The sequence below is a fragment of the Monodelphis domestica genome, chromosome 2 (assembly GCF_027887165.1).
Source record: "Monodelphis domestica isolate mMonDom1 chromosome 2, mMonDom1.pri, whole genome shotgun sequence".
Taxonomy (NCBI): Eukaryota; Metazoa; Chordata; class Mammalia; order Didelphimorphia; family Didelphidae; genus Monodelphis; species Monodelphis domestica.
Window position 1 is genome coordinate 58,968,304 of NC_077228.1, and position 287,579 is coordinate 59,255,882.

General features: G+C 38.4%; 1 protein-coding gene and 1 long non-coding RNA gene across 2 annotated transcripts; one reads left to right on the forward strand and one right to left on the reverse strand.

Moving 5' to 3' along the window:
- Positions 1-34,750: 34,750 nt before the first annotated feature.
- On the reverse strand, positions 34,751-228,442 carry LMX1A (LIM homeobox transcription factor 1 alpha). The gene is made up of 9 exons (XM_001363575.3): positions 227,602-228,442; positions 226,540-226,656; positions 223,575-223,761; positions 88,502-88,734; positions 48,118-48,290; positions 45,389-45,466; positions 42,890-42,959; positions 40,014-40,184; positions 34,751-36,629 (listed from the first exon to the last, which is right to left on the reverse strand). The coding sequence occupies exons 2-9, from the start codon at positions 226,613-226,615 to the stop codon at positions 36,469-36,471; spliced, it is 1,149 nt and encodes a 382-aa protein (XP_001363612.1). The 5' UTR covers positions 226,616-226,656; positions 227,602-228,442; the 3' UTR covers positions 34,751-36,468.
- On the forward strand, positions 84,680-88,012 carry LOC103099776 (uncharacterized). Its single transcript, XR_008916090.1, has 3 exons — positions 84,680-85,035; positions 86,142-86,372; positions 87,492-88,012. It is a non-coding gene; the product is annotated as an uncharacterized LOC103099776 (long non-coding RNA).
- Positions 228,443-287,579: the final 59,137 nt, after the last annotated feature.

Sequence of the window (287,579 nt, forward strand, 5' to 3'; positions counted from 1 at the left end):
GGATGGAGAAAAAAAAAACAAAACAAAACAAAGACACATCTGCTTGTGGGCAGCTGGGATGAAGTAAAAGGAAAGGGATGATAGATTTGACTCCCAGTGGGGAGCAGTTCTTTGTGGCACCCACTTCCTCCCAGGTCATCTGTCCTACTAAGGATCAATAGGCACACAGAGTGGGTGGGGAGGAGTAGGAGAAAAATGAAATCTGCCTTTGTAAAGAACTTTGAGAAATGATGCAGCTTTGAAAAATGTGATCCTTGCGAAGATAAGAGGGAGATGAGTGAGGAGTTCAATAAATTAAGGAAGCGAGCAACCACTAGCTTAATATGAAAACATGTGGTTATTCTGTCTTCTTCACATATCAACCACCCACAACACATCCCCATTAATTCTATTTTAAAAGAAAAAACTCTTACTTTTTGTCCTAGTATAAATTCTAAGACAGAAGAACAAGGACTAGGCAAAAGGGGTCAAGTGATGTGCCCATAGCTAGAACATGTCTAAGGCCATATTTGTACCCCAGTCGTACAGACTCCAGATGTGAGGCTCTATCCACTGTGCCACCTAGATGCCCTGATCCCCTTTAATTATTATAATGCCCACATATACCTTTAACATGCATGTACACCCTCATATACATATTCATACATACAACATTCATAGATATGGGCACATTCATACAGAGATGCCTCCTTGTACACATAGACACTCATGCATACATTTCTATGATCATACACATACAAAAACACATGAACTCGTATACCCACACATTCATAGGCATTCATATTCAGCATCAGAGAAATAGAATTTCAGTCAGAAGAGACCCCAATAGCAATCTAGCCCAAAGGAAACATGGAGAAGAATCCTCACTATGGCATACTTTCCTGATAAAATAGAGTTGATCCAAAGTGGAATGGGCTGTTCAGAGAGGTAATCAGTTCCCTACCCCTCTTTGGGGGTCTTTAAGCAAAGGAAGGATAGCTATTTGTCAGTATGTTACAGTAGGGATTTCACTAAAATACAGGTTGAATTAGATGGCTATCGACCTCTCAGATTTTGTGATTTTTGTCACATTCTTTCGACATCTATTCAAAGGCTGCCATTTTGCTGGAGGGGAGAACCATGACCTCCCAAGGCAGTCCATTCTACTTTTGAACAGCATTTATACAGGATTTTAAGATTGACAAAGTGCTTCACATATATTATCTCATTTTATCTCAGAACAGTCCTGGGAAATAGGTTCTCCCTCTGCTTCATTTTGCAGATAGAGAAACTGAGGCAGAGGGGTTTAAGTGATTTGTCCAGGGACACACAGCTAGTAATTATCTGAAGTGGGATTTGAACTCAGAATTTCCTGACTCCAGGTCCAGTGCTCTATCCACTGTGCCATCTACCTGCCTCAATTTGAAGGAGGAAGGTTGGTTTTTGTTTTGTTTTGTTTTTTTCTCAACCTCAAGCCTAAATTTGACTCTTGTCAATTTCTACTCATTGTTCCTGACTCTTCTGTCTGGGGCAAAACAGAACAAATCCAATCTTTCTTCCAAATGAGAACTCTTCATACTCTTCTTTTAAACCTTTACCTACTGTCTTAGAATCAAAGGCAGAAAAATGGTAAGGGCTAAGTAATTGGTGTTAAGTGACTTCCCAGGGTCATACAGCTAGGAAGTATCTGAGGCCAGATTTGAGCCAAGGACCTCCCATCTCCAGACCTGGTTCTCTAACCACTTAGCAACCTAGATGCCCCCCAAACTCTTCACATCTAGAAGACAATTAATTATCTAATCACCTGGGTCTTCTGTACTTGAAATGAAGCATTGTCGATCCTTTCAACAGACATTCATATGACATCCCTCCAAAACCCTTTGCCAACCTGGTTGCCCTCCTCTTGATGCTCTACAGGTCATCAATGCCCTTCTTAACATGTGTTTCTTAAAACTGAAAGCTATGTTTCAAATGTGGTGTGCTTTAAGGCCCAATAAAGAGAATGAACACCTCCTTATTCCTGAAAACTAGGTTTCCCTCTTTTAATGAAGACCAAGAGTACATTGACTTTTTTGTTTGCACCATTATAATTTTCATTCATATTGAAATTCCAATCTTCTAAAATAGGTAAATCTACTTTTCAGAAAAAAAAAGTTATCTAGTCATATCTTAAGTAGAACTTAACAGATGCTTGCTGATTGACTGAAGCCTCCCTTGTCTTGTCAGTGGGAAGTCAATTCTTTTTAAAATGTATGATAATTCAAGATTTTTTTTCAAATTTAATTTTAATGGAAGCCATATACAAAGAGTTAATGATATAGCAAATAGGTAGATTCAGGACCTGCCTCTGACACTTACTAGATATCGGGCCCTCAGCAAGTCATTTAATTTCTCAGAACATTCTAAGACTAACAGAGGAAGTACTAATCTACACTGAGAAAAGTCTCCTTACCTATGATATCCTAAACAAATAAAACTCCAGGTACATTCCTCATCTCTATCCCATGAAGAGAAGATGTGTGGCAAAAAAGCCTCATATTCCTAGGGGGGAAAGTGAATTCTCTCTTCTCTGATTACTATTAAAAAATAAAACCTTTACCTTTTGTCTTAGAATCAACACTGTGTATTGGTTCCAAAGCAGAAGAGAGGTAGGGGCTAGACAATGGGGGTTAAGTGATTTCCCCAGGGTTACACAGCTGGGAAGTATGTGAGGTCAGATTTGAACTTAGGACCTCCCATTTCTAGACATGATTCTTGATCCGCTGAGTTACCTAGCACCGATTACTATTAAAATGAAAACTATTCAAACATGTCATTTAATTTCTTTACATCTTAGACATCCCATCTTTGGTAACAAAAATGATAACTTTCTGCCTCTTTAAAGTGGGGGATTGAACCATCTCTTGACTGCCTAACATCTCTATGATCTAAGACTTTCTGTCCTTCCTCCCTTTTGTCTCAAGGGCAAGAGAACAAGTTCCTCAGTCTTCTTGGTCACCATTCCAATTAGAATGTTCTCCTTGATTGACAGTTTAGCAGTCCAGGCTTCTCTAGCTCTGCTGCAGACTTTTCCCAATTTCTCTCCTCCACAACATTACATTAATGAAGTTGGCCTGTGGATGAAGCTCTCTGAATTTTGTACTTTTCTAGAGAAGAGAGGAGGAACAGTAAAAGGGCATTGGCAGCTGCTTAGAGTACCATCTTTGTGGAAAAAAATCACATGAATACAAGATCAATGATCTATGAAAAATGAACCCCTTTCTGTGTTAGTTAATGCAAGACAGGCAGAAAAGCTTTAAAATGGGTTGTTCTGTGCATCTGTGTAGGGCCCAGGAGTAATGGTCCTTGCCTTATTCTGTGCCATGACTGGTTTGCACAAGAAAAATGTGGATACCCCTGACTTCTCTGCAATATGCGTCTATCTAAGGAGAACTTTGAAATCAATTCAATGAGATGTCCAGCTCCATTATTCCATTCTAGTTCCATGAGTCAGGCCAATACACCCTCTAAATTATACCAAAGAGAAAACTTCCCATTCACCACTCATATTGTAGGAGAAAGAGAGGGGAGTAGGGATAGGGGGAGCTGATTTCATTAACATAGCAAGTTTCCTCACTCCCTGTTGAGAAGACTTCCTACCAATATAGATTGCTAGTTTCTCAACTGCTAGCCTTAAAGAGTTGTCAAGAGCACCAAGGAGACATATATGCCCAGGCTCACACAACCAGTGTGTCAGAGTTGGGACTTGAACCCAGGTCTTCTTGGTTTTAGAGATCAGTTCTCTATCCACTCTACCATCCTCCAAAAATGTCTCACTCTATGTGAGCTTTACTTTGTAGCCTCACAGAACAGGCAGCCAGCACTTGATATTTTGTGAGAGGCAAGGAAAGAAAGTCTTATTTATCTTTCCTTATGCCTTAGACTCCATAAATCATCTCTGGGTGTTTCAAAGTCCCCTTTGAAAACATAGATATGTTGGGTGGAGAAGGGGAGGAACGTGTAGGGAGATGGAGAGTGGTTGGTGGCAATATCTTTGAAAACCATCAGCACCTTGGCAAAAAGCAGTCTATAAAATGAGCTCCTATCACTTATTGGCTCCCTGAGAGAATGTGGAACAGATAGGCAAGTTTGCATGGAGGGGAGGAGAAAGGGAAAGGTCTGAAGCACTGAACAGAAGGGTACACCCAAATGGGGCATCTTGGCAAGATGTAAGATGGGCAAGATGTCTTGGGCGGTCATGAAAGAAAGGAAGGGAAACCCGTTAAGAGGGAGAGGTGAGATAGAAACACATTGATGTTCTGACTTTCCTTATAGATCAGCTCAGGTGTTTCTGGGAGGCTTTGTGTGACTTGAGCTTGCAATCTGTTTGTGGCTCAGAGAATTGGACATATTCCCAAGAAAGATTCAGTCTCTCCATCCTCATAGAAAGAGGCGATGAGACCTGGTTTCCTCAAAAGAGGCTGATGCTTAGGGGCAAAGAGGAGAGAGGTTTATTAAAAGTACACTCCAACTGAAACCCTCAGAAGGGAGAGCTGAGGGAGCTGTCTCACATGTACTCTGAGACTATTTCAGTGCCGTTGGCTTCTAGGGAGGAAGTACCAAATGGTAGCACTGTTTGGGAAGAACGGGAAACTAGGATCTGCCACAGAGCAAATGCTCAGGGAAATAGGAAGAAGTGTCTGGACTAGCAAACTGGCCCATCTCCAGCTCTTCACAGCACACACACACACACACACACACACACACACACACACACACACACACACACCTCAGCTGGAAGTGTGAGCATATTTTTCCTGAATTCCTTTTGTTTACCAAAATTGGGTTCCAGAAGTCAAGGAGTCTGTTGGGAAATGCCTTCAGGAAAAGGGGAAGAAAACCGCCGATGGGATTTCCAAAATGCTCCCCTCAAATGCTAGTTTTTACTTAGTCATTCCCTCATTCTTGGCCTTCTGCACTCAAGCCTGTCCTAGGTAATTGGATCCCTGAATGTACACAATGTGCCCACTATCCCTGCAGTGATATTATCAGGCTGGGCCTGGCGTACTGCATGAGGTGAGACAGTAGCTAAGCAGGGTGGCCAGGACTGATAGGCTGAAACAAGACTCTTGTGCTCCAGGGGAAGGACAGAGTGGTCTCTTTGTAAGGGACAAATCAGCCTTAGGTTCATGACTTACTAACATAGCATTCAATGTTGAAGTCTCTTTCTTGGCTTCCAGAGCCCAAGCCCCAGCTCCACCTCTGCAAGTTATAAAGCAATAGGGATGTTGGCAAAGAAGGGCTGCTCTCCTGAGTGCCACCCCTGGAGTCCAACAAAGCAGCAAGTGCTTCAGAAGAGATGCTGTAGATTAAACTCAGAACATGGCGGATGAAAGTTTAAAAGGGGAGATGTGGATTTGATGGGAGGGAAAACTTCTGAAAATCAGAACTGTCCCAAAGAGATGGGGGCTGTCTTGGAAGGGAATGGGTTAACCACTCAATGGAGTTAAGTCCATGGCTAGATAATGGTCGGTTGGCTATCATTATCATGGTGATTGTTGTCTTAGGACAAGTTGGACTAGACAGTCCCTGAAGTCCCTTCCAACTCTGAAATTCCATAGTTCTGTGATAGGTGAAGCGTGACTACTCAACATTCACTCTTTCCTTCTTCCTCTGAGAGGACTCCTTCTCTTCCTTTAAGATGTAGTTTAGACAGCATTACCAGTTCCTCATCTCCTTTCCTCAACTTGTTAGTGCCCCATTCCCAAACTATCTTCTTTAACTACCTTTTAAAAATACCTTTACCTTCTTCTGTCTTAGAGTCAATACTGTGTATTGAATCTAAGGTGGAAGAATCGTAAGGGCTAGGCAATGGAGGATGTGACTTGCCCAGGGTTAAGCAGATTGGAAGTATATGAGGCTGGAATTAGAACCTGGGACCTCCTGTCTCCAATCCTGACTCTCTATCAACTAAGCTCCCTAGCTGCCCCAAAGAACTTACATTTTGTCAAAATGTACCCTCCCTTGGTGTGCTTCACCCCTTTCCCTCAGACAATTCTTATCTTCTACAGAAAGATGAGGCAGTTAATATAGAATGCTAGACTTGTCATCAGAAGACCTGAGTTTAAATCCTGCCTTAGACATTTTTAACTTTATATCCCTGGGAAGCTTGCACTCTCTCTCTCTCTCTCTCTCTCTCTCTCTCTCTCTCTCTCTCTCTCTCTCTCTCTCTCTCTCTCTCTCTCTCTCTCTCTCCCTTCCTCTCTCTGTTTTTCTCACTCTCTCCATCCCTTTTTTCTCTCTCCCCCCCCTCTACCTTCCTCTATCTGTCTATGTCTCTCTGTCTCCGTCTCTCTCACACACACATATCTATCTCACATATATGTCATATATCGTTAAACCTTGATATGACTCAGTTTCCTCATCTGTAAAATGGAACTAACAATAGTACCTACTGCTCAGGGATGTAGTGAGGATAAAATGAGGTAATACTTGCTGATTGTTTTAGATACCTTAAAATCTTTATTAGTTCTAGCTATTGTTTTTATTATTATTATCATAATTAGATATTTTGCTCTGGTAAAACTTGCTCTAAAGAAAGCATCTAACAAATTAATTCATAGTAAGATGTACATAACTATGGATTTTTAAAAAAATCTGTGTGTGGTGGGGGGGGTAGGGTGGGGATGATTAGGCTAAAGCAATAAATCCCTAACTGAGGAGTTTCAGGCATCAATAAGCAGATGGAAGAGGAACTGCAGATGGGGATGGGGGAGTAGGTTAGGGGAGGGAGATTCCTATGCCCTAGGATCAGAATTATTTGGCTTTCCCTGGATAAGAGTGAGGCTGGCCCTCTTCAACAGCACATATGTGAGCTATAATTCTGAGGCTGGGTCTGACTCCCCACAGAACCAAGTATTGTTAAGAATTGGCAATTTTCTAGTGAATATGACAATATAAGAAAACAGTTTTAAAATATACAAGCAAGGGCAGCAAGGTAGCACAGTGGATTGTGTCAGGTCTGAAGATGAAATGACCTGGGTTCAACTCTGGCCTCAGATACTTCTCAGCTGTGTGACCCTTGGCAAGTCACTTGACCCCCATTGTCCAGCCCTTAAAGCTCTTCTGCCTTGGAACAATACACAGTACTGATTCTCAGATGGAAGATAAGGGTTTAAAAAATACACAAGCAATTTGGATTGATCATCTATACCAATCAGTACTCTACTTTGCCTTGTTATTGCTGCCCATCCTTCTTTTTCAAAGAGTGATGTCATGAGGTGATATCTGGACTTGCACATTGGGTAGGTCAGGGCATTAAACTGAACTCTTAACTGGGACGTGGCTGATCATTAGTGAATTTACTTCTGCTCATTGAGCCAGGCTTCTATCATCTCTTTTTCACCCTTTCCTTCTGTGGCTGACAGAGGGTTAAATGTCCTCTGGGGTCAGGGAAGCTCTGGGGCCGGTCACAGCAACAGCACAACCACTGCCTATAGTCACCCCTGTGTCCTTTAGCATCTCAGCACTTGTTTCAGAAGCAATCAATGAGGGTTATGTTATCAGGGGGATAGTTTTCCTCAGCTTCTACAAGGTTTCTTTATTCAGCCCTGGAACTCCTACAAATATCACAGCACTGGGGTCAGCGACTCAAACAAATACTTTGGGGATTTCAGGTTCCTTAAAGAATTACACCCCAGAAGCCACTAGCTGACCCTGTCACCTGACAGAACAAAGTTTGCTTTGCTATTGAGTGGGGGCCATCAGCTAGACGATAAATCGGGGATGAGTTTTTGCTGCATTCATTGTTCTGGCTTGTCATTCCTCTGCTCAATTAAAGATCAGTTCCCAGTGCCCTTAAAGCTTGATTCTCCCCTTCTATAACTGACAAAAGCATAGTTCTGTGAGCTTCCATGAGCTATAACTATATATTTGTTTCTTTCAATTCTGTGTGCATAAACATTGGCTGTTGTTTAATCATTTCAGTCATGTCCAATACTTCTAGACCCATTTGGGATCTTCTTGGAAAAGATACAGGATCCTTTTGCCATTTCCTTATCTATTTACAGATGAGGAAACTAAGGCAAACAGGATTAAGTGACTGGCCCAGAGATACGAATCTCATACATATTTGAGGCCATATTTGAATTCAGGAAGATGAGCCTTCCTGACTTTAGGTTTGGCACTCTGTTCACTGAGCTTCCTAGCAGCCTGAAAGGTAGATATTATTATCATCATTTTACAGTTGGAATAGTTGAGGCAAACAGAAGCTGAGTGACTTGCCCAGGTCACCCAACTTATAAGTGTTTAAGGCTAGATTTGAGCATACACTAACTTTCAAAAGAAGAATTGAAACCTTTACAATCATGTCCAAGAATGTTTCAAATAACTAATAAGACAAATATAAATCAGTGGAATCATAAGGTTTCATCTCATATCCAGCAAAATGATGAAGATGAAAAAAAGAAGGAAATAATCATGGTGGGCATGCTTGTGGGGAAGGATGCACACCACTGTATTCTGATGAAAGTGTCAATTAGTACAACCACTATGGAATTATGCAAATAAAATGTCCAAGATGCCCATACCCTTTGGCCTTGGGATTCCACTACTAGACTTATAACGGAAAAAGGTCTATGGTAAGAAGGATAGACCCATATACACAAATACATTTACAGCAGTATTTGTGTGTGTGTGTGTGTGTGTGTTAACAAAGAACTCATCAATTGAGGAATGGCTAAGCATTTGAAATCCAAATCTAGTGCTCTTTCCATTGTAAAGGTCTACCTCACTGCGACATCCAAACCTATGAGTTACTCCTTCTACCAATCAGTTTGGCACATTCTCTGCAACTAAGAGTCTTAAGAGCTTAAATGACTTACCTAGGGTCATTTAGCTAGTATGTATCAGAGACAAGACTTGAACCCAGATATTCTGAGATTCAAGGCCAACTCTTTCTCCATTATGCCTCTGTTGTTCAGTTGTTTTATAGTCACATTTGATCCTTCATGACCCGATTTGGAGTTTCTTGGTAAAGATCCTGGAATGGAATGGTTTGCTATTTCCTTCTCCAGCTCATTTGACAGATGAAGAAACTAAGGCAAAAAAAGATTAAGAGAGGCTCACCCAGTCACATAGCTAGTAAGTGTCTGGGGTTGGATTTAAACTCAGGACAATGAGTCTTCCTCTTGCCAAGGTCAGTCATTATAATACTCTCCCACAACATACCTCATCTACTTTGCACTATCCCATCCAAATCTCCAGTTATTTGAATTATTCTACTGTATAATTTGTACAAGAGAAATTCTCTCCATCTCTGCCAGTGATGAGTATTTATTTCCTTAGAAAGGCTGATTGGAGAAATCTGTACCAATTAAAATACTAATATGTCTCTGCTTCTTCTCCTTCCTTGCTTAACTGGTGAAAATGTCCAGAGCCATATCCTTGAGCGCTCCAACTTTGGTACGGATGAGTTATGCCTGATTCTAATTAACTCAGATTTATTAGATTGCATGCTGTTGGGGATTTTCTTCTTTCCTTGGAGGTTCATGTATCAAAACACAAGGCACAGGATTTGGGAATTGAAAAGGCTCTTCGAGATCCTCAAATCCAACTTGAGTTGTGTGAAGCAAATGTTTAATAAGCTAGGTTGTAGCCATGATTTCCATTAACTTTGCCTCATGAAATCCTACAGGGCTGTGATTGTATTTAGGTACAGGCAGGGATAATAAGGGCAAAGAGCATCTTGAACTGGCTTTTAAATGAGCAGGGGAGTTATCAGGCAGAATAGTGAATACCATAAAAAAAACCAACCCAGATTTATCAAGTTGTTGGCCTTCATTCAAGAGCAAAGCAAACTTTCTCTTATCAGGTGACAGTGGCTCCCCAGGGCCAGGTGATTCCTCCAGGGACCTGCAATCTTCAAACCATTTGCTTGAGTCGCTGACCCTAGAGCCCTAAGGTTTGTAGGAGATAGAGGGCTGAATAAAGAAACCTTGTAGAGGCTGAGGGAAACTACTCCACCTGATAACATAGCACTCATTGATCGCTTCAGAAGCCAGTGCTGAGATATGAAAGGGCAGAGAGGTGGCAGTTTGTAGAGTTATGTTGTTTCAGTGACCAGCCCTGAGGCTCCTCAGAACTGGAAGACCTCTCTAGCTGTCAGCTATTTTAAAAGCAAAGAGTGAAAAGGGAGATAAAAGAACATGGTTCAATGATCAAAAGATAATTTGCCATTGGCCAGCCATTCCCCAGCCATAGAATCTATCTCAGGAGTCCAATCTGTATATAACATGGAGCAAGAAATTAGGAGACTTACATGATCAGTTTGGGTATTTCTAAGTCTACTATGAAACCTACAAAATCAACAACAGCTCAGATTGGTCAGATGAAAAAAGACTAGTCTTTGGATTTGATAACAATATATGATCAGAAGAACGCTGCTCTACAGGGTTAGAGGTACTCACAAGCAGAATAGGCAGTCCCCTATGTGCCATAATTTCTAGGGCAAGAGGAATTTTTTTCTTTCTCCCCTTCCTATCAACAATATGCTTTTTTATTTTTATTTTTAAAAATTATTTGTTATATTCAAACTTCCAGTTAACTCCTTCCTTCCCCTCTCCCTTTTAGAGAAAGTATCGTTCGATAAGATATAGATATACTAAGTCTGAAATTCCCCAGAAAGAAATGCCCCAAACCCTGGGAGATCCATACATTAAACCTTGTCATTTATATATTCCTTAGAATGAGTTTAGTAAATCCTGAAAGAAATCAGGTTTTACTAGGGGCAATGGTCACCTGAAAGGAGATAATAAGGGGTAGTAGTGTCTGGATGAAAGGAAGACACAAAATAACCTTGTTAATTTTCTGGATAAAATTTCTTTCCTTATTTACTTCTCTGTTTTTTCCACCTATCCTGCTTTCATTGTCTTCTCTTTCTTGTCTCCCTATCCTCCCATTTCTCTGTTTTTTTCAACTCTTGAGTCTAAGCTTTCTTATCAGTAATGGGATGTTAGACTATATTTCTTGATGGCTCTTTTCATCTCAAACATTTGATGAACAAAAACCAAGGCTCCTTCTTGGAGCTTTGGGACCATAATGAAAAAAAAAAAACAACCCTTTTATAAAGCTCTTATTTGCTAAGAATTGTACCAAGCACTAAAAATATTAATTCAAAAAACAAAGTTGGGCTCTGCCCTCAAGGAGTTTACATTTGAATGGAGACTGGGGAACAAATTTGGTGAGTAGTGACCAGAAGGAGAATTTCTGTTTGGAAAATTATAGGGATAATGAGAAAAATTTTGGGGTAGAAAGATCAATATACATTTTCCAGGAGCAATGTCAGAGTGTATTCAGTATTTGGTAAGGGGAAGAAGGAAAGGAAGGGATATTTGGACAATGGAGTCATGGAAATAAGTGAGGAGATTTGGATTTAGGGGAAGAAAAAGATAGGGTTAATCTAGTCAAACTTCATGAAAAAATAACTGTGGAACTGGATCATGAAACCGGTGTTGAATTTGGAAGGAATTGGAAGGCAGCTTCAATTATGAAATATTAACAAACACCATGACATGAGAGTAGAACTGACTCCATGAAACAATAGACATCAGCAAAATTCAATGTGGCTTTGGGGACTGTGGCTCATAAACATAATAGAATGAAACTGGTGCATATCCCGCCAAGACAGAAAAGACTCAGGGCCCTAATAGAAAAAAAGGGAACTGATACGACTATAACCTGAAATCAAAGACCTATCATCTAATACTTGACCTAGTGTAGCTACTAACTGTAACATAAACTGAGTTCATGATAATTAAAAATGTCCTTTTTGGGGGGGAAAGGGGGGGGTCTCTTGGTCTGATGCCCCCTGGTGGAGAGAAGACTGGGAGAATCAACATTCAGTTGCCCAAGACTTTACAATCCTTTCTACACAGAAATAAGACAATTCATTAAAAAGCATGGGATGAAGTGGGAGTGGGGGTGGGAGATCAGACAGTTGACTAGTTGGTTAGAATTTTTATGTACAGAGTTGTACAACAAACTATTTAGACTGAATTTGTAATTGAATCGATAGATCTTATTGCTGTTGTTGGTGTGCGTACAGCATCTTGAGCATATAAGAATAATGGAATAATGGAAACCTACCTAGGAAAGGAAAACCCAAGATGGATTCTAGGATAGGTCCTAATGTCTTAATGACTTGTGCCAAGCCATTTAAAAATGTAACATTGACGAGTTTTTGTTAGTTACCATTTATTTTTATTTTTAAAATAAATAACAACATAATATGTAGCAATAATAGAATACATATGATTTGTTATAAATAAATAATAAATTATAACAAGTATGCTTATCAAAGAAAAACAAATCCTCATGTTATCTATGATCTGTGCAGCCATTCCCCAATTGATGGACATCCCTTCAGTTTTCAGTTCTTTGCCACCATGAAAAAGCTGCTATAGTATTTTAGAACATAGTTTCTTTTCCTTTTCCCTTGGTCACTTTAGGAAATAAACATAATAGTGGTATTACTGGGCCAAAAGGTATACATGACTTAATAAATCTTTCTGTGTAATTCCAGATTGTTCTCCAAAATAGTTGCATCAGTTTCACAATCTCACCAACAATGTATTATTGGGCTTATTTTTTCCATATCCCCTCCAACATTTGTCATTTTGTGCTTTTATAATTTTAGGCAATCTGAGAGGTGTGAGATATCTCAGAGTTGTTTTCATTTGCATTTTTCTCATCAATAATGATTTAGAGCATTTTTCACATAGTTATATACGGCTTTGATTGCTTCATATAAAAACTGTCTCATATCTTTTGACAATGTATCAAATAAAGAATAACATATTCATATATATTTGACAAAGTTCGCTACATATTTTAGATGTGAGACATCTATCCAAGAAACTGTCTCTAAACATTTTTCCCCAACTTACTGTCTTCCTTCTAATCTTGGCTACATTGTTTTATTTCTGCAAAAACTTCTCAGTTTAATGTATTTGAAATTATCCATTTTCCATTTCTTGTTTTTTATCTTGCTTATTCATTAATTCTTCTCTCATACATAAATCTGATAAATAATAGTTTCCTTGTTCTTCTAATTTGTATTTATAATATCTCTTAATTAATGATATGTATATATTTTGATCTTATATTGGTAAATGGAATAAGATATTCATTCATATCTAATTTCTACCTAATCGTTTTCCAGTTTTCCTAACAATCTTTACCATATAGCAGTGTTAGTGAATATTTTCAAGATCATGTGCCCAAATTAAACTTTTGAGCTGCCTGTGAGTCCCCTGCATTATCCCAGACAGTGGAGAGGAGGAAGTGTTCTCATTCAGTTGCTGGGCAGAGGGATGGGCCTTGTGAAAAATGTATTGGGCAATGTAGAGCGGGGAAAGTAGCACTTCTCTATGGTATTCCTGGGCATCCATGCCATGGTTTTGCCAACATGGCCATATAGTGTATTCTTATTCCAAAAACATAGAACTTTATCTTTGTCAAATGCAAGATTATTATAATCTTTTACAATTGTTTGTTGAATGTTTATTCTATTCAATTGTTGTGTGTTTATTCTATTCAACTTTTCTATTTCTTGGCTAGTACCAGATAGTTTTGTTAATTATTGTTTCATAATATAATTTGAAATTTAGTCCTGTTAGGCCTTCCATAACACTTTTCTCCATTTTCCATTGATATTCTTGACCTTTTATTTTTTTAACGAATTTTCTTATTATTTTTCTAGTTCATCAAGTTCTAGTTTCTAACAATGTCCTGTAAGAAGAGACAGTAAGAGATAATCCATTTAAATTAGCTATAGACAGACCAAAATTCCCAGGACTGTATCTTCCAAATAAATCCAGAAACTATATGAATATAATTATGAAACATTTTTATACAAATTGAGTCAGATTTGAATAATTGTAGAAATATTAATTGTTCATGGGTAGACAGAATTAATATAATTAAAATGACAATCCTACCTAAACTAATCTACTTATTCAATGTCATCCCAATTAAATTACCAAAAAAAGTATTGATAGTTTAAGATATTCACACCTTCATTTCTCAATGGACTTTACCCTACCACTTATATAACAAAGAGAAAAAGGTGAGCAAAATACTTTGATGTCTTGACTATGTCTGATAGCATATGCAGTCCCCCAACCTATTGTCCATCAATTGTCTTTCTGCTGCTGCTTCTACACATATGCCATATATGTGTATATAACATACATATAATATGTAGTCTAAGTCATTGGATATCATCTTAATTTACATTATTGATACTATGTGCATTGTTCTTCTAAGTCTGTGACTTAAATCTGCAGCATTTCTTTACTTCATAACAGGTTTTTCATGTTTTTCAGAATTCCTATCAATTATGTCCATGTACCACAATTTTCAGCCATTATCCATTTCAACCACAGTTACTTTGCATCCAACTATTTTTGCTACTTTAAAAAAAGTACTATTATGAATGCTAGTGTGACCTGAAATATATGGGACATCCTCTTATCAAGGATCTCATTTGCTTTTCAAACATATACATCACACAAAGCCCTAGCAAAACTAATGAATAATTTTATATCTCTTAAAACAAAATCCACAAGAGATATATGTTGGTATAATCAAAAGGGTATTGAACTCAAGGTCATCATGAATGGGTTCAAATTCTGCTTTAGGATCATTTTTTAAAAGTTTTAACTTATAGAGAAGTGGGTCAAATATAGAACAATACAAGTCATTCCCTAATTGATAAATGATCAAAGGATATGAATGGGCACTTCTCAGACAAAGTAATTAAAGCTCTTTTTAGTTATGCAAAAATGCCCAAATCACTCTTAGTTAGAGAAATATATATTAAAATAACTCTGAAGTACCACATCATGACCCTCAGATTGGCAATCTTATATGAATCTTGCCCATGTTCTCCCAAAAGTTCACTACTAGAAATCCACCCATGCCAGTGCCTTCTCTAAGATTACTTCCATATAAATATGTGCCTGTGTGTGTGTGTGTGTGTGTGTGATATGTACATCTTTACTTATAAGCCCCCATCAGTAGAATGTAATCTCTTTAAGAGAAGGAACATATTTATGACTTTCTTACTATTCTCAGCACTTAGCAAAGGACCTGGAATAAAACAAATCCTTAATAAATGCTTGTTGACTGACTGACTGACATGTTAGAAGTCTTTTTCACTTTCTCTTAATAGCAAGAGGGTATCAGAGAAACTGTCTAGTTGTCCACTTGCCATGCCTCACTCATGCCATATTTCAAGCCATTTTCTTTTCTTGTCATAGAGCACCATGATAATGCACTTTACTCCTTTTCTGTCATTCTTATTATATATGCCAACAGTAGATCATTGCATTGACCCTTTTATATATATGTAGAGATTCAATTGTTCTGTCTAAATTCACTGATTAATCCAAAGAACACTTCTGACTTCCCATCCTTTCCTTTCCTTTTCTTCCCTTCCCTTCCTTTTCCTTCCCTTTCCATTCTTTATTTGTTATCTTTTCAACTAGATGAATTGCTTTAATCACCTGTTTAATCACATACACATAACCAAAATTATCTGAATCAGTGAGAGAACCACCATATGTGAATTCCCTGCTTATCCTATACCAAATTCATTGCTTGATGATCTGATCCTTTTTTTTCCTTCAACTACAAAGACCTAACCAAAGGACACTGTTGTTTTCATTGGAATAATGCCAACCCTACTTATACAAGGAAGTTAGAAAATAGTTTTTTTTTCTTCTCTTTTCTTTTCTTTTTGAGAAACAAAAGTCCAATAAATTTACTGTGCAGGAAGCCCTTCCTAAGAACAACTTGTCATAGCCCTGCAGGGGAAGTAAACCCTTCCCAGAGCTGTGTGTGCATCTGAGGTCAAAGAGCAAACCCTGTAGTCGTTTAGAGAAAATCGATCCCTCTCTTTTCTTCAAGAGTAGGAGATCTAAGGAGCAACATGATCTCTGCTTCTTAATCTATCCCAAAGAGACAAAAACCAAAGTGTCTGTGATATTTTAGGCTCAGAGAAATGTTGGTATTTAACCACACTGGGACTGTCATGGTAAGGCTTTCATTTGTAGACAACAATTCCCTCTTTTTCAGTTTTATTGATGGCTCTTGATTTTTACACCACAGTCATTTGACACTACATCCCACCACCCACCATGGTTGCCATAGGACCTTCTGTTGTGGCAAAGGAAAATAGTTAGGCAAAACCAACCAACAGTGAAAAAGGCTAAAAGTGTTCAAGTAAGTGTATAACTATCAATCACCATATTGGCTTATTTCTCTATAGAATGTAGAAAAATTATATGCTATCATCTCTCTTCTGGGATAAAGAATGGTCTTGTAATTGTTCAGAGTCCAGCTGTGTTTCTATGTTCTTTTCTTTTATACAATTGTGGTCATTGTGTATTTTGTTCTCCTGGATCTTCCTTCTTTGGTCTCCAGCAGCCCAAATGATTCTTCCCGTGTTTCTCTTTAGTCCTCTTAGTTTTTATGGTGCAATATATTATATTATGTGTATTTGCTACAACTTATTCAACCAGCCTCTATTGAATGGAAAACCAGTTCGCTTTCACTTGGTTTGTTTGTCTTGTTAACACCACAAGTACACACCAAAAAAGCCTTCTCTTTACAAATATGTATCAGCCAACCTGAGGAAGCCAATGAGTTGGTGAGCAGAGCCCATAATATAATCGTTCTGCCTTTTCAGCCCCTAAGGTTCAAACATGACACTTGAGCCCCTTGAAGACTGATTAAAAATAGATCCTTGCACTTAAGAGTTGCATGACTTGCATCTTACAACTTGCTGGAAATCTTGTGTCTTTTTGCAAAGGCACCTTGGATATGATTTATCATATAATTAATATTTATGTACTATGGACAGCAGAATGTTTTACATTAAACACCTGTGGTTTCAAAGGGAAACTTTAAAGTATTCATACAGCCTAGTACTGTTTCCTTGACTAGCCATAATACTAGTTAATCTGTAGCCTCTAGAAGATTCTGAAGCCCTTAATAAGAGTATCATGATCTGGTAGTAGGATGCTTGAAATCATGTGCTTTTTTCTGCTTACTACTTTACTTACCTTAGTGGAGTTGCTTTACTTCTCAGGCCTCAGTTTTCTCATTATGAATATTTTGAACTAAAAGACCTCTCAAGTCCCTTTGAATTCTAAATCTCTGAATTTACAAAAAATCAAAACCTTTTCTTCTGATCTTTTAATTCAGTGGTTCAATTGCCCTCTTAACTGCTAGGGATGTACCCCTCTCAAACTTACTCCAAAAAAGTGATCCATTGTTTTCCCTTCCATTAATGCGATTAAGAAGCCAGCTTGAAGTCATTTTGGATCCTTTTATCAATGAACTACCAATAGATGCGAAAAGAAGTTGTAACTATATTTGAAATTTGCCTATGCTGAATGAATAAAAGTTCTTTAAATTTCCTGATTCCTTTTTTTTTTTGCCATGTGGACTCCATAATTTGGACCACATAATTGAACTAACATTATACAAACAGCCAGGAGTAGAATTGGAATTCGAACCCAATCCTTCTGAACCTAGTTTTTCTGTATTTCCAGTAGTCTAATCTGTTTCACTTCATTCTAAGCTATTCATGATAGGGGGAGAAATCTGCAAAAAGCAATTATGAAACTATTTTTCAATGAAAAACTGAAGCCTTTTTTTGACATATGTAGTCACTAAAAATTAGCTCATTCAGTCAGCCAACAAACATTTGTTAATTTATAAGAAAGAATTTTCTACTCTAAAACACAATACAAATGTAACGTGTTATTCTTATTAGTGTCTGAGTTGGCCTCGTCAGTATATTGGCTCAGTTAAAGAACCAGAGAGTAAAGTGGTTGAAAAGATTTGTGTGTGTGGACACAGGTTTAAGATAGGAATATAAAGGCATCAAATCTTTTCAAAAGAAAAATGTCAGGGAGAATGTGCACGGAAAGGGGACAAAACCAGGAAGAAAATATCTCTGAAAATCTTATTAAGACTGATTCTAGTTTTGCATCCACTACCTACACAACTTAGAGCAACTTGGAAGTTCTCTTTTCCTCGGTTTCTTCAACTATAAAATGAAGGAATAGAACTAGTTAAAAATGTGTTTCAGCTCTAATTCTATGATCCTCTGAACCTATACGGGAAGGAACATGGACTTCTTCTTTGTGGGTTTAGTGTTTTTCATTCATCAATTTATCTATTTATTTGTCTATTTGGCTCAGATCTATGATTCCATCAGTGTAGGGAATTCTTGATACAGATTCTCCTTCAACAAAGGAGCATTCTCATTTCTTCTGCAGGTTAAAAGCTCAGTACTTGCCTTTATACAAGTCATGGATGAAAATATTGAGTAGTATGGCTCCAAGCACAAATCTCTCTCTGAGACATTGTATAAAATGCTATTGAACCATTAATGGCTATTCTTTGAGTCTAGTCTTCAACAAATTCAAAACATTTATTTATACAACCATCTAGCCCCACATCTCTTCTTTTTAAAATAATAGCATGAGATAGTTTAGCAAAAACTATATAAATCTAAGTAATTTATTTTTATAACATTCTCCTGACATCAATTTAGTGATACCATCAAATAAAATCAATATGGCAAAATTTATTCTTCCTTAAGCCGTGATGATTTGTTATGATCATCATCTCCTTTCTGTATGTCCACTAGTCATTTCTTTAATATTTTATTTTTTAAAAATTTTATTTCACTTGTTTTATTTTTTAAAATACCCTTACCTTCCATCTTGGAATCAATACTGTATATTGGTTCCAAGAGAGAAGAGTGGTAAGGGCTAGACAAAGGGGATCAAGTGACTTGCCCAGGGTCACACAGCTAGAAAGTGTCTGAAGCCAGATTTGAACCTAGGACCTCCCATCTCTAGTCCTAGCTCTCAATCATTTGAGTCACCCAGCTGCCCCCTTAATTTTTTTAAAAATCCTTATCTTTCATCTGAGAATACTGGGTATTGGTTCCAAGACAGAAAAGCAGTAAGGGCTAGGCAATGGGGGTTAAGTGACTTGCTCAGGGTCACACAGTTGTGAAGAGTCTAAGGCAAGATTTGACCCCAGGATCTCCCATGCCTAGGCCTGACTCTCTATCCTCTGTGCTACCTTACTGTCCTCCTTAACACTGTATTTTAGAAATTCATCAAGGAATGGAAATTAAGCTTCTTGGACCAGAAGTTGTATATTTCAATTGCTTCCCCTTTTTGAAAATTGGAAGTGTACTTACCCTCCTCTAGCCCTATAGTATTTTTCCATTTTCCTAAATACAGGGTTGGCAAACCTTCACACCTCATAGGGGTACTAGTCATCTCTGAACACCTCATATACTTCAGAATGACTTTTAGTTTGACTCAATCAGAGATATGAACAAAATGTGAGTAAGGTCAAGACATCTCTATTCAGTCTATCAATAATCAAAAGCCTTAGACCAGATCCCAGTAACTTGTTTAATCAATCAGGGAAGGAGTGGAATTATTTGAGTCATTAAATGAAAGAGAGTAGTGCTACATAATAAATGTACTGAGATTAACTGAGGAAACTGAGTCACAACTTAATGATCTTAGATGATAGTAAACTAGAAAAAAATAACAAATCAGAATCTGACATTTGAATGGTTGGAAGTAGAGGGAAAAAACAGTTCTAGCCAAGCCCCTGAGATATAATTACTTCATTTTGAGGAGATAAAGGAAAGGAATGGGGAAGAAAAGAGCCTCTATCTCCCATCCCAACAGGCACATTTTAAATCAATTATTTAACTATATCACCTTGGTAAATGCCTGTTTCTAAATATTAATTAAATCCAGCTGGCTATTTAATATCAATAGAAAATCATTTAAGAAAGTGCACCAGAAGGGGCTTATGATTAGAGAAACCACCTGCAGGCCCTCAAAATTCTCCGAAATCCTAAAGGGGAAAGTGGAAACCAAGATCTAAGGATGTTACCTTCTCATTGGAATTTTCTATTGGACATTGGGTCTAGACTTATATGTGCTACACTAATAAAACATTTTCTCATTTATCTTCAAGACTATACAATTATCCAAAGTGAAGAATTCCAGAATGCCAATTCTACTGCATCACAATAGTTAAATGATTCATCCCCATCCCTCTGCCCTCCATTATGCCCCACACAGCAAGGAATGGGAGAAACAAATAGAAAAACTGTTAGATGTATAGATATAGATAGATAAAGCTATAGATATATGAACTGTTTCATCATTGTGGATGGCACAGAGCCAATCTTAGACCAAGTTAAGAAGCACAAATTAGAGTGTTGGTAAGTATTTAATATATTTGAGCAGTGTAGATAGCCCCAAAAGCTAATTCACAATGACTTTTTGTTTGGATTAGTTGTCTTCAAGGTCCTCAATCATTGAATGATTGATCATTCTTTTGACTTCTTGATGTCTAGGATTTGCCCCTTACTTGTCATTTTCTTTACCATATAACTAGGAATGAGTGTGAAAATAAGCACAAAGAACAGGAAAAGGAATGAAGAGATTATGAAAAACCTTGAAGAAACAGTAGGTTCTGACATCTCTGAGGACTAAATTGAGATCAACCTTGAGCAAGTCCCTTCAAGTACCTAAGATTTAGTTTCCTTATCTATAAAATAAAAGGCTTGAAGTAATGACCTCTAAGATCCAGTTTCACGCTAAATCTATGATTCCATGAAAAAAAATGAAGATTAAAGTTATCTTTTATTTTTTTACTACTCACCCATTCCTCAAAAATCAGCTTTTACTTAATTGCCTTCTCTTGGTTTTTTGTTTTAATTATCTACTTTTTTAAAAGTCCCATAAATAATGTCTTATTTCTTTACTTGACTTAAGGTTTTTCAGGACCTGGGGCTCCTGATGAGCCATCCCATCTTTGTGGCTGACTTTGAGGGAACCTCCACCATTTAAGTCCATTACCACATGTGTATTTGTCCTGGCAGAGTCAGTTAATTAACATAAGATCACTCAGAGCAAACTCGTTCCCTCTTCCTGATAACATCTAATATAGCTCTTCAATTGAAAGGTAATCTCCCAGTAAATCTCATGTTGGCCATGCGGTAAAATCTTAGGACAATAGAGGGGTTGTTTATGCCGTGTTCCAACCCTAGCAGAAAGGTCAGTCCCTCAATCAAACCCTCCTCCTTCCCAAACCCTTCTTGTGACCTGATTTTCTTTTGGAAGTTCATACCCTAGAGCTCTCGCTCTCTCTCTGTTCTTCTTTAGGCTGTTTCCCCTATTACACCTAAACCATAAATAACTATCTAACTTCATAAAGAGAGCCATAATTAAAATGTTGGTAAATGGGTCAAGACTCACAAAGGTTCCTAAAGAAAATAGCATAAAACATCATAAAAATTAACTTTCTTAAGTCTAAATGAATTAGGCAACGGAGAGAGGGAAGAGAAAGGTCTTGGAATCTTTTTCAGCATTTAAAAGATACTTTGAGGTTACTGCTGAGGAGACCACCAGCTGGTGGCTACCATTTTTAATTCACTATTCTTACTATGTGTTCAACTCAGTTGCTTCCATGCTGCTGAAAGGAATATAAATATATCAGGGCCTTCTAAACTACAGTGACCTGGGGGGAAGCTTTAGTTTTTCACATGGCTCCAGTTATGGTGCTACAGAAATTGAGTTAACATGACATTTGTGAAGCCAAGATGACTTTTGACCCCTTTTACTATATCTCAAGGTTACTGGATCAAGTTTAGCTCATTGTCATGTTGTGTAGTTCTTGCATTTTAAATCTCTGAAAGGCAGTGTGATGAGCTCAGGGAAAGTCCAATCACTTGTTCTTGTTCAGTCATATTTAGCTCTTTGCTACCCCTTGGACTGTATCACTCTTGGGGTATCTTGGCAAGGATGCTAGAATGATTTGCTATTTCTCCTTCTCCAGTGGATTAAGACAATCAAAGGATAAGTGCCTTTGACCAGGGACAAAGCTAGTAAGTGTCTGAGGCAAGATTTGAACTCAGATTTCCCTAACTCCAGTTCCAGTGTTCTATCCATTGAGTCACTTAGCTGCCTCCTCATCTAAAACCTGCTCCCAGGATCATGTATTTAGTGCAGTATCACATCCGATCCACTGAATTTATACTTGAGGAAACTGAGACCCAGAGATGTAAATTACCTTGACCTAAGGTAGCAAAGATACTAAAAAACTGAGCTAGAATATGAACCTGGGTCTTCTGAGAGAGAGCTTGTGTTCTTTATAATAATTTACACTGTTTCCAATAGGCCCAGCAAGTTAGCAATTGAATCTAAGAAAGATGGATGGCTAGATTGGATAAAAACTAGATCCAAATACATTTTCCTCATCACTTGGGATAATTCAGGCTAAAGGACTTTGTTTGGATTAAGTTATCCATTTCAAGGTCTCTGGCTGAGCCCATGCTGAAACCTGTTTGACACAGTCATCCTGAAGAAGTCAATTTTTCTGAATAAGTTGGGAATATAAACTACTTAGGAAAGTAAAGAAGTTTCTTCATTCTCCATTGTAAATTGAATCACCTTATCGAGTAACAAATAAACTATCTGAAACAAAAGACAAAAATCCAATCTGCCATCCATGTGTTCCAAACATCTAGTTATTCACAGCCAAATATATAGTTTAAAAAGATCTGACAATAGACTGAATATTTTATGTTTTACTGTTTGCCCAGATAAGTGCTTAAGTTCCTTCTCTACTTGATCCTAGTAGGGGTAGCAAGAATGGTGCATGTGAAACCAGATGGTAAGTGAAATGAGGGTGGATTAAATCAAGGAGTTGGCTTAGCTTTGATTCTTTCTTCCTTCCTATTCATTCTCCACTTCCAATCAGTCAAGTATTTCTTTTTTGTTTGTCTGGTTTTTTTCAACCCTTATTTTCTCTCTTAGAATCAATACTTCGTATTAGTTCCAGGACAGAAGAATAGTAAGGGATAGGCAATGGAGCTTAAGTGACTGCCCAGGGTCACATAGCTAGGAAGTGTCTGAGGCCAAATTTGAACCCAAGACCTTCTGTCTCTGAGCCTGCTCTCTAGCCACTCAGCCTCCTTTCTGCCACCCCGCCCCAGTCAAGTATTTCTTAATGTTCAACTATGTGCCAGACACTGTATTAAGTTCTAGGGGTACAAAAAAGGGGGCAAAATGCAGTTTTTAAGCCTCTGGGAACTCACAATTTAATAGAGGAGATAGCATGCAAACACAAACAAGTTATATATGGGACCATTTAGAAATAATCAACAGAGGGAAATCACTATAATTAAGAGGAATTGGGGATTTCTCTTCCTTGGAGTCTTTTAAGCAGAGACAGATGATAGATAATCAATATAGTCCATTGGAGATTCCCTTGATATATGGGCTAGACCAGAATTGGTGAACCTTTTAGAGACTGTGTGCCCAAACTATACCTTCCAGCTGCCTGTGGGTCCCCTGCATTACCCCAGACAGAAGAGGGAGGAAGTATTCTTACTGGGCTGCTGGGCAGAGGGGTAGGACATGTGAAAATTGTCCTCAGGTGCCAAGGAGAGGGTGAACAGAGCCTCCCACTCTGGCACATGTGCCATGCTTTCACTAACACAAGGCTGGATTATGTGATTGTTTCCAACTCTCAAATTTTATGCTTTTGAAAGTCTGTGATTAGGAGTTTGAAGTTTGCTTCCATGGACAGTAGGGAGCCCCCAAGGGTTTTAGAAAAGGGGAGTAATAGAGTCACATGGGGATTATGGATATTATCTTAATGATTATATAAAAGATGGACTATCTAGTGAATGTACTGGAAGGGTGGAGATTTAGTCTAGGCTAGGCTAGGCAAAAGGAAATAAGGATTTGAACTAGAGTTGAGAACATGAGAGTCAAGATATAGAGATAAGTTCCCAGAGATATTTTGGGAAAGGTTTTTTCCAAAGCTTCTTAAAAGAAAAAAACCCTTACCTTCCATCTTAGAATCAATACTGCGTATTGATTCAAAGGCAAAAGAGAAGGAATGGCTAGACAATGGGGGTTAAGTGACTTTCCCAGGGTCACAAAGCTAGGAAGTGTCTGAGGTCATATTTTAATCCAGAACCCCCCATATCCAAGCCTGGTTCTCAATTCACTGAGCCACCTCCTAAATGTGAACTTTTTGAGGGCAGAGACTACCGTCATTTTTTATTGTATTTGTGTTTTTAACAATTAGCATGGTGTCCAACATGCAGAGAAATGGTTATTGACTGATTGAAAGCCAATTTCACTTTTGGACAGCTCAAGTTGTTAGGAAATGTGTTTTTTCATTTTTTTTTCCTGACCATCAAACTGAAATTTGCCTCATTGCAACTTCCATCCATTACTACTGACTCTGCCCTCTTGGGCCAAATAGAATGAGTCTGTTTCTTCCTTCTCATCTCAATGATTCAGATACTTGAAGAGAGCTATCAAGTTCCCTCTTTCTCCAAAGCTTCCATTTTCCAGGATAAATATGTCGTTGTTTTATATGATATGGATTCAAGGTCCTTCACTATTTTGATCACTCTCTTCTGGGCACTCTCCAGATTATCAATGTCCTTATAAACTCTGGTGCACAGAAATGAACACAATATTCCAGAGAAAGACCGTGACAAGGACAGTGGGACAATCACCTCTTCATGTCTTTCTTAATGCCGCTCAAGATCATGCTAGCTTTTTTTTAGCTGCCATGTCACACTTTTGACATTAGCTTGTAGTTCACTAAAACCCAGGGATCTCATCCATGACAACTACCTTCTATCCATACTTTCATCCATCTTAAACTGGTGAAGCTATTATTTTGCACCCAAGAGCAAGACTCTGCATATCCTTATTAAATTCCATTTTATTTGATTCAACTTAATATTCTCAGCCTGTTAAGATCCTTTTGGATTCTGTCACCCATTGTGTTAGTTACCACCCCTAGCTTTGTGTCATCTGAAAATTTCATGAGCATGCAAGCTATACTTTTTTTTTAACCCTTACCTTCTGTCTTGGAGTCAATACTATGTATTGGCTCCAGGGCAGAAGAGTGGTAAGGGCTAGGCAATGGGGGTCAAGTGACCCCCATTGTGCCCAGGGTCACACAGCTAGAAAGTGGCTGAGGCCGGATTTGAACCTAGGACCTCCGGTCTCTAGGCCTGGTTCTCAATCCACTGAGCTACCCAGCTTCCCCCTCAAGCTATACTTTTATCTGTCACTAATAAAAGTTTTTTAAATGGTATAGGATTAAATACAGATTCATTGGAGAATATCTGTTATGTTGATAATGAACCATTAGCAACACTGAATCCAGTCATCCAACTAGTATATCTATCCAGGTGCCTTAAATAGCCAGTCACTAAGGACAAGCCAATCTAGCTCATCATGTCTACCTTGGTCCCAGACTAGATAATTAGACCATGCTCTACATCCAATTAAGACATCATCCCTGGTCATCTTCACATTCCACATTTCTTCTAGATGCCCATCTTTGTCAGTCCCCCATATTTCCTGTCACCAAAAATCTGTTCCCACCTCTCCACAATAATAGTATGAGATATTTTATCAAAAGATTAGCCATAATCTGGGTAAATAAAATCTATAGAATTCCCCTCATGACTATACACACATACACACATATTTATATGGAAGCTCTCATAAAAAATGAGATGTGTCTAGCCTGACTTGTTCTTTAAGAACCCATGTTGATTCTTTATAATCAGTTTCTTTTTCTAGATAATATAATCATCTCTTTTTTAAATTCTTAGTTTATGTCTTAGAATTAATACTTTGTTTTAGTACCAAAGCAGAAAAACAGGGAGTGTTAGACAACAGCAGTTATGTGACTTGCCCAAGGTCACACAGCTAAGAAATGTCTAAGGCCAGTCTAATCATCTCTTTAATCATCCTTTCTGACCTCTATTTGTCGAATCTGTTTTCTTTGGTGGCATCTGCCTTTCTCCAGTACTACAGTGTCTCTCCCATTCTCCATAATTTTTCAAGTATTACTGGCAATTAAATCTACCAATTCTCTCTTTACCTGAGGATGTAATTCCTTTGTGTCAGGTTCCTTCAGTTCATTGAGGGCAACTAGCTATTCAGGTACCATTGTTTTACTTATCTTGAACGTTAATTGCAAGTTAGTCATTTTTATTCTGCTATTTCCAGTGTAAAGAACCTTTGCATTCTCTATAGAACATGCAATTTGTTGAATATGTTTTTCAATACAAAATTGTGTTTTTTCAATGCAAAACCAATACTGGTTATATTAATTAGTTTAATGCCCAAACAGATGTGAGGGTCTAGAGGCACATTTGTGATGGCAAGGAAGATAATAATTTGACTGGGATGGACATCTAGACAGGATAATGAAAGTGAAGACAGTTTGGATCAATACCTGCATAGGATGTGAACATGGTCTACTGGTCTAGCCTGGAGTCAAAGGCTAGCTAAATATGACAAACTAGAAGGGTTTGCCCTTAGCCACTTGCCATTCTAGGCAAGTTGGTCCTAAGGCTGGAGTTCCAAAGCAAAGCCAATTTTCCAAGGATTAGGAGAGATGAATTTGGGTGAGATTGAGGAATGGAGAGATGGAAGATGAGGAAGTTGAAGGTTTGCTTCAAATGGTGATAAGAAGGAGTTTAATTTGTCTCACGTGGAGGAGATGGTCATAGAGGTCATTGTTGCACAATGGAGAAAAAATGTTGACTCTAGAATCAGTGGGTTCAAAAGGACTTGGTTTCCGCATCTGCAATATGAAAGGGTTTGCCTATGTGACCTTTAAAGCCCCTTCTAACTCTAGTTCTAACCCTAAGATTGTATGACATTATTACTTTGGATTTGTCTCCACATCTAAGCAATCATGTATGAGTCTCACTTTAGGCATGAATATTATGCGGTTCAGAGACTGGATGAAGCATGTTACTTTTTTTCTTTTTCTTCCATTTGGAGTCTTTAAGCAAAGACTGAATGACCCTCTCCCTGGGACTGTCAAAGAGGAGATTTCTATTCAGATATGAATTGAACTAGTTGGGTTCTGATGTCCCTTCCAATTCTGAGACTGTCTCTTTGTGGAGTGTTGTGTGGGAGCCAATGTCAAAATATTTAACCAAAAAACAATTCCATTCCAAAACGTTGCATTTATGATAAAGACAATTCCCTTTGGCTTAAGTATTCTATATTTGTGATATCCTAAAATCACTACCTAATTACTTGATCCTCCATTTGTCTTTGTCTGAATAGACATAGATTTCACAGGACCATTCTGTGCTTCAGTAACATGAGGGAAGACAAACAATTTACCGAAAGGATGTGCTTTTCTTCATAGCCCAAGTAAGGTCTTGTGGATAGTATGCCTATGAAATGTGTTTTATGGAATAATCTGTAAGACCCCCTCACCAAAAGTAAGCTCCCTATTTTAATGGCAGAAAACTCACCAGTATAAAAATCTCCCCTTTCAGCCAGAATAGTCAACTCTCTCTCCACTGAATGCATATTATGATTCCTACCTTCCTGTCTTTGCATCTTCCTTTTACTCAGAATGCCTTTCTGTCTCCTTTCCTCACAATCAAATTCCATCTATCCTTCAAGGCTAAGCTTTTGTTTTAATTATGCCATGAAGTCTTCTTTAAACTCTCTGCACCACAATTTTCCTTCCAATAATAATAATTAGCATTTATGTAGCACTTCAGTTTGCAAAGTGCTTTACAAGTATTTCACTTTATCTACACAATAACCTGGTCAATTATGTGCTATTGTTATCCCCACATTACAGATGAGGACTGAGGCAGACAGAGATATTTAGGTTAGATTTTAACACCAATCTTCCTGCCTTCAGACATAGAATGCTATCCACTGAGTCATTTTGTTGTCTTTAAGATAGAAAGAAAGAAAGATAGATAGATAGATAGATAGATAGATAGAGAGAGAGAGAGACAGACAGACAGACAGACAGACAGACAGATAGATAGATAGATAGATAGATAGATAGATAGAGAGAGAGAGAGAGAGAGAGATAGAGAGATAGAGAGATAGAGAGATAGAGAGATGGAGAAAGAGAAAGAGAGACAGAGAGAGAAAGAGAGACGGAGAGAGGTGCGTGAGTGATAGGAGATAAAGCAAATGGTTATTAGGTGTGAACCCTGTGCTAGACTTTGTGCTAAGCATTGGGGACTAAATGGAACTAGAAGTAACACTGTCCCTGTCCTCATGGAGCCTATATTCTAATGGGGAAACATAGAATATAAATAGGAACTTAAAAGGGGAATGGGGAGTCACATGGTATGCAGATAGCCAGGAAGTGGCCTGAAGGCCAGACACCAATAAGATGAAGTGATACCTCCGATAGGTCACCTATCAAAGCCAATATTCCTCTAAAGTCATTTTTAACTTCTTCCCTTCTTCCATTCCTTCCTTCCTTCCTTCCTTCCCTCCCTTTCTTCCTTCCTTCCTTCCTTCCTTCCTTCCTTCCTTCCTTCCTTCCTTCCTTCCTTCCTTCCTTCCTTCCTTCCTTTCTTCCTTCCTTCCTTCCTTCCTTTCTTCCTTCCTTCCTTCCTTCCTTCCTTCCTTCCTTCCTTCCTTCCTTCCTTCCTTCCTTTTTTCCTTCCTTCCTTTCTTCCTTTCTTCCTTCCTTCCTTCCTTTCTTTCTTTCTTTCTTTCTTTCTTTCTTTCTTTCTTTCTTTCTTTCTTTCTTTCTTTCTTTCTTTCTTTCTTTCTTTCTTTCTTTCTTTCTTCTTTGTCTTTCTCTCTCTCTCTTTCCTTTCTTTCTTCCCTTTTTTAAAGTAGAATAATGCAGAAAGAAAGTAGATTCTACATCTGTGATTTCGTTAGTGTAGTAAACTACTGGGAAGAAAACTTCTAACAATATGAATGAGCAACTGATCAGCTTGAAGAATTGGGTGGGACACTGATTGGCTTGCCTAGGTTATGAGGGAACTGCAGGATTCCTCTTCCTCTGTCATTTCAGATTCCATTCACCACAGTTCTTACAGATAGTATATGCCAAAGATGGAACTTTAACCTATACCTCAGCTCTTATGATATAATTATTTGTATGTTCTATTCCTGTTTGCATTTTTTCACTGTGTGGTGCTTTTTGTTGGGTCTGTTAATGGAGAAATACCAACATTGGTTTCATACTTGTATTTTTATAAGAAAATACATGTCATTCCATTAAGTATAATCATTAGACTTGATTCCCTTGAATCTCCCCAACCCCATTTTTGGTCCATTGTTTATTTTGACTTGAATTCTTCTGGAAAGCAGAAAGAGTAGATGGACAGGAAAGTTCTAAATCCTATGTAAGTTATCCTCTAACAAGATCTTCTACCCTAACTTAATGCCTGCCCCAGAAAGTTTGATGGGATGGTTGGAGAAATTGCTATAGATTTAAAAGCTTCCTATTTTCAGGTAACTGCCACCCTGCAGGTTTTGTCCTTTATCTGTCAGTATGGCATGCCATCTAGAATTGAATCTTGAATAAAGTAGATACTCGAGTTTTTAATACATTTCCTGAATGACTTTCCTGAATTCTTCTCTGGGCTTTGCTGACCCTCTAGACTTCTTTTTTCACTGCTCTTCAGCATCCTTCTCACCATGAAAGATCATTCCCTAATTCCCAACCCTTTAATAACTGGAATAGCTCAAAGAAGAAGTTGATTTAATGCAGTAATCCTCAGATTTTAAAAAAGAACACTGTTTTAGGAGTCAAAATTCTAACCCTAATATTTTCTCTCTGTGTGTGACCATGAGAAAATAGCTTTAGTTCCATCTGCTTCATATGCAAGTAAGGAATAATTGTACTTACCATTGCTTACTTAAAAGATGGTTTTGAGAAAAGTCTCAAAAACTCTTCAGTATATAAATATAAGCTGTCAGATGTAATAATGCAATGTTATTATATATAAACCATTAAATTTAGTCAAATCATCATTTTCTCAAAAAAGAAACTGAAACTTAAGCAGAGAAAATGATTTATCTAGGGTCACATACCTATTAATTATGAGATCTTAAAAATTAAATATTAGTGCCTCTCATTTAGTGCAGTGATGAAAATCTTTTTTTTTCTGATATTTATAACTTGTCTGGCTTTGGACAAATTCCTTCATTTCCCTGACCCTGGATTTTCTTAGTTTTAAAATGTGTGTGAGTGTGTGTGTGTGTGTGTGTGCATGGGTGTGTATATTGGGTTATGTGGGGGAGAGAGTGTTAGATTTGATTGCTTCTGAGTTACTTTCTAACCCTAGACCATGACTCGATGAACTTAAAATCCAGCATTCTTTCCTCTTTACTGAGAGGCCTCCAGTTATCAGAGAAAGGAAAACCAATCAGGAAAAGCACTAGCTATGACACTATTGGAAAATAGAAATATGAGGGCTGTTATAGTTCTCACTAGGAGAATGATGAAGGGAAGTGAAAACAAGGAGGAAAAAACAAAGGGAAAAGGAAATCCAGTAATCAGTATTTATAAAACACTTGCTATGTGTCTGGTACTAAAGTTGAGGCAAAAAGGAAAACAAAGAAGGGGGGAAGCTGTGTCTGAGAGATTCTGGAAGACATGATGTTGAGAGAGATTCTAAGAATTTTAATTAACTTGGAATTTCTAGCCCATGGTGCCCTTTCAAAGATATGACTGGTTAATAGAACTTGGAAATTTTAGCTTGGCATAGATAAATCTTAGAGAGCAAATGAGAAATATGTTCAGATATTTAAAGGGATGTTAGGTAGAAGAGATATTTAATTTGATGGTACCAGCAATTAGAACCAGAAGTGATAGGTTGCAAAGAGACCAATTTAGATTCAATGAATGCAAAAAAAGAGATACTTCTGAACAAAAGGAGTCATCCCAAACTGGAATGGACTCTTGGAGGAAGTAATGAAGATTTCCCTTCACTGAAGGTCTTCATGAACAAGGAATCAGTAATTGTTGGTACAGAAATTAAGCCTTCTCAGATACAGGTTGAAAGAGAAGGCTTCACCCAACCCTGAGACCCTGGAATTCACTGCATGGATCTAGATGTAGCGAAACTAGAATTGGAAGAAATTTTTTAGGCCAGTAGGGGTTTGGGATGGGGAGAAGAAAGGAGAGGAAGGAGAAGAGAACAAGGGTAAGATGCTTGTGTATTTATTTCCTTACGTGAAGGAAAATGAATGGAAAAGCAGCTATGGAATGCTTACTATATGCCGGAGAGGGGAATAAATGCTGAGGGTTTAAAAACGAGCAAAAAAAAATGACTTTGCCTGTAAGGAGTTTATATTCTAACATGGGAAGACAACAGTGAGTGTTGGAAATAATGAAGAGATGGTGAAAGTATGTGAAGGGTTGTGGTTTTAGAAATAGCCAAGAAGTAATATGGTAGCCTGATTCTAGGCCAGGTAAGGTGAAATCTCACCTAATATGTGACCATGGCACCAGGGGCTGAGTTTGAGAGCTGGCAGTGAGAAAAACAAAACAGAGATCACATGGAATGTTTTGGGAAAGGCCAATCATCATTGCAGTGGTCTATTTCCAGTTTAGATAAAACATAGGCTAGAGAGTATTAACACATTATAGTAGAAGGGATAGTGAAATGAGAATTTTAAGTCTTGGGTTTGAGGTCTAGCTTTTTCACTTATTATGTCTGACTTTGAAATTTAATTTCCCCAGATGGAATGTGATCTCCATAACTGTAAAAAGATGGCATTGACAATTAGGATAACAAAAGAATCTTTTAATGGAGGGAAAATCTTTATGTGAAATATCCCTTAAAAGGGCATGCTATCTAAGCTATATAACAGAAATATATAATATCAAAAACTATTTCCCCAAAAAATAAATGTTTTATTTTTAAAATGAATAGGTAGAGGTATTATGGCACACCTATCAGATCTGCTATTATGACAGAAAAAGAAAATAACAAAACTTGGGAAAGATTTGGGAAGGTGGGGGGCATAAACATATTATTGAGGGATTTGTGACTGATTCAGTCATTCATTCAGAAGAGCAATTTATATATATATATGCTCAAATGGATATAAAACAGTATATATACCCTTTGACCCAGCAATATCATTACTAGGTTTGTATCCCAAAGAAGTAAAAAAAGAAGGGGGAAAGGACCTACATGTACAAAAATGTTTAAAGCAGCTCTTTTTTATGGGAGCAAAGATTTGGAAAGTGAGGGAATACTCATCAATTGGGGAATGGCTGAGCAAGTTTTAGTGCATGATTGTAATGGAATACTATTGTGCTGTAAGAAATGGCAAGCAGGAGAAGCTCAGAAAAACCCGAAAGACTTACCCGAACTGAAGCAGAGGGAAATAAGAACCAGAAGATTATTGTACATAGTGTCAGGAATACTTTGCAATGAACAATTGTGAATATCAGCTATTCCCAGCAATACAATGATCCCAAACTATCCCAAAGACTCATGATTAAAATGGCATCTACTTCCAGAGAGGAAGGACTGAGCCTGAATCCAGATCAAAGCAAACTTTTTTCACTTTCCTAATTTTTTTTTCCTATTTGACTTTCCTTCCACAAAAGGTTAAATGTGGGAAAAGGTTTTACATGATTGCACATGTAAAATATATATGAGATTGCTTACCATTTCAAGGGAGTGGAGGGTGGGATAGAGGGAGAGAATTAGAAATTTAATATTCTTTGAAAAGTGTTGGAAACTTTTTACATATAATTGGGGAAGAATAAAAAAAGAAAAGTTATCAAAAGAACTGGAAACTATTAATAGTTATGTGACCTATTATTCCAAATTAATAACATAAGCATAAATCAAATAACTCTGTGGTTTTGTCTCATTCACAGAAAATTAATAAAGATAACACAAAATGGTTAATAGTTAATACTGTAGGGGTTGTATTCAGAGGCAGCTGGGTAATGAAATTAAAGTAATGAATCTGGAGTCCAAAAGACTTAAGTTCAAATCCAGTTTCAGAAATTTAAAATTTCTGTGTGACTAACTGCCAATAATTTGGTCACTGTCTGTCTCAGTTTTATCATCTTTTAAATGGCAATAAAAATAAAATCAATCAATTGTGGAGTGGCTAAACAAGTTGTGGCATGTGATTGTGATGGAATAATACAACTGCTTCATAAGAAATGATGAGCAAGTTAATTTTTAAGAAAACATGGATAGACCTACATGAAATTACGAAGAGTGCAATGAGGAGAAACAAGAGAACATTAAACAAAGTAACAGAAATATTTGAAGAATAACTTGTGTGTCCACATTCAGAGAAAGAACTGATAAATATAAATAATCAATACATTGTTTATATATATATATATAGGTGTGTGCATATATATATTTGTGTATATATACATATGTGTATATATACATTTATGTATGTGTGTAGGGACAGAGAGAGTTAAGGAGGTACCTGGGAATTTTGATGTGACAGGCAAATACATTTAAAAATTAAAAATATAAGACCCACCTCCCACCAGTTATGAGAATAAAATGAGATTTTTAAAACACTATATAAGTGCTCCCTATTGTTAATAAATTGCTAATAGAGCTGTGATTAGCTTTAACCATTCTGGAAAATATCTGGGAATCATGATAAGAAAATTGATAAAATGTTCATTTCTTTTGACAAAGACTCCACTGCTAGACACATATCCAGAAAAGGTCAACGATAGAAAGGTCTCATATAGACCAATTTATAGTATAATTTTTTTGTGATTTTTTGTGAATTATAAACAAAGTAAAGACTATTAATTAGAGAGTGGCTAAAAAGGTGTGTTACCTGAATACAATGGAATTTTATTGCACTAAAATGAATTATGATTGTGAAAACTTCATAATACCACAGGAAGACATGAGCTGATGCAAACTAAAATAAATAGAACCAAGGAAAAATGGGCATGATGATTACAATAATTTAAATGGAAAGAGCAAACATTCAAACTGGATTTGTAATGATAATGTCCAAATAGCCTGAAGAAGAAATATTTACCCCCTCCATTCTTTGCAGATATAGGGTATCCATGGTGTGGAACACAGTTTCTCCTGTTGGATTGGTTAATATATTGATTAATAATGCCAAATTGCTTTTTTCTCTTTATTTTCATTTTTATCATTTCATTTTTTCTTTTTATTCTTTATTACAAAAAGCCATTTTTGTTTTAGGTTAATTATGGGATTGGGAGGGGATATATTTGAAAATAAGCTTAATATAAAAATATGCAGTTTGCTTTAAAAATGAGTTCATTAAATTATCTTTAAGATGCTTTCCAGTTCTAACCATCTACCATTCTTTGACTGGGTCAAGATGAATCCCAAGAAATGTCAATGCAAGAGAAAATCTTGGAACATAAGCAAGATATACCCGTTTCTTTTTTTTTTCCTCCAGTCAGGCTAACCATCCCTTTTCATGGTGCCCTCCTCACTATAAAGACATAAAATTTCTCTGCCAATATAAACTACCTTCTATCTTTTTTTTCCATTCTGCCATCCATGGAATATATTCATTGAACAATGTAGGTGGAGTAAGTATGTGATCCATGGTGAAATAGGTAGTTATTTTCAAGGTAGAATCTTTCTGTGGATGTGAAGAGGTCTTCAGAAATCTAGAACCTTTCCTTGGACTATCTGGACAATACATGGGAGCCCTCTCTGATCGTAATTTCCCCAGATGTGTTTATTTCTTCAAACTTATTCAAACTTTATTTTCAAAACCACATGATCCTCATTATTTCCACTTTTTTCAGATAATCACTTGGCTATCCTTATTTCCAGCTCTCTCTCTTTCTTGCTGCCCTTGCCCCCAAATAAAAAAGAGACAATGAATTTTGAAGAAGTTTTTTTTAATGTCATTTCAGTACATCTTGTATTGGAGTAGGGATCTCATTCATTTTTACTCCTATAAGTCCTGCTTTATTCTCTGACTGATCCTTACTCACAGTCACCAGCAGAGAGCTATAGTCTTCACTATTTTCAATCACCAGATTGGCTTGTTTATTTGTTTGCATAAATTATAAACAACAGCACAAAATCACACAACATAGAATCTAGAATATAGAGGACGTGTTTCCTCTGGCCTTGGGGACACTATGTCCAAGGTTCTTTCTGCTTCCCCACAAGTGAAGCCAAGTCTTACAATAGTTTCCCCTTTGAGAAATGGAGGCCAATCTGACTTCCTCACTGCCCCCACCTCCTTGTTTGAGTTTTCCAGGAGGCCTCCTGGCAAAGAAATATCCCACTCTAGCACCACATTTGGGGAATAGGGTGTGGAACCATAACATTATGTGCAATGGCTACTGAGTTGAGTATAGTCATGGTCAGAAAAGTGACTCCAAAGGATATTGCCACTGGCTTCCATCAAAATCTCCTCTTGAGGATCCCTTGAGTTACACTGGACATTGTTTAGAAATGTCTCCAGGTCTGTAGCCCCTCTTCTACATCTGAGATATCATCTCTAGCTTCCTAGGCTCTACAAATGGGAACAAGATGAGCAATGTTGCCCATAAGGCTAAGACTAAAGAGAAGCCATTCCGTTCTCTTCCCAGAACTCTTCCTGCATCTTCACATCACTCTAACAGTAGTGAAAGCCTTCTATACTGAATATTGATGGCACTGCTAGGTATTGTACCCCCTCTTTATCTGCCTTTCAATATGAATTAAGCTTCAGTCCTCCTGGGTGAGGTAGGTAAGTTCAATCAGCCTCATCCCACACTGGAGGAAGCTAGAGCCCAAATGAGGTGAAGGGATTTGCCCAATGTTATCCAGAAACTAAGTGTTGTCCTTAATCACCCTGGCTCTGAGCTCCCCACTAAGGTTATGAAACATTGCTCTTTCCCATCTAAGCCACTAGGTACTGGGGGTGGGGGGCCATCAGCAAGAACCAATTGCTTTTTAGAATTCAACCCCAAGCGGTGAAAACTAAACAAACTCAAATGGGACTAGATGAATCGGCAATTGTGCCAACGCCGACAAGTCTCCTCCAACTAAAAATAAAGTTTATAAAAGTAAATTATCTCATTTTATAACTTAAGTGCATCAAGCATTTCCTTAAATAGAGTTCACACTGAAAATAAAGTTACTTTCGCTGTACAGTTGCTGCCTGTTACAATTAGGAATAAACTTCGATGATAAGAGTATGAAAGGCTACACACACTCACACACGTCCATCTGTCTATGGATGAATAGATGGATAGACGAACGCATCTCTTGACAAGAGCTTCCCCAAAATGGCGGGAAGTTGTTAGGATTCTCTAGGTTTCTAATTTGCATGAGAATGTCTAGATTAAAAGTCCCTGTCCTTAATGATAAACACGTCTTCATATCTAATGCTATGACTCTTATAGAAACATTAAACTATGCAATCCATAACGTATTCAGTCTTTGGAAATGCTGGGCTATACCATATTGTTATTATACAGCATCCCCAAGAAAGGCCCCTCCCCCACCCACTTCTTCCCTACCTCCCAAACTAAGGCCAGTTGACCCCTGGTTTAATATGTTTGTTTCACTTGGAAGCCTAGCCACTGGACTCTCTAAGGGTGGACTCAAGAGGTGAAATAAGAATTCTGCATGGAGTACAGGTGGTCGATGGGGTTCCCCACCCGGGACTGCAGGGGCCCGGCTTCAGAGGTTGCTAGGAAACAGTCACCCAGGTTACTGAGGGAGGTGTCATCACTATCTAGGTCATGGAAAAGGGGCTCAGCACCTGAAATGGAAATAAAACACCAGCATGAAGTTCACCTTTTATTGCTAGAAAAATACAAGCTAATTCACTGAACATTTATTGAGTAGAGACTAGATGCTGACAAAAGTAGCATTTGACAACAGTCCTCAAGAACCTGGCCATCTTTTTAAGCAAATTAGATTTATGCATGCAACCATTGTAAAATAATACTTAATACATATTTACATATGAAAAAGAAATTATAACAGAGGGCTGAATTGAATATGATCAGCTTCTACCATGTGTAATCCAAGGAACAAGGTGAGCAATACAGCTCCTGCTGCCCAGAGCTGAAGGGAAGCCATATTGCTCCATCCCTAGAGCTGTCCTTCTATCTAACAATAGCAAAAACCTTTGAATATTGAATGTTGCCAACACACATGCGTATCACGGCACTTCATCTGCCTTCCAGTAAAGACTGAACTTTTTCATCCCTTCTGGATGCAATCAGCTTCATCCCACACAGGAGGAAGCTAACATCCAATGAAGTTAAGTGACTTGTCCATCATTCTATGGATGGTCAGGAAAGGTAGAAGGCAGTGTTGTTGGCTGGAGTTACTATTCAAGTTTTCATGAAGAAGGTTGGACCTAGAAAATGATGCTCTGTAAATGGTAAGAAAACATGAAATAGCTCCATGACTGACCAGTGAAGCTTCAGGTGAATTCTACGTCCTATATTCAATCAACATGTAATAGCTAGCTTAGAATTTATGTTAAAAAATGTTAAAAGACCAGCAAAGCACTTAAAAATATCATTTTGTTTTATTCTTATAACCACCTTGGAGGGAGATACTATTTTAATATTATATGTATATTACTATTTTATATAATATTTCTATATTATTTAATTGTACATTATTTCACAACTATAATTTAATTTATTATTTTTACATTTTTTATTTTACTTAGGAGAAAATTAAGGAAGGCAGAGATGAAGGGACTTTTCTGGGGTCTATGGCAAATAAATGTCTGAGTAGTATTTGAACTCTAGTCCTCTAATTCCATTATCCACACTCTATTTCCCTGAGTCATCTAGCTGCCTCATTTACTTAGTGCCTTAAGTGTTCCCAATCCTTTATTAAGTTCTTTGAGAAATGTGAAAGAAATAGATGACCTGGTCCCCAAGACAATAGATAATTCCACACAATAAGTAGAGTAAAAAATTACAAAGCAAAATAAATAAAATAGTAATGTAATATAAGTACTTCTCTTCTCCCTCACCCCTCCTTAAGCAAATCTGGCATATAAAAATCCATTACTGGAGGGAACAGATCATTTGGGAAATAGTTATTCCCTTGACAAGAGTTTTAAACTTAGGATTCCTTTCCATGGCAAGCTATCTTAGTGTCGTTAACATATGAATTGTTAGAAGAATTCGTTTCTGTACAATTTCCAGAAACCAGGCTATTTTACATGTCTTTATGTTCTGTGATTGAGATCAGGCTGTACAAGGATGAATTGAAGGAACTGAACATGATTAACCTGAAGAAGAGAAGACAGAGGCAGGTCATGGTAGCTACATTCAAGTATTTGAAGGTCTGTCCCGAGCAAGAGCAATGAGAACTATTATGTAGCTAAAGCGTTTAGCATTTGGAACAATGGGTCAAAGTTGAAGAGAGGAAACTTTTGATTAGAGCTGTTTGAAAATGGAGTAGAATTTTTCAGAAGTTAATGAGACTCCCTTCATTAGAGGTCACTTCTTAAAAGTAGGACTTGATGGCCCAGGAATTCCCTTCAGATTGCAAGATTCTAAGATTCTATGAGTCTGTGATAGTATACCAATATTGTGTGGTGGGGGAGATGGAGATAAGGAAATGAGATCTCAGGGAATCTGTGTCTATGGAGCTGGAATTAGTCATTAAAGGCTTCTTGGGGGAAACTATGACTGTGGATGATATACTTGCTAAGTGATTTAGAGTCAAAAGAGATTTAAAAGATTACCTAGTCCAAAAGATGAGAAAACTGAGGCCCAGAAGTGGTGATTTATCCAAAGAGCCAGAATTTGAGCCCAGTTTCTCTCCTCAAATCCAGAGCTCAAATCATACATGAATCAGTAGACACTTCAACATGACTCACTAAATGAAAGCAATAGCCATGGACCCATTCACCATTTCTCTTAACTCTTGCTTTAGTCTTATCATTTGGCCCACTATTCAATCTTTTGCCTACACCAGTGGTTGCCTCATCTACCCCAATCAACTCTAGGTTCAGAAATACTTCTTTAGGGGTTCAACAAGGTCCCACCGAGTGAACTTGAGAATCACTGTTGACCATGATGTGGGATGTGGTCTTTTGGAAAAAAACAATTATGATCTCCTTCCATAATGAGGAGAAGTTGTAGGTCAGGGCTCTCTATTTCCTCACTCTCTTACACTCATCAAGAACACTCTTGGAGTCTGAGTAAAGGGAAGTGAGCTAGGGGAACTCCACAAAAGTATGCATGGAATAGCTTCAAGTTTTGATGAAAGAGCTTGCTGGTGTCCGCTATCAGACAGCAGAGGGTGCTGGTGGCATGCAGCTATTAGATATACAGGAACACCACTAAACAAAGGAAGTTGGTTGACTTCCTAAGTCAGTAATTTGTGGTTGATGCACCATCATGATTTAGTGGTTCCTTTCATTTTAGCAACTACTCTTTTAGTTATTTTTGTGTTGTACAATGTTGGCCAATATGAATTTTTCTTTGTAAAAAGAACATTCTATATACCTTCATCTATGAAATCTCATTTTTATGTATTGGGGAGTAACTCTGGACTGCAATCCTGCTTCCTATCCCTGACTCCTTTCCACTAACTGACTAAAAGTTATTTAAATGTTAAGTGGGGAGGAGGGGGTGCTTGTCTATAGCTACTTAGAACTGAGATAGGGAAGATTCTCTACAGATTGAGTGTATAAGTCTATTCTAATTGTAAGGAAAACTTTTTTCACCATTAATGGTTGATTTATGGTCTTTAGATTGCATTAGAACACCTGCTAGTGTCTGTAATAGAGAAAGGCAAGTAGAAAAATTGCTACTTGTGCTTCTATTCTCAGAGCTAATTACTTACTTAATTAAAGAATCCTACCTTGATCAGAGGTATTATCATTAGAAATTATTTAATGAGCTCTTCCACTCAACTCAACCTGGTATGAAAGAAAGGATCTGACATGCTGCTAGGTATCCCAATGGATAAAGTACTGGACTTGGAGTCAAGAAGACTTAAGTTCATGATCTGAACTCAGACACTTATTAGCTGTGTGACAATGGGCAAGTCATTTAACCTTGCTTAGGAAGCAACTTTGTAGAGGACGTATGGAAAATCCTAGATGCAAGTAGGGGGAGTTTCTTGAATTCCTGAAGTCCTGGGAGTGTTTGGTGTTTCTTACCATAAGGGTGCATGTGGTCTCCGGGCATCTGGGGTGGAGTGAGCCCTTGTCGAAAGGGATCTGAGTTGTACACACTCTGTTCAATGGCCAGGAGCTGCTGTGGGGTTGGCAGTGCAGTATAGGGATTCATGATCCCTTCCATCCCAGTACTCCCTCCACCATTTGTCTGAGCTGCAGGACAAAGGAGAGAAGAGATCATTCTCACTGAGCTGGAAGAAGGGAGAGGAATATTCAGGCTTAGTCTCACCCAGTTATCTGCCATCCTTTACAATGAGGTCTTTTCATTAGAATGTAAGTTCTTGAGGACAGGGACTATCTTTATTTATACACGTTATTTGTACCTCCCAACACTTGGCACAATGTTTGTCACACAGTGAAAAACAAATTCTTAAATGACTTGACTTCCCTCTTAATGCAGGTATAATGTCTAACTCTTCCTAAGATCTCCTTTTGGGATGTTTTGGGCAGTGTGATGGGGGACTAGGATCCTGCTCTCACTTTGCTATGTTGTTATAATCAACAATCTAAGTCTCTGTTTCTTCATCTATAATAAAAAGAAAAGTGATAAACACTTGCCACACCTTAGTCTTTTGCTGTCTAGAGCTGTTACAGGAGAATCTCTTGGGACCCTCTGAATGAAACACCAGGAGCTTCTGCTGCCCTAGTAGTTTTTTTGCAAACCCTTGGCTTTCATCTTAGAAACAATAATAAATATTGATTCCAAAGGGGAAGAGTGGTAATGGCTAGGTAATTGGGAGTTAAGTGACCTTCCCAGGATTACACAGCTAGGAAGTATCTGAGGTCATATTTGAACCTAGGACCTCCTGTCTCTAGGCCTGACTCTCCATCCACTGAGCCACCTAGCTGCCCCTCCCATAGTACTTTGAGGCTTTCTTTCCAATTGCTCTATTTGATTTAGGGGGGTTCTCTTGCAAAATCCTCTCAATAATATCTTTCATTTTAAACATGCTCAAGCTCTGTCATGCTATTCAACCTGGTCTTTGGAAGTTATCATTGTTATTATCATCTAGTATTTATTATGCACTTACGGTATGACAAACACTGTTCTAAGCCCTAGGGATCCAAAGTAACAGAAAAAATACTCCATGTCTTCACATTACACATTAATGAGAAAGATAATGTGCAAACTGATTTGTACTAACCACGTATATACAATATATAAATTGGAGACAAATAAAAGTATTAGAACTGATATCAAAAGATCAAATCTTTCCTGTGATGCTTATTAATTGTGTAACTTTGGGTAAGTTATTTAACTGTGATAGATCTCAGTTTTCTCACCTATAAAATTACATGATCAGATTACACAATCTCTGAGGTTCCCTACAATTCCTTATTGATGATTCCATAATTGGGAATCAGAGGATCTGGCTTGAATTATAGCTTTGACACTAAATGTCTGTGTAACCTTGAATATGTTCTGTACCCTACCTGGACCTCGGTTCTCTAATCTGTAGAATGTGGTGGCTGGATTAGAGAACATCTATTCTTTCCAGGTCTGTCTATGACAGAACCACTACTCAAACTTGGATCTCTTTCCACTGAGCATGAAGGATGGTAGTCCTGAAGGCCCATTAATCCCTCATCTTTGGCAGTTTTTGTATTTCTTCCTTCTCTAGTGGATCTGTCCTATGATGATATGCATTCTTTTTTTTAAACACTTACCTTCTGTCTTTGAATCAATATCATGTATTTCCAAGGCAGAAGAGAAGTAAGGATTAAGCATTGGGGATTGACTTGCCCAGGGTCACACAGCTAAGAAGTGTCTCAGGCCAGATTTGAACCTAGAGCCTCCCATCTCTGGGCCTGGCTCTATTCAGTGAGCCACCTAGCTGTCCCTTATATGTGTTCTTTAGCCTAAGAGGTAAGTGGCCAAGGAATTCATGGGAAGCAGAAGTGTAAACTGAAAACTAAGCCCAAACAAAACAATATAGAACTGCATTCAGTTCAGTATCGGGTAGAAAGACAAGGTTCCAAAGGGATCTTGGTAGAAGATTCATGCTACATCATAGGAATTGAGGACGATGAGATCAAATAGGCCATTTTAGGGAATGCTTCTGTTTCACTGCTTTGAAGATCCTAGTTATATAAAATGGCTTGCACTCACACACAGATGACAGCATCCCCGTTACAGGCATGATAGAGTATTGCCAACCCAAATGTGTTGGCATACTTGTCCATATACCATGCATACCTGTGATGTTAATGAAAGAATTCTTAAATTCTTTGTCTTGAATAACCTCCTTTTAGAGTGAGAGAATTCATTGCTTCATTTATGACCACAAAACAAGCTAATACAAATGATGATAAGATCTGTCTTAACACTAAAGAAGAGAGGGGATGAATAAGCATATAAGTAGCACCCATTATGTGCCAGGCAAGTATTATGTCATTTGATCCTCACAACAATTCCAGGGAGGAAGGTGCTGGAATCATCCCAATTTTACAGTTGAGGAAACTGAGGTAACAGAGGTTAAGTAACTTGCTCAGGATCACACAATGAATAAGGGTCTGAGGTTGGATTTGAACTTGGAACTTCCTGACTTCAGACCCAGCATTCTAGCCACTTCACCATTTAACTGTCTCAAGCCACATTAACACAGTGGCGGATAATCCCATCAAGGATGGACAAGCAGAAAAGATAATGCCAATAATAAGGAATCAATTTATAGTGTCAGGAAAAAGAAGGGTTGACAGGGCACTCTAAGGATGATAGGGGAGTCCCCATTACCCATGTCAAAGATCTAATGATGAAGAGCTAAGTTTAGTGGTGGCTAATTAGCCTTGTACTTAATTCTGGGAGCCAGTAGGAAGAAATGGAGCACTAAGTGGTGAGGAAGGGACATCCACCTTACCTGAACTCAGTCTTTGTGTATTCTGCTGATCTTGCTGTTGCTGCTGTTGCCGCCTTGCCAATTTCTTCATCTGGTGAAGAGGGAACAAGGGGGTTAGAACCTAGCCCACCTGCAGTAGCCTAACAAGATGGAGGATGGGGAGGAAGAAGGAAAGGCAGAAGGATGGCCTCAGAAATAAGACTATCTGATGGGTGAAACCACAGGATCCTGCCTGCTCCAGGTTACAGTTGGGGAAGAGATTTGCATATCAGAACCTCCTCACTTTACCAATAAGCAAACTGAACCCTAGAGCAATTAAGTGACTTGCCAAAGACCATCACATAAAGAGCAGGGATCAGAGACAGGAGCTGGCACCTTTAGATTCCCAAACAATTCTATGATACCCCTACCTCAGGACATCATCTATGGAAAAATCTATTAAAGTACTGGCTGGGAGAACCTGATACATTAACTTTTTAGCACATATGATCCCATTAATGCAGTTTGGTTGTGTCTCTAATGAAGAGAAATATCCTAAAGGAATAGGGTTGAGGAAGAAAAGTCTGTGGGGCAAGGGCTGCTACTGTGGAAGGTAGACCAGAGTAAGGGCCTTAGAAGACAGGTAGGAGTAAGAAAGTCCTGTTTATAGGAATGGGGAAGATTGCAAAAAACAGAGAAGTACATGCTGGAAAGGACCATGTGCTTATAGTGAAATACCAAAAAAATACCAGTCCAACTGAAATCAGGAGCCCTTGGTTACACCCTTGATTCTGCCTCATATTATCTCTATGACCTCGGTTACATTCTTGGTTCTGCCACATATTATATCTATGACCTTGGTTGTAGTCTTGGTTCTACCACGTATTATCTGTATGACCTTGGTTACATTCTTGGTTCTGCCTCATATTATCTCTATGACTTCGGTTACATTCTTGGTTCTGCCACATATTATCTCTATGACCTCGGTTATAGTCTTGGTTCTGCCACGTATTATCTGTATGACCTTGGTTACATTCTTGGTTCTGCCTCATATTATCTCTATGACCTCGGTTATAGTCTTGGTTCTGCCACGTATTATCTGTATGACCTTGGCTACATTCTTGGTTCTGCCTCATATTATCTCTATGACCTCGGTTACATTCTTGGTTCTGCCACATATTATATCTATGACCTTGGTTATAGTCTTGGTTCTACCACGTATTATATGTATGACCTTGGTTACATTCTTGGTTCTGCCTCATATTATCTCTATGACTTCAGTTACATTCTTGGTTCTGCCACATATTATCTCTATGACCTCGGTTATAGTCTTGGTTCTGCCACGTATTATCTGTATGACCTTGGTTACATTCTTGGTTCTGCCTCATATTATCTCTATGACCTCGGTTATAGTCTTGGTTCTGCCACGTATTATCTGTATGACCTTGGCTACATTCTTGGTTCTGCCTCATATTATCTCTATGACCTCGGTTACATTCTTGGTTCTGCCACATATTATCTGTATGACCTTGGTTACATTCTTGGTTCTGCCACATTTTATCTGTATGATCTTAGTTATATTCTTGGTTATACCATATTCTTTCTGTATGGTCTTGGTTAAAATTTTGGTTCTACCAAATGCTATCTGTATAACTTTGGACAATATACAATTTCTGAGAATTTTCTCTTCTCTAGAATGTGAATAAATAGCATACTTCATAGATTTTGTTTTAAAAAGCATAGTAGATAACTCAAAGCATTAAAGTATTCAATTATTATTACTTAATGAATCGGGTTAGAATGGAGGAATGAAGGGTAGGCTTGGAACCTGGAGACCCCAGTTTGAGTACATAATCCATCTGTTACTAGGTAGAATCTAAGCTATATTCCTGAGCCTCAGTTTCCTCATCTATAGAATAGGGATAACAGTAATTAGGCTACTTTGGTAATTCTGCTGTATTGGTGAGGATCAAATGTGATATTTTAAAAATGGAAAGCTCCTCATGCCTGTAGTGCATTATTATATAGAATAGCTAAAAAATCTTATTTCTTTTTAAGCATTATGTTAGAAAAATAATCACAATAGCTGGTCTACTTATTTGGAAGACCAAGTAAAAGGAGACTTTTTTTCATTTGTTTTAGTTAATGACTTACCATTTATATTAATCAAAAATCAAACAGCAAAACTCATATGTAGAGAATGTTCCAAAAATCACACTAAGATTTTTGGGATATCCTACATAAATGCTAACTATTATTATTACATCATTAGGCTTGGTCCTGAATATATCAGTTGGAATACACAATGCAATTTTTAGGAGACTGTTTACAATATGCTTGAAGTAATACTTAAGGCTTCATTTTAAAACCAACAAAATGAAGCATTCCGTTGTATCCAGCAAGTATGTGATGAACTAATATGGCCACAAGAAAAGATCTCTTTCTACCACTATCCTTTTGGGTTTTGTTTTGTTTTGTTTTTCAGAGAAAGAGCAATATCTTGAGGGATTTGGATGATGTAAATTATCAAAGGGAGGTTACCTTAGCTCTCTGATTTTGGAACCAAACTTGAACGACACGAACACTCAACCCTGTCTCAGCAGCCAAAGTCTCTCTTACCTTTAAAAGATGGAAATTTAGAAACATTAAAATTTCAAAAAAGGGGCAATCCATTGAAGCAATTCTTATTATAATATATGCAAATATATTACATATGTTTATCATGAATACCACCCTATTTTCCTTTAATGAATACATTTTCTGGTACACTGGTTTTTAAAAAACAGGGAGGGGGAAAAGGAATCAACAGTTTTGAAAAAGTAAAATAATCTATTCAAAATTATAAAAAATGAGGAATACCAGTTACATGTTTGTTTGGGGTTTTTTTCCCTCAATTATTCTGGTCAATATCTTAACATCAAACAACTGTGGAACTGAACAAAATTTTCTTCTTACCGGATGTCTCAAAAGTCTTTGTGTATTGTCAAGCTTTAATAGCTTAACACTACCCTAAGACTTTTGTGATATCCTTATATGTAATTATTATATGTAGTTATTATAATTCATTTATTATGTATAATTCATATGTGCAATTATTCTATGTCAAGCAACATATCATCAAATCATTGAACTTGAAATGACTATTTTTCCCCTATAAACCATTGAAAGGAATTAGGAATGAGGAGGATAGAAGGTAGATAGAAAAATGGAAGAGACATTTTATAACAAGGTCAGGGGAAGGACAATGCTTGTCTGAAAATATGGAAACATACATCCCTTCTTGTTTCACACTTAGCTTTAAGCTCAGATTTGGAACATACACTAGATCTCCAAATGGGCAACATTTAATAAGTTTGATGCCATGTAGCAATCTGAACTCAACAGAACTATAAATTATTAGTAAATACTCCAGAAAAGGTCAGTGTCAATATCTTTCTAAAGAACTGGCTAATGGCCAGAAATTGTCATCCAAAGCATTAGAAAAATCCCCTTCTTTCATTTTAATTTACCAAGCTCATCTCATTAAAAAAAAAAGCAATTATTAACTCAAAGGTTTGAAATACCTTAAGGAGGTGTTTTCTGGGGTTTGAGTTTACATTGAACATTGGCCAACTCTTCCCAAAGATGTGGAACACTAGTCCATTGCTGAATATTAGCTGTAACACATTTAACAGACACACAGAGCTTGGGGGTTTCTGTGAAAATTACCTTTAAAAAGGATTTACTGCTTTTTGTTTTATGGTTTACATTATGCATTTTAATTGGCTTTGAATGTTGCCGTGTCTTTTTCTTGACTTATTTGGAGACATCACAGCATAGTAGAATGAGTGCCATTCTTGGAGTTAGCAGGAAGCTAGGTTCAAGATGCTATTTCTGATGCTCACTCTCAATATAATGAGGCAAACAACTTAGCCTCTAATCCCCATCTATAAAAGGGGAATGATAATACTCCTTGGGATTTTCTAATGGCATGCTTTACATTATGCTTTGTGCTATAGTTGGTCTAATGTAGAGGTGTCAGACATGTTGCCTATGGGCTGCAGAAACCACCCAACACCTTTAAGTAATATCAAAAAATTTCATAGCCAGATTCTCTGATACAGATCTCAATCCTCAGACATATAGAGAACTGAGTCAAATTTATATAAATTATAGGCATTCGCCAATTAGTAAATGGTCAAAGATATGAACAGGCAGTTTTTAGAAAAAGAAATAAAGACTATTTATAGTCATGAAAAATGCTCTGAATCAATATTAATCAGAGAAATGAAAGTTAAAACAACTCTGAGACTTGAAAACTCAGAAAACTTAGAAAAATACATAGCTGGTCTTTCTCATCTTTTATGATAGTTTCAAATAAATAGGTAATTCTTTTTTAGTGTTACACTATGGTGGCTTAATCACTAGGGCTCTTGACTCTGGGAGAGGCCCAGGATGAGTGAGGAAATGTTAAAATAATCCAAAGTTTTTGAAACAGAGAATAGATGTAGCTAATAAAGGGATAGGTTAAGAGTTTGCATCCTTACATGCCATGATTAAGCATTTTAGTGGAAAGGAGCAGAAAGTGAAAATGGAAAGTTATATTATGTTCTGTTTATGTTATGGCAAAACCTGTCACTTATCTATTAATTAGTCATGGATGACTTCTTGGAAGAAGTGGGATTTTAGAAATAAGTTATTTCTCTTAGAGGATCAAAAAGAAGCATCATCGGAGAGAAGAGTAAGGAAAGAAGATCTTCCTGATATTTTTGGACAGGTGCAGGAAGGAGATGAAACCAATGTTTAAATTAATTTTTCCACCTGTCATGATTTTCTATTAACCAAGCTTTCCCTAACTCTTGACCATGTTTGCTGTCTGTATATGTGCTTAGACCTCACAGAACTCTTTGCCAACACACCCCTTTAATGCATTTATATAATTTATATGAATGTGTGTGTGTCTGTGTGAATGTTTATTTTGGATCCTCCCACTAGGCTCTATGCTTGTATCCTATCCAGGATCTTGACTTATCTAAACTTCACGTTTTCCCAGGACAGTGTTTTGTATAAAAGAAGTATTTAAATATTTATTTAATTAACAAACAGATGAATGAATGAAATGAGGGTAGAGTGTGTACCTAGGAGAGGAGGAGAATATATGTGGGAGCAATTTTCAAACTAGATTTAAGAGGGCTTGTACTGTTTAGGGTTAGACAAGTCTTCCTTTATTCCTTATCAGAGAGAGATGACATAGATAGGAATAATTATTTCCCCTTTCTTCCTTATAATACCTTCCTGCATGGCTTGGAGGAGACTTCAAATGAAGCCTTGAATGCTCTCCGCTGCTGGGTGGTCAGGATGGTCCTGGGGCGTTTGGGGCGTTTGTGGTCCTTGCCATCCTCTGCAACCCCTTTCCCTGCCCCGTGACCCGCCTTGCAAAGGCTGTCATCATCATCACTTTTACCTGAAAGAGACAGGAATATAGAGAACCTATCAAAAACTCTCATTGGGATTCAGGGGGATTTTTTTGCCCCCGAATTATTACCCCAATCCCTCAGCCATAGAACTGATTTCATTTATAGTCTAAGAGTAGGGGACTATAAGGTAAGAGTTCAGAGAATCAGAAAATGCAATTCCTATTTAAACACACACACACACACACACACACACACACACACACACACACACACACACACACATACACTCCCCACCCCTGGCTGGAAGCCTGTTAGGATGGGTGCCTTTGGTTGTTGTTTATTATAATTGCTCTAAAAGGATTGTGGGCTTTGTGATGTAAGATACTCTAGAGGTTATCTAGTCCAAACTGAGATCAAGCTAGGTGAAAATAACTTGCCCCTAGTCAGGCAGGTAGTCAGGTCAAGCTGGAATTCAATCCAGATCCTCCAACTGCAAATTCATAGTTCTTTCCATGGTGCCACATGACTATGGTACTATAAGATTATTGTGTCTTTAGAAGCATCATGTTTACAAATTCAGTAGCTGTCAACCAAGTGAAGAGTGGTGCCCTCTGATCAGTAGATTCAACCTTTAGGTTACCCCTCTACTCGTGGATAATATAAAGTATGCTATCCTCTTTCATTGACTTATAGACTTTGTAAAGGTATCAAAGGGGCAGCTAGGGGGCTCAGTGTATTGAGAGCAAAGCCTAGAGATGGGAAATCCTGGGTTCAGATACTGCCCAGCTTGGTGACCCTGAAGAAGTCACTTAACCCCCATTGCCTAGCCCTTACCATTCTTCTCTCTTGGAACCAATATGTAGTATTGATTCTAGGATGGAAAGTAAGGGTTTAATAAAAGAGAAAGATATCAGATAATTTTAGAACAACTTTTTTTCTATAAAACATAATTATTAGGGGAAATGGTTTAGTATTTGGCATGAGCAATTTATAAACAATAAGATATAATATAGATGAAGTCTGAAAAGAGATATTTAACTGCCTGAGTGCAAGATGTAGAAGATGGTCTTTTTCTCTCTCGATGTAATTGTTACCTATCACAGTTGCTCAGTTGTGTCTCTCAGTGAACCCATTTGGGATTTTCTTGGCAAAGATTCTGGAGCAATTTTCCATTTCCTTCTCCAGTTCATTTTACAGATGAGAAAACTGAGGCAAAGAGCGTTAAATGGATTGTCCACGATCACACTTCTAGAAAGTGTCTGGGGCCAGTTTGGAGCTCAGGAAGAAAAGTCTTCTTTCCTATGGGCCTGGCACTCTATCCACTGTGCTACCTAACTGCGGACCCCAGAATAACTTACTCTAAAACTAGTAGTCTCCCCTGCTGAAGGTTTGAATATTCTCTTAATCTTAGTCAGGAAAAAGGTGCTTCTAGACTCAAAAGTGTCATAAAAACATACTTGGTTTACCTATTTAATTATTCCAGCTTTTATTAGTGGTGAGTTAGTAAGTATTTAGCAACTGGCTCTTCAGGGGAAAAATATACCCACAGAAAACTTTAAAATTTAATCTACTTTATTAACATTTTCTCCACCATTTTCTTGAGTTTAGATAATCAACAGAACAATAAAACAACCTTGATCTGTAGTGTTTGCCAATTTCTGAGGTGTAAACACTCACATTGAAAATTTAATAATTCACTCATATGAGTGGTTCCAACTGACTATTACACACCCCTGAGCTTGACCCTTATCCAATTTTATTACTAGTTACTATCAATAACTTGGATGAGTTTCTCTGAAAAAAAAATTGGGGTTTTTTTTAGTGAGTGGTAAAGAAGTCCTAGAAAAGAAAAAGGCTTTCCTGACAGTGAATCCTAATATTTAAAGGCTGAAGTTTTCAAATAAATTTGTTCTGTTTTGTCCTATTTGCTAAAGTAGAAGCACGATCTGGGAATAGAAAGAAAGAAAACAGGCTTCTGACTAGCTCCTAACATCAGTTATCCCAAAATGGAATAGGCTGCCATCAGCATGGGTGGGAGCCTATCACTATTGGTCTTCACATAGAGGCTAGATATTTGTTCAGGATATTGTAGTGGGGAACTCTTGGTCAGGTGGGGGGTTGTACTAAATTGAAAAAGGATGCTGTTCAGTTTTGTGACTGATCCCTTTGTGTCCTCCTGTCCCACAAAGAGTGATTTCCCAGTGCATCACCAATCGGGAATTATTCCCTCAGTTCTCAGTTCCTGGCCCCTTGGCCCATCTCTGCCACCAACAATATATGACTTAGAACTTGTGTCAGCTTCTGTGACTCCCAGATTTCTCATCCACTCAATCTTCCCCTCCCAAAAGCATAGATATCTGCATACATTTATATTGTTTACCTCTTAGCTAAATTCTTTCATTTCTGAGGTTTGTTAGCTTTGGCTTTCTTCCAAAACTAAATGATTTGTTTTTTTAAAGGATGATGCTTTTTTGCTTGTTTCTTTGAATTAAAAAAAACATACTTGTATCAATACATGCCCTACATTGATTTTCTCATAAAATTTCATTCCCTTAACTATGATCCCTCTTAAAATATGCATCCACTTGGAAGATAATGATATCAATCATTTATACCTGAGTGTGAATGAGTATTTGACACTTTCCTGCCTTTTTGTGCTGGATGGAGGAAAAGAGAATATGATAGAACAGAGTGCCTAGTGATGGGTAGTAGAGAAGAGGGAATCACTGAGAGAGGCAAAGAGGTTTAGAACTCCTCAAACAGATTCCTTTTTTTTTTTTTCATAATTTTGCTTGGCGCTAACCCTACTCAATAATCCTGGTAGTTTGGTCCTCTTTCAGCCAGTGATCCTCCTTTAAATCTATTCTCTTTAAGTACAAATAAATAGAACTGATTATTTGGCAACATAAAAAAAGAAGACAGAATATTAGATTTAAAGTAAGAGAACAGGAACTGGAATCTTAGTTGTGCTATTTACTCTGGGTGACTTCAAGCAAGTCACCTGTATCTCACTACAGCTCACTTGAGAAAGCTGATCTCCAATGTCCATGTCAGTTCAAAATGTGAGGATCCTCTCAGTCTTTTCTTTGGGGTTTCTAAGAGTGTCTGATCACATACTGGGTGGCCTGTGATCAGACATAGCACCTGAATATGTAGGACGATTGGAGTTATGGATAGGCTACCACTCAATAAACTCTTATGTCACTCTGTTTTCTCCATGGTCAAATATAAAATATGTAGCATCTGAAACCCTTTACAATCCTTCTTACTCTTTCAATTTTCTTGGGCACTTAGATGGCACAATGGATAGAGTTCAAGATCTGAAGTTAGGAAAACTCATCTTCCTAAATTCAAATCTGGCCTCAGATACTTAATATTTGTGTGACGCTAAGTAAGTCCCTTCCCCCTGTTTGCCTCAGTTCTTCATCTGTAAAAAATATGCTGGAGAAAGAAATGGCGATCCACTTCAGTATTTTTGCCACAAAAACCCCAAATAGAGTCATGAAAAAAAATCCATGTTAAGAAATGTTTCTGATGGATTTGGTGGTCTAGTCATTGAATTTTAGAGTTGGAAGAAATATAAAAGATGACCTCATCCAACTCCCTATCCTGTGTAGGAAAATCCACATTCCTGAGTTGTAATCATCTAGTTCTTCATCGCAGGTCTGAGTTTCCTCACCACTAAACATTTTTTCTTGCTCTTGTGTAGAAGGAGGGGGAGGAGAAGAAAAAGGAGAGAATGAAGAAGAGGAAGAGGAGGAAGAAGAGGAAAAGGAAGAAGATGAGGAGAAGGAAGAGAAGGAAAAGAAGGAGGAAGAGGAAGCGACAAGTAAGAATGGAGATTTTGTACAAAGGTAGGACTCTCTTCTGACTGCTAGTTTCTTTCCCCACCTCCTCACCTCCCTCACAAGGCAATGTGGTCATGGAATGAGACAGGATGAAAGGATGTAAGATAAGAGTCTGTCCGCACAACGTATCTGAATTGTGGGCTTGTGAGTTCTCTTCTGGGTTTTATCCCAGATGGAGATCACACAGGGAGGAGGAGTGCACTGAGTGACCTAGTAGAATATTTGAGATAGGGTAGTCTCTGTTCTATTGAAAGGTTTAAAGCAGCTGCCGCACTACCCTTGCCCTGATGCTTGGGCAGCATATCATTCTTGGTCAAACTGGTAAGAACCCAGCATATCTCACAAGCTCAGCATTTTGCCAAGGGAAAGGGATATGCTAGAACATTGTTTACATCTCCTGGTGCGGTACAAAAATGATGGAAGGGAGAAAGATGGCAAAGGGGGAGGGGGGATCAAACAACAAATGGAAAGAAGGCCCCTCTCCTGGCTCCAAGGCTCCCCATCCAGATCTACTCATCATAATTTACTCCGACACTCCCAGAATGAGATGAAAAGAACTCCACTTGTTGCTCTCTGACAGTCGATGTCAGCAGAACTGGAGGCGATTTCATCACAAATGCAGCATAAATCTGATTCCTGAAGGGAAAGTCCAAAGATTAAGTCTCCAGGCATTCTCCTACCAGGTGGAGATGAATTTGTTCTGAGCAAAGTTTGAACTTGTATCCCAAGGCCTTTTCTCCCCCAACTTCTTGTAAAAATGCTAGTTCTGGTACCAGTAAACCCCTCTTTATGCCTGTTCCTCCCACTCATTTATGACATCAACAGCCACAGATGAAAGACCATGCCATGGTTTATGGCTCTAAAATTGGCCTGGCTACCTGTGGGGCCTTAAAGATTCCTTTCAGGTTGTTGGAAAAATCCCAGGGGTGTATAAACAGTAAAAGAGACATCTGAGCTTCAATTTAGAATGAGAAAGAGAGGGAGGGAGTAGATCCCTTTGCTGAGGAAGAGAGAGACATGGGAGGTCCTCAGATGCTTCTCAAATAGATTAATGTTAAAAAATATTGTATTTATTAGGTGAGAAGGGGTGGTGGTATGGGGTTGAGATGATGTCTGTACCTTATAATAGCCCAGGTTCTGGTAGGGAAAGAGAAGAGTCTGATGGGGAGGGTGGGGGGAAGGGTATAATGACTGGAAAGATAGAAACTAGCCAGGTTAGGGGCAGCTGGGTGGCTCAGTAGATTGAGAGCCAGGCCTAGAGATGGGAGGCCCTGGGTTAAAATCTGGCCTCAGACACTTCCCAGCTGTATGACCCTGGGCAAGTCACTTGACCCCCATTACCTAGCCCTTACTGATCATCTGCCTTGGAACCAATACACACTATTGATTCTAAGATGGAAGGTAAGTTTAAAAAAAAAGAAAAGAAAGGGGCCAGGTTACTAAGAGTCTTAAATAGCAAACAGGATTTTATATTTGATCCTGGAGGTAATAGGGAGCCACGAGAGTTTTCTGAGTAGCAGGGTGACATGGTCAGACTCATACTTTAGGAAAATCCCTTTGGCAGCTGAGAGGCTTGAAGTAGAAAAAGATTTGAGGCAGAGAGAGCAATTAGAAGGCTATTGCAATAATCCTGGCAACAGGTGATGAGAGCTGAAATACAGAGAGATTGTTTAAAGGTAGAGCAAGTTGGGAAAAAAATTCATGGAGGGGGTTAGACTTGAGCTAAGCTTCATTAAAGGATATGATCGGTGTAGGGTAAAACAGGAAGGGCTTTCAAGGCAGGAGAAACAGAATAGGTTACTGGCTACTTTTGAGGTGAATATAAGCATGGAATTTTTAAAGGGCATTGGAGAAATGCATATAATTCTTACATAGGAAACCTGGGAGAAATGGAGTGAGGTAGGATGTGATACAGTTGGGGAGGGCCTTAAAAACCAGATAGAGTTTACAGCTCAGTGCTCTGAACAGTAGGGAGCCATTCTAGTTTCTTGAGCAGAGAATGACATAATAAGATTGATGTTTTAGGAAAATTAGTTTGGCAGCAGTCAGCAGGATGGATTCGAGCAGAAAGATTGGCATTAATGCCCTGGATTATGCACCTGGGTGGAGGAAGAAGAGGTGTTCATTTTAAAGGTTAGCTGAGAAATTATCCTGGCTCCCAGCTCTAGGTGCTAATCCTGGCTCCCAGTTCTAAGTGCTAATCCTGGCAGGATAATGAGGGGCTGGTTCACATTCAATCAACAGAGGATCAAGGGCAAGCAGGTGAAAAACACCTGCTGGAAGACCTACCTAAATAGGGGCAGGTTTGAATGCTTTGTTAAAAATAGACTATTAAGGAAAGGGATTGACTCGTTATTGAAAAAGCTGTGATGTGGCTGAAAGAGGTTTGGACTAGAGACAGTCTGTGGATCTTGCTCTGTGATCATTTGGAGAGGGAGCTGCATTCCAGTACCAAGAGCAATGGATTTGGATTTGGAGCTCAACTCTTTTATTTACTATCTCGGTGACCTTAGACAAATCACTTAATCTATCTAGACCTCAGCTTCCTCATCTGTAAAATGAGATAGGACTTGATGATTTCCAATATTCCTTCTCATCTCAAAATCTAATGGACTCCTATGAACTATAAATGAAGTTGTAGGTCTTTGGAGAAGTCAAGTGACTTTGTTGTGCCTTTATTTATTCATCTGTCAAATAGAAATAATAGCTACCTAACTTACCTAATGATAAATCCTCACATTTCTATAGTCCTTTAATTCTTGCAAAGGATTTTCTTCATGATGACCCTATCTACAAATGGGTAGAAATATGGAAAGACCACTGGATTTTGAATCAGAAACTCTAGGTCTGAATCCTGGCTGCTTACCACTTAATTTATATTAGGTAAATCAACCACTAGTACCCTCAAGTTCTTCATTCATAAAAGGAGAAGTTAGCTTAGGTGATTGGCTCTAAATTGGTGATACTGTGAACTCACAGTGCTGTTCTGGTGGATCATATGAGAGATGATGACATATGCAGACATTTAGAAAAGAGATCTATTCAGTGATTTTTGAGATAAATTGATACCCAGAGAAAGGATGCTCTTTGGAGGTTCAGATTTTCTGGAGTTGATTCACAAATGAAACCATGCCTGGAAAGTCAGTAACCATTCAACCCAAAAGGGATGGAGTTCATCTTTCCCTCTTTCACAGCTCAGCAGGGAAGAACTCCCCTTTCAATGGGCTAATCATTTCCAGGGCTAGGGTGGCAGGAGCTTTGCTGCCCTTCCAGATTGAACTATAGGTAAAGTGTCCAAAGAAAGGCATCTTTGTCCAGGGATTTCCACTGCAGATGGGTTTTCTGTACCAGGCAGTGAGGGCTTCAGGCCTGGAGTAGGCAGGCTCAGACACAGAAGCATGCTGCAAAGGAGAGTTGTATATGCTGGAGAGACTGGCAAGGTGCCTCTGACTCAGTGCCTTTCCTTTCTCTACCCTCTGCTGGCTGATGTGTATGAAAAGGAGAATTTTGTGTGTGGGGGCTTTATAAGAAATATAGTACTGACACTGATTGGAGGGACTAGTGTAGATTTCTACAGCAACCAGGCTTTTCCTCATTCCCATAAACCCAGAAGGAATGAAATCCCTCTTCCTCCACCCCTGTTGTTCTCTCTCCTCTTTTTTGTCCTTTATCATTATTCTTTCCTTTCCTACTTCCCTGTCCTCTTTTTAGTCAATTCTATCCTTGTCTTAGTTTCTTTCTCTCTCTTCTCCCTTCTATTACTTCTACTCCCTTCCTCCTATTGTTTTTTCTCTGTCTCTCTCCCTCCCTCCCGTTCCCTCATTCTCCATTCTCCTTCTCTCTGTCACTCTCTCTTTCTCTATGCTTCTCTCTGTGCCACTCACTCTCTCCTTTCTTTCCTTCTCTCACTAACTCACTCACTGATTCTCCTCTCTCTCTCTCTCTCTCTCTCTCTCTCTCTCTCTCTCTCTCTCTCTCTCTCTCTCTCTCTCTCTCTCTGTTGAATTCTGTCTCTCTGTCTGCCTCTCTTTTTTCTATCTCTTTCCCTTAATAGTTTTCCATTTAAAAACATTTGGGTTGTTCAGTTTTGAAACTATAGTCATGACAAGAAGATTTTTCTTTAAATAAACACACAGAAAAAACTAAAGTATCCATGGTGAAGAGTAATAGGGGAATTCAGTCTACCCTAACACTGGAAAGCTCTGGATCCAGGAAATAGAACCATAAATTAGCACCATACATATGTCAGATGTCATCATTGCTATGGATCTCCCCTGCCAAGTCTCTCCTTTACCTAGCCAATTAAGTATAAATTTCTCATCCTGGCATTCAAGGCCCTATATAACCTATTCATTATTTGAACCCATTCTCAGGGAATGCAGTCCCCACCAGGCAATTCAATCTTTTGAAAATGCTCTAGGAACACTGTGATCATTCCTTCCTGCACACATTTGCTCACACTGCTTCCCTTGTCTGGAATCCTCTCCTCTAATCATTCTTCAAGCTAATAAAGCCTGTTTGTACAATGTGTGCCCTAAAGTCAAGTCACTGAAGCATTGACTGAAATCTCTGTAGGAAATAAAGTCAAGTTGGTCTTGTCCATGAACACAATAACCACCATGAAGATAAAATATGATGCCTAGAAAAGAATTTCATGTTTATTTAAATAGCTTTTTTTCTTCTCCACTTAACCAAATTCGATCTGTCTCTAAAGCTCATTTCTGGTCTCACTTTCTTCATGGAATCATTCCTGATAACTCCAACCAACTCTGACCTCTTCCCTTACTGGCCATCTTACCCTTGCTGGTTAGATAATAAATTCTGAGTACTTGTGATCATGTTTAATTGAACATAATTATAATTGTTCTAATAATAGTAACTCAGGAAATTGCATAATGCTCTGAGGCAAGTCGAGTGTAGGAGGTGGCGAATGGGGGTGGGGGGTGGGGGAAGGGGGACGGTCAGAAAGACCAGTGTTCTGTTGCCAGCTATGACATTTAACTGGCTTTGTGACTGACTCTGAGGGCTCCAGGCAACTTCAACTCTTAGTCTATAAACTTAATATTAGTTACTGATTTGCAATGATATAAGGAGTCTCCAAAAACAATAAAAGCAATACATTTAAGGTTCAAATTTTAACATAGCCTCTCTGGGCAGCTACATGGTATAGTGGACAGAATGCCAGACCCAGAGTTAGGCAGATTTACCTTCCTGAATTCAAATCCAGCCTCAGACACTTACTGGCTGTGTGATCCTCAGTAAGTTACTTAACTTGCCTCAGTTTCCTCATTTGTAAAATAAGCTGGAGAAGGAAATGGCAGGCCACTCCAGTATCTTTGCCAAGAAAACCCCAAATAGGATCATAAAGCATCAGACACAAGTGAAACCTGAAATGACTGAACAACAACCAAATAATAAAATCCCATATCAGGTCCATTTACCATGCCCTTGCCCAAACCAAAAGTGCTTTAAAGTTTTAAGGTAGTTTTCTTACAACAATTCTGTGAAGCCTGTAGGGTATAGAGTCTCACTGGTGAACCTCTTCCAAGTTCAAGTGCCTAGAGGACAAATTCAAGCTGTGACATAGTGACTATCTTTGTGTTCCCCACAGTACTTAGCAAGGTACAGGCCACAGAGTAAGTGACTTAAATATACGCTGAATAAACAATGGTCTTCAATAATGCAGATTAAATTTAATTAAATTGAACTAGATGGGCTTGAGAATAAAATTCAAACTTCTCAGCCTGTCACTTAAATGTATGGTTGACACCTACCTAGATTTCATTTTATGTTTCTTCCTGCATCCACCACTCTGGACAAACTGGCCTGCTAGCTGGCCCCTTTATAGCTTGCTTTTCATCTTCTGCCTTCACATCTTTGCAGAAGTGTTTAGAATACACCTCCTCTTGCCATTTAGAAATTCCAGCTTCCTTCTAAGCACAGCCCACTTTCTACATAAGGCATTTCTGGCTTTTCTCCTCCTAGTTATTAGCCCTCTCTCTCTCTGTCTCTCTCCCTCTCTCCCTCTCTCTGTCTCTCTGTCTCTGTCTCTCTCACTCTCTCTCTCTCTGTCTCTCTCTCCCTCTCTCTCTCTCTCTCTCTCTCTCTGTCTCTCTCTCTCTCTCTCTCTCTCTCTCTCTCTCTCTCTCTCTCTCTCTCTCTCTGTTTCTGACCTTCTCTGTCTTTATTCTGTATTTCTCTCTGTCTGTCTCTCTGTGACTGTCTTTCTTTGTTTCTTTTTCCATCTGCCTGCCTGTCTCTATGTATCTCTCTCCATCATTGTCTCTCTGTCTCTGTGTCTTTGTGTCTCTGTCTCTGTGTTTCTGTATCTCTCTGATCCCATTTATGTATTTCTTTGAACTTAGTATTTACTTACCTATGTAAGCACTTAACACAGTTTCTGGCACATGGTAGATGCTTAATAAACATTTATTTACTGAATTATGTATAAGTATTTTCCTCAGTAGAAGTAAACTTCTTGAGGGCGGACACTGAATTGTTTTTGCTTTTTAAATTTTTATCAGTATAATTTTACACAATGTATAGCATACAATAGGTGAAACAGAAGTGAACTGAAAAAATAAAATAAAATAAAAAGAAGTGAGCCGAGCCTTGAAATCACAAGCATCATCTTATCAAACCCCAGAGAAAGGCACATAGTCAAGTTTAGTCTTTCTAGTTTTCATGACTTATTTTACAAACTCAAGCAAGTTATAACTGTCTATGGAAGTACATAAGACCAGATAGTGACGTCTCTTCTTTCTGACTCAATTATAAAATGCGATTCCCCCTGTTACCTCTAACTCCTAATAATTCTGTTCCTTTGGTATTGACCTGAAGACTTAAAATGCATCAATTTCTCTTCCAACCAACCCTCCTCACCATCGCAGCAGTCCAGTCCACACTCTGGGTTACTTAACTCTGTGCAACACCATACTGGGGGAAGACCATTTGGCTGGGAATCCCTAATCCGGATCAGCTTGCATTGGACTTCCTAATTAAGAGGCCTTGTTTATGACATAAACAGAAGACTGGATGGCCACAGTTCTTAATATCTCCTGACACCTGGTGAGTCAAAGAGGGCATGAATATTTTTACAGAGGATGAACCTTCCTTTAATTAGTCATAAATCCATCAAAAGGGTCCTTGTGGGAAGTGTTCATGGTAATTACCCCTCCAGGGGGATGGGCTGAGGGCTGGAGTGGGGTGATATGAATGAAGATCGAATCTCATTTTGCTGTGGGCACCAGGAGCACTATGAAAAGTAGCTGATGGCGCAATCATGATTACTTTAGGAAATGAATTAGCCTTGAATCTGTGACCTTCAATATAGCATTTACTCATGCAATATTCTTCTCCAGCTCTATTTTTAAATGAGATATTTGACTGCTGAAATGGGGATCACCGTGATCAGCCGTAGGGATACAATGTGAAAGAGGAAATAGCTACTGCCCTAATGGAATTTATAATATATAGAGTAACCTATATAGGTTTATTGTGACACATAAGCAGATGCTGGGTAACCTTAGAAGGGATGGTACCAATAACTTGGGGACTGGGCAAAGGGGATTGATCAAGAAATGGCTGCAGTTGCCAAAAATAATAATAAATAATAAATAAATACAAAGATGGCGCCTGAGTTATTAGGTAACTAGAGCTGAGACACTCCTGCCTCCTACTCTCAGAAAATAGGTCTGTCCATGATTCAGATCTTTAGGAGACCCTTATGACTGTGAAAATCCATAGAGCTCCATGGAGGGGAGGGGTTGAGGGGGTATGATTTCCTCTTCCAAATGTGAAGGTAAATTAAGGACAAAATAAATGGAAATAGTAATTACTAGCTAATATTTATGTGGTTTTCAGTACCTACTATGTGCCAAGTAATAGGCAGCTAAGCAATATAGTGTGATAATAGCTGTGTGACCCTAAGCAAGTCATCTACCTCAATTTCTTCATCTGTAAAATGGGGATAATAATAATACTTAACCACAGATTATAGAAGTAACTTACTTCTTACTTACTTAACTTACTGCTCTTTCTTCATTTTCTCCAGCCCCTTCACTACTAAGAATTCACTACTTCTATACCAGCTGCCTAGTCCCTATTTGGATAGGGTGGTTCTACTTCCAATTTTCTCTGCTTTCCAGCTCTCTTTATTGTTTTGTCTTTGAACTCAGTGCAATTCTTTGAGAATAGGGGCCATCTTCTTCTTATTTTTGCATACCCAATGCTTAGTACATTGCCTGGCACACAGTGAGTTCTTCATAAATGCTCTGTCTATCTACTTATCTATCCATCCATCTATACTATTCCCTCAAAATTAATTTCTGGAAGATTATTTTGGTGAGTCTGTAAAGGATGGATTGGAGATGGGAGTGACTAGAAGCTGGGATAACAATTAGGAGGCTACTGTATAAGTGAGAGAGAGGCAATGAGGACCTGAAGTAGCATATTAGTTGTATGAGTGAAGAGTAGATGGAATCCTGTTCACAGCTGGAGATCATTAAATATCTGTTGATTGATTTAAGAAGTGTTTTGTTTTAGATGAATCTTCTTTATGCTTCATAGGATCACCCCTTGGTCTAGTGTTCTGAGATTCAACAAACAAATTCATGTTCAATCTATCTATAGACTTTATGATTTTAAAAGACATCAATCATATCCTTTTTCAATCTTTAACTTTCCATTATGAATATTAATAATCCCATTATATTGTCCTCATATGGCAATGCCTCCAACCTGATGTCTTCATCTTTATAAGTTGCCTTTCTCTAGACCTTCTCCAGCTTTATGTCTTTTTATTTTTGGAAGCAGAGGCAAGCAGAAGACATACAAGCAGGTGAATAATGCTTCTTCATAGAGTTAAGATAATATTGTCTGCTTAGTTTCCAATAATCCTGCTAAAGATAATTGGCATTGGTTAGGTTTATAGGCTACAGGTGGGCTGATATCTTTGTAGTAACTTATTTGATGTATGAATTCATTGTAGAAATGATGTTTGATGTCAACAGAGTTGGGTTCACATATCTGGTCTGCCACTTGCTAGCGAACATGAGAGTTATATTACCTTGCTGAGCCTCAGTTTCCTTACTTGTAATAGTAAGGTGTTTTATTACTAAGATCCCTTCACCTTTAAGTGTATGATGCTAAACAACATAATTAGTGAATATAGTTCTGGACTTGAAGTTTGGAAGACTGAGGTACAAATTATTTCTCTGACACTCTTTAGCTTTGTGATCTTGAGTAACTGGACTTCAGTTTTCTGTATTTCAGTATTATTCCTACCTATCAATTGGAATAATAATACTTGTAAAAACTATCTTTTGGGGTTGTTTTAAAGACTCAAATAATCAAATTATACCAAAATTCTTTGTAAGCCCTAAGGCACAATAATAAATGTGAGTGATTATTACTTTACTGGTGCACATCACGGCCCTTCTAGAGCTTAACCTCTCTTGTGACATTTTTGTTCAGGTTTTCCAAAAAAATCTTTCATAGAGAGTTTACCCCAATGTACAAAGGGCCTTTCTTTTCCTAGTAACATCTTTTGCATCCCAATGTACCATTTTGGTTAACAATCTATTGTCTCTCTCACTATATGACTTACCATTTTCTTTTCATAGCATCCATGCACAATATTCATTGTTATTTATACAAATGTTGTCATAGGTTGTGGGCTGCAGTCTTCATTCCCACTATGCATCCTTCCTCTGTCCTTTGGGATATTTATAATTTTAATGCATCTAAAACCCTTGTGTTGCACATTGAGACACCTAAGGCCCAGCAAATTAAAGAAATGGGTTTTGGGAGTTGTAAGCAATCTTCAGAAAAAGTCTATGATGACTACTAGGTCACTTTTTCTGGATCATAAGAGAGTTGAGAATGTGTTATCATATAGTTCTTGTGATATTTTTTCTCTAAAAGCATTTCTTTCTTCTTGATCACTTCAAATGTCCCCTTTTCTATATCCTTACTGACTTCATAAGACTTTTCTTCAGCTTGAGACTTAGTTCATCTATTGAGAAGCTACTCTTTGCTGTTACTATTGAGGGGAAAAGGGAGCTCAGACATAAAAGACATAGGATGATTTCAAGGATCTTTTTATAGTGACAAACATCTGGGACAAGGGTGACAGCAAGTAACAATTTAGTATTAACTTCAGTTACTAAAATCAATGTCTTCCAATTGAGCTAAATGATTTGAGGAAGGTTCTCAATTCCATTTGATTATGATTCATAGAATGCTGTGATTTAGAAGAAGCAAAATTGTAGGTGTTCCAAAAGGCAATGAAAATGTGGATAGAGAGTGTAAGGAAGCTGAAATTTATTTCATGTCTTGCTCATTGGAAAAGATATAAAAGACATTACTGACTGCTATAACCAGACAAAGAATGGGTTAATTATTTAGCATTAGTGAAGGATAGCAGAGGTACAATTTGAATGCTGCATTGGTACCCACGAAATTTTAAAAGAGAAGGGTGTATAGGATGCTCAAAAAAGTCCTAACTCTGGAGTCAGAGAACCTGAACTCAGATTCCACCTATGATGCTTACTAGCTATACAACCTTGCCCAAATCATATAATCTCCCTGAGCCTTAGTAACCTTCTGTGGGAAACTATGGATGTGAGAGGACTGACTAAATGACCCTGACAGTCTTTTCCAGCTAAAATTTTATGATACTATGAATCGAAGGAAAACATGCAATTAATTGAGTGGAGCCTTTTTATAGATTTGTGGGGTGACATGAACAAAAATTACAAAAGGTAAGAAGACATAGGGGGCTTGGTATCTAAAGCAGCAGAAGGACTACCATATCAGTGAAATCTAAGATTCTATTAAAACGACTCAAAATTGCACAGGCAGGTGATTCTATAGTGTTAGTATGGGGTAGTGGTAAATACCCCAGTACCAGGATGACCTGGGCAACATGGTCCACCTCATATTTTCAAAGTAACTGAGTCCTATATTCTAGCAGAAGAATCTGGGTAGTGTCCTCTAAACTGCTTAGCTCCTAGACCAAAACCATCTCAGAAAAAGCTACCATTTCTATGAGTTTCCCCAGATGATTTATTTCCCCTTTCACTACAACAGGCACAGCAGAAAAGGCAATGGTCTTATAGCCATGAAACCTAGGTTCTACTCCAATGTCTTCCACTTACTAGGTATTTTGTGAATTACAACTTCTTTGTTTCATTTTCCTCATGTGTAAAATAAGGGGAGCAGATAGGTGATTTTAAGGTCCCTTTCAGCTCCGATATTCCATGATCTTTAACTGCAACATCATCACTACATCTTTTTAGACCCTTTATGTGGTCTTTGTTGCCACCAGAGATGGCACATATGAAGGACACCTTTGAAAAACAGTATTTCACACAGTTCAGGCTGTCTATCTCTGGGAATGTAGTTTTACAAATTGGATTAAATCTTCATCAGTACATTTCATGGGAGCTTACTTATATATCACCAATTAAATTTTCAGATATTTCTCTGTCTGCTAAGTCTTCCTGGATGGGAGGTGTTAAAACTAGTTCACCTCAGAGTATTAGTTAGACATCCAAAAATAATAAAAATGAAAAATTTTGTTCCTTTCCCTCCCACTTCGTCTTCAAAAATTAAACTTTAAATATTTGAAGAAATGGATCTTTGAGGTGTGAGAAAGACTCTAAGGGTAATCCTAATAATGCATTGCATTCAGCACCATGGTCAGAGCCTGGGGAAATGGAAGAACATTTCAAAACTCAAGGATGGAATAGGCTAATGGAGGCAAGAGATCACATGATTTAATTCAGTAATGAAAACCAGATCAGATCTCCACATGTAGAGTTGGGAAGTGAAAACTAAAACACCCATTAAAAAGCAGCCTCAGACTACCATCCCTACTTTCTCCCATCCTCCAAAGCCATCATACAAAGGAAGGGGCAAGTCTTGTGAAGATGTGTCCTAGCACCTGCTTCCATAGATGTTATATTCCTTGCATCTTTGGCAGCCAGCTATTGAGTAGAAAAAGGGAAAAAAAGGTTTCTCAATGTCTTAGCCCTTGGTATTGTCAAATGATTCCCCATCAGAAACTGCCATGGTTTTATCAATGAAAGTGACACTAAAGAAAATATATAACCATCTGCGTTGTGATAGTACCAAAAGATTGGGTCTACTCCTCTTCCTTCCCTCCTATTAAAGGGATTAACTTTCCCTAAAAGGAGATACAGCTGTCCCAAGAACTGGTTGACTTCCAGCTTCCCTATAGCAACTCCCTAGTCATCCAAAGACCTAAAATGTTCCATTCACATAGAGGCTGGACCCCTCTGACCAGATGAATTTCTGAAGATCATGTACATTGTCATATCATTCACTGTCTCCTACTGACCAGACACATTTTTAATGTTTCCATTTATTTATTTCCAATTTAAAAATTTTTGAGGTCCAAATTCTCTCTCTCACTTTCACCCTCCCCTGACTCCCTTCTTGAAAAGATAAACAATCTGATATCTATTTTACACATGCGATCATTTAAAACTTTTTTCCATATTAGTCATTTTGTGGAAGAAAGATGCATTTCCATAAAACAGGCCACAGGAAAAAAAAAAGCTAAGTATCATTGGATTCTTGTTGCATACCCTTGCTGTGTTAGAGCTGTTAATTTTCTTTTGTTAACTGTTCAATGATTCATTCTATCCTGACAATGAACCTGAATTGAAGAGGGGCATTAGACCTAACTCTTATACCAACTGCTTTCCTAATTTACGCATAGGACTAAGAGATCTTTCCATCTGCTCCTCAGATGAAACCTCCTTGATATTTCATCTACTCTATTAAAATGTGAACTCCCTCAATTGGGGAATGGCTAAACAAATTGTGGTATATGTTGGTGATGGAATATTATTGTGCTAAAAGGAATAATAAAGTGGAGGAATTCCAAAGCGACTGGAACAACCTCCAGGAAGTGATGCAGAGCGAGAGTAGCAGAACCAGGAAAACATTGTACATAGAGACTGACACACTGTGGTACAAGAGAATGTAATGGACTTCTCCATTAGTGTCAATACACCATCCCTGAACATTCTGCAGGGATCCAGGAGAAAAAAACACTATCCACAAACAAAGGACAAACGGTGGGAGTAAAAACACTGAAGATAAGCAACTGCTTGACTACAGGGGCGGAAGGAAAAGGAATGAGGAGAGACTCTAAATGAACACCCTAATACAAATACCAACAACATGGAAATGGGTTTGAAGCAAGGACACATGTGATACCCAGTGGAATCGTGCGTTGGCTAGGGGAGGGGCTGTGGGAGGATAAGAAAAGGATCTTTGTTTCCAAGGAATAATGTTTGAAAATAACCAAATAAAATAATGTTTAAATTGAAAAAAAATGTGAGCTCCCTGATTACAGGGACTATCTTGCATTTCTATTCATATTCAAGTATTTTATATAGTGCTTTGAACATTAAGTATATAATAAATGTTTTCTCATGCATTCTTCAATTTGCTTCCAGTCTCAGTATGCAACAATAATAATAAGCAGATATCTATGGTTTTTGAAAACTCTTTACACATGGTATTCTTGGACATTATTATCTAAGCTTTGCAACAACCCTGTGAGTTAGTTGCGACAAGGTGCATTAATCCTGTCTTATAGATAAGGAAACCAGGCTTTGAAGAAGTTTTGTGACTTACCCACAGTCATGTAGCTCATAAGTATTGAAAACTGGCTTCAAAGAAGCCTTTCTGACTCTTAAGTCTAGAATTCAATCCACTGGGCCAAGACCTTAGAAATGTAATATGATGTAGGGAAAAGATGGTTCATCTAGACCTATGATAAGGGTTCTAGTCTGGCCTCTGCCACTGAGAGCTATGTGTCTGTGGATAAGTCCCCTCAACTCCCTGGGAGCTTTTTCATTTTCTATAAGATAAGGCTTTTCATTAGATGGTCTCCAAAATTTGTTCCAGAGAGTATGTTTCTTTTAAGAGATAGGTAACTGTGTCCTATCTAGTTTAGGCAAAGCTATGGATGATCTTTATTCAAATGACTTGGCTAGGATTTGACTCATGTCCAATGACCAGATAAATCAACATCTACTTTAGAGACCCAATTCATCTGAAGTAAATTGCAAAACAGTCTTGAAATATTTGGAAATATAGGCCTCTTCTGGCGCTATAACCTCAACCATTTAGGCAGAATATATAGGGTCCACTTAATTCATCCATGCATTCATCTTTCTCTTCTCCAGCCAGCATGAGATTTCTAGTTTCAGAATGTTAAAACGCATTCATGTGTATCCAAAAATCTCCCTCAAATTGTATCTACACGATACCTCAACAAGAAGGTGGTAAATAATATAAGTAATTGTCTCGGAAATATAGTTTTTAGGAGTTTGAATCTTTTCATTAAATCAATTAAATGGCATTGTGGTATTGTAAGGACTCAAGGAGTCCAGGTAGGATTAGATCGATAGACTTTCTTTTATTCAATAAACATTTACTATATTAAGGCACAGTGCTAGGCACAGAGAGAGATACAAGAAAAGTAAAACATGGTCTTATTTTTAAACTCAGAGTGGTAATAATCCAATTAGGGACTTAAAACACAGACAATAAAAAATACACTAAACTCAAGAATAGTGACATAAACCTTCAGAGTAAGGAGACACATATATTCCCAAATACTTATGGAAGAGGTTGAACAGGAAAGGCTTCATGGATAAGTAATATTTGAATTATGTCTTAAATCAACAGAAATAGGATGAAGGAGAAAAGAAATATTAATTTCATTTGCTTTGCTTCAGACTAAAAATAACAAGCTTTCCTTGATATACTAAATTCCTCATAGACACCAGATCTCTCCCCTATTTCCCAGTCTTCACTTTTCCTGGTTCTGTAGTCAGTCTAATCTATATATGTATATGTAACAATATAGGTATATACATATGTTTATACATCAAAACATAGACAAGTGTCAATGTATTCAAAGGAGGTGACCTTATGTGTATGGTAAGTGTTAGAAGCAGGCTTCAAAGTCAGGTTTTTCTGGCCCTTAAGTCTAGCATTCTATCCACTGGCCATGTCGCCTATATACATGTTATTTGTAATAATAATAACTCACTAGAAAGGTAGGGTGATATAGGAAGATGGCTGATCTAGGTATCTTGTGATAAGGATTCTAATTTTATCACTGCCACTAATTGCTCTGTAATTTTGGACAAGTCTCATTTTCTGAGCCCTATTTATTATCTATAAAATGAGGCTTTTTACTAGATGGTCTCATTCTCTGGTTGAAGAGGACAGATTCCAGGGTACCTTACTCAAAGGTACCACTCCACCTGTCTGGAATGGTATATGCATGACACCAGACCTTTTTGGTTCTGATCCATTTAAAGAAGAAACCTCTTTTTTTTTATTCCAGTTTAATGATTTTTTAAATAAAATGCATTGGTTTAATTTCCTGCCTTATTAAATACAAAGGATATCATGGAATCTGTAGCCCAACTTGTTATGTCTGGGGATCTCCAGTCATTTGGCCTGATAGGTCAACAACCCAGATTCTTGCCTGACCTGTTTTGGGGGAACTGACCTATCCTGCCAGGAGGTAGAGATTTCCAAAGTATGAGAACCTTGTTTGAAAACAGAATGAAAGAAAATACAAACAAAACACAACTCCTTTCTTAGGGCAAATACCAAATTCTTAGGGCAAAAAAAAAAAAGTCTCCTTCCCTTTTGTTTAACCTTTTGCAGAAATCATGTTTGGTGACCTCATTTGCTCCTCTTCTAGAATGGTAATTCCCTCTCATCACACCACAGCTGTTATACCAGATGATGCCAGCTGTGGCATCCCTGCATCTTTGTCAAATAACCTAACACACTACTTGCCAACCAGAGTGTTGGGACACTTAGGTATATTTTGAAGGTGTCCTTGTTGTGTTATGACTTCTCAGAGTACATAGAGTTGAACAAAACCTTAGAAATCATGTAGTCCAACTCTCTCATTTTACAAATACAGAAACTGAGCACTCAGCCAAGGTCAGAGAGAGAATTGGAAGTCAGACTTCAGGCATCTAGCTTTAAATCTTTTCCTCCATTGGGTCATAATGCCTATCCTGAAGCTTCTCACACCCATTTCTTAAGTTCTGGTTTTGCCAGTGTGTGACCAAGGGATGGAAAACTTCCAGCACAAGCCATGCTTGCATGTTACATGAAGCCTTTCCAGATTACTCTAGCCTTCACCAATTTCTCTAACATCTGAACTCTGTATCACTCAGAATACTAGCAATAGAATATATACCAAGTAATGTAGAAAACAATCAGCCCATCAAAAAAGTATTTGAGTGAAAAATGTTTCTGCTGTTGAGATTTACATTTCAATGGAAAGAGGTAACACATGCACATGTATCTATATACAAATACACATAAAGTAAACATATATGTAATTAGAAGACACACACTACGTAAATACAGAGTAGCATTAGAGTACAAGGCATTAGCATCTGGGAACATCAAGAAAGACCTGAGCTAAATCTTGAAGGATACTAGGGATTATAAAGAGGAAGGGCATTCCAGGCACAAGGAAAGGCATAAAGAGAGGCCAGAGTTTGAGGAACAGAAAGGAGACCAATACTGATGGAAGAAAAATGTGTAGAAAAGAACAATATATAAGAAAACTGAAAAATAACAAAGACCAGTCTATAAAGAGCTTTATATCCAAAGAGAAATGTATATTTTTAATTAGTATCTTGTAATGTTTGTGGATGTTTTGATAAAATACATTCTTGTTTTTCCAACTAGAAATAATCTCCTCGAGGTCATGTATTGTATACAATATTTTTATATAGCTCTCTCGCCATACTTAGGCTAGGACTAGACACAGAGTAACTGTTTAATTATCAGTTGGAGGATGGATTAAAGGGGGAAATATCAGTCACCATGGTGGTTACCTGGTTAGATGGTGTGTGTGTGTGTGTGTGTGTTTATGCATTTGTTTATCAATATAAGATAATGGGGGTGTAGGGAACAAATTGACAGATGACTTTAATGATATGTGTATGGTTTCAGTTGCTGGGAAGGGAACTTAATTGAATAAAAAAGGTGGAGAATCAAGGACTTAACACTTTGGTGCCAAAGATTGGCTGTATACCCACAGCAGGATAACATCAGAACAGCTGAAAGCTTACACTGATTTGATTTAACACCATCAATCTACAAAGTCAAACAAACCTCAGAAATACTAGCCACTATCATCTATGCTGCAGTCTTTGTAAATTGTGCCCAACTTCTTCTACTGAACCCTGCTGACTTGTTTCTATTGTGATCATGATGAAAGAACATGAAATGGGTAGATCTCTACCTTACTTTTGGGCCAGGCAGGGGGAAAAATATCAGTGAGAATACAAGGCTTCATCGCTTATTCAAAAGAATTGAAGCAATCTTTTAGCCAGGAAAAGGAAAACATTCTTCACTTGAGTTATCCTATAGGGTCCTGTCCTCCAACCCTTTAATAATTGCCCAATTCTATATTTATATAAGGAAAACAAGGGGGAATTTGTCACCCTTTCCCCTCTGAAACCTGGCTAAATATCAACAAAAATTGACATTTATAGCAACTGCAGATATGCTTTACATAAATTTATCTCGTTTGAGATGATCTTCACGCTTTTCCTTTCAACCATCAGTCTTTTTGCAAAGGAACAAGCCCAAAAGAAGCTCTGTCAATGGCGTCTTGGAGAAATTGAATGTCAATGAGATTCAGGTTCAGCCCACACAAATTGTTTCATAAAGAATGGGGATGGGTTCATTATGGCCCTCCTGTTATTCACCTCCTCACCAGCTCCCCCGCCAATTCTGAATTTAGCCAGGAGTTGGGGAACAGGATCACGGGGGAAAGATGGCAGAGAGAGAAAAATCTCTCCAGTGTGCCAGCAAATCGCTTCGGAGTACCTCTGAAGTTCCCACGGATCCCAACTCTGAGGCCAACAGACACTTGGATGTGCTGGAACCAAAAAGGACAACAACAATAGTTCTTCATCCCCACCCCTTGCCCGGGCAGCATGAAGAACGACAGGTGGAAGGAAGTGGGGAGAGGAGGGTCGGAAGACTCATGAGGGTGCAAGGAAAAGTGGCAGCAACCTCTCTTAAAATCACCCCCCCCAACCTGATTCCCCCCCCCCCCTCCAAATTCCCAAAGCCCAAACACCTGCTCCAGGAAAGCTTGCTCTAGCTTTCTCTCTCCCCCTCCTCCCCAATAAGGCCCAGCTCCTCTCCAGTTAAGAAAGCCGGGGCGGATTTAACGTGGTATTACTTTTAATTAACTCTGCCTCGCCAGTCCTACACGAACAAGGTAGGAATTAATCTGGCAGGCCCCGCCTGACGTAACATGGGAAAGCGGCGGCCCAAGGAAGGAAGGGGGGAGCGGGCGGGCGGGACTGGCTTCGGATTGCCGGCTGTGGCTGTGACCTCTGGGCGACCTGCGGGGCTCCGGAGGGGACTGAGAGCCAGGGACACAGAGGGAGAGAGGGAGGGAGAGAAAAAACAAACCCGAGGACTCCATTCTCCCCGGGCTGGAGATGAAGAAATTCTTTGGTTCGGGGGGGAATTAAGGAAAGGAGAAATGTTAGTACACTTTTAATTGGAAACCGAGTTCCTCTTTGAGAGCAGCGTGTTTACTTAGGATTGGGCATTAGAACTCAGGGGAGGCTCTAATTGAAGTGAGGGCTTTGGAGATTACGGGGAACATATGGCTCTACCGCCTGGCTCTTTATCTGCATTTTCTCATAAAACTGCCTTTCGTTTGTGTTCCTCTTTTCACCCTCTTACATTTCTAAAGGCGTCTTTGAAAAGGCAGGCAGAATGCGCGGGGCTTACTTAATGCGGGGGGGGGGGGGGGGGGGCTCCGACCCTAGAGTGGGGAGCACCTTGTTCCCGGACTTAGATGGGTGAAATTTACATCCTTCTCCTCCTGCTCAATGTCTCCCCCAACTCCCACCCCTCGCGCTTCTTTCCTTTCTCCTCCTATCCCCCATCACCTCCTTGCAGGGCCGACCAGCGGCAGTGGGGTGTTAGGAGCCTCCTGCCAAAGTCACCGAATATTGGCTCCCATCTGAGATGAGGTAGGAAAGAAAGGGAAAATGACTAGCGAGCCCCACAGAGCTGGCGTAGAATCCAAAGGGCATTGAGCTAGTGCAAGGCTGAGAGGGAGTTGCCAAGGAAACGGGAGATCTCCCCCACACCCCAATCCTTAGGAGAGGGTAACCTCATGCTTCAGGCCCTGTCTACATTTGTGGAGACTTCCATGGGGGAGGAGGGGTGAATGGAAACCCAGGTGAATTGGAAAACAATTACTAAGTCCATTCCACCCCACTCCCTTGAACATTATTACTTGTACCCATTAGCCTTAGTTCAGAAGGGAGAAAAGGAGAGGAAGGAGGTAAAAGTAAGGTTTCAGGATGCTTTGTATTTGCTTAGTTCTTTACCATCTGCTTTTAATTCAAGCCCTGTATATATTGAGTGGAGACAGTATAGATCATAGATTTAGAACTAGAAGAGACCTTAAAGGTCATCTAGAGAATCAACCAGCAAACTTTTGAGTGCCTACTATGTGCTACTTGGGATATAAAAACCAAAAGAATGAAACAATCCATACTCTGAAGTCTCTCTCTCTCCCTCTTCCTCTCCCCCTTCCCCTCCCCCTCTCACTCTCCCTCTCCCTATCTCCCTCTCCCTCTCATATTCATACACCCCTACATATATATGCACATGTAAAGATAATAAATACAAAATGACTGCAAGACGATTAAATACAATAGAGGGAAAGGATGTTTGAATTTCTGGAAGGGGAGGAATCAATAAAGATTTTATTTTGAAAATGGTGCTTGGCCTGCATCTTCAAGGAAGAAATTCTAGGAGGTAAGGAAAGGATTTTGTTCCAGGCATGGACAATGATCAGTGCAAAGTCACAGAGATGGGAGATGGAGTGCCATATGTGAAAAAAAAAAGAGAGAGAGAGAGAAAGGCCAGTTTGAACCATATGAAGGATGAAAGAGGACTATGACTTGTAAAACAAGCCTGAAAAAATAAGTTGGGGTCAGGTCAAGAGATTTTTTTTAAAACCAAACATGAGTTTTATTTTATCTTAGAGGCAATGGGGAGGCTCTGGAGCTTATTGAATAGACAAGTGATATAATCAGATCTATGTTTAAGAAAAGTAACTATGTGGAGAATGGACAGCAGGAAAGAGAGACTTTAGACAGATGACCATTTCAAAATCTAGTCCAAATGGGCCCAGTGGCAGCACCTCCCAAGTGGGGAGACCACATTAAAATGTAATTGGGAAATATTTAATGAAATAAATAAAGATACAATAAAATGTAGATATTGCATTTTAAAACTAAACAACATGCATCCAACAGGGATCCTTATGTTCACATTAACAGCACCTGTTTCCACCTGAGTTTGAAACTACTGGTCCAAACCAACTTCCTTATTTTGCAGATGAGGAAACTGAGACCCAGAGAGATTAAGTGAGTTGTTTCAGGTGGCACAAGTAATAATTAAATGGCAGAGGAAAGAATCAAATCTAGGTCCCAAGACTCCAAGTCTACTGCACCATGCTTTTATTCCCTTCTTGAGACACTTCCATATTTCTATATCCCAACTTGGCTAGAGCAGCTTATCTTCCCTTTCTCTATCCATATGAGAAGAAAATGAACTTCTAAAACCAGCCCACATATTTGTCTTTGTAGCCTTGATATTCCTCCTTCAGCCCTCCCACTTAACCTGGGAACCAAATTTGGAGATAAAACAGGACAAGAAAGCAGGAGTTTTGGTTATTTTGTTACTATCTTTTCATTGATTTGGAAAAGTTCATTAAACCCTGTTGGTCTTGTATCTCTTCTCCAAAAATAAATACTCCAAATTCTCTAAAAGAGCAAACCTAGTCAAATGCAGGCAGAAAAATGTCTAAGGAAAGATACCTTAGAAATATAGTAGTTTATATGTTATTTTGTAGTAGACACAGTCTTTCCTTGCATATCCTACCATATATTTAAATCGTAACCTTTAAAGTATGCATACTCACATATAGACAGTATTGGACATGCTGGCAGTTTTTAACATATTGAAATGAAATTTTTAATAAAATAGTTATTTTTAAAGGAAATTTCAGGGCTTATTTCTAACTTTTGAAGATGAAATTACCCAGGACAACTACCATGCTCTCTCAATGAATATCCTTTAAGGTCACTGGCAAGGCTAGATGGTCCATGACTGAAAAAAAAATTAAGATTGCACATCTTACATCTTGTTTTTGGAACAAGTTATGGGGACTGTACTTTGGGATGATTTCAAGGTAATGTTCATATGTTTCATTGATGTCTTCTTACCTTGGGAGAAAACTCCTGGACATTCCTAAACTACATTAAAACTGTGATGTCCTGATTCATTTGCCAAAATCATGCTAATGTCAACAGTTCAATATTTCAAATACCACTTTTCATAGATATTGTCACTCTTCATTAATACAGAATGATATCCCATTAATATCTTATAAGAATCTTATAAGATTCATCAGTTAATGCTACTAGAAAAAAACCAGTGCTGTGTAAAGAAAAACCTCAAGTTAGCAGTCACATCTAACTGCTTCTTAAAATCGTTAAGGTTTACAGCAACAGGTCATTTTCCTCCAGTGAGTGTTTATTCAGTTTGAGGCCTCTGGCAAAACTGTCTTATGATGAGCATAGCACTGACAACTCACTGAAATGGATACAGTCAGCTCAGGGTCAAGTCAATCCAAAGAGGTCACTTTCGCTCAATTCACCTCCCAATAACCAGACCCCTGGGGCTCTCAACTCTGCTCCCCGAATGGGTTTCTCCTCTCACCTTTCCATTGTGATGGATACCACTACCTGTAGGAGAAAAAAGTATGCTCTATTGATAGCAAGGTATTGCCTTTTGTGTTTCAAGTAACAATGTCCCAGATTCTCCTCAAAATTAGACTAGCTCATAACCAAGACTTGATTTGACATTCTCCTGAAAGAATGTTCAAAGTAGACTTAGGGTTGTTCAGTTGTTTCCTTTGTATCCAACTCTTTGTGACCCTATGTGAAGTTTTCTTGACAAAGATACTGGAATGGGTAGCTACTTCCTTCTCAAGTTTATTTTACAGATGAGGAAATTGAGGCAAACAGGGTTAAGAGACTTTCCCTGAGTTACACAGTTCATGTCTGAGGACAGATTTGAATTTAAGTATTTCTGACTCCAGACTTGGAACTCTAGCCACTGTACCACCTAGCTGCAAGGGTATGTAGGGTATGTACCTTGGTTTTGACCACAGTGTCCTAATACATGGTTCATTAGAGCACTGGATTAGAACACATTGTTTGAGGATGGTTCTATCTTTTGGTCGCTGGTGGTTCATGTCGTTTTGCTCCATTCTGTGACCACACAGCATTCTTTCAAACCCTCTTTCTCTTTCACAAGTACAGGTCAGATAGTCACCAGGAAAACTAGAGTGTTGAGATCAATCAGTAGAAATCCATAACCATGAAATTGCCTAAAGCATTAGTGAATTAATTGTATTATCTTCATATGTAAAAGTCAGCATGTTATAAGAGCTGTTATTATTTTACAGTTGGTATTCAAGATAAACCCTATCTCTTCCTTCTCCTGTATGACATAGGAAAATAGGATTCTTCCAGTCAGACCAAAGAGCTCATTAGTATATGGATGAAGATATAATCAGGATAACGGGTCCTTCCTTTAGAGAGCCAAATGTTCCAAAGTCACCTAATACCTTGAGCTTCACTAACTTTAGTGCTTCCATTCATATCATTCCTCTTATCTTTGTTTCCTCATGTTCTTCTACAATTATTCTAGCGAGAGTCATCTTTTAATACCCCACTTAACTGTAAATCTTCCATGAAGTCTTCTGTGACCCTATTAAATAGGAAATTATTTCTCCCCATCATATCTCCTATAGGATAGGCATTTCACAATAATAGTCATTGTTAACTATCATTTACCCTCTTACTGATACATTTTCACTGATTACTTTTTCAATGATAATTATCTTACCTCCCCAACTCTAAGTGGCTCTTTTGCATACAGTCAAACTTTCAGCAATTCTTTCATGATTTCCTCATAGACAAGAAAAGAATAATTAAGCCAAATGACAAAGCAATTAGATACATTTGCAACTGTAGAAAAAGGAATTTTGTGATCATAAGATTTCCAGATGACAAAAACTGAGAGGTATAACTAACATATCAGATGGGGAAGGTAGAATTCCTCATAAAATTAGACAGTTCAACTGAGATCAAAACTAGTATGATGAGATTTAAAAGACATAAAAGAGTTGGCTGGAGGCACTGGTACTTATAGCATAACTTGGAAAGTTATAACATAGTGGAAAGTTTCTAGAGGGGTACCTCTTTTCTGGAAGAACTATGGGGCGGGTTGGGTGAATTCCACAGGATAAGAAGATAGTGATGGAATATTATCTGTTTTAATGGAAAGAGTACCTAGATCTAAGTAATCCCAAATCTATTGAAATGTTGAAGGGTGTTTTATCAATCATATTACTTTAGATTTTTATACTGTAATCTTCATCCATATGCCTTGCCATGTCAAATATAATGCAATTTATCCAACAATTGATTAATTGGTTCAATTGCACATTCATTTTCTACACTTGATTTTCCTTTTTCAGTGGTCTGCAGTTGATGTACAGGTCTCTCAGCATTCCCTTTGATCATGCTTGGCACACATTCACAATAGTAGTCTCCTATTATCATGATATCATGCCAAGTACATGCTACTATCATGGGTTAATATGCCAGCATCACTAGGCAAATAGAGATGTGTACCTGGTCCTTGAAATGTAGACCTGGCTTTTCTTTCCCTCAACTTTTTACTTCTTGGTTATTACAGGAAGGTCTACAGAGGGTAAAGGGTTAGATTAGCTCTGACTTTATTTAGCTATCTATGTACTTTTTTGACATCCATCACTGAAGTAGTCAGAGAAAGCAATAACCTGGTTCACCTCCAATCCTTAATAAGACATATAAATATACAGTCCACCATCATTTGAACCTTCTTCAAACATACACTTTCCAAACCTACAAATTGTATTCTGAAGCCTTTAGAGGTTATCTTTCTCCATTGACTCCAGGACTTAGGGCATTTGGAGATAGATATTTTTTCCCTCTTTGCTGAGATTACTTGTTCAAAATAGTCACCCTAGCCTGGCAAGAGAAGTATTCAAATCTCTTAGATAATATATTAGTTGGCTTTATGAAACCTGATTTATGAAGTCTAAGTCAGAATGCAAAATGCAATATATGCAATCAAATTTTCCCATGCTTTTTGATAGCAAGGGATTCATCACCTCTTCCTGGTTAACACATTTGATTAGAGGATGATGCTACTGAGGTCAAAGTCATGGATTAGATCCCTACAAAGGTGAGTTAGATTTGTTCTGTTCCATGGCAGTAATTTTGAATATCAAGAAGTCATTTGGGCAAGCTTAAATTACTGCCTTTCATAATTTCTTCCATTCAGCCAAAATGAATTGATTATCATTCTCAGTTCTAATCTTGCCATTTCTTTTATCCATGCCTTTGCTAACAATCTCTCCTGAACTTTTATAGGCCACTCCACCCTTTTGATCCTATTGAAATATTTATCCTCCATGGAGGCCCTTAAAGTTCTTCTCCAAGTCCTCCACTATCCCAGAAGGAAGCAGCAACTCCTTCTTTGAATCTCTAATTTTTAACTTTTGCTTTGTATTTCTCATATTCCTATATTGAAGCTATTTGTATATTATCTGGTCTTGTCTACTAGTCAGTCAACAAACATTATTTTGTTTTCTTTGTGGAGGCACTGAGCTAGGCAGTGGGGGTACAAAGAAAGGCAAAATAGTCTCTGCCCTCCAGGAACTTACATTTGAATGGGAGGGTACAACATTGAAATAACTAGGTACATAAAAGACACACACATGCCACATATGTGTGTTTATGGAGAAAGAGAGAGAGATAGACAGACAGACAGACAGAGAGACAAAAAGAGACAGAGAGAGTATGGATGGATGGATAGAAGGCAACATTAAAGGGAAAGAACTTATATAAGTTCTTAACCTAGAGACTGTGAATTTATTTTTATGTTATTTCAATAAAATTGTTTCCCTTCTTAATTCTATATATTTTATCTTATGTATTTAGAAACATTATTCTGAGGACACCTATGACCAATTCTATGGCAAAAAAGGTTAGAAATCCTTGCCCTAGAAGCTGGGATGCAGAAGGTGAGATTTAAGTTAAGTCATGAAGGAAGGCAGGACAAATAAGAAGCAATGGTGAGGGGGCAGAGCATCCTAGCCATAGGACACAGTTAGTACAAGGCATGGAAACAGGAGATAAGGTATAAAGTATAAGGAATAGCAAGTAGCCAAGTATAGCTGGATCACAAAGTCCATGGAGCAGAATAAAGTATATGAATAGAAAGATAGAAAGGGTCTTGGCCATAACATATTTAAATATAAAACAGAGAAGTTTATGTTGAATCCTGAAAATAATAATAGAGAGGCACTAGATTTCATTGAGCAAGGGGGAAAGGACATGATCAGAACTATATGTTTAGGTTAACCACCTTGGCAGCCTAGTGGTAGATGGTTGGAGTGGGGAGAGACTTGAAAATGAGAAGTTGAGGAGGCAACTAAGTTGGGGAGCTTTGATGAACTCGAAAATGGTGGTACCCTCAGGAGTAACAGCAAAGTTGGAAATAGAGGAGGGTGTTTTTTTTTTTAATTAATATATTTTATTTGGTCATTTCCAAGCATTATTCGTTAAAGACATAGATCATTTTCTTTTCCTCCCCCCCCCTACCCCCCATAGCCAACGCGTAAGTCCACTGGGCATTAGATGTTTTCTTGATTTGAACCCATTGCTTTGTTGATAGTATTTGCATTAGAGTGTTCATTTAGAGTCTATCCTCTGTCATGTCCCCTCAACCTCTGTATTCAGGCAGTTGCTTTTTCTCGGTGTTTCCACTCCCATAGTTTATCCTTTGCTTATGAATGGTGTTTTTTTTTTCTCCTGGGTCCCTGCAAGTTGTTCAGGGACATTACACCACCACTAATGGAGAAGTCCATTACGTTCGATGATACCACAGTGTGTTTGTCTCTGTGTACAATGTTCTCCTGGTTCTGCTCCTCTCGCTCTGCATCACTTCCTGGAGGTTGTTCCAGTCTCCATGGAACTTCTCCACTTTATTATTCCTTTTAGCACAATAGTACTCCATCACCAACATATACCACAGTTTGTTCAGCCATTCCCCAATTGAAGGGCATCCCCTCATTTTCCAATTTTTGGCCACCACAAAGAGAGCAGCTATGAATATTTTTGTACAAGTCTTTGTGTCCATTATCTCTTTGGGGTACAGACCCAGCAGTGCTATGGCTGGGTCAAAGGGTAGATATTCTTTTAGCACCCTTTGGGCATAGTTCCAAATTGCCCTCCAGAATGGTTGGATCAGTTCACAGCTCCACCAGCAATGAATTAATGTCCCTATTTTGCCACATCCCCTCCAGCATTCATTACTTTCCTTTGCTGTTATGTTAGCCAATCTGCTAGGTGTGAGGTGATACCTCAGAGTTGTTTTGATTTGCATCTCTCTGATTATAAGAGATGTAGAACACTTCTTCATGTGCTTGTTAATAGTTTTGATTTCTTTATCTGAGAACTGCCTATCCATTTCCCTTGCCCATTTATCAATTGGAGAATGGCTTGATTTTGTGTACAATTGATTTAGCTCTTTATAAATATGAGTAATTAAACCTTTGTCAGAGGTTTCTATGAAGATTTTTTCCCAATTTGTTGTTTCCCTTCTGATTTTAGTTATATTGGTTTTGTTTGTACAAAAGCTTTTTAGTTTGATGTAGTCAAAATTATTTATTTTACATTTTGTGATTCTTTCTATATCTTGCTTGGTTTTAAAGCCTTTCCCCTCCCAAAGGTCTGACATGTATACTATTCTGTGTTTACCCAATTTACTTATGGTTTCCTTCTTTATGTTTAAGTCACTCACCCATTTTGAATTTATCTTGGTGTAGGGTGTGAGGTGTTGATCTATTCCTAGTCTCTCCCACACTGTCTTCCAATTTTCCCAGCAGTTTTTATCGAATAGTGGATTTTTGTCCCAAAAGCTGGGATCTTTGGGTTTATCGTATACTGTCTTGCTGAGGTCGCTTTCCCCCAGTCTATTCCACTGATCTTCCTTTCTGTTTCTTAGCCAGTACCAAATTGTTTTGATGACTGCTGCTTTGTAATATAGTTTTAGGTCAGGGACTGCAAGGCCCCCATCATATGTGTTTTTTTTCATTATTTCCCTGGATATCCTTGATCTTTTGTTCTTCCAAATGAACTTTGTTATGGTTTTTTCTAAATCAGTGAAGAAGTATTTTGGTAGTTCAATGGGTATGGCACTAAATAGATAAATAAGTTTGGGTAGGATGGTCATTTTTATTATATTGGCTCGTCCTATCCATGAGCAGTTAATGTTTTTCCATTTGTTCAAGTCTAGTTTTAGTTGTGTGGCGAGTGTTTTGTAGTTGTGTTCATATAGTTCCTGTGTTTGTCTTGGGAGGTAGATTCCTAGGTATTTTATTTTGTCTAAGGTGATTTTGAATGGGATTTCTCTTTCTAGTTCTTGCTGCTGAGCTGTGTTGGAGATATATAGAAAAGCTGATGATTTATGTGGGTTTATTTTGTATCCTGCAACTTTGCTAAAGTTGTTGATTATTTCAATTAGCTTTTTGGTTGAATCTCTAGGATTCTTTAAGTAGACCATCATGTCATCCGCAAAGAGTGATAACTTGGTCTCCTCCTTGCCTATTTTGATGCCTTCAATTCCTTTATCTTCTCTAATTGCTACTGCTAGTGTTTCTAGTACAATGTCAAATAGTAGAGGTGATAATGGGCATCCTTGTTTCACTCCTGATCTTATTGGGAATGCATCTAGTTTATCCCCATTGCAGATGATATTAGCTGTTGGTTTTAGATATATACTGTTTATTATTTTTAGGAATGACCCTTCTATTCCTATGCTTTCTAGTGTTTTTAATAGGAATGGGTGTTGTATTTTATCAAAGGCTTTTTCTGCATCTATTGAAATAATCATGTGATTCTTGCTAGTTTGCTTGTTGATGTGGTCAATTATGTGGATGGTTTTCCTAATGTTGAACCAGCCCTGCATCCCTGGTATGAAGAGGAGGGTGTTTTGAAAAATTAGAGCATTTTTTTTAGCTCTTAAGTTTGAGGTACCTGTGAAATGTCCATTTCAAAATATTCAACAGGCAGTCAAACTCAATAGAGAGATTATAACTGTTTTCATATATATATATAAGAATTATCAACCAAGAAACAGTAATCGAACCTATGATAGCTGATGAAATTACCAAGAGAGAATCTATATATCTAAGAGAAAAGAAGGCACAAGATATGGCTTAGTGGTTCACAGGGAGTTAATGAGTCTGACCTAGATGAAAATCAAGAAAAGGAGACTAAAAAGCAGTGGTTGGACAAATAGATACAAATCTAGATGACAGTTGTGTCATGAAAACTTTGAGAGCAAAGAATATCCAGGAAAAAAGAAGATCATCAATAATGTCAAAAGATGCAGAAAGGTCAAGAAGAATGATATTTGAGAAAAGGTCATTAGATCTGACAATTAAGAAGTAATTGGTGACCTTGAAGAGGGCTGTTGAACAATGAGATTGAAATCAAGATTGGAGAGGGTTTTTGAAGATTGAGAAGAGTGGAAGTAGAAATATGTAGCATCCATGACTTTTCCAAGAAGGAAAGGAGATATATAGTAAGAAAGCAAGTGGGGAGCATGGGATCAAGTGAGGGTTTTTTGAGGAGAGGAAAAACATGACCTTGTTTGTAGGCATCAGTGAAATACCCAATAGGTGTGAAGAAATTGAATATAAGAGAGTGGGGATGATTGTGGGGGCAATATAGAGATGAAGATGAGATGATGAGAAGGGATTCAATTGGGGGTGCATGTCAAAATTTTGACCTTGAAAAAAAGAGGGATGATCTCTTCATATGAAATTGTAGTTAAGGAAGAGATAGATAGTTTGGAAGGAAAAATATCTGAGTGATGTGAAATGAGGAGAATCATGGAGAGGACAAAAAAACAGGGTTGGATGTCCTAAGGCAAAGGGAAAGTTAGAATGATAAAAAAAGAAATATTAAGGATCTATGAACATGGAATAGAATACCAGTGGGTGATGGCAAGATCAAAGGAATGATTATTTCTCTATATAATCATGATGGAGTAGAGGAGTATAATATGGGAATTAAAATGAGACCAAACTATAAGTGAGCACTTCAGAGTTGATAACAACCTTTCCCTGAAGACATTTTATAGCACTTTATTGTGATCCTTTAATGTAATTATCACATAAGATTACATGTTATTAATAACTTTGGTGCCACTCTCTAACTAGTGTATAAGTTCCTGAAAGACAGATATCTAAACTTTCTGTCCCCACTGGTGTTTAGCACAGGACGATATTCACAATAGCCAATAAAGATGAAGACTATTTTTCTCTCATCTTTGTACTTTCTAGCACACCTAGTAGAAAGAATACAAAGATCCTTAGTACAAATCCAACAAAATGTTTTTTTAATAATGGCTGAATTCTATGATTACTTAAGTAATCTGGAAATGTTGATGACAATATTCCTGTCTCCTATCTACTTCTGGCAACTCCAGAATGATGAGCTAGGTATGGCCAGCAAAGACGTTTGAACAAATCATAATATAAAGCTGTAAGTTAATTGATTTCATCTAGCTAGGTATTTGGAACTCAATTCATTCCTTTAATGCACAGGAATGGAGAAAAAGTGAACAGCTGGCTCTGTAGAGGAAAAGGAGAAAGGATTTGATTTTATGTATTATGGAAGAAGGTTCCAAAAAGAAGGTTATAGTCTAGCCGTGTGGGCTTACTATTGATTCCTGGTAAAATATTAGACTTGATTATTAATGAAATGTGCTCAGATGAGTGCTCAGAAAAGAAAGAAATGGTCACTTGGTAACAATGACACATTCATATAGCACTTTCAGGTTTAGAAAATGTTTTCTTCTCCATTGCCCTCTGGGATAGGAAGCACAAGAATTATTATCCCCATTTTACAGATGGAGAAACAAGCTCAAAAAGGTTTATTTGTCAATTGACCAGTCACATGACTTGTAATTGCCTGAAACCTGATGTGAATCCAGGTTTCCTAGATTTAAGTCCCTTCAAATGATGTCAAATAACATGCTGCCTCTTTAGAGAAGGCTATCATCCTAGGGCTGTTTCAGAGACAGAGAATAGTGTAGAAGAAAGAGCTGTGGACTCGGGGTCATGAGAGACGGAGGTTCAAATCCCACCTTTGCTACTTATTGCTGGGTGACACTGAGCTAGACACTTAACCTCTTGGAGACTGGGTTTCTTTATATGTAAGATGGGGATAATCCCTCTACTATCTACTTCACAGGGTTGTTGTGAGGAAAGGTTTTTGTAAACTTTAAAGTGCTATATAAACATGAGCTATTATTCCTATTGTTTTCCTTCTAGGAAGGGAGGGAGCAGGCCTAGATGCTTTCCTTAGTAACCCTGGCAACGGGAGGATTTGCCAGCCAGCTTGTTGGAAGTTTTCTGATGTTGGCTACAGAATCCATCACGACTTTAATGATTTTGCCTCAAGACCACAGGCAAAGCACAGACCCAAGAATAAAAGAACAGCAGATCAACAATGGGCAAGTGCCTAGAATCTGTTCTCAGTCCTGCCAGGATTATACAGTCACAAAATGGCAAAATTCCACAGTTTGAAGGGCTGTGGAGGGTCTGTGGAATCCAAGCCATACCTGAAAAATCAATCTCTCTACAAGACATTTGAAGAGATGTCCTCTAGTCTTTGCTCAAAGACCTCCAAAAAGGTATCCCATTTGATGTTTGCTTAACTCTGATAATGAGTGATTCCTTATATGGAGGCTAAATTCATCTTTTTGTAACTTTCATTCATTGCTCTGGATCCCATCATCCAGGACCCAGCAGGACAAACATAATCACCTCTCAGGTGGTGCTCCTTTAAATGCTTGAAGATGGCTATCATAGAAGGCTTCTTTTTTCCAAGCTAGACATCCCAGTTTTTTTTTTCAGCAGAATGTCATTCACCATGAACTTGAGACCTTGATACCATTCCAGTTAATCTCCTCTCAATATTGTCCAGCATATCAGTGCCCTTGCCAACAAAACACAATATTCTAGATGTGATTTAAACAGACTATGATGGCACTGTCACTTATTAGAGTCTTTCCTAATAAAATATAATATTTGAAATGTGATCTAACCATATTATAACAATACTGTTACTGCCTTATCCTGGAAGTTAAATCTTTCAATGGAGGATAAGACCACAGTTGGATTTATAGTGACCCATACAAAGCTTGCATTCTACTGCAATCCTTACACCTTTTTGTTTTCTTGTCTTCTTGTTTCTCTGCCATTCTACACTGGTTTTTTAATCTTTACCTTCCACCATCTAATCAATATTGTGTATTGGTTCCAAGGTAGAAGAGCAATAAGAACTAGGCAATGGGGATTAAGTGACTTGCAGAACATGTCTGAGGCCATATTTGAACCTAGGACTTCCCATCTCTATGCCTGATTCTCAATCTGCTGAGCTACCTAGGTGTCCCCCTGCCATTCTATATTTGCAAAGTTTATTTCTGAACAGAAACTATATTTTACATTTGGCCTATTGAAATTTTATCTGATTAGATTTGACTTAATATTCTGGTCCAGCAAGATCTTTTTTAATTTTGATCTTAGCCCAGCATGGTGGAATTCACATATAATTCCTGCTTCTAGGAAGGCTGAGATTGGTAAAACGTTTTAGCTTAGGAGTACTGAAGTATATATAATAGGGCTAAAGTCAATCAGGGGTCCACACTAAAGTCCAACATCCACATGATAAGATCCCAGGAAGGGGACAGGGAAAAGGAAAAATCATGAGAGGAGAATCAACCCAGTTCAGAAATGTAACAGGTGAAAACATCTGGGCCAAGCAGTAGTAGAAACAAGTCCATAAGTGCTACTGACTTCTATCCTGGGTGAAATAGGGAGATCCAAGCTCAAAAGATAAAAGGAAAATTCTGATTCTGTCATCTGGTATGCCAGCTGTCCTACTAAATTAGTATCTTCAAATTTGATGTGCATATCATATGATTAAGAGCTAAAATGGATGTTAGGGGTCTTCTAGTCCAACCCCTTCATATTGTTGATCAGGACGATAAAGACTAGAAAAAGGAATTGGTAGGTAGCCTAGGCAACTTTTAAACTTTGTCTCGTTGATACCAGATCCATCAATCAACAAATACTTATTAATCCAGGTATTGTGGCACTAGAGATACAATAAAATAAACTTAAATGGTCTCTTCCACCAAAAACTTTTCTATTGAGATCAAAAGCATATATACATGGGCAGCTATGTGGCCCAATGTGGAGAAAGATCAGCCTGGAGTCAGGAAGACATTCATCTTCCTGAGTTCAAATCTGGATTCAGATACTTACAAACTGTGTGACCCTGGTCAAATCATTTGACCCTGCTTGCCTCAGTTTCCTCATCTATAAAATGAGCTGGGGAAAGAAATGGCAAATCACTGCAGTATCTTTGCCCAAATGACATCACAAAGAGTCAGACAGGACTGAAACAACTGAGCAACAATATATTATATACAAGTAAATTTAAGTTATGTAGAAAGAAATACTAGCAGTTGGGAAGGGGGCCATGAAAGTTTCCAAGAAAATCTCTCATGTAGGAGGAAGCACTAAGTTGAGTTTTGAAAGAACCTAGAGATTCTAAGAGGTTTTGGTGAGGAGGGAATGCCTTACAGCCATGGTGGCTGTACAAAGGTGTGAAAATGAGAGATGGAATACCTTGTGATCAGAGCAACAAAACCAGTTTGGCTGAGCTATAGACTATGTGAAGGATGAGCAATTTGTAATAAGACTGCAAAACTAGAGATGTGTATTTAAATGCTAAAAATGTATATGTATATATGTCTAGAAAGGTTATTGGGGAGGGGAATGGCATATATTTAGGGATATCATTTTGGAAGCTGTCTGGAGGAGAGATTGAAATATTGGCTTTTCCACAACAAAAAATTGCATGGAATTGCAAAATTGGAAGAGATTTCAAAGATCTATTTAATATGATCTATCATTATAGATTATATTATCATCTAATATAAGACAACTAATTTTTATCAGTTCCCTTAGCATCATTAGAATCTTAGAGCAGAAAGGGACCCTAATCCAGTCTCTTCATTTTACAAGTAAAGAAACCAAGACCTCAAAAAGTAACTTGCCCTTTCCAGGGTCACACAGAAATTACATGTCAGAGGTGGTATTTGAAGTCAAATTGTCTGACTTCATGTCGACCTCCCCTTCTAGTAGAATATGCTGCTGTTTCTCCAGGAGGGAGATGTCCAATAACCACTCATTAAATGCTTGTTATATGTTAGGCATTATGTTTTCTAGGTGCTATAGATACAAATGTGAAAGCAGGATAATGGCTTTCCTCAGAGATCTGATACCCAGTGTTTATATGGACCTTTCTGATGAGAAGGGACTTTGTACTTCCTGGGGCAGTTGGTTCCATTGTTTGACAAGTATGATCATGACTTTTCAAAGCCTTTTCAAAGAAATGGCATGCTCCTGAAGGGCAAAGGGAAAGGAGGAAGGAAGACAATTTGGTTCTTATGATTTCATAAAATATATGTTGAAAATTGTTATTACATGTAATTGGGAAAATAAAGTTTCTTTTTAAAAAGAGATGTGTTTTTCTTTTTAGTTTTCTTCATGCTAAAGACTACAGATTTCCTTGATACCTCATACAACATGGTTTTCAGAGAATACACCATCTTAAGCAAAAATTAGTGTCCCAGGTTAAAGAAATTATTCTAGACATTGCTTGAATAACTCAGACAATAATGAGATACTTTTTTTTTCTGTCACAGATATTAGAGAGAAGGATAAGATGGGGTAATGGGCATCAAGTTCAGCTAAAGGACAAAAGAAACAAAAGGTGATTTTTGGAAGGTGTCTGTGGGAAGCATGGAGGAACTCAGAGAGAACAAGCTGGTTTTGACCCTTCGAATCATAGAGGTGGAAGGAATCCAAGAAGTCATCTAGACAAACCCCTATACAGATCATGAATCCAGTCTATTGGCACACTCATTCAGCCTCTGGTTAGTAACCTCAACCAATAAAGAATAAAATTTCCCTACTAACTCCTTGTCTCTGTCCAGTCCTATCACAGGATAGTACATTCCACTTCTACACAGTACTATTAGAAAATTCTCCCTTCTATTTGAGCTATAGTTTTCCTCTCTGTAACATTCAATTATTAGCCCTTGCCTTTTGGGCCAGACAGAATAATTATAATCCCTCTTCCATATGACAGACTTTCAAGCTACTATTATGTCTCCATGTTAATTATATCCAGGAAGATACTATTTATACCACTGGAACAAGCCATGTAAGTTTGTGTAAGTCACAAAGCTCTCTGGGTCTCAGTTTTCCCATATCTAAACTGGGAATAATAATATTTTTACATACTATTTCAAAAGGTTGTTGTGGGTGATGCTACTAGATGGCTCAGTGAATTGAGAGAGAGCCACACCTAAAGATGGGGGGTCTTGGGGTTCAAATCTGGCTTCAGCCAGATTTCCCAACCTTTCTAGTTATATAAGTCTGGACCAATCACTTAACCCCCATCACCTAGCCCTTACCATTCTTCTGACTTATTATATTTTTATAATTTTTTATTTTTATAATTTTTATTATATTTTTATATTATAATTTTTAGATTATTAGATTATATTTTTAGATTAGATTATAATTTTTAAAAAATTGTTTTAGGGACTGGGAAATGCATTATAAACCTTCAAGTGGAAACAGATATATGAGCAAATCTGTACCTCATGACCTTTTTTGGAGAAAAGCAATTGGGGCTTGCAATCATAAAACAATTATAATAGTAGTTGTCCTATAAAAAGTGATATATAAGGTGTCCCAAAAGTATCAGTTCCATATATAGGAATTAAAGGTTAAAACTTTACTAAGACACACGTGTGTCTGTGTGTATATATATAATGTGTTTACATACATGAGTGCATATACTTTTGTGTATATATAATGTGTATATATACTGTGTGTATATGTATATGCATATAAATAAATCTTATTTGGTTTTTACAATAGCTTTGTGAATATATATTGTATATATAAATGCATATATATATATAAATCTTTTTTGGTTTTTACAATAGCTTTCTGAAAGAGTTACTCTTATTGCCATTTTACAGATGAGAAGATCTAAATCACATGTGTGGTCACATAATTGTCAAGTAGGGACACAATATTCAAACTCAAGCTTTCTCAATTCCACATCTTATGGCTACTTCTTAAACTACCTTCTCTATTAAAAAAAAAAACAACAAAACCACCATGAAGGGACTGCTCTTGTCAGCCTTTGTTAATGAGTGATAATGACCTCTGGAACACATCACCATGCAACATCCATTTAGAAGCTGAAACCAAAGGATGCTCATCATTTTCCCATATTTGTGTCTAATCAGAATTGCATGTTCATGTTGATGGTGTGATCATTTTTTTTCATATTCCCACAATATGACATAGACCTTTAAGAATTGGAAAAAAGTAGAAGCAAATGACTACCTCATACAAGCAATGGACCTCCAGTTAAAGATTTTTGCATAGGAGGATGTGAACCTAGAAAATGATCTTTGAGAATTCATCTTACGACCCTTAACTTTTATGTGATTCTATAAAGCATCACTATCCTTCAGGTCAATGAGGATTTATAACCCAGGTATCATCCTTGACTCTACTCTCTCTCACCCTCTGCATTAAATCTTTTGCCAAGTACTATCAATTCTACCTTTCCAATAAGATTTTGGGAAAAAATGTTCATTCTGTTTCTTCTGAGAAGGTAAAACTTGTTCTAGGACTCTGGTCACTGCTCTTTCTACTTTGCATTAAAGCCTCCCTTCTTTTTACCTCTCTTCAGGGACAGTAAAGGATCATTATTGATCTAGGAGAGATGGAGATGAAGGGAAAAAAACAACTTTCCAATTATATTCCCCCAAAAAATACATGAATCTGACTAGATAGAATTCTCCAGATTTTAAGGATGAGAAATTGAAGAATAAAGAAAATAAGTTGTGCCCTAGTTACACACTGAGTTTCTAGATCATGCAATAGAAGAGCCCAGGGCTCCTGACTCCTTTGCCCAAGATATACAACCAACCTATCTCCTTCCCATTCCCATTTTCACTCCCATTCATGCACTTACCAGAGTCAGAAGCCACCGGGCTCACCAAGCTCAGCAGTTCTCGCTCCTTCTCATAGTCACCCTTGCAGAGCAGCTGCCCCTCTTTCAGGACAAACTCATCTCCCTTTTGGAGTTGACGCTCACAGACGCAGCAGCAGAAGCAGCTCAGATGGTAAACACTTTTCTGGGCCCTCATGACAAACTCATTAGGTGCGATGGCTTCAAAACAGCCACCACATTTGACAGCAAACAGCCTGGAAGGAGAGAAACGAAGGACTCTGAGACTGAGAGAACTCTGGGACTCTTCCCCCTAAACTAGTCCCAATTAAAAAGTCTTATTGAGATTAGAGCCATCTGGGTCAACTTCCTAAAAACCCAAATGGCTCCTTGGCATGCAGAAATTTAAAATTGGTTTATTCCAGCTGTTAGCACTAGTCTGAGGTAATTGAATAGAATTGCATTAACTTGGAGGTGGACTGAAAAGTGATGAGTTCAAATCAGTGGCCAGATTTAGAATGATAATCTATTCAGGCATATTTTTAGGAGGAAGATAAGCTGAAACTCAACTCTTTTTTATCAGTGTAATAATTAAAATAGAAATATTTCTTCCATTATTAAAGTATTTCAAATCAATAACAATATAAAATAGCATATATCCCATTAATATTTCAGGCTGCCTTTTCCCTAATTCAGTCCTTCTCTTTGGGCTTTGATTAAGGGCTACAGTGGATCAGAAGCAGCAGAGAGAAGAGGTGTAAGGGAAATAAGGGAAGAAAGGACTGAGGATGACAAAGACAGGATTGTGTGGAGAATGGGTGGGATTTGATAAAATGTCCCAATAAGGTAATAATGTAACCAAAGGATTTCAAGGGCTTCACCAGTCTGTTGTCAACCTATCTTTACCTTAAATAATTCATTTAGACTTGTCCTCCACTGTATTGGTATATTTTTTTAAAATTCATAAGCCAGTTTTTTTTTACTTCCTATTACTGGAACAGGTTATGTGCTTTCCAATTCCATTTGCATTGTGAACCTTATTTCATATAGATTTATATGCATATTGTCTCTTCCAATAGACTGGAAGTTCCTGAAGGGAAGGGACTGTCTTTTTCTTCTTTTTTTATGTCCAGCACTTATACAGTGCCTGGTACATTGTTGTTGTTCAGTCATGTCCTACTCTATGTGACCCCATGTATTGGTTTTCTTGGCAAAGATACTGAAGTAGATTGCAGTTTCTTTCTCCAGTGTGTCCCCATTTTACAGATGATGAACTGAGTCAAATAGGGTTAAATGTATTGCCCAAAGTCACACAGCTAACAAGTGTCTATGGCTAGATTTGAACTCAGATGTTCCTAACCCCAGGCTCAGTGTCCTATTCATACACCACTTAGCTTTCCTACCTATCACATGATAGGCACAGTAAATGTTTATTAATAGTCACTCAACATTTGTTCAATTAATAGATTCATTATACATTTATTAAATGCTGTTATGTGCAGAGCATTCTGTTAAGCATCATACAAAGTTAGAAGGCACATAATTTTTGCTCTCATGGAGTCCAATAGGGAGATAAAACTCACATACACAAATCACTATCTATAACTCCATTCTTTTAGACCTATAGAGCCACCCACTTAGAATGTCTCCACCTCTCCTTTCTTCCTAAACAACTTCTATTCATCTTTCAAGATTCAGAATTATCCTTACTTCTTCAGTAAAAACATTCCTTGGTCATACCAGCCTGAATTGATTTCCCCTATCATGAATTGTTAAGATATTTATTATGTGTGCTTGTCATTTTTTAGCCTAACTATAGACTCAATTTAGCATATTCTGCCTTGTGATTGTAGTAGAAGAAATGCCAACAATGGTATAGATCACACAATAAGATGCTCAAATAATTATTGATTTTATTTTCATTGATTTATAGATTTCAGTAATGTACCCCACTCCTATCTTCTATTCTCAGAATCACAGAAACTCATAGAGTAGTTAGGATTCATGGTAGAATATTTCTGACTTCTCATCTTATCTTGTAGAAGCACGAATGACTGTCAAGAACCTTTGGATTTGGAGATAGATGTTGTAGCAATTGGGTGTCTGAAAAATGCATTTTAAACAAAGAAGGCACACTCATCTCACTCTATATCCTGCTGGATGACAGAAGAGAGGAGGGACCAGAGGGTATGGACAGGTCAGATAGAGCAGTCATGCATCTAGTAAATGTTACAGACCAGAATGGAATTATAGCCTTCTTGACCCCTGAATCCAGTGCTCTCAATAGTACAAACCAAGAATAGTTGTTTGCTCTAAGTCCTTTTCTACTTCCAAGAATCTGATTTTCTGATTCTAAATTAATTAAGTATTGAGAAAATAGAGAATTTATGGAGTGATCAGAGTGAGGTGGACTTCACCTGGGAAACTTCCCAATTAAGGGGAATTTTAAGGACAGAGAAGGGGTAGGGAAAAAGTGTTCATGATGCAACAGCAGAGAGAAGGAAGAAAGGCATTCCAGGGGAGCAGAATGATGAGCAAAGGCATGGAGGGGGGAATGAGCAAGCAAGCCTTCCAAGGCTCCTTCCCAAGAATGATCCCACACACACACACACACCCCCAACAGAGGCCAGTCTGGCAGAAGCATCATTGCACCTGCCAGCGAATTTGAAGGATTGAAATGATGATATCTCCAGATCCTTATATCACAACCAGACACTCAATCACATAGGCAGTGTCTCTGGCACTTATCCCTCATATATCAGTAAGAGCCCTACTCAAGGTCACAGGGAAATATCTGTATATTCCATCTCTGATCTTTTCTCCTTATCTCCAGAAAGTAAGAGGGCTGTTGGGGAGCAGAGGTGGTGGTGATAGCAATGAAGAGCTTTCTTTCCTAACATGAGGGTGGGTTTAGGGGTCCCACATTAATGAAACAGTTTAAGATTTAAAATTAATCTTGTGATCCATGTAATGTGTTCATTATTCATATATTACAGAGGGGGGAAATGAATTAGAGAGTCCCAGTGACTTACCTAGGGTCACACAGCTAGAATGTATTTGTCCTGCAATTCCTTCTCCTGTACCGCACAGTCAACTCCTGATACCTTCCCCTACCTTTTACAGAGTGGTGACTGAGGGTGAGTTTCTTCATAATGCCTTGGCACATCAGACCCCTGGGCATATGCCTCTCCCTCCCCAACCCTAAGGCTGTATGCTTTGTTTTGGACCAATACACACACATATATACATCATCTCTTGTGTGTTGGGACTCTATTCATGTCTTCCAACCTGAGCAAACTAATCAGACCCCTTTCCAGTAGCCAGCCAAAGTCCCTTTGTCCCTGGACCCTCCTTCTCCTCCCCTTCCTCTGGAATGAACTGTGAAACACACTCAGGACAAACGCTCCCAGAGAGTCAACAAGCACTTGAGAATGGACAGCAGCAGGTGGTAGCATCTGTGCTTGTCCAACTTCAACCTTGTTAATCTCCTCCTCCCCCTTAACAACCACACCATGCCTATGACTTCCCCCAAGTTGGAGAGGAGGATTTGAATGGGGGTGGCCCAACAAAGGAACATGGCATGTTGACTAAAGAGTGACAAGAGGAAGTGTCAGGAGGGACCCAACTCGTGTCCCGAAATAGTAGTGACAGGAACAGAGGTTACTGACTTAGGAGGGAGCATTTCAGTTTCCCTGGGGCCCTCCTTCAGAAACTAGGGCCATCAGCTCATCCTTTCTGTGTCCAGACCAAGCCCACAGACAATTTACCTTCCCACCATCAACTACCACCACCACTATTATTGATCCAAAGAGGGAAGGAACATGCATTTCAACACCTGTTTGCCAGATGTGTACACAGCTGTATGGGTACTGCTGTGGATCCAGCTGCTGAATACATGCCTCCCACCAGTTGTTTTCTCTAAGGCTCAGCCAAGCAGAGGAAAGGATTTGTTCAAAAGTCCAAGTCGTAATTAAAACACAGCCTGTCTTTTCGTGCTGCCCTGAGTGGTTTCCTCCACAGCAACTTCCCCCTCTGAATGTTAATGAAACCTCACTGTGGGTACAGAACCTCGCAGACTGGCGATGCCTTAAGAAAGCCAAACAAGGCTTACCAATATTCTCAGCCCTTTTGGAGGAGTGAGTAGCTTTCTTCTTATCCCTAGAATTTCTCCTGCAACCAATTATTCTTTTGCAAGGGATTCTGTTCCTGCTTTTTATGCCAGGGACTTGTTGAGGCCAAAGGAGTGGGGGCTGAGTGGCATTTATTTCAAAGCCCAATTTGCATAGGTATAGAAGTGATCACTGTGACTGTGAGCATCATGTAGCACAAAGAGTTAGACTTCAAGTGGCAAGAGTCAATTTCCAGTCCCAGCTCCACCATTATTTAGCAGAATAGTTTTGGGAAAGTCATGCTATCTAAAGGGTTCTTAAAATTCTCCAAGGAGTCCCTAGATAGATTTCAGGGAATCTATGAACTTGGGGAAAATATTCTATCTTTATTTCTAGTAACCTTTACTGAAATGTAGCATTTCCTTTAATTATTGTAAAATGTTATTCCAAAGAGACCATAGGCTTTATCAGACTGCCAAAGGCATCAAAGGCACAAAGGAAGGTGATGATCTCCAGCTTTACTCATCTTAAGAACTGTTGGGGGTTTTTAACCTGTAAAATCAGGAGGTTGAACTCGGTGAATTAGAAAGTCCCTTCCCATTCTATCTTTTATTCACTGTGAAAAGAAAATTAAAAAAAAAAAACTACCCCAACCACCATGGAGTAGTCCTTTAGAATGGATATAAGCTCCTTAAACCAATAACTTATGGAGGACTCAAATGAATCCAGCATACCATGTAAATTGACACGTAAAAACCAGTACGTGAAAAATGTACAGTTATTCTGTCAGCTTCTTATCCAATCATGATAAATTTTGATGGGATGGTTTCTGGTCATGAATAACTGAAGGGTCAGTTGTAGATGATCAGGAAGTCTTCTAATTGCTCATAGAATCATGACACAGGAGGCATTGAGTATGAATATAGAAGGTGTGTGCCCATCTCTCAGGCTATTTCCTTCCAGATTTCCATCAAGACTGGACCACTTGAGTTCTCAGTGAGCAAATAGCAGCTGTCTACTTTCTCTTAACTGATCACTAGATATACTGGGTCATATGACTCCACTGTTACATTTGTGTTTATGCTTTCCCAATCTTTCCAAGATGAGAGTAGAAAGCTGACCTGGTGAGTTTAGGAGGTCCTGAGGGCAGAATCATCAGAATCAGAAGCATAAATTCACTGGTCCTAATAGCAGGAGCTGCAGGAATCAAGATGGTGACAAAGCAGCAACCCAAAGTTGGACATACCCAGGTAGAAATCTTACAGAGTATTTCAAGATCTGGAGAGCTTGCAGGGCATCATCAGAGAGATCTAGCCCAGCAGCTTATGTGCTCAGCCCAGCCCAATAGTGCCAAGGAGAGAGATCCATCTAAGGGCTAATGGTTCTTTAAAAAAAATGATGTCTATGGTCAGGAGTTAGGAAGTGCCTGTTGGCCACCATATTCATTCTCTACCCCAGTGATGTAAAAACAAAAAAGTGGCTTAGTGGTCTGCAATTCTTACCTTCCTATTGATAGCATTGCCAAGAGAATCCAGAAAGACTTATCAGAGGGACAGAACCCAGGATATGAGGTTCAGCTTCGTTTATTATGTAACCTGCACTTGTCCAGAAATAATAATACCACCAACAACAATATTCATATAGCACTTACTATACTAAATGCTTATTATTATTATCGTATTTGAGCCTCACAACAATCCTGGGGGTAGGTCTTATTATTACTCCCATTTTAGAGAAGAGGAAACTGAGGCAAGCAAAAGTTAAATGATTTCCCCAGGGTCACACAGCTAGCAAGAATCTGAGACCCAATTCAAACACAAGTTTTCTTAACTCCAGCCCTGGATCTTTATCCACTAGTCCACCTAATATGAAACAAAGGTTCAGAACTACATAGCTAAAAGCTCTGGGACTGCTTTACAACTTCTCCATAAAGCTTCAGGTTAAGAAATGTAGCCCTAAATTAATTTTTGTTTTTTTTACAATAATAGCTAGCTGTTATGTAGTAAATTAAGATTTACAAAGCACTTTACAAATATTATCCTATTTTATCTTTATAGCCCGGTAGGTTTAGGTGTTATTATTCACCACATTGTATAGATGAGGAAGGAGTAGTTGGATGGTACAGTGGAAAGAGTACCAGGTCTAAAGTCAAGAAGACTCATCATTCTGAGTTCAAATCTGGCCTTAGACACTTACTAACTGTGATGTCCTGGACAAGTCACTTAACCCTGTTTCCCTCAATTTCCTCATCTGTAAAATGATCTGGAGAAGGAAATGGCAGACCATCCAATATCTTTGCCAAGAAAATCCTCAACATGATCACAAGTCAGACAAAATTGAAACAATTCATCAACAATAGATGAGGTAACTGAAGCACACAGAGGTTAAGTGACTTGCTCAGGATCACACGTGGTTATTAATATTTGAATGTGGATTTGAACCATATTTTCTAAACTCTATAAGCAGCACTCTCCACTGTGCCTCTTAGTATTCTGATGAATCAGCATTTAAGACTTATAAACATTCCCCCATTGGTTAAAATCAATCCTAAACCCCTTCAACTAGAAGGGATGAGTAGTTGATTGCTAGTAAGTGGAGGTTGAGTCAACCATTGGTAAAAATCTTTCTATGAAACCAAAATATGCCTCTCCATTGATCCTTTGATGCTTACTTCCTGAGTGACCTTAAGCTAATTACCTAAAGCCTCTGATTCTTAGTTTCCTCCTTCATATGAAATAAAAATAGTGGACCAGATGGTCTCCAGGATCCTTGCATCTCTAAATTTTATGAGAGTTCTTCTCCCTAAATTTAAGTAAAATAAATCTAATCTCTCTTTCTCATGGTGGTTCTTTTTATCCTTTAGGAAGCCATCTTGTAAACCATGCCCCAACCCCAGGTACCGAGTCTTCTCTTCTTCAATCTGAACATAACTCTTTGCTTCAAATGAATGATCTTCACAGGACCTCATTTCAATTCCCCACACCATTCTCATCACCCACTTCTTCATGACCAGAAGATGAGTGTCCTTCCCAAAATGAAGCACCCTAAACTGGATAACAGACCATAGATGTACTCTGTACCAGGGCAGAATATAAACCACAGTACTTCGTTCTTCTGGATGCTATGTTTCTAGTAATACAATCTTCCTCTTTGAATCTCTTTCACATTTTGTCATCTTTCTTTCTTTGCTCTTCATTATCTATAGTTTGCTGACTGAAAAGTATTATGCAGCTTCAGTGTGTGTCATTCAGCACCACTGGCAACTCTCAATCCTAAAAAGATTGCCTTTTTTGTCAAGGACATACCCCCTACAGCACTTGGGTCTTACCCCCATTCCTGACCACTTCATGTTAAATTCTGAATTCAATTTCACAAGCATTTATTAAGTAACTTCTGTGTGTATAAGATTGTGTCACGTAATGGAAATGATGCAAATTTTAGGTAAAACTATCTCTGGCTTCCTAAGATCTTAAGCAGAAATTCTCAGACGTGTCTTTAGTCATAGATGGCAAGCTGTCTCCTAGTAAATATGCTGAATATCAATGAGACTGCTCTCATCTTTGTTTGATATAATGTATGGACCACCAAGCTGTTACAACTATAACAAACTATGCTGTAGGATAATACTGTTTGTAACTAGAGGGATTTGACTGGATAATCTCCAAGTTTTGTTCCAGATCATAAATTCTATGATGTTGGAAAGGGGAAAAGAAGATTCTTGAAAAAGAGTTATGCTAACTTAAAACTCCATAAAGACAGGGACTATCTCGTTCTTTTTTCATGTTTATATCTCCAATCATTAGCACAATACATTGCATTAACTAGGCACTTGTTAGCTTTAATTGATTGGGAATTAGAAGACCTGAGTTCTAGGTCTTGTTCTCCCATCAATTAATTCACCGTGTGACTTTAATCAAGTTATCTGCCATTCCTTAAACTCACTTTTCTTATCTTAAAAGAATTAAGGGATTGAGCAATATTAGCACATGGGTGTCTCCCAACCTTCTGGGATTGAAAGGTGCTAGAATTCTAAGATGGGGAGTTTAAGATTAACCAGCAAATTGTTTCCACCCTCTCCACTAGAGGGCCGTATAACAACACTCATCTGGATCCAACTGTCACTGACAGCTAGGGTCATGGAGACACAATCAAATACTGGAGATAAGCCAAAGCTGTCGATCAAGAAAATCGGGTGCTGGGAGTCTGAGAGTCCACATAGTTACTGCACGTGGAGGAGAAGGGCAAGAGAAGGGGACACAAAAGACTTGGGGCCACTGAAAGCATCACTTCTGGTTATAGACATCATCCAAGATTTTCAGCTCTCTTAAGGTCCTTGTCCTTGAGGCTGAGCCAACACTATAATAATAAACAACTCATGCGTTCAGTACTGGAAGTGGTGGGAAAGTCTGTAGGGACAATAGAAGTGGCAGCATCTTCTATGGCAGGCAGAGTTTCATGACTCCATAATGGTGAGAAAAGGGAGAACAATAGATGGCTGGCACAGACCGTCAGAAAATCCTAACTCCTGTGGATCTTGGTGAACTGTATACAAGGAGGGACATACAATGAGATTGAAGGAGTGTTCAGATCTGGTTAGCATAATGCCTGTACATCCGTGTACCAGTCGTTTAGGGAAATCTAGCCCTTACTCATAAGTAAAGTGATAAATGTCACTCATCAACCAATATAAAAAAGTCATGATGTTTAGCTGATGCACTTAAAATCAATTAGGACCAATTAGTTTTAAAGAAGTGGCCTGAATTATAGGCTTTCCTTAAAAATATTGATTTTCCTATACTCATATATACATTTTATAGCAATCTATGATATTAAAGAATATATGCCTATCTAAAAACTTTTGTTATAAATCTATATATTTCTATTCAATAGACTGAACAGTAATATTAACTTAAGGTGAATCTTTATAGCTTTTTATTGTGTACCAAATTTATTCCAAAAGTATCTTGGCATATAGTAGGTACTTAATAAAAACTCATTTATTTACTATGAGAAAAAAAAAAACTATCACTTCTTTTGTAAGTTCATCATGAAAAAGAAAGACAGAAAAACTTGAAATGATGAAATGTATTAACCTAAACAGAAATGGAAACCTCCCATCATTTGAGCAGTTGGACTATAGCCATAGTCCAAACCAGAGAAAACATTGGCATTAACTAGCTAATGTTGACCTTAGCCACATTTACCACTACAAGTCTAATGCATATTCAGAGAATCAGCTAATGTCTTGCTAGTGCCAACAGCTACTAGTTCAACTTATTCCAGTATTATCTGGTAAACATTTAGAACAGATCATCTATCCAGTTTGATTCAGAGTTTTATGCTAAGGAAAGAAAACGATCCTATGCAGAAAATGACACCCAGTGAGGTAAATTAAACTGACCAAAGTCAGATAGCAAGTTTGTGTCAAAGCTAGAAATAGATCCCAGTTGTCCTGACTCTCAGATCCATTGTTCTTTCCATGTTATTCTTAGTAGATGCTTTAATGCTGTTACTGTTGACCACTATCAATAGGGCAGGAGCTTTGGCCCTTTCTCTAGATAGCATAATGGACAGCTCAGTGGTAGATGTGATTTACAAGATGGTAAACTAAAGCTAGAGATTCATTTAATGGCCAGAATCTATAGAAGCAACTCTAAAGCATGTGGTCTATACAAAGATGAAAAACTCTAACTTTAATACCATGTTCCAATGAAAGGAGTTAATAAACAATTGTGTGTGTGTCTGTGCATATGTGACTGTATATGTAAACCACTCCTGTTTCTCCTGCATAGAATCCCTTATTCCTTTTTTCCTATATCTCCCCCCTGCCAACAACTGCCTATGGACAAGTTCAAAGAGTTTAAGAATTCCAGGAAACCCTGGATTCCAATAGTCCATGGATGAGGTGACACAACATATAATATAGCCTCTCCCTATTGTCACACAAATATACCAAAAAATGGTATGAAACATAAAACAGACATACGGAAAATATATTTTCTTTTTAGGGGGCTAAAGATTTGGTTTCCTTTGAAAATGTCAGTTTTCCTTTCCCTTCATCATCATTACCCTCCTGGGACCCTTCCTAACCATACCCAGCGAACAACAGAGCAGGGGGGAATAGGGTATTTTTAGCTGATATTCTGGGCACCGATTCCTTTTGTTCCATAATTTTTGGCTTGACTAGATGGCAAGTGGCCAATATAACGTATACTCTTACAAAGAATGTACATTTCCGTGGTCTGTGTGTGTGTGTGTTTGTGTCATACTGGGAAGACAAGGGTTTTACAGCATTTTTGATGAGAAAGTTCTTGGGACCCCTTAAGGGAGCATCACTAAATTCCCATGTCATCATCCCTTTTGTTGTTGTCTCTATCACTTCTCATTATTGTTATTGTGTGGTAGGTCAATAACATGATGTTGTCATAACTGCTGATACTAAAAACACCCTGATTCTCCTATTCGAGGAAGCTCTGAAATCTGGGAAGGGAGAAAATCCCCTATTGATTGCTCCAGTAGGTGACGAGAGTCAAATTCTTCCCCCAAGAAGTAAAGTCCTTCACAAGGGCTTCCTTAGGGAAGGTTTATAACCTTTTGGCCTCTGATCTTTGGGTTAGAGAATAGGGATGAATATTTTGAATTTTTGGAATGCTTTGAATTCAAGAAAATGGAAACTCTTAAAGTACAAAATAATAATAATAATAAGTAATATTTATGCAGTGCTTCTATGTGTCAGGAATCATAACATCCTTTTGAAGTAGGTTGTAGTAGGCATTGTTGCTCCATTTTACAAATAGTGAAACTGAGCTTATAAAGAGCTGACGTCCCTTGTCCAGCATTTTAGAATGGGTCAGTAGTTAAACAGCAGTTAGAATGCAGGTGCCCTGACTGAAAGTCCACAGCTTCTTCCATTTAACAGTGGGACTGCCACTATTAGTGTTAGATGTAAGGTTTCTAGATTTCTTTATTTAAATCAGGACACAAGCTGACATTGGTTTGGAGAGAGAATTGATCTCTTTTCATAAACTCTGACCATTTCCTTGCTCCATGGCTCCTCCAACGAGGCAAAATGACTGTCATCATGATTTTTCACAAAATTCCTTCCATGGCTTAACTCTGAAGGCCTCATCTTATTACAGTGCTGCCCTGGCTTGGGAGACTTCAGAATAAGCAGAGAAGGGATCAGAAGGGAAAAAAATAATGAGCTCTTTGAATGTGTGATTGAAAATATTAAGTATTCACTATGTGCCAAGGTTCATTTTGTGCTTGATTCCCAATGTCTTCCACCAGGCACTGAATGAAGATAGTAGATACATGACAAATACACACTGAGTTTGAATAAGGGCTCGCCAATTGACTTCCCTGTGGGCTGACTTCCTTGCTGCTACCCATTGCTACTAGTTCTGGTGGTAAAAAGTACCTGATGCTACCAAAATATAACCTCTTAAATCCAGGTGGGGGCCATAGAACCCCGAACTAGAGAGAACCTTGGAATTCATCCCATCCAACCCCATAATTTTATGATTGAGGAAATGGAGATAGAGAAGGGAATATAATTTGCCTAGGATTTAAATGCACAATTGATAAGTCCATAACACAGTTTGGGTTTAAGCCAAGATCTACTGATTTCAAATCCATGCTCTTTCATGATACAAAATCTAGTTATAATCTAGGATTATGGGGGTGAAAGGAGTGCAGAGGTCCTCTTGAACAAAAGCCATGACAAAAACTTCAAATAATTACCAACAAGACAGCAAGAATTTGCTGAATACATACCATGGACTAGGCACTATACCAAGCCCTGGGGATACAAATACAAGCAAAAAGAAAGGTGGTTCCCACTCTCAATGAGTTTAAATTCTAATGCAAGAAGACAATATATCAAAAGAGTTGAAAAGAAAGAGAGACAGATAGAAAAAAAAAGATGCACAAAAAAGAGCCAGACAGAAATGGAGGTGGGGAGAGAGGAGAAAAGGAAGAAAGAGAAAGAGAGAAAGAAGGAAGAAAAGCAAAGGAAAGGAGAGGGGAGGGAATGGGACAGGATAAATGAAGGGAAGGGAAGGGAAGGGAAGGAAAGGGAAGGGAAGGGAAGGGAAGGGAAGGGAAGGGAAGGGAAGGGAAGGGAAGGGAAGGGAAGGGAAGGGAAGGGAAGGGAAGGGAAGGGAAGGGGAAGGGAAAGGGAAGGATCTTACCCTGAAACAAGGAAGGAGTATTGTATGGAAATGGAAAAACCAGAAGGAATGGTGGCAAGTGTGCTATGCCAACCAACCAGCCGCCCAGCTAAACCACATCATTCATGTTCAAGTCTGGGATGTGATTTTCTGCCTGGCTTCTCTTTACATGGCTCTCCTCCCTATATCCAGCTCCATTCAGAGGATTAGAGAACAGGGACAGACATGAAGAGCTAGAGAACCACAAAAAAATCTTTGAGAAATAGGATGCTTGCTTTGGAATCAGCAACACTATGCAGACAAACACATACTCACACGTGATTGCACATATATTTGGAAACCTTCCCTTAGGCCAACAATTGCTGACCATTTTGAATTCAAGACAGCTGATTGTTGTTGGGTTTGTTTCACAATATTTCCCTTCCAGAAGTTTTTTTTTTTTTTCTGAGAATTGTCTAACACTCCTAGAAATAACTGGTTAACACACAAGGGAAGGGATGTGCTGGTAAAAGTTTAACAACCAGTTTTCTGGGAAAAAATATGTTTATTTTATATTATTATCATTTTAACATAACTTTCTTAAATATAGACAATTTAAAAAATCAAGCCCTGATTTGTAGTATTTGCTGATAGCCTCATTATAAATGCTCACTCTAAAAATTTAACAATCAATTCTCATAAGCTAGTTAGAGCTGACTCTAATTCTGCACAAAGGTATCATAAGCTAAACTTGGAACTCACTGACCCAAACAAAGCATTAAAAAATACAGATTTCCTAGAACCACACAGGACTATTAGAGATTCTAGTGCTCTGGTCAGGACAAGCTTCAAGAATCTGCTGGTCAAATTCTTCTGACCTTTTGGAAGGCCTGAGAAACTGTGGGATGATGAAGAAAGAGAACTACTAGGAACCCCATGCCTAACCTCTTCATTTGACAGATGAGAAAAATAAATCTGAGAAAGGGAGAGTGATTTACTCAAGGTCACTTGGTTATCTAGTGGCAAACATGTTCTCAAATACAGAGCTCTCTCCTATTACCAAGATGCAAGTGAGCCTAGAAAGAAGACTTGAGTTCAAATCCAGATTCAAGCACTTACTAGCTGTGTGACTGGGTCAAGTCATTTAACCTCTCTCTAACTCAGTTTCCTCAACTATAAAATGGGGATAATAAAAGTACCTACCTCTCAGTGTTATTGTGGGGATCAAATGAGATATTTGTCAAGCACTTAGTGTCATGTCTGCCATACAATATCCATTTAATAAGTATTTCTATGCTTCCTTCCTCCCTTCCTTCCTCTCTTTCCTTCCTTCCTTCTTCTCTTTCCTTCCTTCCTTCCAAGAAGGGAATCGAGTATAAAGTCTAGAGCCAGAAAAAGCTTTCTAGATCCCAAAGACTAGCGGTTCTCAGAAGCATATCCCAATACAATCATTACAAACAAGACAGGCTCTTTTAATCTAAGCTAAAAATCAAGCCTTTCCTCAAATCCTTACTTCTTACTTCTGAGACCAGAAGTTTCTTCTGCCTGCTTTCATTCAGGCAACAAAGATATCCCCCCTTCTTTCATTTTGCCATCAAGCTAGCCTCCAAGGAAGGTCCTATCAGCCAAGGCTTAGTAGAAGTGTAGGAAGAACATGAAATGGGGTTACCATCCAGCTCTCCTATTGTGGATTCCTTCCCATTTCTCTCTGCATTTTTTTCCATGGAGCACTTCCTCGACTTCACAAAGACAGCCTCATGGAGTACTGGGTTAATGTACAAAAGTGTCTTTGTATTCTATTAAGAGTACCCCACCAAGCCTCCAAACGCTACCAACCTGGATCACAGGATTCGGGGCTATCAGGCATCTTACAGGTGAGGAAACCAGTGAAAAGACTCAGCCAAGATCACATGTACACATAAACACACAGGTACACACATGCTGCCTTATTTTCTCCTAAATTGGCAGAAAGTTTTTTGGTACTTCCGGAGACATTGGTGGAACACAATTGGTGGAAGCATGCTATTAATGGAACTGGAATCCAATCTTTGGGAGGACTGTAGTTAGCTTTAGGGAAAAGAAAGAAGAAAAGGCCTTTTCTTGATGACAGCTCTTATTCACTCACTCCATCCATCTTACAAATGCTCTGTTCACAGGGCTGGATGGGGCAAAAAAGCATGGATGGCTCCCCACAACTCTTTAGGCAGCACAACTGAAATAACTCAGAAAACTCTTGCAAAATCACCATTCCTGGAAAGCTGTGTTCTGGTTGTTTTGTTTTGTATTTTTTTTCCCATACTAGGCCACCCATGATCCAACCCATGATAATCCCCTAAGGGACAGAGCTTAGGAATAGCCAGTTATAAGGTCAGATTTTATTAAATGGCACACACACACACACACACACACACACACATGACAAGGACCAAGGAATTATAAAAAACTTGGCTAAAAATCCAACAATCTACAAATTCTCAAAAGGAGTTCTAGCCCAGGCTCTACCCTGGGTCTCTTTCCTTCATTGGTAAAAAGAAGGATCTGAATATTAATCACTAAGTATTCTGAGGCATTGGTGCAAGAGATAGAGCACCAGGAAGATCTGTGTTCAAATCAGGCCTCAGATACACTTATTAGCTGTGTGATGCTAATAACAAGACACTTAGCCATATTCGCTTCAGTTTCTTCATCCATAAAATGAAGTGGGGAAGGAAATGGCAATTCATTCTGGTATCTTTGCCAAGAAAACCCTAAAAAGCATCATGAAGAGTCCAAGATGAAAAAAACAACTGAACGACATATATGGATCTATATTTTATTGACCCTCTTAGGGAGCTCCTTGAATAAAAGAATTGTGTTTAACTCATATCTGTTCCCTTGGCACAGTGTCTTACACATAGAAAACATTTAAGAAATGTATTTGAGTTAATTGAATTGAAAACTTGGAGCAATTTTGATTTTATCAGATAGTTTTTCATGATCTGAGATCATAGATTTGGAATTTGAAGGGACCATGTGAGTTCAATCTCCTCATTTTACAGATAATAAAACTGAGGCAAAAGGAGGAAAATATTTTGGCAAGGATCACAAAAGTACTAAGTTGTAGGACCAGGTTTTGAACCCAGGTCCTCAGACTCCAAATCCAGTTTTCTTTTTGTTGGATCACAGCTGTGTGAAGAGGCTTACAGCGAAGGAGGTGGGAGGTGGTCCAGGAGTGAGCTAGGTGACAGAAGGAAATGAGCCGTGGATTCCTAGCAAACCATAAAATGGAGAATCCACAAGCATGAAATTGGAGAGTTGCTGTTGGCTTGGCAGATCCCAAGTCAACACACCCACACATGGCGCATTGTCCTTAAAACCCCTGTGAAGATTAATCAGCACCATCATGAGACCACATGCAGTAATGGAAACAAGAAAGTTCAACTTGGAGTCTTAGGTTCTAGTCCTGGCATGCTGACAGTGGCTAAACTGTGTGATCACAGAGAAGTCCCTTACTGTCTCTGTGCCTCAATGTCCTAACCTGTAAAATGGAGATCATAGAACTTGTGCTACATAAATCACACAGCTGTTGTGAGGCTCAAATGAGTGAATATAAAGAGCTTTGTAACCATAAACTGCTATAAATGTCAGCTATTATTATCAGCAGGAAGCATGGCTATTAGAAGACCCATTTATAATCCCACTTACCTTTTTAGCTATGCTTCACAGGGGAACATTTTTCCAGGGAAGCCAATATAATAAAAACCTGCCTAAGTATAACAAGGGGCTTCATGGAAGGGGAGAAGGAGGGAAGTGAATGTGTATTCTCTTGGCCAAGAGGTGAGTATCCAGGACCAGGAATTTTCTGAGATGCTCAGTGACTCCGGGTAAAATGGATAACTTACAAAAAGAAGTGCTACCTTGTATAATCCGGAGCACCAACCTGTAAGACCGGGACCCAGTCACAAGTTCACTGACAGAGGAGGTCTTAAGGCTGCATGAAGCCCCTTCAGAATAGCCTGGACTCATTACTTCATTCCTGAGCTAAGCCACCACTGACTTGCCAAGAGCCGCCCAGAGATGGATTTCCTGTTTCATCATTTACTCCCATTATCTCACCAAGTGCACTTCAGTCCTTTTGAGGCTCTGAGACAAAAGAAGGCTAGATAATGAGTCTAGACTATATTTGGAGATTGCCTCAAGAGGGTGTTATCAATCCCAGGGCTGGGGGCAAGAGAGCTTAGAAATGGTCCTGCTGAGATCCGGCTACCCAAAGGTCTGTTTGATTGGATGCACGTTTTCATTTTCACAATGGAGAGTGCAAGGTCAGAGTTCAGCGAACTAATAGAATAAATGTGGGAACTGTCCCCGGAACAATGGAAGTTGGGATTTTAGGTCTCACCATCGACCTGCCCCAATGACCCTTAGAGAGAAGACAGGATCACCCTTTAGCACCCTGACATCCATTCCCGCCAAGGAAAGTCTGGCTCTATCTCGTACCAGCTCATCAAGTCTTGGGTAGGAGTCTGAGCAGGCTAATGAGACTTTCTAGCCATGGCCACAAGCAATCCCAGCTGCATGTGATTTGAGATGATGAAATAATGATGATTGCATTAAATGCATCTAAGACACCCAAACTGAAGTGAGAGCCAAGAGCAGGCCATTCATTGTCTTTAGGATTGGCCTGGGTATTTTATTTCCAGGAAAGAACAAAAAAGGAATAAAAGCCAGTCAATGTTGGGGAAATGGGCAAACCTGTAAATATCAAGGACAGAAGGAAGGGACCCTTTTTATATCTGTACATTCATCCATTTATTTAGTGCCTGCTATGAGCAAGGCACTGGACTACATTCTTGCCAGATAGCTATTTTATTTTTTAATTTGCAAAAGATGAGGGAGCCTTTTCTGATATATTTATTTGGTAGCCCAGAATTGCCACCTAAATGGTTCTAGAGAAAGAGTATGACTGTCATTGAAGGAAAAAAGAATGATTGTTCTACACTGTAGGGGGCTGCCCAAATATGTAGGGCCGTATTCCCACTTGGAAAATATTTCTGTTTCTTTGTCACATACTTAAATCTTATTAAGTGATTTGGAAATTTTTTGTTCTTTTAACAAACTCTATGACTCTAAGCAAGTTATTTATTCTCTCTTGGCTTCAGTTTTTTCACCTGTAAAATAACCTGAAAGTTCCTTCTACTTCTATAATTCCTTCCTTCAAAAGTCAGCTCAAGTTCCACTTCCTCTATGAAGGCTTCTAAATCATAATTAATTGCTCCATCTTCTAAATTCTTCTAGCATTCTTTCTTTGTGCCAGTCTTCTAATAAGAAGAGTTCTTATTCCTATGCATTAAAAATGCCCTTAGTTCCTGCCTTAGAGCTAATACTATATATTGATTCTAAGACAGAAGAGCAGTAAGGATGGGGCAATTGGGATTAAGTGACTTGCCCATGGTCATGTAACTAGGAAGTGGCTGAGGTCGGATTTGAACCCAGATCTCCTGACTCCAGGTCTGGAACTCTATCCACTGAGCCAACTAGCTGTTCCTAGTCCCATGCATTTTCAGTTTTCCAAGCAATTTCAGTTTTTGCATTTGGATCTCATTATAGTCCAGTATGGAAAACTAGGTGAGTATTATCATTTCTGTTTCACAGTTGAGGAAAACGAGGTAATTGGCTTGCTAAAGGACCCAGGGCTAATAAGTGGGTCCAAAACTAGAAAGTGGGTTCTTCTTTTGACTCCTAGTCCAATATTTTTTCTAATATGCCCTTCTGCCTTTTAAACCATGTCTTTTTACACATACTGTCCTGAGACCTCTCTTATTATTGTTTTTCATCCTATTATTACATTTTCCACATGTATGTGTCTTGCCCTTCCTATCAGATTGTAAGATCCCTGAGGGCAAGGGGAATGTGCTATTTTTATTCCTTTGTGTATTTTATTTTTTTATGCCTGTATGTATTTTATTCCTGGCATGTAAAATGAAGCCATCACAGTATATATATCCTCAACATGTATTTACAGGACAGGTCCTTGATCCACCAGTCTCTCCTTGCTTATCAGGACAGCACTCCTCATGCATCAATGGCTTCGTCCTTAGCAATGCTGACAAAGAGATCAAGAACATGATATGAAGCCCATATGATTTCTTAGTAGCCCTTCTCTATCTCAACATTACAGTGGATAGTAAGAGATATCCTACAAGATGTAGGCTGGGAAAATTGTTACAATGCCATGTCACTAGACAGAGTACTGGGTGAAAAACTCCAACTAGCCTCTCACCCAATCCAATTCAGTTCAATTTAACAAATATTTATTCCATTGGAAAAAAGCCCAAGCTACCTCAAGGGTCATTGAACAAAAGCCTGATTACCCTCCAAAAAGAAAATCAGAATGGGGTGGGGGCCCAGAAACCCAGGTCCTGCTGCTTACATGCCATTAAAATGAGATCTGAAGAATTAAAAGACTGAAGCTTTCCCTTAAGGGGCTAAGTAGGTGTATACTCCGTTTATATCAAACATAAAGACAGACTACCAGTTAAAAGACTCATCTCCATACTCCATGCCTTGGTCAAAAAATAATTGAAAATATGTACTACGATCATGGAATAATAGAATCCTAGAATTGAATGTAACCCTAAGAGGCTGCTAGGTAATTCAATCCTAACCCAAACCATAAATTTTATTTAAGGACACTTTTGGCAGGAAAAATTTTCTAACCAAGAATCTATCTTCCCAGCTTTTCGTTGATAGCCTGTCCCTCAACATACAATATTAGTTTCTAATATTTTCAAGTATGTGGAATTATTACTTTTGAAGTTATCTACTCCAACCTACTTATTTTTACAGTTAAGGAAACTGAGGACCCAAAGTAGCTTAGCTACTCATTGAAGGTCACATAGAGAGCAAGTATCAGGACCAAGCTTAAAATTCTGTTTCTCAGACTCTATGTCCAGTGCTTGTTCTACTATATAACAGAAGATGATATTAGACCTCAAACAGCCATATGTGGGACTTCTATTTGGGATGACAGGCAGTAATGGGCCAGAGACAGCTATGTTCTCCCTAGACACATCTGGATAGCTGAACACAAGAGCAGGGCTGTTGTACCAGAGCCCTTGTCCAAAGCCTGGACACTCAGTTGCCATACCAGAACAGCAACCAAGGCTGGGAACCATGTAACTGGATGCTCAAGACAGGAGACCTCTAGGCAACTTCTCAATTGGAAGAGAACTTCCAAGTTTACTGCTGATGTTGGAAGCTAAATGTGCCTTCCAGAAAGATGGTTCACCGAACTGGGAAGTTGTGTCTTTTTTCCCCCCTGATACTAGAAGATATTGCAAGGCCCTTGGCCATCTTGACTGATCAGTCTTTTCCTTATCAAATGAGCTGATGCCCACACTTAAACTGGACAAGCCTTGTGCTAGTTAAGCAGAGGGGAATGACATCCCTAGTGCTCTCTCTGCCAGATTCTTGGAGTCTATCATGCTTTATAGACACAAAAACAAATTCCACCATATGTTAAAGTTAATTGCAAACATTTGCTGCTGAAAAGAGTTCCATTTTTCAAGAGCCCATGGAGATCCAGTTACACCGGTGGCTGAAGCATCAGCCAACCGCATTTGCTCATTTAAAGTGGCAGAACCAATGTTCTGGTGGCAAGGATGACAGAGGAAGGATTCTCTTGCTCCAAAACTTTACTCCCATCATGCAAGCTTAGAACTTGGCTCTTGGATTGTGCAATTCCTCCATCAACACTAGCCTAGGAACAATGTGGGGGAGTTTGGTGGTGGTGGGGAAAAGTGGGGATGATGGAAGGTGGATAGATGAGGATACAAAGGGAAGTTAGCTGGCTGTGTTCCACTGTCCGGTGAGTGCTGAAAAAGGACGGTACAGAGAACCACGGCAACCCCAGGAGGCCTAGAGAAATCAGGCTAGATTGCCAGGAGTCTGTGCAAGGATCTATGAGTGATAGTTATTGATGGTGTGGTTTAGGAAGAGGCCAATCGAGGGAGGCCTTGGACTCACAATCCCCCTTTGCTTAGAATCCAATCTTAGGTTGTCACAAAACATCTAGAAGTCAGGGAGGAGGGGGAGGAAGAGAAGGAATGGCATTTGTAACTCAGATAATTCTGCCCCAGGCAAGAGGGAGGAGATACCTTTATGAGCACATCTGGAGGGTAGATATTTTTGGCCATGATGCTAAGAAGGAGAAATAACTATTGAGAATTCCTAAGCTGTTATTCCTGTGTATCACCTAAGCAACTCCAGAACAAAGGATTTCACAGGATATTACGTAGTGATTTCTCCCAACTCCAGCTTTAGATACCAAGGGGCCAACCCTGTATCTGGTAGTCAGCAGTCTGGGATAGGATGTGTTTGGGAATATAATACGGAGGTTTTATTATGGGCTCTAGTCTTGGCTCTGCTCCTAATTGGCTATGCAACTTAGTCAACACTGGATCTCATTTTCCTTGCCTATAAAATGAAGGGCTTGGGCTATATGACCTCTAATGCCCCTTCCAGTTCAAAATTCTATAAAGTCTGTGTGCTTCATTGAATCTGTTGTTTAGGCATCTGCTTGACTCAAGCCATCATCACTGTAAAGAACTCAAGTGTGAGTCTAGTTGACAGCAAGAGACCCTGCAGGGAAAGGCAGATGGAAGAGAAACAAGTACGGCAAACACAATAACAGACCCTCCAGTCGGTTCTTGGGAAGCCCATTGCTCAACCATCCCAAGGACAGCTTATGCTTGTGGCTGGTGCTCAAGGTACTGCCAGGCATGTACTTGCCCTCTTAGACAAGCCTGCTTGTGGGAAATCATGCTGCCCAGGATGTCACCTCCAGAAAAGGATAAGTACGTCCTTATTTGTATGAATGTCAGGAAGGTGGCGTAATTCAAATGTCCAGAGCCCTGCCTGGGCTATGGTTCAGAAAAACCTTGATTCCCTGGCTGTGTCTGCATGATGCTCAAACATCTGGTAAATTCAGATCCCGCAATCAAACAAATGGCTGATTTAGTGGGGATAGGGTGGAGGTCAAAACAGTCAGAAAAACTAATGTAAGATAGATAAGGAACAAACTTGGAATCAATAGAAGTGAATTTAAATTTTGTCTCTACTACCTAGCAACTGTGGGTGTGTGACCTTGGGCAAGCTGCCCAACTTCTGGGAGATCAGTTTCCTCATTTATAATAATTATACTGACTCAACCTACCTCGCAGGAGTTTCTGAGGCTTAAAGGAAGAGGGAGAAGAGAAAAAATACATATATATATATATATATAGAGAGAGAGAGAGAGAGAGTATCCACTATGTCTTAAGTGCTGTACTGAGTGCTTTACAAATATGTCTTATTTTGATTTCTCATAACAGCCATAAGAGGTGGGTGCTATTACTATTTTCAATTTATAGATGAGGAACTAAGACAAGACAGTGATGACATGACTTGACCAGGATTACATGGCTAATAGGTGTCTGAGTCTAGATTTCAACTCAGGTCTTCCCATCTCCAGTCCCTGGCATTCTATCCACTGTGCCTTCTAACTGTCTTTTAAATGAGAAATATATATATATATATATATATATATATATATATATATATATATATATATATAAAGTGTTTTTTTAAGTAAAATGTTTTGAATTGATGTATCATTATTATTCATAGTAATCCAGTCATTCAAAGAATTTAGAACTGGAATAGGACTTGGAGAAAATGTAATCCAACTCCCTCATTTTACAGAAGTTAGGTGATTTGCTCAATGGCACGTATCATAGATTTAGAGCTGGAAAGAAGCTCAGAGGTCATCTAGGACAATATCATCCTTTTTACAGATGAGAAAAGAATGGCACAGAGAAAGTAAATAGCTAATGTTTTATATCAATTAACTTAAAACACTTTAAAATTTGCAAAGCATTTTGTATAAGTGGATCCTCACAAAACCCTGTGAGGTAGGTGCTATTGTTATTCTCATTTTCCAGAAAAGGAAAACTGAGATTGAAAGCATTTATGTGTAACTTGCCCAAAGTCATATAGTAGGTAACTATCTAAGGCAGTTTTTACATTCAGGTCTTTTGAGACTATGCCAAACATTCTATCCACTAAGTCCCACTACCTATGAATATGGAAGTCAAATATTAACCCCTTTAACTTTTTTCCAGAGTCCTCTAAGTCTCTAATACTCCTCATTCATTTCTTTTTCCTTCCTTCCAATCCCAGAAGATGTCCCTCCCTCATTTCCACCATTACCTTCTTCCATCAATCATACCCTTCTTGCTCATGCTTCTTCAATCTCTCCCTCTCTAAAGGCTCCTTCCTCCCAACCTATAAATATGGTCCCACCTTATGTATCCTTTCAACTTTCCCTTGACTCTATCACAAACTCCCCCACCCTTATTCTTTTCTCTCCTCACAGCCATTGACAAATTTCTAGAAAGAGGGGCAACCACTTGCTGCTCCCACTTCCTCACTATCATTCTAACTTTTGAAATCTGTCTTCTACTATACTAAAAATAGATTCCTCCAAAAGAAAACTAATCATTTTGCTTATTGCTAAAGTAAATGACTTTTTTCCAATCTCCTTAACCCCCACAAAAGTATTTGACTTTTGACTCACCCTCTCCTTTTTTATATCTTCCCTTCTCCTGGCTTCCATGACATTGTCCTCTTTTGATTCTTCTGTAATCTATCTGACATTTTTCCCTATCTCACTTTTACTACCTTGCCACTCCATTCTCTAATAGAGTTCTACTCAACTTCCACTCCAAGAAAAAACATACCTTCCTTCCCAGGATAAGCTGATTAACTGAAATCTGAAATCACTGAAGAATGGATAATCTATACTTTTTCAATTCATCTTAATTACCTCTCCCTATAGACTGAAGCAGGGTTTAGAAGGTAAAGAACCAAACTCCTCCCAAATTCATCTTCCATAGAGGGCTTACAACCTTTCTGGTAATTCAGTTCTCCATCAGCAGCTCTCCTTGGCTTCTTCTCCATGGAATAACATGCCCCTGTGCCAGGTAACCCTTGTTTCCCACCCTACAGCCTTTTCAGTTTCTTTTTTTGTGTGTCTTCCTCCATTAGATTGAAGCTCCCTAAGGGCAGGGACTATTCTTTTCTTATTTGTGTCCCCAGAGTTTAACACAGCTCTTAGCATCTAGTAGGCACTTAGCAAATGTTTGTTGATTTGAAACTAATTTATTGCATTGAATTAAATTCTAATGTTTCCTTAAATGTGGGTATTGTCAAATGTTCTTTCCTTGGTTCCCTCCCCAAGATATCCTCTATTCCTTGATGATCTTTTGCTTCCATGACTGTAATTATCACCTCTTTGAGGATAACTCCCAACTCTATTTTAGCCCTTACTTCCCAACTTCTTGTCATAGCTACAGTTCCATATTTCCAACTTCCTTCCAGCCAAGCTGGCTCTGCTTGTAGATGTCCACTGGCACCTCAAACTCAACATGTTCAAAACAGAATTCCTCTACTTTTTTCAAAATCTACCCTGTTAACTTTTTTCTTTTTATTTTCTATTTATTTTTCTATTTCCTTCTAGTAAGCCTAGCTTATAATATCAGGAATTGTTTACTCTTAAAAAACTATTGAATTTGGAGTCAATGAGTCTAGGTACAAATTCCAGTCAAGTTGCTAATTTTCCATGGGAACCTGAGCAAATTGTTACACCCTTGCATCTCTGTTCCTCACCTGTGAAATTATAGGTGTGCACTAGATGTTCTCTAGGGTCCTTTCCAACTTTAAATTTATGACCATTTTTTTCTTCTTCTCACCCCACAAATAGAATCAATTACTAAATCACCTGTCTCCAAAATCTCTTTCCTGTTTATATCCTCTTTTCCATGCCCATTATAATCACGCTAGAGGATTCTGTCTAAATTAATTAGAAGCATATATCTAGTTCAGTGTCCTAGAGGTCTTGGCTTTATGCTGCTCCACATTTCTGTCAATGATTTGGATCAATGAGAATATAGCATGCTTGCTAGTTCTACTGATATCAAGAATATGGGAGAAATACATGATAACTTGGGTAACAAAATCAGAATTCCCCAAATTTTGACACGGTAAAATGATAGGTCAAACTTAATAAATTGGCATTTAGGCTTGATTAAAACCTTGTAGACTTGGGTTTAAAAAAATTAAAAAATACAATAAACAAGATTATCATCTAGTGAATAAAATACCATAGTCAGGAAGCCATGAGTTCATCTCCTACCTCTCATCTAGCCATGTGACTATGGGCAAATCACTTAATCCCTAAGACTCAGTTTCCCAATCCTAAGTATAACTTTAACCCTAAAAATGTGGATATTATTAAGATAGGTAGTATATATCTGTAATGCAGTGTGCTTTAGAAACTTTAAAATGCTATGTAAATGTCAATGATTATTTAATTACTATAAGTTTGTTGAATCAATAAATAAACATTTCCTCCTAAATAATCAAACTTTTATATCACTCATGATAATAATAATTAGCATTTATATAGCATTTTATGATTTGTAATTTATTTTAAATTATTACCTCCATTGATACTCGCAACAACCTAGGACAGTGATGGAAAACATTTTAGAAATTGAGTGTTGTCTCCCCCACCTTACCCCAGACAGGGGAAGAAGAAAGTACTACCATTGGGTTGCTGGGCAGAAGAGCAGGTGATCAGAGAAATGTCCCCAGGCACATGGAGAGGGGGAAGGTGGCAGCTCAGCCCCAAGTCCATCTGGCTTTCTAGTAATGAACTCTAGCTGCCAAGGTCCCCATGCCCTCTCTGGCATGTGTACTGTAGGTTCACCACCCCAGACCTAGGCGGTAACTGCTATTATTATACCCCTTCTGAGGCAGACAGTGATTAAATGATTTGCCCAGAATCACAAAGCTAGTGCATATCTGAGGCTAGACTTCGAATTCATGTATTCCTGATTCAAGGTCTAGTCCTCTATCCACTGTTCTATCTAGCTGTCTCATGATATAGATAGATGGAGAGACAAACAGATAGACAGAAAGACAGATAGACAAACCAACAGACAGAAAGATATATAGATAGAATATTATTCTAGATCTGTGTATATTTTGCACATAGTAAGAATTTGTTTTTTAAACCTTTTGTCAGAATCAATACCAAGTACTGGCTCTAAGTCAAAAGAGTAGTAATGACTAGGATATGTGGATTAAGTGACTTACCCAGGGTCACATAGTTAGAAAGTATCTGAGATAAGATATTAATTCAAGTCCACCTGTCTCCAGGCCTCTTTATCCACTGAGCCACCTAGCTGCCCCTTAAATAATAGGAATTTAACAGAAGGTTGTTGAATACAATTCCTTTTTTCCCAGTTTAAACAGTGAATATTAATGTCATTCCAAACTAAAGACTGCCACTGATACTGAGCTCTGTGCCTATACTGTGGAACACTAGCTATGGGAGACCAGATATGTGAGGAGAATGACTCTAAGTCTGTTAAGTATACCTAATTTCTCCCTCTTCTTCCTGACCCAGGGAGCAATGACAAAATCTTCTAGTTTCTCTTTTTACCTTTTTAACTTTGTATATTCAAGATTTCTCTGAGTAGATAAACAGATAAAGCAGTTCTTGTTCACCTACCAAAACTATTAAATTAATTCAAGTCCATGAAAATATAGATTAATGGATGATTATCCCCTTTATTAATATCAAATGAGACGTAAAATTTGGAGAAGAATATTTGGCATTTTGGAAGTATTTGAGGATACCTGATAAACTATATATTACTTAAAGGAAGGGAGTTTTTCACATTGTTGCCTACAAACTATCAAGAGACTTAAAGGAGAGATCTCTTATATGTCAGTTGAATTTCATGCCAAAAACCAATGGAAGAGCATGAACAAGAATCATATAAAATAGACAGTCATCACTGGGACATCTGTCTGCTCTATCCACCACAAGGAAATCACAGTCACATCAAAATCATTGAATCACTTGATTAAAAAATCTTATTCACTATACTAAAAACATACCTATAAAGTTCTTTAAAAAATAATTACCCTTTTAGTGCATTGAAAATATCACTACGCTTATATTGATAGTAATTGGATTTTCACCAAGTTTCAAGGATAGGCTTATTGCATGAAGAAATATAAGTGGACCATGGTAAAATAAAACAAAATCATTGCATGGCCTCAGAAGAGCTATAGAAATAGATTGGTAAGGTTACAAAGCAGGTGGTTCCACAGGCAGTTTGGTTGGGATAGATTTGGAAAAGATACGGTCCCTACTGTATGGTTGAATTGTTTGTTTTCATTCGGCTCATATGACTCTTATCCAACCTCACTATAAACTTTCAACTTATGCAGGAGTCAAGAGTCAGGAGGTAGGATGGGGTTCTCTGAAGGCTTTTAGTTTGAACTTGGACACACAATTAATTTTTCTGGGCTTCAATTTCATTGTCTCTAAGATCAAGTGTCAAAGAAGATCTAGGAGGGAGAGAAGAGTTCCCATTCTCAACCCTCTATGCAACATACTTTACTCCAGTGAACATTTAATGAGAAATTATCATGTACAGAGTACCCAGGCAGGAGTCAGCATGGCATAATGGCTAGAATGTTAGATTTGAAGTAAAAAGAACTCAAGTTCAAATTCTGCCTCCATTGCTTACTAATTGCATGAGCCTGGGCAAGTCACCTACTTGAAACAATAAACTTTTATTAAAGACCTCCTCTGCCAAGAATTATACTAGATATTAAAAAAACTAAATGCAAAAAATGAGATGATTCCAATTGTCAAGAAGCTTCCAATCTATGGGAATCCATGACCTTCTAATCCATGACCCTTCCATCTCAAAATCTATGATCATATGAACCTATCTATCCTACCCCCCTATACCTCAGAAGGTAAATATAGGTCTGGCCATTCCTACAAAATTTAAATAGGATCGGGCACTTGATAAACAGTTAAGATCTGAAGATGTGACCAACGAGAGACTTTCTCCCCTTCCCTTATTAAGCTTCATAGATTTTAACACTGATATTGAGACTGTCTTCTTTGGGTCTTGACGTGGGTGTGTTATGTATAAGTGTTAAATGACTCACCTTAGAGTTTTAGTACACAGATTTTTTTCATCTCATTGTTAGCCAGCCTCATCTGATCACCAGAGACAATGAATACATGTACACAAGGGTACAGTCATGAGTTAATAGTAAATTGTAGGGATAGATGTTAGGATCTTTTTGGTTGTTCCAGAGATGAAACTGGAAGTTGGCCCAACAGCTGGCTGAAGGTATGATTGCAAAGCTGTTCTGACATCCTTTTGCTTTCTTTAGGGAGCTGCCTTCACATCAGCAACAATACTCATTTATTGTAGGCCCTCATATATTCTAGGCACTATGTAGAACAAACAGAAAAATAGCATCTGCCATCTGGAAGCTTTCATTCTTAATGATATAAAGTAGATAAGCACAAGACATTTTCTTTTAAAGGCTTTTGGGTTTGAATTTGTAGACTTAGGAATATGTAGACTATGGCATCTTTCTAGAAATTGAGGAACAACCAAAAAGACCTTAGTTTAATTTATTTTCCAGAATCTGAACCCCTGAGGCTGTATTTGGTACAAAACAAACAGAGGAGGTAGAACAACTGGTCAGTCATGACTCTCATAAAGAAGTGTGACATGACATCTATCCACAGGCTCATGGCTATTTAGTCCCTTGACACTTGATGGCACTCTTGGCATGGAGGTTATGAAGGTAACAGTACAATGGAATTAGAGGTTGGGACTCCCCCAGAGACAACACATGAGCTGGGGACAATGTAGAGAGGAGGAAGATTCTAATATTGATTTTACCTCCATCTTTCCCTACTCTTTGGACAAGAGACTTTTGATCCATTTTAAGAATATTATACTTGTCTTACAGTTAAAAAGTAATAAACAACATTCCTGTAGGCACATACTTATTCACACATATTCATATTTGAGTCTCTAGACTTAGGAGCCTGTAGACCATGACATCTTTCTAGGAATTGAAGAACGACCAAAAAACACATACCACAATCCTTATTTGATATATTTGATAGTTTAGGAATGGAAGAAGTATGAGAATAGCATCAGAAATAAAATTCAAGTCCATAATTTCAAAAGACAACACTAGCTTTGATCAGTCAAGGGATCATTGATGCCATGGCCCAATGAAGGTCCCAAAAGGCTTGACTTAAAAAAAAGATTATGGCTTCTGATAGCTTAGAGTCCTAGAAGGAGTTTACACCAGGCAAATAACTCACTTTCAGGTTTTCAAAGCTACTTGTTTGGCCCTGCTGTCTAATACACTAATGGAAATTATTCATTAGCAAGTGTGAATCGTACCCCAACAACAACAGACTGCCTTCATCCACAGTGCCAAATGAAGTGCCAACACAAGCTGCTCATTAGGATTTGCGAGGAAAAAGCTAAACAAAAATGCCAATGGATGTCACAGCAATCCTGATTGTTGCTAATGGCAGGAGAGGGATGGCGAACTTCCTTCCAATGGACTGGGATTGAACATTGGTCCAATTTTCCCTAATAGAGATTCTGTGCTTCTATGTAGTGGGAATTGACCCTCCACCCTTCCCACCTCCCACGCTATCCCTTTCTCCTCTCTAACAGGTGCCCAACTCCTCAGCGAGGGTCTGTCTCCTTCCCTTTATATGAGAAATCCAAGAGACCAAACAAAAACAAAGTAATCTCTCTCTGGGGAAGGGGAGCCTTTCTAAAGCAGGCAGCTATGTCAAATGGTCTTCTTGGGCCCTGAGTAAGCTGGGGCTGGGGGAAGGGTGTTGATGCAAGAGAATGATAAGGGCAGAACCCAATTGGGAGGATTTTGCTTCAGTCCCTCTGGTTTCTGAAAATTTTATAGTGCTGCTGGAGGGAGGGTGTGTGCGTGTGTGTGTTCCTCCCTCCGAGTTTGAACATGAGCCAACTCACAGAACAAGAGCAGACTGGGGCTAGGCATGAAGGTAACCACAATTCTGTTTGGGAGCGGCGCACTGAGGTTTTAGAAAGAGAAGCCAAGGAATGAGTGATGGGCTTCGGAGATGAGATGCATACACCAGAGATTGGGGAGAGAGAGACTAAGGGAGAGGAAGAGGGGGGCAGGAAAGGGGGAGCATGAACGAGGTCATGAAAGAAAGGAGGAAAGTCAGAAAGAGGCAAAGTGAATTGTCCCCAGACAATGGATTTGTAAATGCTTTTTCTATCTCCCCTCTCCAAACCTGAACTCCTAGGTCACTCCATGTTGTGTAAGCCCCTCTGTCTTTTGCTGCTAAACCAGAAGGTTTAAACTCAAGAGGGAGACCCCTCTTTCTTGAATCTGTCAAGAATTAAAACACAGGCCCTGGAAGGGAAGGAGCTATTCCAATATAAAATGACTCTAACCCTGGGTGAGATGGAGAACTCCACCCATTCCTTATCTTTCACTACAAAGGACAGACTCAAGCTCTTGCAGCTGTACCTACAGAACAGGAACATCTGGGCACCTCAGGGAACAGAGCTATACTATGAATCTTCTAAATTGAGGAGAGGAGAGACAGACAGACAGACCAAGAGACAGAGACAAATATGGAGACAGATGGAGATAGAGAGAGGAAGAAAAAGAAAGAGAGAGATAGACAGAGAAAGTGAGAAAAACAGAGAAAGAGAGAGGAACAGGCAGAGAAAGAAACAGAGAGAGATGGAGAGAAAGAGGGAGAGAGCAAGAGAAACAGAAGAAAGTGAGAGAAAACCTGGGGGAGAGAGAGAGAGAGAGAGAGAGAGAGAGAGAGAGAGAGAGAGAGAGAGAGAGAGAGGAGGGAAAAGTTGATCTTGGCTTTGTGTGAAGAAAGGGGGCTAAGGATGACACAGAGAAGTCCAGCCACAGTTGCAGTTATACTTGAAGAGGGAGAACCCTAACTCCAAGAGAATCTGTTCTATATACTCCTAGGAGAAAGGTGCTATGATTACAAGACCTGGTAAGGCCAAGGGAAAAGAAGGGGTCATATTGCATTACACAAATGATGCCAAGAGTCCTGAGGACAACAAAGTAGGACAAAAAAAAGTCAGTTGCCTGACTAAAGTAGCCAACCAATCAACAATCATTTTTAGTGCTTGCTAAATATTGACATTGTGTTAGGGGCTAAACTTTTGCAGTGGTCCAAACAGTGGATAAAAACGAGGCTAGGAGGATAGTACCTTTATCATATCACAAAGGTGATCTTGTGTAAATCACAGAACCTCATCATCTGTGAATATTATCCTGCTTTCCTGTATACTAGGCAGGAAAATCATTTTAAATGCCTTTTGAAAAATGTAAAGAACCTATATGTGTATGCATAAAATAATACATATATAAATGATCATATTATTATGTTACAGTTATGATATATACATGTTAATATATAATATTAAAAAAATAAAAATTTCTGGAATTAGAATTTAATTCCTAAAACATTTAACAATGTAGATAATCATATGAGATGAAAAACTAAGAGTTCAAAGGCTAGGATTCAGTTCCCCCTACATGCATATATATGAATATTTTTATCTTTTCCAAAAAGATTTGCTAGAGTAACATCCTTATGAGGTAACTAAGAGGCATATGGTATTGTCCCCAAGCTAGGTGCATGATGGATAGAGATGCTATAATTGGAGTCAGTAAATCCCGAGTTCATAATCCTGCCTCAGAGACTAGTTGTGTGACCCCAATCAAATCAAATGATATCTCTCAGCCTCAACTGCCTCATCTGTAAAATGGGAATAACTAGCATCTATCTAATATGGTTATTGTAAGGTTTGGATGAAATAATGTTTATAAAATGCTCTAAAAGCCTTAAAACAGGATATAGATATTGACTAGTACTATTATCACTACTATTGCCATTATTAGTCATTTTCAGGTGCAGAAAATGAGACATTGAGCTCTGAAATGTCACTGAAAAGTAAGGGGATGTAGCAGAAGGAGAAAGAAGTGAATCCTTAACTTTGAACTCTCAATTCTTCATCTTATTTCCTCTACACTGTTACATATTATAAAGTTTAAATTGCAGGGGCAACTAGATTGCACAGTAGATAGAGTAATGTCTGGAGGTGGGAGGACCTGGGTTCAAATTTTGATTCAGACACTTTGTAACTATATGATCTTGAGCAAGTCATTTAATCCCAAATACCTAGCTCTTGCCGCTTTTTTGTCTTAGAATTAATACTGACAGAAAGTGAGTTTTTAAAATAAAAATTTAACGAATTAAATTATAATTTTATAAATTTATAATTTTATGCAAATGAATGATAACTAATAAATATGAGGATAAGTAAGTGCCAGTTTGTGAAACCCTGTGATGTGTGGGTGACTTGTGATGGCATAAAGGTTGATTAAAGAGCACATGGTATCTGTAGAGAACCAAAGTAAAGGGGGTAGCACAGACTTGGTGGGGACAGCAGAGCCTCAAATGCAAATGGCCATAGGGTAGAACCATTGAAGATTATAGGAGTCATCCAACACCATGACTCTGGCTGAGATATATCTGCTCAATGAAGTTGTCATGGCATCTGACGACCTTCCTGTTCAACCCTATGGCTCACAATCAGAAACCCTGGCTTACGTAATGCCATCGCCAAGTCCTTCCTTCGAGGTGGAATATTCCAGGGTCTCATGTGTAACTGGGAGACCACTTGGGGTCCACGAGCTGCTTACTACACTGTGTGATGGTGCCATTTATCTAGGTCTTCCTATATGCTGACTCACAACCCCAGGATAGCTTTGAGTGACAAGAGCAGGGTTAGAGCTGCCCAGGGATTCCCCAGCTGTATACATGCCTGTAGCAAAAGATCTGGCTAATCAGAATGCCAGAGCTGCCTTTTCTACAGATCATCTTCTTTCTTCACCCTCCTGACAAATGGTGCCACAAAAGGAATAAAGAAGAAATTCATGGACCTTATCTTTTCCACTGGGGCCATGAATAGGCTGCCCCATCTCAGTCAGTTCTCTGTAGTCATTCTAGCATCTAGAGAGCAAAAGCTTTTTTGTTGTGACTTCAGGAAAAAATCTAGTTACATTCATGACAGATAGAGAAAAAAATGGGAAAGAGATGGAGGAAAAGCAGAAAAAAGCTGGATAGAGGAAAAACAAAAACAATAAGAACACAGAGGCCATGGCACTCAAACTGAGAAGCATCCTACTGTAAGCACTGGACTTAGAGACATGAGACCTCGGGTCAAGTCCCATAGAAGACCTGAATAAATCATCTGATCTCTCAGAGTTTCAGTTTCTTCATTTGTAAAAAGAAGAAATGATTTATCTCTATTTTAAGGAATCTTCTTTGCAAAGTTAAAACTTCTGTAGAAAAAAAGTTATCATTATGAAGTTGTAGGCTAACTAATGACTGCCTATCTCCCTTCCAAAGTTATCTGGATCTTCATCCACCTCTAAAAGATATACACAACAATTTGGCCTCTATCTTTTTTTTCAATGTATTTAGTTGTTTGTTACTTGAAAATTCCCAGCTAACTCCCTCACTAAAATAAACAAACAAATAAATGAATGAATGAATGAATAAATAAATGAAAAAAAAAACTCACCTCTATCTTTTCCTCAAATCTTTTTTTTTTTCTCAAAGAAATACCAAACCTCTCTCCTCTAGCATCAAATATTCGTAGTTTCCTTTTCTTTTTCATTTTCTCTTACTTCCCCTTGGCACTTATTAGATACCAATCTTTCAAATGACCATGAGGCGTTTTTCACTCTCTCATCCTCCTCTCTTAATATTTCCCTTACTCCCTCAAGGATTTTCTTTCTCACTCTCCCCTTTATACTTCAGTGGCTGGTTTCCTCAGCCCAGCCAATTCTGATGCTTCAGGAAAACAGCTAGTGACACTTAACTTTAGTCACTTCTGGATTTTGATTGGCATTTGGGTTGGAAGGCAGGGTGCTATGAAGGAATCAATTCAGCCTGTCAATTTCTTTTCCACCAGCTGACCCTCTGGGGAGAATGTTGCCTGAAGCCACAAACATTGTAAAATATGGTTCTCTCTGAAAAAAAGCAAAACAAACCACATTTCCAAGTCAGCCCAAATGGGCCCTAAAGTAGTGTGTCTCACTCATGGCATTCTAACCATACAGATGTTTGTGATATCCTAACACTGAGGCCTGGAAGAACATAGAGTATATGTACCATATGGCAACAGTGGCCCTAGCACTGGGGTTTTAATGCTACTACAAGATTCCCATTCACACTGGGGCCTCTCTACCCAAGAAGCATTGAGTGACAGAACTGAGTAAAAATGGAAGTGCTGCCCAAACAGCCCCTGAATAAAGGAAACTAAATAGAAAACAAACAAAAAAAAAGGAAAGGGAAGGGAAGCGTTAGGGAAGGGGAAGCATTAGGGGAAGGGGAAGGGAAAGGGGAAGGGGAAGGAAAGGAGAAGGGGAAGGAAAGGAGAAGGGAAAGGGAAGGAGAAGGGAAGGGAAGGGAAAGGGAAGGAGAAGGGAAGGGAAGGGAAGGGAAGGAAAGTGAAGGGAAGGGAAGGGAAGGGAAGGGAAGGGAAGGGAAGGGAAGGGAAGGGAAGGGAAGGGAAGGGAAGGGAAGGGAAGGGAAGGGAAGGGAAGGGAAGGGAAGGGAAGGGAAGGGAAGGGAAGGGAAGGGAAGGGAAGAGGGCTCTGGTTGAAATTCTGTTATTTTGCTATCAATAAAGAAAAAGGGAACTGATCAACCTTCTGATTTTTTCTTTTCATAAGAAGCCAGGACTTTAAACCATTTCCACAAGGAGTATACCCTGGGGGTGCCCAATTTATACTCATCCTAAAGCCCAATAAGGAGCTTTCCAAACGTTCCTTGCTTGGTTCACCAAGCTCATCCAACTGAGGCTAAAATCCATTATCATCTGACAGGGATTCTGTGGTCTGTGCAAAATAACAGGGTGGAGACTCTACCCTGTAGGACAGAGAGGCCTCTTCCCCGAAAAACATCACCTCAGCCAAAAATCAGTGGTCCTTTCTCTCCAGTGCCAGCCCATCCCATCACTGGACAGGCCTGGAATCAGGCATTTCCCCTACCAAGGCCCCAGAATACCTAGTTCAGGGCCATGAGCCCTGGGGTAGAGGCTCTATACATATTCATTTTCACATACAATGCTTACAGATTGGAACTGAATATTAATTTTCACTGTTGGAAGTTATTCTCTCCCAAGGGATCTGGAGACAGGGGAGGAGAGGTGGGAGCTGGCATCCACTCTAGCTCTTTAGCTTTAGCTTTAGAAATTGTGTGGGAAGGGGAGTAGGGTGGAAGATGGAGAGGTTTGGGGATGAGGGAGGAGATAAAGAAGGGTACCATTTTTCTGCCTTTTCAGTGTGAATTTCTCTGTGTCTCCATTTCCTTTATCTGTTCAATGGGGCCATGAGAGCCTGATTCCAGAGGCTGCCTCAAGAAAGGAGAGAAGAAACTGAGGGTATTCTTATCATCCTGGGACAAATCATAATTTGTATTATTAGTTCCAACAAATGAACCCGGTTTGGGTGTGTGCCGTGGTATTCCTTCCCCATCAATAAACCTATCAACTACCCTAAAGGGCTGGCTCTCAAGTAGAGATTTGAGGGGAGGGCTTCAGTGCTAGTTTACATGACCCCTTTCCATTCTCCCTGTCCCCCTCTCCCTGGGGCGGGCAAGTGCTCGTTTTACTGCCTGGCAACCAGGCCAGGGCTAAGCTTGCTAAAATATGAGTGCTTTTTTGGCTGGAGTACCAGAGAGCCCGCAGCCCTATGGAGAGAGAAAAATTGAACACACCAGGCCGTGGCTCCAGAAAGGGGAAGAATTAGGCTTCACACCGAGCAGGCTGAACCATGGCATTCTTTAGATAATGCTTAACAAACCCCCAAACAAAGGCAGCCAACTTAGCTGCATGTTCGTAAAATGTATTCTCAGCAGATTTGGGCTTATTGAATCACTCTGCCGCTCTCCAGCCCAAGTCACCGCTCTAAGCTTCCCGTTTTTCCGGGCTCCTCTCCCTTGTCTAAATTCCTCCAGCTTCTGCCAATCAGAATTCCTCACCTCGGGCTCACAGAGTCTTAGCAACCAAGGTAAATGGTGGCCCTTTAAGATGTGGCCCTCGCATTCGCAGGCAGCTTTCTGGAGGCTCTCGGGGCTGCCTTCCCCAACAGAGAGGGTGCAGAGCCCAGTGGGGCAGCCCTGCACTACCCTTTGGCCATCCCTGCGATTCATTTCTGATTCCTTTAAATAAATAAACAGAATTTACTAAGTTCTTTATTCAAATGTCCCTTGCAAGCATCAAAGAGAAACTTTATAACAATGGGCTTTTAATTCTATTATTAATATTATTGCTAGTATCTTACTAGTGAGGAAATATTAGTAGTAGTATCTTATTAGTGAGAAAATTATTGCTTTATTAGTACTATTAGTGAGGACATTATTGGTAGTAGTAGTAGTATCTTATTAGTAAGGACATTATTATTATATCTTATAGTAGAGACATTAATAGTTTCTTATTAGTGATGACATTATTAATAGTATTGGTTTATCTTATAGTGGGGATAATATTAATAGTTTCTTATTAGTGAGGATATTATTAATATTACTATTTTCTCTTATAGTATGGACATTATTATTATCTTATTAGTGATGACATTATTAATATTATTGGTAGTATCTTATTAATGAGGACATTATTGATATTAGTATCTTATTAGTAAGGACATTATTGATATTATCAGTATCAAAAGATCCTAGAAGGCTTGAACAAGAAACTTTATAACAATGAGTTTTTGATACTATTATTAATATTATTAGCTAGTATCTTACTAGTGAGGACATTATTAATAATTTGTATCTTATGGTGGGGACATCATTAATAGTATTTTATTAATGAGGATACTATTAATATTATTATTTGTATCTTATAGTGGGGATATCATTAGTAGTATCTTATTAGTGAGGAAATTATTAATATTATTATTTGTATCTTATAGTGAGTACATCATTAGTAGTATCTTATTAATGAGGAAATTATTAATATTATTTTCTTAAAGTAGGGATAATATTAATAGTATTAATAATATCTTATTAGTGATGACATTATTAATATTTTCTTATAGTAGGGACAGTTTTAATATTATTAGTAGTTTCTTATTAGTGAAGACATTCCTTCTGCTCATGAAGATATCTAATCCTAAATGCTATTCTTGCCCATGTCCAGATCATCAATTTATTATTATTTGTGCCCAATTTTGTTCTCTTCTTTATCATTGGTAGAGTTCAGACAAAAACATTTCTAAGACAAGTCATTGGCCTATTTTGGCCCTTTCATGTTTATTGTTGGGTGAACTGCCCAGGTGAACAAAATGATTGATTTTTTTTTTATATAATTGAAAAAAAGGTTGGGATGTGGACTTACCTTCTAAAGGTTCCCTGGAAAAAAAAAACACCATCAGATACAAAGAGAGTTGGCTTGATATGGTAAAGATATATCATGATTCAGAGGCAGGTCACCTTATTTCTCATTGAAAGATTTTCTTAGGAGCTACTCAAGAGCAAAGAGGTATGTATGAAAGTAAGCATATTATCTATGGCGTATAAATTTCCTGGCTTGTTATTATGAGGCTATTTGGAAGCTGAGTGGTCTCTACTCCTCCTTGGCCTTCAGATCTCCTTGTTTCAATGGAACATTGAGATCCTTTGGCTCACATAACTAGTCTCCCCAGAATCTTTGAGTTGGATGGGCACTTGGTCAGAGCTAATGGTGGGCAGGAATCTAAAGGTTTAGAGACTAGGTTTGAGTTCCCATCTTATGACTGGAGGTAATTCTCAAGAAATCAACATTTTTTTTCTTCTCTCTGCAGGAAAAGGCATTCATCCAAAGTCTGTTAAATTAGCTCTGATTTCTCTGGGCTCAGATCTACCCCTGGCTAACTCTGTGACCTTAGGCAAGTTTCTTTGTCAGGGGGGTTTCCCCTCCATAAAAAAGGAATAACAATACCTGTCCTTCACCAACCTCCCAGGGGTGTTGAAGTAATGAATAGGATAAGGGGCATAAAGCAGTTTTAGTGCCTCTGAGAAAGGATACACAGAAATATAAGGTGTTTAACTTCTCTGAAGACTCTCCAAGCATTTTCTAGGTCCTGTGGAGCCAGATAGACCACAAGGAGATGTGGGCAGCTTCCCATTCTAATATCCATTGAGAACTAACAACAGAGAGGACAACCAAACAGGGAGGCTCAAACAAGAGCTGTCTGGCTGGATCTTTTGGGGACTTCAGATGGATTCAAGTTTGCTTTTGTTTATAATTGAAAGTTTGTTTTATACAGATCTGGTTTATATCTGGCAAGCTCAGGAGAGACCCTTCCTCCCCACCATATATAGAAGATAGTGGAAATGTATGAAAGACATCTTGAAGCATACAAACCTTCCTAGTATGGTGATAGGAAGCAACAATGGCAGAGAGAATACTTCAGGTCTAACAAATGGGATTACTTTTGGAGCAAAGATTTCAGGTTAAGAAGAATGCATATTAGTATATATGTATAAAGTATATAAATATAAAGAATCAAGACTATAACTAGCAATTTTGATGCCTGGGCAACCAATGTAAGTGACCCCTCAAGTCAACTTTGTAATTTATTATCTAGAGAAATAACCCAAGAAATAACAAAGACAAATTCAGCTGATTAGAGGAGGAATTAATTCCTATTTACTATTAGAGTGAATCATAGATGGATGCTATTCATCTGATCTATCCTCTTATTTCAACTACTTTTTACTGATGCTAGTTTTAGGTGTTTCTAAAGAGGTATATGGTATGTCCCCCCCCTTTTAGCTCTATATTTCAATTCCAAGGGGGTAAAGCAGCAATCACCCAATCCTATTTATGACTCTGGTCTGAGTCACAAATATTGAAAAAATTTCTACCGATGGTGACTATATCTTATATCAAAGATTATCCTTGAGCATGGTCTATACCATGTCAAATGAACCCATTGATCATCATGATCATCCAGTGATAGCATCATTGAGTATGGGGGTCAGTACAGTGGGGGAAAAACGTTATATTTAGAATCAACAGACACAAATGTGAAGCCAAGCTCTGCTATTTACCAGCAGTGTCACCTTGGGCATGCCACAGGATGGTAGATGTTTGAGCCAGAAAAGAAATTAGAGGCTATCTGGGCTAACTTCCCCATTTTATATTTGAGAACACCAAGTGTTACTTGTCACAATAATATATAATATAAAATATATATGATGTGTGTGTAACTTTCTACAAGATCACACAGGTATTAATCAATAAAGGTGGGTTTCAAAACCATGTCCTCTGACTCAAAATCCACCATCTTTTCCATTCCTCTTTATCGTAACCCCCATAGTCAAGGATGCTATTGATGGACAATTATTATCATCTGTATATGCACAGAAGAATGTTGCTTCTGAATATTTTTAGCCAAGGTCTTTTGAAAGAGGGAGGAGGGAAGGTAGTAACATATATTCTCTATTCATTTATTTTTATGAATTCCTATATTCTCCTTTGAATCTAAAGATAGTCAGGGTGTCCCAGAATTCAGATTTTTTTTAAAACTCTTACCTTTCATCTCAGAGTCAATACTGTGTATTGATCTCAAAGAAGAAGAATGGTAAGCCAAAGAGATAATGGACAAAAAGACTTGTACAAAAATACTCATAGCTGCGCTCTTTGTGGTGGCCAAAAACTGGAAAACGAGGGGATGCCCATCAATTGGGGAATGGCTGAACAAATTGTGGTATATGTTGGTTATGGAATACTATTGTGCTAAAAGGAATAATAAAGTGGAGGAGTTCCATGGAGACTAGAACAACCTCCAGGAAGTGATGCAGAGCGAGAGGAGCAGAACCAGGAGAACATTGTACACAGAGACTAATACACTGTGGTATAATCGAACGTAATGGACTTCTCCATTAGTGGCAGTGTAATGTCCCTGAACAATTTGCAGGGATCTAGGAGAAAAAAACACTATTCATAAGCAAAGGATAAACTATGGGAGTGGAAACACCGAGGAAAAGCAACTGCCTGAATACAGCAGTTGAGGGGACATGACAGAGGAAAGACTCTAAATGAACACTCTAATGCAAATACTATCAACAAAGCAATGGGTTCAAATCAAGAAAACATGTAATGCCCAGTGGATTTACACAGCTATGGGGGGTTGTGGGGGAGGAAAAGAAAATGATCGATGTCTTTAATGAATAATGCTTGGAAATGATCAAATAAAATATAATTAAAAAAAAGAAGCGTGGTAAGGACTAGGCAATAAGGATTAAATGACCTGCCCACGGTCACATGGCTAGGATGTGTCTGAGGTCAGATTCAGATTATGTTTTATAAAGTTAAAATTTCACTAAGACTTTTGGACCTCCCTGTATTGAACCTAATATAATACTTTATATATAACAGGTACTCAATAAATGTATAACAAATAGTTTTCTTAATTGAACGATTGTTCTACTGATCAACTGAGATGCAATAAAGAAAAACAAAACAAAACATGGTTCTAGGAATATAGAGTCCTGAATTTCATTTTTAACTGAGCTAGATGCTAGGCCTAGAGTCAGGAATCCTTGAGTTCAAATTCAGCCTCAGGATCTTGATATCTGTGTGACCTTGAGTAAGCCAATTAACCAATGTTTGTATCAGTTTTCTCTATAACGTGGAGATAATAATATCATATACCTCCCAGCGTTGTTGTGAGCCATCAAATGAGAAAATATTTGTAAAGAAGTTAACACGGTACCTAACTCATAGTAGGAGAAATTATTATTATTAATTTACTATTTTATCTCTGGAAATTGCTTTGTATCATTGGGACTTCCTTTTCTTATCTATAAAACCAGAGAGTTGGAGTAGTTGATCTTTATGACTTCTTCTGACTCTTTAGTTCTGACATGTGTTTTGAGTAATTTTTCCAGGTATAATAATGACCTTCCTTTTTAAACTAAACATTCCTTGTTCCTTCAACTGCTCCTCACATGCCATTGTTTCCAAGCTTCTCTTCTCCCACCACAACTAGTATTCTCCTTCAAATATGGGACCCAAAATTGAGTAGAATATTCCAGATATAGCACCACAAGGCAAAGTACAGAGGCTATCATTTCCCTCAGTCGGTAGATAATAGCTCTCTTAATGCAGCCTAATGTTAAATTAGTTCTTTTAACCACCATGATACATTGTCAATTCATATCAAACTAGCATTCCACTAAAATCCCCAGATCATTTTCATGCTAAATGTTGAATCAGTACTCATTTGTACTTATGAAGTTGATGTTTTGAACCCAAATGTGAGTTTGCATTTATATATATTACTATGTGATATAATATATGTAGGTAAGTATAAATTATATCATAACATTATATTATATACAACTTCCAAGCTGAGCTTAAGACAGTCTGAAAGGATAAAAGGATCCACTCCTATTTCTCGTTTATAAAATCCCCAAACCTAATAATACTCCTAATAACATGCATACATGCATACATAAATTAGAAGACCTTGATTCCAATCCCAGCTACCTCCTATATCATCTAGAGAAAAATATAATCTAGAAAAAATCTAGAGAAAGACACCTTCTTTGAGTTTTGGTTTCCTTAGTTGTAAATGGGATTAGACTAGGTAACATCTAAGGTTCCTTCTAGTCCTAAATCTATGCTGTCATGATCCCAAATTTCATCTTACTCAATGTGGCCCAACATTTTAGACTTTCAAGATCTTTTTTGGATTCTGACTCTCCCATTCAGGGTGTTAGTTATCCCATTACACTAGATTTTATCTACATATCTGTTTAACTAAGATGTTAATGGTAAAATGTAGCAAATCCAGGGTTCAAATCCATGTCCTTCAATTTCATATAATTTCTCTTTCTAATGTACAACAATGTTCCAGTTTTCCAATTTTCTGGTTTTCCCTTTTGGACCTCACAGAGCACTTTGTTGCACATTTCTCTGAAGTGCTTATCACATAATATATTGTATTACCACTATCTTTGTTTGAGTCTCATCCCCCTCCTGGACAGGAAGGTGGGGATAGTGCCTTATCTAGATAAAGCATTAAACTTCCCCCAGAGCTGAGCACCAGGCTGTAGAGGAGGGCTGTTGAATGAATCAATGAATGGATAGATGAATGAATTTTGACAGCATTAGCAACATTAGTAACCTCAACAATATAGATGGATAGATAGGTAAGTAGGTAAGTAGGTAAATGGGCATGTAAGTAGGAAGGTAAGAAGACACAGAGAAAGATGGATGAATAAATAAAGATAATTAGATGTTTATAAAATGTGACATCATCTTCATTACATTTTAATAAACTCCTCGATAGTATATACAATAACTTGGTATTTTTATTCATTTCAATTCTATCTCCTCTTATTGTTGGAAAGAGTAATAAAGGTTTGGAACTGTCTTTTGGTTGCCATAAAATGAAAAAAGTGAACCAGTATCTTTCCCCTACTCATTCAACATCTCAAATATGTTTAGTATCAATTAGGGCAAGGACAAAACCCAAACAATGTGATTATTTAGAGGAAAAGTGATTATTAAAGAGAGTTGGCTATTCTAAATGTCCAGCTGTGTGTGGTTATAGGGGCAACAAGCTCTTACCAAAATGAGTTTTCTATAGAGGATTTCAAAGACACACTACAAAACCAACCACAAATACAGAAGGTAAATTCTTGGGAGTCACTGGGACAGTTCAGAGCGAGCAGGCAGCCAGCAGGCAGCAGAGGTCAGAGTTAATTACAGCCAACGGCATTTCACCATGGTGCCTACCTCATCCCTCTCCTCTGGGAACTGAGACATTCAAAATCCATGCTGACTGATATTAGTAAGTACTGATTAGAATATGCCTACAGGGCCCTTTAAACTTTCCTCCTCTAGTTAGAGATTTCATTTTCATCAAGATTTATAGGAATTTCTGCTGCAGGCAAGTAGAATTTGCCAACAGGGAAGTCCCTCTATTTACAGAGTATGCAAGCTAAACTGGAGCGCCCATTTGGAAACTGTAGACAATCTCCATCTGGGTGTTTCTTATTATCTAAGATAGTTATATGGAAAGAAAACAGAAAGATCTCCAAGATCCCTTATCTAGTGAATTCTTCCAGAATCTGATTCCTCTTTGTAGGACTCCTATCACTTTGTCAAATGGTAACTGGTATTGTCCTTTAGTTCAAAACATTTGTTAATAGCTACTAAGGACAAGGTGCTCTGCTCAGTACCAAAACAAAAGCATCCCTGCTCTCAATGACCTTATATTCTACTGGGATAATATAACATGTATACAAGTAAGTAATTACATTGTATATCAATAGCAATATATATATATATATATATATATATATATATATATATATATATATATAGGAGAGAGGGAGAGGGAAAGGAGAGAGAGACAGACTGAAAAAGAGACACAGAGAGAGAGACCAAGAAAGAGAGAGAGAGAGACCAAGAAAGAGAGAGAGAGAGATGTGAGGAGAGAGGGAGAGAGAGAGAGATCAGGTCTTGTCTAGGAGGTGCACCTGAGCTACACTGCAAAGGAAGGTGGGGATACTAAAAGAGGGAGATAAGGGGAAAGTACATTGTGAGGATATAGTCTAGCCCTGGGGTTTGGAGATGAGAGATGAAATATTTTTTATTGAAGAAAACAAGTTATTTGGCCTGGAAAATAGACTGTAAGAAGCCAATGAGTAACAAGTCTAGAAAGGTAGGTTGCAGCCAGATTGTGAAGGGTTTTCAATGTCAAATAAAGTACTTTTATCTAGAGTAAAATAGAGCATTTTATCTAAAGGTAACAGGGAGCTAGCTACTAGAGTTTCTTGAGCAGGGGAGTAACATAGACCTTTGTGATATTATATATGTGTGATATGTGTGTGTGTGTGTGTGTGTGTGTGATATGTAGGGGTTGTATTAGAAAGGGGAGAAATTTGAGGCAGAGAGACCATTTGGTAGGCTATTGCAAGAGTAAAGACAAAGTTTGGTAAGGGATTTTACTGGAGTGGTGGCTGAATGAATAGAGAGAAGGGGACAGAGGTAAGAGATCTTATGGAGACAAAATTGCCACCATGATAACTGATTGTCTGATGGATGGCACATCAGGGAAAGAGAGTAAAGGCTCAAAGATGACTGATAAACTAGAAATACAGTGGTGCCTTCAACAGAAATAGGTAGTTTGGAAGAGGGATATATTTGGAAGAAAATGAAAACAAGATCGGATTTAAATATGCTGAGTTTAAGATGTCTAGGGGTTACCCAACCTGAAAAATCTCTTGAAGTATGGAAATAGGATATAAGGTCCCAGAGGGTTGGGACTATGTCTTGCTTAACCTTTTTATTCCCAGAACTGAGTAAAGTTCGGTGAATACCACAGGTGTCAATGAATGTAGGGATTCACTTGTTTCCTTGTAGCAATGACAATAAGAGTACTTTTTATAGGAAATGTAAAGGTTTGTAGAGTTCTTCACATACATAATCTCATTGGATCCTTCTCACAACCTGTGATATTGATGGCACAAGATTTTCCATCCAGCCACATTCTGTGAAAGTGGGAAGGATGAATTACCTTTCCCGGTGCAATACAACACCCAGATTGTGAGAAGCAATATAGTACAGTCCAAACTTATGAAGAAGAAGTCAAGAGATCCACATTTTAGTCCTGATCCTACCACCAACTTGTTGTGTGGCCTTGAATGAGTTATGTAGCCTGTCCAGTCTTCAGTTTCCTCATCTCTAATATTAGATTCTTTGGCTTTCTGTTCACTCAGATACCTTCTAAAACTAAAGCAATAGGAATCGTTCGGAGACTTCTCACAACACTCATGAAAACAAGGATCAAATCTGGAAAGGAAAACCAGTGCTGGCTGATCAGAGATGCTGCCAGTTCTTTTTTTTTTTTAACTAAGCCCTGCTTTACATCCCAAGATTGCCTAGGGGATACAGACCGCCAGCACATTAGACAAGAGAGAGCTTAAATCTCCAAGGTGAATGCATACATATGAGTTTCCAGCATATGAAGGCTTATTACATGGAGTATGATGACCAGCTGTTCTCCATCTCCACCGAGGAACAAATGAAAAGAAAGGGGCTTAAGCTAAAGAATTGGGGGTTTAAGTGAGATATACAGAAGAGTTTTCTACTAGCATCAATTGTTAAATACTGGGAAGGGTTACCGAGGAGGCTGTATAATCTTCTCTGGAGGTCTTAAAAAAGCAAGATGGATGACTATTTCTCAGGGACAGTTTAGTTTCCTGCTTGAGGACACTAGGGTGATAGACTAGATCCCAGCAGGTTCTAGACCTCTCAAGACCCTTTCCAATCATCTGAATCTAGGCACTGAACTTCATCACCTTTGGCAAGAGCTACTTAGCTTCATATGACAAATCATATACTTGTAATAAGAGGACATCTTTATTCTTCCTGATGTCTAATTAAATTCAACAAACAATTATTGAATTCCTATTATGTATATAATAAAGGCTGTGTACTGTGGTAAAGTAGAGAAGATGACTGAGCTTTGAGTTAGGAAGTCCTGGGTTCAAATCAGATACCTGATATTTCTTTGTTATATGACCCTATGAAGGCCATTTAATTTTATGCCTCCATATATGGCTCATCTACTAGGTAACAGACAGGTTGACTTACTAAGCTAGAAAATAATTTTTAAAAATCATTAAATAAGTGATAAAAATTAATAAAATAAATTAAATAAAAATAATAAAGGCAGTCACTTTATGAAGAGAAATGAATCTCTGATTAATGGAATTCAATGATCAGTATTGTCCTGAGCATATACTGCTAAGTTTTCCACTTCAACATTTGTACATCTATCAATCAATCAATCAACCATTTAAGCAACTGATATATACCTATGCTAAGAACTGAGAATATAAAACAATACAAACAAAGAAATAAAAAATCAACTTTAAAGTGCTTCTTTTCTAATGGAGAAATAATATATACATATTGTTGAATGTATGAGATAATTATAGAATAGATGAAAAGTAAATATGGGATTAGCAGCTGGGTTTGGGTAGAAAAAAAGACTCCAAGAAGAGGTAAAAGTTAAGTTGCTTCTTCAAGGAAGCCAGGGATTCTCAGAGTAGAGGATTAGGAAGGAGAGCATTAAAGGCATGGATAGAACATCCATGATAAGGTGAAGTGAGGGGAGATGGAGAGTCATGTGTAAGAAGCAAAAAAGTAGGCCAGTATGCCAAGGTCATAATATCTGTGGAAGGCAATGGTTTGAGGTGGGGAAGATTTTTGGAAAGCTGAGTTGATCACCAAGTGGAGGCCAGGGATAGCCTTGAGAGACAATCCATTGTTAGTAGAATGACACAAGAATGAAGAGACTGAGGAGTGGTAACCCAGAGAGGAGGAGAACCAAAGGAAAGGTGAGTCATAAAAACTTCAGGAGGAGAAGGTATTATCTAGAAGGAAGGGATCAACAGTGCCCAATGCTGTGGAGAAGTCAGGGGAGGCCATTGGATCTTAAAATGAAGAGGTCATGGGTAACTGGAGAGAGCTGTTTTAATTGAATGATGAAGTCAGAAGACAGACTGCAGAGACTTTAGAAGACAGTGATAGGGAAAGAAATAGAACCATCAAGAGTAACCTGATTTTTAGCCAATTAGAAGAGAAGAAATATAGAATCATTACTGTAAAGCATGGCAGGATCTACTTAGGGGTTTGGTTTGGTTATTTTGCTTGTTCATTTTAAGAATGGGTGATACTTGGCTATGTTTTAGGTACTGGGGAAGAAGTCTGTAGAAATTAAAGATTAGAAGAGAGATAAAACAAGGAGAGATAGGGACAGAAAGAGACAAAATAGGGGTGAGGAGAGAGAGAAGTGGGGGGGAAAGGAAGGAAGGAAGGAAGGAAGGAAGGAAGGAAGGAAGGAAGGAAGGAAGGAAGGAAGGAAGGAAGGAAGGAAGGAAGGAAGGAAGGAAGGAAGGAAGGAAGGAGAAAGGTAGAAAGAGAGAGAAGAAGAGAGATAGAGAGACAGAGACAGGGAGAGGGAGGGAGAGAGAGATTGAAAGAGAAAATATTGTGATATAGTGGAGACAAAAAGAGGATGAGGCAGCTAGGTAGCTCAGTAGATAGAGAGCCAGGCCTAGAGGCAGCAAGTCCTGGCTTTAAATCCGGCCTCAGACACTTCTAAGCTGTGTGACCCTGAGCCAAGTCATTTAAATGCAACTGACTAGCTCATGATTCTTCTGCTGAAGAACCAATACCAATTAAAAAAAAATAAGAAAAATAAGTAAGAGGGGGTGAGATCAAGGATAAAGATAGCCACACTGACCCTGGCAAGAAGAAAGATCATCTACACTTTCCTGTCTCTTTGCCTTTGTTCAAGTCATATCCTGTGCCTAAAAGTGCTGTCTGTCATTTTGTATATTTTTATTCCTATCCCTTAAAATTCAGTTCAAATATCACCTCTTCCTTCAAAGGAGGATCTGATCTTCCCAGTTAGTAAAGACCTTTTTCAATGCAAGACACATAAAATCAATAATAGCCCTTCCCTGTTCAAAGTCTAAGCAGTTCCCCTATGCATCTTGGTAAAAATACAAACTCTTCAACCAGGCAATGAAAATCATCCACACTCTGGATCCCAGTCACCTTTCCAGCCATGCATTATTATTCTCCTTTGTACCTATTAGTGTCCAGAAAAACTAGCCTAGCAGAAAAACTTCCCATTTCATCTTTTGCTTTCCTGTCTTTTCATAGAGGCAGCCCCTACCTCTGCCATTTCTGGAAAGCACTCCTTCATATCTGCCTCTTAGTATCATTCCCTCCAAGCACAGCTGAGATGCTCTTTCCAAAAGAAACCATTTATGTTACAAGAAACAATGCTGGATTTGGAGATCTCATACTCATTTAAACCTTAGTTTTATGTTTCTTTTATAACCTTTGGTAAATTCTCTTGGCCTCCTTTTCTTCATTTGTGAAATTAGCAGGATGAACTAGATGACCTCTAAAGCCTCCCTTAGAACTGCATTTCTGCTCCTACCCCGAGTTAGTGTTCTCCTCTTCCTCATACTATCTTGTATTTACTCATCTGTGGTTGTATCTCTCAGGCAAAAAAGTAAACTATTGACCAAAAGATGGTCAAAAGTGTTTAATTTTTTTATCTTTGTAGCCTAGTGCTTCACACATAGGTCAAATGTAAAGGACCTACAAATGTAGAGACTTCCTCCAATGACAAATATTTCGGTATCAATCCAGTTTGTGACACTTACTAGCTATAAAACTCAATTAAAACTTATAGTCTTAGAGCATCACTTCACCTCTGGGAGGCAGTGAGCAATGAAATTAACACAACACAATGGAAATACACTTTCTAAAGTCAGAGGATCTGGGTCCAAATTCTACCTCCAATTCTTCCTCTCCGTTTGAACTTGGGCAAGTGATATGAGGTCCCAGAGGAGGGTACAAAAGGGAAATAATGGGCATTTACTAAACATCTACAATATGCCAGGCACTGTGCTTAGTGCATTACAAATATTTCTGTTGATAATATTAGTAATCATTGTTATTAACTGTTATTAAAATTATAATATAATGTATATAATATATAATAATATTAATATCACATCTAATATGATAATTATATTAATAATCATTATACTGATGATATTGATAATATAATTATTTATATCACTAAACCAGGGTCCCAGGTAATCTTTTTATTACCCTGGGCCTCGGTTTCCTCAGCTATAAAAGAGAAGCAGTAGACTGTATGACTTCTGTGGTCCTTCCATCATTAAAACTGTGATAGTTCTAGGATATGACTGCCAAATATCAGAGGTGAGCTTTGAAGGTGAGTTTTCCTCACTCTAAAATTAACCACTCCTTTCCACACTTTTCCACATTGAACCTTATCTTGTACTTAGTGGAACTTAATAAATGTTGAATAGCATCAAATAGTACTCTCTTACTTTATTCATACTTATATGTATGAGAAGCTATGGAACTAATGTAATGGGCAGAGCTCTTGCTTTGAAGTCAGAATCACCTGGGTCCAAGTTCTGTCTCTGGCATATAGTAAACTGCCTGTGTGACCATGAATGGGTCCTTTAACCTCTGGGTATCCCAGGCAACTCACTAAGACTATAAATTTCAGAACAATTCCTGATCTGCAGTAGTTAGAGTTTCCTCACCAGGAATTCCCAACATCAATGAAATCACAAGTGTAGACACTGGACATTGACATTGAAGTAATTTATGGATGCCATCCTCTCAGAATAGTAGGTTCATCAGGGCACAAACAAGATAGCTCTTCTTTAAACTTAGTATCTTTCCCAGCACACACTCAGTGCTCTGCATACACCAGGTACTTAATAAAAGTTTATAGACTGAAATGTTTTGTTTTGTTTTTTAACAAATCAGAGGCCTGTTTACCTTAGAATATTCAGTGTCTTCTCTGAAAGTCCAGAGATAGCCATCTAACATTTTAAAGCAAAGTACCAGGGTAGCCCTCATTAAGAAAAATCAGCATACAAAAATTCAAATGCAAAAAAAGCAAAAATGGGGGGGGGAGTTGGATTTTTCATATTATGAAATTCCTTTTTTGCTTTACAAAAGGTTTTACTGTAGTACTTTTTTTTTAAGACAATGTTCCCTGGCCCCATAAAAATCTGAATTGATATAAAATTTTAATTTATGTTCTACATTGAATGGAGTTAAGGTACACTTCTACTCCACCAACTAACTTGTTAGCCCTGGCTCCTTGTTTAGCCCTATGGGCTATATAGGCAAAGTGAGTTATTCATTAACTTTAGTTTGTAACCTGAATAATAAAACCCAAGTGTGTTAAACAAATCCAGATGAGGGGTTTTAAATCACCTCCAAGTCACTCGGCTTTTAACCACTCTTATTTTCCTGGAACAAACATGACCTAAACTTGTGGCAGGACAACACTATAAAAGAAAGATACCAATATTTTGCCCACGTGGGAGGAGGTGGGGGATGCGGATGGCACAAGGAGAATGGATGTTTAAAAATCTCAAGCCTGCACTGTGTACAGGGAATGGACTAGATGACGCCTTGAGTTCCTTTCCAGTTTCAGGGTTTGAGGAAGTGCTTTGAGATCTCTGGGCAAAAGGCACCATGGCATGAAAAGTGTTATTTAAAGGAGGGAACAAAGTCCCCGGGAATAGCTGTGGGATTCAAACCCGTCACCGCTTTGTAACAACCACTTAGCTCTTATTTCTCCCCAGGGATTTATGTGCTAGAGAACAGCAGGCAGCTGTCTCCAGCACTGAGGAAACCTCCCCCTGGGCGAATAAGGGTACCGTAAGCAGGCAAGATGTGGTTAAAGCAAGCTTCGGATTCTGGTCGGATCCTATGTCTCCAAGGTTACAAGGGAGGACTTCTCCCTCCCTCACCCCCGCCCGCCTCCCCCACCCCATAACGACAGAAAATTTCTATCCCCGAGGACTGTTCAAACATCTGTATGAGGAGCCAAGCCTGTGCCCGCCTGAGTTGCCCACGCAAACCCCTGCACCCAACCACCAGCAAGAATAACCCAGCTCTTCCAATAAATCCTCTTCAGATATTTAAAATTCATGGTACATTATTGCTGTCACTGAAGGCGCCCCGCTACAGATGTGTGCTAGCAGTCCTGCAGCATTCTAATTAAACCAGAGGAAGCCTATCTCCTCTCGGATTTCCTTTAGCTGTAACTCTATAAAAATCACTAGGTAATATCCAGTTTAGAGAGTGAGTCACCGGGACTAGCAGCTGGGTGATGCACACAGAGCAAACAGAGTTCGGGCCCCCACTGGGGGCGACCCAGAAAGCACTCAAACAGGAGCACCAAGCCCAAGCCATTATCATTAGTCCGGCCTTCATCTAATCTTTCAGGGTCAGGTTGACGAAATTACGGCTATGCGTCCATCTGGACATTACCCTTTCCCTCCGAAAAGGTGGGGAAATACCAAAAACCCCAACCCATCCTGTTGGTTTCTTTGGGGGCGGGGCGGAACTCAGAAAGATGGGCTGAAAGTCATTGAAATCTCTGCTTAGCTGTTTTTACTATCATTGACCAAAAAATGAAAAGCAGCTGTTCTGATATCCTTGCCTACAGACTACTAAGGGCAGGACTGCATTGCAGATGGAATTATCTGGGAAATTCATTCATAGCTTTGTGCACTAGAGAGCACTCTTACATGTGTTTCCATGCGCTTTGTCACCCAAGCCCAACTAAAGAGACAGAGACAAAGTGTCCAAGAATTCTTTTCTCCATTGAACCCAAATATTCCTCTTGCAGAGATGTGGTATCCCTAATGTGGCCTGTCTTTTTCCAAGTACAAAGCACGTAAGATTTGATGCTCCGTGGGGCGCAGAGTTCCAGCTTCTGTCCATTACGGCATTCCAGCCAGAAAATTCAGAGTAGATAATGCATCGTGCTTGTCAAAGCGGTTGTTTCCAAAAGCAGTTCTGTGATCAGAGCCGTAACTGAGGTAGGGCAATGGGGCTTTGACATAGGACATGGGATTTAGATGGTTCTGATAGCCCTTGCAATGTTTTAGTAGCATAGGAGAAGAAAAATGCTAGCACCTATATTAGCAAGAATGATTAGTGAAAACAGCAATGCAATGACCCAGGACAATTCTGAGCAACTTAGGAGAAGGAACACTACCCACATCCAGAGAAAGAACTGTGGGAGTAGAAATGCAGAAGAAAAACAACTGCTTGATCACATGGGTTGATGGGGATATGATTGGGGATATAGACTCTAAATGATCACCCTAACCCAAACATCAATAATATGGAAATAGGTTTTGAACAATGACAATGTAAAACCCATTGGAATTGCTCCTTGGTTCCAGGAGGGGGAAGGAGCAGGAGAGGGAAAGAACATGAATCATAGAACCATGGGAAAATACTCTAAATTAATTAATTAAAGAAAAAACTGAAAAAAAATGATTAGTGAAAATAAGAAACTACCCAGTGGTAAGCTCCCACATCATCCCAGTTAGCTCCTTCCACCATTGCTTAACTAAGGATGTACCTTGGGCTTTGTACCACTTACCCTGAGTACAGTTTATTGTACTTGGCTCTACCTATAAGAACTCATTTATATAGAATGCTGTGTTTTTCAATCATGTCCTACTCTTCGGGATCCCATTTTTCTTGTGGTTTTCTTGGCAAAGATACAAGAGTGGTTTGTATTTCCTTCTCCAGTTCATTTTACAGATGAGGAAACTGAGGCAAACAGGGTGTGTGACTTGCCCAGGGACTCACAGCTTGTAAATGAATTAGGTAAAATTTGAATTCAGGGTGATGAATCTTTCTATCCAGGCACTCTATCCACTGGGCAACCTAACTTCCTAAAATACAGCATGCCCCAATGTTCCACCCTGCTTCAAGAACTTATTAACTATGTAATTCTAGACAAGGCACAACCTCTCTGAGAAGTGAGACCTTAGTTTGTAAAATAATATTTACACTGTGAAAAAAGCATTTTATAGACCTTCAAGCTTATATAAATGTGAGATGGTAATAATGAACAATCACTGATAATTAATTAATATACATAACAGAGCTGCCAGGAGATAGCACAAAATGGTGGAAAGGGGATTGAGAGAAAGGTCCTGAAATTTCTCTTCTACTCTACTCCAATCCCTACTAGTAATAACAGCATTCATTTATATTTTGCTTCATTCAAGTCTTACAAACCCTTTTCATTATTATGAACTAGCTGGTGACATAGTCTATAGATAGAGCAAAAGACTCTGGAAGAAATTAGCTCAAATCTGCCCACAGATATTTACTAGCTGTAGGATCCTGGGCAAGTCACTTAGCCTCTGCCTCAATTTCCTTAATTCTAAAATAGTAATAGCTAACATTTTTATATAGTGCCTACTATGTGCCACATACGGGGTTTAATGCCTTAAAAATATTATTTCATTTGTTCCCCCCAACAACCATGGCAGGTAAGTGAAATGATTATCCTCATTTTTATAAAATTTTACATTTTACAATTTAATTATTATAATTTATAATTGACAAATTTTTAAGTTCTTTGGGGGGTTAAATAAGATAATATAAAAAGCACTTAGCAAATTACCTGGCATATAATAGGTATTATATGAATGTTTATTCCCTTTTCCTCATAATAATCTTGTGAGATAGGTAGTTATAAATACTCTCATTTTAGAAAAGAAGAATCAAGGTTCAGAAAGGGAAAGGGGTTTCCCCACAGAAAGTTCCATATGTTAGAATTTGAACTATACTATGACCCCTTCAATGATCCTTTGCTGTATATAGGATGTCCCTCCCAAGAGTGGCTCCAATGAACTTTTCTAACCTTATTTCACAATCTTCTCCTTCCAGCTCTCTACATTCCAATCAACCCAGGCTGATTGTTCCCTGAGATTTCTATGCCATCTTCTGCTACCACATATTCTCACCAGCTCTGGAATCTATTCCCTCTTATCTCAACCTTTTAAAATCCTTCTCATCCTTCAAGAATACAGGTGCAACCTCTTCCATGAAGCCCTCTCTGATTTCACCAGGTGAAAGTAAACTCATTCACCTAAAATCTTTTTAGAGTACTTTGGACCTTTCCTTTGTCTTTGGCCTCATAGTATAGTTATCTGCGTGAAGCCTGGGCATTGGGGACTGCTTGTCTTTTCTTCTTTGGGTTCCTGACACCTTATACAGTGCCTTGCCCCTAACAGGTACTTAGTGAAGAGAGGTTAAAATAATTTTCTCTCAGTTTTCTCATTTGTAAAAATTAGAACGATAGAAAATCTATGGACTAATCATCTTCCCAGTGTGTGAAGAAGCAAACTGCCAGACTGAGTGCCTTGTATGTTATATATAAATATAAATATGAATATAAATATAAATATAAACATTATTTATATTAATGTTGCTAGGTTCTCAGAGGATATAAATAATAACTGGCATGTGTGAGAGCCTATTTGATACAAATTATAATTGGAATATACATATAAAACATTACCTATTTTATACAAATAACTGGAATAAGTATATATATTAGCTCTGATACACAAATAATAACTGGAATAAATATGTATATACATATATATGAAATATCTATTTGATACAAATAATAACTGAATATACATATATATATACATATATATGAAACATTACTTATTTGATATAAATAATAACTGGAATATAAATGTATATATACATGTAATATTACCTATTTAATACAAATAATACCTGGAATATGTGTATATGTATGTGAAACATTACTTATTTGATACAAATAATAACTGAATATACATATATAAAACATTACTTATTTGATATAAATAATAATGAATATAAATATATTTACATGAAATATTATCCATTTGATACAAATAATAACTGGAATATATGTATATGTATGTGAAACATTCTTTATTTGATACACACAATAACTGAAATATATGTATGCACATATATATGAAATGCTACCTATTTGATACAAATAATAAGGAATATTTGTACATGTATGTGAAACATTACCTATTTGATATAAATAATAACTAGAATATACCTATATATACACAGATACATGAAGCATTACTTGTTTGATATAAATAATAACTGGAACATATACATATACATGAAATATTACCTATTTGATACAGATAGCTGAAATACACATATTGCCCATTTGATAAAATAACTGGATTATATATAACCTTGAGATTTACAAATTGATTTACGTTGTAAAGTAATATGATCTACTTTACAAGGGCTTATTCAAGTCTCACAACAGCCCCATGAGAAAGGTGTTATGGATATTATCTCATTTGTGTAGTTCTTGAAGCACTTTTGCCCTATTAGCCCCATAAGCTAGATGATATAATTAGATGATCCCCATTTTAAGTACAAAATAAATATAAAGGACTTTTTAGTTTTTTGTTCTTTGTCTTTTATTTATTTTTATTTATTTTAAAATTTTTTTAATTAATTAATTTAGAATATTTTTGATCAAGACCTATTTCCCTATTATTGATAACTGTACCAGGGTGATGATTCCCATTTTACATATAACTGAACTGAGGGTAAGAGAAATTAAGTTGACTTGTCTTCATTGTTCCAGTGAGCAATTACTAGAGGCATAATTCAGTGCCAGATTGTCTTGGTTTTGAAATTCCAAATTCTAACCACTGTGCAACACTGCACACAGCAGGCACTTGATAAATGCATATTGACCGACTGCCTACAAAAGTTGTTTCTAACCTTAGGGAATTTACGGCTAAGTAGAGAAGATAAAGGTGTTGACCAAGAAGAATGATATTTGCCTCCATAGACCTGCAAAATTCTCTAATAAAACATATTCTTGGAAATGAACTTACACAGACCTTAGACCTCTAAATGAATAAAATCAAACTTGCTTCTAACAGAAGCAGAATATATGTATGCAACAGTAGATACACATACCTATATGTATATGCATGTGTATAGACACATACATGAATGTGTATATGTATACACACATGTGTAGATAGTTCTACACACATGTATTCAGATAACGTTGGAGGCAGGTTTGATTTTGCTCATTTAGAGGTCTAAGATTTGTGTAAATTAATCCCAAGGACATATGTTTTCTTAGGATACTTTACAGATCTATGGAGGCATATATCATTTTCCTTGGTAAACGCCTTTATACATGTATGTGCATATAAACACTTATGTGTGTATGTTGTGACCCACACAAGGTTCTAAGAGGATGAAGCCTGGGAGGTCATTAAGCCTGGCCTCCTATCCCAGGCAGGAATTGCCTGTACCATATATCAACCTCCCGTGCAGCCCTCTCCTCCCTAGGGTATCACATTCCACTGCTGGACAGCACCAGCGGTTAGAAATTGCAGAAAGAAATTCCAAGTGGTAGAACGCTACACTCACAGAATGGCAGAGATGGATGGAATGGACCTTGGAGATCTTGGGCAGAACTTTTGTCTTTGTTGCCTCCGAGGCCAAGGCTAGCTCAGCCTGGGATATCAAAGGGGCTCCATAAATGCTGTTGGACTGACTTAGAGGGGTTTTTTAAAGTCCCCTCAGTTTACAGGTGAGGAGCTGGGGCCCAGAGAATTTAAATTGCTTGTATGCTGTCTGTCATATAGCTAGTGAGTGCTGGAGCCAGGCTTGAAAATCAGCCTTAGGAGTCTAAGTCTCTTCTGCTAGGGTTCAGAACATGAAGAGACCAATGTGAGCTCATGAACCTTCACAGGAGGCTTGCTGGGGGAGGTGGGACTTGAGCTGAACCTTGAAAAATGGCCAAAAATAAACTAAGAGGAAATAGAAAAACTCAGTATTTGATATTAAGTTTCCACATGTTGGTTTTTGGTTGTTGTTTTTTTTTTTGTGAGAGGATAAAAATCCATTTTTATGGCTATTATGAACATCTCTTTCACTTTTTCATAGAAATCTATTATAAAAACATTTGTTTTCACTTTGGAAGCTCTAAAAACCACACATAGAAGCCTGTGGTAATGTCTGGGCACAGAGGTAAAGAAAATGACTCAGGCCCCAAAGGTAAAATAGGAAAGATATATTCAATGAGGGAAGGGACTATCAAGACTGTGGCTAGGGAGTAGGCAAGTCTCTCAAACACTGAGTCCCAAACCAAGAAGCCTTTCCTGGTTACCCTCCTACCTCCAGTCAGAGACAATTTTCACCTATTTCAGGCTTCAGACAACCCTTTGTTTGCTCCCTTTTCCCTCCTGTACTTACCATCTGTTGTTGAGTATAATAGTCTTCTATATACCTATTAAGATTTACCTAATAGACTGTTAGCTCCACAAGGGCAAGTGCTAATCTCCCAACCCAGCATGGCGCACACAGTGCACAGCATACAGTAATCATTTAATAGATGTTTCTTGAAATTAATCAAGCTGACTGTGTGGAATAGCATCAAAGTGGCTAGTTAGAGAAAGACACAGGTCATCTCAATGAAGTTCCATTGTAAAATGCCCATCTTTTTTGGTACTATATAGTATTTTACTGTTATAAATACCCTTCCTACTATTTTACAGAGCATATACAATTTGCAGCACTAGTACGTCCAATAAGTTGATCAACTCTTCAAATATTCAGAAAGCCAATATGACATAACTTCTTGTTCAATTCAATGTCACACAATCCATCAAATAATTATTAACCATTAACCATCTACTGGATGATAGATGATACATGAAGTTAAGGTAAGATACAAATCCTGCCCCCATAGATTAACTGGATTTAAAGTGAAAACTCAATTTACCCTAAACACACTATTTCTCCTAATCCTAATTTTCCTATTTTTATCAAGAATTTCTCTATCTTTCTGTTCATGCTCAGAGTTTGAAACCTCACAGTTACCCTTTATCTTTCCCCTTCTCTTAATCATAAATCATACCAGTTACCGTTTCTTATTGACTGTACTTCCATGATTGTATCCAAACTATTCTCTCCATGCAGAAAACCACCATCCTCATTCAAGGTCTTATTCCCTCAATATCTAATTGGTCTCCTAATTGAACCCCATCAGTTCATCTTTTGTCTCCTAGAGATCCAGTCCTATTCTATCCTCAAGTTCCAGTTATGTGTCACCAACTACTAATTAGAAATCTCCAACTCAATGCTCTCTTGACATCTCCAACTCAACATCTCCCAAATAGAAATTCATTATCTTTATCCCTTATCTCACCCACAAAAAAATCACCTTTTCCTAATTTTTCTGATTTTATTATTTCCACAATCCTTCTAATTATCCTGGTTCAAAATATATGAGTCATCCTTTCTCTCCTCAGCTCCCATTCCAATCAGCTCCATCATAACCAAAGTCTTGTTTCTACCCTCATAACATACCTGGTGACTATTCATTGCCTTCTTTTCACTCACCCAAACACTACTTGAATTCAGGCCCTCATCACATCTCTCTCCTGGACTCTTGTAGTAACAACTTGGTTTGTCTCTCAGCATCTATTCTCTCCATTTTGCAATCTATCTCCCATTGCTTCTCATATTGTAATTCCTAAGGCACAATTCTAATCATGTCATTCATTCTTGTTCTTGAGTAGATTCAGTGACTTTCTCTTCTTTCTAGAATAAAAATACAAATTCTTCAGTTTGGCTTTTAAATCCCCTCCTCTTAAATTGGCTTCTGTCTACCTTTATAAATTTACTAAACCTTAATTTCTTTCTCACATTCTATGTTCCTTCTTTTAGTCCCCATATTCAACATCCCATCCCCATTCTCCATGTTTTTTCACAGGCTGATCATCCTTATTGGAATTTTCTCCTTCTTCATTTCCAACTTTAGAGAATACCACGTTTCCTTATATAAGTTCAACTCAAATGCCTCCTTCTATGGGAAGTCTATCTTGATTCCTGTACCTCCTGCCCTTCTCCCCATCTAGGGGCTATTGCCTTCCTCCCCAAATTGCTTATTATTTTACTTTGTATATATTTTGTATTTTGTGAGTATGTGTGAGTGTGTGCATGTTACCCCTTCCAGAATATAAGCTCCTTGGGATAAGATTTCTTTTTGTTGCCTTTGGAACTTTTAGTACATTGCTGGGTAGCTTGGCGATGCTATGGTGCATAGGTCATTGGGTCTGGAGTCATAAAGATCTGAATTCAAATTCAGCCTCAGAAACATATCAACAGTGTGACCATGGATAAGTCACTTAACTTGTTTCCTTAGGTTTTCCCATCTGTAAAATGGAGATGACGATAACTCCTTCTTTCCTGAACTATTGTGAGACTCAAATGACATAATAATTATAAAGCGCATTTAGCACAATGTCTGGCATCTAGTAATAGTAATAGATGTTTCAATAAGCATTTATTCAATATATAGATACAAAAACATAGTACTGTCTTTTACAGTTGACAAAAGATCAGACTCATCCATGCTAATACTCTAATTAATTAATATTTTTAAATGTATATATAAAATAAAAAGCTAGAATTATTGGCAATGGAGAAATACTAAAAGCTCTTAAAATAAGTACAATAGTAAAGCACTAGAAATCGTAATATTTCTAGAAATAGTAATATTTCTAGAAATGCTAGTTGTAGCAAAAAGAGAAGAAAAACAAATTTGTGGTATAAACACTGGGAAAAGGAGGCAAAATTATTCCTATTTGCAGATGATGGGATATTTAGTACTTAGAGAACCCTACAAAGAAGCTAAAGGTAACAATTAACAGCTTCATAAAAGTAGTAAGATGCAAAAAAATACATTAGACTCATTAACCATTCTACATAGTCATAATGAAAATCAGAATGAAATGACAGAGAAATTTCAAAATAACTAGAAAGCAAATAAACTATCTGAAAGTCAATCTGCAAAGACATACTCAAGATTTAGGTAAAAGCAATTCAAAAATAGTCTTTACAGAAATAAAGGTTGACCTAAATCATTGGAAAGATATTTAATGATCATTTGGAATCACACCAATATAACAAAAAAGAAAATAATTTAGTACTATAATATTCAGACTATCAAAGAGTTACCATTTAGAGTTAGACATTCACTTATTTAAACATTCATTTCATGCAAAACAATGTCAAGAATCTCTTTTCTCAAGAAAATATTGGGAAAAGAAATTATGGGAGAATTGCACTTATGATCTCAAACTAAATTAGAAAAGTATAATCATCAAAACTACTTAATAGTAGTTAAAAATAGAAAAGTAGACTACTGGAACATATTAAATAATAACAATCATGAATAATCAAATTCTGGGAAAGAAAGGAAGGAAGGAAGGAAGGAAGGAAGGAAGGAAGGAAGGAAGGAAGGAAGGAAGGAAGGAAGGAAGGAAGGAAGGAAGGAAGGAAGGAAGGAAGGAAGGAAGGAAGAAGGAAGGAAGGAAGGAAGGAAGGTGGGAGTGGGAGTGAAATAGAATTCCAGAAATTTAAGTCTATGGATTTTAGCACATCCGTAGGGAATAAAGATAGGACTGAACTATGAGGGAAAGAAGGGAAGGGCAACCCAAAGCAAAGTCCTAAGAAAAGTATGGTCTTTTCCTCAACCTCCCCTCTGGATATTTGACTACTGGCAGTAACTCTAATATAATTCATTTCACTACTCACACTTTTCCAGTAAACTGAATTTTGCCTAATCTACAAAAAGACCAGAAATTGGCTAGAAATAAAATATAAATCCAAGCTTAGGCAGAAATCCCAACCTCTGGCTCCATATTAGGAATTTTCCTAACTAGAGGCTCATAGCAATTGTGAATGAACTCATAACATTTAAAAATTCTATAAAGCTGATAAGGAGGGAGTCACATGGACCTGATTTAAATGGCATAATTTTTGTAAACAGGTTTAAGGACTAAACAATGGCTGTAAGAATGTCAACAACAATAAACACCACAATAAAATAAAACTAAACAATGTGTGATGATTGTAACTGAACTTGGCCCAGTAGAAGAGATAAAGAAATGTTCCTCCCTCTTTTTTAATTGGAAAAGTAAGGAACAATTGGTGGAGACTCTCGAGTACTGTCACCTATAGTATATGTGTTGGTGTTGCTTAATTTTTCTGCTTAGTTACAAAGGAAGAAATATTTGGTAGGGTGAATCTAAAAATTATTATTAAGGAAAAAATGAATACAATGTTTAAATATGTTAAAGGTACAAAGTGGAATAATTCTGACTGCAGAAGAGATAATTCTTCCTACCATAAAAAGGGAGGAAAAAACACAGGAAAAATGATCATGTCCCTGAGTCAGTAAAGAGTGAATCCCTGTGGAGTCAAGTCACTGTTTCCTGGCTCAGGAGAATAGTTCATCTCCCACAAAGAAGCAGGAAGAATGGAGCCCAGACAAACATGAAGCCCAGGTTGCTGTCATAAGTAAATCAAACAAATTGACCTATTCTCAGTGTACCAACCGCTATTCTGCAGGTCCTGCACAATCAGAGGAAAGGATATTGTACATTTATTATTCTTCCTTTCTAAATATTTGTTTGGTAGGGAAAGGGTTAGTTGGAACAAGAGCAGCTATGACAGATAGCTTTAAAAGTCCCCCTCTAGAAATGCATTATATTGCTTGGTGTTTTGTTTCTCAAACAGAAGTTTATTGACCTAATTTGGATTGTGGATTGATTTATAATTTATTCAGTAAATAAATGTCTCCAACTTGCTAAACACCATATAGGACATAACAGAAGATCTGATCCTTTACTATTCAGAAGCTTACAATTTAATAATATACCTGATGGGGCAGGGGCAGGGGCAGGAGGTGGGGAAGAAGGGACATAGAGAGTAAAGATGAGTTTTCCTGATTAAAGAATGTTTTTCAGATACACAGTCCCAATAGGAACTATCTACCTTGATAGTTTCCTGTTTTACTTATCCTCAATCCTCAATCATCATTGTTCATGTCTTTAGTTCCCAGATTAGCCCCATGTTGTCTTATGACCAGTTCTTCTAAACAGAACCTCTATAAAGGTGTGAGTGCTGGATACCTTCCCCAGCAGCTCTTTCCTGGAAGCAAATACTCAAGGTGATTGATGCCATTTTGGAGGGATCCAGACCTGTTTCAACAATGTGGGGAATTCGCAGTATGGAAGGAACCTCCACTGATACAGAAATACTGCTTGTCAAAACCCTACAATTGTGAAGAGTTTCCTTGAGATCTCACCATCTCCACACAGTTAGAATATGTCAGAAACTGGCCTTGAAACACAGGACTTCCTGAGACCAAGGCCAGCCCACTTTCCTAAGACATTTGGCTAAGGTGGGCAGAGGTCATCACATTAGAAGAGGGTTTCAATCCAAAAAATGGACAAAGAAAGTTCAATAGTACTGAATGAGGGAGACGTATAAAATGGAGGAAAGGAATCCATTCTCCCCTACTGTAGTGCTGAGCTTAGGGTAAGACATTGTGCTAGGGAGGAATGGTTGACTACCTTACAACATCTCTCCAACTCCACTGAGCTGAATCCTACCTTAGATGATTCAGACAGCCCCTCATTGGGGGATGCCAAAGGAAACAAAGATGGGTGGAACCTATGGCATGCATCCATGCAAAATTAAACTTCCCAATGTAATGGAAGACTAAAAGGCCACAAATATTAGATTTCCTCATTTTGCCTGCTACACTCTCATCTCTGGAAAATTTAAGATTTCTTGTGAGTTCTAATTTCCAATAGACCATTCTGTCATCATTGTTGTACTGATGTCTTTATTGAAGAAATCAGAAGGGATCTTCTGGATTCTTTTCAGGACTGGTTCTCTCCAGCATCCTCAAACTCCCCTGTAGAGTTTTATCTCCCTTCTATGGCTCTCTCCTCTCCTCCACATGCTAACCATTTATGCTTCCCCCATCTTCTCCTTACTTTAATCAAATCTCTATAAAGGATCTAAAGCTATTCACTCATACTTGAGTATGACTGAAAATCAGTACTCCAGAAAACATGCCAATAATATCAAAGAACCATGATTTAATTGGCATGGGAACTCCTTGAAGATCAGGATTAAATAATTTACCTCTGGTAACATAGTTAATTAAAGTCAGGGGTAGTATTTGAAACCCAATCTTCTTTACCCTAAGTCCCACATTCTATCCACTCTATCATACTCAGCCCTCTTCTCTAGAAGAATGAGTGAGACAGGTATAAAAGGGAGGAAATGAATCCATTCTCTCCTTCCATAGTGCAGAGCTTAGGGTAAGACGTTGTGCTGGTGAGGGATGGTTGGCTGCATGTTAAGCCTGATTCTAATGCTTGAGACCTAGTCTTTAAAGAACCATAGGGATTTGTGTGAACTGGGAAAACACCTGGGGATCAGGAAGACCTTTCTTGGTATTTCTAAAATGATACTTTGTCAGTGGCCATCTACTCAAGCCAACTCAAGTTGGTCCTGGATGTGTAGTTGCTTGGGAATCAACTGAGGAATGGCAAGTAAGATCTTCTGATGATTTTTGGCATATCCACTAGCCAGTAGGCCATGCTCTCTCTCACAGAAAGCCTTTAATACCTCAGGATGGAAGGTATTCTCTGTCTGAAAGATATCATTATTGAATAAAAGGGGAAAAAAACAGAAAAAGGGCATCAAAGCCTAAACAAATAACATCAGCATGAAATCTTTAATGAATGTCTCATCCAACGCGATCCAGCGAAATCCGAAAGGTTTTAGCAAAAGATGCCTTAAACCCAGTTTATACTGCAAATCAGCCTTGAAGAAAAGTCAACACCAAGTTAATCCCCATTTAATAATTCAGTTTCAGGATGTTAAAACATATTTCTTTCTTGGAGACTCTGCTTAGTTTGCTGCTAACAGGGCAACTGATAAAAAGTTCCAGAAGTCTCCAGAAAAAAATGTTATTCTCATTAATAATAAAAATAATGACATGATTTACTAGAACTTCTTTTGATATGTGTTACAGTATTTCACTCTTGCACTATTTAAAAAAAAGCAACCCATACCTTCTGTCTTAGAATCAATACTGTGAATTGGTTCCAATGCCAAAGAATGGTTAGGGCTAAGCAATGGGGGTTAAGTAACTTGCCCAGGTTCACACAACTAGAAAATGTGAGAGGTCAGATTTGAACCCAGGAACTCCCATCTCTAGGCCTGGCTCTCAATCCACTGAACCACCTACCTTCCCCTCACTCTTGCACTATTAAGAGAAATCATAATGAGGCAGACAAAGTAGGAATCAGAAGATCTAGGTCTTGATTTAGAATACTGGCTCCACTACTGAGTACCTCAGTGACCCTAAACAAGTGGCAGGATTACAAAAATCATGTTCTTTCCCTCTCTCTAAATTAATCAATTAAATAAAACTTTAAATAAATAAATAAACAAGTGGCATCATGGCACAGTAGAAAGAATATTGGAATCAGAGGACCTGGCTTCCAATCCCATTTCTAATGCCTATTACCTGTGTATCCTTGGCTAAATTCCTTGACTTTCCTGAGCCTCAATTAAATAGAAGGACTGAAGTAGCTGATCCTTGAGGTCCAAAGGAGCTCCAGATGCTGGATGCCATGAAACCACTTTGCTCCTCTGGGGTGAGTTCCAGTTTCTTAATTGGTAATAATAAGTGGGCAAAACAAAGTGATTTCTTCCAATTATACATCCTTTAGTTCAAAGGTTTCCTCTGTTTTCCCACTGCCTTCTACTTTAACCATTCACATCTCTTAATTACATTTTATTCTCCCTCAAACTTCTCTACCAAAATCTCCTTCTGGAACCCTGCATCCCCACCATCACATGATTTCAAAATCAAGTTTGGAGTATCAGCATACCTTCTTTACCCAGAAGACTATCTGGTTTGGGGATGAATCAAGAAAGAAAATGCATAGGATCCAACTCATTATAGATTATTAAATAAATTAGTCTACTTGTATTGATGATAATGATGATGACAGCTAGCATTTATATAGTGCTTTGAGGTATTCAAAATGCTTTATACATATCTCATTTTATCCTTGCATAAATTCAGGGAAGTAAAGAGTAATCATTATCTCCATTTTATAGATGAGGAAACTGAGGCAGGTAGAGATTAAATGACTTGCCCAGGGTTCCACAGCTGGGAAGTGTGTAAGGTCAGATTTGAACTCGGGTGTTCCTGATTCCAAGTCCAATACTCTATCCATGCACTATGCTTCCTAGCTTCCAATACAGTGGATAAATCCTTAGTGTCAGGAAAACCTTGGTTCAAGTATCCCCTTACATACAGATGGGTGACTATGAACAAGTCACTTATCTTTCCAGTCCTCAGTTAACTTTCCAGGAGTATAAACTCCAAAGGAGTCACTGATCGGTAGAGGTGTAAGTAGTAGTTCTCCACTTTGAAGGGATCACAGATTCGGCCAGAAAAACAACATATTAAACTCTAGTTATCCCTCATTGGTTCCTTCAATGCTTCAGTTTATTTAACTTCAGATTTAGTTCTGAGGAGTCTCTGCCAGGTCACTGAGATCCTTTATTCTCCCCAGTTACTCTGGCAATCTTCACCAGGATATCTGGATCTATTGGTTAGTTTGCAGCTACTGTATATGGGGGCAGTCCCCTCAAGAAGCCCCAGGGTCACACGCTGTTTCTTATCCAGGCAGCCTTGCTGAGTGCTGCCAAAATGGCAGCTCCCAAGCCAGCACCTCCCACCACCACAGTATTAGCAATCTGTACAGTATGCTTCTACCATTATCCCCAACCAAGGAAGCTGGCCACCCCAGTGTCTGGAGGCCTGCCATAAACCTGGGTATTGTACTCAAATCTGCCTCTGTAAGACAAGCAGGAATGTAGGTGTGGTCCACTGACAGCCCCCTCCATGAATCCCATTTTCCCTAGCTTATTACCTGGAGGTGCACCCCTTCAACAGAACCTGGATCTAGCCATTTTGGGAGATGTATCTGCTTTGGGTGATAAGGATATAAATTAGAACTGGTCAGGTCTTTAATAGAAACCAAGGATCAGAATAGCTAAGTGACTTATCCAAAGTGACCTCACCAACAAGTGTCAAGAAGTAGGATTTCAACTAAAGGCTTTTAACTTTCAGTCCAATATGTTCTCTTTGCTCTTATCTCCCTGGTATCATAGTCTTAGTTCACTTGGTCATGGGGGGGGGAACCCAGCTAGCAAATAGCATCTATAGCACAGAGTGGGTCTCAGAAAAGGAACTCTGGGCATCCAAGGAGTCCACCATTTTGGGAGTAAAATGTGAATTTTCATAGTTCACCCCAAAGCAGCCTAAGATTATCATTCTTCCCACAGAGAGCGCCCTGGGTACCCTGAAAGCGCATTCAACTGTAAAAAAGGAAATTAAAAGCAAATTTGCATCACCTTTCCTCCATGCTAGAGCTCTCGGTGTTAATTTGCATGATATTTGAATAGCACTTGCATGTAATATTATTATCATGAGCAGACTTTTCACAACCTCTCTTCCTTCACTTTTTCTCTGATTCTTCCCCACACCTACATTCTCAGCATCTCTGATCTCTGGCTCATTTCATTGACTGAGCATGAACAACAACAACAATAAAATAAAATTATCCATAAGGCTCTGTAGAGGTCTCCAATTCCTCCAACCCCAACTCCAACTACTCCAACCCCATCGTTGTATAAATAAGGGAACTGAGATTTGGGGATGATGAATGACTTTTCAAAGATAATTCAGGCAGTAAGAGGCAGATGATGTATTTGAACCTAGGTCCTTTACTTCCAAATCCAATGTTTTTTCCATTACATCCCAACATCAAGATAATATCTTTATGAAAGAAGTCCCTTCATAAAGAATAGAGTCCTGAAGGAATGGATTCAGAAAAGCTACATTTTCACAAGGATGGGGAACAAAGGGTTACAGGCATGAGCCTCTGTTGTGGTAGGCTAGCCTGAATGGGATAGAATATAATTCCCTCTCCTCAGCTTTTCAAGTGCTTTACAAAATGGCCATAACTAATCTTTCCAGTTTCCTTGGACACTCTACAGTCCAGCCAAATTGGACTTTTCTACATGACATGCCATCTGCCTTCTCTGTGCCTTTTCAGTGGCCATCCTCACCATGCCTGAAATGCAATCCCTCCTTAATTCTCTCATGGAATCCCCTCTCTTCCTTTCAAATAGCTCAGGCTCCACCTTCTACATGAAACCTTTCCTGATCCCACAGATTTCTGGTGCCCTCTCTCCCAAACTACCTTATATAACATATAAATATGTATATACATGTATGTGTGTGTTCATTTTTTCTTAATTATTTCATTTATATATATATAATTTTATTTTATTAAAATATTATATATGTAAATATATATATATCACTTTACACATACTCTGAAAGATTCCTATTCACCCACTTATTGGTGGAGTTACTTCCATAACCTCCATTTTGAGGAAGTACCCAAATCAGCCATTCTTACTCCTCTACTCCTTTACTACTTGGCTCTGCTCTTGACTTTCCAGATTTCTCCTCTAAACCTTCACTATGGTACGACCCTCCTACCATTGTACACCTCTCCACTCCCTTTAATCTTCTTTTCATGTATTATCTTCCCCCATTAGGATGAAAGCTCCTCGAGATCAGGGATTGTCTTTTTTATGCTTCTATTCAAAGCTCCAGCACATAGTGTCAGGCACATAGTAAGCATTCAATAAATGAGTGTTGACTAAATGACTGACCAACTGAGAATCTGAGAATCTCAGTATCAGAAGGCATGTACAGGTTTTCCTTCCACATCACAACTTTCTCCATCATGGTTTCTATCTATTGGAAATCAGCATAAGAAATTAAGTGGGAATCAGTAGCTGCAGGCAACACACAAAGGCCAAGAGATAGAACAAGTTGAGAAACTCAGAAGTGCATAAAATAGATGTAAGAATTATATATTAGTATATTTTATCTTTTAATACCATAAATATACATGATTTCTTTTTTAAAGTTAAAATAAGTAAATAAATTAAAATTTACAAAAAGAACACAAAAGTCAATAGATGATACACAAAGGCTAGAAATGTAGAAATATCTTTAAAAGTTTAATAACTCATAAATGCATATAAGGTACTGTAAACACTCTATAAAAGAAAAAAAATTGGTCTTTTCCTCTAGTATGAAGGGCGAGCTAAAAACTTTGCATGGATTTTTCAGATTAAAGGGACGCCATGCTCCTAAGTAGCTCCACCAATGTGGAAGGAATCTGTATTATGACTCTCTCCTAACACAGAAATACCTTCTACAGCATCACCAAGAAGTCATCATCTAATGTCTATACTTGAGCACATCCAGTGAGAGGGAACTCACTGTCTACCAAAGTTGCCTAGTCCAGCCCATTTTAACTCATTCCAACAACCTGTCCACATTAGATCATTTATTGTTATAGTTACTCCTCTGCCTGAAATCCTGTTTCACTTCTTGGGATTAGAAGTTTCTTTTCTAATCCAAAAGAGTAGGGTATCTAAATACTCCTCCAAAGAGATCATTGTTCATCTTAAATCATGGTCTAAAGGATGAAGCCCTGGTCTAGGAGTCGGTAGACCTGGGTCCTAGATCTGGCTCTACTGGTACCTTCTTAATTAACCCCTCTGTCTTGTTTTCCTTATCTGTACAATCATCTAGCTGGACAAAATGAACTCTGAGTCTATAAACCACTTAAATCTCTTACTCTATACACAATAAGTCCCTTGAGTACATTTGAACCAATGTTCCTACTAAACTAAAAATGAGAGGATTGACTTCAGAGACATGACTGTTCATGGAAGAGCTCAAAAGTGGGTCTCCCCATACATACAACCTAACTATACCAGATCACTGTGCAACCACTAAGGAACCCATTAACACTGACCTTTCCTAGAGGGGAGAACTCTCTTTAAAAAGGAAAAAGAAAAGGAAATAAATTTCTAAATATGCTTCTCTGGCATCCAAAATCATAGCCATATTTGGGAATGTTCTCTAAAAAGAAAACAAATCAGTCTTTTATCTAGCAGAAAAATAATATTAGTAAGTTAAACTGATTTTATTTATTATTTTTAAGAAAAAAATACCCAAAGTCCAAGAGCAATGTCCAAACCCCCTGAAAAGTCTCTCCTTTTATCAAGATGAAAGGATTTTTACTTGGGGAGAGGGCTTAGCTAGTAAAGCACAAGTTCTGACAGGTCTTACTAATCTGCAAGTGCTTTGGGTATAGACCATCTTTTGAGGACCAAACTAAAATAACAGTTTATTTTTAAGCAGGACTTCAAAGTCTCAGAGCATCCAGTGGTACTTCTCTTAAACTTATTTCCCAAAGAAATCAAAGAAAGAGCAAAAGGAGCCATGTATACAAACATGCTTATAGTAACTCTTTTTGTGGTGGCAAGGAATATGGAAACTGAAGGGATGTTCCCTAGAAGGACTGAACAAATTTTGGTATGTAAATGTAATGGAATATCATTGTAGAGTAAGAAATAATAAAAAGGACAGTTTCAAAGAAACTGCAAAGGCTTATGTGATCTGAAGCAAAGTGAAATGAGCAGAGGTGCCTTGTGTATAGTAATAACAGCATTGTAAAGTCAAACCTCTTGAGAAAACTTAAGAACTATGATCAATTCAATGACTAACCACAGTTCCAAAGGACCAGAATATTACCTATCCTGTCAATTGGGGTGATGGACTCAAGCTGCTGAATGAGGCATATTTTTACCATAAACAATGTGGATATTTGTTTTTTTTTGTTTTATCATTCATATTTGTTAGAAGGGTTTTGTTTTTCTTTTTTTCTCTCTGATTTGGGGATGGGGTGAGAAGGAGAGAAAATAAATACTCATTAAATAAAAAAGAAAGGGAAAAAAGAAATATAATTTATAAAGCCATCTATGTATGGTATTTCATTTGAGCCTCATAAAAATCCTATTACTCTCTTTTTTAAAGATCAGGAAACTGAGACTCCAAAATATTGAGTTATTTATCCAAAACATTGGCCAGCAATTGTTGAATTTTTTTCAATCATACCAACTTATGGAGCCTATCCCTTAAGGTGAAGAGGTATTGTAATTTGTCTTGATAGAAATAGAGGAGCAACCACAATCAATAAGTCATCAAGAATTTAAATGTTAAGAGATTCTGGGAATACAAAGAGAAGATGAAATAACCCCTGCCCACAACAACCTTAAATTTTACCATGTTTCTATTAAGGCAAATTCTCAGTATACATATATTTAAATTAAATCAGATCCAATTTCTTTGTTTTACAAATGAGGAAACTATAGGCCAGGATGATCAACAGACTCATGTACATTTGTTCAGTGTTAGTGGTGGCCACAAACCTTGTTTATCACCAAGGCATTCTGAAAGTTCCTAGGACAGCCATCCTAAAAACTTTTAAGTAAATTGTAAAATAATGATGTCATTTCCTTGCATCTTTGTCTAACATCTAAGATAAGGGTAAATGAATATGTCTTTTGATCTGAGAGCCTCAAACTAAAAGATTAAAAGAAAAACCAACATCTTATGACACCCCCCTGTCTATGAAGAACAAGGACCAACTAAAGAACTAGCTTCTTGACCCTTAAAATGTTACATTCCACTGAGTTCACATTCATATTTTATTGTCTTCATAATTGACTGGATCAGACATGATATCATTTATGTAGGAAGCTCCCAGAGAGGAAATTCCATCTACTGTTACAAATTTATATTTGTTCTTCAATTTATAATCTTGTAATCTTAATATCTTATCTGAGATATTAAGGAGCCTTTACACAGTCAGTATATGACAAAGGCCAGTCTTGAACCTAGATCTTCCTGACTCTAAGATTGACTCTCTAACCGCTATCTATACTGCCCATTTCTTCCTCTTCTTCCTCTTCATTATTATATTTCTTCCTTGCAACATCCCCAAAGTTATTGGCCTTTCTTTTCTACTGATCCACAAGCTGGTCATTCTGCTCTTGCTCCCACATGGTATTTTACTCAATTCAACTGTTCTGGGGTACAAGAAGGCTTTGCTGGTACATGACTTTATACCCCCTCTTGGTTCTTTGGTATAGCTCAGAAAGTTTCCTTCTGAATTTTTTTAAGTACAAGACAAATGAGAAGAGGAAAATTGCATTCCTTAGCTGGAAGAGTTCCTCTTGTTCTTTTCCAAGTAACCACAAATGTAAGCCCCTTTGAGATTATGCTGGTCACGGATTTGGCTTTCACATACCAATGACCTATTTCTCTAGACATCATCCTACCCAGCAGCCAGTTATCCTTCTTTCCCAGCAAAAGTCCATTGTATACACAAAGAGGCAAGGAGAAAGGGGGCAGGAGGAAGGCAGTTGATAGAACCAAGGCTGAACTGATAGATAGGGAAATGGCTTTACTAAACTCCAAGAACAGATTCATCCAACAAGGATTCATTAAGTGCCTGCTGTAAGTCCTTTGCATAAGAAAGTTTCTTATTAAACCACAGAATCACACCTAGACCTTAGTCTAAGCTTAGTCAATAGCAACGGCAAATTGTCATGGGGGACAGGCAATAAGCAGAACTGAGTTGAAGTCTAAGCTTCACCATCCTCCAGGTCTTTGGACAAATCACTTCTTGTCTCTGAAGTAAGTTTCTCATCAGCATAATGTGGCTAAAAATATTTGCATTACATACTTTTGAAGGTGGATGTGAGTAATTTGTTTTATATACCTTAAAACAATGGATAAATGTCAGTTAATACTGATGTTTAAGATGGAAACCAGATTGTTTCCAATGTTGAAGAAAGTAGTAAAATAAACATTATTATTCTGTACATTGTACCCAGTTTGTCTCAGTACAGTCCACTTATGGGCGAGTGGAAAGCAACCTGGACAGAGTCAAGAATTTTCCATTATTTAATGAACTGGAAGAATTCCACATGAATTGGAACAACCTCCAGGAATTGATGCAGAGTGAAAGGAGCAGAACCAGGAGAACATTGTCCACAGAGACTGATACACTGTGGCACAATCCAATATAATGGACTTCTCTACTAGCAGCAATGCAATGATCCAGGACAATTTGGAGGGACCTAGGAGAAAGAACGCTCTCCACACCTAGAGAAAGAACTGTGGGAGTAGAAACACAGAAGAAAAACAACTGCTTGATTACATGGGTTGATGGGGATATGACTGGGGATGGAGACTCTAAATGATCACCCTAGTGCAAATATCAATAATATGGAAATAGGTCTTGATCAATGACATATGTAAAACTCAATGGAATTGCGAGTCGGCTATGGGAGGGGGTCAGGAGGAGGGAAGGAAAAGAACGTGATTCTTGTTACCATGGAAGAACATCCTAAATTGATTAATTAAATAAAAATTTTCAAATTAAAAAAACAAACAAACAAACAAACAAACAAGAAATTTCTATCCTTAGTCTTGGCTATGTCCCTGACCAACTGGGACATCCCTTCTAAGCATTAGTTCCTTCATCAACAACAACAACAACAAATTCTAGCCCTACTAGAACTAGTCTCAATAAGCAGTAAGATCCATTCCTTTTCTAATATCCATGGATTCTAGAATTCTAAACAAAGGCCACAGATGAAGTATAGGCAATGTGATTCTTGAGCATCCTTTGACATTAGCAGAGGATGCAGAGGTTGTGAAAGAAAAATGTAGAAATCAAAATTTTATTTTATTCAGCGAATGTTTAGTGAGCCTAGAACTAGGCTCCTGTTGGCAAAGGATGAGTCACTTAGAGATCACAAAGATGGTATAGTCTTCCCTTCCTAGAATTCCTGAACTAATGAAAGATGACCAATGGCCTTCACAATTAAGACAGTCATCTTGGGCAATTCTCTTTTCCTCAGTTTCATCACCTGTAAAATAAGGATAAAAATACTTGCCGTACCTATCTTGCAAGATCATTGTAAGGAAAGTGCTTGGTAAATCACAAAACACTCTATATAAATGTGAACTATTATATACAGGGTATCCTCTATAAATTGGAAGCCCTATATAATACATATCTGATATACATATGTATATATACATATAAAAACACATGCATACATATGCTAGAGAAGGAAATGGCAAACCACTCCAAAATCTTTGCCAAATGGGGGTCACAACATTTATTAGGTGACTACTATGTTTCAGGCACTGTGCTAAGCACTGCATATACCAAAAATAGGCAAAAGATATTCCCTGCCCTCAAGGAGCTTATAATCTAATGACAATTTCTACTTAACTCCTTTCCTTTGTCCTAGTATGGATAAAAGGAGGCAATCCCATGTCCAAGATAGAACAGAAGTAGTGCCTGCTGAGAAAGCTGGGGAACTCAGTGTGCTTTCACATTTGGTATGAAAAAATGGTAGACATATATAAGGCTCCAAGTTCTTCAATTTGATGGAGTTTCCATTTGTAGAGTATTTTTCCAGAGACACTGTTCCTAGAGTCTCAGAGATGTGCTTGGTGTGGTATTGGTATGTATGCTCATTACTCTCTGTGATGTAGGAAGAAGCATTTCCTCCCTTGTCCTGATTAAAAATGTGTTTTTTGTAAAAAAAAAATGGTAGACAAATAACCTCATTTGATCCATACAACAACTTTGTGAAGTAGGTTTTATTATTATCCCCATTTTGCAGACAACAACATTGAGAACCAGAGAGGCAAACTGGCTTGTCCTTAGATAAATGAGGGAGATTTTGAACTCAATAAACTTCAGGCTCTCAAATGTTTGATCTGAACAATAATAAAATCTAAGGCTTGTGATATCATGACATGTAGAGTTTGTTATACCTTAGATTTCAGTATTTTCTTTGTCTGTTATCTTTACTTAAGAAGCCTCTCGTACTCCACTAGGGCTGGGCTATTGATCAAAGCTTTGAGCTGAGAGGGCTGCGGTCCAACCCAGAAGAGAATGAGTCTGTGTGAGTATTCATTGGAATGAAGCCAGAGCCTCTTCAGCATAAATGATGGATTATCTGTTTTGTATTATCTATTTCTTAGGATCATAGGAATCAGAGCTAAATGGAACCTAAAATTCATCTAATCCAATTCCTTCCTTTATAAGATAAGAAATTAAGCCCAAGAGAGGTAAATGACTTCCCCAAGATCACACAGTTAATGAACAACAGAACTACATCTCCAGGACAGGTCCCAGAATGCCAAATCTAGTGGTCTTTCTAAAATATTCTATTTTTTCCTTACCTCCCATTTTTAGCATGGACAATCACAAGTTGCATATACCTAGTCAACACTTATTTATCACTTTATGGCTTACAACATGATATTTTCATTAAAGTCCAGCAAAGTAGATAATAGTACAATCATTATTGTTTTGTTTCCATTTCACAGATGAAAACTAAGGCTAACAGATCCATGCCATAAAGGACTTATGCTACCTGAAAAAGTTAATCCATTACCTAGAGAGGACATTAATAAGAAATATTTTGTCTAATTAACTCATTAATATTCATAGTCACATTAGAGAGAGTAGGAACATCAAAGAATAAAATACAGGGCTGGTATTTTTGTAGAGTGGAGATATGGGGTCGGGGATGGAGATTGGCAAACTCATCAGTCCCTAAATAGGGGGCATCAATGCAGCAAGGAGGGGCTAAGGCTAACAAATGGGAGAAGAATCAGAAAACAAACTAGTGGGATATCAAACCAAAAGGAGAACTAATCTTACAACTGACTTTAGATAACTTCTGTCCTCTATACTTCAGCTTCTGATAATAAGCATAATTATTATGATAAAACTTCACTCTTCAGGAATGTTTTGAGGACCAGGTTCAGTAGCACTTATCTGTCACCCCTATTCCTGGGGAGTTTGGGGCTAGTGAGTTCCTCGAGCTCAGGGGTGATGAGCTGGAGCACATTGAAGTGGTTCTAGTGTCTGTTTTAAGTCTGGCACTGATATGGGGAGTCCCCAGAAATTGTAGCTGAGGAAGAGGGATACCAGGCTGGCTAAGAAAGGTGAACCACCACAGGTAGGAAAAACACAAAGAATTAATGTTTCTGTGCCAATTTATTGGGCTCATGAGTTGCCACTGGGCAAGATAGAGAGAACCAATCTCCCAAAATAAAATGATGACATTTAAAAGCTATTTAAAACTTATAAAACAATCAGGATGGAAGAGGAAAAGGGGAAGATTTTAAGAAATCTACCACCTTTGGGGAGCTCCATAGAAATAGCAGACAAACATTGGGGATACTAATTATTAAGCTGCAAATATTTATGGAGCATCTCCTTGACAAGACAATGTAAGATATTGAAGGTCAAGAAAAGTTATATAAAAAGTAAGCAACAAATCTACTATTCAATTATGATAGGAAAAGTACTCAATCCAAGGAGACCTGGAATTCAGTCCTGCCTTTCCTATTGATCTTGTATATTAACTTCATCTATAAAACAAGGAAGTTAGCTTACATGGCCTTTTCAATTCAAATGGCTCTGGTGCTTAAGAATTATTATCAAGTGCTTCATTCAAAGGATGCCCAGTCTAAAGCCATTTTAAAATGGTCCTTTTTCGAATGGGCAAAGTTATTTATACACTAACCTAATGAATGAAGAGCTAAGTCATAACTCTGAGGCATTCAGGAAATTTAGAAAATCTCAGGGACCTCAGAAACCATCTTATCTCACTCATAACTAAACAAGAGTTCATGCTGTAACAGGTACAAGTGGCCACCTAACCTCTGCTTCAAGAAGCTAGTGAGGAAGAACCCATTAGCTCACAAGGAAGTTTATTGGATTTGTGAAGGGTTTTCTTAATCAAGGCTGCCTTTCTGCAAATACAACCCATTACTTCTATTTTTTTTCTTTCTGGGGCACACTGAATGATTCAAACCGTAGAAGAGAACCCGCCCTTAACATATTTGAAGACAGCTCTCATATTCCCTAAAAGTTTTTCTCATCTACTATGCCTTCCTCTTTGTACTAATGACATTAACTTTTTGAAACCAATTGAAAAATTTTACATTTATCCCTCTTACATTTTATTTTCTATTAAGCTTAGAATCCTGAGCTATCAAAAAATTAAGTAATTCTGATTTTGTCATCTGTGTTATATATTCCTTCTAGAAATTTGAACATGTTCTACATGATTTTAACCGAATCAATAATAAGGATATTAAACAGTATAGGACCAAGTCATAATCCCCAGGACCCTCTAGCAGAGACCTCCTTCCAAGCTGTTATTGGCCCCTTAATGAGTATATTTTGGTTTTAGCCAATCAAATCTTCATAAATCCACGCAACATAATTTTATACTTATTATACTATTAATGGATTTCCAAACCCACTAATTACATATCAATTCTAGTTTTTTTATCTTGTTCACAAAAAAATAATTTTTCAAGTGTTATCCTGAAATTTAATTAAAACCTCTCTGCAGCATTCTCCTGATCAAATAACCTTCTTAAGAATAAAAAGGGTTGACTTTTTTTTAAAAACCCTAGCCTTTTGTCTTACTATAAATTCTAAGATAGAAGAGCAGCAAGGGCTAATCAATCAGTTTAGTGATTGTCTAGAATCACATAGCTAAGAAGTGTCTGAGGCCAAATTTGAACCCAGATCCTCCTGACTCTAGACCTGGAATTCTACCCAATGTGCTGCCTAACTGCCCCAAGTTAATTTGTTCTTGAAGAGGTCAGACTGTTTTTTTTTTTTGGTGGTTATTGTTTCCTTTTCTCAAGTGAAATCTCTGTTCATGAACTACCCTTTTAATAATATAAACTAACCTAGAATTTTGCCAGAAGTCAAACTCATTAACTTATAAACTTGGATTTTATTCTCATCTCTTTTTATCAATATTATAGCATTTTCTCTTCTCTTCTCTTTAATGCCTTTCCCATTCTATATAATCTTTCAGAGATCATTGACAGTGGTTTTAGCAGTATCACATCTCCCAGTTCTTTCTGTACCCAGGAAGGACTTCTTCATCCAAGTCTAGTGACGTGGATTCATCTGGAGCTGCTAGATGACCTCTAAGAATAGCCATATTTATCTTGGATGTTAACTCTCTACTGACCATATTCAATCCAATCCAATCCAATCCAAAGAACATTTTCCTTGGGAAAGGAAATAATAGCAAATTGAAAGTTGGGTGACTCCACCTTCTCTCTGTCATTTTCATCCCATGTATATTGAGCAGTGGACTTTTCACTTCTTTATTCACTTTTCTTACCCTAATGTCATTTTCATAAATGTATTCTTACCCTCATATTTCCTGGCCAGAACTCAGTTTATGCTCTCTAGCCTATAGTAAATGATTAATAAATAACTCTTTGTTCATTCATTCTTTCTTTTGCATTAAAAAAAAATCTTACCTTCTTTCCTAGAATCAATACTAGGTATCAATTCCAGAGCAGAAGAGTAGTAAGGGTTAGAGAACTGAGGTAAGTGACTTGCCCAGGGTCACACAGTTAAGAAGCATCTAAGGCCAAATTTGAACCCAAGACCTGTCTCCAGTTCTGGCTCTGAATCCACTGAACCATCTAGTTGTCCCCCATTCATTCATTCATTTGACCTTAACTTTAGTGTTCCTGACACAATTCTTGTAGGACCATGGGACTCTTTTGTTTTCTCATTTGTCTTTATATCTCAGTTTTTTGTTGAGTTATCTGTGCATCCATATTTTTACCCTTCCCCTCCCTCCTTATTGTAATTGTTTCCCTTTAAATGTTTAAAGTTTTATCCCTAAGAGATTTCTAACCCTCCTCAACTGTCTTATCCTTTACAGTTTTTGGCCATAGAATCCTATCATTCCTCTGAACTCTGTAATTCGCTCTCTCCAACTAGAAGCATTAAAGGTCAGATCCAGTAACAATGGAATCCAAGAAACTATAAAATTTCTGGTACAAATCAAATTTGATTTATTAACTATTCCTGGGAACAAGCTGGAGTTGGAAGTCTTTGTATTTTTTTTTTCTTAAAGAGAGATGACCTTGAGAGTGCTCAAAAAGGTTTCATAAAACTTAACTTTGCCTTGGAACTAATAATCAAAAAGGTTTTTGTCACTGTTCAGGCGTTTCAGTTGTATCTGATTCTCTATGACCCCATTTGGAGTTTTCTTGACAAAGATACTGGAGTGGATTGCCATTTCCTTCTCCAAATGAGGAAACAGAGCTAAACAAGGTTAAGTGACTTGTCCAGAGTCACACGATATTCATGAGGATCTGAGACCAAATTCAAACTCAGGGAGATGAGTTTTCCTAACTCCAAAACTGCCACACTATCTACTGGGCCACCTAATTGCCCTAATTGCCAAGATTAAAGAGATTTAGGAAGTCAGACCTCCTCCTTTCTAGTTTATCTGTCACATATAGAAATTAAGATGGGACCAGAATTCTGCCTTGGATTACAGGGAGAAAGAAGCTCTCTATCAGAATCCCTCACTGCCGACAACCTCCTGCTCTTACCTACCTTCCTTGTCTCAACCTTCAAGCTTTGGAAGGATTAGAGAAGCATCTCAGAATAGGCAACTATGTACAAAATGGACTAGGCTATCAGTTAAGTCCAGTGTTGCCAATCCTCTTGGTCCTCTGTGGGGGTAAGCTGATGGACACCTGATAAGGGCAGATATTTCCAGCTCGGGCTCTTTCCCATAGACAATATGGTGGGTAGAATGGCTTTCTTGGTGTGACTGATGGTGATGATCTGTGTCACACCATGCTCCCCCATTCTTTCTTCCAGTGGTCTAACTCAACCCAGAGTGTAGTGGTCAGCAGGAGGTCAGCCATCATCTGTGGCTGCTGCCAAAGACTCACCATGTGCTTTCTTCGGCAAAAAGACAGATGCTGGGGCTGTGCATATGGGTAGTGGTCAATGTGAACTCCCTCGTGCGAAGCAACAGGGAATCCTGCAGCCTAGGCCAGGCAGGATGAACTTCCCTTCCCTCTCCAAAATGACAGAGAGACAAATGGCATGCCATTTATTCTGCTGACCAACTCAGGAAGCAGTGCCAGCTTAGCCAAGAGCTGGAGCACAAGAGACAGGAAAGAGAAAAGAATGAAAAATATGGAGAGGGAGAGAAAAAGAGAAAGATATGGGGGAGGGAGAGAGACAGAAACAGATAGAGACAGAGAAACAGAAGTAGAGACAGATAGAGAGAGAGGGAGGGAGACAGAGACAGAGACAAAGAGAATGAGAAAAACGGAGATAGAGACAGGGACAGAAACAGAAGGAGAAAAGAGAAGAAACAAAGAAACAGATAGAGACAGAGGGAGAGAGACAGAGAGGGAGGCAGAACATAGAGAGAAAAAGGAAAAAGAGATAAAGAGAAACAGAAATAGAAGTAAATTAAAGATAGAGAGAGTGGAGAGGGGGAGGGAGAGAGAGAAAAGAGAGAGAGAGCAGAGAGAGGGAGGGAGGGAAACAGATAAAGAAAGCAAAGAAAGTGGGGGAGAGAGAGAGAGAGAGAGAGAGAGAGAGAGAGAGAGAGAGAGAGAGAGAGAGAAGGAGGGAAGGAGGGAGGGAGGGAGAGGGAGAGAGTGAAGAAGGGAGGGAAGCTGGATTAGAATAGAATCTCAAATTTGCAAGGGAATTTCTGAGGTCACCTAGTCTGAGCTGGAATCCTCTAAGCATCTCTTCTACAGTTTACTTTACAAATAGTAATGGAATCTTTGCTTGGTTCACAATGATAGGGACCATATCACCTTCAATATGGCCCATTCTACTTTGGGACAACTCATTGTTAGATAGGAAGCTTTTTATTTTTTTCTTTATGGAATCAATATCTGCTTCTCTGCAACTTTCATTCATTGTTCCAAATTCAGTCCTCTATGTCCCTATAAAACAAGTCTAATCCCGTTTCAAAAGGGCAGCGCTTCAAATGCACAAAAGCAGCTATCATGCCACATAACATAACTGAATTCTTCTTTTATCCAGGCTAAACATTCCCAGTTCCTTTGATCCTTTGATCAATATTCTTAAAGCATAGTCTCCAGTCCTCTCATGCTGCTTGTCACTTTTCTGGTTCTCAAGTGAAATCTCTGTCTCTCTGTCTTTCTCTGTCTGTTACATATGTGCACACACACATACACATACATACAACTTCACCAGGATACATGAGAATATCTACCTATTTACCACTAACCCTGGAGCTTATACACAATTTCCTCATTTATTTAATTCAATCATTAAACTAGTAACTCTCATTAAAGCTGGCTATCATCATCATTATAATAATTATTATTAGAATCAATCATGGATGCTCTAACTCTGCTCTCTCATGTCAGGGTTCAGTTTCAACATGGCACTGTAGGAATATAAGTTAGGGATAAGATGGGTTTTCTAGGGTTAGTGAAAGAAGGGAATTTTGAAATAAACCCTGAGAAATTTCTTATAATTCTCATTATATGTGCTTCTTATGATACATAAACATATATAAATATAATATATATAATATAAAATATATACAAATATAAATCCTTATCTTTCTACAGCACTTTGAAGGCACCCTTGCCTACTGACATTGAGATTAGAGAAAACACCCCAGCTTCAAAGACAGGACTGTCTTGAATCAGGAGTAGTTCACCATTTTGTGTGTCATGAACCCCTTTGGAAATCTGTTGAAGTCTATGGAACCATTTATAAGATGATGTCTTTTAAAGGATGCAATAAAATGCACAAGATTACCAAGATATCCAATTATATTGAAAAATAATTATCAAAATGTATGTATGTATATATATATATGTATATATATATATATATTAAAGAAAGTACACAGATCACTTAAAATATGCCTTAGAATATCCTTGAGATGTCCTGGGACTCAGAAATGGTGATACTACATCGATCCATAGAATCAATAGAGAACACATGCAGAGGGGAGCCAGGGACCATCCTGTGATTATGGTGATGGGGGATTGAGTTAATGGAGGTATCCTAGATATACTTATCTGTTTTCATGATGTGTTCCCCCAGTAGAATATAAAGTCCTCAAAGGCAGGGAATTGTTTTTGTTGTATTTGTATTCCCTGGCACAGTGCCTGATACTTAGTAGGTGCTTAATAAATTCTTGATGGATTGGATTGCATTGGGATGTAGAAGGAAGGAATTTTGCAAATTCCTGGCTTTCTTTTCTCTTCCTTCCCAAAGTGCCCTAGAGTGAATAGACGTGGATACTTGTGTGTGTGTGTGTGTGTGTGTGTGTAATGCACATATTATATGATATATATCTATCTAGAGACAATAGATACTAGTGTATATGTATGCCAGCACACACACACACATACACATACACACACACAGAGTCTGTCTTGCAAAAATATTCAGCCTAGACATAAGGTGTCATTTATTGGCTAGTGGTTTATCCTGAAAGAACCTTGTAGGTCAATGAATGAGATCTGACACTGCCCTGGATTATTTTTCTCTCTCCCTCTGTTTCTTAGACATGGTTATTATTATGGATGATGCTAGGAGAGGCTCATGGGCGTCTCGTATTCTACTGCTGGTCCCATTTGGAAAGAGAAGCTGCTCATGGAAAACCTCCCTTTCCTTCCTAAGTCAAGACATTCCTCGGGTGATTGGGGAAAAGAGCCCCCTCCCTGCATCCACGCCATTTGGAAGTGATTAACATCGAGATACCCTGACAGAGTGAATGATGCTTAGCCCTCACTCCTGGATCCCAAGCAACAAACACACTGGGAGTTCCCACCCCCCCAGCCCTTGGCATGAGCTGCTGTACAGAGATGTACAATCCCTCTTGGATCCTGATTTTTAAGACTTGCCTTCCACTTATTGATGTATGGGATCAACTTTAATAGCAAAAATCTGGCACTACGAAGGCACCTTCTGCCTACTGAAGACCCCCAGGGGCAAATCCAAGGAAGTTCTGGGAGGGGGAAAGTAGACTGACAGCCCATAATTCTATTTCCAGTCTGTGATGTTAAGAGTATGACCCATCCTTGTCTCCTCCACCTCTGAACAGAATGCAACAATAACGATGCTCCTTCCATCTTCTCAAGACCCCACCTGATTATCCCAGAAGACTCTCCTAGTTCTGCACACCCATCCCAGAAAAAGCCTGCAGAAAGTTGCTAGTCATTGTAACTCGCCTCTCCCTGTGTCACACCCAACACCTTTCTCGCGTGGGAAGAAGCAAAGTGTGTCTGACATCACCAGGATCATAAAGACAGAGCAGTGCACTGACTTCTCTCCACTTCCCAAACACTTAACTGTTGGGTCCTGAACCCATGTGGAGATGGGAGCCAACATGTGCTGGTGATTAAGAACAACTAACAAGCTCAGAGGAACATAAAGCAAAAAGCCTTTCTTCAAGCCCTAATCCAGAAGAATAGTCAGAATGCTCAGATGGGATTAAGCCAAATAGTATACCACAGTTAATAAATCACAGTGCAGCTACACAGTGGCATGGGCCAATGGCAATCTGTCCCATGAAGTATCTCCAGCTAAAAAGGTGTCTTTTCATGGTGGTATCCTGCCTCCTCCAAACTCAGCCGCATCTGCCCAACTGACCAAGGCAATGGTCATAGTTCTCTCCTTAGGCTCCGAGAGAAAAATGTCCCTGCCTGATGACTTAGCTATGCCATCACTGTTGTAGGGTAAGAGGACTCTGCCACCATTAGGATCTTAGACAAGTCAATTTCCCTATCAATAATAGGGTTGCATTAAATGATTTCTAAAATCTCTTCTTTCCCATTCTCTGGGGCTGTGGTTCTTCTTAGATTCTAGAGAAGTTAGCCCTGGTCTAAAAAGGAGAGAATCACAGGACTGGGGGTGATCTTGAGAGGCCATATAATAATAATAATCATTATGTATATAATATAAAAATAAAATAGACCTAGGGAACATGAGAAAGGGACAAGGAATGAGGAAAATTAAAGATGTGTTTCATCGTTGTTCTTTTTATTCTCTACCCATATTTCTACCTCTTCAATAAGAAAATATGATTTTATTTGGGTGAATAATTAGAAAGATAAGAGGGAGTTTTCTGATGAAAGTGCCTGGGACATTTTTGAGGCTGGAATGCTTATTAGTTGTTAGGGCTTAAAGAATCATTTCATTTGAATGCCAGAACCAAAGAACTAAAAAAATGTTCAACTTTTCTTTTTCCATATAATCACATGTTCTTGGTATAGAAATTGACTACTGGGGGGGGGACAGCTGGGGGCCCAGTGGATTGAGAGACAGGCCTAGAAACAGGAGATTCTGGGTTCAATTCCCAAACAATTCCTAATTGTGTGACCCTGGGCAAGTCACTCATCCCTCATTGCCTACTCCTTACCACTCTTTTATTTTGGAACCAATTTAGAGTATTGATTCTAACATGGAAGATAAGAGTTTAAAATAATTAATAAATAGAGTATTATAAGACCAGGAAACAGAGATCTACTTTTTGAACAAGATTATTTCTTATAGAGACTCTCTTATCATAGTGGCACTTGAGCAGAACAAGGCACTCTTGGGTTCTTAAAACTTGTCGTTCAAAAATGCTTAAAAGGTCCATGGATAGATTTCAGTGTATCTAGATGGGAATAAATATATTTTCCCCATAAACTCCTTCCTGAAATTTAGCATTTCCTTTAATGATTTTATAATTATTTAAATTTTGAATATTTAAAAATAAAAATGATTCTGAGAAGGGAGGCCATGGGCTCCAACCAGCCTGCCAAAAGGACCCCATGACATACCCCCAAAACTTAAGAACTCTTCCTTTAGACTGAAGCCTTTGTTGAAAGTGAAATTGTTCTTCTGTTGCCCTCCAAATGTGTGTGTGTATGTGTGTGTGTGTGTGTGTGTATTCATCATCATTTTACAACACTCTCACTGAATTCTCCATTTGTTCCTGGCTCTAAGCTTTTTTCATTTATACTTTTTTTTATATTCCATTTATATATACACTACTGAATACTTCATATATACTATTTCTTAGGTTGAATCCGCAATTTACCCCTATCTCAGCCTGTTGAAATCACACTGTTCTTCAAGACCTAGCTCAAATTCCACCTCCTACCTGAAGTCTGCCTGGATCATCCCACCCCAAACTTCCTCCTTAAAACTTACATAGTACTTTGTTTTGTGCAGCTAGAATGTTTTGGGGGCATTATGGAAAAAGTGTGTGTGTGTGGGGAACCTACTTAATTCTGAGTCAAGAAACCAAGTTCATAAATGATGGGAATTTATATTTATTTAGCACTTTAAATCACAAAAAGTTTACATTACAGCTAGATCTGCTATTTCTCCCTTATGAGGAAACTGAGCCTAAAAAATAAAATTGTCAGAGCCAAAAATGAAATCAAGTCCTTTGACTCCAAGGAAAGAGGAAAATAAGTTTTTATCAAGCACAGTATGTATTCTGCAGAGGTTTTTTCCAAATAGTATTTTCTTTGTTCCTCACAACATCCCTTGGAAATAGATGCTCTTTCCCCTATTTTATAGTTGAGAGAAAAGAAGCAAACAGAGGGTAAGTGATGTGTCCATAGTCACATTGCTGGTAAAGGTTAGAAGCTGGATTTGAACTTATATCTTCCTGAGTCTAGGTCCAGAGCTCTATCCATTACATCACTGAGCTGCCTTGAAGTCTAGCATCCTTTCCATCATACCCTGCTTTGTTATTTACTAGCTGTATGACCTTGGATAAATCATAGATCCCATCCAGCTCCATAAGATATGATTATATTTTGCATAGTAATTAAGTTTATGAAGGTATAATCCCTGTCTTGTTTATCTCTGTTTCTCCTTCAGCACCTGGCCAATACTGCTTTATGGTGGGAGTTTATTAAATGCTTATAGAACTGAATTACGATGAAGACTATGCTTCAGAGTCATTAGTTACAAGATAGAGGTGTTGTTACTGACTTCCCCAGAGGGTAAGTATAAATAGAACAAAATCTAGAATTATGTTCACTCCTAAAGAAAGCCCAAACCCAGGTTTGGTTCAAACCTCTGATAAGTAAGAGGTTTATTTCCAAGCATCTCACAATAAGAGAGCCCCCAGAATCCTCCATCTGTTGCATTTTTTAAAGAGTGATCTATAGCTGACATGAAGGATGCTTTGTTCTATGTATTCTATTACACACACAGGAATGAAATCTATCAGAAAGTCACAAAATCACAGATTTAGGGCTGGAATAGTCCTTTGGAGACAATCTAGACAAGATTTCTTATTTTATAGGTAAAGACTGAGACTCGGAGAGTTAAGTGATTTTCCAAAAATTACACAGGTAAATCCTTGGCCAAAGCTGAATTGGAAACCAGGTCCTCTAACTCCAAAACCTTTCCAATGTACTATGCAAATTGCCACTCAAGAATGCTTTATTCATCAACAACCACCAAAGCTCTGGATATTTTTAAAGGTTCTGGATTCTCTTGAGACTAATCCTGACTAAATGAATACCTAAATTGGGGAGGAAATAGGAGAACAGAGACACTGGAATTCCTCATAACTCAATGCTAAGGAGACAGAAGACCACAAGCTAGTTTTACAGTGGCCAGAGTAAATCCTACCTACTCATCAGAGCAATCTTAGAAATGTGCATCCTGAACAACTATAGGACAGCAGACAGGACCAGAGTGATAAATACTTGCTCTGATGTTCCTAACTATGTGAAAAAGTATCTCCTGTGTGCCAAGAACAATTTCTAGCCCAGTCACTCTCATGCTACATTCCCTGTGTCTTATGAGTGAGCCTGAGGCATAAATGTGTTAAACTGGACTCTTAAAAACATCTGGCCAGTTTCCCAAATCCAATCTGGCTCAATCTTGAACCTCATCGGGAAGAGAACCTGCCCCTTGGGATCTCATGTACTGCAGCCAAGAAGCTAAGAGTCCAACTATCATCACCTAAGAGAGGTTCAGAATTAAAATGTTAAAATTATAGAAACTTCCTGGAGACCCTACTCAGTGGGGTCCTATATTACTTTGGAAGTTATAGGATACATGAATCAGCGGCTACCCGAAACCCAAAGGATCATGTTAAAAGCATTGGCTGCATTCTATGGTGCTCTGACCCATGCCCCTGTACTTGGGGGGAGTAGGGAGGATGAGGTGTTTCGATTATAAAGGAAAGAATAGTGGACCTTGGATCAGAGAACCTAGATTTGAATCCCATTTCTACTATCTACCTAAGTAATATTGGGTGTTTTTGACAACTCTAAAATGAGGGATTGGATTAAAATCTAATCCAGCTATAAGAACTATGATATTTTGAAACAAAAAACCTGTGTTCCAGCAAAGATTTGCCATTATCTTGCTGTCAGATTTGAGACAATCACTCACCCTTACTTATGCTCAATGTCTCTTCCTGAGATTGTGATTTCATTTAGGGTGGAGATCCAGAGGTTCAATTTTAGATGACAAGGCTTAAAACTTGAAGGGACATTCTAGGTCATTTAGTCTGATGTTCTCCTTTCATTGACAAAGAAGAGGAGGGCTAGAAATTTGCCAAATAATATTAGGATATTAAGGGAACCAAAACTCCAACCTAGGTGCAGTACTCTGATTTATAATCCAATGTGTCCTCCACTGAGCCATACTTCTTCTCCTATCCAATCCAAATGCAATCTAATTCAATCAAAATCCATAGATAAAGATTAAGGACAAAGCATTTAGCTAGGCATTGGTGATACCAAGGCAAAAATGAAAAAGCAGTTATTGCCCTCAAAATATTTTATTCTTCCCCCAAAATCTTCCTACAGGTTTTGAAACCTCTTCCAGTCCATGGTTCTTGTTGAAAAGGGGAAAAGAAGGGGAAAGGTCCACGTGTCAACTCTTGGCACCACAGCCAGTCCTAAATATCTGAAGAACTCCAAAAGGGATAGGACAGAGTATGATCTTCAACATTTTCCTCCTCCTCCCAATGGTGGAGAGAGGGGATTTGGGAGGGAGGAGTTAAGCAGGGAGAAGGAAGGTGGGTGTTCTCAAAAGGTCAGATTTAGCTAAAACCCCTGGGTCTCTTCCATAATAATTCTGAGAGTTCTCAGATGGGAGGTAACTGAGGTCAAAAATAATCTTCATAATGACTGAAAAATCTTCTAACTGACTTTTAGAACAGATTCTTTTTTAAACCTTTACCTTCTGTCTTGAAATCAATACAAGGATTGGTTCCAAGGCAGAAGAGTGGTAAGGACTAGGCAACTGGAGTTCATTGACTTGCCTAGGATCACACAGCTAGAAAGTATCTGAGGCCAGATTTGAACTCAGGAAAATGTGTCTTCCACATTCTATCCACTGTGACACTTTGTTAGGGTGGGTAGAGTTTCAACTGGTAGAGATAGGAAAGGAAAGATAAATTCCATGTGTGAAGGAAAGTATATTCAAAGGTACAGAGGATGGAAAAGATAAAATGTGTTAGAGGGCTATGAGGGGTTCAATTGAACTAAAATATAGGCTGAATGAAGGAGCAAAATGAGAACTAAGGTTATAAAGTTAAGCAAGAGCCAGATTATAGAAGAGCTTGAGCGCTATACTCTTGAATGTATACTTTATCCTGAAGCAATTGTGGGGAAGGGACAGGAGGAGATCATGGAAGATTTTAATCAGATTCGTATGTTAGAAAGATGGATTCTACAACACTGTATTGGGAGGGAGAAGACTAAAGCTCAGGAAACTTCCTTGGAGCCTATTTAATGAGGGACAGTAATGGATGATGAAGTATTTTAAGGGTAGGAGTGCACATTGGTTACACCAGACCCCTCATCCAAAAAGGAAAAGTGACATACAGAACAATTATTACTTCGATCCGATTGGAGGGACAAGTGAATCCATGAGTAAGGAGCTCCTGATAGTGAAGGAATTCTATCAATTTATATTCATCTTTATCTAAACAATTTATGATAGGCATATTCAAAGGTACTTACCTAAGATGGATACTTTTATAAAAAACCGCTTTCTCACCTTTGTCTACCCCAGGATAAAACCACACACACACACACACACACACACACACACACACACACACACACACACACACACCCTACTCACCTTTGGCCATTCATTATCAAGCTAAAGTCTGAGAAGATCCAAATTCTTGGGTGATGGTTACATGTGTGCTTCATTTCCAAACCCAAATCTACATTCCTCCATAAAGGTGGCAGTGAGGAAGACGGGCGTGTTATATTTATTTTTATGTATGTTTACATTATATTATTTTTGTCTAAGTTAGAGTTCTACCAGTGGTCTGTATACTATTAATAAATGCCTTAGTTAGATTAGAAGTGGACGTGATTGTGTTTCTTTTCCTTAAGGTCCAGAATTGGACTACCACAAGTACTAGGGCTATCATCTTTAGAAAGAGAAGCTATTTGTCCATTAGTTAATTACTTGCCGTCATCTGCTTTTTCTGCCAAGGAAATTCACATGGGAACCACTTGACCAAAACTTTGGTTGCCATTTTCCATTATACTTAAGATTAATTTAGCCATGGAACATTTCTAGCCTTGAAATATTGACAGATCCCACAAATGCCAATAAAGGAATCCCAAAAAGTGTGTTATCTCCAGGTAAAAGAGGTGTGGGGTAGACTTTTGGAACCAAATTGAAGAAATGAAACATATTTTATGACAAGAGTTATTGCACATATTTCATACCTAAATAATTTCATATTTTAGAATGAAAATTTTGATTCCCTACTATAAAAAATACATCATAAAAATCCTATTTACATTGCATTTGGGTTTCACAGAACATAGTTTGGGCCACACTGCCTTAGGAATATAACACTGACTGGGTGGCCCAAAGGGAGGTGGCTGGTAGTTATACTGAAGATGGCAAGGGCCCAACTCCAACTTTGTTGCCAAGTTAAGGAGAGTTAACAGCAAACAGACAGAGCCAATGAAACCAGTTCCCTAAGGAAGGCAGCAAACATCTCTACAAGCCAACGCCTCTATGTGAAATAACGCAGTTCTCCCATCAAGCTGTGAGAGGAGGGCTATGAGGATAGTAGTAATCGCCATGGGCAGGACCTATGAATATTAGAACAGATTGTAAACTTGGGTCTTGGGATCAAGACAGGCTATGGGTCTGTGGTTCAAAGGGATGTGTCTCGGGCTTCAAAGAATCATTCTCTAACTTCTTGGCACACCTCAAGAAGATCTCAGGAATCCAATGCTCTAGTCTACCATGAGTTGTCCATTAAATGTCATTTCTTGGCCCCTATTTTTAGAATTCTGCATACCACCAGCCATTTTCAATAGCTGACAAAAGAGCAAGTCATTTAACTTTATTGGGGCTATGCTGCCCCACCTCTAAGATCTGTTCTTTTAGAAATATATTATTTTAATAAAATTATAGCTAAGTTCTCATCTCCATCATAAAGGGAGTTCCCACATGAAATCAACTTCAAATATTACAGCAATACTTGTACTATCTACTAAAGGGTTAAAAGAATGTCCTATAGAAATGTAATTTTTTTCCTTGAAAACTTGTTTCCTCTTCTCTTCCCTCTATACCTCGAGAAGTTTCTCTATTTGAGCAAAGAGAAGGAAAACCAGTCTCCTTGATTTTCTAGAATGCAAAAAAACTTCCATAACCCCGCACCAATCCCTCAACTTTATCTCCAGACTTCAGATCATGCTGCCTCATCCTAGAATTTCCCTTAGCACCTGAGGTCTCCTTATCCTGGAACACTCAAACATCTGTGCAACTTTTTCAACCTAGGACATCCTGCTCTAAGGCTTGTCCCCCTTCTCCCATTGATAGATCCTCCTGTAGCTTGCAGGGGCTCAGACTAAACTTCAATCCCTGACCAGTCCTGTTCCTGTCTTTTGAACTTCAAAACCATTCTTCCCCACCAACATAGACATATATTTCATCTCCCTCTTCTGAGTTATTTTCTCTCTTCCATGATAGTCCATTCCATTCATGGATAATTCAATTAGGATATTTTTATTTATATCAAGCCTAAAATTAACTTTTGAAATTTTCCATCTGATGATCCTAGTTCTATCTTTGGGGTCCCCAAAATAACATATTTAATATCTCTTCTGCATGATGACCCTTCAAAAATTGCAAGACAGCTAGGGCTAACCAGCCTCTCAGTTCCTTCACTTTATCCTCATATGGCAGAATATCAAGGCCCTCCACCATCTTGTTCACCCTCCTCTGGATACTCTCCATCTTATTAATGTCCTTCCTAAAATGGAGAACCCCAAATTGAACCCCAAACTCTACCTACAATTTAACCAGGGAACATTATAGAGGGAATTTTCTCTCTCCTTCTAGACATTGTATATCTCTTAATGCAGCTATGATAGCATCCATGTCAGGAGACAAAATTTTCTCCTATTAAAATGTTCATCTATTGAATCCTCCAGATGTCGCGTCATTCACCCTGTTGTTAATTCTGTCTCTCCTATCCAGGACTTAGTATTATACCCTCATAGATCCTAGGATTACAAATATAGAGCTGAAAGGGAACTTAGAGGTTTAGCAAGTAGATTTAGCAATGTTCCAGGAAGATGAGACCTCAGGTGCTCCTTCATACAGATGAGAAAACTGAGACTGAGGGGTGCTAAATGACTCACCCAGGGTCACACAGAAAAACTGAGTATCTGAGACAGGAATAAAACTTAGTTCTTTCTGTCTCCTCATCTGGTATGTCCCCTAGAGTTTTCTGAACCCAAACATAGTTTAACCCTATTAAATTTAATCCTATTGGATGCAACTCATTGTTCTAGTCTTTTGACATCTTTTTTGATCCTGACCCTCATTTAATATTAAGAATAATTTAACCCAGAGTATTTAAATGTGCTAGCCATTAGGTTGCTACTTTCTCTTCCTCTGTCTGTCCTCATGGGAAGTTCAAATCAATCAATTAACAAAAAGCATTTTTAAGCACCTATGGTGTTTCCAGCACCATACTAAGAACATGAGCACCCAGTGTATGTCCGGCACAATACAGAGAACACAAAGACAAAAATGAAATCATCCTTGCTCTTACAGAGTTTATATTCAGTTGCAAGAAATTAAGTATATATGAAATATATACAAGATGAATACATGGTAAATGAAAGTGATTAGAAAAGACTTAATTAAGGACTTGATCAGTTGAAATGCCTTTTGAAAGAAACTAGGAATAACAAGAGATGGAGGAGAGAAGGGAGTACACTCCAGACATGGAAGACAACAAAGGCTTGGAGATAGACCAGGAAATGTTCTATAGAAGGAACCAAAAGAAAGTCAGTTTGAATGGACTATAGAGCAAGGGGATAGGGTAGTCCTGGATTTTTATTTTCCCAAATGACCCTTAATGATGTATTTTCTTCTCCACTGGAACCTGCTCTTGTCTTTCTTCCCTCCTTCCTGCTCTATCCCTCCCTGTTCTCTCTTCTGCCACCTTGTTCAGCAAGTGTCATATTTACTCGCTAAACCATTGCCCCTAAACTCCCACATTCTAGTGGAATTTCACAGTTGGTCAGTCCCAGCCATAGTTTCTCAGTGACCCTCCCCCCGCCCTGGCCATTCCCAGTTCTTCTCTGGCTCCCTCCACATTTCCTAAGCAAGACCCTCTTACTTCTTTCTCTTCTAATCCTACCAATAAGCACCCAAGGGAAAATATCTTTCCTTCCCATCCTCTATAAGCACTGAGTGGCCCTGAGTTTGTCCTCCATGCTGTACATCTATCTAGCTATGTAACTTGACTGCAGTGCCATATCAGAGCCATGGTTCCATGACTAGAGTGCAATGGAACCCTAAAAATCCATTGCTTTCATGAGAATATGTTCAATAACTCCAGGTAAAGATGGCGCCCAAGGCAATAAAAGCAGTCAACAAGGAAATGTAGGCAGATAAAAGCCCCTGGCATAGAGAGAAAAGCAGTCAGGAAGAAGATACCCTGGGATCTTTGGAGCTCCTTTACCAAAGTCCTAAACTGGAGCTCCATTCTCCTTGCCAAAAAAGCCACAACTTGGTCCATGGTCAATCCACCTAGGGGCGAAGTTAACTCATCCTGTCTCCTGTTTGCTCTATCATCTTCTATCACAGTGGTGCAGGGATTCATTCAAGCCACTCCAATTGTACAAATGGCCTGGCCCACACCACAGCTAGTCCATGGAAATCTTTGTGTTGATATTGTTAGCTCCCCGCTGTCAGGGTTCGTTTTAAAGTAAAGCACCTGGAGCTGATTAGCACTGAGTAGGGAAGAAGAAGTACCACAAGGGCACAGGGCATCCCAGAGGCAGTTCCTCATTTCTTTCTCAGTAAAAAGAGGTTTAAATCAACTAACTACCTGTGGTTAATGAACCAGTGAAGTGAGAATTAGCCAGCTCCTTTGGCATTGTTGTCCTTAAACCAAACCTATCAAACTAAATCCTACTTACTCCAGCTCCTCCAACAGAGGTTTCTCTATAGGCTGAAGAACAGCTGCTGCTCCTGCTCACACACGTGATTTCTTTTTTTCTCAGAAGTAAGCTCATTCATGGCAGAAGAGCACTTTGCAACCTCTAATCAGCATGGTCTCCAGATGATGGTCTGGAGCCCTCGCATTTCTCCTTTTAACCCCTTGCCTAGTTCATCCCTGATTCCTTCCCCATCTCGTTGCTCTTCCATCTTCTCTTCATGTGGCTACTATCCTATGTTCAAAGCCTCGAGGCTCTTCCTAGTCATTGGCATCCAATGGTGGAGGCAACACAGTTGGTAGGGGCTTGAGCTAAAGACAATACAGAAGAGACACATATGTGTATACATATAGTTTATATGCATGCTTTATGTATTCATAGATACCTATTTAATAGATTTATACATTTTACAGATATGCATCCATTTAAGTATATTTTATATACATGTGTATACATATACATATATTTTATGTATTCATCAATACATTTTAATATATATTTATATATATGTTTGCTATATTTTATATACATTTAAATATATTTGATATACAAATGTATACATATAATTTATGTATTCATAGATACATGTTTTAATAGATATATATTTTATTTATATACATTTAAATATATATACAAATGTATACATATATATTTTATATGCATATATTTATGTATCCATACATGTTTAATAGATATATTTTATGTGTACATTTAAATATATTTTATATACAAATGTATACATATATATTTTATACACATATTTTGTGTATTCATAGATATATTTTACACATATACATTTAAATATATTTTATATACAAATGTATATATATGTTTATATACATATATTTTATGTATTCATAGATACAAGTTATAATAGATATATTTTATATATACATTTAAATATATTTTATATACAAATGTATACATATATTTTATATATGTATACATTTATATGTATGTATTCATAGATACATGTTTAATGTATTTACATATATTTAAATATCTTTGCATACATATGCATATATTTTGCATGTATATCTTTATGTATTCGTAGATACATGGTTAATATATTTACATATATACATTTAATATATTTATATACATATGTATACATAGGCATATATATTTTGCATGCATATATTTATATATTCATAGATGCCTATTTTAATAGAGATATATTTACATGCATACATTTTAATATATTTATATACATATGCATGTATATATTACATGAATATATTTTATGTATTCATAGATACAGGTTTTAATAAATTTATATATTTATATATGTATACATTTAAATATATTTGCATGTGCATGTATACATATATATGATATATAAAACAAAAATATAAACTGTTATATTTTTATTATTAAATTTTAAATATTAATATAAATAATATTTATATATTATGTATAATATATAAATAAAATATTAAATACAATATGGTTTGGGAGGGACAATATTGGAAGTTGAAGGGGAACACTTGAGGTTGGGAAAGGCTTTATGGCATCTCTCCCCCCCACAAAAAAAAAGGTGTTAGAGCTACAAGGAAGAGAAATTCTGAGGGTTCTGTGTTTTTTACGGTAGGCACAAGAGGATAGGCATGCTGATTAGAGATGGACAATGAGGAACAGAGACAAGCCCAATTTGGCTAGACTCAAAGAGCACTCTTTGACACTACAAGGCATCAGAGTAACTTAAGTGGAAAACTGGAGCTGCAATATTATTTTTTACAGATGAGAAAAATTGTGATTCAGAGAAATTACAGGATTTGTTCATGGTCACATAGCTAGTAGATTACAGAGTTGGGACCAGAAATCAGTTCTGACTTCATATCCAGAGTTTCTTTTAATACACCATATTGTCTCTCCCTGGTGAGAGCTGCTGGACTAAATTGGGGAGCCTGGGCTATGTCTTCAAGCCACTGGATGAGAGAGGACCACAAATTGGCAACTGATAGTCGCCTAACAAATTATCTCCAGTTTTCTTTCCAAGTTTCTGTTCTTCATGTTTCTGTTCTCTAGTCTGTGGATGTGAAACTCTGGATAGAATGTCAGACTCCATTGGAGATATGGTTAGTTTTCCTGTGTTGTTGTTTTTTTTAATTCTTTATTATAAAAGATCGTTCTCTGGGAGGAGAAAGGAGGTATATTAGGATTTTTTGTGATATAAAAATAGTAACAATTGGGTAGCAGGGTATATAAAATGCCAGGCTTGGAGTCAGGTGGACCCGGGTTCAAATATGAACTCAAACACTTTCTAGCTTTGTGACCTTGGACAAGTAGATTAACCCCACTTACCTAGCCCTTCCTGCTTTTATGTCTTAGAGTTTATATTAAGACAGAAGGTAAGTTTTTTTTAAATAATACAAATTTAAAATAAATGAAAATTTAATCTTATAGAAATAAATGCTTGTTGAATTGAGTTTAATATTCATTTGATCAATTTAATAGCTAGCTATATATCTTTATATCTCAGTGACACTTGTAGCAAAGCACCTTGGGTTGAGTAGATGTGTAATATAAATATGGATTGATAGATAGAGACTTGCTTTTCTCTTTTCTTTCTCCTAGAGCACACTAGTTTAGAGTTAACATTTCTTTGGATTTTTGTATTTGTCCTCAGAGTCTAATTAGGATGAGTAAGCCAAAGGAAGGAGTACCAAATATTTCCAATACGTTTGTTAAAGGTCTGGGCTTTGAATCTGAAAAGACCTCAGTTTGGAATCTACCTCTATCACTTTTTTAGTTATGTAATAATGGTAAGTCATTTATTTTCCCCCTCTCTTTTTTTTCCAAACCCTCATCTTATGTCTTAGAATCAATACTAGGCATTGCTTCCAATACAGAAGAGCAGGGCTAGACAATTGAGGATAAGTAACCTTCCCAGGACCACACAACTAGGAGGTGTCTGAGGCTAGATTTGAACCAGAACCTCCTGTCTCCAGGCTGGTTGCTCTATTAGATACCTAGCAGTCCCCTTATAGTCTTTTAACCCTTGTTCCCTTCTCTAAATTTGGGGATAAGATGAAATAAGAAGAGATTTTATATATATATATATATATATCTTGCTTTGAAACCCTTTAGGTGATATACAAATGTCATCTATTATTACTTTTCTATCTATTTTTAAAGTAGGACTGATATGCAAATTATCTAAAAATGCATTTAAGACCCACCTAACTATTTGCCACACCTGGATGTGATTCTCTGAAAAATATTAGTGAAGACCCCTGCAAAGGAGAATAGAGGAATGGATGCAATTATTTGTATGACCTTCAGCAAATTATCTAACCTTCCTGGGCCTCAGTTTCCTTATCTACAAAATTAGAGGATGGAGCTATAAGATCTCTAAGGTTCTTTCCCATTTTAAATCCTATGGTCTAAATCTAAATATTCAACCTCTTTATTTCCCTCTTTCCTCCTATGTTAATTTTCTTAATAATAAATAATATCTATTCTTAATTAACATAAGAGGAAAGAAGGAAATAAAGAGGTCAGAGATTTAGATAAGAGCATATATATATAAAGAACAATTTTCATTTTCTTATATATGTGATTATTTTAATTAAAAGGGGATTGCCATTTTTAATTAAAAGGGGATTAATCAAAATAATCATATATATACATATATAAGAAAATGGAAATTGCCCTTTTATATATTTTATATATAATACTTGGGGTCATTTTAGCATCAGAGTCCTTTATTATTTTCATTAAATGGGAAATTTCCATTTTCTTATATATATATCATTCATATAGATATGATATATAATATATGAGAATTTATACATATACTATGATATATGTGAAATATATAAGAATTTATATAAGAATGATATATAAGATAGATAATATATTTAAGAATATATGATATATATGAATTTATATATAATATGATATATATGAAATATATAAGAATATATAAGAAAATGGAAATTCCCATTTTAATGAAAATAATAAAGGACTCTGATGCTAAAATGACCCCTAATCTGAAAGGTGAAATGTGAATTTAGAACTCCAGTGGAGGTATCACTATGCAAATACAAGCCAACAAACAACTGAAGACCAATGGTACATAGGTACCCCCCCCAACACAGTGCAATATGATAAGGCTGGAGGATGAAACCATTCTCCATGGGGCTTCCTGCCCAGCAGGTTTCTGCAAACTATTATCTAATTTGATTCCCCTCATTGCATTACTGGAGGATTTAAAACACATCACCTCCAGCTGAAATGGGTTCTGGTAAATTTCTTGAGAGCTCTCTTGGATCACACGTCATCTTCTGGGGTCAAGGTCAACAATGCATTAATGGCACAGCATTTATCCATTCAGTAATTCACTCCCTGGCAACCTATTTTATATATGCTCTATAAATTGAGGAAGCAATTAATAGTTGCCACAAAAGCAATGTGTTTTGGGGCACTTTTCTCCGTGAGGCTGTGAGAGGAAGCACCTCGTTTACTTCAAGGGAAGAGAAAGAAGTCCAAGTAGACTAGAAAGAGAGATAAGAGCTAAGCATTTAGATGGGGCTGCAAATTCACTGAGTCAACAGTATAAAAAGACAGCTTAAAAACCTAATGTAATTGGAGACTAAATGAACAATTGTAGTAGTTAGGACTTAGAAAATGCTTTAAGATTTGCAAATCATTTTTACATATATCACCTAATTGTATCTTCACAATAATCCTGGGGAAGCTTATTAAAGCTGTTGTACAGATGGAGAAACTGAGGCTGACAAGTGAGGGGGGGAACAGTTAGTAAGTGTAAGAGGCAAGATTCACACTCATTTTTTCATGACTTCAGGTCCAAGGCTCTAGGTACTCTAAAATGAGGTGGGAATGATAGATAGCCCAGCTTTTCTCTGATCTGATCAGACCACTTACATCTAGAGTACTGGGCTCACTTCTGTGCATCGTATTTTAGGAAGACTCAGAATAAATTGGTGATAGGAACTGGGAATGGAGAGAAGCAGATTCAGGAGGGCTGTGATGCCATCTTCAACTATTGAAGGTCTCATATATATGTATATAAATACATATATGTATTTGAAAGGATTTGTGTAAGTATATATAAGTATTTGAAAGGATTCTGAAGGATTATGCTTTTTCTGCTTCCCTCTACAAGGTAGAACTAGGATTAGTGCCTGGAAAGTTCCAAATTCGTGACTTTTAAGCTTGATGGAAAACTTCCTACCAGATATAGCTCTCTGAAAGTGAAACAGTCTGCCTCCACAGGTAGTACCTCCATCCTCGTTGGGACTCTTCAAATAAAAGCTAGATAATTACTTTGGGGGGAGTAAATTTAATCTGAAATGTGCCATATGTGGCAGGGATAAAAAAAATTAGATAGGAATGAAAAGAGAAAATGGCAGCAGATGGTGAATGGCCTTTAAGACCACGTTAAGGCATTTTAAATATTTTTGTTAGACATTCATATGTAGAAAGTCATTCATAGATAGGTTTGGAGCAGTGATATGACCAGATCTATAGATAAAAAAGACCCAAGTGACAGTAATATGAAGGCTGGATTAGAGATTGGAAAGAGTAGAAATGGTAAACCCAGTTAGGAGGTCATTGCTATAGTCAAGTGACAATTGAGTCCTCCTAGCAGAATTCTGGCTGTGAGAGCTGGACAGGCTAGTTAATATTTTCCCCTGCAACCTGTAAACATAACAGCATGGCCCAGGCATCCTAGTGATATGTGACAGTAGCCAACAGAAGAGAAACCTAATATTTGATGGATAATTCCAGGAGAACAGGAGGCCAGCCCACCAGGAGCTCAGCCACCTGCCAAAAACAACCAGGAAAATCTCCTGCCCAAATAGCTAAATTTCACGACATGTGACTGTAAGGTAACCTAGATGACTTCTGAAATCCTTTCCACTTCTAAGATTCTGTGCATTCGCCATGCTCATCTACTGATCCTGCCAACTGGAAAACAGCTGGAGTTGTAGACAATTCCCATTCTGAAGCCATCGTTCCCAATTCTTTGGATGTTCAAAAACCCTTTTGTTATTTTATAATTTTATTACACATTTTACTTTCTCCTACAAGAAAATGGTGGCCAACATTTATTTTTTAAAGTTAAAGTGACTGAAAGGTAATTTGTTTTGAAAATTTTTTGAGACTTTTGGGACTATATATACATGCAAACATTCTCAGAGTAGAGTAAAACCAGATCAGAGAATTAAATTTTGAAGGTAATAGATCTATTATTAAATAATGTTAAATTAATTTAATTTAAATTAATAATAAATATTAAACAGAAAAGAAGGTTGTAATTGACCTATATTTTTATTTATTTTACTTATTTTTCATTGTTCACATAACCTGATTATATCATATTTATAAAATGTAGATAACTAGTCAATAAACTGCATGGTAAAAGGGTAACAACACCGGCTGAGGAAGTATGAGATTCAGTATTAATCAATTACCACCTGTATTCAGTTATTAATGCTTGAAGTTCCACAATAGCAGAAAGCTAGGTGGCTCAATAAATTGAGAGGTAAGCCCAGATATAGGAGGTCCTGGGTTCAAATCTAACCTCAGATACTTTCTGAATATGTGACCCTAGGCAAGTCACTTAAGTCTCATTATCTCCTTACAGCTCTTCTTCTTTGGAACCAATATACAGTATTGATTCTAAGATGGAAGATAAGAGTTTTTTTAAAAAGAGTCCTACAATGAGGGTTGGGAGAGTTCTAAGGGAGATTCCCATTCAAGTGCCCATTAGACTAATTAACTATCTCCCCTTCCTAAATTCTCTCTTCTCCCAGGGTCTTTTTAACACCTTTCTCTCCTAATTATCCTTCTACCTGTTGAGCTATTCCTCAGGCTTCTTTGCTAAATCCATAACTCACCAGTCATGAGTAAGTACATTACATAGATTAGGGAGGAGAAAGAGTAGAAAGGGGAAGCCCAGTTAGGAGGTTATTGCTATAGTCAAATGACAATTAAGTTCTCCAGCAGAATTCTGGCTGACCTATGCCCTTTTCCCTTCTCTCTCTATGCCTTCTCTCAGTGATCTCATTTAACCTTGTGGGCTCAACTTCCATCTTCATAAAAAATAACTCCCAAATCGATATATCCAGTCCTGTTTGATCCACTAAGCACCCGTCATGAGTCCCCTACTAGAAATTACCTCCAACTCAATGTTTTTTCCAGAATCTCAACCTTGATATTTCCCAAATAGAAATCAATTCTCTTTCCCCTTCAATCAGAAAACAAAAACCTCTTTCCCTTCTTCCTTATGTCTCTATTTCTTTTGGTGCCATAATCCTTCCAGTCATTCAGTTCTCCTAGTCTATAGTAAGTATAATCTATAGTAGTGGGTAGTGCTAGGACTGAGCTTAGACACTAGCTCTGTGACCCTGGGCATGTCACTTAACTTCTGTTTCCTTTAATCTACTAGAGAAGGAAATGGTGGCGTACTCCAGTATCCTTGCCAAGAAATCCCATGGGCAGTATGATCCATAGGGTCATGAAAAGTCAGATGTTTCTGAACCACAACCACCAAGATGGTGAAGATAACCTGAGTCTATGTCTCATCAGCATCTCTTGAAGGAATTAGGTACATTTAATCTGGAGAAAAGAAAGTTTAGAGGGGGCATGATAGCTCTCTTCAAGTAAATGTAGAAGGATTAAATATATTGTTTTTTGTCCCTCAAGGCACAACCAGTGAAACTGGATAGAAACTTCAAAAAGACAAATTAGACTTGATACTGAGGAGGAAAAAAAACCCCTCCTAATGATGAGAGATGTCCAAAAGAGGAACGGGTGCCTTCAGAAGTGGTAAGGTTCCCTCTCCTTAAAGATCTTTAAGGTTGGATTCACAATTTTCATGAATGTTATAGTAGGAATTTCTTTCAAGTAAAGGTTGGACAAGATGGCTCTAGAGATCCCTTCCCAAGTTGAAATTCTCTAATTTTGCAATCTTGCCACCTAGTATTAGACAAGAAGAAACCTAGTTATGTGGTAAAATCTCACAAAGTTATAACTATCTGTTATATCATAGGTCCTCAGAAATAGTAGGGAGTAGAGTAAAGCAGTCTGGTCTTGGAGTCAAGAACACCTAGCCTCTAACACATAGTGGTTATGAGACCCTAGATAAGTCACTAAATCTCTAAGTGGCCCAGAAAACTCTCTAATTTGGAAACTACAGACAGCTGACAAACTGCATTGGTAAAAGGAGTTTCCTCACCTGGAATTCCCTTTATCAATTAAATCATATATCTAGGCCAGGAAAGACAAAACAAAACAAAATATGATGTTGAGCAACCACAAACCATCCATATCTGCCCTTTCTAGGCAACTATTATCCAATATAAGTTCTCCAAAGGGAACTATGGTGTTTGAATACTTTGTGGAACTACTTGACAGGGAGAAGATATTATAGGACTATAAATTTAGTACTGGAAGAGCCCTTAGATTACATGAAATCCAATCTCATTTTACAGATGAGGAAACTGAGACCTTGAGAGCTAGTAAATTGCAAGGCAAGATTTGAAACCAGTTTTATTTTTACTCCAAGTCAGTGCTCTGTCCATTATACCAAGCTATCTTCAATACTCTAAAGATGAAATCTTGCCTTTCCTATACAAATTCCTCCATTCCCTTTGTGGGCCTCAGTCCAAGCATAGCTCCAGTAGTATACTATAGATAGAGCCCAAGAATTAAAGTCAGAAAGATCAAATTCTGACTTGGGGAATTGACTAACTCCTGGTTTCTCAGCAAATTCCTTAATTTCTCAGCAGGTAGAATTCAATGGTCTCTTCCATCTCTAAATCAACCATCCTAAAATGAGAATCAAAGAGAGAAACTCTAAGGGGAAGAAGAAAAAAAAGGAGAGATAGAATACTATATCCTAAAATGAGAATCAAAGAGAGAAATTCAATGGGTAGAAGAAAAAAGAAAGGAGAGATAGAATACTTTATCCTAAAATGAGAATCAAAGAGAGAAATTCAATGGGTAGAAGAAAAAAGAAAGGAGAGATAGAATACTTTATCCTAAAATGAGAATCAAAGAGAGAAATTCAATGGGTAGAAGAAAAAAGAAAGGAGAGATAGAATACTATATCCTAAAATGAGAATCAAAGAGAGAAATTCAATGGGTAGAAGAAAAAAGAGAGATAGAATACTATATCCTAAAATGAGAATCAAAGAGAGAAATTCAATGAGTAGAAGAAAAAAGAAAGGAGAGATAGAATACTATATCCTAAAATGAGAATCAAAGAGAGAAACTCAATGGGTAGAAGAAAAAAGAAAGGAGAGATAGAATACTACATCCTAAAATGAGAATCAAAGAGAGAAACTCCAAAGGGGAAGAAAAGGAAGGAGAGATAGAATATTACATGCTAAAATGAGAATCAGAGAGAAACTCCAAGGGGAAGAAGAAGAAAAGAAAGGAGAGTTAGAATACTAGAGAATAAGAGTTGAGTACATTACTGGTGCCAGAGGAATAGGGAAGCAAGGTAGGCAGCTCTGACTGTAGACTTGTCAGCCCTCTACTTTTCTCTGGCCAAATAGGTCCTCTCAAGGACAACAGAGCTATTACTCTGCTCAATTACCCTGCTCAGCTTCAATCTGTGAATCACTCTAGGTCTGGGGGGCATTGGGGGTGGAGTGGAAAGGAGTAAGGCATTTGTGGTTTCAGACAAAACTTCAGAGAAATCCCTTAGGTCAAGTGCCGGAAACCTCAGCATTCAGAAACATTCACAGAACTTACTAAATGCATTCCCTGCCCTTTATATCCACGAACCTCTCAAGGCATGGTGGAAACAGTGATGAGCTCAGCCTGACTTGAGGGCCAGGTTTAGTGATTGGAGGAAAGGCAGACCATTCTCCAGAAAACATCTGCCAATGTAAGGACTACAAAATAAGATTTCCCAAAGGATAGCGAGAGAGAGAGAGAGAGAGAGAGAGAGAGAGAGAGAGAGAGAGAGAGAGAGAGAGAGAGAGAGAGAGAGAGAGAGAGAGAGAGAGAGAGAGAGTCTTGTGGGTGAGGTTGGTGATTGGGTGTATGGAAAAATGAGAAAACTTTACATGGACAGAAAAAAATTGATGAGTTCTTAACCTCTCTCCATTATAAAACTTGTTTCTAGTTGTTCTTCCTTTTCAAGTTTTCCAATACACCATTTGTCTATATATAGAACCATCTCTCTCAGACAAGGTTATTTCTCACTTCTCTGAACAATAATGCACAGTATTCTTTGTTAATAATTACATGAAGTTCATGCTTTTTAAATTATCTAAGTCCATCACAATTCCCACTTCTGCTTATCTCCTTTATCTTTTCTTTCTTGGGATTCAATGTCTTTCCTCAAGTCAAATAGATTTACTTGCTTACCCTTCCTCCCCTTTGTGGCTGTTGGTAGAGACATGAGATTCCATGACTCTACATTATGGAATTCATTGGTCTTTACCACTAAAGAAATAAAAACTATGTTCATGAATGTAGGTTGGCAACTATTTTGTAACCAAGTCTTAGTGAGTTTGCCCACAGTTACCTAGTCCATATACAACAGAGGTGAGCTTAAACACAACTTGAAATTGGGGGTAGAATTCTCTAGTCCAAGGCTAGCCCTCTTTGCCTCATGGCAGTGGCATCAAACTCAGAGAAAAATGGATCCCTGTGGGAAGTATAATGATTTAGAAAACCACAAATTAGCATTATCTATGCTTTATTGTATTTTTATTTTTGTTAAACATTTCCAGTTATATTTTAATCTGGTTTGGGCTTCCTTTGGAAGTTTCAACTGGTTCAGGTTTGACATCTCTGATTGATGTCACATTCCATGTCTATTCCCCTCCTCCTACTTACTAATTCTCTCCTCCATTAGGCCACTTCCACGGAGGATAAAGCCTCCACTATGCTCCATGGAAGAGAGTGCCACCATGTTTTTTGGTTTTTTTTATACATAATGCTCTCTAACAAGAATGCCCTCTGTTCTTTATCAACCCAAGTCCAATGTCTTATTCAGGATCCAGCTATAAACTGTTCTAGAGTCATAGCTAATTTTATAACAAGGAACCTCAGGGACAAAAATGACTTGTCCATGTTCAAACAGCTACAACTCAATCTCGGGTCTTCTAGCTCCAACACTCTTGTTCTAGGCAGCTAAGGGCCACAGTGTATAGAGCACTGTACTTGGAGTTAGAAAGACTTGAGTTCAAATTTTACCTCAGATACTTGCTATTTAATGATGTACAAGTCATTTAACCTCTTCCTGCCTCAGTTTCCTCAACTGTAAAATAGGGATAATAATAGCACCTCCCAATGGTGTTATTAGGGTCAAATGAAATAATATCTATAAAGCATTTAGCACATAAGAAGTTAATAAATAAGTGTTCCCTTTTACACCATCTCATACTGTCAATAAGTTCATTGAGCTTGATCTGAAAAGGACCTTAGAGGACCTACTCATTTCACAAATGAGGAAACTGAGGCTCATAAGGATGAAATATTCACAGAGGTCTTAAGAAGCAAAGAAGGGAGTGGAAAAGAAATGAAAAGCATCTGTTAAATGCTTACTATGTACAAAGAGGCAGGTAGCAAGTTCCAGTTCTAGTTGCTTTTTTAAATTGTTAAATTAATTGTTAAAATAAAATTAAAATGCTCTTTTTAAATTGTCCTATTTGACATTGACGCCTCTTTTCTTTTATTCTCACTATGAGGAGAATTAAGCACTTTGTATATAACTTGTCCATTTGCCTTTTGCATCTCTCCTACTTGTTCTCATGACCTTTCTTGTGTGCACATTTTATCTCCTCAGCTAGACTGTGAGTAACTTAAGAACAAAGACCAGGTCTTGTGGTTCCTTTGTGGCCTCCCATAGGCTCTAGCTCAGAGATCTTAAAACAGCGGGTGCCCAATAAAGTTAACAAGGGATTTAACTATCCCACTTGTAGACCAGGAGTGAAACTCAGCCACTTAATTTCCAGTGTTAGCCAAGTACTAACCCTGGTGCTTACTCAATGAGGGAAGATGTTCTCCTGGTAAGACAAGAATAAAATCTCACCTCTGATGCTTTCTGCTTGTGTAATATTGGCCAAGCCAATTAATTTCCTGGATCTCAGGAATTTCCTCAATGGTATCCTGGAGTTGGGAAGAACTGGTTTCAAATCTGCTTTCAGACATGCCCTACCTGTGTGACCCTGGGCAAGTCACTGAACCCCAATTCCCAAGCCCTTAGCACAAGGTGCCTTGGAATGAATACTTAGTAAGAATTCTAAGACAGAAGGTAAGAGCTTTAAAAAAGAGAGAGAGGAATTGGGGAAGGCTTCCTAATTAGAAGGTGGGAATTTAGCTGAGATGTGACAGAAGCTAGAATTTAAAGATAAGGAAAGAGTTCATTACAGGAATGGGGGATTAAAATGTTTATTGTAAACCTTAAAACTGGTCTAGAAGGAAATTCAAAAAGTTAACAAGCCATTGCTTGCAGTGTCCTGAGAATTGTGTTCAAATATATTTTGAAGAAATAGCATCAATTGGATAGATGTGTATATGTGTACATTTCAAAGAAAGCTACTCCATAATGTTCCTAAGTACCATGACCCTGGGTCTAATAACTCTTTTAGTTAAAAATAAATAAATGGAATTATTTTCAGTTCTAAATTGAATCCTTCTTATAAGACAATATCTTTTAATTCTCATTCTTCCTTATAACCAACCAGAAATAGCTATTCTTTACAGGATATTCTTCATTGTATATAAGAAATTTATTTGTCTCCCTCTGGTCTTTTGAGCAGCTAGATGGTGCAGTGGATCAAGTGCCAGTTTCAAAGTCCAGAAGACCCATCTCCCTGAGTTCAAATCTGGCCTTAGATACTTATTAGTTGTGGGACCCTGAGCAAGTCATTTAACTCTGTTTGCCTCAGTTTCCTCATTTATAAAATAAGTTGAAAAAAAAGAAATGGCAAACTACTCCAGAATCTTTGTCAAGAAAACTCCAGATGGAGTCATTAAGAGTCAGACAAGCCTGAAACACATGAATGAGACAAAAGAAGTCTTTTGTTCCCTAAATTCTCAGATTTGTGCTGCAGGTAAGCATTCATTCAAATAAATTCTATGGTCTTTTATCAAAATTCAAGGGATTGTTTGTGAGACTTCTCCAAGGGATTGTTTGTGAGACTTTAGAATGGGAAAATAAATCATACCAGACTAAACTCATTTCTGTTTTTGATGTAGTTTTAAGGTAGAGGAGGCTAATACCATGGATCTTGATTTCAGCAAAGCATTTAACAAAAGTATCTCTAGTCTTGTGAATAAGGTAAAAAGATTTGGGATCCACTGAGTAAAATCCAGTTCCTGAATATGTTCTAGGTGCTTCTCCCTCTAAGACCGACTATGTGACCCTACCCAAGGCATTGCTTTGTGGCATAATGGAAAGAGGACTCACCTGGAATCAAGAAGAACTGAGTTAAAATATAGCCTCAAATACTATTTATGTGACCTGATGCAAATCACATTAGAATATTGGATAATAAGAGCATCTACCTCTTAGGATTGTTGTAAGGATCAAATGAGCTTGCAAAGCATTTGACACAGTGTTTATATATATATATGTATATGTATATACATATATATGTAAATATGTAAATATATATCACCTTGGGCAAATCAATTAACATCAGAGCCTCAGTTTCCTGAGGGATTGGACTAAGATTCCTTCCAGTTCTAAATCCATGTAGTCTTAAAACCTGGGTTTGAATCCCTCAGCTAATACGTACTGGTTTGTATGACCACAGATAAGTCATTTAACCTTTCAGTTTTCCTCATCAGTAAAATTGGCTAACAATACCTATAATTCCTACCTCTTGGGAGTTTTTTTGTGAGAGTCAGGGGAGACAGAGGATGCCAAGTGTTTTACAGACCTTAAAGAATTCTATAAACATGAGTGATTATTAGAAATTCAAAGACCAAAAACAGGAATTCACATACTATTATTATTATATTAGGAAAAGTATGTTGTTATATTAAGTATTGTGTGAGTAGCGGCAATACATTTTACTATTATTATGTTTTCACTGGGGATTAGTCCTTTGATTCAAAGAGTCTTATCTTCAAATGTCTACCCTTTGCTCAAGTCTATTCAACATTCCTAATTTGTTCTCCTTGGACCACTTTCTGCTCTTTTCTTTCCCCTTGATGAATGTGAGATTATTGATAATAGTGGCCGACTTCAAGGACATACCAAGAATTTCTTATTACATCCATTTAAAAAAAAATCAGAATACCTTGTCTGTTTTCTTGTTCTCCTCAGACTCATTTTCCATCAGCAATGCTTAGAAGGGAGCTACAAACGCCTTTCACCTGCATTGTTCAATTTGATTTCTCTTTTTAAAAATTCCTCCAAAGGATGTCTTTTCACAAGCCATCCAGTGCCCCAAGATGAGGATTATCCAAGACAGCCCACTGGTCCTTGTTTATGGAAAGAACAGAGCATCCCCTCCTCTCAGTTAATTACCATCTCTTGGCCATGCATTTGATTTCAATAAAGTCTTTCTAATTACTTTAAATATCACCACTCCCCCCTCCTCCTGTCTCACCCTCCCTCCGTGCCCCTCTTTCTCTCGGAGTGCCTCGGACTGATGAGCTTTAACACATCAGCCGAGCCTCAGGCATTTGCTGTGATGAACACTGACTTCTCAAAGTTAATAAGCCAGGAAAAGTTAATAAACCAGACTTCCCCAAATTAATAAACCTGGAAAATGGAATCATTACTGTTTTTACTGTTATTATAATATTATTTTTATTTTTATGATCAGCAGCAGCGGCAGCAGCACCTCGGGTAATCCTCAGCCTCTCCCCCTCTCGTGCCCCCCTCCCTCTCATGCCCCCCTCCCTCTCTTCTTCCCTCCCTCCCTCCCTCCACCTTCACCAGTGGCAGTAATATTGTGTGAGTAATCCCAGTGGAGCTCCCCAGCACTGCCCTGTTGGAGGAAGCAATAACAGAGCTAGTGCAGCTCCTGGTCCCTTCAGGCCCAGCTCTGCCCTTTTATATTACACACTGTTCAGTCAAATCCATCACCGGCTTCTAAGACCTTTCCAATAGGCTGGAGAAGGCTGGGTGGAAGTAATGATTAAAGAAACTCAGAGGAAGGGGGGAGGGGGAAAAGGAGAGAGGAAAGGAGGGGAGGAGATGGAAAGGAAGATGGCGGGATTTGGGACATGTCTGAGCTTTCAGGAAATCTGATTTCTATACGGTGGCCTGGGAGACTCAGATATTTCTCTATGCCCTCTGGGCACCAAGAGATACTCCCTAGATCTGTAAATAAAGAGGATATTAACCAAAAGTACCTTCCAGCCTCCAAGCAAGTTCCAGGGCTCAGTTTTCCATTGTTTTCTCTTTCAAAAAACAGCCATCCACTGGAGAGAGTGATCATGTGAGAACTAGGCAGTAACACCAAACAGAGAGAGCCTTTCTGTGATCTCCTATCCCTAGATTTATCATGGCCACTATTGACAAGTGGTCAAGGCTAGAGCCAACCCAGTTTCTCAGGGCAAATTATGGCCACTCCCTGCCTCTTCTCTCTGGAGAACACTCAGTCCTCCTAAAAATCTCTAGGGGCTTTTTGGTGAATCAGACCTGTTCTTTAAGGTCTTGACTCAAGCTGGGGTTTGGGTCATAGGATCATAGCCACAAGGATCACAGATTTAGGTCTAGACAGTATCGTTAGGGTCATCTAGTCTAATCTCTTCATTTTCCAGATGAGAAATGGAGGTAATCGGTAGGTGGCTTAGATTTGGGGTGAAGTGGGCCCCTTTCATCAATCTGATCTCATGGGTAGGAGGTCCAAAACCAAGGATTTCAAGGAAGCCCCCAATACTGGGGACCTGAAAGAACTCAACTACACATCATTCCCTCCTCCCAGCAGCTACTAACATCTAGCCAGAATAGCTCCTGGAGCATAGCAAATCAAGGAATTATTTGTTCCAAAGAAAGATTGATCAAATATGAAGGCAAGAACAAGTATTAGGGAGAGAGATGTTCTCGTACCTGAGGTCCCTTGTGGTTTTCAAGATCCTCACAGGATAATAAAATTTAGGGATGGAAGAGACTCTAGAGATCATTTTATCCAGGTCCAATTGTAATACATATTTAGTGCTCTCAAATTTCTTATATTTAAATTTTAGTGGTCTCATGTTTCTCCTACATGAGACCACTAAATTTTACATGACTTTTACAAGGTTACACATGTATTTAATAGTCGAACTGAGTTTCAAACCCAGATCCTCTGACTCCAATGGAAGTATTTTTTTCCTCTACTTCATGCTTAGGGCATGGATATGGCTGCCATGATTTAGCCATTTAAGGAGGAAATCTGAGTCCTAAAATCCCAAATTCACTCCAGAACCCACCTGCCACCAGTGGGCCAAAGCCTAAACATAGCTATTCTTGTCGCTTAGAGGCCATTTGGAATTTCAGAATAACATCCCCCCTGGAAGAAATCAAACTCCTCCTCTCCACAACACAGGCATTGTCCTAGGAGCCAAAGCCTCATTGCAACAGCCATGTAAAGGCTGGTCATACAGTTCTGGCCAGAGGGTGCCAGCAGCCCAAATCTGGTCCCTTTTCAACAAGGTAGCTGCTGCCAGCAGGAGGCTTTGGAAGAAGTCAAGTGTAATTAAAAACTGTGAAAGCACCATTGTCTCCAATGTAAATCCATCCAGCTTTATGCAGGACCTTAGAAACTTTCCCTAAGAATTCTCTAAGGTGGGGAGAGGCCCAGGCTATCTCCCCCACTGCCATTACCACATCCAATCAGGGATCTTGAGAGGAAATCACTTACAAATATTCCTGCCTCACTCATAGGATGGGCAAGAAAAGTTTCTATGCATATTTTTGATACCTTGGCATTGCACTGCTCCAGAAAATTAGAAGGGGATAGAAGGAATGAAAGATGGGACAAAAGAAATAGAAAGGAAATTTAATGTAACAGATCAGTATCCTTGGTTATAGCTTTTTTCCATTATTTTTTCCAGTTCCAGGTCTGTTTCTTCATAGAAACAAGTGGTCAAGCCATCAGGCTTATGGTTTTAGTCCTCGTCCAAATAACCTCTTAATCTACAACTCTGGACAGATTTCCAGACACTGGGGGATAGTGGAATGAACCCTGGATGTGGAGCCTAATCTCATCTTTGCCACTTACTACCTATGTGATCTTCTGAATTCTTTAACTCTTCTCCAAAGTTGAGCCACCATGACCATGGCTGAACTAGACACCACTCAAACACAGAGCTCATCTAGCTCCCGAAGGGATGTCTTAACAGCTTGTTCAGGATGGGATGGAGGCTTCTGGCTCCCTGCCAGATGCCACAGCTGTGTAAATGAGTCATGCAAAGTTTTAGTCCCCTCCACTCAGAACACCACAGCTAGAATAAAAATAGGGCTGAGATTAATTTTATTTTCTCCACATCAAATGAGATAATGCATATAAAGAATTTTTGTTAACCTTAAAGCATTATATCAATTATATCTACTACTATTCATAAAAATAAAAAATAGTAATGATGAGATCCTCTACTTTCCATCCTCCTCAAATCCCTACCTGTAAAGGAAAACATGACTGGCAGGCAGAGAAAACCTGAGTTCCAGTTGTACAATTGTCAAGAGATTACAAAATATCTCTGTCTAATAGATAGTAGCTGAGTCTGACATTAGTTGTGTGGCTATGGTCCAAATAGCTTCCCTTCTCTGGTCCTCAGTGTTCTCATCTATAAAATGAGAATGATGATATTTATAACCTCTATCTCATTTTGTGGTGTTTTTCTGTGCTTTGTAAAACTTAAAGTACTGCAAAGACGGGGATAAGTGGAGGAGGGAGATCAAATAGAAGGGGAAAAGGAAGAGAGGGGAAGGAAGAGGAAAAGGAGAAAAATGATAAAGGGGAGAAGACAGAGAGAAGGAGGAGGAGGAGGAGGGAAAAAAGGATACTTGCTGGATTTCTGAAATCAAATCCCTGAATTGAAGAGTATGGTAAAGTATTTATCATGTATGCAATAGAGTATCAATGTACACTTTTGAACTTTAGAAAGAACTATAATGGATTTGGCAAGTATCCTAACAAAAATCTGTAGCATTTTAAGAAAATGTAGGACCCCTCACTCTAAGACAGCTGTTGAGAAATTGATATTCTTTACCAAAAAGGAGGAAGACTGCTGGTCATTCTTTGACCACATGACAAATATGTCAAAACCTACAAGAATATTTCTTGAAAAAAAACAGGGGCCATTTCAGTGACCAATAGTAAGGCCTAAAAACGGCTTTAAAACATTTGATTTATTGACTGTAACTTGAAGTTGTTTACTCCTAGGTAGAGTCTCAAATGGCTAAGATCCAAGCTTGGAATCAAAAAGCCCTGGACGAGTGACACACATATGAACTCGAGCAACAGTTATGTCAACAAAGAAACTTCAGACAAATGACTGAATGTGCATTTGATTGTGAACATGGAGAAATGAATGATGACAACTCAGGCTAAAGTCACTATTACCAGAAACTATGCAAGGACAGATAATCAAGAGTCCAGATTTAGTGATCAGTGCAGATTATGCAAGGAAAAAAGAAACTGCAACAGATCGAGTAACTAGCAAGGCTAGAATTATACATCAAAAGCGCATTATCTTTGATGGACTAACAGAAGTCAAATCCCCCTCCTACAAATATGGACCTCAAAATATACTAAAGAACTCAATCAATATACCATGCTGAAACAAGACCATTATTACAGACTGAAATGTTGCCCATAATTGCTCAGATATAACATGGATTCGTAAAAAATTAAGATCTTTATTTTTAGAGATATTGCCATCCCAAATACTCATAATCTCCAAGCTACATGCAACAAATAAAAACTTTTAAAATATCTCATCCCTGTTGTTCTGTTTGCTATTGGAATTGTACCAACGATGCTTACAAGGAGTTTACAGAAGATGAGTTGTTATCCTAATTCTTTTATTCAACTACCAAAGACAGTTTTATCTACCAGGTAATAATAATCTAAAGAGCATTAAATGCATAACTATAACAGCAGAATAGTGACTTATCCTGGGAACAGTTCTATTTAAACTCCATTAAAATGGACAAGAAAAATGAATATTTTTATTGGTAATAATAAATGGTAATATTAGAGCAAGTTTCTTCATGGTGATACTAGGAGTGTGTTAGCACTGCCAATATTGACCTCAGCCAAAAAATCAAGGCATTCATTTCTCCTAGCCCTGGCACTGATTCTTTCAAGTTACCTTGGGCTAGTTACTTTCCTCTCTGGAACCTTCAGTTTTCTTTACCTATGAAATGAGAGAAATAGAATCTAACTGTACTACATAGTGAGGTCATAAGCATACTAATCATTAATAATTAAGCAGTACCATAAAAGGTTGAAAAAATGTACAAGCAATTTCTCATTTGAGCCTTACTATAACTCTGTGAGCTAAGTACCACAAGTTTGTGTTCCCATGAAACACATGAGAAAACTGAGGTTGGTAAGTGACTTTTCTATGATCACACTGCTGGCAAGCATCAGATATGGGATTTGAACTCAATTCTGCCTGACTCTAGCAGCACCATGACTATAAAATGTTTTGAATTTCCCATAAATGGGATTAATAAAATGGCAAGGTATTTATCACCATGTATACTTAGATAGTTCTCACTCTGCAAGCCAGCAGACCTACTAAAATGAGAAAAATACAAGAGAATGGAGGCAACTAAGTGACTCAATCAATAGAGAGCCAGGACTAGAGATGGGAGTTCCTGGGTTCAAATCTGGAATCAGACACTTCCTAGTTATGTGACCCTGGGCAAGTCACTTAACCTCAATTGCTTAAACCTTTATTGAATTTCTGCCTTGGAACCAATACTTTAGTTTGATCCAAAGACAGAAGATTAAAAAAAAATACAATTGAATGGTACCTAGAAAAGAATGCAAATAGCTGAGATATTTCCCCCTTTGTTGAGATCAGAGCTTCTTTGTCCCAAAAAGCTGTCAGCAACTTGGAGCCCATTTACTAAAGTCAATTTATACACTCAAGGAAGTTACATATTTATAAATAATGTGAGAGATACAAATCTACTAAGATAATTAAACAAAGACAAAGCAAAATGCAAAGAGAAGTTCTGTGCTAAAAGCAACTATTAGTCACTAAGGCAGCTAGATGGTGCAGTTGATAGAGTACCAGGACTGAAGACAGAAAGACTCATTTTCATGAGTTCAAATCCACCTTTAGACACTTACTAAGTGTGTGACCCTGAGTAAGTCATTCAGCCTTGTTTGCCTCAGTACTTCATCTATAAAATGAACTGGAGAAGGAAATAGCAAACCACCCTAGTATCTTGTCATGAAAACCCCAAATGGAGTCATGAAGAGTCAGACCTAAATGAACAAGAACAACAAATGTAGCAGGATACAACCTAATACATTAGACCAAAGAACTGAAAACCAAGAAGGTTCAAGCCCCAATTCTACCAATATTTAATTATTACATAGTTTAGTCTTTGGACAAGTTACTTTTCTTCTCACCTTAATTTCCTCATCTATAAAAAAAAAATAGGAGCTGAACTGGGTGATATTTAAGGGTTTGTCTAGAATCAATGAAAGTATTTTTAGTTGTTCAGACCATTTTCTTTATGTTCAACCAAAATCTACCTCCCTGAAACTTCTATTCATTTGTCTTAGTTTTGTTCTCCAGTGTCAAGCTGAGGAATTCCATCCCCTTTTCTTTATGGCCACTTTTCAAGTCTTGAAGACAGCTCTCCTGGGTCCCTAAGTCCTCTCTTCTCTAGACTTTACTTCCCAGTTCTTTCAAATAATCCTAGAGTGGTAAGGTTGGATTTCCTCTTACCATCTTGGTTTATCTACTTCAGAAATGTTCTAACTTGTGAATCTTCCTTCTAAAATGTGGCACATAGAAATGGGAATAGCTCTCTAAATATAATCTGATCTGTGGAGAGTACTATGATACTTTCTCCTATATAGCATGACTCTATTTTTCAGCTTAACATCTTTAGTAACTGTGTACACTCACTGGGTACTCACACTGGGTTTGGAATAAACTGAAACCTCATATCTGACCCAACAAATTAGTTTCTAGTCACATTTCTCCCATTTATTAGGAATTTTTTTAATTCAGGATTTAGCCCTTATCCCCAAAATATCCATTTTGTTGACTTTATTCAGTAACCAAAGCCTGCTGGGATATTTCTGGAGTCAAATTCCATCATTTGGTATATTATTTATTTTTCCAGATTTATAATGTGAAATGTTAAGAAATACATCACCTCTACCCTTCATCAAAGTCACAAATAAAAACGTTGGAAATGACAGAGCCAAAAGCAGACCCGTGGGTTCTATCCTCCCAAATTCCATGATACCTAAAATTTGTGTGAATATACCACCTCTACTTTTCATCCAATTCATTAACAAAACAGTGCAAATAGCCAAAAACAGACCCCAGAGGCATCCTACAAGAGACTTTCTTTCAGGCTGGACTCAGTCCATTGACAAAGAATCTTTGACTAGTGTCCAAAAATGGAAATTGAGAAGATGCCTATTAATTGGGAAATATCTGAAAAAGCTGGAATATATTATTGTTATAGAATATTATTATGCTACAAAAAGTGACGAACAGGATGGTTTCAGAAAAACCTGAACAGTCTTATGTGAATTGACACAAAGTGAAGTGAACAGAACCAGATCACTGTACAGAATAACAGCAATATTGCAAAGATGATCAAGTATGAAAGACTTAGCAAATCTGATTAAGACAATGACCTAACATGATTCCAAAGGATCCATGATGAAAAATGCTATCCACTGCCAGAGAGAAAATCAATGAACTCTGAGTGTAGATTGAAGCACACTTTTCAATTCCATTATTTTACTTGTTTTGTGTTTGTTTTTTTTTTTATTTTGCAAAATGACTAATGTGCAAATATGTTTTGTATCACAACATGTATAATCAATATCCTATTGTTTGTTTTCTCAAGGAGTGGAAGAAAGATAGGAGGGAGGAAGAGAATATGGAACCTGATATTTTAAAAAATGAATGTTAAAATTGTTTTAAATGTAATTAGAAAATACTTGATGAAATAAAATTTAAAATATTTTAAAGGCTTTGACCTTTTGTTGCTGTGTTGATTAATGGATTCAAGAATAGAGACATATTGAAAGGTTAGAGTTTTATTATTTGTAACCCTGAGTTAAACACATGTAAAACAAACTCATACACATATATGGTAAGTAGTACAGAATATTGAACTTGGAATGAAGGTGCTTGGGCTGTATTTATGGGGTTTTTTCCCCTTATTACCTAGCTATGTGGCCTTGGGCTTCTCTGGAATTCTTTTTCCTCATTTGTAAAATGAAGAGGATGGCATAGATCACAAAATCACAAAACACTGGAGGTAGAAAAAACTTTGAACATCATCCAATATTCTGATCATAATTAGGTCCCACAATACATTAGGATCTTCCTCAGTGATGATCCATGAACATTCAAGAGATGTGGACATATGAGGGATGAAAAAAGCAAGGAGATTTTTAAATCTATATTGTCCGGATGGAACGTGTAGTTGGATGGGCAATTTTAGTATACAAAATTTTCTAAGAATCAAAGATGGATAATGATCTGTGCCTACAATTGAATTGAAGAAGTAAAATGGGCTAATCAAATCTGGTAAATGGTATAACACTTTTGATTATTTCAATCTATTATCTGACATGAAAAACCTTCTTGCTCTTACACTAATAGTGTCCCAATGATTCTATGAGGTTAAACATGATATTCTCAAAAAAATCAAAAATGCAGCTGAGTCAAAGGCCAATAGAGAAATTCATAGACATGAGAGGTAGTGGAGGAGTAACCATCTGAAGAATGTATGAAGAGGGAAAATTATCGAATTGATCATGCAACTAGAGGAAAGAATAACAATGATGTTGATGATAGCTAGCATTTATATAGTATTTCAAGGTTTTCAAAACTTTATGTATGGTGTCCTCACCTGAAGTTCTACACAACTATCAACAAAATACTAAGAATGCTACAGGAAGACCCATAGTATATTGGATAAATCCACAGTTCAAGGACATGAACAAGAAGTACACAGTGTGAGAAGTAGATGGTTCAAAATCTGTTCTTACAGAAAGACTGTCCATATTCATGATGCAGTAAAGTTGCAAAGCATAAAGAGAATCAAGGATTACTCTCTTCTCTCTAGGGATAGGCAGCCAGCCAGCCAGAGAGACAATCAGACTGTCAGACAGATGGAGAGAGAGGGGGAAGGAGGGAGACAGAGACAGAAAGACAGAAACAGAGACAGCGAGGGAGAAAGAGAAATATATATATATATATATATGTATATATATGGAGAGAGAGAGAGAGAGAGAGAGAGAGAGAGAGAGAGAGAGAGAGAGAGAGAGAGAGAGAGAGAGAGAGAGAGAGAGAGAGAGATGGGTAGATAGGTAGGTAGGTAGATAGGTAGGTAGGAAGTAGTGATAGAAATAGATAAAGATTATAGTGCTTGATAGATACATAAATGCAGATAAATGGATGGAGATAGGAACAGAATTTCACAAATTGGTCTTTTAAATAAGAACTTAAACTGGCCAATTATCACATGTTTTAGTAGCCTACTTTTCCCCTATAAATGTAAACTGAAAGGATTGACAAGGTTAATATTCTTTATATGTTGGAGGGGGGAGACTTGACTAGACTGCAATTCATGTGACAATTTCCTCTATAACCACAGAGGGCAACACTGTCCTCCCAGTCCCTCAGGCTTGCAGTCTTGGAGTCATCCTGGATGCCTCACTATTTCTCACCCTTTACATCCCATCTGTTGCCAAGGCCTTTCAAACAATCCATAAATTATTGGATCATATATCTTAATAAAGGCATAGTAGCAAATCAAGATTCAATAACACCTTTTTCTCAACCCAGCGATTTTTTCTAACTCTACTGAAGTTCAAAGCCCTAAAGAAGAGGCAAAAGACTATGTATGACTAGCTCATAAAGGCTTGACCATTAGCTGGTGACCTCTTTACAACCAGTGCCACTTATGAAGGCTGTCTACTTAGGTACAGAGGACTTGTACTTGGCATCAGCAAAAGAAGTCCCTGCAAGTGCAATCATGTATCCTTAAAGTATCTATTAAAGCAATAACTTATTTATACCTTCTGTTTTTATTTCATGCTATAAACACACCAATATGGTTCTTTATTTACCCTGATGGAATGATAATTTGTTTTTCTGATTATTCTTTTTATAGAATTGTACGTATTAAATGGACCTCAGAATTTCTTTGATTAAAGGTAGAGGCTGTGGTCCACAGGAGTAGGGAAAAGAATATATTGTCATTTTTTTCAGTGTATGGGCTTTTTTTCTTTTCTTCCATATTTGCCTTTGTTATGTGGTACAGATCTTTTCTTATAAATTAATACTAAATATAGGTTCCAAGGCAGAAGAGCAGTAAGGGCTAGACAATTAAAGTTAGGTGACTTGCCCAGGGTCACACAGCTAGGAAGTATCTGAAGCCATATTTAAACCAGTCCTGGCTCTCTATCCACTGAGCCACCAACTTGTCTCTGATATAGCTCTTGAAAGAAAGGATACAGGGGAGACATTTAGACAATGAAAAGCTAAAAGTTCAATCAATAAACATTTATTAAGCATCTACTAGGCACTAGGTATTGTGCTAAGTGCTAGGGCTATAAAAAAGGCAAAAAACAGTCCCTACCTTCAAGGAGCTTTCAATCTAATGAAGAAGACACTATACAAAATCACACAAAGCAGGCTATATACAGGGGAAAAAAAGGAAATAATTAAAAGAGGAAAGGCACTGGAATTAAGAGGGATTGGGGAAGACTTCCTGTAGCAGGTGGTACTTAGTTGGAATTTAAAGGAAGCCAGAAAGATCAATAATCAAAACAGAGGTGGGAGAATATTGAAGGTATGAAGAACAGCCAGAAAAAAAAATAGCCAGAGCTGAAAGGAATTTCTTGTTCTTGGAGCAGCCATGAGGCCAATGTCTTTAGATTAAAAAATACATATCAAGGAGTAAGGGGTAAAAAGACTGAAAAGATAGGAAGGGGCTAAATTTTAAAGGGCTTTAAATGGCAAACAGTATTTATTTGCCCTTATAGGCAATAGGGAATATTTATAATTTATTGTAGAGTAGAAAGATGACTTGATTGGACTTTCCCTTTAACAAAATCACCTTTTTTGAGTAGAGGACGTAATAGTAGGATGCTGAGTAGAGCATGGATCAGAGTAGAGATAGTTCATGGTGGACAGACCCACCAACAGGCTATTACAATAATCTAGGCACAAAGTGATGAGAGCCTGTACTAGAATGGTGGCAGTATCTGAAGAAAGAACGGGGCATATTAGAAAGATGTTGCAAAATTGTTTTTTTTCTTACATCAAATTAGAATCTGCATCTTTGTAGCTTTGACCTATTTCCCCTAGTTCTAACTCCTGTGGCCATATAGAATAAATCTAATTTCTCTTTCCTGTCACAGCTCTTCAAATCTTTGAAAATAATTGTCATGGTACCCGTAAGTCTTCCCCAGGTTAAACAGCTGCAGTTTCTTTTACCCATATTTCTATGGCAGGCACTGAAGGCCCTTTGCCATCCTGATTTCTCTCTATAATTTTTCAATGTCCTTCCTGAACACCAGAGTTCTAAGGTGAAAATTCTCTCTAGAAACTCCATGACCAGAACAGATGCCAGAGGAACTAACACCTCTTTAGTCTGGAACATGACTTTTGCTGCAGACTATAGTCCTATAAGCATTTTTGGTTGCCATATCACACTGTTCAGACCTACTAAACCTAAACAATCAGGTCATTTCAAAAGGAACTATTAACTATCTACTTTTCCATCTTTAATTTGAAAAGTTGATTTTTTGAACCTAGATGTAAAACTTTGCATTTATCCATTTTAGAAAGAGTAATAATTGTCTATTAAGTATGGAAGGGGCAGGTGTGTGGGTAATATTTTTTTTTGATGAAAATACTCTTTTGGCCCAAGTGTAATTGCCCAGAGACTGAAAGATCAAGGTAGATCAAAGTAGATCACCTGATCATGGAAATTTTGAGCTCCAGAGACCTGTTCATCAAATATCCATACCAAATCTGTGACCAATATGGTGAGTTCTACCAGGATGCCTAAGAAGGAATGAACAAGTCCAAGTCAGAAACAGAGAAGGTCAAACCTTTTATGCCAATCGGTCATTGGTCTGGTTCATGATTGGTCACTACATTCCTAATTTGGATAAAATAGGCAGCCCTACTCTCAAAACAAAACAAAAATAATTTTCCCTGTGCCGAGTCCCTTCATGAGAATAATTTGATAAAGATTAATTTGAATAAAAATCATTAAAATAAAGCATTGGACTGAGAAGTGTCAGTATACAAAATATGCTGATTTCTGGATATTATCTAGCAAAGCTAGCTTAGCTTTGAGGTATGATTTGGTGCCTTGTGTTTCTGTGTGTATTTGGGTATGTGTGCTGATTTCATTGCTTTCCATTTTGGGAGAGGATGCCACTGTCTTTCCCTGCATATGAGAATACATTCGAGAGGTGAATAAAAGAAAAAAAAAAGTGTTGTGTGCCCAATAGTCCCTTCCACCGTGATTCAGATAACAACCATGGCCACTGCCTGCTGGGCTGTTAGCTGTTTGCAACTGCCTCTCACCCTCGTCATCACACTCATTGTCTTTGGCTCAAGCTGAGCCACCTCATCCTGGACAGCTGCCATCAGCACAGTCACTCTGATACTATCATTCCTCAACTCTTGGCATCACCCAGCTCCTGTGCCAGTTTATTCTCAGTCTGTGGACACGGTTAATATAATCCCTTTCTTCCAGATGGATTCCTCAAACAACTACCCAGACAAAAACAGATTTCCCTTCTCCTCTCTTGCCTCACACTTTTTTATCATACATTTGGTTTCAGAAAAATCTTTGAAAGAAATTGAAGGGTGGCATTAATTACAAAAAAAGGGTACAATACGATTAGCAGTTCATTCTTTATTTAGAATCACTGAATCTCAAAGGTGGAGAGGATCTCAAAAGGCTGTCTAGTCTAGTCTATACCTGAAGAATCCTTGCTACAATATTCCCAACAAATAGTTATCCATCATTGGCTAAAAGACCACCAAGGTTGGAGGACCCACTGCCTCCTGAGATAGTCCATTTCTGAAACAATGCTTTTTCTTAGATCATAAAAATGTTGACCTAGTAAGGAACTTATGGAGATCATTTGATATAGTTTTCTCGTTTTCTAGATAAGGAAACTGAGTCAGAGAGTGGTCAAGGGACTTACCCAAAGTCACACAAAGGTAGTTAGGAATAGGTTTTGGTTGGGAATACAATATCCAGGAGGTCTCAGCTTAGAACACAATATCTAAGTTTCTTCCCAGTATATAGTATCAGTGTAATGGTAATTGTGAACATTAATTGGTAGATTGATTCTATTTCAATATCAAAATATTTTGTCTGACTAGTCAGGAGTAGATTCATTCAGGAATTTAGAAAAAGCCACTGTCCAAGCAAGCCCTGAACTTTAGGGAACTCCTGAAAGGATGAAGCCCACTTTCCCATGAAGATCTATTCATCTGGTGATTAATAAAGGGTAAAGAGGATTTTTTTTCTCTTCTGAAATATTTTCTTGGGAGTATAAAATTTGAACTTATGACATGCTCCAGACTAATTTTTTAAGGCAAGTTACAATTCACTCATCAGACTTATTTCCCTGGGCAAATGTCAGTAGCCTTCAGAGACACCAGAAAATACAGAGAAATTAATCTTGGAGGTTACTCATCATTGTAGTTAGGATCACAGCACAGTACCTCATGCTATAGAGAGCACTCCCCAATACTTCCCAAGTTAGAATTTGTTGGGAAAGATGAAAAGAATTTAGATGGTTTGATCCAAATAGGAAAGATGGTGATTGCTTATTCTCCAGCTTTCAGGGGGAATTCAATAAGAAATGAATATGTTATAGCAAGAGGTTCTGTAGGTCATTTTAAATAAAGAAAAACATAATTAGGGGCAACTAGGTAACACAGTGGATAGAATGACAGACCTGGAATCAGAAGTAACTTAAACACTTCCTAACTGTATGGCCCTGGGTAAGTCATGTATCTCCCATTGACTGACTCTTACCACTCTTTTCCTTAGAACCAATACTTTTATTGATCTAAGACAGAAGGTAAGAGTTTAAAAAAAACATAATTAGAAGGAGCCTTACAGTTCATGTAGTCTAGACATCACATTTTATAAATGAGGGCTATCGAAGTCAAGAAACTTTTGCAAAATCACTTAGCTAACAGATAGCTGAGCTAGGACTAGAACTGAGCTTGTCTAACTCAGGATCCTATGTTCTCTCCCATACTTCAGTATCTAATTTCTTAATGAGAAATTATTAGATTATAGATTAGAATTAGAATTAGAAATGCCACCAAAGGACTGCTGAACATTGACTGACTATCTAAAGAATTTTGTCTAATCTTCTCTCATGTATTATTTTAAGGCAAGTGATCAGCCATCTAGAAAAGGGTGAGCATATTAATTCTTTCTTGATATCTTTGGATCTCTTTCTAGCCATTTATACTCAGTATTTACTATGTACAAAGTACTCACAACTTTTAATTATTCTGGTTGTGGTTGATTAACTCAATTCTTAGTACTCGATGGTAATGAGACCAAAGATAGGGGTAGGATCCCATCTATTTTGGTCTATGAGAGCAGGCTTTACCATGCCATATCATTAATACATGCCTTTAGACACAAAAATGGGTAGATTAAAAAAGGAAGGATGAGTAACTACTGGAGAAAACAACTCAAATTCTATGATTTACAAACACAAATGGTTATTGAATTTGCAAATGTTCTGTGTCCAACAGAAGCTGCAATGATTCCATTTACAGAAAAGATGGTTCCTATTTAGACAGTTAATATAGCTGGTCAGGGACCTGTAAATTAGTTTAATCTTGTGTGCTAAATAAGAAAGCTGATTTCTTTTACTTTTCCACTAAGGTCCTACTCTGATGCCAAAAGTTGATTCTGTTTTCTTAAAGGCTTTAAAAATGACAATGACAAGCTCTGGTAGATCTTTCCATGTCAGAAAGATTTAGAGGATGAACTCAGTGGCAGATTCTTTGTTTACCACCTTTAGCATCAAGAGATATTTGGTTGGGAGGAGTAAGAAATATTTTTGGACAAAACACCCCCATGAAAACACATTATGAACATAGGAAAGGGCTTTGAAATTTGGTGGTGGAGAAAGTACCCACTATAATGAAATAACAGATTAATGAAAGTCATGAAAGAGTGCTTCATGCCCTGAATCAAACATGTCTCCCAATACTGGTACCCTGCTCTTCCTAAAGAGTGGGTTTTATCATGATATAAAGATAATATGAGCTTCACAACCTCTTTTCCTCTCTGGTTAACCAACAATCTCAAGGCCAAAGCTGAAATCTGCTGCCTCTTAATAGTTCGACCTCTATAATTCTCAGCATCATTAAACTTTTAAGGAAGTCTATTGGGGTTGTTCTTTAATCCTTTAATAATTGAGACAAGGGAGGGTCAAATGATGGAGCAGCATTTACCTGAGCTGATATTAACTAGGTTTGGCTGCTAATGGCTTTTCGACAATCCCACTGTGTCTATGTTGCCATTTAAAAGAATGCATTTCATTTGGCCCCTGCTCTTTAACTGTCAATAGGGAAATCGAAAAATAATACGCCATTAAGTATTGCAATATTTTTTTAAGTTCCCCACCCCACCACCCCTTCTGGTACATCCAGTTAGCTCTACACTCTTCCAAAATTTTGCTAGCTATATGGCTTTGAGGAAATCGCATGATTTGTCTGTGCCTCAATTTTCTCATGTGTAAAATTGAGAGTAATAATAGCAGGCTTATCTACCTCATTGGGTGAAAATCAAATGAAATAAGTATGAACCTTTTATTTTTAAAAATAATTTTTTCAATCCTAACTTTTTTTCTTAGAATCAATACCATGTATTGTTTCTAAGGCAGAAGCGTAGTAAAGGGTAAGCAATGGGGATTAAGTGACTTTCCTAGGTCACATATCTAGGAAGTGTCTGAGGCTAGATTTGAACACATGATCTCCCATCTATAGTCATGGCTCTCAATCCACTGAGCTGCCTCTGAACTGTGAACCTTTTAAATGAATTAAGGATATCATTATTATTATTATTTAGGGAAAATTCAAGGTTTCCTGAGTATCACACACAAAAAAGATGCTCCATCCTCATGCTTGGGGCAAGTCTTGGACAAGCCAGTTTACTAAGTAGTTCTCTCATCTGCCTTCAGCTTGGCTAGATTGGACTACCTTTTGGACCACCTTTACTATTAAATCTAATGAAAATATCAACCACCATGATAATAGATTAGAATTAAAAGAAAATTCTGCAGCAACTCTCAGACTAGAAACAAAGGGGTAAAGGGGAGCAAAATGACTAAGTAGCATTCATACTAGGAACATCCTGGTTATCAATGAAAAGGAAATAATTGATCTCAAAATAATAATAGTTAATTGACATTTATATAATATTTATTATGTCAGCTACTATGCCAAGTACTTTGCAATTATTATTTCATTTGAGTCTAATATTATAACTCATTATACAGGTAGGGAAACTGAGTAAGGCAGACATTAAGTGGCTTGCTCAGGGTCAGACAGCTGGTAAGTCTCTGAGGCCAGATTTGAGGTCACAGCAATATTACATTGTCCTAAGTTTCCATGGTTTTTGAAACCAACTTATAGGAAAAATTACCCTATAATAAGTTTGGATGCTTCCTTATCTAAAATACAAGAAGACATGATTGAAGATATATTTTTATACTGAATTTTACCCAGAGTGAGTGCTATAGAGAGGTTCTGGGACAATTGAAAGGAAAAGCAAAGAAGTATTTGTAATCTATAAGGTTGGTGCTGGCAGAACTCATTAAAATGGAGTAGTTAGATCCTAATGTGAGGGGGTACAACTAGGTGGCACAGTGCATAAAGTCTTGAGCCTGATGTCAAGATGACTCGTCTTCATGAGGTTAAATATGGCCTCAGACACTTGCTAGCAGTGTGATTCTGGGAAAATCACTTAATCCTGTTTGCCTCAGTTTTCTCATCTGTAAAATGAGCTGGAGAAGGAAATGGCAAACTTCTCTAGAATCCTTGCAAAAAAAAACAAACCCAAATGAGGTCACAAACAGTCAGACATGACTAAAAAAATTATTAAACAAGAAGAGAGAATGACTTATAATTGTTCTAATCATTGATTCTACATTATAAAAGTCATATTTCAAGACAAATATTTCCTTTCCTCTGAAATTCAGCAGTGCTAGTAAGATATAGTGAATAGACAGCAGATAATTTCCTTCAAAACTACAAAAATCTCAGAATTACTATTCAAAAACCTTCAGTGTCTCCCAACTACCTTCCAAATAAGATTGTGACATTCAAGATTCTTTGATCTTCAACCAACATTTTCAACCATATATCTTACCGCTTCCCTTCCAGCCCAAATGAGATGTTCTTTATCCTCCATTCTACCTTTGCTCAAACTGCCTTCACACTTTAAATAGGTTCTACCATCTCTGTTTGTTAAGCATTCTGTTTTCTTCAAAACTCAGATCATATGCTATTTCCTTCTCACAAACCTTCTCTTTTAACCTTTCCTGACACAAATATCCCACCCTGAACTCTTCCTCTTCTAATATCTTCTAACACTTTCCCTAGACTTCTCTCTTGCCCTAACCTTGATCTACACTCTGACATATTTATCCACGTGCTGTGTCCCTATTAGATTGTAAGCTCTTTGACTGCAGGGTCTTTAGCAAAACTATCTTTGCTAGCTTTGTCTCTTTAATACTTAACTTCAGTTCAATTCAACAAATACTTAAAATGCCTTCCAAGGAGAAGGAAGGAAGGAAGGAAGGAAGGAAGGAAGGAAGGAAGGAAGGAAGGAAGGAAGGAAGGAAGGAAGGAAGGAAGGAAGGAAGGAAGGAAGGAAGGAAGGAAGGAAGGAAGGAAGGAAGGAAGGAAGGAAGGAAGGAAGGAAGGAAGGAAGGAAGGAAGGAAGGAAGGAAGGAAGGAAAGAGGGAAATAAGCCATTCCTGATCTCAAGAAGTCTATGAGCAGTGCTTTGGCACATAGCAAGTTTTTATGATATTCAATATCACCACATCATCAAAAGGAACATTAACAGTTTGAGAACTGGGGTAGAATGAAGTGAATAATTTGGTGTTTTCTTTCTAACAATTCTGATGCTGAGGAAACAAACAGACTCTGGCCCCTAACTTTTCTCAAAACTGCTTGAGTTGGTGGGGAGGAGAAGTGGAAGGGAGTATTGAGAATATGCTTCTGTCCTCTTCAGTCCTTTAGCAAAAGCAATGACATTTATGAGAGATGAGTAAATTTGATTAGTTAGAAGAATCATTGCAAATTTGATGAGTTAATTCAAAAACAAAATAAATAGGGAGCTTGTGGAAAGATTTTATGGTCAAAGTGAGGAGTTTATGCTCTGAGGAAGACAGAGGGAGTACCATATGGTATCATTACAAATATCCTTTATACTACTTAACTCCAAGACTAACTCTCAATAAATTGTAACTTAGAAGTCAGCCTGAGAGGTTAAGTATCTAGAAGGTTGACTCTTATTTGTCAAGACCTAGTTCCACAGGACAAACTGAGGAGCTGATTTGATCGTGGTTCCAGAAATGGCAAGTGGAGAGTTGGGAAAAGAAGGATGAGAATCTGGTAGATGGACATTGGTGAAGCAACTGAGAAAATGGCTAGGAACCAGGGAATGGAAAAGCATGGCTGGGGTTTCCTGAAACAGGAAGTCAGAAGAGTCAGTCATTAACGAGGAAAGTAAGGAAACCTATCACCTAGGGATCAACCTGGTGAAAAGTCTCTCTGCTCTTCCTTTAGCTGCCCCTCTGGAAATGAATAGAGGATTCATCATGTGGCACATCCATGAAGCTTTTTTAGCTGGGAAGGGCCTGCCAGATGCCACACTTCTGTGGTAGAGACCCTAGGTTCACCGACATGCCATAGTGAAGTATTTGAAATGGACTTCACCGAGGGCTTTGAATAACTGTTTTACTCTCCCAGGAATATTTGCCTTTTTACAGGGACAGTGTTTAACCCAAAGGAAATGAAGCTTTAGTGATGATATTTCAGTCACCATGACAGGGACAGAGAGGAAAAGATCATTTTAGGTAGGGTTCTAATAGCAGTGCAGAAAGTGGCTGCTACCCTACCCTGTTTTTATATTTAGGACTGGTTGTATCCATACACCTACAGACACACAACACATGCATGCACATGCATACACTATTTGACAGTTTTCTTCCCTTTAGTTTGGTCTCCTTTGCTGCTTGGTTTTACATAAACTAATAAGATGGTTCAGAATATAAACTTCTCTTCCTGGGGAAAAAAAAAAACTGACCGTAGCTCAGAATGTATGTTCTACTGACCTTAGCTCAGAATGTCATTCCCTATATGAAATAAAGCACAAAGCAAATACATGCTTTCATTGGGACTACATAGAATATATATATTGATGAATACATAGAATATATCTTGTCAGTTTTCAAATGATATTTTTTTAGACTAGGATTTCCTATCTTGACCAGCCTAAAGGTGCAGCAGCCAGTCACGTGCCCAAGCCTACTGCTGGTTGGACCTAACCGGCTTGGTAATTGACCTGGATGGGTTCAACCCCACCCCCTGATTTAGGCAGTGTGGTGGTTCCTTTATTCCAGGGGTTCATGACATTGGTTCCAGACTTAGTATGGACACCCAACAGGCACTATCCCTACAGTATTTACAACTCCTAAACTCAATTGATCTACCAACCTCAGCATCCCCTAGTAGCAGAGACTATAAGTTTATGTGGCCATAAAAGTTTATGAGGGGCAGCTAAGGTGGCACAGTGGATAGATAATCTGGAACCAGGAAGACTCATCTTCCTGAATTCGAATCCAGCCTCAAACACTGACTCCCCATATGACTGTAGGCAAGTCACAACCCTGTCTGCCTCAGTTTCTTTATCTGTAAAATGAGCTGGAGAAGGAAGTGGCAAAGAGTATCTTTGCCAGTATCTTTCCCAAGAAAATCCTAAGTGACATCACGAAGAGTCAGACATGTCTGAAAACAACAAAGCAATAGCAACAAAGAGTTTATGAAAGCCTGAAGAGGATTATGGTTGGACAAAGGAATATTGAGAGATGTGAAGGTAGAAATGACAAGACTTTGTATTAGACTGGATGAGTTGGGGTACTGAGAGAATGAAGTTGAGGATGACACCATCCTGGTTGCTATCATACCTTACCACAACTAAGGAGTACTTCTGGAAGAAAGAAATGAGCTAAAAAGGCTAGTAGTAGAATTAGAGGTCCAAACACAAACAATGATACAATGAGTCACTGTAGAAAATGAGTCAAAGAAAAGTACTGGATGCTTCTTAGAGATATTTTTCCCTCTTGGAGGATCAAAGTACTCAAGCATGGCAGCCTTCTCCAATTGTCCAAAAGCCTGTGAGAGAGAAGAGAGCTGAGTTTGGATCCCAACATTGATATGGACTTTAGCTTGGTCAAAATATTTGACCTCTCTGAGCCTCAGATTCTTTATCTATGAAATGGATGACAAATAGCACTTGAGTTTTGGAGGTAGGTACCTCCAAAGGTGGTTTCCAAGTAAAAGGCTTTGCTTTGTAAATTTTAAAACACTGTAAAAGTGGGCTACTATTAAGGGATTTTCTCCTCTCTCTGGAGCTCAAACTGTAGCTACTTTGCCTCTGGGTGAATATGGAAGCTGTGGAGCAAGAGGTATATTCCCAATAGGAAGCTCCACCACAAAGTAAGGAGGGGCAAATGGGGAAAAGGAGGGAGTGGAGGGGCAGCAGCAGGGGAGGAGAGCAGTGATGGTTATGTTAAAAGGGATTTGTTCCACTGTCAAAACCAAAAAGATCTCCCTAAGCGCCAGCATTAGGAAATGAAGCCTGTGATGACAGGGAGGGGGTGGAGAGTATTAAGGAGGAGCTTTGAAGAGAAGAAGAGGAGTGCTAAAATTACATAATTAACCACAGTTTGAAAGTGGTCCAATAGAAGTACCTGGTTCTGAAGCACTTGGGCTGCCCAAGGCAAACTCAAAAACCTTGCTTTATGTTTAGGATTCGAATTCTAGGGAAGAGGATCCCCAAGGTCCTGCCTTGAGTGTTTGCTCTTGGGGAAGGTCAGTTTATGAAACCAGGCTACAGTAGCTGTCAACCTATCTATCCCTTCTCTATTCCCCCCCCACCTCCAACAGTGATGACTAGAAAGAGTTGCCTGAGGTAAGGTGGATCTAGACAAAGTGCTCCCCAAAACACTAGGACCCCCATTTCCCACCACCTCCCTAGTCCCCACAGCTATCCACATAGAACTGAGTGTCTCTTCTTAAGATCTCAAATTAATGATGGAAAAGCAATCTGTCTTTTCCTCTTCCCCCATATCCTCTCCCTGTGCCCTAGAACTAGGGGCCCAGGGCCTGAACTGGCATCTTCCATCCTTTGGGTTGCTTGCTGTCCTAGAGCTCAAACAAAGGCCAATTCGGATACCCCCTACAGAGAGTGAGGGCCTATTTCTGGGGCTCAGAGGGAGTTTGCCTTAATCTGCCTCTTGGTGAATGACAACAATGTTAAGAATGAAAATATGGTTTGGGGGGGGATATCCCCCAGGAGCCCAACATTGCAGTATTTAAGGGAACTTTAATGAGCTTAAGAGGCTAATCTGAAGCTCAGGTTTTTTTTTTTTTTTAAGTTGTTTTGTTTTGTTTTGTATTAAATCCTTTTAAAGGCTATTTAGGCTAGGCTAGGGAAGAGTGAACTTAAATGTGAGTCAAAGAAAGGAAGAGGTGTAAAGGAGTGGGTGGGGCTGGTTTGAGAAGCGAGGGACATCCAAAGAACCCCTTTCTGTATGGAAGATAGATGGTGACAATTGGTTACTCCATTGAGGGCTAAAAAGTTTGCTGGAGAAGCAAAAGGTGTGAACATTCTACCCAGAATTCCTATCACAAAATCTTTTCCTGTGTTAAATGTTTCTTGCTTCTTTATTTATAGTATATATATATATATATATATATATATATATATGCACATATATTATATATGTATATATATTTATTTAGTATATTTGTATTTATAGCATATATACATGATGAAGATAAGAGATCCCAAAAATAAGATCTGGTGGGAGCTTTAAGGACCACATACTACAGCTCCATTTTACAGAGGTGGAAACTGAGGTCTAGATATGTTCAATATCCTGCCCAGCTTCACCCAGGTAGTTAGCAGTAGAAGTCAGGGTCTTTTGCCTCATAGCCCAGAACTCTCTCCTAAAACATGGGTCCTCCTAAATAACAGGTATCCAATCTTTGGTCTAACCATAAACATCAAGAGTCTCTCTAAAATATTCTTTCTTAGTCTAATAAGAGATAAGACCCAACCCAACCAGACAGGGTAAAATGAACATTGGCAGGCATTCAGTAAGCAATAATAATTGCTCATGACAATGATGACCACAGAACCCTCCAAATCTGATAGTAAGATTCCTTAGCACCCAATTCAAGCTGAGGAAATGATTGAATGTACAGTATAATTGTTTGATGTTTCAGAGGCCAATACATATTCTAGAGAAAACCCTCTGTCCATATGGCCATGAGGGGAACCGTACTGTTGTCTTAGATGGTAAACTCATTGATCTCCTGGACATGGAGCTCATTGGGCACATACATATGACCTTGGCATTTGCACAATTCCAAGTTTTTGGAACAATAAAAGTTAAAGAGAAAAGAGAAGAGTTTTGGAAAGGGAAAGGCAAAAAAAAAAATCTAGATTTGAGTATGAAGTTCAGACCCAGCAAGAGGGATGGGTATTTTTACTAAGCTTCTTTTTATGCACAGTCTAATCTGCCTTGTCAGACATGGAAGGCCAACTCAATGTCTGCCAAATACTTATCAGTGCCTGTCTGTTATATGATAATGATTAAAAAACAACAAACCTAATAGAGAGGAGTACGAGGGACAATGTGGAGAGAGCTATAATCCAAGTTTATTTGCAGTTATCCAAAAATAGGATCCTCACATTGGAATCCTGAAAGGCTGTGTGAGACCTAGCTATTTCATGTGACTTCAGTTAAAGGACTAGAAACAGCATCAGCCCATAATGTATTTTTAGTTGCCATGACATTATGGTGCAATTATAAATGGGGGAGCTGGCCATGGTCTCATTAAAGGCTTGCTAATCCATGCATGGCTGTCAGGTGTTGAGCTCAAAAAATTATTTTGTCTCTAGTTCAGCACTGAAAGAGAGAGACAGAAAGACAAGAGAGAATTGGGGATGTGGAGGGTCTCCCCATCTGCCCCCACTGCCCGGATTTCATTTTGTACTGGGACAGAGTAGACACAACCAGAGAGATATTTGGGATAAGGCAGCAACAGTTTTATTTCATAAGAAATGTCTTAACTGACTTCAGGGTTTTTGCTTTATTTCAATTGGCTCTACTGTCTAACTCCCAGAGAAACTTAATCCCCACCCTAATTCCCATTTTATTTATTTTTCAGTAGTGTGAAAACAAACATGTAGCTAAGATTACAATGTTTACGCCTCCTTTTCGCCAAAATAACACTAATCCCCCTCTGCTAATTAATGCCAGAGCCAGAGCAATTTTATTAACTTCAACTTGGTTAAAGTATGGTGATAGTAGTTCATGTTTAAATTAAAACAACAATTTGACATTTGAAAGACATCGGCTTTGTCTCCACCGAGTGGGTCTGCTACCTTTCACTTAGATGCTGGTTCACTTTAATATATGACAAAAGACACAAAGCTCCTATCCTCAGTGGTCAACTATGACATAACTAATTTTAATTGCAATAAGTCAAATCAGGCACCCTGCACTGTCATTCAAAGAACTCAGGGGAGAATTTAAATCATAGTGAACACTAAGCCTGCTTCTCCCTGAGGTGCTAGAAAACATGCCTTCCTCTGAACACAAAGGAGACAGGAACCTCTTGTATATTCCCTCTGATATTTTCTCCCAGAGTCTAGCAGACATTTAACTCCAGAAGGGAACTGGTCTTTTCCCCCCCAAGAGCCTAAGGGGCTTCCCGATATAATGCTTTTCTATTCTCTCTCTGGGAAACATAAAGCAAAGTGATATTGTAAGTCCTTGGGAGCTGATGCTTAGCCCTAGAGAGAGGAGGACACCTCTGGAAGAGAGCAGCATCATGCTTCTTTGGAAGAGGAAAAAAGAGATTCCCTCCTCCCATATAAGTAAATCTCCAACGAGCTTCCCTCTAAGGTTTACAACAAGACAACTAATAATTAATAATAGCTTACATTAAATAGGCTTTAAGGTTTACAGAGCACTTTATACACATTAGCTCATTATCAAGAGCACACACAAAATCAAATTAAAAAGCAACAAAGAATAACCAAGGTTTCAAATGATAATATTTGCTGAATTGATTGGAATTGAATTAGAATACCTATCTGTTTTTAGAAGTTTGGGAGTAGATACAGATGTACTTTGTTTTAAGAAGATTTTTCCAAATGTATTTATTAGTCTAATTTAAAGCAACATAATCAATTCTTCTAACAAAAAGTCCAGTGGTGTGTGTGTGTATGTGTATGTGTGTTTACATAATATATGACACCAAATATATTTATTATAAATTCTTGGAAGTTTAATTAATACTTTAAAATTCTTCCCACTTGCATCCTTCCCAACATAAGGGTCTAAATCTATTCTTGGGTCTTTTGTTCCCCTTCTTTTCTTTAAAATTGCTGGTAATTTAGCTAATGGAACTGTGTTAAGAAGAGAAACAATATTTGTTCAGAATCATTAAAAAGCCTCCCCAGTTTAAAACAACAAAAAGTCTCCCAAGCATTTGTGTCATTATTTTGCTTAGCCCAAAGGTTAAAAGCCAGATTAATGAAAGAGGTAAGAAATCTTCATGGGGGCAAAAATCTAATCACAGAGGTCTATTCTGGGAAATTTGCTTCAAAGTAGAATGCATGGCAAAATCACTGGGACTTCCAATATGTGCAAAGAGACTGGAAAACCTATTCAAAAAAGGTTTCTCTGGATAAGGATTAAGATCATAGAGGATGTTACAATGCTAGACTGTGGGTAAACTGGGGAGGAGGGGGAATGATATTGGATGTCAATACCATTTTTTTACTACTAATCCTTATCCTTTATTTCTATATTTCTTATCTCATTTCGTTCTTTTAATTTTAGTTTCAGGTGATCTTTTTCTAGAGGGGAGGAAAGATTCAGAAAACCCCTCTGAATAAGGTAGGTCTCTGTCATTCTTTACAACCAAGAAAAATCAAATCTGCCTTTCATAAAAATAAGAATCTCAAGACCAAGGTGGAGCTGGGCTTATGAGATGTAGATCAAATGAGTCCCCTGCAATTTAACCAGTCAACAATTTATTGCCTCATTGTGTTTGATTTTTTTATATCCCTTAAATTTTATTGCCCCAGGAGCCAAGCGAAAAAAGATAAAGTCAAGCAAGACAAACAATTGCCTCTATAATTTCATTTGTGGCTTCCTTTTATGAGTAACTGCATAACTAGTTGTGATCTCCAAGTAATGTTGCCCTTAACAAAATCAAATTGAGTCCACTAAACACTACACACACACACACACACACACACACACACATCCTCCTTCAAATGGATAAAACGTAGAATTGGTTTATTCCAAGTCTTAATAGAGATCCCTATCACTGCTGTATTTTCACTGCAGGGCTGCCAATCATCCAACTGCAAAGATATCCAGGTCTTTGTAATATTCACTTTCTTTCTCCAGTAAAATCCCTTTCTTCCTATAATTGTTCTGTTCCAAAAAAATGAGAGAGGGGGAGGGGGGCAACACAGAAACTCTCCTCTGAGGAAAGGTTTCTCCAGGAGATTCGCTGACACATGGGGAGCTGTGATATTGTGGGAACAGGCGATGATGACAGCAAAACTAGCTCACACAGCTCCTAGGATGTCTAAAACAATCTAAGGGATGATGATAAACTTCATATGTAAGGGGGGGGGGGATAGCCTAAGCCTGATGGACCCAGGCTTCTAGCACATGAAAGAAATGATATAAACTTGATTTTGACTTGGGATCTCTTCCAGAAATCTTAATTATCTATTGTATTACCACATTCCTATTGTTCAGCAGCCCCTTCTATCCCTGACTTAAGTCCAACCAAAGCATTTGTTTGGAAGTAATTCAGGGAAAACTCCAAACCAACCAGATCACACAGAGAAGCTCACTTAACTAGAGAACAACAGTTGTGTAAGTAAAAACCCCTAGATTGGGGGGGGGGGGGGGAATAATGATGATTGTCCAAAAAAAAAAAAACCAACAACAACAACAACAACTTTCTGGCTTTCTAAGACAGTAAAAGCCAGTATCTCATTTTCCAGATTTGTAACACCTATGTCAGTTGTAGATGGCATAGTCCATCCTCATAAACAAATGGAAAACATGAAGGAATCCATATAGAAGTTGGACAAGTTACTCTTCTCCAGGGAAGTTGATTGGAAGTAAAAGCGAATGGAATCAGAACCTTTTCCTCTATGTAAACTGCTCAGCATAGTGTCTTCCTAGCATCCAAAAGGTGCATAATAAATGTCTGCTCCTTTCCCCATGTCTGTCTCCTACATGATTTGGATGAAGGCTATTCCCTGGGTCATTCTAGTGTATGATACCAAAGTTCAACAACATAAGTATCCTATAAACTCTTTATTGAGCAGTGGTCCTTCTAAGATAATTGAAACAACTTTTTGATTCATTAAGAAATACTGTCAGATTCCTTGTTGGGCTTGTTAGAGAAAACAATTTGATGATGGAAGAAACTTCACTCTCTAGCTAGTTGCTTGGGATCATGGAGCTACAGGGAATGGTGCCACTGGAGAACCACATAGTATTCAAATAGAACATTACTCAGATTTCCCTTATACAAAACAGTCATCCCCTATCTTGATTCTTTGTAAATCCCCCCCCCCCAATGACTAAATTAATACAAGGACATTTTTTTTCATTAGATTTCATGTTCCTCTGTCTTTTTTCCCTTTATCATCATCATCATCTTTCTGCCACTTATGCTCAATTTCTAACTCAGTCACTGTTCTCACAAGGACTTTATGAGAATGCCCAACCAATTTATCTGACCTTAATAGAAGAATTTTAAGGATTTTATATGTCCTCAGGGTGGGAATTCCCTTCAACAAGGCAGGTTACAATCTGTCCCTTACTTAATAGTTATCCTAGAAAGTTGCTTGAAGCACATTGAATTTTAACAACTTAACCAAGATCACTAAACTAGCAAGCATAAGACTTGACATTTAAATCCATGACTTCCTGACCCCAAAATCATCAGACTCTTCACAATGCCAAATTGCCTCCAAAATTAAAATTATAGAACTTTAATACTGAAAAGGGGGGGGGGAGAGAGACAAGTTCTGAATTTTTTTAAAGACTTGTTTTATCCACTTATAGAATTCATTTATAAACTCATAGATGGTAGAGGTCATGTCTTTTAAAACAAATTGGGTATAGGGTGTAATATACGCAGTATTTTCTATGTAGGAATTTTTCAATAAATATTTATGATAGTGATGATTTTGCCTTATCTCATTTAATAAGCTTATTTTAGAACATCTATCAAAACAGTATATAATGTTAAAATTGAGGAGGAATGTTTTCTCTAGATACAATATATCCCAGTAACTCTGATAGTCCTCAAAGTTATAAGCCCCACAGATAATAAAAATGGCTTTGTGAGTGGGGCAGAAGCCTGTTGAATTAATTGGCTCAAACCATGTCCAGAGCCTGAACAGTTGGGGGGAGGGAAAGGGAAGCACACCCTAGTATAAATAAAGTGTTTTATGACTATCATTTCTTTTTGACATTAACATGATTCCTTAATGAAGATTTGCCATAAGCAACTATGTTGACTTTAAAGCCTCTTTGATTATTCTTTTCTTTCCTCCTTTTTTTTCTGGAAACAAATTGAATAGAAATGCACAACCCATATTCATTTTCAGGCTCCAATACATTGCATTCTTTGAGCATGGGCATGCCTTGGAGTTCAAAAACTGAAAAATGAAAATTTTGTAAATTCAAGACTAAAATCTCCTGGGGGAAAAAAAGCAATGGACCAGCCGTTTCAAATAGGCATGATAGTTAAAATTGTAGGGACATAATATCTCATTGATTTCCTGGATTTTCCACTTTTCATGTAGAGATTTTGGCATTGTATAGGGAAAACCTAAAAAGAGGGACTGGGCAACATGATCTTTCTTGGAAACTGTCCTGCACCATTCTTATATGAAATGGGGAGAGGGGAGAAAGCAAACCATACTATCTCAAAACAGCCCAAAGTGATGAAAAAATTTTCTTATGAGTGCACCCGTTGAGTCTAATTATTAATGTGACAGTGTTTTAGTAAATCTCATTGCTCAGGGACCAGGGTAGAAGCAGTGCCAATGTATCTGTTCTTTCTCAATGTCTTTTGTTTCACTAAGACTCCTCAGGCACACCCCTATCGCACATTTTCAATAACACAAAAGGAACTATTTTCCAAACAGACTAATCCTCCTTTGATTTTGTTTAGATACTTTAATCTGTTTTATTCCAGGACCATATTTAATGACAATTGTGAAATATATGGGGACACTAGCCACTTCGCACAAAGACATAGGTTCAAGGCAGAATCTTTTTCAATGACTCTCATTTTCTCCCCTGCTCTTCCTAGCCGTCTTAAGCTAATGTCTTTATTAAGGAGGCATTTCCACAAGGGAAAACAGCAGTTCTCTCCATACAATCTCTACTCCCCACTCCAGCTCTGCTGGAACTGGGGAAATTGCTCTAACTCTCTTTTCCCTAGCCTCATCCAGCCTGACATATTCAAGTGAATTCAAGAAGCTAGCATCAGCCTTTTCTTTAGTTGCTGCCATAGCTGGTACCCCCTTTCTCTCAAAAATGTCCCAACTCCTTTGGAAACAATGAATCTGAACCTGTGACTGACAAGAATCATATTAACTGGAAAAGAGATTTAAGGTAAGGGCAGTCTGAGCAGGGGGTGGAGGCCTCGGAACCTCTTGGCTCTAGTCTGAACTGTCCCCAGGATCTGAAAGAGTCTGCTATTAACTACGGTAGTCACCAGAGTGCCTGAGAGTAAGGCAAGGACGATTCTGGGAGGGGCATTAAGGAAGTAACCCTGGGAAACAAAAGTTGCTGGTGGGGTTCTCCTGTCTCACCTCCATAGCAGCCCTAGAGATATTGCCATCCTTGGAGATTCGACCTAAGGAGTTTAGAAGAGTGTAAACTATTCAGCTGTGAGAGATTCTTTTACTAAATAATCGGAGGTACATCCACCCTTCCCCATTTCCCCTCTGATCTGAGACTGCTAACAGCAGCCAGTTGCAACCGTGGCCCAGGGAGAAATACAATTCCATTCATTGCTCTCAAACACACACAAATCAGCATCCCTTCCCCAACATCCTGGGGACTCAGACCATCCCAACCACAACTCTTGGGTCCTGGCAAATAGACGCTGAAGGAAAACTTTTCACCAGTGAACAGAAAAGAAGGGACAAGAGGAGGCAGAGGCAAGCTCAGGAAAAGGATCCAGTCCCTTGGGTCCCTTGGGGAGGACGAAACCCCCCAGGGGTTCTGTGCAATACTTTACTGGGGTTCCTTTAAGTGAAGAAAGCCACAAGTTTAACCTGTCGGGAAAGGTGTTGGGAAAATTGGGAGGAGGAAAGGAGAGACAGAGAAGAACAAGGGAGAGACCGTGGTTCGATCCATTGGGAATGAGGACAGCAATGAATCATGCATGACTCCTGCAGCTTCGTATCTATCCGTGTGTGTCCTTGTGTGCGTGTGGGTAAGTGGTGGGAGTTTGGTCACGACCGGGCTTTCTGTTTTGTGGTACTTATGGGTATATTTTGGTGTCTCTCAGTATGCCCCATTCTTTACACATGAGTGTGCGTCTGTGGGTTTGTGTAGGGCTCCACGAGCGTCTGTCGCCACAGACAAAGCAGCTCTCTGGGCCAGCTCCGGGGGCCCTTGGGGGTGGGGGGATGCCGCCACTTACTTCTCATAGTCGTATTTGCAGTAAAGTTTCTTGTCTCTGTAAAAGCAGGTGGTCTCCAAGGGCTCTTTGCAAGAGGCGCACTGAACACACTGTTCATGCCAGAAGCTGTCATTGAGTCGTAGCAGAAATCTGTCCGAAATGACCCGCTGACAGCCCTCACAAACCGACTTGGGATTCACAGCTCTCCCTGCAAGCAGACAGATCAACACCGGGAGATTGGCACGGAGGGCCACCGAGACCCGCGCCAGGCCCTCCCTCCCCTCCCCAGGGCTTGCCACCCCCGCTGCTCAGCCCGAGCCGCCGCTAGGTTTCTGAGAGGCACCTAACTTACTACGGCAGCAAAGACTCCACTTCCCAGACAGGGTTCGAGCCAGAGAGTCGGAGAACGAATTAACTGAGCTGGCGAGAGCTACAGAGAAATGTCAGAACGAAATTGTCCTTTTTAATTAACTTGGACCATTGGAATTCTGTTTTTGTTTCATTCTTACCCTACTGGAGGAAGGGGGCGGGGTGCAGAGAGAAGGCAGAAACTTATATTTGGGGGGGAAGGTCGATGGAGGTATAAACACAAGCTCATGCCGCTTAGGCAAATGAAGATTAATCCGCAATTAATGGTTGGTTTGGATATCCTGACTGTACAGGCGTTTGCTTACCCGTGTATATTGAATAAAACGGTTAGAAGGTGAAACGACGTTTTAATGAGATGTATTGCAAAAGGAATGATTATTTGTCATTATTATTACTATATAGATATATATTACTGCCAGTACCCCCCAGGCATTGGGACTTCATCAGTGTGTCTCAGCAAACATAATTATTTCTCCCAACAACGAATCCACAAAATTTCAGTCTCCAGGATTCTGGATGGGGAAGTCCCTTTTGAGTTTGGTGGCTAGACAGCATACCTAGCAAAACCCGGGATCAGGATAGAGATAGAAAGCGCCCCAAAGAAGCCCGATCCGACGAAAGATTGCGCTCAACCCTTGGGCAAGATGAACGCCGGGTTCAGGGTTCCGGAGGCCCAGCACACTTTTGTGAAAACACCGCAAATGGATAAGAAGATGAAGGGAACGAAAACTTTGTAGAAAACGCGAAAGGAATGATCTTTCCCTCTCCTTTTAATGAGATGCGTCTCCCTACTCGTTCTAACAGGACTTTTGTGGGGGGGGGGGCGGTGTTTGTTTTTGTTTTTGTTTTTCCTTTTTCTTGAACTCCCTGGTTTTGTCCTCTTTCACAGCTATGGACCGAAGCACGGAAGACATTTTTTTTTTAAGTTATTTAAGTGCCTATGCTCTCGCAAACGGATTTAAGCCTTTTTCCCGTGTTTGTCTCTTACTTTTTTTTTTTTTGAGAAAAGACATGAAGTATGCCTGTGCATGAAGTGACAGAGGGAGCCATAAAGGGGGTGCAGCGAATATCCTCATCATTTAAGGGAAAGATTGTCCCATGCATGAAGATATTGCACTGAAGGACAGTGGAGAGATATGGTTCATTGAAATGCAAGGTTTCCTACTTGCATTTTTGAAAATTTCTTGATCACTTCTCGGTTCTGGTCTAAAGATACTTCTAGATTTATAGATAAAGTTGAGAGAGAGAGAGAGAGAGAGAGAGAGAGAGAGAGAGAGAGAGAGAGAGAGAGAGTGTGTCCCCCTGGGTAGTAGGAAGAGGGGCAAAGTTATGAATTCCGTTTGTTGAGTTCGAAGTGAAATCCAGGAGTACCTGGGTTGCCCAGAGCTCAGGAAGTTGTTCCTGCCTGGACCAGGACTCAATTTGTGCCTTATTTGATTACTGAAGGAGTCTGGAGAAGTTGGAGGAGAGCAGACAGAATAGGGGGAAATGTCCAAGAGGTCACATTCTTCCCTTCGATTGATTAATCCATTCAAACTTGTCTTTCCTTCTAATTCTTTCCCTGTTGGAAGCTATAGATTGGTATAAAAGTTTAAAAAATAAAAACGAAGTTATCCTATAATAATAATAATATAATCCACCCAGCCCAGCTGAGAGAGTGAGAATACTCAGCCACCACTTTTGGATCTAACTTGGAAGGAGCTGAAAGTTGAAAACAACTCTTTTCTCAGCATCCCTATGTTCAGTTCTCCCAGGCTAGCTGAGAAAAACAGACCCAAGAAGGTCTCCAGGAAGAAGGGGAAAACAGAGTCCAAACTGTGTCAGCTCCCTCAGATCTGAGAGACTTCAGCAGAGGCAACTCAAGGCTTCCAGCTTCAGATCCTAGAAGGAAAAGGCTCTGGAGGCCAATGCCTTCCCGTGATAGCTTCTAGGCGTGACTTCTTGTGGCTCTCTTCATTTAAAAGAACCCCAGTGAAGTATTTCGCAGCCCCTCGCCCCGGGGCTTCCAAGTCCGGGGGTGACAGGAAAGCCAAAGAAATAGCCTCGAACTTGAGTAGCCCCTGAGTCTGACGCTACCTGACCAAGGACAGAAGAGAAGGCCTCGAGATATCCCCTCCTAAATCCTCCCGCTCCCCAAGATGGAGAGATCCTGGGGGAAGTAAAGCCAGAAGAAAAGGGGGAGACTTTAGTAGATTTCGATCTGCAAAGTGACTAAAATAGAGGGGTTTTCATCGCTTGCCACTTTTAGAAGAAGCTGCCGGTTCTCTGGTTCCTCCCGGGGTTGGGGAATTCCGCATTCTGTGCTCAGGATTGGAGAGGCTTCTGTGGTTTCAGGGTTTGGTTTGGTAGGGAAGGAATACTAAGTGAGTTGCGTTGCTGTGTGTTCTACTGAAGGGTACTGTATCTATCTTTAAGTAAGTATGAGAGGCCGAATCTTTTTACTTTCTAAAGGAATCCTAGCGTTCCCTAACTCCGAAGGAATCCTAGAAAGTTCTCTCTTTGGAGGCTGCCCAAGCTCGACCCTCAGTTCATGTAGAGGTCCAGAGCCGAGACTTCGGGGGTGGGGGTGGGGTGGAGGGCACTGGGGAATCGCGGGAGACTCCTCGTCTCCACTTACCCAGCAACGAGGAAAACGAGGCCGAGGTCTCGATCGCGCTCTGGAAGTTCTCTTCCATCTTTAGTCCGTCCAGCATGGTGAGATTTCCGGGGACCAGGGAATGGGAGGGGAGGCGACCTGGTTGGAGAGGAAGAGTAGAGGGACTTGCAGCTCCCCTCGGACTAACCCTCCCTTAGGCCGACCTGGACACACCACAAGACAGGCGCCACACACCCAAGGGAAAGGCAAGAGGGAGTGTCCGAGTTAGGCAGAAAGAGAAGAGAAGAGAGGAGGGTCTACAGGAGAGAAACATTGCCGGGAGGGGGGAGGGAGGGCAGAGAAGGGGGTGGGTAGAGTGGGAGACAGGTCACGGAGAAGGTGCACTGACTGAATCTGATTTCTTAATGACAGAAAACTGAGTCATTACGACCGGGTCAGCCCTCCTCCCCTCTTCCCACTGCCCCGGGGTACCCCAGGTTTTCTCTTCACCCTTATCCCCCCAAATCGGAGCACTCCTAATCCAGAAACCTGCTCCACTTCAATGTGCTCACTTTTTTAAAACCCAAGCACCTACAGGGAAGTCTGGCTGGAGTGGGGGTGGGGAGCGCGCAGTAAATGAAATGGAACTCCAGGGGTTAGCCTCCCTCTGTCTCTCTGCTGAACCTTGATTCTTGCACCGGATTTCCAGTCCCACCACCCACCCTCTCCTCATCGCAGGCTCCGCATCGGCCTTCACCTCCTGACAACCGGGAGAGTCTCACGACTGAGATGAAGAGAAGGTGGCTTGAGCTAACCTTTTGCGCTCTACCGCAGGGGATTGGCTGACCGGGGCTCCGGCCACTAGTTCCATTAGTCTCACTGAGGGAAGAGAGGTGGCCCGAATGGGGGGGAGTCGCAGGACTGGGGAATGCCAAGAAAGTCCTATCCGCTGGGCCAGGCCAGGCCAATTCTTCGGGGGAGGAAAGAAGAAACTTCGGGGAGGAGACTGCCGGGTTTCAGTATTGGACGCATTTCAAATAAACTTTGAACAACACAGACATTCGTGAGCCGCTAGACTGGGGCGGTGGAAGTGAACAAACTTACCTGATTGGAGAGAGCCGGGTCCGAGTAGGACAGACAAGCAGTCCGACTCCAGCTAGTTGTCCCGAGCAGGGTAGCGTCAAGGAGAGAGAGCTCCACGGAAGAGAAGTTCGACCCGTGGAGACTGCTAAACTGGGTGGGCAGTCGAAGGCGGATCTGGCCCGCTGCTCCACCGCCACTTCCCAGAGCGGTTGTTTGCCCGCTAGCCCCACCGACCGGGCCACGCTGCCTCCACTTGTGTCTTGGGGCACTGGGAGACTTGCCTTCCCGGGTTCCTGCTGTCCTGGCGGTAGCCGCCCCGCGGGCCTAAAGACCTCTTAGTGAGCTAGCCTTTCGGAGCCAGCTACTGGATGGAGCGACAAGGGGTGCGGGTTCGGATCCTCTCTCCTTCTAGCATATCCCGAGTAGCTGAGCGTTCCCTCCCTCTCTCTCTCTCTCTCTCTCTCTCTCTCTCTCTCTCTCTCTCTCTCTCTCTCTCTCTCTCTCTCTCTCTCTCTCTCTCTGTGTGTGTGTGTGTGTGTGTTGTGCTCTCACGTAGGAGAGAAAGGGGGAAGGGGAGGGTCGGAAGCAAGTCCCTTGGAGGGGCTGGGATCAGCGATCAGCCTGGCTCTGCGTGTCCGAAGCGATCTGGCTCACCTCCCAGCCGGGGGCACCTCTTCGCCTCACCTCACAAAGTTTCCTCCCCTCCACGTGTATCTGCTACCTCACTGCACTCTCGCAGCTTCGCGCATCTGCGGGCCCCTCAAAGGGAGAGAAGAAGAAAGGGCTCCACTCCACCTGGACAGCTTTATGCCAGTAGCAGCAGCGTGGACTTACAACGCACGCATGTCTGCCTATTCACCCCCATCCTGGTATAGGTGATGCTAAGCCCACCAGTATGCTTGCAATCGTCCTAGGCATCACGCAGGTTTGCACAGCTCTTGTCTCCTCGGGAGCTCCTTTTGCAGGATTGCATTCCCTTTTCTTCCTCTCTCCTAATACCCGGGCTTTCTGCTGAAAGTTTGAGATTTTAGGTAACCAAACTGCGGAGATGGTCACATAACTAGTCAGAGGCTGGCTGAAGTCCAAACAGAGACCTTGACTGAAAAGCAGGGGCCCTGGATGATCAGTTTAGTCTTACCACTTACCAACTGTGCAATATATAGGGAGTCATTGCCTTTTGAGTCTCAGTTTCCTCATCTGCAAAATGAGGAGATTGGATGTTTTCAAAGCTCTCCTTCAGCTTTAATGCTCTGGGACTCCAGCTTCTGTCCTCTAGAACTATAGTAAAAAACTAAACAGGTAGTGATCAGACAAGTTAGTCCTTGAGAAAACAAAGTAGGAGGGGAGATTAAATATATCTCTGTTATCAGGCAGGGTTAGATTATGCAGCTCATGGTGCCATTCAATTATTATGATCCATTCAGCAACCCTGGAGGTGAAGTCACTACTTTATGTTTCAATGTAAAGAAGCTAGCAAAAAAAAAAAAAAAGAAAGTTTTTTTTTGTTGTTGTTTTTTCCCCCCATGAGCTCTGGGGAAGAAATGCAGCGCAAAGCCAAAACATTTTCTAACTAATACAGGTGGGTCCTGACAGGACCTTTCCTATGCCAATCACATAGTTCATGGAAGTGGTACAGCAGGTGGGTAGGAGCCTGGAAGATAATACTTGACTGTCCTTTTTAATAAGGTTTCCTCAAAATTAGTCCATGTGCTCTGCACAACAATCCTGTAAAGTAAGTTGGCCAGATATTATTATACAAATTATACAAATCAATATGATTATACAAATGAGGGAACTGACATGTGGATGTTTCTGTCAGCTAGCTAGTGGGAGGGCTTTTGTATTCAGATCCCTGTCTTCTACCTTTTAGGCTGATATTATTTGCATCTACCGAGGTGGAACAGGATTAAAAGGAATGATAATCAAGAGAAAAATCAGTGTGAAATATAAGTTTTCAGCAAAAGGATATGAATAGTTTATGTAAGAGAGAAAATATCAAGTGGGCAATTTATTGTACCTCCACTGTAAAAATATAAATAAAGGCAAAACTCTACCGAGCAGTCATTTAAAGCAGCTGAGGTTTCACCACAGCTATGATCCCAAACCTTAGATTTGTCTCTTCCTTTTCAAAGACACTCTAATTTAGTATGAATCAATCACAGTCTCCTGTTGTCTGAAATTCTGTTTGCCAACTAGATTGTAAGCTGCTCTAGTCAGGGGTGGTTTTGCAGGGTTGAGAGTTAGTGCTGAATTAATACTTGCTGATTTAAGGTTTACAGGATGAAGAGGAGAAAGAAATTTTAAAAAACTGAAATGAGAAAAAAATAAGCTGTAAAAACATATAGATGGAAGAAATAAATACATTGTAAGGTCTTCTTTTGCAATACTTGCCCAGGTGCTATTTAGCTGTGTCTCATTATATCACCCTCTATGAATCTCTTCTGTGTTACTTTTTGACTTCTATCCACTTACTTCATTAGATCTTATAGCTATGTGTGTACACTGTATTATCTCTCCTTTCTATTGTTATGAGTTCTTTGAAAGTAGGGACTGTCCATCTTCATCTTTATAACACTATACATCCACCACCATCTTGAGTATTTAGCACAACCTAGGCTGCATGAATAAATGAATGATAAAATGACTATCTCTAAGGGTTTGTCATAAATCCAATCAAAAGTCAAATGAAGATGTGCCTATGGTTTAGTTTTGACTTCCTTCCTTTGAAGCTTAGCTCTGATACTGTCTCCTCTATGAAGCTTTTCTAGCCCTCATTCCCAATGGTTAATGCTCCTCCAATCATCTTGTATTTTCTCATTTGTTCATGTTTTATCACTTAGTAGAATGTAGGATCCTTGAGAACAGAGATTTGTTTGTTTGTTTTTTTCACCTTTTTTCTTTGTACCACTGAATACATTCAATAAATGTTTGTTGAATTGAACTAATTTTCCCCTTCATTTACTAATTACAAAGAAAGATCTCTGAATCACATTCCTGACCCTAGAAGTGGTTTTTCTACCTGGCCTTAGGCAATTCAGTGACATTCCTTGGGCTCTTGTCACTTGGGAGCATGGGACTGATGGGAAGGACTCACCTCAGTTTCCCAGTGATCCATGAGATAGATCTGGAAAGGGCAGAAAATCTCATGGATTCAGATTCCCAAAGATTTGGGATCTGCCCTTTTCATCTTAGGAGAAGCAGTACATTGGCAGCCTCTATCTAGAGCAGATTCTTGTCTGAAGCATATCATTAATAAGCTGTGTGACCTTGTCTTTTAACCTCTCTGCCTCAGTTTTCTTATCTATAAAATGAAAAGACTAGACTAGATTAACTTGAAGTCTGTGACATTTTTAATAATAATTTTTGATGGCTGCATTTCAATATAATTGACTTCCTTTGTGATTCCTTGGATTTTACACATTTAAAAAGATTATTCTGAGAAGGGATCTATAGACTTCACCAAACCCTACCAGTGGGGTTTATAAAGCAAAAAGCAACAACCACAACAACAACTAAGACTCCCTGGATTAGATAATCTCTATGGTTCCTCCCAACCAAAGTCATTCTATAATAGAAATTATCAATACACACAGACATCTGCTGGTTATCAAGTTTCAAATACAAATATTGTGTAATTTAGCCTTTTAAAGGAAGGAACCATCTGCAGAGTTACCATCCAATTTCATTTTAAAAATGAAATCTTCTTTTATACTTCTTTATAGTGACAAGACACCTTGGGAGATAGGAAAATAAAGCAGAAAGGTTGACTATGGAGCCTGAAAAGAAATAGTCAATGTCATCAGCAAATTGACTTTAGAAGCCCCTGGTGATACAGTGGATGGAAGATGTGTCATGAAGCCAAAGTGACCTGAGTTCAAATTTAACCTCAGACACTTACCAACTGGGTGACTGTGGGCAAGTCAGTTTATTGACTTTAAATAAGTTTACTTCCGTTTCCTCAACTATAAAATGGAGTTTGTTGTGACTCTCAAATAAGAAAATATTTGAATAGCACTTAGTATAATAACTGCGTAGGATACTGTTGTTTAATTATGTCCAATTCTATACGACCCCATGGAATTTTTGTTCATAAGGTTTCCCCTAAGATTCTAAATAAGGTAGTTCATAATAATATCACAAAAAGATAAGGTTGTCCATAAGAAACTGAAATGATCTGCCATTTCCTTCTCTTATGTGCCCCTATATAACAGATGAGAAACTGAAGCAAATAAGGATTAAGTGACTTGCCCAGAATCACACCTAGGAAGTATCTGAGGCTGGATTTGATCTCAGATCTTTTGACTCCAAGCCTGGTGCTCTATCCACTGAACCAACTAGCTCTCCCATATGGCACATAGTAAATACTTAATAAATATTTTCTTTTTGCATTCCTTCCTTCCTTTCTCCCTTCTCTTCTTCCTTCCTCGGGTTCTCCCTCTTCCCTTCCTTTCTTCTTTCTTTCCTTCCAAAAGATCCAGTGGGACCCAAGACAAATGCTTTCAACCTAATGCCTTATGTTAAGGTGCAATGTCAAGCTGTAGAAAAACTCTACTTTTCTTTTAATGCCAGAAAAGTGGACAGTAGAGCAAGGACCCATGACCTTTTAAGGGTAAATGCAGACCACACATCTGCAGAGAGCACCAGCTCTGGAACAAGGGCTAGTATAGGACCTGGGTTCAAATTCCACCCCTGATCTTGGGCAAGTAACTACTTCCTACTTGCTTGAATCTCAGTTTCCTCATCTGTAAAATACAGCATTTGAATTAAATGGTTTTTTGAGGTTCCTTATAGATCTATGAATTTATTCAGATAAATTCTGGAGATATTACCATAAAATAATCTCTCTTAACAACATTTCTGCTCAAGTTCTCCAGAAGTTATTCTTTTTTCCTAATAGAAAAGAAGATTATACCAAGCTGGAGAAACAACCCTCACCCAGTAGTTTTAAGAAATATCCAACTCATGAATCCTTGCCGCTGAGGTTTTTTGGAGGGGGGAGAGGGGAAGTGGTGGGAAGAGGCGGGAGGGATACTAGTGAGGGAGAAAGAGGGAGGAGAGAAGAAGGGCCATCCTGCTACAGAGTGGAGATGACAGAACATGTTTTTTTACTTTCCTTTTCTTGCTCTCATTTCTGTGTTTTATTAAGGGAAACACAAAGGGAAATTGTGTTATTTGTTAAAAAAAATGTCAATGTGCATTTCACCAAAGGGAAAAAAAAGCAGAAACATTACTGTCTAGATAGGGACTACAATACTCTATGGGGGAGTCAGGGTTTGGCTGGAGACGGGGACATACTTTGGCAACTGACTTTTGTTCTCTCTGGTTACTATAAAAATGGATTCTGTAAAATGGGGATAATAAACCTTTCTTGAAAATATGATGAGGAAAGCTCATTGTAAACCTTAGAGTGATATGTAAATGTGAGTCATAATGATAATAATTATTGTTGCTATATTCCCTTAGTCCCTTCTGGCGGTTATTTTTCATTTTCTACATTCAGAGCTCCCCAAAGAGAAAAAGAATCAGATATCTATCTATATGTTATGAATATGGTTCACCGAAGCCAGCTGTTCAAATGGAGAAGAGCTCATATTCTTAAATTTTAAGTTCTTTCCACACCTTTTCTAATGGAAAGATTTCTGTATCAGGGATCATAGGCCCTATGGTTGCAGTGTTGGTGATATCATTTGTTAACCCTATTGTTTTGGCTGCTAAGTGGCGCCATATTAGATAGAGTGGTGGTCCTAGAGTCAGGAAGACTCATCTTCCTGGGTTCAAACCCAGCTTCAGAAACTTACTAGCTGTGTAACCCTGGTCAAGTCACTTAACTCTGCCTCAGTTTCCTCATCTGTAAAATGTACTGGAGAAGGAAATGGCCAATCATTCCAGTATCCCTGTCAAGAAAACCCCAAATGGGGTCATGGAGTCAGTAGACACAACTAAACAACAAAACAGTTACACTAATTTCTCTTGAACCTTGGTTTCTTTATCTGTAGTGAATCAACTAGCATTTAAGTGCCCACTATGTGGGAACAGTAATGCTTAAGTAACCTGTATTTGAGAGACAGTGCTATGGATAGCTTCCTCCATGCATTATAGAGAAATTATTTCTTGTCTCTACTGCCATCATTGTGGTCACCACCACCACCATTACCTACATATACTAAATAATGATGATATGTAGAGTATACTTCATAGGCTGTCAAAGTATTAATTGCATTTTACTCATTATTAGTATCATTAGTGACTCCCTCTGAGTCAGTGAACCTCTGAGAGCGATGGTAGGTTGTTAAATATTTAACAACAGGCTCTTCAAATGGGAGGGAAGGAAAACTGTACCAATGACATACTTTTAAGTTTAGTTATATTTTGTTTGTTACTTTTTTAACTTTGCGACAACAAAATAATAAACTGAGTTCAGATCAAAGCATTTGCCAATTTCTTGGGTGTAAATGCTCATCTTGAAAACTTAACAAGATGTTTTAAGATCTGGATCCAGCATGACTGTATCTGAGAAAACTCCATTTGCTTTTCTTAGACCAGTGGAGCTACCAAAGAACAATCAGGCTGATCATATCTAAAGAAATTTAATGGACCAGAATCCTGTAAACCTGAACTCTAGTTTTGTTTTTTTGTGTTTTGTTTTTGTTTTTGCTTTTACAAAACCTTACCTTTGGTCTTGCCTAGGCAATGGGGTTTAAGTGACTTGCCTAGGGTCACACTGCTAGGAAGTGTCCAAAGCTAAATTCGAACACAGGATCTCCCACCTTTGGGCCTGGCTCTCAATCCACTGAGCCACCTACCTGCCCCCTGAGCCCTAGTTTCCATATTCACAGTTGTGTGACTTTGGGCAAATGAACTTATGACTGAGTCTCCATTTCCCCCTCTGTCAAATGAGGGTGTTGAATCTCTAGGGTCCTCTATAAATCTAACATCTGATGAAATTGAAATGAATCAATGAATGAATCCAAAACTCAGATGGGTTTTGCTGGAGAACTAAGAGCATCGTATTCAGCTCCCAGGCAAGTTGAATCCTCCATAATGATGGGATCACTTATTTCTAGGTAATCAGTTCAGAATGTATTTCCTGTCCAGAAACTCTCCTCCAACCCCCATCCCCTAAGAAGGCAGTAGCTGACAGGAATCCCCCTGTGATTCCTTTTTCCCCTTAGTGAAATTCTATGACAAATTTTATCTGCAACATCTATGTGCTATACTTCACACCAAATAGCAGCCCCAGAGGAATAAGGGGAAAGAGAAAGGAAAACTTTTCAAAGCATCCACAACAGACCCATACTAACTTAGCAGGGCTGTGGTAAGGACAAACAACACTACAATGCCAAGACAGCTGCTAGGGCTAGGGATGGGCCAATGAACTAAGGGTGGGGGTACAAAAATATCAGGCAGACAAGCAGAATTAAAAGCTGGCATGGGGCAGTTTGGAGCATCTCATTATAACAATTCATGGTTAAAGAGCAATTTAAGCATATGAAATGCTTTCTCTAAAAGTTCATAGCATGGTAGGTTGGAAAGAGCCCTAGATTTGTATGAGGACCGGCATTCAGGTCCCATTTCATCACCCTTCATGACCTTGGGCAAATCATTTATCTTTTCTGAACTGCAATTACCTAATCTGTAAAAAGATAGCTAACTAAATATAGATATAAAAATATATGAATACATTATATAAAATATAAATAAAAATATAGTATATAATATAAAAATAAATATAAAAATAAACTAAATGGCCTTTGAAGATACTTTGAGTTCTCAATGATCCTCTAAATACCTCCAGTTCTAAATTTATGCTCTAAGTCTAAATAAATCTAAATCTATAATCACATTATACTATTGTCCCCTTCACAGAGATGCAAATTAAATATGAGAAAACTTTAAGCGACTTGTTCTCCACTACACCACTAGAAAATGACAGCTAGGATTCAGGTTCAAAATCCAGCACACCTTCCACAGTATCTCTTGCCATGTCTTTGCTCGGCAACAATATCAACAATAGTCTAGATGCATGCAGGGAGCCCCTAAAGGTAAAGAGGGCTAGCTCAAACTGAGTTCAACTGCTCATGTTGACATAAGCAAGGAAACAAGTTTTCAGTCAAACCAAGAGGTAGAAGCTGCCAATCTTAGTCAAAGGATAGGTGGTTCCATGGAACCATGGGAAGGTCTACCAGTTCCTCCTTGGTCATCTCCTCTTCCTTTGCCCACAAAAGAAAAGAACCCCAGCAATATCTTTAAACACGCATAAGAAGCAATCAATTAAAGCAGCTGCTGGTGGAGGCAGTAAATATGGTTCTCAGTCCACCTAACCCTAACCCTAACCCTAACCTACTTTGTCACATCATTGCTATATCTAAACCATGTTTAGGGATGTAATCAATGGTCAAGGAAGAGAAGGAAGCTAAATGGTACAAACAAGAAATTGAATCTGTGACCTTCCCTACTAATGATTCCAGAGAGGACCATTAGTACCATGTTTAGGTGTCAGATCACTTAGTCCTTTTTCCATCCAATTGAATTCCATTGAATACAATTTTTATTAAGAGCCTTTTATAGGATACTGCTAAGTGTTTCAGTAGATTGAGGGCCAGATTCAGAGATCGGAGATCCTGGGTTCAATTCTGTCTTCAAACACTTAGCTGTGCGACCCTGAGCAAGTCACTTAACCCCTAATTTCTAGCCCTAACCTCTCTTCTGCCTTGGAACCAATATTTAGTATCTGTTCTAAGACAGAAGATCAAGGTTTAAAAAATAATTTTTTAAAAGTCTATTATAGGGAGCAATTGCCTAGCCCTTTCTGCCTTGGAATGTTATTGATTCTAAGACTGAAGGTAAGGGTTTAACATTTAAAATAAAAAAAGAACCTATTATATGCAAAGCCTTGAAAATTTGAAGAAAAAAAATGAAAAACAACCTTTGCCCTCAACAAGCTTATTGGTAATCATTAGCATCTTATCAGTATTTATTGCTTTAAAGTTTACAAAACATTTTTCACACTTTATGAGTCAGATGGAACAAGTATTATCAGCTTCCTTATTTGACAATCTAGAAAGTAAAACTAAGAAGAAGTTAAATGGTTTTGCCTTGAGCTACAAAGTGACTCTACAGTGACAACAGCAGTTGAAAAAGAGAGCCTGGGACCTTGAATCCCAGGTATAAACTTGGGCAGGTCTTCTTTCTCACCAGGACTTAGTTTCCTAATTTATGAAAGTAAAATATGATTCTGAGTCCACCACTAATCTACCTTGTCACATTATCACTATATCTAAACCACAGTCAATGGTCAAGGAAGAGAAGGAAGCTAAGTGGTCCAAATGAGAAATTGAATCTGTGACCTTCCCTACTAATGATATCAACGAGGACCAGTAGAATCATGTTCTGGCTATCACATCGCTTAGTCCCCTTTTCCATCCAAATCAATTCCTTTGAATAAAATATTTATTAAGCACACATTAGAGAGGATAGCTAGATGATTCAGTAGATAGAGAACCAAGCCTGGAGACAGGTAGTCTTAAGGGGTTCAAATCTGGTCTCAGATGCTTCACAACAGTGTAAGTTAAATCTCAGAAAAGTTTAAGTGACTTGTTCTCTGCTGCACCACCAGCAAGTGACAGCTAGCTGACACTCTATCCAGTATGCCTTCCATAGTACCTCTTGTCATGTCTTTTACAGCAATAGCCTACATATCTGCAGAAAGCCCCCAAAGGGGGTTGGACTAGAGCCATGGTTCTTAACCACGTGGATATGTTTTATATCTTGATAACATCAAAATGTATCAATATAATCAGTTTCCTTTGTAATGTTCCATATTTTATTTTATGCATTTACAGATTTGATTCTGAGGAAGGGTCCATAGACTTCACAAAGTGCAACCAACATAGTCTATGACACACAGAAAGGTTAAGAATCTCCAGACCAGAGGATTTCTCAAGACCCTTCAAGAGTGAATAATCTCTGATGCTGTGACTCTAAGTCCAGTGGTCATTTCCCTAGTATGACTCTGCATCTCCAGGATCTCATATACTTCAACATAGCAGTGATAATTCTGACTTGATGTGAAACAACAAAGATGGTTTGTACCTAACCTTTACAACTCCTCCTTTGAGTCTCCTAAGACATATCCATGCTAAGGCTGCTAGGTGCCAGTACAGGGTGTGATCCTTCTCTTTTATCACTTGGCAATGGCATTCACAGGTTCACAGGTCTGATTCTGCATACCCACTAATCTGGTCCTAGACAATGGGACGAATGGATAGAATTAAGCCCAACAGACACACCAGTTCTAAAATGACAGTTCATGGTTATTTAGAGTTTTCTTCTAGGTCACAAGAGAAACTTTGTCTAAAAAAGCCAAGTGGACCCCCACCAAAGTTATTTCCTGCCCTTTGACTAATAACAATGACTTCCCCTACCACACACCCATAATTCTTTTCCCTGGTTTATCATTGCCAAGATTTACCTGACCATATAAATTCTGTTCCTGAAAGGTTAGTATTGGATTATCCAACAGGAAACTCACACAGTGTCCACAGGCAGCCCCTACTTGCCTTGTTGCTATGCCTTAGGAAACAGGTACTTCTGTCCTATCCTTACTTCATAATCACTGGGTACAGAAATATTTACCTGTGGGTGCCCCATTTGCCTGTGCATGGGCAGTGCCCACAGCCCAACTAGAGAGGAGGGGGAGAAGCGAGTCCATCCATCATTTTCCTTTTCTGTGTTGATAGCTTTCTTCCCAGCATAGATTTCCATATTGCTGACTCAGAGGCAGCATGGATTAGTGGAGAGCATACTGAATGGACTTGGAAAGAACTGAGGACTTGAAAAGATCATTCCTACTTCTCATACTTATCAAGTGAGCGAACAAAGGAAAGCAGATGAATTCCTTTGTCTCTTTCTATATTAGTAAATTAAGAATAATAATTACACTTATAGCACCTCACAAAGTTGTTCTAGATCACATGAGATAACGTGAGTAAAGTGTTTCACAAACCTTACAGAACCACATAAGTGACAATTATTATTGAAACTAGGCTTAGAACCATTGGAGCTCAAAGCCAGAAGGAAGTGTAGAAACTACACAATTCAACTTACTTTACAGAATAAAAAATCTAGCAGCAACAAAATCCTAGGACTGCAAGAGGAGGAATAATTTGTCTGAGGAGCATTTTAAGGATGCAAAATATATTCCTTTTTTGCAATGCATAGAAAATGAAATCTGGAAATTTAATATCCAGGGAAAGGGCAAATAAATTCAGTCATTTAAAGTGGAAATCACAGGAAAGAAATACTTTGCTTTGTAAAATTGATATGCTTCTAAAAAAGTTTGATCCAAAACAAATTTTTTATAATCCAAATGTATTCCAAATGCAAAATGGATGCTCATTCATTAAAGGAATTTTTTGTTTTAATCATAAAATAACTCTTACATAATGGACAGATTTGGTAAATTCAGAGTTTCATATATCTCTTTTTAAAAGTAGAACAGACATTTTTACCTGGAATGAAACCCGGGAGTGAACTGACCAGGGAAAGTATAGCAGGAAGAACTGAGAAACCTGGAACTTGGTTAGCAGAGTTCGTTTCTTCATTTTCCAATCGAAAGGCATTCTTATCAAGAGCCAATGGGATGCATAGGGCAGAAAGCACTGGTCTCAGAATTAGAAGACATATGTTGGTTTCTCCCACTTTCTTACTTTATCAAGCTAATGTGTGGACTTTGGATATATAAGCCTTCTGGCCCTTTGGCTTCTTGTTTGTAAAAATTACAGGGATAGATTAGATGACCTCTAATATCCCTTTTATCCTCTAATCCCCAGACGTAAATTTAATAATTTAATAATATGCCATCTGAGTCTTTATTTTTTTAAAGCTCAGTTTGCACACCTATGAAGTAAGAATAATAAGACTACCAATCTTATGGGGATGCCATAAGGAGAGAGTCTTATAAATCTTAAAGGACTCTATAAATTGAGGGGTTGTTTTTCAAGTGAATCTTATTTTCCCAGTGGGTCAGCAGTCACTTGTTTGTCACCAAGGTCTTTGGGGGAACTATTCCCATTCTCTCAGGCTACCAGGAAGATGGTTAAGTAACTAATTACAGGCATTCTAAACATTTTCCTAGTGCTACTTGGATTCTCGAATATCTTGATCATTCCAGACGTACCAAAAAAAGCTAGTTAAAACTTGAGATGCTTCTCAGTCTAATTTCGTTGCACTCCTTAGTTCATTTCAATAAACAGTTAACTATCCATTGCCCGCAAAGGGTGATGTTAAAAACAATTTATTCTGATGCTGCCCTAAGCCTATTGACACTTAAATATCAATCAAAAAGTAACTTTTCAGGAAACAAATTAGATTTCTATAGCATTTTAATGTCTCCAGTCACTTGATTCTCACAAAAAGAAGTTATAACACCAGTTATATTATCCCCATTTTATTATCCCCATTTTATAATTGGAAAAACAGAGATTCAGCAAGGTTAATGGATTTAGCCAACATAACCCATCTAATAGTTGTTTGGAATGGGTTTGAACCTCAAGCCCTCTCCTTGACTTCAACTATACCTCTTTGAAAGAAATCAGTGTTTAAATAATTTAAAAAACTGGAGATTTAAAAAAATTATCTCTATGGCCTTAGTTCCCACAGAACTTTAGACTTGGGAAAAGAAGGACCTTTTGTATTCTTTTTTAAAACCCTTACCTTTTGTTTTAATATCACTCTAAGACAGAAAGGCAGCAAGAGTTAGGTAACTGGGGTTAAGTGACTTGCTCAGGGTCACCTAGTTATGAAGTGTCTGAGGTCAGATTTGAAACCATGGCCTGGGCTGGCCTGGGCTCTATCCACTATGCTAATCTAGCTGCCTCTTACATATTCATTTAGGACAATTATCTTCATATTCCAGGGAAAGAAAGGAAAATTATTTTCCCAGTTCACACAGATTCTTGGTGGTAGAGACCATCCTGATATCTAGATCATCATACTCTTAGTGCAGGACTTTCTTTTAAAACCGCATATTGAAAGGCAAAGGAAAGGACTCATCCCAGGCAAAACTATGCAATATAAGCAAAGTGCCCCCAAAGTATTTTGGAAATCTCAGAATAATGGTAATAATAATATTTATGAGGTACTTTAAGTTTTGCAGAGCACTTTACTATACTAATATCTTATTTTATTCTCACAACAACCCTAGGAGGCAGGTGCTATTATTATGCCCATCTTATAATTAAGGAAACTGAGATACACAAAGGTTAATGACTTGCCCAGGGTCACAAAGTTAGGGAATATCTGCTGCTGGATTTGAACTTAGTTATTTCTGAGGCTAGGCTTGTGTTCTATACTCTGTGCCATGTAGCCGCCAAACCTGAAACCAGAAAGGAATCAAGGAACCACCTTATCCAACCCCCTCATTTTACAGTTAGAGAAATTGAAGTCTAAGAAATTTGTAACTTTCCCAATGTTACACAGAAATAAGAATCAAAGGCAGGATTTGAACCCAGAATCTCTAACTTCAGATTCCTTTTTTTTTCCATTATGCCATGAGAGCCTGACTAGCTTGGACCTCTTCAACCATCCCTAGTCACAGCCATGATCCCTCTACTTGTATCCTAGGCTCACATCATATTCCTGCTCCAGGAGCCAAGACACCAGACAATTCTTTTGAGTAGAGAATCACCCATAATAAGAAGTCACCTAAATAGTAGATGTCTATTCTAGCAATGGCTCTAGGAGATAATTGCATATATCTCTCCTTCCCCCTTATCTTGTAGATCACAACCACAATGCTGTCTCCCATTTTGATTAACACTTTACTTCTTATGGTACCTTGCACATAGCACATAATAAATGTTCCTTGAATGACCACAGTTTACCAAATGGTTTCAAGTGTATTATCTCATATGATCCTCAAGAAAACTCATAGGATACTGTAAAATTTAAAATTAAATCTCAATTAATGAAAATATTATATTTGGGCGGTTTATTAAATGATCCTTAGAAATCAAAGAATAAAAAGGATAAAAATAAAAACCACATGCCCATGGCTGGTTAGCCATTTTAAAAATCCCCACCTTACCACCATCACCGCTGATTCCTACATCATGCCAAAGAGGGCATGGGAGGAGTTACCACCAGTTAAATACCAATAATGTGATCTTACCAATGTGGAGACTCAGGAGAGATTATAGGGAACTTTGGGAAATACTAAGGACTTCTGTGGAATTAAGTCAAAGGTTCAAAATCTCTATTTATACAATACCCTGTCATAGGATCTAAAATGGGAAAGGACATCTAGTACAGCTCCTTCATTTTACAGATGGGGAAATTGAGGCTGACACTTTTTAAAAGTTATTTGCTCAAGGTTTCAAGGATATTAAACAGCAAAGCCAGGATTCCAACTCAGACCTTTGGACCCTAACCATAGAATTTTCTTCCTACTATAGCACACTGGAACTCTCATTCATTTTCCAGTTATGGACTTTCCATGTATTTAAGTCAATGTGAAAACCTTTATTAACTCCATTTTGTTGTTCACTTGTGTCCAACTCTTTGTGACTCCATGAACCATATGGCATGCCAATGAGGTTTTCTTGAAAAAGATGCCAGAATGCTTTATCGTTTTCTTCTCCGAGGGATTAAGGCAAAGTGAGATTAAATGATTTGTCCAGGACCATGCAGCTAGTATGTGTCTGAGGCCAGATCTGAACTCTAGTCTTCCTTACTTTTGGTCCAAAGCTCCATCCACTGAGATATCTAGCTACTTCCTAACCACTTTATGGTCCAATTCATATTCATCCCAGTAGAAGGAGAAAGCAACTTCCTAAATGTCAAGAAGACAAACTTCAGAGCAGATTTTACCCCCCATTATCCCCAAATCATTGTGTATAAAAACCCGACAACTTCACCTGGGCACTGATCAGCACAGATGAAATTACACTATGTCATGGAATTTTTATTCCATCTGAAACTGAACAAAAAGAACGGGGTATAAACTTAAGTAGAATCCATTTCAATTTGGGCATAAGAAAGAACATGCTGACTGCCATCCTACAAAGCCATTGGAATGAGCTGCTACTGAAAGTCATGGATTCTCCATTCGTGATGATCTGTTAGGGAAAAAAACCATATATATATATGTATATATATGTATAATTATAATACATAAGCACACAAAAATCAATACATTATGTAACATAAGTATATTATATATGTGTGTATGTATATCTCTTCTACATCACATGAGGCATGGCACCCTTGCAATCCAGAAAATTCACATAAAAATTTTTGACCCTCCCTACACACCGGAGAAGAATTTTTTCTTTTCCTTTTATGGGGTGTTTATAGTACCTTGTTGTAAAACTTGGTTTAAGTACAATTATCCCTTCCACCTTATGGGAGTAAACTTTAACTTTTTACTTATTTTAACTTGAAAAAAATAAGTTGTATATATTTATGGTATTAGAAGATAAAATTTATTGCTATTTTATAATACTATAGATATATTTTATACATTTCTGAGCTTCTAAACTTTTTCTGGGCCCTCTGCAGACCTTGGTATGTCATCTGTGGCTTCTGCAAAACTTCCCCCAAAATTCCTACTTAATTTCTTATGCTAACCATGATCTATCAAAACCATAATGGGAGAAGTCATGATGTGGAAAGGACACCTGTATATGTGCTTATATACCTACATGTGTATATGTAGATGCATATCTATATCCATATATATTTCTTGCATCCTAAACAGCTTAGTAATATATATGTTTGGAGGCAGGAAACTGGCTGAGGTGATCTAGGTGCTTCCTTTAAGTTCTCGAATCCTTGAATTATAGATATGATTTTAGTTTGTTGATTATAGCTAAGCCCTTAAGAAGGGTTTGTAAATACTCCTGAGAGACAGAGGCCTGTTTTTGTATGGTTCTTGAGCTAAGAATGGTTTCTAAATTTTAAAAAACAATTTATTTTTGAACACAATTTACTTATTTTAGCCATACAAAAACAGATGGCAGTCCAGAGTGGGCTCAGAAGCCCAACCTCTGACTTAGTGAATGGGGTCATAGACTTAAGATGAAAGGAATTTCAGAGACTATCTATTACCACCACTTTCTTCCATTCTACAGAAAAGGAAACTGAGGCCTAGGGAGATTAAGTGACTTATTAAAAGTTCTACAAGTACTATTAAAGAAAGGATTTGATTGCCCTCTCAGCTGTTCTTCTGATGTTCCAAGATTTACTGTTATGATTCAGCAGCTTTCTCACATTATTACTTTCCTCAGCATCTCTCATCCTGATACTTCCTTCACTCCACCATGATGGTCCCCTTCTTTTATTGGTCCCTCTCTTTTATTTTAAGAGGAACCTCCATTTGGGGAATGGACTCAAACCAGCTATTTTCTTGTAGATTCTATTTTCAACTCTCTGGATATGGCCACCATATCCATTGTGACCATCATCTTCTCTTCCCCTCATTTTTAGCTCATCTTTATTAGAATGTTAGCTCTCTGAGAGCATCTTTCTTTTTTGTATTTTTATCTTCAGTGTTTAGTGTACTGTCTGATTCATAGTAAATGCTTTTAAAAACTTAAAAAATGCTTCTTGCCTTTCTACCTGCTTTACCTACCTGAATGCAGGCTTTCAAACTTCAGAGCTAGTGTGTATTCATCACACATCACTGCCTTCATTAAAAGATGCCATCATTTCCTCCTAGCTTCACCTATTTTCTCCTCCTTATCCTTTAGGATCCAGCTCATACTCTGGTTTTTCTATTTAGCCTTCTCCATCCAACCCCCACTCTATTGTCCCACCAGAAACATCTCCTTCTGAACATGGATTTGTCTTTGTTCATGCCTCTCTTTCTTCTCTTTCACATTCAACCTTGGAATCAGACTATTGGTATACATGACTACCATTCCTGTGGCAGACTCCATGAAGGATTCTCCTTGGGATCTCCCAGTGTCTTGTTGGTAAGTGCTCCATAAATACATCTAGTCCTCTTGAACCTCTCTCTTTTTTTTAAAAAGTGCTTATTAAACATGTAACATACACAAGCTATTAAGTCAGGTGCTGCGGATATGAGGGCAAAAATGGCTTAGCTTTGTCTTTGTATTTGAGACTTGTCCTTGCCCTCGTGGAACTTACATTTCCCTAGAGGGATGATGGGAAAACATGTATACCGATAACTAAATACAAAATAAGTTTTAAAAGTAAATGCGATGCTACAAAGTAATTTCCACAGAGTGAGGTGGTGGAGGGGATTAGGAAAAGACTCACAAAAAATGTGCAATTTGGGCTAATCTTTGAAGAAGTTGAGGTTCCCATGAAATCAAAGACCACATGAACTCATAACCGCTGGGTTTTGAGGCAGAAGATCTGGATTGGAATTACTGCTCTAATGACTTGTTTGTAAGCCTAAGCACTTAGCATAGTTCCTGGCACATCATAGGCACTTAATAAATATTTGTTGACTGACTGATTGATGAACCAATTTTCTCATCTTCAGCAATTCAGGTCTTAGTTCTCTCATCTGTGATTCTAAGCCCATGGATCTGAGGGCTAGGCCACTCTGCCTCTGATTATAAGCATAAGGGCTAACATGATTCAGCCATTGTTTCACTCAGTCTCCTAGAGAGCCACCTTTGTCCAGAAGAGGGTGGCAGCCCTCCCCCCAAAAGTGATTGTTTGGGGTTTCTATGGAGACTGCCTTGGAGTCTCTCATTCGATGCTCACCCAAACTGATAAGGTTTTGTTTTTTGACAACCACCTTTCTACAGGGATCTTTCTGTGGTCCCTGTTTTATAAGCTCTAATTAATCAAATCACAAATATTTGCTCAGTATCTCCTGCATTCAAGACACCAGGATCTTGGAATCATAATGAGTCTTAGGCCTGAATCCCCTAACTTGATACCTGGGATCCCTTGCACATATGAACCAAGTGCTTAGGTTTTAGAGACCCATCTTGCCCCCTCCCCTCCTGAGCAGCTGCAGTAACCAAGCTTCGACACTTCTCCCATATGCCCAAGAGACAGAATGGTGGAGTGAAAAGGATATTGGACCTGGAAGACATAGATTCAAATTCTTCCCTTGATAGTTATCCATTGTGTGACCCTGGTCAAGTCACCTAACCTCCCTATGCCTCTAGTTTTTCGTATGTAAAATAAGAGAGTTGAACCTGATGGTCTTTGAGGTGTCTTCCACTTCTAAATCCTTGATCCTAAGATCCTTGACTCTTTGTTTCTTGTGCTATCAGGTCCAACAGTATAGGGTCTGGGAATGAGGGGAGTAGTCAGACCAGCTAGTTTTAGTTTTGTGAGTCTTCCACCTTTCATTCTCATCCTACCCACCTACCTCCAGGTCCCAAGGCAAAAATACTCAGGATTTTAAAAAATTATCAAACTTTAGATGGTAAGACTAATTTTATAGAATAAACATTGAGATAACCAGCAGAGATTACACTTAAAAAATCTGGCAGTGCAAACCTAATAGACTCAATAGTTTTCATTTACCCCCAAACAAGCAGTTGATTATTTAAAAATAAAAGAAAATACCGCCCATGTGATACTTATGTCTATTTCTCTTTCAAATAGTTCTGCAGCAGAAGTTCTTTTTTGACAAATAAAGAAGTGGCTTAGAAAGGGTCAAAGGTTTTCTCCCTTCTCCTCTCCTTTCCTCTCACTTCCATCTCATCGAGGCTAGAAGTACAGAAATTGCCTACTGATGAACCCAATCCTCATACTATGCTAAGTATGGAAACTTCCATCGGCTTTGTTTCCAACCTGGTCTAATTTGTCCTTCCTTAAGCAACATGGCAGCTCTCCACTCCTGGAAGCTCATCATATATGAATATCACTTTAGTGCACCCTTCTGATTGGCATAGTCTACTGCATCAAAGAACTTCCAAGCTCAAGAGACTGGCCATCCCAGCATCCCAGATGTGAATTATCATTAAGATTCTCAGTAGAACTTTTAGAAAAGGTTGTTGTTAAGATTTCTGGGCACCACTAGAGATTTCAACAGAAGAGATAAGGAAGCAATAAATTCATATTAAATTGTTACTTGGGGAAGTTAGTGGCTCATTTGTTACAGGGCCAGGTCTGGAGGTGGGAGGTCTCAAGTTCAAATCTGGCCACTTTCTAGCTGTGTGACTCTGAGCAAGTTACTTAACCCCAATTCCCTAAACCTTACCACCCTTCTATCTTGGAGCCAATACTTAGTACTAATTCTAAGACAGAAGGTAAGGTTGGGGGGGGGTAGTTCTTACTACATTCCAGCCACTGCATTGTTTTATAGAAATCTCATGCAAGATCAGAATTGAAGCAGAAAGGCACCTTAGAGATCACCTAGTTTTACACAATTTAGAGAGATCAGAAAGATAAGGTGAATTTCTTAAGGTTACCCAGCCAGTAAATAGCAGAGATGGAATTTGAACTCAGGACTTTAGACTTCATTCAGATCAAGTGCACTTTCTGTTCTATAAGCAGACATGGGTAGAAATCACCCCCAAGGGAAGACAGAGACTGATTCTCTTTACCTGGAACCTCCAGCTTCACAGAAAATGAGTATATTTAAGGAATACACAAGGATCAAGTGAGATAATGAAACCTTTCCAGAGGAGGGGAATCTGGAAAATGAAGAACCTGGAGAATATTCCATACTGGGTAAGGAACTAAAGAAAAGAGAAGACTAATATAAGGTGGACATGATTATTGTCTTTAAATATGTAAAGCACTTTAGTGTCGGTGAGAGATTATACTTAGTCTGCTGGGTCCTAAAGGGAAGTGCCAAGGCCAATGGTTACAAATGGAACAGAGAGCAAGTTTGGCTCCATCCAAGGCAGCACTTCCTAAAAACTAGGAAAGTCCAACAGTCAAATGGGCTGCTGCCCAAGGAAGACTATGGGATAACTTTTCAGCCATGTAATGGAAGAGATTCCAATTCAAGTGACAGCAATATTGGATGGCTTCTGAGGTCTCCTGTAGCTATGACATTCTGTGGAGTTAGGAATAAAAGTAGTCATAGCATGTTGAGCATTAGGATGGTGGAGAATGGAGAAGGATGGAGAAGAGTAAACCCAAGAATGAAAAAATTAGATTTCCATTTCTACCTATGATTAAAGACAGTCTCTGCCCAAGATAAACTCAAACACTATTTAAGTCCCCCTTCTGAATAGAATTAAAAGGAGGCAATGTTGCTTAGCAGTCAAATCCTGTTTCTTCCATAAATTCAACTCAACATTTATTAAGCATGTAAAAAGTTGTGCCAGACACTGAGCTAAGTGCTGGGGACACAATCGAGAATGAGAAAGATAGTTCCTGCCCTCAAAGAATTTACAGTCTAAGAGAAGGGCAGACAACACAAAAAAGGAGACAAGGAATTAGCTGTGTGGCCTTGGGAAAGTCACTTAATCTGGATTTTCTCCTCTAAAATGAGAGTATTCGACTAAAATGACATCAAATTCATTTCTAGCTTGAAATCTATGCTTCTAGAAAAGTTGTGGCAGTGAGGAAAACCCAGACAGAAAGGAAAAATACAAGAGAGCAAAAAAATGCTTCTCGATAAGCCATGTTAGAAAGCTTACAGAAATCGTATGAATGCAGAGATACAAGAGTCCAGCTTTCTTTCTCTTTGTTTACATCCAGTTCTAAATCAAGATTTAGCTCAACCTTTCTTTGAGCTGTGCCTATCAAAGTTCAGGCAAAGAAAGTAGGAATTGTGAACTTGTGAGCCGCCTGGTGGTCAACAAGAATAAGGCCCCATGATGACTACTCCAAAGGATATGAATTTTATCTTTCTAGGAACTATTATTTCACAGCTCAGGAACCATGTCTCCCTTCTTCACCACTGCCTTTGTTCCCAATTTTGTCTCAATTTTCCTGATGTATTTGCATTACCCAACATCAGCTGCCCCCTCTGTCATAATGAAACTCTATAATTGTGCCTGGAAAACCTACCATCCTTGTACGACCATTTGGTTTATTTTCAGCAGCAATTTTCTGCAACCTTAAAGATCCATAGTCATCAGATGGTGAACAGAACCCTGAACTAGCAGTCAAGAAGATGTGTTTGAGTCTTAGATTTGATACTAGTTCCACGTGTGAACTTAAATAATTCATACTCCGCTTCTGAGACTCAGTTTACTTATCTTTGAACTGAAGTTAGAAATCATGACCTTTATAGTCTCTTCCAACTTTAACATCCTATGACTCTAAGCCTTAAAGAAGTATTATGGAAAGGAAAGTAGTTCTGGAGTCCAGAGGATCTGAATTCATATTCTAGCTCTTTTGCTTACTACTGGGGTAATATTGGCCAGGGAAATTCACTTTTTTGAGCCTCATTGGACTATGTGATTTTAAGGTCCCTTCCATCATTAAATCCTGCAAAAACTGATGCTAGAGAAAAAAAATCAAACCAAAAACAGTAGATTAATTCTTAGAATCTGTCTTTTGGCTGATATGTATGTACTTTGATATGTACTTTGCAAACCTTTGAGTTTTGTAAAAATATCAATTGTTACTATTGTCATCTTGCTCTCCTCATCATGGCATATAGATAGAAAAGAATGGAGCCTGGGAAACATTACTAGACTGCTATTATTCTTTTTTTGTTTAATGTGGTCTTAGACAGTTTCACAAATAGATAAAATAGCTTCTTAAAAATTGAATTAAAATATTGAGATGTAGACCTATCCTTTGTATGCTGACAAGACACACCCACTGGACAACCCCAATAGCAGGTGAGGAGCTTGGTATTCACCTTCCCTAACTCTCAAATGATTTTGATCTCTGCTAAATTTCTATATTTTAAGGACTTCTCATTCCATATAGCTCGAAGATTTGCTTATGTTTATGAATCAGGATTACATCCAAGCAATTATGGTCAATGGATGATCTATAATAGTTCACTAGGTTCAATGATCTTTCAACCTTTGATAATACTCTGATTATTATCATCATCACCATCATCAACACTGCCACCACCACCATCATCATCATCATTTCATTCTTAGCTCTTTGGATAAGTATCAAATAGAAATAATCTTGAGAAAAAGCTACTATACTGCTATTTATCTTTTATATTGAAAGCTCCACAAACTTTGGGCAAGTAGACAAAATAACTTGTCTTGAAGTTGAATCTATTATCATGTAAGCTACTCCTCTGTAAACATCATGTATCCATCATCCTCATCCTCAAGAAGAAAAAAATGGATCCAATTTCTCTCCCGCACCATTGATCACAACATGAACAAAAGAACTTTACCAAGGATGAACTTTGAGCCTCCCTCCAGGCTCTGATGGCAGCTGTTATAATGGAGCCAACAAACTTCCTGGGTCAAGAGAGCCATAGACTGCATGTAAAAAGGAAGGCTTTGACCTAAGGCCATTGAGTAACCAAGACTGAAGAATGTATACAAACCAAGTGAGCATGATTTTTTTCACAGGCAGAAATGAAAGATGATTATATGACCTCCTATTTATGTAACTCAGATTCCTGGAGAGCTTTGTCCTGTACATTCTTTATTTACAATAAAATATCTTTTTTTGTTGTTGTTTCTAGAAAAAAAATTCCATAACAGAAATAAAAACAAAGACAATGGGAGCTCCTTATTGCCCCAAGGATTGAACATAAAATCTTCAGGATTTTAATTTTCTTCAGAACTAGGTCCTTCAATTCTGAGGGACTTAGGAGAAGGGATGCAGAGAAAGGGCTGTGGGAGTAGAAACAGAGAAGAAAAACAACTACCTGATCACATGAGTCAATGGGGATATGATTGGGGATGTAGACTCTAAACAATCACCCTGGTGCAAATATCAATAATATGGAAATGGGTCTTGATCAATGATACATGTAAATCCCAGTGGAATTGCTCATTGGCTATGGGAGGGGGTGGTAGGAGGGGAGGAAAAGAACATAAATCATGTAACCATGGAAAAATTTTCTTAATTAATCAATTAAATATAATTATTAAAAAAAGAACTAGGTCCTTTACCCCCATCTACATGCTTGGCAATATAGTGACACTAGCCTCCTTGCTTATTCCTTAAATAAGACCCTCTATTTCCTGATTCTGAGCATTTTCATTGGTTGTTCCCCATGTCTGGAACTCTCTCCCTTCTCATCTCTGATTCCTAGCTTCTCTGGTTTCTTCCAAGTCTCAGTTAAAGTCTCACCTTTTGAAGAAGTCTTTTCCTATCTCTTAAAGCTAGTGCCTTCCCTTTGGAATTATTGCAGATTTTACTTGTATAGTTCTTTGCATATAGTTTTCCCATTTAGATTGTGAGTTCCTTAAGAGTAGAGATTTTAATTTTGTCTTTCCTTATATCCCTAGCACTTACCACAGTACCTGTTACACAGTAGGCTTATGTATTAAATTAAATGTTTAATTAACTCTTATTGATATGACTTGCTTGTTGATGTGACTATTTCTGCATTATTTTAATCTTCAACACTAGGTGGTCTCTATATTTTGAATGTCGTTTATGCCACGAAGCTTGGAGATTATGAACTTTTACTATGGTGATATCTATTTAATTTTTTTCTTAAATTGTCATGCATTGATTATGGTACAGTTCCAGTATACTTTATTAAGTTCTAAAGGAAATTTTTAAGTCTGTGATTATAATGAGACAGTGAGTTTTTGATATGTGTTGTTGTTGTCACTGGACTAACTACAAGATACCCAAACTGAAATTATTACCAAGCTCCTGTGGTTCTCTTTTTCAAGATAAAAAGTATGGCTCAGAAGGATGTGTATTAAATTTTTGTAAATATAACTGATTTCCACACTTTAAAGATCTGACTTCATTGAAGAATGCAACAAATCAGTGTCCTAAATGACAGACTTCGCGAATTGCTAGAGCTAAAACACAAAATTTAAAAAACCCTGGTAATGAACATTTTGATAACACATTTCTCCACATTTGGTTAGGTAGGTCCATGGACAATAGCAAACAGATCATCCATCATAGGGGGGACCTAGAGGATCAAATGACAATAGGATCATAGAGTTAGTGCTAATGGACCTTATAAAACATTGAGTACAACTTCCTAATTTTACAGACAAACTAGAGAGATTTTTTTTGTACTAGATACAGAATATTATGCAGCTTGGTAGGACAGAAATAGCTAGTTCATTAGAAAAGCCATTGAGAACCAGAGTTCTCAAGGCCATGCAAAAATGAAAAATTAGAGTAGTAACACAGGAAGGGTTGAGCTTCATTACTCAAGAAATTATTTAGTCACTTTGTAAGTTAATTTTCTTCTTGTTGCTTCAGAAAGAAAAAGAAATAGATTCAGAGAACCTTTGGAAGAATTGCATAAACCAATGCACCAGAATAAGCTATACAATGATTACAATCTTATAAAGCAAAAAAACAAAACAACAAAAAACTTTGGAATACTTAAGACTTTATGTTCAATGCAATGACTAGTTATGACTCCAGTATACTAATAGTGAAGTCTGCTTCCCAGAGAGTTGATTGATTATAGAAGGTCAGAATAATTTAGGAAGAAAATATAAAAAAGTCAGTTTACTAATCATGGTCTTCATTTGTTTGGAGGGTGAAAGTTGCAAAGAAAATGGTGTATTGATATCAGGAAAATCTCCCTAAGAACCATAGCTATCTAAAAGTGGAATGCACAGTCTCAAAAGGAAGCAGGTTTTCCTTCATAAGAGCTCTTTGAGGAAAGAATGAGTGTTTTTTGTTCACGTTTGGGTTGCAGTAGATGTCCCCTGAGTTCCCTTTTAACAACCACAGAATTCTGTGAAGATTATGTGAATCAGAGAATACTAAGAGCAAATGGGCTTCAGCATTCTATAGGAAATTTAGGCTAAATCTTGAGTTGGAGATAGAATAGTATACTACAGGTCTTGAAGAATGGTAGGTATTAATTCTGCATAACATCTGAATAGGTATGTATGCCTAGTCCTTTTCAAACTTTTCTTAACCATCTCCCATCTTCATTTTCTCTTTATTTACTTGATTTCATTTTTTCTTGCTTTGCTAACTCTGATCATGGCCCTTCAATCTTGATTGAGTATAATCCCACCACCTCAAGAATCTTGCCCTTAATAGGAGAGTCATCTGCCTGAAAACCTTTGAGGCCCTCCCTGCCTTTAACAGTTCTGTTGAGATAGTAATCCTGTTATAGATAAAGGCTAGGCACAGGCTAGCTTGCAGAGATTAAAACTGAAAAGCATAGGGAATACTCCTTATACATTAGAATTAGCTTGCCCATTAAAGACCCATACCCAGTGACCAGGAAGTTCAGTTCAAAGAAAAGATTAAACCTTAGGGCATTAACTAACTGGAAGAACTCTGCTCTCTATCCCCAGGTAGTACCCATAAGCGGATACACACAAGTCTTGAAATATTGTTTCTTCTCTCACGTAATTTAAACTTACCACCAACCAACTTGTGCCCAATTATTCAGAAAACTTGAATAAGATTTTCCTCTGTGTCTGACTGTGTATATCTATTCCACATTTAGGCCATCTGTATTCCAGCACTCATAACTAATGTCCAGTCTCTAGGCAGCAAGCACAAACAAAAGTGAATTTTACCACCAGCTTATGGAAGGGGATGGTTATTTGCAAATTTGGGGTGTGACAAGTTGATCTTCCTCACCCACTAAATGTGCCTGTGGTCAGTCTTCAAAAATAAGGGGGAGTGAGTTAAAGCTTCCCAAGTTGCTTTAGTGCTTTCTAAATTATTCATACATGGGATGCATAGCCTATAAATAATGCCTGGGAAGCATACTAAACAACCCCAAAAGTGACCCCCACTTAGCCCTCATAACATCTGGTCCATAGTATAGTGAATGTTCTTGTCCAAGACTAATTTTTCCCCATAGGCCTCATTGAGTAACTTGCTAGGCAGCTCCTAGTAATTATTTCCATTCACAAATTGGTCTCAGTTGTTCTCCTAACTTAGAGCAAGTGTGGCACCATGTCTTCCAGCTAAGCCAAACCTCTCACACATGCTGCCAATCTAGGCAATCCTTCAACCCCGGGGGCAGTGTGCAGATCCAGAAATTTAGGAGTTGATCTCAGAGAAGACACGTTTCCATGCTAAGTCAGAATCGTTCTGTGCTGGAGGGGCCAAATTCAACTTCACCTGTTTTCCTGGCTGCTAGATGTTTCCATGGTGAAAAGGTCTCCTTGAAACCACTGGCCAGAATACAGCATTTGTTTTCCTCCCTGTCTCCCTTAGTAACTTGCTTATAGATATAGATCAAATAATTTTTGATGTATGTAGTCTATCCCAGTAATATTTCTCTCACCAGCCCCTCCATTTGACTCTGGCTAGACTATATAGTGCCTAATAGTTGCCTAACTGATCCCTGTACTTCCAATTTCTCCCCACATCCTTCCTATTATTGCCTACGTCAGGGAAAGGATGTATAGAAAAGGAAACAATGAGGTAGAAACTGAGGCAATTCTCAGAACACATATAATATATCCACAAATCTCCCTTGAGAAGGAGAATGGTATTTTCAAAGGTTACACAATCTAGAAGATTTCAACCATGAGATGAGATGGAGCCACTAAAAAACTACAAAGGGTATGGACATCAATAAACATTTGTCTCTAATAATAGCTTACAATATTGATCTTGGAGTTCAAATCCTGCTTCATTCACTTAGCACCTGTTCATCTTGGGCAAATCAAACAATCAGTCAATAAACATTTATTAATCACCTGCAAGTGCTAGGCACTGTGCCATGAGGCAAAAGAGAGACCCTGCCCTCAAGGATCATGTAATCTAATGAGGGAGACACCAGGCATATAAATATGTGCAAAACAAGTTACTCAGCTGCTCTTAGTCATGGTTTCCTCACCTGTAGAATGGGAATAATAATTGCACCTACTTCCCAGGCTTGTTCTGTGGATAAAATATGTGAAGAGCTTAAAAAATAGTTGTGTTCAGTTTCATATTCTTCATGATTCTATTTGGGGGTTTTCTTAGCAAAGGTACTGCCATTTCCTTCTCCAGTTTATTTTCCAGGTGAGAAATTGAGGAAAACAGGGTTAAGTAACTTGCTTAGGGTCAATACAAATTTATAAAAATAAAAAAATAATCATTTACATTTATATAATACTTTAGAGTACATAACTTCTTCACAACAACCTTGTGAAGTGAGTAATTGAATATTATCAAGTCCTACTCATAAACACACCCATTTTACAGATAAGAAAACTAGGGCCTTAAGAAAATTATGATTATTTTTAATCACAAGAAGATCTCTACCAGAATGGCCCCCAAACATGTCAGACAGACCATGAAGGTTTGGGTATACAAGACTTCACATTTGAAAGGGGGTTATTTAAGAGGTTATGTGGTTCAATCCATATCTGAAAAATAATTCTGTCTACAATAGGGTCAACAAGTGGGCAATCACCTTCTGCTTGTAAAACCTCAATAGTGAGGATCTACTATTTCCTGAGGCAACATATTCCATTTATGACAATTCAAATGATCAGAGCACTACTGTTCCCTACATGGAGCTTATATTTTTTCCATATCTCCTTACTTATATTCATTATGTAGATGCATCAAAGGTATCAGGACACGTGCAAAGCAAGTTAATCAACAAATAAGTACCTACTCTGAGCCACCTGCTGCTGCTTCTACAAGGTGTTGGAGCTGTCCATGCTCTACCTGCACCCCATGAGGCAGGAGAGAGCCAGACAGATCCAAAGGATTTTGATTTTCAAATGGGAAAACCAAAGATTCAGAAGTTGAATTCACTTTCCTAATTCAGAGAACCATGAGAAGATTTCTATGAACTAATGTAGAGCAAAGGAGAGAAAAAGTATAAGAATAACACATGTAATTAACATTATAATGTAACCGAAAAGACAATGAAAAGGCAACCAATTAGATTCATTGATCCATGGTCATTCAATGGCACCAGACTCAGAGAACAGTTGATAAAACTCATTTCCCTTGTCTTGACAGAAAGGTGGGGCATCATTAGTGGAATGCTGCATGCACTGTCATATGTGATTATTGTGTATTTGGTTTTTCACAACTTTTCCTTTATTACAAGGAAGCATTCAGGGTAAGGAAGGGGGAAGATATTTTTTAAAAGACTGGTTTAAAAATACAAAAGAAGGGGACAGCTGGGTAGCTCAGTGGATTGAGAGTCAGGTCTAGAGATGGGAGGTCCTAGGTTCAAATCTGGCCTCAGACACTTCCCAGCTGTGTGACCCTGGGCAAGTCACTTAACCCCCATTGCCTAGCCCTTACCACTCTTCTGCCTTGGAGCCAATACACAGTATTGACTCCAAGACAGAAGGTAAGGGTTTAAAAAAAATACAACTTTAAAAATAAATTCTATGTTTCTTAAAAAAGAAAAGAAAAGGAAAAAAACAATGTTTTTACAGTCCCTGGGATTTTTGATGCTGAATAGGGAGACCCAGGACTTAGTATAATACTTCTCAGCACTATCACTGTAGGTGACTCGCTGACCTCTCTGGTCATTCATTTAAAGTCTCTGAGCCCCAGCTTCTTCGCCTATAAAATGATGCCTTTATTGCCTCCTGCATAGCATTATTTCAGGGAAAGAGTTTTTCAAGACTTAAAGGGCAAGAGCCTTGGCCAGGAGCCATTGAGCAGAGGTGAGAGAAGCATTCAAGAAATGCTGCCTCCCCCTTGGACTTGTCCTCACTCTGTTGAGCCTCACTTCCTCTGGTTCTAAGAATAAAATAATGCAGGAGAAAACTACTTTTGTGGTGACTCCTGGCAGCTGGTTGGAAAAAGTTTTTCTCGTAATCACTCACCAGTTGATAATAGTTTTAACTGATGTATCACACAAATCTGAACACAAGACAAACTTGACAACAATTATGTGTTGCTTCACTTGAAGTCAATTTTACTTTGAAAAAATGTCATCATTGTTGTACCATGATTCATATGGAATTGTCCAAACATTTCAGGGAAAGAAAGGTATTGTGAGAGCTGGATAAACGCTCTTCTTGCAATCAATTATCATATAGCTTTTTTCAATGCTTACAGGCACAGAGCCTTATTGGAAGGGATTTAAGAATTTGGAGGTCAGCTAATTGAAGTATTAATTTTCTTTAAGATATTTCTATTAAGGGATTGTCTAGCCTCTGCTCAAAGATCTCCACTAATAAGGAACTCACACCTTAACAACAGCATATTTTATTTGGGGACAGTTCTGACTGGTAGGACACAATTTCCTCATATAGTACCGAAATGTGCTTCCATAAAACTTTCTCCCATTGGTCCTAACTCTAGCCTCTGGAGACAAGAGGGGAAAAAATTATTCTTCTTCCATGTGTCAACCAGGGAGTCATCTGGGGAAGCATCCCATGTGGAGAATGGGCCAGCCATTCCTACCAGTTTCCAACAGTCCAGCTGAAGCAACAAGGCCAGCTGAGTGAGAGACAGGAGGCAGCAAGTACCAAGTAAGTCATTATCAACACCTTGACTCCTATCTTAGAACCTCCTAGAGACAGTTGAGGACCCAAGGGGCCTGAGAACAATAATGCTTCCAGCTTGGTGTCTCCAGCTACCATACTGGATGATGACCCCTGTGGAGAGGTAACCTGGCAACTGTATAAGCAAATACAACAGCCACACCTTTTCCAGACCCAGAAAATAAAGTATTTATAACTGAAGTCCTTGCCAATGTCAAATGGTACGATATCAAAAAGTGCAATAATTTCATCATTGGAAATGTCATTAAAGAAAATGTATCTTTTGCCACTGCCCCTTTAGACCATGAGACCTTTCCATCTACCTTGTACTGAAACTTTCTCATGTGTTGTCTCCTCCATTCAAATGTGAGCTCCTTAAAAGCAGCAACTGTCTTCCTTTTCTGACTTACTATTCTATTTGAAATGCTTACTTTGCATAATCTTTACATATATTAAGTGCCCAATAGATACTTGATTCATATTCTCAGCAATGCAATGCTCCAAGACAATTCCAAAGGACTTACCTCCAGAGAAAGAACTTGTGGAGTCTGGATGCAGATCAAAGTACACTTTTTAAAAGCTTTGTTTTTCTTGATTTGTTTTTTGGTTGGTTTTGGTTTTGACTGTGTGGGGTTTTTTTTGTAACATGGTTAATATTGAAATATTTTTGGAATAATTGAATATGTAGAATCTATATCAAATTGCATCACTTCTAAAAGAAGAGAGAAGGGAAGGAGGGAGAGAATTTGGAACTCAAGATTTTTAAAAAGGCTAAAAATCATCATTACATATAATAGGAAAAACAAAATGCAAAAAATAATTTCATTGTTTAAGAAGGTTTTTTTTTCTTTAATTTTGTTTTTATCTTAAATCTCCTATGTCACTAATACTAGAAGTCTATCAGCCATTCACAGGCTTATCTCTGAGCTCATCAATACAGATGCTTGCCCACCTGGATTGATTTGTCCCTCCTTAGGCAGCTTGATTGCTTTCTGTTCTCTTGGATTCTCCAAATTGGTGCCTAATTTAGTGTGGATACCCAACTGGCTTTAGCCCTATTGTAACTCAGAACTCCTGACCTCAAGCAATCCGCCAGTCTCAGTTTTCCCAATAGCAGCAACTACCAAGGTGCTCCATCATGCCCAGCTTTGAAGACAGTTACCATGTCTTCTCTACTATAAGCTAAAGATCCCCATGTCCTTTAATCAGCCTGCTCAGGTCTTCTCACCCTCACACACAGTTGTCCTTCTTTGAATAAGCTGCAGCTTGTCATTGTCTCTCCAAGGATGGAGTACAATAATGTACTTGTAGTCTTGCCAAATTAGACTGCAGTGGCTCTCACCTTCCTTATTGTGAAGGTTATAATCCAGCTAATGCAAACTGAGATAACAATGGCATTAAAAAAACCCTCTCATCTTCTATCTTAGAATCAATACTGGGTATCAGTTCCAAGTTAGAAGAGTGGTAAGAGTTAGGCAATGGAGGTTAAGTAATTTGCCCAGGGTCACACAGAGAGGAAGTATCTGAGGCTAGATTTGAACACAGGACCTCTTGTCTCTGTGCTTGATTCTCTATCCACTGAGCCAATTAGCTGCCCCCCACAATAGCATATTTGATTGCCACATCCCTCTGTTTACTCTTATAGAGCTACAATCCACTAGAAGATCACAGATAATTTTGTTCCCCTGTTTGTAATGTGTGCCCTGCATGAAAAAGGACCCAGTTTCTATTGTATCTCTTCCAACCCTCTACTCACATCTCCTCCCAAATGCTGCCTTCTTTACCACATTTGTATCTTATCTACCTTTAGCAGTGGAGACTGGCAGCCTATTAGACAAGAACTAGATCTTCTGTATTCTTTATCCTTTCTGACACATCAATGCTTCTTGATTAAGTAATAAATCCAAATTCATACAGTCACACAATCTGAAATGGAACTCAAAACTCATCGTGGGCATTTTGTTGAGGAATCTAGCTGATGATTGTACATGGTAAGTGCTAATAAAGATTTCTGGAATGCATTGAACTCACACGTCCAGAAGTAGCAAATGAATGCTTCAGCACTTACAATGATCCATGATTTCATTAGTTTGGGTGCCTCCTCCACCAAGGCGGTGCAGAACAGAAGAGTCATAATGTTTATGTGAGACAGAATCTGAGATTTAAGTCCTAACTTAGCTGGATGACTGATTGCAGCTCATCTCTCTGCCCCAGTTTCTTCATGTCTAAAAGGAAGACCCTGATGGAATAAAATAAAGCAAAACATTATCGCTGGAGCTACTGAAGACCCCAAAAAGAAAGTTCTCCCCACCAAAGTCTTTGACACTTTCAAATGGTTTGACATAAAAAAGATAAGGTTTTATCAAGGGAAATGGTATTAAAGAAGATGCATTATTATCTGCTTTAACCTGAGTGCTAAAGACCATGGACTTTTTCTATCTGAATCCCAAATGAAAACTACCCCCCTTCTTTACCATTCCTTCAGTGGCAACTCTAGAGTCCAAGCCCTAGCAGAATGGTTTGCACATAATAATCACTTAATAAATATTTGTGGAATTTAATTGAGGGTCTTGCATTAATGATCCCAAGTTTCTTTGGGGGGGGGGGGCAGGGCTCAAACAATCAATGACTAGAATTGCCAAATGCAATTCATTCATGACTTTATAGACAGTATCAAGAGTTTCAGTACCTGCAAAATATTCATAGAATCCCAAAATTTTAGAGTTGAAAGGGCCTGAAGGAGTCTACTCTAACCTGAAATAGTTACCACTATGACTTACCTGATATATAGTCACCCAGCTTCTGTCTGATGGCTTCCAGTAAGCATGAACCCCTTATCTCCTGAGGGAGCTCTTCTCACTTTGGAATAGCTCTGTGAGGAAAATTTTTTCTTAATACCCAAATCTGATTAGACATTCTTATTCCTCCAACTGATCCTCGAGGATGTGACATTCACTCAAGTGGAGGCTCATTGCCATCTTGGTCACCCAACTCTGGACACTTTCTAGCTTTTAGCCATGAGACCCAGAACTGAACCCAATGCTCTAGATGTAGTCATAACCTACTCTGAAGTTTGCTAGACCACTCCACAGATGCCAAACATGTCTGCTGTGAAGCCCCTACTCATAACCTTTCCCACCTTAGAAGAATCGGTTACATTTATTAAGTATTCTAATGGGATATATAACTTTTGAGACCCTAAGATCACTTCCGTATCAGGACGAGACTTGAGAGTATGACTAGAACAGAAAAGTATATAACTAATCAATTGGAAAAAATCATGAAATACATTTTGAGCTATGGGAACAAGAAGATAGGTCCTTCCAAAATAGCTCTGATAGGACCATCAGGTTTTTAGGTTAGTTCATTACAATGAGACCTTGCACACAGCAAATGAATTACCTACTTGAAAAAGCTTTACATTTCAATAGAGGCCCCCACTGGTTGCTTTTATAGCAATGAGGCATATGAACAAGGGGCTCCCATTGAGTCCAGGGCTATTTGGCAAGAAAATCAACCATTTAGAGTGAAGAGGGACCACAGATTCTTAGCCCAAGGAAGGATAGAATTCCAGGGGTCCAAAAATGTAGATGGAGGGGGATGGCATCTTTATTTTCACTAACTTACCTGGAAATGTAGCATTTTCTCCAATCATTTAAATCATAAATAATTCTGAAGGGGTCTCTTGGTTTCATATAACTGCCAAAGAAGTACACAACACACACAAAAAGTTAAAACTTCTGATCTAGGAGTAGCTAGGTGGCACAGTAGAGTGAATTCCAAGCCTGGAGTCAGGAAAACCTGGGCTCTGGATGAGACACTTAAGCTCATTTGCCTAACCCTTGCCCTTCTGTCTTAGATAAAATGTAAGGGTTAAAAAAAAAGCCTTCCAATTTAGTCCATCATGTTTTCATTTTGCAGATGAGAGAACAGAAGTCACTCAGTGTTAAATGACTTGCCAAAGGTCACTCAACCAATGAGCAGCAAAGCTAGTATTAGAACTCAGGTCTCTTGATTCTGTCTCAATCCACTTTTATTTTCACTCTACCACACTAGTCTAGGATGGACCCCACTAGCTCCAAGGTAAAAAGCCACTTCTCTTCTGATTAGAATTGATTGAGAGTCTTGAAGACTGGAAGCTGTTGTGAGGGAGACGGTATAACTGTGGAGAACTTAGTACAACCAAGAAGGCAACCTTCCCAGTGAGTGCCAACAAACTTTCTCTACCAAACCCCAAGAAGAAACATCAACTTTTGTTTATGGTGCTGGGGAGGAAGGATGGCTTTTTATCATTATTAAGGAACTCACCAAATTGATCAAGCTCTCCCCTGATGAATTCTTTAAAAAAAAAAACATGTCCTGCTTTTCTGAGTGAAGAAAGAAAATCTGAAAGCCAGAGCAAGGGAGGGGAAGGAAGGTCATCTGGGAATCTGGCAAGAGACCTTGCGCAGGACACTGGAATGTCTCCAGGTCTTTCTCTTGGACAGGCTAACACTGCCTAGAGCATGATAAGTGTTTAGCAAGTATTCCTTGTGGATGATGGATGACTTGTCTGGAATTCTTCCACACTGCAAATTTATTTCTTTGTACACCCAGGCAATTGGAAAGCTTAAAAAAGGAACGAGGTTACTTTAACATCAGTTTCATGCCATCAAGGGTCTCCTTTCCTTTCTACTTCTCTCTCTTATTCCCAACTCCCCACCTCCACCCATCATAACATTAACCATTCTCTCCTTTGCCACCCACATCCAATACTACCTTGGATATATATACCTTCTCTCAATATACCCTGCTCTCTCCATTTCTACAATCTGAAACCCAGACCAAACCCTAATCTCCTTATGCCTAGATTCTGTAATAGTCTCCTGGCTGGAGACAAGCTTCTGGGACCTCTCTGCCTCTGCCTCCCATTCCCCCACCCCCATACCATCTTAGGCACTGCTGCCTGAATCATGTTTTCTCAACACTGGCTGTTTAGACCAGCAGTAGAAAACTACAGCGACTCCCAATGGTCTCATATGTCAAATTTAAATCAGTAATCATGTACCCCAAGTCCCTCCCCCACTGTCCCTCCTAGTTCCCATCCACCTTATTTCCTATTATTATTCAACACAAAATTTTCTGCCCTGGGTTTAGTAATCCTTACTTTCCTTGTCCAAGCTCCCAGAACCTCCCCATTTACCAAATAATCAAGCATATACCTATTAGAGAAGAAACACCCCCTTGCTGAAATCTAAAATCCTATGATTTGGCCAGGGGTACACCCAAAACTGTAGTAACAAGATTCTTGCTAGCTTAGCTCTTAAGGTACTTCCTCTGTACCTTTTCTTATCCCCTAGCACAGACTTTCAGAGCTGTTAGGAGCTTCAGCATCTTGAACGCCAGCTGCCTCTAGCTAGTTCAGTCTTATTTTATTGCTCCATTTGTTCTTCTATTCTCCACTTCCTCAGTTCATTTTAAAAAGCCCCATCTGTGAATGCTGCCCTTCTATCTCTTCAGATCATTCCTCCTTGTGGACACCCAACTCCCACCCACCTCTCTTCCTTGAACTGGAGCAAATAACTTTATCTTTGCCCATACCAGCATTCCTTAACATCCTGGACATGAAAGCAAGATTGAAACATGCAAAATCCTCCTGATTTATCTCTTTTTACCTTGCAACCTTTTAGCTTTGATGTCTGAAGATCTTTTAAAAAAATTAGACTCGAACTGCTACCCTGGAATGCCAAGACAAATAATGCAGAGAACAGACTGCTGAGCCATGGAAAGAATAGGAGAAAATTGAGAACTGAAGAACTGTTTCTGAAGACTTATTCTGAAGACCTGGCTCCTGGCTACTCACTTGATAGTGCAAACCTCAGGAGCTGACTACCTCCTCCATGATGACTTCCCTGACCATCGCTTCCTGTTCTTCCTAGGAGACCTCATCTAGAATTTTGTTTTCCATTTCACATATAATAAGGTAAATTTTGTTTATCTGATGAGGCAGCTGTGGGATTCAGTGGATAGAGTGTTGACTTAGAACCAGAAAGATCTGAGTTTAAATCCTGTCTCAGACATTTGCAACCTGTACAGTGCAAGGAAAGTCAACTTACCTCTGTCTGACTTGGTTTCATGTCTAAAATGGAAATGATAATAAACCTTCCTCTAAGGGTTGTTGTCTTTCTTCTTAAGGGAGCTTATATTCTCTCCAGAAGCACTGAGTAAGCATCAGATGGTTCTAGGCAACAGATTAAATAAGTGATTTAGCTAAGACTTAGTCTTTGCTCTCTCACATCTTACAGTCCAAAAGTCCAAAAGAAACAATTCCCTAAGCAAAGCCTTTGCTGAACTCTCGCCAGCCCTGGTCTCAGTCATTAGTGCTCTTCCCTCCATCAGTTTGTAAGGATTTCATATAGACTATATATTTACTTACCTGTGAACATAGTTTACCCTTTCTCCCTACCACAACACCCCAATTCTCCAATGGAGGGGAAACTCAGTCCAGAGACCTTTTAGTTTTCATTTTGTGTTCCCAACACTTAGCATAGTGCCTTGTACATAGTAGGCACTTATATGTTTTTTGATGTGAATTAAATTGAATTGAAACAGCAGACAAATTTGTTCCATTCTATTTGGTTGTGTATCAAATGTTGGAAGCAAGATTCACATCTATAAATGTTTAAATTAATAATGAAAATAATGATGAATAGACAGAAGAGACAGACAGACAGATAGATAGATAGATAGATAGATAGATAGATAGATAGATAGATAGATAGGTAGATAGATAGACAAATAGGTAGATAGATGAAAAGAGAGATGGATGGATGGATGGATGGATGGATGGATGGATGGACATATAGACAGATAGGTAGATAGATAGAAATATCATGTGATGATTCAAAAATGGGCTTTTGTTATTTTTATTTCATTTTTTATCTATAATTTTTTGGTATAAGGAAGTGCTAGTGAGGAAACTCTCAACCAGGGCAGATCAGGGCCTATTCTACAATTTAAATATGTAAAGGTGGTATGGAAAAAGCATTGATTTTAGTAACATGTGTTGGAGCTCTGACTGACAATTGTCTCAGAGGTGTTGGGGATAGAGGGACACATGGAAGTGGAGCTAAGCTGATTCTGCCTAGTCAAGGAAGGCATATCTAGAAGCAATAGGTGCAAGTTTCAAAGAGGTAAATTGGGACATACTGCCAGAAGAAAAAACAACAACAACAACAATTTCCTAATAATTATAAATCTCTACAGGAAAAATGGATTTTCTTGGGAGGTGGTAGATTTCACTTTACTAGAACTCTTCAAGCAAAAGCAAAATGATTACTTGTTGAATTTTTCTGTCAAGGGAACAACTAGGTTGCACAGTGGGTAGAATGATGGATATGAAGACAAAAAGACTCATCGTCCTGAATTCAAATCTGGACTTAGACACTTACTAGCCATATGACCCTGCAAGTCACTTAACCCAGTTTGCTTTAGTTTCCTCATCTGCAAAGGCTGGAGAAGAAAATGGCAAACCACTTCAGTATCTTTGTCAAGAAAAGGGTATTGAAGAGTTGGACATGACTGAAAGTGACTGAACAATAACTTTGTCAAGAGAATTATTGTCCAAATAGTAGTTTTGATGATTGCTGATATCCCTTCCAACACTAAGAATGTGTGATCCTGTGAGTTATAGTAATTCTGTGAGTATATTAGGAACCTGAATTCATTGTAATAGTGGTATAAGAAAGCTAAGTTTTGGACAGTACTTCTCTAACTAGTAGTGATATTGAAGAAGGCTGATAGTGATCAACTCACCCAAGATGATTATGATATATTTACAGATGGGACAGAAATGAGAAATTCTCAAAAGAGACATTTGTCAGAGATAGTGGCAGACTACAGAATGAAAATGGGATGACATAAAGTCCCACTGCTCCTCCCTCTCTCTGATTTTATGAGTTGGTGCAATTTCAAGATGAAGATTACCAGAGGAAGAGCTGAAGTCACTGCTTCTAAAGAGTGATTCTAAGGAGTTTCTCCCCTATCCCAGGCTTGGATTCAACAGCTGGAATGGGTCTCTGATAGATGTGTGATGCATGGCCTCACCTGGTGTCTCAATTTTGTGCATTGTTGGATTGATCTATTGGATTCCTCATCTGTATAATAGGACTAGGACTTCCTAAACTATAAAAGGAGGCAAAATAGTATAGGTGAAAAAATGTTACCTGAAGGGGACTGGTATTCAAATCCCATCTATTATAATATCTACGGGACCTTAGTAAAAATTTATCTTCATTAGGTTTCAGTTTTCCCATCTGCAAAATAAAAGGCTTCTTTATTTTTAAGCTAGACTTCTTGGTCAAGTTGAACATCATCATCATCCCTTGCAACACTCCAAGGTTGGTCTAACCTTGCATTTCAATCTCATTAATATATTTTCCTCCAGTATAAATTTACAACATTGATAGTATAAGAGATGAGCTCCCAGATATCACAGAATCACAAAATTTTATTGCTGAAAGGGAACTCGGAGTCCATCTGATTCAACTCCTACTTGAACAAGAATCCTATCTCAAGTAAAGAAATCACTAAGTACTTATAATGTATCAGACACTGTACCGAGCCTTGGGAATACAAATACAAGCAGAATGAAAGACAGCAGCTTTCCACAGAGCCTACATTCCAATAGGAGAAGACAACATATGGTAGTTGAAAAGGTGAGAGGAGGGAAAGTATGTGCACTGGTATGTGGGTGGCAAATTTCCAGAGAATGAAGGATGACTTGTTAGGGTTTTTCTTCAAAATGTGGATTCTAGAGGAGTAGCTAGGTGGTTCAGTGGATTGAGAGTCAGGCCCAGAGATGGGAGGTCCTGGGTTCAAATGTGATCTTGGATACTTCCTAGCTGTGTGACCCTGGGCAAGTCATTTAACCCTTATTGCCTAGCCCTTACCACTCTTCTGCCTTGGACACAATATTGATTTCAAGATGGAAAGTAAGGATTTTTTAAAATGTGGATTCCAGAAGGAAATCTCTAGTAGGAGAATGGGACAAGGGAGAAAGCAGCTAAAGCATGTTTGGAAAATCCAGAAGTGAAACTCTTTCTGGACTCTTCCTCAAAATGTAAGTTCTAGGGGGCAGCTGGGTGGCTCAGTGGATTGAGAGTCAAACCCAGAGATGGGAGGTCCTCGGCTCAAATCTGACCTCAGATACTTTCTAGCTGTATGACCCTGGGCAAGTCACTTAACCCCCATTGCCTAGCCCTTACCACTCTTTTGCCTTAGAACCAATACCCAGTATTGATTCTAAGAAGGAAAGGGCTTAAAAAAAAGTAAGTTCTAGAAGGAATAAAGTAATAGAAAGGAGACACAGAGATGGAAGGAAAGGCAGATGAAATATTTGGGGTAAGAGCTTGTCAATAAGATATTAAAAAAGTAGTTACAGAGTTTTTACTTAAAGACCTCCATGAATTTGAACTAGATATTTTTTCTATCTCTTGATCTGGGATCATATGTACCTATGAAACATGAGCTATTCAATGATTTCTTCAACATTAATAGAGCTCTCACCACCTTGTACCCTTGTGTTTTGAAGGAGTTAGAGCTACTGTAATATATAACATCTCTGACGATCCTTATTCCAACTCCCACTCTCACAGATAAGTCTTGGACCTCAGAGCAAAGATATATAATGATCCCTCCGAGTTCTAGGGGTACTTCTAAGAAATTAGGCAAGATTCTCCAAAGTCCTTGGCTTGGATTTCCACCACTATGTTCCACTTAACCTCAAGATTATCAGTTGAAAATCATTTAGTGAGACACTCTTAAATTTAGCTTTTAGAAAATGGTATTAAATAAAACGAAATAGGAAGAATAATTTGGTACAAAATATTTCCCCTAAAGTCTATAACACACTCTCCCTCAAGTGGATGGATAGATAGATAGATAGATAGATAGATAGATAGATAGATAGATAGATAGACAGACAGACAGACAGATAAATGGATAGATAGATGGATAGATAGATGGATAGATAGATAGATAGATAGATAGATAGATAGATAGATAGATAGATAGATAGATAGATAGATAGATAGATAGAACTAGGGGAAAGTGGGCTCCAGCTTGGAAAGCACTTATGACAAAAGAATAACTCATAATACCAAGTTAAAGGAAGCCCTTTTCCCCATTTGTGAGGTGTTCAAGAAGCTCCTTTAAGGCATGGCATGATTTCTTTGCTGAGGGTCTTTGTGTCCCTTGTCTCTCAACAGATACTGCTGTGGGGGTCGGGGTGGGAGATCAAAGGCTGAAGCTGAGACTTCTCCTTCACTCTGCCACTCCCCAGGCAATTTCTTTTCATGGGTTTTGGCCAGAATGCCATACTCACTCCAGTTTCTGGGGAAATGCTCTTCTAAACTCTCTCGATTTTTAGATGACCACAGGGAGTATGGCCAAATTTCTCTAGCCTGTACAAACAAGCTTCTTATGCAACATCATTGCCATTTGGAGAACTTTCCCTGCTTAGTCTAAAGCTTTTGATTAATGTATTGATTTAATCAACTGAGATGTACTCTGATAGTTAAGATATCAAGGATAAATTCAAGTTGGGTAGTTTGACCCCACCCATATACAACTGTCCCCTTCAGAGGTAAATTTTTTGGAAGTGTCTAGAACTGTTAAAAAAAATTACTCCAACCCAACCAATAATATTTTTAGTGTCAAATTTAGCCTAAAGTAAGTACAGGCAGGACTCAACAAAATCCCACCTTCTAACTACTGGTACAGCATGATATATTCTACAGTTTTTATACTCATCATTAGATTTTGTGCTATTTATTTTTCCTCTCAATAACACATAACATTTCTGCCATATGAACTCAGTGTCCTTTGTCATCTACTTTTTTAGATGAATATTAAAAGGAAAAACTTCTAATAGGCTCCCCAAAACGAAACAAATATTACTCGAGGAAATGTAGTGAAACTCAATTGTCAAATAATTTATCTCCAAAATTTCTTCTTTCCAGGAACTTTTAAAAATTAATTGTATAAGCATTTGTTATCTTTACTTTCTTCCTTCCTCTATCACCCAGCTAAATTAAAACAAACTCATTAAAATATGTATAGTACAGGTTGTCCTCTGATCAGAGGGAAGGGATAGATTTCCCTTCTTAGAATGCCCAAGCAATTTTCTTTCAGGAATTTTTCTAGGAATGCTTGCTGACTAGCCATAGGAATATTCAACTCCAAACTAGCCTGTTAATTTATATGAAACCCTGTAGTTATTACCAAGTTTCTTCATTCATTCCAAATATAGCTACCATACAGCAACCATACCATTTCATATAATTGCTTTCAAGGATTTCTGGAGCCTAGTCTACCGTCTTTGATTCACTCAATATTAATATCAATTCAAGTAACTCTGCCAAGTTATAGCCTATGTTACCTTAGGTGAATCATTTCAACTCCCTTGGCTTCCATTTCTTCATTTATCAAATAAAAGGCTTGAATTAGACAATCGTAGAGTCCTTTCCAGTCCTAAATCTTCACTACTAAGTAACAACTAAAACCATGCCAGCTATCTAGGGATAACAGCTAGAAGTAGAGTACAGTCAGTCTCTATTGATTAAATACCAATAAAGGACAGAATCTTAGAAAATGTAAAATATGAATATGCAAAGTAATAATTTTCTTATTCAGCTATCATGGAGAGTACTATTTTTCTGTGAATGCAGATAATAAATAGATACATTATGATCTTGGTTGGTACCTAGAAAAGCATTTCCATTTAGTCTCTAACATGGGCTAACATGTTGATAAATTGATAAATTGATGAGTTATTTCCATGAACCAATGGAAGTAGCTCAACTATGCATGAAGTTAGCAGAATAAATGCACTCATGGACATCCCTAGTCTCTCCCCCTTAAAAAGCAGTAGAATCTAGTCCTAACTAAGTGAACTCTGCCAGAAATGTGGTTTCTGGAACGGAACATCATGTCATTGGTTGGTCCAGGATGCACAACCATAATCAGAGGCTGCCCAGCAAGCTGTGGTCACAGTTGGTAACTGGAAGATAGGCTACAGATGTAACCAATGAGGCAAGGCCATAACATTGGAAAGGGGGTGGCAATGAGACAATATGGGTTTCTTTAACACTCAACTTATTTCCAGTTGAAGGGTATGCAAAAGAATCTTAAGACAGCTCTGGGACAAGAAGAAAAGAGACCTTTTTGACATTATCCTTTACTATACTTTTCAGGGGATGGCCAAAACCTTCATTTAAGTGGGGGTATTGTAGAGAGATGACTACAATTGGAGTCCTCATAGATGGTGAAGCCTTCCAGATGTTCCTGTTCACAGATGACATTGCACTGATTGCATGGCCCCAGAATGCTAGAGGGCCCCCTCAGTAAGATCTTTAGCTATTCAAGGAAGATCAATTTAACAACCCACAGAGGAACAATCACGAGTATGAAAAATGTCTATTGCTGAGATTGTGACAGTTAGTTGGAAAGAAATAATAGTGTGGAGGACAGAAGGCTGGACTTAGAATCAAGAGTTCTGATTTGAATGTGATTAGAGAAGGGCAAGTCACTTGCTAGAAGTCATCTACTGGAAGACCAGTCATTCTCCCTTCTTTTTTAAGGAATTCAGTAACTGGCCCATAGGTTTTCTCTTTACTCTAGCCCCATTCCTAACATTCAAGGATTTCCATATGTATGTGGACATCACTTTGAACATTGTAGTTTCCCAATTCGTTATTCTCCTCAACTCCCAGGACTTTGGTCATCTATAGAGATAGTTCTTAGCTCTCACCATCATGTATAAATGTACTCCATGATCTAGAACCATATAATTCTCTCTGGCCAAAACCTCCTATCTTTCCATTTTTCCCCCTGCTTGACTTGTCTTAAAACTATTTTGAATCCTCACTATTCCTTCACTGAAACTTCAGTTCACCATTTCCGTCCTTTCACTCTCTTGACCTTTCAGCTGACCAGTTTGACAATACCCTATTCACTCTTAGAATCTCTGCCCTCTCTCATCCTATTCTCTCTCACACCTTGTCAAACCCCAGCCCTTTCCTTCTTTGCTGTGCCAAAGCCAGCATGTGTGAGGTTGGACTTAATCCCAGGTTGTCCTGACATTGATGCCAGTTCTCTACCACTGTTCCATGGTACCAATACTATAAATTTATTACATTAAAAATTTGTAGAGATAGATCTCTGAGGCATATTTTTATCTTGTATTCCATGTTGCCCCTTACCACCAACCCCACATCTGAGGGTATTTATGTGGCTTTTTAAGGCTTACAAAGTACTTTAAGTATGTTCTCATTTGATTTATATATGCACTAATGGCCCAGATCTACGAGGTGCTCAACCAACTTGCATATCATAGTCTGGACAGTAACATTCTTCATCCACTTGATATTTCCCATGTGGATAATTAAGGAAAATCTCAAGTAATTATGGGAATCATTTAGAAGATTCCACAATGTTCCACAATTGGATGTTATGCTTTACCAAATTAAATGCTTTTCCACAACCCACAAACAATGAGAGAGGTGAAATCTCACATTTCCTATATTTTCAGTCAAGATGTGGTCTGCTATAGAATTTCATTTGCATAAGCTTTCACATTCCTTTCAAAAACATTCATCATAGACACCCTCATTTCATGTATAGATTATTCTCATTAAGAGTCTATTGACATTAGAAGATGGGCATATAAACTCCAAAGATCAGAACCCCAGTTCCAACAACTGTATCTGTTTTCTTTTCACTCAAACTCATAGCATTAACTGTAAAGTAAAGGTAAGAAGAGAAGACGTATCATGGAATCAGAATACTCATTTCTCTCAGGGGACCACAGAGTTTCAAAACCAGAAATCAAGGCAAGAACCTATGACAAGAGCAGGAAAAGAACATTTCTGGGGTAAAACTGTATTTTGTTACTGCTGTGATAAAGATTCACATTCTATAGGCACTCAAGCAGGAAATCTAGAATTAATTTATTTGAAGTTGCAATCCCAGATCCTAGCCATGTGACCCTGGGCAAGTCTCTTGAACACCATTGCTTAGCCCTTACCACTCTTCTGCCTTGAAACCAAATACATGGTATTAATTCTAAGAGGGAAGGGAAGGAGGGAAGGAAGTGAAGGAGGGAGGGAAGGAAAGAAGGAAGGAAGGAAGGAAGGAAGGAAGGAAGGAAGGAAGGAAGGAAGGAAGGAAGGAAGGAAGGAAGGAAGGAAGGAAGGAAGGAAGGAAGGAAGGAAGGAAGGAAGGAAGGAAAAGAAATTACAATCCACCAGGCCAATATATGACTGGGAGTCATGGCTGCTCTAGTAAGGCAAGTACCTCTAAAATTCAGACCAGCCTAACAATATATGAAGGAGCTTTCTCGGGGAAGTGACCATGTGGTAAACAGATTGAGGCATGGAAGACTAGATGTCAGTGAAGTGAGCCTGTCATGGGTTTGTGAGTATTATTCATGTAGACAAAGCTTAAAAGTAGTATACACAGACCAAGAAAACAGGGTTCTTGTACAAAGTCTGAGGATAGGTATCAGAAAATGATATTAAGAAATGGTGATCCTTTGTGCTAATATGTTCTTTTATCCAGTCCCTTATTTTGGTGTTAACAACTTGTTTAAACAGTTTTAATTCAATTCCATGTCATCTGTTTACTTTTGTTCCTTATTTTTATCTTTGCTCTAAGAAATCAATGGTTTTTCTGGATATTGACAACTGAGTAGCAAGTGATTTTGTCATCTTTAATCAATCAGTCATTTCTTATCTATTAAAAAATAAAAATAAAGTATTGTGATGTTTGGTTCTCACCATTTCTAATATGTAATGACTCTCCTGTCAAAGAAAGAATTATATATGTGTGTTTATATATTTATAAAAATATATGTATACATATACACCTATATACATAGGTATCTATGGGGTATATGGGGTATTCATGGAGAACTAGGTTTGCTGAATGCTTTTCAGGACTGCTTCTCCACTTTTGGTGTCTACCTGTCACCCAATTCTTGCCTATGGCTTCAAGAAGCTATAGTATACTCAATGACCACCCCCTGATGAAAGTATCTCAGCAGATGGGCTTAACTAGGTTGAGGAAATCCATTGGTGAGTCAGGGGATGTCTACCTCAAGCATGTGAAGAAGTCAGAATGGGAGTGTGAGATTTAAAATGGTTGAGGTCTTAAACTGTAGTGATTAAAATAGTGGAAGATATAAATTGTGATAGATATAAGAGAGGGTGAGTAAATTTGACCACAGAAATATGTTTCACTACAGTGTCTTGGGTTTTAATCAAATATAAGGGAAATATTCCCAATTATTCAAATACCCAAGTCAATTGGGTTTTATAGAGATTTTTAATTAACAATACAATGAGTAATCAAAGAAATAGAGAGAGAGCAAGAAAGGAATAAGCATGAAGGGCCTCAAGCCAATATGGCCCAGACCTGAGTCTTAAAAGAGAAATCAGTCAGTTTTTTAACACTCACCACAAGGTCTGACTAAACAAGGATTCTAGTAACACCAGGCCAGCGTCCTTCCTCAAAGAGTCTTCCAGCCTCCTTTGTTTCAAAGGGCCTCTCTCAAGAGCCTCCAGAGCTCCTACCCCAGAGGGACAGAGCCCCTCAGAGGAGCTCCTCAAGGAGCTCTCCTTCAGAATGAGATCCTTTAGAATGAGAATCAGAAATTGAGCTCCCTGAATGAGATCCAAGCTCTTATTTTTAAGGGCAAAATTTCCTCTGTCACCTCCCCTAAGTCCTTACATCTACCAATCACTGTAGATGTTTCTAAAGGACCGCCCATTTTGAATTCACAGCTGAGTAGTTTTAATCTCTTTAGTAAGTCAGAAAAAAATGCTGCTGTGTCAACAAATTTCATTAAGAAAAAACCTCTGAATAAGTTATCACCCTTTTAGGTTTAAGTAGTTTACAAGTTGCCCCACCTTTATAGGTACTTAGTATTCCATTGTATCAATTCTAAAACAGTCATGACTCAAAGAACTTCCTGTCCCTTCCATAAGCATGGATCAAAGCACTTTCATTGTTCTCAAGGAGCTCTCTGTCCTAAAGCAGTCCTAAGTAGGGTGGAGTAGGGATATTCCCAAGGCAAGGAACCCTCACATTCAAGTAGAATTCTCACTATTTGCTAGGGAATTTTTTAAAGTAGAAGATTCCCCTATGGGGAAATTTCCAACATTCATAAGTCTGACAAATTTTAAGGTTTACAGGAGGAGGAGAACAATTTGTTCTATTGACCATGAAGGTGATTGAAGCCGGCTCTGCTGAGAACCTAGAGCTTGGCCAGACATCAAAGATGCCAAGGTCCTCCTCCACATCCTGGGTCATCACAGGTTATTCTGACTTTTCTCTTGCCACTGGGCTTGGTTGACTCTGGAAGAGAAAGTGGGGCTGTTGACCATGCAACTCTGCCTCACTTAAATATAATCTGTGAGCAAGTCAAGACATCACCCCGTGATGTCATTGTTCCTCTTTGAAAACAAAGGATAAAGAACAACAATGTATGCATGTGTGTGTAGGTTACGTAAATGTATAATATGAATGTATTATTTATATTTGTGTCACATATAAGCACAAAGCTTCTATATAGATCATAAGTCTTTGGTGGCTTATCAGAGGGAAGGTTTCTAGGTTCCATTTTTAGACAGTGTCAGATATGTATCAGAGTTATACTGATGTCCTAATGACATATTATTTTTTAATAACCCTTACCTTCTGTCTTCCAATCAATACTGTGTATTGGTTCTAAGGCAGAATAGCAGTAAGGGTTAGGCAATAGGATTTAAGTGACTTACCCAGGATCACACAGTTAGGAAGTATCTGAGGCCAGATTTAAACCCTTGACCTCCCATCTCTAGACCTAGCTCTCAATCTACTGAAAAATGTTGTTGTCCCCTAAATTGCTATATTATGCAATACATACAAACATACCTCCAGAACAAGGGCATTAGTCCTATCCCACAGAAAACCTTTGAACCCATTTGGGGACTTCTTGGCTTTGCCTCCATCTAGCCCTAATCCTCGCTGTGGCCAGAAACATCCCAGTAATGTTGGGAGGAATCAGACCTCCTGAATAGTGACAAAATTTAAGTTCCAGAAGACTTTCAAAGGACTTTTTGGAAAGTATACTGAGAGAGGGGACAGCTAGATAGCTCAGTTGTTAGGGCACCACGCCTGGAGTCAGGAGGTCCTGGGTTCAAATGTAGCCTCAGATACTTCTTAGCTGTGTGACTGGGAAAATCACTTAGCCCTCATTGCCTAGCCCTTATCACTCATCTGCCTTGGAACCAATATACAGTATCGATTCTAAGACATAAGATAAAGGTTTAAAACTTTTTAATTAAAAAAATAAACACATGCCAAGAGCAGAAGAGTTTGATGGCTCTGTTGGTAGAGTACCAGGCTAGGAATCAGTTGGTCCTGGATTCAAATCTGACCTCAGACACTTCCTAGCTGTGTGACCCCAGGCAAGTCACTTAACTCCATTTACCTAGCCCTTACCCTTCTGTCTTAGAGTTGTTACTAAAACAGAAAGTAAGGGTATTTTTTAAAGCAAACAAGGAAGGAAAGAAAACCTTGATAGATGTTGTTAATTTTTTTTTATGGTTGGACTTAATATTTAATTGGTGGTCGCCAGGGATTTAATTTCTAAATCCCAAAATGAATTATAAAAGTAGAATGTAATTTATGGTAGTTTTATTTACATTAGAGGAAGATTTAAGGAAGTGAGAAAGAGAGAAAAGTCCAGCTTCCTCTGAGACAGGTAGAAATTCTAAGGCCCTAATCAGGGAAGAGTCTCAAGACAATGGTCCTTTTTTTGGAGGTTCACACCTCCAGAAAGGCAAGATCACTAAGTCAGCCTTTCACTCACCAACAGTAACCGTCTAAAAGAAAAGCAGTCTGAGGTCTCCTGCACAAGCTCCTCCAGGGTCAGGTTTCACAACCAAGTCCAAGTGTCTGTCTTCCCTTCAGCTCCCAGTGGCTCATCCTTCACTCCAAGCCTGGGTGACAGACTGTTTGCTTCAGTCTTTGTTTCCTCTATTTAAAGACCTTTTTCTCTTGTGTTGCCTCCCCTAAATTTCACGTCTACCAATCACAGCAGAAGCTCCTCTCCAGGACTACCCACTCATTCACATGTGGGTCACAGACCTCCCACTCAATGCATTAAATGGGTGTTCACACCTTTTTGTGGTTAGTTATACCTTTTGTGGTTAGTTAACACCTTTTTGTAGTTGAAATGGGTAGATCTACTTCAAATGCTGAGTTATTACCTTTTGTAGATAAAAATCTAAAAATAGATTGTGGATTATAATTCAATCTTCCCAATAAAGGAAGAGCTAAATACCTTCATTGTTACAATCAGGAGATAGATAAATCCAATCTTGACAATGTCTTGTTGTTAAAAATCTCCCTCCCTGTCAGTACTGGGTAGAGTTGGGTTACCCAAGAAACTCATGAGGTATATACTTAGGTAGTCCCTCAGCACTTAGAGTTTATCTGGTTGCCTTACCCCTTCCAGGCAGAAAACTATTATTTTTATGGTTTGAAGACCCTAAGTTAGGAGTCAGGAAAACAAGAGAACTAGTTTTTACTTTAACAGCAATATCCTCTACATGGGGAACCAAATCAACCCATTAAAACCACTTAAAAGCTTTGTGATGCTTGACAAGTTAGTTAATCTCCCACATCAGCAATTTTCCCATCAATAAACAGAGGAAAAAAGACTAGATCATCTCTTCCAATTCTAAGTCATCTGGTCATGTAATTATTCACCATCCTCAAGACAAACATTTTTAGCATATATTCAATAAATAAATGGTACTATATATATATATATATATACATATATATATATATACATATATTTCTGCTAAACCACATCTCTGTCCACTAAACTACTACATGATATAAAATGAGGAATTCTATCCCTAATAGGAAAAATGTTAGACTTGGACCCCAGAAGAACTGGGAATGTGTCCCAGCAGTACCTCCTCTTAGTAGCCATCATCATGTATTATTTAGGTGAGAAAATTGACCTATTCAAGTATGTTTATTCATTCAGAAACTGGGAATAATTCTACTTTCATTTATAACTTTACAAGGTTATTGTGAAGAGCAGACAAGAGAAGGTATGTGATAGTACCTATTATAAAGTACTATAATAACAAGGCAGACAGCATGGTTCAGGGGGAAGAACTCTGGAGTCAGAGGACATGGGTTCAAATCTTGCCTTTGATACTACCTGTGTGACCTGGGATAAATCTCTTAGTCTCCCTTGGTTTGTATCTTCATTGGTAAAATGAGAAGATGGTACTATGTAGCTTCCAAAGTCTGTACAAGTTTCTAAAACCATAATCCTGTGTCATTAATTTGGGGTGTCCCCAAAGTCTTTGTTCTATGTTCAGAACTGAACAAAGACCTTGGGGACACTTTGTATTATTGTTGAGAAATCTGCAATTTTTCCTCATCATTGAGAAAAAACTTATTGATGTTGGCTATTTGGCAATGCAGTTTTGAAAGGGAGAAACATAAGCCAATGATTTCATTTATTTATTTATTTTATAGGCTTAGGCTGTAAGCTTGACGTATATGTTGGGGTTTGCCCAGTCTTACTTAACACATCTGTTTCTAAAGTTCTTTTTTTTTTTTTCCTAAAAGAAACTCAGACTGGGCTGCACGCACCATGACTATTGGACTTTTAAGGAGGTTTCACTGTTTCTGATTATTGAACATCTAGAAGCAGGTCCAAGCAACTGTGTAATGTTACACATACACCACCAGAGACTGAATGACAGAATGAATTCTTGGTAACAAAATGCTGAGGTTAAGGTTGAAAGACAACTTCCATTATAACCTCCTGTTTTCACTCACTTATAATTGTCCAAAAATTGTCCTCTTGCTCCAAATCTTTCCATGCTCTGTTTCCACCCAGAGATGAAATTGGTTGGAAAGTCTGAACTACAGTGGTTTGGCCATTTTTGGAGTCAGGCAAGTTGGGGGGGATGTAACTCCTCCAACCGAGAGGCCAATGAGGTACATCTGTGATTGTGTTCAACTCAGAAACAGCTGGATCTTGATAACATCAACAGCTTCACATGGGTGGTCAGTGTTCACCTGGGAAAGGAAATCTCTTTAAGAGTTGGGGGAAAGCAAATATCAGGAATGATATCAGAGGAGATTAAAACAAGATTTAATTAAAATGAAAATGTGGCCCTCCGGCGCCATTTTTCTCTGGCTAGTAAGTTGTACTGCTTACAGAAGGCATCATGTGCCTCTCCCTGGCACTGGCAGCTTCTTTGGATCTATTAAATAATGTGTTTGGAAAAAGTGGATAATGATCTAGGAATGCCTCCTTTCTCCACATGTGTATCACTTTCTTGAAGCAGGGTGAGATGAGACTTCATTTTCAGGAAAAAATCTACATATGTTAAACAAACAGGTATAGAATGGAAACCAAGAAGGGGATATGAATTCAGTCACTTCTGAACTACAACCATCACAGTCAGTCAGTCAACTAGCATTTATTAAACACCCTATTATGGGGCAGCCATTGAGCTAGATGCTGAGAATACAAAGAAATGCAAAAGACACAGGAAGAAGACTCATGGGACTATAGGGACCTTTGAGATCATGAAGTCTAATCTATTTATTTGCAGATGAGATTTCTGATGAGTCGTTCAGTTCCTTTCATTCTTGGTTTCCTGGGATGAAAAATGAAGAGATTTAGGCAAAGAGGCAGGTTAAGTACAGGTAGGCTTGGCTGATCAGTCTGTCAACAAACTTATCAAGCACTTAGATCCGGGTGCTGGGCTAAGCAACAGAGATTCAATGGCAAAAACTCATTTCCTGCTCTTAAGGATCTTACCTTTTCAAGAGAGAGACAAATATAATAACTGATCATGTATGATGCACTACTAATACAAGATTCAATCAATTAACCATCAAGTATTTATTTAGCACCTACTATGTAACAGGTACTGTACTTGGTCCTGCAGATACTTGGGGGGGGGGGGATGATGAAATAGAACCAGCTTTCAAGGTACTTGCATTTGAATGGGAGGCAGGGATCAATGGAATAGCTAGCATTGTGCAAAGTATTTTACATATGTTAACTCATTTGATCCTCAATGACCCTATGAGACATGAGCTATTATTATTCCAATTTTACAGATGAAGAAGCTAAGGTAGACAAAGGTTAAGCTGATTGCTCAAGGACACATCATAATTAGTATCTGAGACAAGATTAGCACTCATGTCTTCCTGACTTGATATCCAACCCTCTCCATTATAACACTTAACTGCCTATAATAATAGCTAGCATGTATACTATATATTTATTACTTTTAAGGTTTGAAAAATACTTTACAAATATTATCTCACTTTATGCTCACGAAAATATAAATACAAGACATCTAATTGACACAGTTGGATAGAGCACCAGGCCTAAAATCATGAAGACTTGAGTTCAAAGCTAACTGTGTAACCCTGGGCAAATCACTTAGTTCTGACTGCCTCAGTTTCCACATCTGTAAAATGAGATAGAGAAGGAAATTGAAAGCCATTCCAATATTTTTGTCATGAATACTCCCAATGGAATCACAACCACTCTAGTATCTTTGACAAGAATATCCTAAATTTGGTCACAAAGAATTGGACATGATAAAATGATTAAACAAAAATACTATATATATGTGTGTGTGTGTGTGTGTGTGTGTGTGTATTTTATATGTATGTATAAACATATACAAGGCAATTTGAATCTAAAATCTCTAGGGGAATTCAGTCTGGGAAAGATGGAATTTAAGTTCTGCAAAATGAAATTCTAGTCTCAAAAAGAAGCCTTTTCTACAAAGAAAAAAAAGGGGGAGAGGGATTATCCAGAGAGGCTGATGTAGATACATAGGGAACTTGATGACACAATTCAACTTTAAAAGACACACAGATGATGCAAACATAAACCAGACAATGAAGGAAGAATGTGCTAAGATGATGAGAAAAACTAAGGTGAAAATTCTTTTTACAATATCAGGGAAAAGAGGACAATCAAAGAGATAGGAGCAAAGTTTGTAACAAATGAAATGTGTGACTGCGAAAATATGGGTTTCAAGACTGTGAATTGCCAAAATTGTAAAGATAATTTTTAGTGTCTTGATTCAAATAAAAAATAAGTGGTCGCCATGGGAAAATTCCCCAAATATGAAAATACCCAAGTCAGCTGGGTTTTTATGGAGATTTTAATTAATACAAATAAAGGAATTAAGGGAAAGGAGAGAGACAGAGTAAGAGGAAATAGTAGGAACAGACCTTTCTCTTTAAGAGAGAAAACTCAAGTCAGTCTTTTATTCACTCACCACAAGATTTTATCCCAAGCAAAACTCCAACTAAGTTCAGAGGCCCAGCTACTCCAACTAGTCTGAGATCCAACTAACTTTAAGTTGAGAGAGTCAGCTCCTTTTAAAGAGAAATTTCTCTTATGTCACCTCCCCGAAATTTTCACATCTACCAATCACAGTAGATGTTTTCCACAGGACTGACCATTCTTAATTCACATTTTCTTTTGTTAATCACCTTCCCTGAGTAGACTAAAACTTCACACCTCTTGCTAAGCTTGCCCTTTTGTAAGTTGCTTGACCTTTTAGTGATTAATTTAACCTTTATAGGTATTTAGCACCCTTTTGTATTAGATCTAAAAATAGACCTAGCTTAAGGTTTTGGCCTCACTATAAGTATGGGTTGGGGACTTTTTCATTGTTCAGTAAGGAGTTTTACAACTTTATCTTCCCCTAAAGTATGCCTAAGTATGGGTGGAGTGATGTTAAAATTCCCACATATATTCCTGACTAAGTACCTCCATTGTTTAAATGGGGAATAACCTTAACCAAATGTTCTAAGGTAGAGTCTGAGAAGTTTTAAGATTCACAAATGATAACTGATGATAGGGAAAAAAACAGGGTGGCTCAACTCACTTTTCTTCTTTTTTATCTTCCAACAAAATTGATTTTTGGATTGGAAAGGACAAGAAAAACAAATGACTGGAATAAGTAGGAAGAGAGTAAGAAAGTATCTTCCTAACAACTAGAGCTTTCCAGAAATAGAATGGGGTCCTTCAGAAGTGAATGGTTTCTCCTTCCAAGTACATATGGGATGAGTACCCCTGGGGCATGTTGTAGAAAGAATTTCCAGTCAGTTGTGGTTTAGACTAGATAGACTCCTCAGTCTCTTCCAACTTTGAGACTTTGTAAAATTAAGGTTCAGTTGGTCATATAGATTAGGTTAGTGGAAGAACAAAAATTAGAATCCAGAGTCCCTGGTCCTCTCTCCACTCTTCTTTTCACTTTATCATCTTTTAATATTAAGGAATGTCAATAAAGGTGTCTCCATTCTTCACAAAATTACTGTATTCTGTATACTGTATACTTCACAAAATTACTTTCTGCAAATAAAAGAGACCATCTCTACCTATATTCAAAATTTGAAATACTAGTGTTTGAAAAAAAGTCTTTCCTTTTTTCTTGCATTAATTAGCTGTGAAACTGCAGGCAAATCATTTACCTTACCAGAGTCTCATTTCTTGGAATGAAGAGATTTTATTGGATATTACCATATGTATGGTTCCTATGATTTAACTTGAAAGCATATTCCAATGTTTTTCTCTCTCGATGCCTTGCACCAATAAATGTTTGTTGAGTCTAATGCTCTATTCAGTATCCCACAGATCCTTCCTTCTAGAATAGGATTTAGATGGGAGAGATGTCCCATGTGGGTTGGGAATGGAAATGCCAGTACCCAGGTATTGCTTCTGGCAAATGGACACCATTAGTTTCTATAAGTGTCCAAACTCAGCACCAATCTGGCTCCACTGTCTGCTTTATTTGTTGGTTTTGTCCCTGGTGAGAAAAAAAAAAACAACAACAAATAAATCAACAACAAAATCCCCAGCCATACATGCTCTGACATCACATATCCAGCCACACTCAAAATTCAAATTATGCCAGAGAAAAAGAAGTCAAGACATCATTGTTACCATGGGAACCCCAACTGTGACCCAGAATGGTAGTGATAGATAGGTCTGAAGAGACAGCCTTTAGGTGGCCTTTTCCTTCAGTTTTGGTATTTAATCCCATTAGTTTTTCAGGAAAATATCCAGCATCCTCTTAGAGTAAAGGTGGGGGCCTGGGAAGGTAGGGGTCGGAGGCAGAGTGAGTGGCAGAGGCTCTTCCCTTCACAACCAATGCCCAACCTCAGAAGTGTGTTTTCGTGCTTTCTCAATAAATCAACTCTCTGGAATCTTCTTACATCTCAGTTTCCCAGATTCTGAAGTAAACACTTAAAATGAGTCTCTGCCTCTCCACCACCACCCCAATATCCTTCTGGCAAATACAAAGTCTGTGTTAAAAGAGCAAGTGGGTTTCCATCTCCAAAGAAACATCAACTTTATTAGGGATGGATCCTCAATTGCATTTTTCCAAGGAGGGAGCTTGATGCACCAAGTTAACAGCAGGTGGCATCAATGCCTAATAATTTCCTCTGCCCAGATTATCTGGGGGCCGGTACTTTGCAGGCAATCACCAGCAGCGGCTTTGTGACCAGATGGTGCTTCTTTCCAAGGGAGTCTGGGTCTGAGCCAGTACTTTTGTGGTCAGGGATGGCTTGGGGCTCAGACGGTATCATGGGAAACATTTTTTGCAAAGAAAGGATTCAGGGGTTTGATACCCCCAGTGGGGAAAGAGTTTAAAAGGAGGTCTGGGGAGCCTCCTCCCCACCATGCTTGCCAAAAGACCCATTTCCCAAATCCTTCCCATGACCACCTGAGGAGGGAAAAAAGAGCTAAGACTCTGTGATTTCTTTTTATTTCTCTCCCCACTCAAGTCGAGTCCCTCCAGGGTAGCCCTGTCCATGTCAGAGGTCCCCAACCTCTCCGTGGGGAAGGGTCCTTTAATATTATCCTGAAGCCTTAAGATTGCCAAGAGCAACTGTAATCTTTAATGGACTGTGATCTCATTTAGCTGTGGGTACTTCTTCCAGTGGCACAGATTGCAACTCCTCTTCATCTTCTTATCCTCTGTGACTTTTGTCCTTGTGAATCCTCCATGGGGGATCCAGTCGGTGGGGCCCTTCTTTTAGGTCTCTTGGCATTGCATGGGTACCAATGCAGCATGCAGGCTACCATCTGTCATCACTACCTCTGATGAAGCCATACTGTCAAAAATCAACCCATCCCCCAGACAGCTTAAACATAATAGACCAGTAAAAGCCACCCCAACTTCTGTGTTCAAACCCGTGCTCTCTGGTCAAATACTAGCTATCTGGAGATTCTACCAGGCAAAGGGAACTTTTGGAGCTCAGCATACAGTCTATTAAATACCCTGAGGGTGGCAAATCCCTGGGTTTTTTTAGAATATTTTATTAATCTATTTTTATCTATTTATTTATTTATTTGTTCATGTATGTTTGTATATACATATTTGAAGCAGCCAAAATACTTTAGAGACCAATCTAATAGTGAACAGAATTTGTTAACAATAATGATGTGATGTAACAAAGTAACATGGCATAGCAATATAAGAACTGAAGTGCCAGGGTTAGGAAAACCTGAATTCAAAGCCCATCTCTGGCACATCCTGGCTTAGTGACACTGGGCAAATCACTTATCCTCTGAGGAACTCTGGAAAACCAGAAGAAATTATCCATCTGCATTGATTTAAGGAAGACACCAAATAACAGATGTGCTCAAAACATGAAGATGATACTAACAGTTCATTTCCTTAGTGCTTTAAGGGTTAGAAAGTACTTTCCCACAATTTGTTACTACATACAAAAAGTTACTACATTGGGCATATCCTTTCACTCAGAAATACCACTAGGTCTATATACCAAAGAAATAAAAAAAAGAAGAAGAAGAAAAGGACTCCTGTAGCCAAAAAATACTTATAGCAGCTCTTTTTATGGTAGCAAAGATCTAGAAACAAAAGGGATGCCTGCCTATCCATGGAGGAACGAGTAAACAAATGATGCTACATGGATGTAATGGCTATGATTATGGAGGGCGTTCCAGACCATCTGATCAACAAAATGCTGTACTAGATATTTTCTCTGATCCCTATCACCTCTCAAACCTCTCCAAAACATATTGTTTGCCAAAGATAAAGCAACTTCAGCTGTTTCCATGGTCTAAGACAACCAGAATCCAAAAGAAAGTTTAAAAAAACACGCAAGCATCCTAAAAACTTATTCTGATTGTCATTAAGCTCACTCAGAATCCCTTCCTCTCTTCCCATGCTACTGATTATAAGGCCATATTAGCAGGATATGATACAGATTTACATCAAAATCTATCCCTTTACACTACTCCACTCTCTCTCTCTTTCCAGTGCCATGGAGATCTTGACTTCAGGCTGTGGAAATACGCTCGGAGCTCTATGGCCAGTTTGGCCACAGCCCTTTGGAAGCAAAAAAACTTGACAAGGATACGTATAACCTAGAATCTGAAAAGTTCTAAACTCATGGTACCAGGAAAAATGGGTTCTGAATTTCTGATGCCCAGGAAAGCAATTGTAACTGTGCCAGGTCAGAGAACTGAGAAATAAAGGGAGTGAGGCAGATCATAAGGATAGAGCATTATGTGTATGAGGGGCTAGGCACCGCTCCACCAATCCTGAAAGCAAGAGCACAGCATCCAACTGGAACCAGTTCTGACTACCCAGAAGTCAATTAAAACAGAAACCTAGGCTGATGGTCAGTGAATTTCTCAGGTTGAGTCAAGGGTAAGACACTTTGAAATCCAGTTCCTAATGAAGTCATATTCAGAGAAGAGGGAGTCAGTAAAGAAGAGATGAGAAAATAAAAGAGAAAAAAGGCTGAAAAGACCAAAGGTTTCAGGAAGAAGAAAACTCAAAGACCTTGACCATAAACAAATAAATCCACAGCAAAAAACAGTAACATTTATAATTTATTTGTACATGACTTATAAATAAAAATAAAATTAGTATTTTAATTACTGGTTAATTAATTTTAAAAATTTAATTTTTATCAGACACCTAATGAATTTTTTTCACTAATTGACAACCTTCCTTCTTAACCTAATTATATTGATTTTTAATACTGTACATTTTAAAAGTTTAAATCAAGTTCATACCTATCATCTCATTCAGCCATGTAACAATCCTATGAGATAACCAGGGCATATGTAGGTATCCTTTCTACATCAAGACTTTTATGTATTAATATTTGGTATTGATTAATATAAATTTATTTTATTAGTATTTATTAACAAATAATTATGATTACATTATTGTTATAAGTAATAATTAAAATCTAGGGAACTAAAACAAATATACAAGGCTAAAAGACATTCTCCTATGTAAAAATAGTGAAAGGATGTAAACAAATTGTCCTCAAAAGAATTGCAAACTATTAACAACCATATTGAAGATGACTCCAACACTAATAATAAGGGAGAAAGTCAAACAAACAAAGAAACAAAAAACAGTAACAGCAGAATACCCTTATGGTATAAGAAAGGACCAAATGTACCATTCCAGAGAAAGTTGGGTAATCTATGAATTGATGAAGAGTGAAGTGAACAGAACCAGGAGAGTAATTTAGCCAATGATGACATGACAGAGGGAAAAAAAACAACACAACTTTGAAAGACTTAGAACTTTGATCACTACGGTGATCAACCATGAATCCAAGAGACCAGTGATGAAAAGCACTCACCTCCTCCCAAAGAGGTGAAAGGCTTAAAATGAAAAATTGGATACACATTTTTGGGCATGGCCATTGCAGAAATTTGTTTTGCTTTACTCTGCATAATTATAAGGTTTTACCTAGTTTTATTGGTCAGTTAAGGGGAGGTAAATGGCAGTGACAGTGAAAGAGAGAAAATAAATGGTTGAATATAAGTATTTTTTAATGAGGCTAATACCACCTTGAAGGGGGGAGGGGTCTCTTTATTGATTAAAAAAAAACTTTCTTTTCCCAAAGATGTTAAAGATTTAGTTTAATTCGATAAATATTTATTTGGTTCCTACACTGGGGCAGATACAATGCTAGGCTCTGAAGAGATAGAATGACAAAAATAAAACTATTTCTACCCTCCTGGGGAAAATAGAATGTATAAATATAAAGAAATGTAAAATATTAATATTGTACTCCCTTGGGAATGGATTATAGTGATTGAAGGGCTCTTCTCTTCCCCTATCCCTACTTCAGAGGAGGTGTGACCGATCCATTCTAGGCTTCCAGGTTACAAATACAAAATTTTTTAAAAATACACAATCCCTACTCTAAGGGAACTTACATTCTATTAGGGAAACAATATTACATGGATAAGTATAAACAAAAAAGTATATATATGTATATATACACATATACATATATGTATATAATCCAAAATAAATACATGGTAATAAAAGGATACTAGCATTTGTGGGGTTAAAAAAGGTTTCAATAAAAGGATGATGCTTGAACTGGTTTTAATTTTTTTTCAATTAATAGGTATTTGCTTTCTCTTAATTCCAAATCATTTCTTCACTGGTTAAAAAAAAAAAGAAATCAAAACCTATATATCTAGTATGCAGTCAAGCCAAACAAATTCCCTTGAACTAGAAAAGGATTCTTTGGGGCAGAGATGTGGAGAAACTTTCAGGCACAAAGACAGTTTACCTTGTAGTTGCTAACACTCCTAGTATCAACTCCATGGACTGAGATGCTCTCTGGGGTCTCTTTCCCCCCCCCCCAGTTCTTACTTTGATGCCTTCTTCGATATGTTATGTTCACCTTTAGACTGTAAACTTCTTGAGAAAAGAGTCTTTTTTTATTAATTGTGCCCTATTATGTAATGGTTCTAAAGCAGAAAAGTGGTAAAGGCTAGGCAATTGGGAATTAAATGACTTTCCCAGGGTCACACAGCTAGGAAGTATCTGAGATTAGATTTGGAACCCAGGATCTCCCATCTCTGGCCCTGCCTCCCAATCATCTGAGTCACCCCACTGCCTCCAGGAAAATCATTTTGGCAGCAACACCTCATGGAGGATGGATTGGAGAAAGGAGAACCTAGAGTCAGGGAAATCAATCAGGAGTCTATTGTAAGAATTCAGGCAAGTGGCAACAAAGATCTGATATTAAGTTAGCTATGTAAAAAAAGAGAGAAAAAGCAAAACAGGAGAGATATTATGGAAGTAAAAGGAGAACATTTGACAAATAACTGGGTTATAGAGTGGTAGAAAATGAAGGTGATATCACATAAAATCTTAGGAGAATAGAGAATTATAGCACTTTTAACAAAAATAAGAACATTTGGTTAAGTTTTTTTTAATTATTATTATTATATTGAGTGGGGTGTATGGGGTGCTCAGGGAGGTGTAATATCTCTGGTATGGAGGGCTTGTCGTGCCCTCCTAGGGCAGCTCTCCAACCTCTGACCCTCACCTGACACCCAGCTCTCACTTGTGGCCCCCAGTAGCTGCTAGCATGAGGCAGAGGCCACACCCCAGGCAACAGCTTCGACAGGCCGGCTAAACCTTGTGAGGGTAGCCATTGGGTCGTAGACCCCTGGTGAACCAGGGCTTTGCTCACCCAGCATGTGAAGACTGCTTCGGCGGAACAGGGGGAAGAAACCAATAAGAAGGTTCAACGGCTGAGATGGCAACGCAGAAAAGCACTGTGGAGTGCTTAGGGCGTGTTGGAGCACAAAGGACAACATGGCCATCCAATGCAGCTGAGGAAGTCTCCAGGTGTAACAATTTTTCTTGCCATTGGACCCAGGCCTCCAACGCTGAGGGAGTGGGACTGTCTCTGTGCATTGACTTTTCCACTTAAATCTCCTTCACACACAAGTGTCTTTGTGCACACTCATCTACATCACAGATGAAAGCGCACAAAGACAATCGTCATCCTCAGTTACTGAGAGACTACTATAATAATTATATTGAGTTTCATAATACTCTGAGACATCCAGTTTGAAATGTCTAATAGGTAATTGGTAATGTGAGACTAAAGATCAGGGGAGAAACTGGAACTAAATATATGGACCTATGACTCATCTATATAGAGATCATTAAATTCATGAGACCTGATGAAGCCATTAAAAGACAGGTAACATACATGGAAAAAACAAAGGGAAGTCTAGGACAAAGCCTTGGAGAATATCAACAATTAGGGGAAGATATATGATTGATGAATCGGCAGAGAAGACTGAGGAGGAATGTTAAAAAGGTAGAAAAACTCAGGAGAGGGAAGGGTCACAAAAATGGAGAAAGGAGAGATTGAACAGGAAAAAGAGGAGTGATCAACAGTGTTAAATACTGCAGAGAGGTTACAAAGGATGACACCTGAGAGGCCGTAAGAACAATCAATAAAGAGATGACCAACTATAGAGAGAGCAGTTTGGTTAAATAAAAAAGATCAGAAGCCAGATTGCAAAGCTTTAAAGAGTGAGCAAGAGGAGAAGAATTGAAAGTAATGAGTGTAAACAACTTTTTCTGGGAGTTTGGCTTATACAGTGAAGAAAGATAAAGCTTA

Coding starts and splice junctions, on each gene's coding strand:
- LMX1A (XM_001363575.3), bottom strand. CDS start 226,615: ATGCTGGACGGACTAAAGATGGAAGAGAACTTCCAGAGCGCGATCGAG. Junction 223,762..226,539: donor CTCGTTTTCCTCGTTGCTGG/GTAAGTGGAGAC, acceptor GTCTGCTTGCAG/GGAGAGCTGTGAATCCCAAG. Junction 48,291..88,501: donor CCCGGTGGCTTCTGACTCTG/GTAAGTGCATGA, acceptor TGTCTCTTTCAG/GTAAAAGTGATGATGATGAC.